The sequence below is a fragment of the Haliotis rufescens genome, unplaced genomic scaffold, assembly GCF_023055435.1.
Source record: "Haliotis rufescens isolate VD_foot unplaced genomic scaffold, xgHalRufe1.0.p SCAF_11, whole genome shotgun sequence".
NCBI classification, from domain to species: Eukaryota; Metazoa; Mollusca; class Gastropoda; order Lepetellida; family Haliotidae; genus Haliotis; species Haliotis rufescens.
In genome coordinates, this window is record NW_025963791.1 from 42,701,069 (window position 1) to 42,916,033 (window position 214,965).

General features: G+C 43.5%; 8 protein-coding genes across 10 annotated transcripts; 4 read left to right on the forward strand and 4 right to left on the reverse strand.

Moving 5' to 3' along the window:
- The first annotated feature begins 10,132 nt into the window (after positions 1 to 10,132).
- Positions 10,133 to 28,013, forward strand: LOC124123248 (peptidyl-prolyl cis-trans isomerase-like). The gene is made up of 4 exons (XM_046486554.2): positions 10,133 to 10,311; positions 18,249 to 18,465; positions 20,110 to 20,185; positions 26,089 to 28,013. Exons 1-4 carry the CDS (start codon positions 10,243 to 10,245, stop codon positions 26,222 to 26,224), a joined length of 498 nt encoding a protein of 165 aa, XP_046342510.1. The 5' UTR covers positions 10,133 to 10,242; the 3' UTR covers positions 26,225 to 28,013.
- Positions 28,014 to 32,082: 4,069 nt separating this feature from the next.
- LOC124123242 (disks large homolog 5-like) lies at positions 32,083 to 84,587 on the reverse strand. Its single transcript, XM_048392789.1, has 26 exons — positions 83,939 to 84,587; positions 81,595 to 81,666; positions 78,895 to 80,253; positions 72,024 to 72,240; positions 66,372 to 66,507; positions 64,199 to 64,326; positions 63,150 to 63,252; positions 62,426 to 62,498; positions 61,700 to 61,806; positions 59,991 to 61,189; positions 58,457 to 58,640; positions 57,592 to 57,703; positions 56,652 to 56,730; positions 56,150 to 56,312; positions 55,012 to 55,114; positions 54,030 to 54,165; positions 53,228 to 53,399; positions 51,517 to 51,619; positions 48,143 to 48,359; positions 46,595 to 46,809; positions 45,150 to 45,188; positions 44,531 to 44,632; positions 43,295 to 43,419; positions 42,598 to 42,707; positions 41,668 to 41,777; positions 32,083 to 40,198 (listed from the first exon to the last, which is right to left on the reverse strand). Exons 1-26 carry the CDS (start codon positions 84,228 to 84,230, stop codon positions 40,095 to 40,097), a joined length of 5,760 nt encoding a protein of 1,919 aa, XP_048248746.1. The 5' UTR covers positions 84,231 to 84,587; the 3' UTR covers positions 32,083 to 40,094.
- LOC124123245 (mitotic spindle assembly checkpoint protein MAD1-like) lies at positions 83,931 to 134,409 on the forward strand. 3 transcript variants are annotated; one of them, XM_048392790.1, is made up of 17 exons: positions 83,941 to 83,987; positions 99,016 to 99,241; positions 100,704 to 100,861; positions 102,665 to 102,847; positions 103,260 to 103,384; positions 104,943 to 105,024; positions 105,498 to 105,628; positions 106,891 to 107,005; positions 109,875 to 109,936; positions 111,770 to 111,856; positions 113,385 to 113,529; positions 113,859 to 114,053; positions 114,906 to 114,982; positions 117,210 to 117,300; positions 124,061 to 124,283; positions 133,071 to 133,261; positions 133,689 to 134,409. In XM_048392790.1, the coding sequence occupies exons 1-17, from the start codon at positions 83,982 to 83,984 to the stop codon at positions 133,845 to 133,847; spliced, it is 2,256 nt and encodes a 751-aa protein (XP_048248747.1). In that variant the 5' UTR covers positions 83,941 to 83,981; the 3' UTR covers positions 133,848 to 134,409. The 3 variants fall into 3 exon arrangements, with proteins under 3 accessions (XP_048248749.1, XP_048248747.1, XP_048248748.1); XM_048392791.1 differs by lacking the exon at positions 83,941 to 83,987 and adding an exon at positions 98,785 to 98,867; XM_048392792.1 differs by lacking the exons at positions 133,071 to 133,261; positions 133,689 to 134,409 and adding an exon at positions 132,571 to 133,064 and having other exon boundaries at positions 83,931 to 83,987.
- On the reverse strand, positions 91,380 to 98,809 carry LOC124123241 (RNA-binding region-containing protein 3-like). Its single transcript, XM_046486544.2, has 2 exons — positions 98,739 to 98,809; positions 91,380 to 92,828 (listed from the first exon to the last, which is right to left on the reverse strand). Exon 2 carries the CDS (start codon positions 92,823 to 92,825, stop codon positions 91,440 to 91,442), a length of 1,386 nt encoding a protein of 461 aa, XP_046342500.2. The 5' UTR covers positions 92,826 to 92,828; positions 98,739 to 98,809; the 3' UTR covers positions 91,380 to 91,439.
- Positions 134,410 to 136,120: 1,711 nt separating the features above from the next.
- Positions 136,121 to 161,715, reverse strand: LOC124121096 (carboxypeptidase E-like). Its single transcript, XM_046484051.2, has 9 exons — positions 161,334 to 161,715; positions 146,674 to 146,876; positions 145,114 to 145,284; positions 144,692 to 144,855; positions 142,761 to 142,897; positions 141,963 to 142,102; positions 141,411 to 141,528; positions 140,065 to 140,312; positions 136,121 to 138,789 (listed from the first exon to the last, which is right to left on the reverse strand). Exons 1-9 carry the CDS (start codon positions 161,566 to 161,568, stop codon positions 138,688 to 138,690), a joined length of 1,518 nt encoding a protein of 505 aa, XP_046340007.1. The 5' UTR covers positions 161,569 to 161,715; the 3' UTR covers positions 136,121 to 138,687.
- Positions 161,716 to 161,912: 197 nt separating this feature from the next.
- On the forward strand, positions 161,913 to 171,479 carry LOC124121082 (transcription factor A, mitochondrial-like). The gene is made up of 7 exons (XM_046484036.2): positions 161,913 to 162,008; positions 163,774 to 163,904; positions 164,459 to 164,529; positions 164,912 to 165,061; positions 166,344 to 166,439; positions 167,459 to 167,515; positions 169,029 to 171,479. The coding sequence occupies exons 1-7, from the start codon at positions 161,941 to 161,943 to the stop codon at positions 169,329 to 169,331; spliced, it is 876 nt and encodes a 291-aa protein (XP_046339992.2). The 5' UTR covers positions 161,913 to 161,940; the 3' UTR covers positions 169,332 to 171,479.
- A 1,379-nt stretch (positions 171,480 to 172,858) lies between these two features.
- On the reverse strand, positions 172,859 to 178,744 carry LOC124121095 (guided entry of tail-anchored proteins factor CAMLG-like). Its single transcript, XM_046484050.2, has 4 exons — positions 178,460 to 178,744; positions 176,250 to 176,665; positions 175,355 to 175,420; positions 172,859 to 175,100 (listed from the first exon to the last, which is right to left on the reverse strand). The coding sequence occupies exons 1-4, from the start codon at positions 178,665 to 178,667 to the stop codon at positions 174,927 to 174,929; spliced, it is 864 nt and encodes a 287-aa protein (XP_046340006.2). The 5' UTR covers positions 178,668 to 178,744; the 3' UTR covers positions 172,859 to 174,926.
- Positions 178,745 to 178,836: 92 nt separating this feature from the next.
- Positions 178,837 to 192,882, forward strand: LOC124121094 (graves disease carrier protein-like). Its single transcript, XM_046484049.2, has 8 exons — positions 178,837 to 179,236; positions 181,943 to 182,035; positions 182,822 to 182,955; positions 185,053 to 185,113; positions 186,525 to 186,713; positions 187,323 to 187,485; positions 190,019 to 190,090; positions 191,091 to 192,882. Exons 1-8 carry the CDS (start codon positions 179,179 to 179,181, stop codon positions 191,260 to 191,262), a joined length of 942 nt encoding a protein of 313 aa, XP_046340005.1. The 5' UTR covers positions 178,837 to 179,178; the 3' UTR covers positions 191,263 to 192,882.
- Positions 192,883 to 214,965: the final 22,083 nt, after the last annotated feature.

Sequence of the window (214,965 nt, forward strand, 5' to 3'; positions counted from 1 at the left end):
TCCTTACTACTGGAAACAATGGTATGGACAGTTCACTGTATCTCCTTACTAATGGGAACAATGGTATGGACAGTTCACTGTATCTCCTTAATACTGGGAACAATGGTATGGACAGTGACTGTATCTCCTTACTACTGGGAACAATGGTATGGACAGTTCACTGTATCTCCTTACTACTAGGAACAATGGTATGGACAGTGACTGTATATCCTTACTACTAGGAACAGTGGCATGAACAGCTGGCTGTATGTCACTACTAGGAACGATGGAATGGACAGTTGCCTGTATGTCACTACTAGGAACAGTGGAACGGGCAGTTGCCTGTATGTCACTACTAGGAACAGTGGAACGGGCAGTTGCCTGTATGTCACTACTAGGAACAATGGAATGGACAGTTACCTGTATTTCACTTCTAGGAACAATGGTATGGACAGTTGCCTGTATGTCACTACTAGGAACAATGGTATGGACAGTTGCCTGTATTTCACTTCTAGGAACAATGGTATGGACAGTTTGCTGTATTTCACTTCTAGGAACAATGGTATGGACAGTTGCCTGTATTTCACTTCTAGGAACAATGGTATGGACAGTTTGCTGTATTTCACTACTAGGAACAATGGTATGGACAGTTGCCTGTATTTCACTTCTAGGAACAATGGTATGGACAGTTGCCTGTATTTCACTTCTAGGAACAATGGTATGGACAGTTGCCTGTATTTCACTTCTAGGAACAATGGTATGGACAGTTGGCTGTATGTCACTACTAGGAACAATGGTATGGACAGTTGACTGTATCTCCTTACTACTGGGAACAATGGTATGGACAGTTCACTGTATCTCCTTTCTACTGGGAACAATGGTATGGACAGTTCACTGTATCTCCTTACTACTGGAAACAATGGTATGGACAGTTCACTGTATCTCCTTACTACTGGGAACAATGGTATGGACAGTTCACTGTATCTCCTTAATACTGGGAACAATGGTATGGACAGTGACTGTATCTCCTTACTACTGGGAACAATGGTATGGACAGTTCACTGTATCTCCTTACTACTAGGAACAATGGTATGGACAGTGACTGTATCTCCTTACTACTGGGAACAATGGTATGGACAGTGACTGTATCTCCTTACTACTGGGAACAATGGTATGGACAGTTGACTGTATCTCCTTACTACTTGGAACAATGGTGTAGACAGTTCACTGTATCTCCTTACTACTGGGAACAATAGTGTAACCGTGCATAAACACCAGACAAGTACTGAACTGTGCCTTTTGTTACTCGCTGATATTGTGTGTTCGTTTTCAAAGCATAAACTGCAAGTGCTGCACTTCAAACCTAAACTTAGGGGTCGGTCGGGTAGCCTAGTGGTTAAAGCGTTCGCTCGTCACGCCGAAGACCCGGGTTCGATTCCCGGCATGGGTACAATGTGTGAAGCCCATTTCTGGTGTCCCCCGCCGTGATATTGCTGGAATATTGCTAAAAGCGGCGTAAAACCATACTCACTCACTCAAACCTAAACTTAAGTAGATTTGATGTCCAGGGCATAGATATCAAGTCTTTCAGTATTGTTGAAAGATGATTATCAGGTATCAAGAGATCGTGCCTTTTAGCGTCTGCCTTAAACCACGACGGGGGACACCAGAAATGGGCTTCACACATTGTACCCATGTCGGGAATCGAACCCGGGTCTTCGGCGTGAGGAGCAAACGCTTAAACCACTAAGCTACCCGACCGCCCCTATAGCTCGGTACCTAATGGGGAGTGATGAAGCCTGTGACTACTTTGATCTGCTTGTCTTTCCCATCTGATGACAATATCATCACATAACACTCTGGGGATGAGTTTCTTGATCTGCTGCATGTGCAAATAACACAAGGTCTTTAAACATATTCCTGGGGGCACTGGTGGCCCAGTCGTCTAAGGCGCCGCGATTCGCTGTGCAGAGTTGCGTCCCTTGGGCACGCAAGAAACCTATGATTGTGGGTTCGAATCCCGGTTTGCTCTGATTATGTTTCTAGGTTTGTCAGCACCATACCCGTGCTCTAGGGTTTCATTAAAGTGGTTAAAGTCTGAGAACTGAATCACTTGGGGCTCTCCTCCAACATGACACGCCGCGATATAACTGGAAAACTGTTAAAAGCGGCGTTAAACCCAACTCACTCACTCACTCACTATATGTCAATGTATGTGAGGAACTATTGTCTGGAAACATATTCCTGGTCAATGTATGTGAGGAACTATTGTCTAGAAACATATTCCTGGTCAATGTATGTCAGGAACTATTGTCTAGAACATATTCCTGGCCAATGTATGTCAGGAACTATTGTCTAGAACATAGTCATCGTCAATATATGTATCAGGAGTCAATGTCCGGAAACAGTCCTCGTCGATATATATCAGTAATCAATGTCTAGAAACATAGTCTTCGTCAATAATCAGGAATCAATGTCCAAGGTAGTACATGGCAAACAAGTTGACCTTGTCCACGGACATCTTCCCGAAGCAAGGGCGTTAACTGACTATAAAAGTCCAGTTTCCACCCTTGCCGAACTAGGCTGGAATTTCCAGGCTCGATCGCAGCGCCACTAGTGGCTATTACGAGTTATGTCCCTTATATGTCCCTCCTAATGGCCAATCAGACTCCATCTCTAATATCACTTGCATTTGCTTCAAACAAAATGGCGGCGCCTATTCAAGACGATCTGCTCGATAATCAAGATCTATATTGTATTAAACGTGTCTTACCCCGCGAAGTGCATCAAATCACGTGAGCACCTTGATCAAAAGCGTGAAAGAATTTGTAAAATATCTGTCGACGCCTAGTTGGCAGTACACATTCTTTGTAAATCCTGCAGTTGACCGTAATCTGCACGTTGAAATCCATGTTGTTTCCGAAACGGATGTCTGGTTCGTTACGAGATTTTGATTGGAGTATGCAAAAACTCGTTAGTCAAACTCCATAATTCCAGCCTAATTTGGCAAGGGTAGAAACTGGACTTTTATAGTCGGTAAACTCCCTTGCCTCGGGAAGATGGTCCACGGACGTCATTCGGGAACAATTGACCAAAAGACTAAGACTGTCGGACTGAGGATACTTTTACACCGAAACTACTTTATTTAGGTTTCTTATAAACTCATATCAGTTAACAAATACGTGACAAATACAACATCTGCTATTTCTCATTAATATCAGCTTTATCATTTCACAATATGAAATAGAATAATCATCCATGTATGTTCTAGAAACATTATTAATTGTTTTGTATTTGCTTGTTAGCTTGTCCTCGATATTCCAGGGGCGGTCGGGTAGCCTAGTGGTTAAAGCCTTCGCTCGTCACGCCGAAGACCCGGGTTCGTTTCCCGACATGGGTACAATGTGTGAAGCCCATTTCTGGTGTCCCCCGCCGTGACATTGCTGGAATATTGCTAAAAGCGGCGTAAAACCATACTCACTCACTCACTCGATATTCCAGGGACAGCGATAAACGAGTGATCGAAACACGTGGGCCCACATTCGTGTATCGCCTAGCTTCGTCAGGTTGTTTAATTAGTGCTGATAATTAATTCCTAAATGTGGCCGACGTTCTTCCGTCATATTGATCGCAACAGGAGGGACAACATTTATTAATCGCGAAATTCCACTTAATTATTGATAACCATTTTCTAAAATATGGGCCCACATTGTTCCCGTCATATATGGTGATCGAAACACGTGGGCCCACATTTGTATATCGCCTAGTGGGTAGGCATTCTTCCGCCATAGTGATTGCAACAGGAGGGGCCACATTTCTCAATCGCTAAGCTTCATAAGCTTGGCTTACTCATAACCATTTTCTAAAATGTGGGCCCACTTCTTCCGTCATAGAGTGATCGAAACAGGTGGGCCCACTTTTGTAAATCGCTGGGCTTCATTGGGTTAACAGAGTCATTCAGTGGGCTCACATTTGTCATTACTTTGCATGGGTGTGTAGCATTATATATATTATTCTCATTTTGTAATATTGATGGGAACCGTCTTTGTAAATTATTTAGTGTGACGAAAGGAACACAAAGTCTTTGAAGTTTGACTAAAGTCATTATAGCTGACCACACTCGTTCCAAAATAGTTTTGCAAAAATAGTACAAAGCAAGAAACTAAGATCTACTTCAAATTAAATTTACAGAGGCAATACCACTCATTCTACTTTTTCCAGTATAACACATCAATCTAATCAAAGGTGTTGGTGGCGATATAAGCCTGAAAATATGTCTACACTTGAATTGAACAAGCCTGTCACCTCAAACTTTTCCGAGAACTTGTTCCAGAAAAGAAATAACTCATGAATATTAATGACCCCACGACCTAGTTTTGCGATGTTCGTAGAAGTGAGTTCTGCTGTAGTGTCTTTGCATTTGTACATTCTAATCTAATTATAAATGATAATACTTATATTAAATAGACAAAATAGCAGTTAGTTATGCGGGTTTGTTTACGTTGTACATATTCTCGCCAACAACTGCGTTTAGTTTCGAATGTGGGACCACCTCGAACTTTAGGCAAACGGAGTTAGCTCCCTTCTCGAACCACCGATAATGTGGTTTCGCTCATCTTTGTGAAAGGTATGGGCGGCCCTTCGGTCAAAAAATACTTAGTTGAAATAAAGGACAAAAGTACGCAATAATAGTCAAATGTTACGCATAGGGAATCCCACTGAGTGTCTTTTGATATCTCAACGAGTGTTGATAATTTTTATATCGAAAGACACAAGGGTGAGATTATATTTATCATCCAACGTCATTCTTCCAACTTTCTCAGTTTGTAGACAGTAATAAGCAGCGTCTTAGTGTCAAAAGTACTCCTAACAGCTTCAGTAGAAGAGCCATTGATGTCATTTGATTGTAACGTAATGGTAACCAATGACGTCACAATGGTCTGCAATGCATTGTGATGCAATTTCATTGCAGCAATATCTACAATGTAGATATCGTTTGATCTCGTTTGTTTGTTTATTGTATTACGCCGCACTCAGCAATTTATTGCAGCAATATGACTGCGGTCTGTAAGTAATCGAGTCTGGACCAGACAATCCAGTGATTGACATCATGAGCATCGATCCACTCAATTGGGATTGATTACATGCATCAACCATGTCAGCGAGCCTGACGACCCGATCCCGTTAGTCGCCTCTTACGACAAGCATAGTCACCTTTTACGGCAAGCATGGGTTTCTGAAGCCCCACTCTACCCCGGATCTTCACGGGTCAATCCTCTGGGGCCCAGTTTTGGATGATAAAAAGTATAAAATGTTAAAATAAAGGTCAAAACACAAAACAAACAGACGCCGGTTAAAAAAATACGAAGTAGAAATAAAGGTTAAAAGTAGGAAAAAATAGTAAAATGTTACGACTTCATATGAAAAGAAAGAACAATGTGTACTAGGGCTGGGACGGGTAACTCGGGTACTCGGGTCGGGTGGGTCCAGGACTACCCGGACCCGTGGTTAGTCACGAGATATATTGTTTTATGACAAAAACTCACTCTTTAACCCAGTGGTCACACTACAAGTCGCTAATGTTCGCATTTCTTTCAGACGATGCACACATTCCTTTTGACTTGTATATGTTTGAGTAAAGATAAAGCTTCCGTCAACTTCAGTGAACGCATGAACTGATTGTTTGGTACATGGTTCTAAATAGCTTTAGCCAGGTGCGGTAAAACAATTACCAATCAGACATTTTGTTCCTACTCTTGAGACTTGCAGTGGGTACACGGGTAGGGTCGGGTAGTAAATTTGGACTCGTCCCAGCCCTAATGTGTACTAAAGAACGTCAGTGCGCACGTAAGGACTCTATACTGCTGAAGGACATTGACAATAAAGAACGCCAGATGGCGCGGCTATTTGTAAAACATTCCGAGTTTAATCGGCTTGTTCCGCTGTGTATATGATGCATGACGAGGTGCACAGTGTATTACGTCATGTTCATAACATGTGAAAAGTGAGCTTTGGGCGGAATTGCGCTCGCGCGGCACTGTGTCAACCTCAGACTATAAATTTACGCAGTGATGTAAAATGTTCACTTTCCTGTCTGATGGCGTGGTGGAAATGCAAATTTTAAAGCGATTTGAAAAAGGGACACTGCTAAGTTTTGTCTGAGATTGTGTCATGCTTAACGGTTCACGGTTCTGGCACAAGGAGAAATCACAACATCGATCCGGGATGGACATGCATCAACCAAATGCATCAACCAAATCAGCGAGCCTGATCCCCCGAGCCCGTTAGTGATTACATGGAACGTTTCGATGCAAGTCGAAAGTGTAAAACGTCATTTGTTTGATTGAAACAAACTGGCATGCACTTAAATTTCTTCCAGTTTGACATTCGCCAGTTCAAATAAAATAGAAAATTTACTGTTTAACAACCTTTTCACAAATGCCACTTTGAATGTGTTTTCAATATTAGTACTGAATTCTCATTGAAAATATGACTCGTGAAGATCCGGAGAAGAATAGGTCTTCAGCAACCCATGCTTGTCCAAAATGGCGACATTATTTGTTTGTCGCAAGAGGCGACTTTTTAACGGGATCGGGTGGTCAGGCTTGCGGACTTGGTTGATGCAAGTCATTGTATCGCAATTGCGTGGATCGATGCTTATGATATCAATCACAGGATTGTCTGGTCATTTAGCTGGAATATTGCTGAGTGCGGCGTTAAACAACAAACAAACAAAAAATTTAAACATTGAAAATATGAAGCCATATGCTGCTACCAGTTTAATCAATTATCACCTAAGATATATAATCAATATACGCAACATTTTTGTACTACACACACACACAAACACCACTATGCACCTCACATACAGACAGGGCTTGGTTAATGTTATCATATGCCTTTTATTTAGAAGCATGGCGTGTTACGCTCTAAATGCATTCAAAGGAGTGACCTACTGTCATGTGACCAGACACCACAACGACATGGTGTTTGTTCTCCCTGGTCCGAGACCAACTCAATAGACTGACTGAGGCTGTGGGAAGTATCATGTTGTCAATATTGCTCTTTTTTCAAAAGGAAAACACTGGATGACTTGGCCGTATTTGGCGTCTTATGATGCAGAGTGTCGGCGTCAATGTGGTGAGAGTTCACAGGCCATGACGGTGTATCTGGTGTACTTCATTTACTGTCATTCAGTTCTCGCGAATACGTCTCTGAACCACGTTCCAGGGAGGAGAGGAAATGTTTGTCAACATCAAATCACTATTTTAGTGTAAGCAAAACACAGCAAAAATCAGATAGTAGGACATAGTTATAAATAAGTCTTTCTTTTTCTTTTTTACATAAAAAATAGAATAATGACAGTGTGAGTTGACAGGCTTTAAGGACTAGTCTATGTCAGCCATGTCATAGAGGCAGGGACCTAGCCTAGGTCTCATTCACTGTATCAATGGATGTGCGGTTGATAACAAAACCTTGCAAGGCTTGCTGCAGTTTCTTTATGTGTGTCACCAGATGCGTGAAGTAGAGTCCATGGCGAAATCCTCGACCCTGTTGCTTGATGCGTGAAGTAGAGTCAATGGCGAAATCCTCGACCCTGTGGCTTGATGCGTGAAGTAGAGTCAATGGCGAAATCCTCGACCCTGTGGCTTGATGCGTGAAGTAGAGTCCATGGCGAAATCCTCGACCCTGTGGCTTGATGCGTGAAGTAGAGTCCATAGCGAAATCCTCGACCCTGTGGCTTGATGCGTGAAGTAGAGTCCATTGCGAAATCCTCGACCCTGTGGCTTGATGCGTGAAGTAGAGTCCATGGCGAAATCCTCGACCCTGTGGCTAGATGCGTGGAGTAGAGTCCATGGCGAAATCCTCGACCCTGTGGCTTGATGCGTGAAGTAGAGTCCATGGCGAAATCCTCGACCCTGTGGCTTGATGCGTGAAGTAGAGTCCATGGCGAAATCCTCGACCCTGTTGCTAGATGGATGAAGTAGAGTCCATGGCGAAATCCTCGACCCTGTGGCTTGATGCGTGAAGTAGAGTCCATGGCGAAATCCTCGACCCTGTTGCTAGATGGATGAAGTAGAGTCCATGGCGAAATCCTCGACCCTGTGGCTTGATGCGTGAAGTAGAGTCCATGGCGAAATCCTCGACCCTGTGGCTAGATGCGTGAAGTAGAGTTCATGGCGAAATCCTCGACCCTGTGGCTAGATGCGTGAAGTAGAGTCCATGGCGATATTCTCGACCCTGTTGCTAGATGGATGAAGTAGAGTCCATGGCGAAATCCTCGACCCTGTTGCTAGATACGTGAAGCAGAGTCCATGGCGAAATCCTCGACCCTGTTGCTAGATGGGTGAAGTAGAGTCCATGGCGAATCTCGACCCTGTTGCTAGATGGGTGAAGTAGAGTCCATGGCGACATCCTCGACCCTTTGGCTAGATACGTGAAGTAGAGTCCATGGCGAAATTCTCGACCCTGTGGCTAGATGCGTGAAGTAGAGTCCATGGCGAAATCCTCGACCCTGTGGCTTGATGCGTGAAGTAGAGTCCATGGCGAAATTCTCGACCCTGTGGCTAGATGCGTGAAGTAGAGTCCATGGCGAAATTCTCGACCCTAGCTGTTGCTAGATGGATGAAGTAGAGTCCATGGCGAAATCCTCGACCCTTTGGCTAGATGCGTGAAGTAGAGTCCATGGCGAAATTCTCGACCCTAGCTGTTGCTAGATGGATGAAGTAGAGTCCGTGGCGAATCCTCGACCCTTTTGCTAGATACGTGAAGCAGAGTCCATGGCGAAATCCTCGACCCTTTGGCTAGATACGTGAAGTAGAGTCCATGGCGAAATCCTCGACCCTGTGGATAGATACGTGAAGTAGAGTCCATGGCGAAATCCTCGACCCTGTGGCTTGTTGCGTGAAGTAGAGTCCATTGCGATAGAAACCATATATACAACTTCTTCTTCCGCGTGAAATTGCTAAAAGGAGACATATCCTGACTACTCATCGATATACATAGTATCAGAATCGTGTGGATAGGGCTGCTAAATAATCGGGTTGAGGCTAAAACGGCCCTGGTTTGTCAAAGGTGAGGTGAATTGGGGTTTAACGTCGCGTTCAAGACGTTTATATAGACATTTATATAGCGTGTGTGTGTGTGTGTGTGTGTGTGTGTGTGTGTGTGGCTGCTTGTACTAGTCCGGACTGATGCCAATTATATATAGTGCTAGCCCACTGAGATACCATGCCGCAGTTTAACATGAATACCCCACTCAGACACAGTATACTGACTCAGCGCCGACCAGTCCTTGTTTTAGCCCCTTAATGCGGAGCACCAGACAGGGTAACAACAAGTACCATTTTTAACGTCTTTTGGTATCACGCGGCCGGGGATCGAACTTCCGACCTTCCGCTCTCCAGACGGACGCTCTACCGCTAGACCACGGGGGCAGTTTGTTTGTCAACACATGCATGTAAAACATCGAGACAATTCAGATAAATGGAGACATTGGTTTGGTTTGAAGAAGAATCTCGGAAATACCTTTCTTGACTTGAAATGGGCGTGAAGTCAGCTAAAATACAGAGTTACCACCTGACACACTCATGTGGTATGTGGAAATGTTTTATATACACCGTTGGTAGTTCGATATCACGTGAATAAATAGTTTGGAAATTCGGGTGAGGAACACCATTTGGTTCGAACCTGTAAAATTGCCCATATAGTTAATAAGAATCGTTTTGCATGTTTAAATTAAGGATAACCACTTCATCAGGTGGGTTTCGGGTTATTTCCATATCCTAGAAAACTGTGGGAACTCCCCACTAAGATGGCACTCTTGCGGAATATGAACAAATAGCGGCAATTAAGCGTGTTACATAAGTTGACTATATTATGCAATTATACGTTGTTACATTCCAGCGTCTTGTCTTTAAAAGTTTGTTTTGGTTCACTTCTAGAGCACAGCCCACAGCACACCGCACCCAACCACACATGTTATAAAAAAAACGCGCACATACTCACGCACGCACGCACGCACGCACACACGCACGCACGCACGCACACCGGTCCGCTTATTAAAATCCACCCTTCTTTCATCTAGCTGCTTCCATTGAGATCGGAACAAAATTTAGATTTAGTAGGATATCATTGGAGCGACTCCAGATACAGCCACGAGACAAAGAAGTACACCACTCCAGCACATTCTCGCCGTTACTGTGGATCCACGTTATAGCGTCTCTCGTCTATCACCGTTGAAAACACCTGTGGGCGACAAACATGGCCAGGCCACGAGTTTTCTTTGATATGACCGTTGACGGTCAAAGTGCAGGAAGGATCGTCTTTGAGGTAAGTTATGAAGAAGTCAAAAGTGGTTCGATGTGATAATACCACTACCCCTGAATAAGGAAGTGATTGTCGACCATGCTCAGGTAACAGATACTTCCGAACTTGTTACGCTTCAGTGACATGGGAGTTGAAGCGCTTTGGGGTGTTTCCGCAGCGATCCTCGCATCCAACACATTTGGTTTAGTAGCCACACCCATTTTGGTCAGTAACTCACCTTCACATAGATCTAGTTAAAGTGATCTTCATGGGGCTTCATCCGGTTTCATGAGGGGTTTTTTCCGTTAAAAATAGATTTGTTGTATTTGGGCCTATCTTTAACCCCCAGGATGCCCAGAGGGACATTTAAGTCACTCCTCTTCAACCCTCACATTGATGTCGAATAGAATTCAACATACATCACGCACACAAATTCTGTGGGAAATTCCCTGTTCAATGATATCATCCACTGTCATTTTGGGCAAAGCCAAATTACTGAAAATTACCTCTGACAATTAGGTACATCATAAATGTCGCCATTTTTTACACATTATTAAATCACCATTCACAGCGTTATTTACAGCATTTTTTTAAATCTAAATTTCGGATATTTATTCGGAGAAATGAATTTCAAAAATAGCATTGTAGTGATCACGGGTATCTGTCTTTTATCAAATCACCTAATCACTTAAAACCCTTGAATCGTTTAGAAAGATTTTGAAAATACGCAAAGAAACGCCAGAGTGAATTTTCCCCCATATTGGATAGTGTTTACTCAATCATGTATCATGTATGCCGGTAATGAGACGCCAATAACATCACATATATTTCAAACTGATCTGTGATACATACCTTTATTTTAACTATCCATTCATCTATTCGTTGCGTTCATTGGCTCAACATTTTCTGAATATGCATGGTAAGAGTATGGAAGCATGAATTAGGGAATTAAAAAGAAATACAGTGCAATGAGTTGGTAAATTGAACAGAATTTGTCAAAGTTAAAATCCTGCATGAGGCCATGATGGGCGCAAAACCACATACGACAACGGTAGTTATCAGAATTTCTGACTATATCTCTTGGTTTCGATGAAAAACATAAAAACAAATAACAGTACACAGATTGTCAGAAAGTTTCTGATTACTTACATGTCACATTTATACATGTATATATCATCCCTGAATCAACAAAAGTCCCTTCGTAAAGTCCCCTGTATGAACCTTTGATGATCTGTTTGTTTGAACATTGTTTACATAAGAATTTGATAAGTTTATAGTGTCGTATTCGTTATTGCTTTCCTTTAGACAATTGTTAGAAGATGAAGTGTAACATGTACATATTTCTTTGGAGTGTAATAGTCAAATTGTTTACTTATCCTGCATTACTCCTTAATGCATTCACTGCTTACCTTGCGTACCGGCGATGGTCCTGGGTGAAGATAAATAAACTGTTCCTGAATCTCTCTTTTATACCACGCCACGCCACGCCACGCCGTCCCTGTGACCTCACGTGACCTAGGCCACCACTTCACATCACTACCTGTCGTGCTACAGCTAGGACGTGTACAAGCAGAGCCCTCGTTTTAGATTTATTTAAGCCTTCAGTTTCCGTGTACTATTCTAAAAGTCATCTGCGACGGGTGATGTTGTGAAGTTGTATGGGATTTATTTAGGCGTAAAAAGACTTTGTCTTTTTTTCCTGCCACGTGCTATCTGTTCCCCGCCATTTTGAATTGTGTTACAATTGTTTGCCTGCCAGGGTAGTCAATTTGTTTACAATTCTCAGCTATGTATGTATAACATATTTTATGTTTGTTTCAATACTGCTAGCGTTGGCGGTTCATTGAGTTGCGTATATACAAATCATTAAATACACTTTCAACTCGTTACAAACTTTGCCGATAGATTACTAATTGTCTACGGCAGTTTTTTCCAGGCCCTTTTCATCAAAGTATCTATATTGCGTAACTTATGCTTGCGTGTTGTACTAATTGTCGTGGAAAAAAATCAATTAAAGACCCTCATCCACGTTGTTTGGCATGTACGCAAATATGTGCACCAAATTCTAAATGTTTTTTGTTGTAAATCTCTCTCCATTGAGTTTCATGAGGTACAGGCAGGTCACTCACAAACGTATTTTGCAGCAATCCCATCATGAGACCCGGAAGATGTCACAATCGCTGATTAGCAAGGGACAGGGTTCGGTCATTACGACGCAACCTATATCTTTGAAGGGTAATATGTTGGCCGTTACTGTCACTGCGGAAGTGCACGTTCCGCCGAAATCCTCTATTCCAGAGGATGTTGTGAGTATTATAATTGACCGTAATTTGCAGTCATCTGAGAATTCTACATCTGCTAGATCTGCGAACAGTGCGCCAGCGTCTCAAGATGCTTTGTCAGGGGTAGCGCAAAGCCAAGCCATGCAAAAGCCTACACCATTGAGCATTGCACCTCATATGCCTGTGCCGAGTGCAGCCACTGCCTACTACCCAAGCGCATCTACAATGATGCCAGCCCCAGGGCTATCAGCGTACAATATTACACAAGCAGCGCATGATCAGCTTAGCGCTGTACCAACGTATCCAGCGCAGCAGATGCAAGCTCAGACGCCAATGCCAATACAGAACACTAGTTGGATGGTAAATATTTAACAATCCATGTGGCAGCTGTCCATGACACAAATGTATTCTGCGCCTGCGCCTACGCCTACGTATCAGACACCTACGTCAGTTACATCTACGGCACAGATTTTACCACCTACTCCAGAGTCATAATACAGTGCATTCTTCATTGAGTAGTACCCGTACATCGATTCGACCCTATGATGTCAGATATGATTAGATATTTGGATTAGGACTTTTCCAGGCTGACACTTATGCCGTCATTCAAGCCTCCCAGGTTTAAGAAAGATGAATTTCCTATTCAAGGCTTTGAGGCAGCAGACCAGGCACATAGTTTTGACGAGGATATACAGAGGCTCGTCAAGGCCTACTACTCTTAAGGTTCTGGATACCAGAGTTGCCTTTATTGAACCGGAAATTCGAAGGGTATTAAAACCTTTATCAGCACTAGCATTGTCAACACGGGGCGGTAGAGCTGGATCTGTCAGAGGATAACCTCCAAACTATAGTTGATTTTCAGCAGGGTCAGACTGACCATATGAGAAATCATCTTAAAGCTGCGCTGGCGGAAATAACTGTCACACGGAGACTTGGTTATTTAGCCCTATCTACTTGGGACTCAGAGTTTAAGCGCAGGTTGTTACGTCAATCTTGATCTTCCACGTCTCTGTTCAATGAACAAATCATGGACAGGCATGTCAAAGTTTCCAGTTACACTAGGGATGAAACGGCACTCAAGGCTTTGGAGCACGTTTCTCAGAGTGTATCCCAGGGATCAGGCAGGTCAGGCAATTACAGGCCTAGACGAGAGTCTCTCAAGGAAGGACAAGCGCAAGATTCCTTTCGTGGTAGAGGGCGTGGCAGAGGGAAACCTCAAGGTTCTTATCAATCCCGACGTGGTAAATACCACAGTAAGGGAGGTGATAGGAGGGGCAAACATTAAATTGTTGGACAGTCACGACTGAGATCTCCCACCCCCAGTTGTCCCAATTGTTGATGGCGGGAGACTGAGTCGATTTTGGAAGAACTGGAGCATCCTCAAGGACGATAACGTTCTCAACATTCTACATCACGGTTACCAACTAGACGTAGAGGTATTTCCACTGTTGACCACGGCTCCTCTCCCTTGGAATTATCCAAGAAAGCAACATCTGCTATTAAAGGCCAACATAGACTTGCTGTTGGAAAAGAGATCCGTAGAGATTATACACACCCAAGCGTTAACACCCGGGTTTTATTCTCACATCTTCCTGGTACCCAAGAAGGGCTCGACAAGATGAGAATGATACACAATCTCTCTGTTTTGAACGAATGTTACCTGAAGCGTCCACCCTATTTCCGCCTCATCACATTGAGACTACTCAGAACCAGCATAAAAGTGTTCGATTCCTTGATTAGTCTCGATCTGCAGGATGCATATCTGCACAAACCAATCCATCCCAACGACCACAGGTTCCTCAGGTTCCAGTTCAATGGGGTTCACTACCAGTGGGCAGTACTCCCATTACAGTGGCCCCATGGCTATTTACACCAGTAATGAAGCCCATAACTGCGTTTCTACACCTGAGGATCATTTGGTTCGAGTCTTACATAGACGACTGTCTCCTGTGTCATCAACACATACAGACATTAGTATGCCACCAGGATTTCTCCAGAAGGCTGCTATATCAACTGGGATAGATAATCAACGAGGCGGAGTTAACTCCATCATTTCAACTCCAGTTCATAGGAGGCCTGTTTCAAACAGATCAGGACCTCCTATCAGTCCCGAGGGACAGATGGCACAAGATTTTATGCCTCCTGCCACCTGCTCTTAATCAATCACGCACACTTCACCAATGGCAAGTGTTGTTAGGGTTACTCACCTCAGCCCAGGATCTAACCAGCAGAGGCCGCATACAATTAAGCCCAATACAACAATTCCCAAACCCTTACATCAGGAGTCAGGATCCACTCAAGGCCATCATGCTACCGACTCATCCTCATTTGATGGACGGTAGAGTCGAATGTCTTAGGAGTCTCTTTGTCCGGGTTGTCCCCGAATCTACACCTGTTCGTAGATGCCTCCCTCCAGGGGTGGGGTGCTCACCTACAAGACCAGACAGTCTCAGGGCTATGGTCAAGCGCTGATCCAAAGTGGCACATAAACAGTTTGGAGTTGGAAGCTTTAATCCTAGCCATATCTCACTGGCAGAATCAACTACATTCAGCCCAACTCATACTATCCACAGACAACAACACTGTGGTGTGGTGTCTGCGCAATCAGGGAACAACGCACTCCCACTCTCTACTTCAACAGACGTTCCGGTTTTTCCACTTAGTGCATCGTCTAGTGATTGACTACAGTTCATAGTTCAGCACATCCCAGATGTCAAAACATTCTGTCCGATGCCTTATCGCGCCCAGACAGGGTAGCACCCACCGAGTGGAAACTTCACACAGAAGCTTCCAGTTACTGCTTCGGAAGTTGGGGCAACCAAACATCGACCTGTTTGCAACTTGCCAACATTACCAACTCTTGACGTATGTCTCCCCGTTACCAGATCCGAAGGCTTGGTCGGTAGACGCGTTCAGCATTCCTTGGGAAGGACTAAATGCGTATGCCTTTCCGCCACCAGTCTAAGTTCCCAGGGTAATACAAAAGATCAATGAGACAAAGATACTTGCTGTCACTTTGGTCTGACTTTGCTTGAGGATCAGAAGACTAAGTTCCGCCCACCGGCGTGGGATTTGAATGTGGTACTTCGAGGTTTGCGGGAGCCCCCCTTCGAGCCCCTCTATGCATCCTCTTTTTATGACCTCACCAAGAAAACTGTTTCTTTTGGCATTTCTCACGAGTGAGCGAACTACATGCGATCGACATCACCTGGGTTCGTTTTGAGCATGGGACGCACAGAGCCAATATCAACGATTGTGGGTAGTGAAGATGAGGGTGAACTTCTATTATGTCCGGTACAGGCACTGCATATTTTCATCCTCCGTTCCAAGACTAGGCATGGCTCCAGGAAGCGATTATTTATACTTCCACAACCGAAGTCAGTCGCAACACCATATCTCTATGGTTACGCGCAGTCATCCTTCAGGCCTATTCCATCGCCAATTTGCATCCGCCAAGAGTGAATAATCCTCATGAGATTAGGGCACTAGCCTCTACCATGGCCTTACACAGCAATTGTACTATTAAAACAATCATGGAAGGATGTTTTTGGAGGTCCGATACAATTTTCGCCAGTCATTATCTTCGCGATGTGACTCTTGAGGACGTTGAAGGTGTACAGAGTTTTGGGCTGTAGGCAAGTTACCAACCCCGATGCAAATAATAAACTCGCCCTATACAGAGCCTTTCCCTTTCCCTTGGTGCAGTCGACCAGATTTCGCCAGTGGAAGAATATGAGACAAGCAATTGTCCACAGGGCTCCATTTTTCTACTAAGTAAAGATTTGGCTGTTGAGTTATTTGTCTTTATTACTAAAGATGTATAGGAAACTACTCTTTAATTCCTATGTTCAATGTTTTCACATTGATAGAACCCTACCGTAACAGCGTTGGTCTGAACTTTTCTGCTTCATGGTTTACCAACCAATCAATGTCGTACCTTCAGGGTGTGAATTATTGAGGTTTCTGTATTCTGAAGGTTTACCCACCTCCAAACCGTCCAATACAAATGCATTAAGGAGTAATGCAGGAGAAGTAAACATTTAGTAAAATCTAAGTATTTTTTACATTTGTATACTTATCCTGCATTACTACGTTTAAGACCCACCAGTCGAAGACTTGCCTCCCCACGTTGGCTTCAGAAACCTCAAAAGTATGGGGGGTTTTAAGCTCGGGCAGTGATGTGAAATGGTGACCTAGGTCAGGAACGGCGTCGGCATGGTATAAAAGAGGAACAGTTAATTTATCTTCATCTAGGACCATCGCCCGTACTCTGTCCTAGTTTTTTTGTCGCAAGGGAAGCAGTGAATGCAGAGAAATGCAGGATAAGTAAACAATGTAAAAAATATTAAGATTTTACTGATATTGTAATTTCATATGAAAGGTAAATGAATAGCTAAAACTGAATATATTACTTTTTAAAGAAAGGATAATATTTTTTGTTAAAATATATGAACATATTTTTAGAAGAATTGTCTTGGTCTTGGAATTGTTTGTTTTCTTGCCTTTTGATTGACAGATAGGTGATGTCTAAGTATTCGTCAGGGGTGTGTTAGCCACAAATGATTTAGGAATTATTCCGTTCGTTTTGTATTATATAATCAGTGGGTCCAACCATTTTAAAATGATTTTTATCACAAGATATTAAACTGTTTACTCTATTTCACCAAGAATTGTAAAAAGTATATGCACCATGACTTGTATCCCGTTCGTCAGACCTTATACGATTATCCTGATAATTCCATACCAAAGGAACTTTCTTCGCAGCTCTTATTATATAATTCTGAGATGAGATAAAGAGAGAAAAATCACATAATAATGAACAAATACATGTCCAATTTTGAATATTTGTTTGATTTGAAATATTTTTGGGTTAAGTGATTACATAAAATAATTGCCAGATGGGTAATATTAAAATAATTTTTTGCCTATGTATGATGTTATATATGTTTCCCACAACTTTCACCTTGGAGAGCTGCTCACGGTAGTCGCATGCAGTGTACCTGCTGTGGCAAGCTGGTGTGGTCATCTAGTGTGGTCATCCAGCCCCTTTCTCTGCAAAATGCACTCAAGTTAGTGGATGAAACGTCTGCCTGGATAGCAGAAGTTTGGTGTCTCAAACCCCTGAACGTGTCATAAAAAAGACATTAAAAGTTGGTACTTGTTGTTGCCATGCCTTGGTATATAGGGGATAAAACAAGGACTAACCTGTGTGGAGTCAGTGTACTGTGTCTGAGTGGGCTATGACTTTGTCATTATTCATTCTAAAAACGCTTACACAAACTGTTCAATTTTTTTGGATGAAAATATGGTATGAAGTTATTGGTTATGAATAACAATATATTTAGCACATCCTCAGCATTTAAGAGTTTTGTTCTTGAATAAAGGTGAGCTCCTGTGCCTTGGTATTTTTGCATATTCTAGTTTAAACTTCTTATCAGGTGAGCTACGGGGCGGTCGGGTAGCCTAGTGGTTAAAGTGTTTGCTCGTCACACCGAAGACCCGGGTTCAATTCCCGACATGGGTACAATGTGTGAAGCCCATTTCTGGTGTCCCCAGCCGTGATATTGCTGGAACATTGCTAAAAGCAACATAAACCAAACTCATTCACTCACTCACTCAGGTGAGCTACAGAATTTGTGGCTCTATTTTGTTTGTAGTTTAAGCAATTCTGTGTTCCAGCTGTATAGTGATGTGGTGCCAAAGACAGCCGAGAACTTCCGGGCTCTATGCACCATGGAAAAAGGCTTCGGCTACAAAGGGAGCAGCTTCCATCGTATCATCCCCCAGTTTATGTGTCAGGGCGGGGACTATGAAAAACATAACGGAACTGGAGGAAAGAGCATCTACGGCGGCAAGTTCGCTGATGAGAACTTTCAAATGAAGCACACAAAGCCAGGTAATGAGTATTTGGTTAATACAACACTGTTGTAGCTATATGATTGTAAATAATCACATCTGGACCAGACAAACCTGGGAATGATACTGTCAATTGGGTACAATGACGCTAAGTCAACCAAGTCCATGAGTCATCACCGATATATTTAGTCGTTGTAAGACAAAGGTTACTGGTGACCTATTCTATCACAGAGTTGCAATGGGATCGGCTGTCGGTGGCTAATGTTATGATTGACTGTTGCTGGTCTACTATCGATGGCTAATGTTTTGATTGACTGTTCCAGGTCTACTGTCGATGGCTAATGTTTTCATTGACTGTTGATGGTCTACTGTTGATGGCTAATGTTATGATTGACTGTTCCAGGTCTGCTGTCAATGGCTAATGTTATGATTGACTGTTGCAGGTGTGCTGTCAATGGCTAATGTTATGATTGACTGTTGCAGGTCTGCTGTCGATGGCTAATGTTATGATTGACTGTTGCAGGTCTTCTGTCGATGGCTAATGTTATGATTGACTGTTGCTGGTCTGCTGTCGATGGCTAATGTTATGATTGACTGTTGCAGGTCTTCTGTCGATGGCTAATGTTATGATTTACTGTTGCAGGTCTTCTGTCGATGGCTAATGTTATGATTGACTGTTGCAGGTCTGCTGTCGATGGCTAATGTTATGATTGACTGTTGCAGGTGTGCTGTCAAGGGGCTTATGTCTTGATTGACTGTTGCAGGTGTGCTGTCGATGGCTAATGTTATGATTGACTGTTGCAGGTTTGCTGTCGATGGCTAATGTTATGATTGACTGTTGCAGGTCTACTGTCAATGGCTAATGTTATGATTTACTGTTACTGGTCTGATGTCGATGGTTAATGTTATGATTGACTGTTCCAGGTCTAGTGTCGATGGCTAATGTTTTGATTGACTGTTCCAGGTCTAGTGTCGATGGCTAATGTTTTGATTGACTGTTGCAGGTTTGCTCTCGATGGCTAATGTTATGATTGACTGTTCCAGGTCTAGTGTCGATGGCTAATGTTTTGATTGACTGTTGCAGGTTTGCTGTCGATGGCTAATGTTATGATTGACTGTTGCAAGTGTGCTGTCGATGGCTAATGTTTTGATTGACTGTTGCAGGTTTGCTGTCGATGGCTAATGTTATGATTGACTGTTCCAGGTCTGCTGTCGATGGCTAATGTTTTGATTGACTGTTGCAGGTTTGCTCTCGATGGCTAATGTTATGATTGACTGTTCCAGGTCTTCTGTCGATGGCTAATGTTTTGATTGACTGTTGCAGGTTTGCTGTCGATGGCTAATGTTATGATTGACTGTTCCAGGTCTAGTGTCGATGGCTAATGTTTTGATTGACTGTTGCAGGTTTGCTCTCGATGGCTAATGTTATGATTGACTGTTGCAGGTGTGCTGTCGATGGCTAATGTTTTGATTGACTGTTGCAGGTTTGCTGTCGATGGCTAATGTTATGATTGACTGTTCCAGGTCTGCTGTCGATGGCTAATGTTTTGATTGACTGTTGCAGGTTTGCTGTCGATGGCTAATGTTATGATTGACTGTTGCAGGTTTGCTGTCGATGGCTAATGTTATGATTGACTGTTCCAGGTCTGCTGTCGATGGCTAATGTTTTGATTGACTGTTGCAGGTTTGCTGTCGATGGCTAATGCTGGACCCAACACCAATGGCTCTCAGTTCTTCATTACAGTTGCCGAGACTTCATGGTAAGTAACTTTCAGGCACTGCACTGGTGTTTTCTGTCAAAGTAAATATCTTATTTTTAATTCATGTTGTTTGAAAGCCACTGTTAAGCTTCTACCTCTCATATCACTTGCATTTGCTTCAAACAAAACGGCATCCCCCAGTCAAGACGATCTGATCAATAATCATGATAATCAAAACCTACATTTTGATAAAGCGGGTCCTACTTTGCGATGTGCATCAAATCACGTGAACTCCTTGATTAAAAACATCAGAAGAGTTGGAAAATCTATTCACACCAATGTGGCGGTACACATGGTTTGCAAATCCTGCAATCCACCAAATCTGCATGGCAGTTTTTTTAACCGGATGTTGATTTCGTTAGGCGATTGTGATTGGCCAATGCAGAGACTCGTTAGTTCAGCCAAAATATAGCCCTGAAATTCAAGCCTCGTTCGGCCAGGGTGGGAACTGAACTTTATATGCCTCAGGAAGATGATTGCTGTGTTTTATGCTTATAATTACACACTTTCCCACTGGTGTGCTACAAAACAGTTTTAATATATATTTTTTAAGGTTTCATGTTCTTCCAGATATGGAGAATCATAATGGTGCATGTTTTGATTGCTGTATTGTTTAGAGTTTTAATGACAAACTCTTTTGTACACATGCTGTCGATCATTGTGGTGACCAGTTGTTGACCTGTGATCTATGCTAACTCGTAGAAATATGGTTTTCAAACTTCTCTCGAAGAGAAATGCATTGTATTTCTGAAATAGCCAATTTTTCAAAACAAGACATAACGTAAACATGTCACACAAAAATGTTTACAACTGATGATGATTGTAATGAAAGGTTGATTATGAGCCTGCCAGGGGTCGTTGTCATGCTGAAGACCCGGGGTCGATTCCCGACATGGGTACAATGTGTGTAGCCCATTTCTGGTGATCCCCGCCGTGATGTTGCTAGGAGATTGCTAAAAGCGGCGTCAAATCAGACACACTCACTCACCCAGAGGTATATTCAGCAGTGAGTTGACAAGAATCTCTACGACCTCTGTTTGTTGTTAAACGCAGCACTCGGCAATATTCCAGCTATATGACGTGTAAATAATCAAGTCTGGACCAGATAATCCAGTGATTGACATCATGAGCATCGATCCACACAATTGGGATCGATGACATGCATCAACCAAGTCAGCGAGTCTGACCACCCGATCCCGTTAGTCATCAACCAAGTCAGTGAGTCTGACCACCCATTCCCGTTAGTCGCCTCATGACAAGCATGGTCGCCTTTTCCTGCAGGCATGGGTTGCTGGAGACCTACTCTACCCCGGCTCATGGTGGCCTTTTACTGCAGGCATGGGTTGCTGGAGACCTACTCTACCCCGGCTCATAGTCGCCTTTTACTGCAGGCATGGGTTGCTGGAGACCTACTCTACCCCGGCTCATGGTAGCATTTTACTGTAGCATTTTAGTGCAGGCATGGGTTGCTGGAGACCTACTCTACCCCGGCTCATAGTCGCCTTTTACTGCAGGCATGGGTTGCTGGAGACCTACTCTACCCCGGCTCATGGTCGCCTTTTACTGCAGGCATGGGTTGCTGAAGACCTACTCTACCCCGGCTCATGGTCGCCTTTTACTGCAGGCATGGGTTGCTGAAGACCTACTCTACCCCGGCTCATGGTCGCCTTTTACTGCAGGCATGGGTTGCTGAAGATCTACTCTACCCCGGCTCATGGTCGCCTTTTACTGCAGGCATGGGTTGCTGAAGACCTACTCTACCCCGGCTCATGGTCGCCTTTTACTGCAGGCATGGGTTGCTGAAGACCTACTCTACCCCGGCTCATGGTCGCCTTTTACTGCAGGCATGGGTTGCTGAAGACCTACTCTACCTCGGCTCATGGTGGCCTTTTACTGCAGGCAGGGGTTGCTGAAGACCTACTCTACCCCGGCTCATGGTCGCCTTTTACTGCAGGCAGGGGTTGCTGAAGACCTACTCTACCCCGGCTCATGGTCGCCTTTTACTGCAGGCATGGGTTGCTGAAGACCTACTCTACCCCGGCTCATGGTCGCCTTTTACTGCAGGCATGGGTTGCTGAAGACCTTCACGGGTTGGAATCTCAATCATATATTCTGTGGCAAGTGAATGATGATTGACCAGGTGTGCTCAAAAAAAAGTAAAAAAGTTCTAAAACAAGGAGGATTAGGTAACTTACTCAAGCTTGCACTATTTTTCAATTGCAAAGTGCAAATGACATTCACACTTTGTGAAATTCCATGGGAATTCGCCCTAAACAATCTTGATTTGTTACTGTACGCCACATGGTGGCACGATACTACACATTTTGGCTTGAAAAGGAGCGTCACTCTGCACAGAAACATGAACTGGGATGTTTCCCTTAATTGTGATTCTAGTGGATCTGACCTCCTAGAATTTGACAAACAGCAGGCAAAGGCCAGAACGGACATCGATATTTTTTTTTTTTCTTTTATTGGTTTTAGAAAGACGCACCTGTTACATAAATGGGCTTCCGCCCAGGGTAGCAGAAAGCCCATGACATAAAGCACAACTTATCAGTACATCTTACTTTTGTTTTACAGAAAATAACATACTTCTCACTCACACATTCACTCTTGTTTATATATCATATTGCAGTTTAGGAAAGAACATGGTGTCAAACATTAAAATCTTAAGTACAAAACTAAAATTGAAAGCTGCTCCTCATTTTCGAAAAGTTGATGATACAGCATCCAAGCACCATAGAATTTCTGTTGATTACCTGCCTTGAAAGCAATATCTTTTTCAATGTTGTATCGTGAAAAAGCTTCCTTTTTATAAACATGAAAATAAGGTTTTGTATTTTGGAATTTGCATCTATAAATATAGTATTTTGCAATTAGTAAAAGTAAATCAAACACTTTATCTGTTTTTATGTTCTCTTTAACTCCAAAAAGTATCAATTCTGCACAAAATGTCATGTTATAAACATGAAAGCACTGGTCGATCCACAATGACACTTCATCCCAAAATTGTTTTATTACATCACTTCCCAAAACAAGTGAGTAATTGTTTCCTTTTCATTGTGACAGAAGGAGCACAAATAATTTTCTGAGCATAATTGATTAAATACAGAAAAGTATTAGTGGTGAGAATTCTGTGAGTAATTTTGTATTGAAACCATCGCAGTTTGACATCCTGTGTTGTACTAAAAAAATTATTGCAAATATTGTTCCAGTTTAAGTTTTCAAATTGTAATTCCCACTTTTCCTGCCCTTTAGTTTTTACTTCTGTAGAAACCAATGAAAAATAAATATGCTTTGAACCGGACTTGGAACTACAAATAGTTTTTACCACACAGCGCTGATCCTCCACAGAATCTGTTGGAACTCTAACTACATTTAGAGCTCCAAGGTATTGTTTAACGCTTCTAACAACACCATAAAACTCCAAATAGGATGAACAAATACCATACATATCATTAAATTCCTCATATGACAGAAAGTCTATAATTTGGGAGACGCCCTTCTCAAACCAGTATTTCAAGAAAAATGATTTCCTATTAATTTTAATATTAGGGTTATAAAAAATTGGTTCAGTTAAAAAACTACTGAAAGATTCTGGCTTGATTTTCTTATCAAGCACTATAAATGACTGAAAACAACTTTTCCAAAACTCATTACTTATCAAAGATAATTTTCTCTCAAAAAACGTCACACCAAACTCACCAAGTTTACACAAATAAGGATATGTAGATTTGAATAGATGCTTCCATTTTTGATCACCTGAGGACACAAGTCTCCTTATCCATGTGGCCTTAAGAGATGTTACATATGAAAAGATATTCACCATACCTAAGCCCCCTTGCTTAACAGGTTGACAAACTTTAATCCTCTTTACTTTGTCTCGTTTATCACTCCAAAGAAATTTAATAAGCATAGACATCAATATTTGTAATGTTCACACTGCAGTGGTAGAAACATTTTTAGTCCACTTGTACTTTTAATGATAACATGTAGCAAACACTTAAAAATGGCAAATTTCTACTAGTCCTTCTGATACCTTAACTATATAGGCTAGTGCCAATTTCTAACGCTGCACAGTTGTCCCCCAAAAGCCTGGGCTGAAGGTGACAAGCATTAACAATTATCCCAAACTTCAGAAACCCTGCACAGAAACGTCAGCAATTTGATAAACATGCTGAGCGAGGCGGGTTGCACTGCCAACCTTGACCTTGTGACACTTGCATCCGACTATCTTCATGAGGCAAGGGAGGTAACTGACTATAAAAGTTCAGTTTTGACCCTTCTTAACTAGGCTGGAATTTTAGGGGTATATTTTGGCGCGACTACTGAGTCTATGCATTGTCCAAATTAAAATCGCATAACAATATCAACATCCTGTTTGGAAACAACATACTGACTGCCATCCAGATTTCAGTCGATTACATGATTTAATTAGCATGTGTGCCTTCAACTGGGGTCAGTTAACTCCCTTACCTCAGGAAGATGGTATCCGAAACGCAACTCGTTGTCACGTCAAATTAAAAAAACTGTCAATTTGTCCTCTTCTCAGTCCCAAAGTCCTGGTTCTCTTCAACAGTCCAGTCAACAATTGTGTTGTTCACATGAGCTTCTATTCTCAGAGCACTGTGCAGTCTCACAGAACATTTCCAACTGGCCAAAATAGAGTGACATGCCAGCTGGCTTTCGAATTCCCCCGACACGTGACATTGTGCGAAGTTACCATCAAACTTAATTTCAAACAGATACTCGATGATGTTGTTATCAAAATGAAATCATTGTTACGAATTTATTTGTCTGATGTATTAACATTTTATTGTCTTCATAATGAACATTTGTGTCTGAATTAATTAAGGGGTTTCTATAAGTTGTGGATCTTTCCGTACTACTGATGAAGATCCAGGGTAGAATAGGTCTTCAGCAACCCATGCGTGCCGTAAAAGGCGACTACGCTTGTCGTAAAAAGCGATTAACGGGAACGGGTGGTCAGGCTCGCTGACTTGGTTGATGCATGCCATTGATCCCAATTGCGTGGATCGATGCTCATGATATCAATCACTGGATTGTCTGGTCCAGATTCGATTATTTACAAACCGCTGTCATTTAGCTGGAATATTGCTGAGAGCGGCGTTAAACAACAAACCAACGTTTTTAAGAGGCCGTGATCAGGTGGCCTATTCACTTTTATCTCTGTATTCACCAGAAGTAAGACCCTATTCAGGTGACTGTAAGTCACCATTATTTTGACTTCACTTCTGCAAGTGGTGTGTAAGTAATAAGTAACATACAAAACCAGTCCGTGAAGACCCGGGTAGGTATAGTTCATCGCCAGCCCGTGCTTGTCGTAAGAGGTGACTAACGGGATTGTATGACTAGGTTTATGCATGTCATCCTGTCCCAATTGCATAGATCGATGCTCTTGATATCAGTCACTGGATTGTCTGGTCAAGACTCGATTATTTACAGAGAGCTGTCATATAACCAGAATACTGCTGAGGGCGTTAAACAACAATCAAACTAACAAACAAAAAATACAAAACCATTTCCAGAGTTTTAACAAGTTTCCTAAAAGTGGCCTGATACAGCAGCTGGGTTAGAAATCTGTGTCCTTTACACACACACACAGCTTGTAAATATATGGAAGACATGAGTCCTGTCCAAAAACATTATCTCATGACTGACCTAACAATGGTACTTTCACGAATGTTTTATTTTACCATGGAAATGTTACCTGCAAAATCTTGGTAAAGAGAAGTCAGAATGACTTTGGTTGAAATTGACAGGCCTGAGTAAAAGATGGACAATGTCATGTGAGCTGAAATAACAACAGCTTCATGCCTTCATTCCCACATCAGCACATTCAGCATCGTGTCAAGTGAAAGTGAGACCTATTTCTGTTGCAGGCTGGATGGCAAGCATGTGGTGTTTGGGGAGGTGAAGGAAGGGTACGAAAGTGTCGTCAAAGAGTTGGAGACTCTTGGAGGTCAAAGTGGGAAGGTGGGGAAGAAAGTCATCGTAGCCAATTGTGGTCAGCTCTGAGGTCAGACAGGTGGTCCACAATGGTTCCTCCAGCACATCACAACAGCTGCCCAGAGAAACAGACCTCCATCGTGTAACATGTTTTGGACTTTTATGCTACTCACAGGGATTTATCTAGGATTCAAAACTCAGTTCCATTGCCAGGCAAGTTGCGAAAAATTGGGATTTTTAAGAGTTATTTTCTTAAATTGAGAGGTATTTTATCATTCCAAGGAATTCAATAAAATAAAATATTTTGGACGTTCTACCTTACCTGACGCTACAGCTATAGGCACTGTGTAGCATCAGGTAAGTATAAAAAACATTGCATTTAATCAGAAATGCTCATTTTTATTATTCCAGGATGGGATTTTTTCTGCAGATTTGGCACCGAATATTGGCCTCTGTGCAGCTATAGAGAAATCCTTCACTCAACTTTTGATAGGGATAGATTTGTTACCATGGTTACAGCTGCTTGTATACGTAATCAGTTGGATGCATCATTGAATGCTGGAGGTATCCCTATCAAGAGATGTGTAGTATATCATGACATAGGTCATTGTAATGCCCGTGTGGTTATACTCTCACGGGACAATTTGATGATACGCTTGGCAAATACTTAAAATTATACACCCCTCTCTGTCAAGTTGGAGGTTTGATATGTTATGTGATGTGCTTAAGGAATTAGTAGATAGTTACTCTGTATCTCAATCTCTTGTTTCTTGCATATTAACAAATAAGGCTCAAACAGTGCCACCATTCAATATCAGGATACAATGGTCATGGTAGAATATGTGTCAGGAAGTTCAGTGGGGAATGCAGAATTAGAATAAAACAAACAACCACTTTCGAAAATCAGTGTTTTATGTCAGACGTTCCTCGTCATCACAAAGAATTGATCTGATCAGATAAGGGACATATACTTCCTATGATAAATCTGAAGATGTTGATCAGTACGATTGTAAATATCAAACGTCAACTCCAGAGAATAACTATGCAGATTATCGGCTGAAACAGATTCCACTGAGCGTTACCTGCAAAAGAGCAGTGAAAATGATCACTGAATATCGGGGACACCATTGATGACGGTTATTGAAAGTATTTGCTAAATGACACATATACTGAATGAAGCATGGGTCCGGTTTGTGGTGCAGTGCTGAGTCAGCTTTATTATCATACAGCTTTTGAATTAGAACCTCGTCCTTACTTTGAAAATGTTAACGTTGAAGTTTCTGAACCATGGTATAAACGAGTAATCCCCATAGAAAGGTGATAGCCATGAATTCAGCTGTAAAATACAATACATTCTCATGGGATATGCAATACAAAAACACCATTTGTGTCGAAAATGAATTGTTCCATGTTCCATGTAACCAATTTTTCCATGTTATGAATTATTTGGTGGCTAATGGGTATTTGACACAGTTTTACACATTTGTTGAATTTTTATATGTTTTGTTAATTTTACTGTATTGGCATGAATATGGCATTCAACATTCAACAGTGCCACTTGGAATATAAATGTATGCATTGGTAGGCATGTGTATTCCGAAGTATACATTTCAAAGTGATGATGTTGCGGACATACTTGGTTCAGCTTCGTAAGTGATTATTTTTGGAAATTTGTCAGCCATCCAAAGGAAGGCCTACCACCATTCAAATTCAGAATCTGTGACACTTGTTGATGATACTGTTTACTCACTTTTTTTGTCAAAGCTATAACACTGTTCAAACATTTCTATTTCACAGCAGCTCTTTATTTTTGGAATGAACCATAACCAATTATGCTATTAAAGATATTCTTCTCTAATGGTCTGTTTTCTGTATTCATCTGAATGTCTCATGGCCGCAGCAGTTGGAATCCCAGATCGTTGGTTTGTCAGCACCAGCTCATGGGGTCATGAAAGTGGTAAACATTTACTACCTGGGTCATACAACCAGTTTAATACCTTGCAGCTGGACATCCACTTTCAGTTCATCAAAATATGTTAAATGATGGTACTTGTTACAAGGACAAGTCGTCACACACACACACACACACACACACACACACACACACACACACACAATGTCAGTTATACAAAGGGGGAGTCTGCAGTATTGGAATATTAGTGACATGTGTCTGTAGTGAGATTATACAATCTGAACTTTTGTGTACACCCCTCAATGTCTGCTGGCGTGGAGCTCGATTACAAGCTAATTGGACTTAACACCACAAGACCGTGTCACGATTTCTGATTCCAATATGATTTTGTGTTAATGGCATTACCGTGAAAACTGATGTGCACACTGTGTGAATATGTCAAGCAAGTGACGTCACATAAAACATTAGACAGACACATGCAAGAAGTGTGTGCCGGTGTCACCTTTTGGGGAGAACTTGGCCACAGCCTACACTACTCAGCCTTCAAATGACATGACCCGACTAGGGCCCTACACCGAGTCCTGTCGTGGAATGTCTGTCGACCTACACACAACATGACCCGACTAGGGCCCTACACCGAGTCCTGTTGTGGAATGTCTGTAAGCCTAGCCACATGACCCGACTAGGGCCCTACACCGAGTCCTGTCGTGGAATGTCTGTCGACCTACACACAACATGACCCAACTAGGGCCCTACACCGAGTCCTGTCGTGGAATGCCTGTCGACCTACACACAACATGACCCGACTAGGGCCCTACACCTAGTCCTGTTGTGGAATGTCTGTAAGCCTAGCCACATGACCAGACTAGGGCCCTACACCGAGTCCTGTCGTGGAATGTCTGTCGACCTACACACAACATGACCCGACTAGGGCCCTACACCGAGTCCTGTTGTGGAATGTCTGTCGATCTACACACAACATGACCTGACTAGGGCCCTACACCGAGTCCTGTCGTGGAATGTCTGTCGACCTACACACAACATGACCCGACTAGGGCCCTACACCGAGTCCTGTTGTGGAATGTCTGTAAGCCTAGCCACATGACCAGACTAGGGCCCTACACCGAGTCCTGTCGTGGAATGTCTGTCGACCTACACACAACATGACCCGACTAGGGCCCTACACCGAGTCCTGTCGTGGAATGTCTGTCGACCTACACACAACATGACCCGACTAGGGCCCTACACCGAGTCCTGTCGTGGAATGTCTGTAAGCCTAGCCACATGACCCGACTAGGGCCCTACACCGAGTCCTGTCGTGGAATGTCTGTAAGCCTAGCCACATGACCCTACTAGGGCCCTACACCGAGTCCTGTTGTGGAATGTCTGTCGACCTACACACAACATGACCCGTCTAGGGACCTACACCGAGTCCTGTTGTGGAATGTCTGTCGACCTACACACAACATGACCCGACAAGGGCCCTACAACGAGTCCTGTCATGGAATGTATGTCGACCTACACACAACATGACCCGACAAGGGCCCTACAACGAGTCCTGTCATGGAATGTATGTCGATCTACACACAACATGACCCGACTAGGGCCCTACACCGAGTCCTGTCGTGGAATGTCTGTCGACCTACACACAACATGACCCGACTAGGGCCCTACACCGAGTCCTGTCGTGGAATTTCTGTCGACCTACACACAACATGACCCGACTAGGGCCCTACACCGAGTCCTGTCGTGGAATGTATGTCGACCTACACACAACATGACCCGACTAGGGCCCTACACCGAGTCCTGTCGTGGAATCTCTGTCGATCTACACACAACATGACCCTACTAGGGCCCTACACTGAGTCCTGTCGTGGAATGTCTGTCGATCTACACACAACATGACCCGACTAGGGCCCTACACCGAGTCCTGTCGTGGAATGTCTGTCGACCTACACACAACATGACCCGACTAGGGCCCTACACCGAGTCCTTAATGTCTGTCTGGCTACACACATGACCAGACAAGGGCCCTACACCGAGTCCTATGACATGGGCAAGTGACACCATGAGTCAAGGTCACTGCCATGATGACACCAATGGTTATCATATCCGATACCCTGCAGAGGAAGCCATACCTATCATCCAGCATTGATGCAGGGTGAATTTACAACAATTTCTTTATTTCACATTTTTATTTTGAATTCAGCACCCGGTATACAAAGTATGAACAATTATTGGACAAGAACTTCTTTATTTTACTGATACAGCAATGTTTGGGTATAGATCCCTATATATATTCTGTGTCATGCTCATTAATACATTATTCAGCCTTGCTTGACAATGGTATAAGGATCTATAACAAAACATCACATTACAGTAAAATAAAGAAGTTGTTATCCATGAATTGTTCATACTTTGTCATCCCTCAACTTCTAAGAAATGCCTATCAAACAAAGCACCTGGGATACATCCTTAAATTCAACAGAACTTGCTTTACATGAGGAGACTGTCCTATCTCGCACAGGTTAACATAGATTTACAATAGTTGGAATAACATAATTGCTCGTTTCAAGGGGTAAGTGAGTGATGTTTTGGTTTAAGGCTGTTTTAAACTGTAATTTAGTTAATTTTATTAAATTATGAATTTGTATAGCACACTTTTTGAATTAATAACTTCTCAAATGCACATAGGCCATGAGAGATGTTAACATGACCCCAGTTACTGGATCAGTGTACTATCAATTTTCATTCTCAACTCCCTGAGGAGTATACAACATAAGCAGGCTGTGAAGTGCTAGAATCTGGATAGTCAACCTACCATCTCATCCTACCTGGTACCCATTCACTGCTGGGTGAACAGATGCATAGTTCAAACAAAGTCACTTGCCTCAGGAGACACCAGGTGTGCAACATGTGCCATTTATGGTTGCATCCCAAGGTGTCAGCTTCATGTACAAAACAGTGAGTGAGTGAGGGAGTTCGGTGTATCAGCTGGCTGCGAGAAGAAAGCCCAACGTGATGCAGGTCTTGGACATTTACCACTTTGGTGAAACCAACGAGCACGGTTATGGTCCTGACAAACCATGAAACCAAGATTCGAACCCATATGTCAAAAACAAGCAGGCAGGAAACGAGGCTCCAGGAGGCTAAAGGATGTTACCATATCTAGAACGTCTTGTATTACAGCTTCATACAAACTGAAGCCCTTGTGGTGTTCTGGGGCAGACTTGGTCCCCAGTACAGAAAGCTTGTTATAGCATGCTATATAAGCTTGCTGACAGAGTGAGTGAGTGAGTATGGTTTTATGCCGCTTTTAGCAATATTCCAGCAATATCACGGCTTCACACATTGTACCCATGTCTGGAATCGAACCCGGGTTTTCGGCGTGACGAGGCTTGCTGACAGTAGTGAGGATGAGGTGTTTTCAACAGGTGACATCATTCTCCTGATTTGTAAAACAAAACTTCAAACAAAAGCACTAATGAAAGTTTGGAATGAAACACAGAATGTATCATGACGGTATTGATAAACATATACTACTCAAAACAAGTCAAAGAACACCTACAACTGGATGGCCATGACAGATAAACTAGTCATATGAGTGAGTTGGGTTAAACGCCGCTTTTAACATTATTTCAGTTATATCACGGCGAGTCAGCTTAATGTGGGAGGAAAGCACGAAATGATGCAGGTCTCAGATGTTTACCACTTCGGTGAAACCCACGAGCACGGGTATGGTGCTGACAAACCTAGAAACACACCAGGGTGAACAGGGATTCGAACCCACAATCATAGGTTTCTTGCGTGCCCAAGAGACGCAACTCTGCATAGCAAATCGCGGCGCCTTAAATGACTGGGTCACCCATGCCCCTACACTCATATGAAGAAATCGGGTACTCTTTAACTTCTTCTGAGTAGCAGATATATTTATCAACACCTTCAGATAATCGAGCAACCACCAAGAGTAGACAGTGACACAGGGTAGAGACAACAATACAACAAAATACTACCATTTCACTTTGATAACTTTATTCATGTCTGTTTTCATTTTCAAAAACAAAGTAAACAGATAAATTCTTCCAACACATTATCATGAACAAACAACAATACATTCACAGTTCCCTTAATGTCCAAATGGCATAAGCAATCAGTAGTATTCACAGTTACCGTAATGGCCAAATGGCACAAGCTATCAATATGATTCACAGCTCCCTTATAGACCAAATGGCATAAGCTATCAATATGATTAACAGTTACCTTAATGTCCAAATGGCATAAGCTATTGATATGATTCACAGTTCCCTTAATGTCCAAATGGCATAAGCGATTGATACGATTCAGTTCCCTTAATGTCCAAATGGCATGAGCTATTGATACAATTCAGTTCCCATAATGTCCAAATGGCATGAGCTATTGATACAATTCAGTTCCCTTAATGTCCAAATGGCATATGTTATCGATACAACTCGTAGCTCCCTACATCGCAAGTTGAGATGAACCACTGTACCCCAGAAGTTCAACTCAGATAGCCCTCGTCCTCCTCATCTCAGCATGGTTCATCCTGGTACTCCGTAAACCTGGAAGGTATTGCCAGGAAATAATGCGAAAACTGAGAGTGGCAATTCCGAAATTTCCGAATTGTTTGAAGAAGTAGCATTAAACACTTAGATTCTTCACCAGAAGCGTTGCACTCAGAACACTTCGAAACAATGGATCACTGAAAGCCTAAACAAACTAAACACTACATAGCTGCTGTTAATCTGCTACTTTACATGTAGGTCTTAGGGCTGGGACGAGTCCAAGTTTACTACCCCGGTACCCACCCCTCTAATACCCGACCCTACCCTAGTACCCGCTATAGGTGTCAAAAGATGGGTACAAAATGGTAACAGTTTTACCGTAGCCCTGGCCAGATGTATTTAGATACCCATGTTAAACGATCTAGTCATGCATACACTGAAGTTTTATCTTTATTCAAACCCATAAAGGTCAAAAGGAATGGATGCATAGTCAGAGAGAAATGTAAACATTAACGACATTAATGGTCCGGGTAGTCCTGTGGGTACCCAGGTCCAACTCAGTACCCACCCGACCTGGGTACCCGAGCTACCTGTCCCAGCCCTAGTCTTAGTTATCTCATCAATGTAGTGAGGCAATACATCTAGATGCAGGCTCTGAGTTACCACTCTCAATACATCCAAGATACCATACATACCAGACTTACAATACCATTAACACTGGGGGGATAACTTAGTAATCATCTTGAGTTATGCTCTATGAAGGACAGGCTTGTCTCGAGAAAGAAAAACCTCTGGTGCTACCCACCTACGACAGCCTCATTTACCCATCCGTCAGTCTGGTGTAACTAAGGGAGAATTCAGACGTGATTTGAAACCTAGTAGAAGCAGTATGTCATGTCCACAGCAAAGTGGCACCTTGCACAGGTAAGAAGGGAATGAGCCAGCAGGATCTATATCCACAACAAGCACCTGCTATGTGGATGTGCTATGTCCAGTGCAGAGTTTAACTTCAGGAACAGCATTTAGGTCCTGTATGGCCCTGTGTCTGCATCCATATGTTCTGTCATATCATTACTGACCCTCAGCCATGTTGAGTGTTCATGTTATCAGGAAAACCGCCAGAGTCAGACCTATACTTGCAAGACCAGAAAAGAATATCTGCATGTGGGTCTGTTCTTCTTAAGGTCAGAACAGAACATCTGCATAAGTTGATCAAATTTTCGGCAAGACCAGAACAACATGTGCATGTGAAAGTCCATCATTGCCAAGGTCAGACCAGAACATGTGCATGTGGCTCTGTCCTCGATAAGATCAGACCAGAACATGTGGCTCTGTCCTCGATAAGATTAGACCAGAACATGTGCATGTGGCTCTGTCATCGATAAGATCAGACCACAACATGTGCATGTGGCTCTGTCCTCGATAAGATCAGACCAGAACATGTGGCTCGGTCCTCGATAAGATCAGACCAGAACATGTGCATGTGGCTCTGTCCTCGATAAGATCAGACCAGAACATGTGCATGTGGCTCTGCCCTCGATAAGATCAGACCAGAACATGTGCATGTGGCTCTGTCCTCGATAAGATCAGAACAGAACATGTGGCTCGATCCTTGATAATATCAGACCTGAACATGTGCATGTGGCTCTGTCCTCGATAAGATTAGAACAGAACATGTGTCTTGGTCCTCAATAAGATCAGACCACAACATGTGCATGTGGCTCTGTCCTCGATAAGATCAGACCAGAACATGTGCATGTGGCTCAGTCATCGATAAGATCAGACCAGAACATGTGCATGTGGCTCGGTCCTCGATAAGATCAGACAAGAACATGTGCATGTGGCTCTGTCATCGATAAGATCAGACCACAACATGTGCATGTGGCTCTGTCCTCGATAAGATTAGAACAGAACATGTGTCTTGGTCCTCAATAAGATCAGACCACAACATGTGCATGTGGCTCTGTCCTCGATAAGATCAGACCACAACATGTGCATGTGGCTCAGTCATCGATAAGATCAGACCAGAACATGTGCATGTGGCTCGGTCCTCGATAAGATCAGACCAGAACATGTGCATGTGGCTCTGTCATCGATAAGATCAGACCACAACATGTGCATGTGGCTCTGTCCTCGATAAGATCAGAACAGAACATGTGGCTCGATCCTCGATAAGATCAGACCAGAACATGTGCATGTGGCTCTGTCATCAATAAGATCAGACCACAACATGTGCATGTGGCTCTGTCCTCGATAAGATCAGAACAGAACATGTGGGTCGATCCTCGATAAGATCAGAACAGAACATGTGGCTCTGTCATCAATAAGATCAGACCAGAACATGTTCATGTGGCTCGGTCCAAAATATAATCTTGATAAAGAAAGTAGTACAGGTGTCTACTGGACACTTAGCTTGGACAATAGCATATATGATAACTATAGGCTATGGGGACTAATTCTAGCCTAGAATTCCCACTGGGTCTTCTATATCATGGAGACATACATGTGAATGCTGAGCTTTACTCTTAGTATAGGTCCCCAGTGCCCTAGACAAGATTTGGCTGATAATGTGTCATGGTACCTGAAGATGCAGTGCATAACTCAGAGGTTGCCTGCCCAGACTTGACTATTTATACGTTGTCATGATGTAGCTGGAATATTGTTGACTACAACAAACAGCAGCAAGGGGGCTGCATTGAACTCACATATAAATTATGGTTCAGATATGTGGACAATTTGCTTTGAAAGAAGTTAATCTACAAACCTAATGTGAGATGAGCCATCAGTTGAGGTAGGTGGACCATACAGTCAGGTGTCACCATCCCCATGGATGTGAATGGGTTGCAACCTTTGCATAAAGTCCAATCAGTCCTCAATCAATTTAACCACAAACAGTTCTGAGATAACAATGTGAGGTGGAAAATAACATAGAGATTGAAAATAAAAGCACTCCATGACATGACAGTCACAAGCAGGTGCCCTCTCACACAGAACGTGTCTAGCAGTCTATGACATGACAGTCACAAGCAGGTGTCCTCTCACACAGGACGTGTCTAGCACTCCATGACATGACAGTCACAAGCAGCTGTCCTCTCACACAGGACGTGTCTAGCACTCCATGAAATGACAGTCATGAGCAGGTGTCCTCTCACACAGGAAGTGTCTTGCAGTCTATGACATGACAGTCACAAGTAGGTGCCCTCTCACACAGGACGTGTCTTGCAGTCTATGACATGACAGTCACAAGTAGGTGCCCTCTCACACAGGACGTGTCGAGCAGTCCATGACATGACAGTCACAAGTAGGTGCCCTCTCACACAGGACGTGTCTTGCAGTCTATGACATGACAGTCACAAGTAGGTGCCCTCTCACACAGGACGTGTCTTGCAGTCTATGACATGACAGTCACAAGTAGGTGCCCTCTCACACAGGACGTGTCGAGCAGTCCATGACATGACAGTCACAAGTAGGTGCCCTCTCACACAGGAAGTGTCTTGCAGTCTATGACATGACAGTCACAAGTAGGTGCCCTCTCACACAGGACGTGTCGAGCAGTCCATGACATGACAGTCACAAGTAGGTGTCCTCTCACACAGGTCGTGTCTAGCAGTCCATGACATGACAGTCACAAGTAGGTGTCCTCTCACACAAGACGTGTCTAGCACTCTATGATATGACAGTCACTACATATATTCTTGGGAAGGGAAGTTTGAATTAAGAGAAATCTAAACTTACGAAAATAAATAATCTGCAATTAGACAGCATGATGTAAATATATGATGCACTGTATGAACACTTTTCATAAATCACTATAGGCTTGAAAACTGTTGACATTCAGAATGACTCAGGCTAAACTTAACAAATTGCTTAAGCATCTATCTGCATGTTTCATACCATCGAGTATTCAAAATCCTCCACATGCATAATCTTTTTTACCAACACCATTGAAGACAGAACACTACTGTAGCTCACCTGCTTTGTACAGCTTACAATGTTAGCAGACAAAAGTCAACTAAGACAGTGGTCAGCATTACTGTTTTCCAACCAGGTTTACAGAGGAATATATATAATTCCCAAGTCTAGAATGCAATGACATAAAAGGTAATGTCAATATCTAATGACCAGAACATGTCTTTGCAAAACAGTTCAATCATTGGTTGGAACAAGCCTAATTTCTAAGGAGTTGCTTTGACCACATCAGGTGAGCTAACAGTACATCTGATGTTTCTTAAATTCTAAATAAACACCCCATTCCTTATCATGGATGAGATAATATATTGCATATTTACCACGCTGAGAGCAGGGAAGGAGGGCGTGGCTGAGAGCTGTGTGATGTATTCATTAATAGCTTCAAATAGTGTGCCATGGCACTGTAGCTCCACTGCAGTCAACAAAGACAGCCACATAACGAGGTTGCTGTCAGTGTTGATATTCAAGTGTTTCTGCATACATAGAGAGAAAAAGCCAAAATTATGGCATTATATGTTGAATCCCAAAACAAACTGAATAAATACCAAATTTTGAACAATACTGACAAATATGAGTTACGGCCATTTTTATAGTTTTTCAATATGGCTGCCATGGTGGCTGTATTGAAAATCTTATTCGAACCTCTTGCACAATTGTGGTGTCATCATTGGTTGTAACAAACATGGGAAGTTGCAACTTCATTGGTTGAATGGTTTGAGGAGAGGAGGTTTACAGTGTGCAGAAACAAATTTTGAGTGCACTTTGGCCCATGATCAAGGAGCAAAGGTCATGTCAAGGTCAAATTTCAAAATATCGCGAACAACAGAACATTCATGTTGAGCCCCACTTTTAACTACACATCTACCATAAGTTGCAGCTTCATTGTCATAAGCTCACTAAACATTCAGTTAGGTGAGCTAAAATGTGTTGAAGGGCTCACCTGATACTATGTGGCACAAATTGGCCTCTCCCCCCATCCAATGAAAAGCCTCTTGGGCTGCTATACAGAACATAGTGTGTGCAACCATTTTCCTACATTACCTATTCATCAGAGTGACTATTGTTGAACCTTTGACTACGTAGTCTTTCCCGTAGTCTCTAATGTTTCAATAACTCCATTCCCAGGCGATGACATGAGTCCCGTCTCCGTCCACACAATTTCTCATACTCACACACAAATAATGCAACAATTAGGGACAGTGATAAACAAGCTAGGCAGCTCTTGACCTTGACCTTGCTACACAATAATGATATCCTGACAGTTGTAACAAAGATGCAGGCACGCTCTACAGCCAGGTGAGCTGAGGGGGGGGCCAGGATATATCACAAGTATGCTGCACACAGCAACATACATTCACAACCAAGTACTGTATCCTGCAAAATATGCCATGCTACTCTTCTGCCAAGAGTGCTCTCCCCTTAACTGGTAATCTCCCATTAGCTGATGTGACACTGCGTCCTTCAGTGGCTGGGCGGATAATGATCAGTGTAACAATGAATAGAAATATAAGCTCTCTTCTTAAGTACAGCATGAAAGCATGAGATCACCCCTTGGAAAAATATTGGTTGAAAATAAGTTGAAACACTTTGCTTATAGACAAATTGATCTTAACAAAAATCTGCAAACATTTATCTTGTGCCCTCATAGGTCGAACAAATATCTTCAGTTATTGCAAAAGTTATGGAACTTTCATGTCATGATTTTCCTGAAATGCTTAACGTCATATCGCAGACTGATATTCCAAATAGAAGTGAGGCCTCACCACGAGCAGTCCCCGTCACCCTGGAATGTGAAAGTGTGATGTCCTGCCACTCGTGACAGAAACACTACTGTCCCTATGCAGGCCTGTACACCGACAGTGAACACAAGTTGAACAAGCTCAGGAAGTCATAATAATGTCACAGACATAGAAGCACAATTATTCAATCACTCTAAAGTTTGCTACATCCTATCATGTCTCAGTCTTCATCTTCCTCTTGTGATGATGACAACCTCTCACCTGTGATGACCTCTCACCTATGCCTCACCGTGGAATCAAAACCTTATCTGACACAGTCTCAACATTTTGGTGTGAGATGCACTCATCTCTGACCAAAAAATTTCAAATGACTAATTTAATCATGGATGTCAAAAGTTTATCAAACAAAATTATTATTCTCCAAACACTGGTTAAAAAATCTGTTTTAATTTTACTCCAATCAATCAGCAGACAATGTCTCAGTCTTATATATGCCATCAGACCAAAGCCAGACAGTGGCACTGGATTGAACGACGAGCCCATCGTCGAGACCGACGTCCCCCAATCACACATGGCCATGCATGTAATGCATGTTTGCGGTACATTAAAGCACATATTGGTGTAATGCACTGAGGCTTAACAAATGGCGATTTCAACAAAATGGCAGACTGATGTGGGTGGATATCTTCCTCATAATTGCACAAACCATTAAAAACCTGTGGCAAAAACATACATTGTGATAGGGCCCAGGTAGTACAAACCGTCGGACAACACTGTCAGCACTCTGATGGGGGCAGTATAAGGGTTTAACAACAATGTCGACATTATCTGGCAAGGGCAGTACATAAGGTTTGACAACAATGTTGGCATTACCTAATGGAGATTGAAGAAAAAATTGACAAGCGGAAAGGACATTCAGTATCACCACACTCAAGACGAGATCTGTTGCACAGTAAATAGTCCATTCACAACTGTGCTTAGTTTCAGGGTTAACGTGAACATGTAGTCGGTGTACTGGGACTCTGCCACCCTCTGCTTGTAAGGCAGGTTCCTGTGTGTATGGATCAGTATTCTACCATATTTGTGTTTCTATTACTACAAAATATAATGGCCAAGTAATTAGTTGTTAGGAAATCAACACTTTTGTGCACACATAATTACAACTGCAGAATTCTTGAGATACTATCCCTATCCACTTGTAACAGGGGCACTATGGAAGCCTTGGTCAGCAACATCGCACTAATCAGTAATCAGCTGGACAGCTATAAACATGAAAAGAAAAATCTATTTTCAGAAACTTGAACACTAAGTAGGTCATCTTCTAGTGTTTATAGGCTCCAGGATGTACGAGACCCTGAAGAACATCACTGTCAACACGCGACAATGAAGGGATGCACGACTCCACCGAAAGCAGAACTGTGACAAAAGCAAAAGTGAAAGCGCCTGGAATGATTCAACATTATCGATCGGACAGTCTGTTTCATCGCACGATGAAGGCACTTCGTCCTGGAATACCTTGGTCTATTCCTCCTGAAGTCAATAACTCCACACTAGTGCATCTTTAGTCCATTTTGATGGCTTCAACACAAAGTGAATCCCCGCTACGGGGGCATCAACAGAGGTCACTTGGAAAAGCAGAAAGTCAGATTGTGAGATACCTGTCCACATTCCTGTCTCACCACTCTCTACCTCATAAATAGTCATATCCTATCACAGTGGTCACCTGACTTGAATCCACCAATCACAGTTGAGATAAACTGACCAATGGCATACAGTCAGTGTAGGCAGAGAGCCAATCACATGCACACAGCAGACACCCAAACTGGCTTTTTCTGCTCTGATGCAATCACAGTCTTGATGTGCATACACATTTCAGCCAGGTTGCCTCCTTGGATTGTGGCTGAAAGGGAATAATAACAGGACATTACACAAAAAGTACTAGAATCTGTACTTCACTAAGATGGTGTTACCCCAAATATAACATTTGTTACATTTTACCCTTTTCTAAATGGAACTGTGTGTTCATAGCTTTCGGCCATGGGAGCCATGCCAGTTTACACTTGTCAAAGTATGTGATCTAGACTATCAGGTGTTGGACTTTCGTTTTTGTGGAAGCCTCGGTGGCTGAGTGGGTTAGATCGCTGACTTTTGTGCTGGAGTTTAGGTGCATCACTCTGGCAGAGTGGGTTCGAATCCTGGATGGGACTCAGTACTAGAATCTGTACTTTACAAAGAAAGTGTTATCCCAAATATAACATTTGTTACATCTGACCACTTTCTAAATGGCATTGTGTGTTCATTATACAATACATTGGCTCAGGAAATGCCACATTCAGCAATATTCCAGCTATGACAGTGGCCTGTAAATAATGGAGTCCAGACGAAACAACCGGGTGACAACCGGGTGATATTATGAGCAACGATCCACGCCATCAGGGTATGCTGACACACAAACCAATTTAGCAGTCTGGCCACAGGAGTCAATAAGTCACATGACGCACAAGCATAGGTTGTACAGGCGCAGCTAACCCGGAAAGCCACAGGGGTCAATAAGTCACATGACACAACAAGCATAGGTTGTACAGGCGAAGCCAACCCGGAATTCCACAGGGGTCAAGACAAGTGTGTAATAAAGGGACTTTCACAGATTATCAGCCAAATGAATTTTGAAATATCTAATTTCAGAAACAAAAATCATGCCTTCTCCCTTTTGGGGGAATGTCAAAGAAAAGATTATTAGCATAAATGCGTATCTGAGCTTATGAAAAGTACTATCTGATACGTGACCTCATTTCCATAATTATCAGATCGTGATACCAAATGTAACTAAGCTGTTTATCGCATTGAAAGCACCATCCATCATATGATAACAAAACATTTATACAAAACACCTGTGAGTGAGTGAGTATGGGTCTTGGGTGTGACAAGCGACTGTTCAGTATTTTCAGAAAACAATTTTATTATGAAATTTGCAGACAGCAGATCGATTGTCATATTGAAATTCAAATTTGACCTCAGTCCATTGAAGAGTTTCACGAGGAACTATGCAAAATGTTTACGGAAGACACAAGTGACCTTGACCTTGATAAAGTACAGTAAACTACGGTTATAACTCAAAAGGACCACTAATTTTAGTTTGTTATAAATGTTCCTCGTTATAAGCAATCATATAGCATGTACGCAGCAAATGGCTGAGAAAAAAAAAAGTTTGTTACATCCGTCAGTTTGTTATAATAAACGTAGTTTACTCTACAACATCAGGATGAGAACATGCTATCAAGGCTTACATCAAATCTTCGTGCATGTAACATTTGGATTAAATGACCTTCATCTTGACAGGTGTTCAGTACACTCAAAAACCTGTCTTACCTGAAAATAAATTGTGGTGTTCTTGCTCAATCTTCAGGTGCTGCTCATATATATCTTTGGATGCTTTGTTGGACAACTTCTCTGGCAGAAACTGGACATCTCGTATTTCCCTGCAAGGATTGTGGGTAATTTAATTAAAATAAGTGAATCATGCTTAGTTTCAAGAGAGAGAACAGCCCATGTGATGCAAGCCATTTCTACAGCATCAGTGAATCTTATGAACAAAGGTAAAGGGCCATCTCTAGTGGTGAATCTGGACTTGGAACCCATGGCCACGAGACCCTGGCACGGCATGCTGTATTGAGACCCATAGACCACCCTTCTCACTTGGCAATCCATGAAGAAAGGAGCATTTCTGATTAACTGCAATGTTTATATACCTACCTGACGCTACACAGCGCTGTAGGTATAGCGTTAGGTAAGGTAAAACATATATAGTCCTCACATATTGAAATATCAAAATACATCATAATAGGCCATTTATATTACACATATTTCCACACCACTCAGGAGTATGCTCAAAGCGCTATTATTACCCCTGTCACAGGATTCGGGAGCACTCAGCACTCATTCTAGGCTCCCTGGGGAGTATACAACTCAAGCTAGCTGTTAGGCGGTAGAAGGGTAACAACCACCATCTCATCCTACCGGGTACCCATTCACTGCTGGGTGAACAGAGGCACATTTCGAACAAAGTCACCTGCCCAAGGGACACCACATGTGTTACATGTGATTCAGTGTGGGGCAGAATGGAAGCCCCAGATACTCTCAGGAGCCAAGCTGCCAAAGCGGTCTCCCATTCAAGGACTCCCCGTGAGTGACGTTGCTTAACTTTACTTGATTTGTGATCTGTGGGCTGAGCACAGGACCGCATGGCTTTAACTTGAGTTACTACAACAACCCCTATCATGTGGACATGCTGTACTTTACCTGATTTGTTTCCAGTTTTTATGCCTGACGAAAATAACAATGGGGTATATTTTGAGATGGTGCAGTCTTTCTACAGCAGCCGGACTGACTTTCAGTAAACAGTGGACTCTCTGTCAACAAAACAAGTAAACAAACATAAAATTAAACAGTGGTCTAAGATTTAAGAAAATAAAAGAATTTGTTCTCAGGAAATGGTTTTTGAAAATACAGTGCATGCAGGCATTGGTTTTTTTTGGAGGGGGGGTGTCAAAATGTTATGTAACCATATAAACAGTTGTGTACCCAAATAAACAGTTATGTACAATCAACCTGGGAAAGGGCCTCCCTCCATAACTGCATTCTTTGATGAGTAAAATACAGGAGTTCTGTATTTGACTATCGCTGGACTTGGAATATTTAAGGATTCTTTTGGGTTTTTTTAAAATAGAAATATAAACAAAAACTGCGGCAACTTTATGATGATGCAGGGGTGCCTGAGACCCGAGACTATTATTTCTTTTAGCCTAAGCAAAACATTTGTATACCTCGAACATAATTTCACCTTACTGATAAATTTGAGACCTTAATCCATGCTGTTGTTTCCTATTGTTATATCATTAAAGTCATACAAATTCGCATATTTTAACTTGTTTTTAGGACTGTTAAGTCATACAGGGTCATCTATCAATGCTGACCTTGAAACACAACACATACTGACCTTATCACAGATTTCTTCTATAGTTGTGACACGGACACATTCAAAGTGGTCGTCACGCCGCCAGTAGTCGATCACCACGCCTTTCGACATATTCTGATTCAACTGGTTTTGTGTGTAGCCACCCGCTGTAATGACAAAAACAATCTCTTATTCGCTGTCCACATAACAACACCGAGTCGCAGAGATGCAAAGTTGGTTTAATGTTGCTTCGACCAGCATTTCAGTTATATCACAGTGTGTCGGCTTGATGTTGGAGTACACCACCCCAAGATATCCAGGTCTTAGATATTTACACGTGAAGATCCGGGGTAGAACAGGTCTTAAGAAACCCATGTTTGTCGTAAAAGACGACTATGCTTGTCCTACTAACAGGATCGGGTGGTCAGACTCGCTGACTTGGTTGATGCATGTCATTGTATCCCAATTGCGTGGATCGATGCTTATGATGTCATCACTGGATTGTCTGGTCCAGACTCAATTGTTTACAGACCGCCGTCATATAGCTGGAATATTGCTGTGTGCGGCGTAAACAACAAAGAAAGGAGAAAGATATTTACTACACTTTGCAACCAACGAGCATAGGTATGATGCTGACAAACCAAGAATTATTATCGTGGTTAATTTGATTTCAAACACAAGATCACAAAATCCTGGCATGCCTAAGGGACACAACTCTGCAAAGGCACTTCCAACCACCTTTACACAACAGGTTTGTTTCTAACACCACACTCAGCAATAATCCAGCTGGATGGTGGCCTGTCTTTATTCAAGTCTGGACCAGACAATCCAGTGATATTACAACGATCCACATCATCAGGATTCAGTATCCATCAGGATACAATCAACACCAAATCACAGAGTCTGACCACCCGATCCAATAAGTTGCCTTGTATGACCAACACAAGCCCACAGTGACTTTATACACAAGAAAATACTGAGACAACATGAAAGGTTCTATATATAGAGGGCTTGCACAGATTCTATATTTAGAGTGCTTGCATGGATACTATATTTACAGGGCTTGCACCGATTCTATATTTACAGTTCTTGCACCGATTCTATATTTACAGGACTTGCCTGGATACAATATTTACAGTTCGTGCACCGATTCTATATTTACAGGGCTTACACAGATTCTATATTTACAGGGCTTGCACGGATTCTATATTTACAGGGCTTGCACTGGTAGCATAACTATTACAAGTACTGAAAGAGCATCAATGGTTCTATATTTACAGGGCTTGCACTGGTGGTACTTGTCGGGAGACTCCGACTCCAGTTTGCGGATCAGAGGTTCGGCCAGTGGCGCCAGCAGGACAACAGGTCGCGTCTTCTTGCCTGGAACACAAAGTCAAGGTCAGCCAATGGATGAGACACATATGGACATTGGGCAACACCAACAGCTAGATCTGTTTGTTTGTTATTAAACACCGCACTCAGCAATATTTCAGCTAATTGACAGCGATCTGTAAATAATTGGGTCTGGACTAGACAATCCAGTTATTGATATCATGAGCATCGATCAACATGATCGGGATACGATGACCTTACTTGGTTCCGCACAAGAAGATCTTGAAGTAGTATGAGGGGCTTGCGGCCACATATATTTATATGGCTATATTTTCCAATGTTAACCACATTCTGTACGTGCTGTGCCGCATTCTGTACGTGCTGTGCCACATCATTGTTGTTTATGCCGCAGCCAGCAATATTCCAGCTATATCAATGAGGCCTGCACATGATTGATGGGGAAGACAAGCCAGTGGATGATACCACGAGCAAGGTGTTTGCAAGAGAAGATGGCTGCCCTATCCAGTCTTGTGGTGACCACGTAGTTCAAGCATCCAATACTCACACTCAATTCTCTCCATGATTGTGTAGCCATAGATGGAATCTGTCAATAGAACAAATATCATGTAATGTTTCTGAACAAGCTAATCTCAAGCAAGGAACTGTCATTAACAATGAAAGCTGTCAGTTACTGTAGGTGAGAGTCGATGTTCCAAATCAAACTGCTGATCAATTATTTTACCAAAAGGGCACATAGCTTGAAGTCATAGAAACTAGAAGTTTGAATACCACTAGACAAATATGCAAAACATGATCATTGTGAGAATTGGTATAAGCACCGATTGAAACTGTTGAATCTCTGTTACCATGCATAGATGTTATTTACAGGTTGTCTTACTGTCTTATGAAAAGTTTGGTTGACATTGTTTGTCTCTCTCAGTGTTTACAGTCGACAGTGGTCACAAGTCTATTTATCCACTCTTTGTTTCAGCTCGAAAATTAACCAGTAAGTAAGGTTGTTTTCATGTTAGTTTGTGGTCAGTATTCACTGCCCTCGTCACCTGGTCCCTATGTCCTGCCCTCGTCACCTGGTCCCTATGTCCTGCCCTCGTCACCTGGTCCCTATGTCCTGCCCTCGTCACCTGGTCCCTATGTCCTGCCCTCGTCACCTGGTCCCTATGTCCTGCCCTCGTCACTAGGTCCCTATGTCCTGCCCTCGTCACTAGGTCCCTATGTCCTGCCCTCGTCACCTGGTCCCTATGTCCTGCCCTCGTCACCTGGTCCCTATGTCCTGCCCTCGTCACCTGGTCCCTATGTCCTGCCCTCGTCACCTGGCCCCAATGTCCTGCCCTCGTCACTAGGTCCCTATGTCCTGCCCTCGTCACCAGGTCCCTATGTCCTGCCCTCGTCACCTGGTCCCTATGTCCTGCCCTCGTCACTAGGTCCCTATGTCCCGCCCTCGTCACCTGGTCTCTATGTCCTGCCCTCGTCACCTGGTCCCTATGTCCTGCCCTCGTCACTAGGTCCCTATGTCCTGCCCTCGTCACCTGGTCCCTATGTGCCGCCCTCGTCACTAGGTCCCTATGTCCTGCCCTCGTCACCTGGTCCCTATGTCCTGCCCTCGTCACTAGGTCCCTATGTCCCGCCCTCGTCACCTGGTCCCTATGTCCTGCCCTCGTCACCTGGTCCCTATGTCCTGCCCTCGTCACATGGCCCCAATGTCCTGCCCTCGTCACTAGGTCCCTATGTCCTGCCCTCGTCACCTGGTCCCTATGTCCTGCCCTCGTCACTAGGTCCCTATGTCCTGCCCTCGTCACCTGGTCCCTATGTCCCGCCCTCGTCACCTGGTCCCTATGTTCCGCCCTCGTCACCTGGTCCCTTGACACCAGGGCCAGGAGAAAAGGGCCAGGAGAAACACACATGACATCCAGGACTCCATTCCGTATGTCAGGTTTCACAGTGTACTGATTGTACACTGGGGTGCTATAAGATATATATCCTTGGCCTCACCATCAAGCAGTGGAACGGAATCACTGTTGAGAGAAGCATCGGAGAAGGAACTCAACTCGCGACTCTCCTTAGAGTTGTTTCGCTGGTGTCGTTTCTTGCGGAAAAAGCTTCTTCTGTATGTGCCTGAGCCTCGGCGTGAGCCCTTGAGGTCGTCTGACTCATGGAGACTGACGCTCTCCGACAGACTGCGGCGGAGCACCATATCATCCTCCAGCCTGCAGATAGAGATAGACGTCATGTGTATACAGTGAGTGAGTGAGTATGGTTTTACGCGGCTTTTTTGCAATATTCCAGCAATATCACGGCAGGGACACCTGAAATAGGCTTCACACATTGTACCCATGTGAGGCATCGGACTCGGGTCATGTGCGTGACTAGCGAACACTTGGCTACCACACTGCCCCTCATGTGTACACACAGGCCCGTATGATGCACACTGTATCGATAGTATCACGTCACAGTGGTACTGTCTTAATTAGCCTCACAACAGACACAGGTACTCATCAGCATTTAGCTTTTGGTCACAATAAGTAATTTATTAGATTTTCATTAAAATGATATTTTGAAAATGTTTGGTAGGATAATATGGTGGATGGGAGGGAGTGAGTGAGTGAGTGAGTTGGGTTTAATGCCACTTTGAACAGTATTCCAGTTATTCAAGTCATCAAGGTTTCAGTCATTGACCATGTTGGTGAAACACATGAAATCATAGGACGAACTGGGATCATCGGTCTCCGGCGCAGCAAATTGCTGAGCCTGACACCACTGGGCCACCCAAGCCCCTGGTACCACTGGCGTGAGTGTGAGTGAGTGAGTGAGTGAGTGAGTGAGTGAGTTGTGTTTAACGCCCCTGGTACCACTGGTGTGAGTGAGTGAGTGAGTTGGGTTTAAAGCCCCTGGTACCACTGGCGTGAGTGAGTGAGTGAGTGAGTGAGTTGTGTTTAACGCCCCTGGTACCACTGGCATGAGTGAGTGAGTGAGTGAGTTGGATTTAACGCCCCTGGTACCACTGGTGTGAGTGAGTGAAGGAGTGAGTGAGTTGGCTTTAACGCCCCTGGTACCACTGGCGTGAGTGAGTGAGTCAGTTGGGTTTAACGCCCCTTGTACCACTGGTTGAGTGAGTGAGTGAGTGAGCTGGGTTTAATGCCCCTTGTACCACTGGTTGAGTGAGTGAGTGAGTGAGTGAGTGAGAGTGAGTTGGGTTTAACGGCCCTGGTACCACTGGTGTGAGTGAGTGAGTGAGTGAGTGAGTCAGTTGGGTTTAACGCCCCTGGTACCACTGGCGTGAGTGAGTGAGTGAGTGAGTCAGTTGGGTTTAACGCCCCTTGTACCACTGGTTGAGTGAGTGAGCTGGGTTTAATGCCCCTTGTACCACTGGTTGAGTGAGTGAGTGAGTGAGAGTGAGTTGGGTTTAACGGCCCTGGTACCACTGGTGTGAGTGAGTGAGTCAGTCAGTCAGTCAGTTGGGTTTAACGGCCCTGGTACCACTGGTTGAGTGAGTGAGTGAGTGAGCTGGATTTAACGCCCCAGGTACCACTGCAAGCTTACCTCATTCTGCTTGGAATGGTGCCTCCCTTCAGCTTCTTGCCATCATCATTGACAAGCCAGGCAAACCACAGTCCCATCCCTCCCCCGTGCAAGGTGTTCTCAACTAGCATGATGTCATCTCTGCGAAAAGCTAGTTCGGTCTCACTCTCTGCGACTCGCTCAAAGTTTGCCCGGATGTAGACTGAATCTCCTGGCAGGTTCTGGACCTTGTTGTATTCTGCAAGGAAAGGTTACAATCATGACAACAATGGGCTCATACGCACATTCTACAACTAGAGGTGTTAGCAAGTTATAATCCTAGCAACAGACATACAGTGAAGTGAAATGGGGTTAACGTCGCATCCAAGAGTATTACACTTAGATAGCGACGTGCATGCACATGTGTGTGTATGTGGCTGCTTGTACTAGTCCGCACTACTGCCGATTTTATAGTGCTAGCCCACTGAGATACCATGCTGCAGTTTATACTGACTCTGAGCCGAACAGTTATTTTAAGGTCCTTAATCCGAGCACCAGGCAGGGTAACAACAAGTATCATATTTTAACGTCTTTTGGTACGATGCCGCCTGGGGATCGAACCCTGGACCTTCTGCTCTGCGGGCGGACGCTCTACCACCAGACCATGCAGGAAGTCAACAACATACAACCAATACCAACACATCCACAGTGTTTAACATTAAGGGAGTTATTAGGTCGAGTTTGCTTCTATAGTATTTTAAAGAAAGAACATTTTGGTTGTGACAAGGCCCCCTTGACTTCAACGCATATTTTAGAACACAACATCCAGGAACATCTGAACATACGGGAAGGCAAAACATTCATCGCACGTCAGGACCACTCATTAATCTTTAGAGATTTGATCTTAATGTGTATACATACAATAAGGTTTCCCATAAAAGGTGACTGTGCTTGTCGTAAAAGGCGACTAACAGGATCGGGTGGTCAGGCTCGCTGACTTGGTTGATTCAAGTCATTGATCCCAATTGCGTGGATCGATGTTCATGATGTCAATCACTGGATTGTCTGGTCCAGACTCGATTATTTACAGACTGCCGTCATATGGCTGGAATATTGCTGAGTACGGCGTAAAACAGCAAACCAACAATAAAGTTTCATGGGCTCACCCTCCCCAAGAAGCTGAATTTCTTTAAAACCATGCAAATTTTCATATCACAGCATACTTTTTGTTTCAACCCTCTCCAATAATATGTAATAATATGCAAGTTTTGAACATGTTCTGTGTATTCTAGAAAATCGCCTACTTCTCCCTGGACAAGGCATCCTTCAGGGTGGATCGGACATATGGAAATGGAAAATTCATAGTCTGGATGAATACGATCTGGTATCATGAATGAGATATAGTAAACTTGTTCACTTGTGCAGTGTTAGAAATTGGCACTAGTCCTGTAGTCCTTGCCAAACTGCCCAATAGTTATGGTATCCTAAGGACTAGTAGAAATTTGCCCTTTTTAGGGGTTTTGCTATATGTTATCATTATAAGAACTAGTGGGATAGTGTTAGTTTCTATCGCTGTTGTGACTGACCCCACTATAGAAAACAACGCGGTATCTAGATGAGAAGGTGCCATGGGTATCCTACATCTACATGTGTAACTAGGACATTGAACTTGGTTCCTCTGATCTAACTTGCTGCAAACAGAAAACATCCAACCTACTTCAGAACTCTCATCAATGAAACCATGCATCTCAAAGCAGAACAACATAGTTGTCAGGTGGGCCTGACCACACACAGCAATGTACAACAATGTGTACAACACAAGTCAGGTGGGCCTGACCACACACAGCAATGTACAACAATGTGTACAACACAAGTCAGGTGGGCCTGACCACACACAAAAATGTACAACAATGTGCACAACACAATAGTCAGGTGGGCCTGACCACACAGAGCAATGTACAACAATGTGTACAACACAATAGTCAGGTGGGCCTGACCACACAGAGCAATGAACAACAATGTGTACAACACAGTAGTCAGGTGGGCCTGACCACACACAGCAATGTACAACAATGTGCACAATGCAATTGTCAGGTGGGCCTGGCCACACACAGCAATGTACAACAATGTGCACAACACAATAGTCAGGTGGGCCTGGCCACACAGAGCAATGTACAACAATGTGCACAACACAATAGTCACTGTACACTGCATGCAGCAGGGGCTGGGGACACTCACAGCAGAATACAACACAACGTGATATAGAGAAAGGGCTGGAGAGGGGTGTTCAGTAAAGGCTGGAGATGTTCAAGAGGCCTGCAGGGGGTGTCCAGTTAGGCCTGCAGGGGGTGTTCAGTTAGGCCTGCAGGGGGGGTCCAGTTAGGCCTGAGAAGGGTGTTCAGTTAGGCCTGCAGGGGGTGTTCAGTTAGGCCTGCAAAGCGTGTTCAGTTAGGCCTGCACGGGGGGTCAGTAGGCCTGCAGGGGGTGTCCAGTTAGGCTACAAAGGGTGTTCAGTAAGGCCTGCAGTGGGGGTCAGTAGGCCTGCAGGGGGTGTCCAGTAAGTCATGCAGGTTTTTTTTCCAGTAAGACCTGCAGTGGGTGTTTAGTAAAGCATGAAGAGTTTTTTTTTTCAGCAAGGCCTGCAGGGGTGATTAGCAAGTCCTGGAGAGGGTATCAGTAAGGCCTGGAGAGGGTGTTCAGTAAGGCCTGCAGGGGTGTCCAATAAGGTCTGCCTAGCAAGTCCTGGAGAGGGTATCAGTAAGGCCTGGAGAGGGTGTTCAGTAAGGCCTGGAGAGGGTGTTCAGCAAGTCCTGGAGAGGGTATTCAGTAAGGCCTGGAGAGGGTGTTTAGTAAGGCCTGCAGGGGTGTTCAATAAGGCCTGCTGGGGGTGTTTAGCAAGGCCTGGAGAGGGTATCAGTAAGGCCTGGAGAGGGTATTCAGTAAGGCCTGGAGAGGGTGTTCAGTAAGGCCTGAAGAGGGTGTTCAGTAAGGCCTGGAGAGGGTGTTCCGTAAGGCCTGGAGAGGGTATTCAGTAAGGCCTGGAGAGGGTATTCAGTAAGGCCTGGAGAGGGTATTCAGTAAGGCCTGGAGAGGGTGTTCAGTAAGGCCTGGAGAGGGTGTTCAGTAAGGCCTGGAGAGGGTGTTCAGTAAGTCCTGGAGAGGGTGTTCAGTAAGGCCTGGAGAGGGTGTTCAGTAAGTCCTGGAGAGGGTGTTCAGCAAGGCCTGGAGAGGGTGTTCAGTAAGGCCTGGAGAGGGTGTTCAGTAAGGCCTGGAGAGGGTGTTCAGTAAGGCCTGGAGAGGTTGTTCAGCAAGGCCTGGAGAGGGTGTTCAGTAAGGCCTGGAGAGGGTGTTCAGTAAGGCCTGCAGGGGCTGTTTAGTAACAGGTACCAGGAAGATGGGTGTCTGGGTATACTCACTAGGGAGGTTTAGTTGGGCCCTGATTCTCATGGTGGAGCAAGGTTTAGACAGCTCGAGGACGGCCTGCTCTGCTGTTATGCCGCGAAAGTCCAAGCCATTGTACTGAAATGGGAAGGTCAAAGCTCAACACTCAAGGGACATGCAAATCCAATAAACTGCGGCAGTACAAACTGTTCACTGCAACACTAGGCACAGCAGCACATGTGGGGGTGGGAATCATATTCATGCCAGGAAATTTAAATCAGAAGGTAAAACTCAACAAAATTGTCATAAAAAGGTTGGTACTTTTCAGTGAAAATAGACATAACTTTGTTCACATCTGAGGAAATTATGTGAGAGCAAAACTTGTAAAACCCTGACTCAGCAATATTTCAGCTACTAGCAGTGAATATTTCAGGCTGACAACTGATGCTCGCTATGAGAACACTATTACAGCTGTGCAGTCTATCCACTGTATGTCCTCGGTCTGTCCACAGTCTGTATAGGGTCTGTACAGGATCTGTCCACTGTCTGTACAGAGTCTGTATACGGCCTGTATCGGGTCTGTCCATGTTCTGTATCGGGTCTGTCCATGTTCTGTTTCGGGTCTGTCCGTGTTCTGTATACGGTCTGTCCACAGTATGCATACACTCTGTACATTGTCTGTATAGGGTCTTTACAGGGTCTCTACATGGTCTGTACAGGGTCTGTCCACGGTCTCTCCTTTGTCTGTCCACGGTCTCTCCTTGGTCTGTATACGGTCTGTTAATTGTCCTCGATCTGTCCATGTTCTGTATACGGTCTGTCCACAGTTTGCATACAGTCTGTACATTGTCTGTATAGGGTCTGTACACGGTCTGTACATGGTCTTTACAGGGTCTGTCCACGGTCTCTCCTTTGTCTGTCCATGGTCTCTCCTTGGTCTGTATACGGTCTGTCCTCTGTCCACAGTCTGTCCAAGGTCTGCACAGGGTCTGTACATGGTCTGTACAGGATCTGTCCACGGTCTCTCCTTGGTCTGTATACGGTCTGTCCATGGTCTATCCACAGCCAGTCTACGGTCTGTCCTCTGTCCACAGTCTGTCCAAGGTCTGCACAGGGTCTGTACATGGTCTGTACAGGATCTGTCCATGGTCTCTCCTTGGTCTGTATACGGTCTGTCCATGGTCTATCCACAGTCAGTCTACGGTCTGTCCTCTGTCCAAGATCTGCACAGGGTCTGTACATGGTCTGTACAGGATCTGTCCATGGTCTCTCCTTGGTCTGTATAGGGTCTATCAGTGGTCTCTCTTTGGTCTGTATACAGTCTGTCCACGAGGCTGGTACGAACAAGTGGGTAACAGAACAAGTACTGAACCATGCAGTCTGGGTAGCAGGACACAAACTTGGGCTGGTAACACTGCACAGCCACATGATCCACATGTTAGCTGGCTCATACAAGCATTCAGTACTGGGATCTACATGCATGTAGTTTATTTGTACAACACCAAGATGGAAATTTGACTGAGAAACATGCTCATTTCCTGTAAGCAAAGCCATGTGTAAATTCCATCACAGTACTCAGTAGCCATGCTCATCATCGAGCTTGTGATATGATATTAATAATAATGATTATAATAGGCCCTTTATGTTGCGCATGTTTCCACACCACTCAGGGGCATACTTAGAGCGTTATTATTATTACAGAACTCATAAACAACCGATGCTTCACCCTTTGTGTAGAATGCGTACCTCGAGGATCTGGTCTCCACGCTGAAGTGAGTTGTTCACGTCGTTGGTGTTGGTCTGCGGTGGCTCATGTACAAAGATGCCGGTAGCGTTGCCGCCCACAATACTGAAGCCAATACTGGTGTTCCTCTTCTTCAGAGTGAGGTATCGAGGCCGCTCACACATGTTGTCCGAGCTGAAAATTCATGCGCTACATTAGTAACAAACATGTCGCTTCCTTGATCTCAGCGCTTCTTATTGACACCACAAAAACTCTATACCTATCCTATGTTATTTTACCATCATATGGTATCATTCTTCTATGCAATCTCATCAAAATCAGACCTAATACGCCGATACCATACCTCTCTCTACCAAGATTTAAAGTCATGTGAGGTGAACTTTCTAATCAGCGTCACAGCTTCTAAATTCCCGGTACAAGTGAGCAATGCATTCAGAGAAACATATCTGATTTCTGCATCTCAAAAACGATTATACATGAAATTGGGAAAATTGCACAAGAATATATCCTTGTCATTCTACTGTAATCACCATGGCATCTATAACCATAAGACTATCAAGGGCGTATTTGTGTTCTGTGATTTATTTCGCTAAGATCAAAATTTATGAAACCAATTCATTTTAGAAGTCTGATGGGCCAGGAATCCCATCACTTGGATTGTAGGTTCAGAGTTCATTTACTTATGCGATCTCCTGTGGAGGTGTCCTAAGATCCTGATGCAGGAAGGTATAGTGATCTGATGAGATTGCTACTATAGAGTTACTGGTCTTGGAATGTAGGTGAAGGTGTGTGACATGGACGTACCTGCTTGTCTTTCCGTGTGAGGGTGACATGTGGGTGATGGTCAGTGGAGACTTGTCTCCCTCTAAAGAGCTGGTGATCGTCCCGGCAACTGATGGCATCGACCCCGTGCTGGACGACTCATGTGGCTCACGATATTCTGGAGGCAAAATAAACTCAACTTTATCCAGGTTGATATCAATTCACAGATATGTCAGTATGAGAAACAAGTATCTATCTGGCGGTAACTGTATGGATAACTGAAGTCAACCTGGTGGTAACTGTATGGATAACTGAAGTCAATCTGGTGGTAACTGTATTGATAATTGAAGTCAACCTGGTGGTAACTGTATGGAAAATTGAAGTCAATCTGGTGGTAACTGTATGGATAATTGAAGTCAACCTGGTGGTAACTGTATGGATAATTGAAGTCAATCTGGTGGTAACTGTATGGGTAACTGAAGTCAATCTGGTGGTAACTGTATGGATAATTGAAGTCAATCAGAGGGTAACTGTATGATTAACTGAAGTCAATCTTGTGGTAACCGAATGGATAACCAAAGTCAATCTGGTAGTAACTGTATGGATAACCAAAGTCAACCTGGTGGTAACTGTATGGTTACCAAAGTCAACCTGGTAGTAACTGAATGGATAACCAAAGTCAACCTGGTGGTAACTGTATGGATAACCAAAGTCAACCTGGTAGTAACTGTATGGATAATTGAAGTCAATCTGGTCATAACTGTATGGATTACTGAAGTCAATCTGGTGGTAACTGTGTGGATAACTGAAGTCAATCTGGTGGTAACTGTATGGATAACCAAAGTCAATCTGTTGGTAACTTATGGATAACCAAAGTCAATCTGTTGGTAACTGTATGGATAATTGAAGTCAATCAGGGGGTGGCTGTATGGATAACTCATGTGAACCTGGTGAAAAACTTAAGTCAATCTGGTGGTGCCTGAATGGATAGCTAAATGATTTCAGATAAAAGTGCTGAACTTACTGTCTGGATTGTACTGGACCCTCATGATGAGGTTATCTCCGCACTGCTTCAGCACGGTCAGAGCGTGGGCGTAGGAGGCTGTTCTCATGTTGATACCGCAAACCTGAGAATGGTGCACAAAGGAGTACAGAGATCTACACACAAGTGAGTTCAGCCCTACATCTCCCCAGTTTCTTTGGGAACTACAGGTGGGTGGCAACCATCACATCGTGTTCAATATAACGAACTTTGGATGACTCGCACCAGGTGATGCCAGTGATAAATGTACTTTCGTAATTTGGACAGACACAAGGAGAATAAACATAAGTCCAGGGGGGGGAAATTGGGGCTGTTTTCACTATTGCAATAGTATTGCCATGGTAGTGAACCAACTTAAAGGCTTGATTATGATATTATTGAATGTAATAGAAATGAATAAAGTAATGCTGACAATCCCAAAATTGGACATTTTCCTCCCTGGAAGCTACTCAAACCAAAGGGAGGTAACTCTTATCTGAAGTTGGCATAATCCTTCCTTACAAACACATGCAGGTTTCAACTTTGCATAATTTATGTTTTATTTATAACAAATTGCAACTATTAAAACTATCCTTTGTTATACATACTATTGACAATACTATTGGTATTTTTACATTCCTGTCAAAATGGTACAATCTTAGGGCACACAACTGCAATACATCGATAGTGTGATACATTGTTACACTCCTTGCGCTTACTTCACTAAACAGTAGAGTGCCACATATAACTCCCACGAACACATCTAGACATCCATAGGAGGAACTGTGGCACACTTGAAAGAAAACACATTTGTGACATTTCTATTCCTCAGAGAGCGAACTGAGGCAGTTAAGACTCAAAAACATCTCTGTCACCTTCCATTTGTTTGTTTTGTTTGTTGTTTAACGTCGCACTTAGCAATATTCCAGCTATATGACGGAGGTCTGTAAATAATCCAGTGAATGATATCATGGGCAACAATCCATGCAAGCCTGACCACCTGATCCCATTAGTCGCCTCCTACGACAAGCAAAGTCGCCTCTTACGGCAAGCATGGGTTGCTGAAGACCTATTCTACCACGGATCTTCACGTCTTCCAGTTCTCCGAAGATCCTGCTGTGTTTGTGCCGGTCTCACTCACCTCTAGGAGTTGATCACCAGGAACCAGACCCGCCTGGGCAGCAAGACTCTTCTCATTCACGGAGGAAATAAATATTCCACCAGACGGACCCGCATTGATTTGAATGCCAAATTGTTCTGCAGTCTTCTGAATGGTAATTGTCCTCATGTCTAGAGGCCGTGGTCTACAGGCAAAAGAACATGTTGTTAACCCTACAAAAACATTGTGTAAAGCAAAGACATTTAAAAGTTATCACACACAATACACACAATCACCATCTACAGGATCAGCTGTGAGTGAGTCAACATGGGACCTGCACATCACAAAAATTTGGGGAAACCAAAAGTCAGACAGGTCGTTGATGTCGACCAATTTGTTACAACAGAAGAGGTCAGAATTCATGATTCAAACCCACAACAAGAGCTTGAGCAGGGATTTATCTAGACCTGATATTCGGCCCCCAGTCGGCAGTAAATCACAGTAAACATTTCCAATTTAAATAAAGAAAATCCTTGTTGCTTACTTTTTGCGTCTTGGAAACTCCTCTGACAACCAGGGTTCAAACTTGAGTAGAGACGACCCTGGACTGCTTGGTCCGGACACTGAAACACAGACAGGACACACAACTATCAGTTACAGAGCACTTCAAACACAGATTCTCTAACAGAGGCAGGACACACAACTATTAGTAACACACCACTTCAAACACAGATTCTCTAACAGAGGCAGGACACACAACTATTAGTAACACACCACTTCAAACACAGTCTCTCTAACAGAGGCAGGACACACAACTATCAGTAACACACCACTTCAAACACAGTCTCTCTAACACAGGCAGGACACACAACTATCAGTAACACACCACTTCAAATACAGTCTCTCTAACACAGGCAGGACACACAACTATCAGTAACACACCACTTCAAATACAGTCTCTCTAACACAGGGAGGACACACAATCATTACACAGAAAGATCAGCTGTATATATGTCTGTATCATTTTTAACTATGGCCATATTACCACTAAATATTTAACTCATTTCAGCACAAATTCACAGGCTGTGTATGTTGTTGAGAAAACTAGAAACATAAAAGGGGCGAGCCGGGATTCAATCTCACAATCAAAGGATTCTTGTGTGCCAAGGGAGGCAACTCTGCACAGGGAATTGCAGTGCCTTAAACTGTGAACATTTATGTGAACAGAGATAAACTCTGTTAATCAGAACGAAACCACCCCAAAGAAAAAGTGCATACAAACAACTTTCCAGTTTTCCTAATAAACTGTTACAGAATAATATTACTTTCCCAGCATTTCCAGATTAAGAGGGTCCAGACAAATAAGGTTTCAGTGTATACAACTGACGTGAATACTGTGAAGACGTACTCCCATACTTTATCAAAGACCTACGATGAAGGTAGCACTAAGACCGCTTTGTGGAACGGGGCCCTGGACAACTTACCGATTTCCACAGAGCCCTGGTTCTGGCCGTGGGTGTGGCGGCCATAGTGGGAGTAGCGCGGTGGGACGTCCTCGCTGAAGGTTGGTGTGATGCGGTCAATTGTTGAGTTGCTCTAAATGGAAGAGGGAAACATCATTGTCTCAGTGGATCCTGGCATGGAAAGGGCAGTAATTCTGCATGGGAAGATGCTGAGGTTTGAGACACCTGGCCACTTTAACCATTATTGAACAGGTCCAACATCTGATCACTGATAGGAAATCACAATTTGTGATACCGGGTAGTAAATTTGGACTTTCCCAGCCCCACCAGACAGTTTTAATATTTACAGGATTCAGCAGCTGTGATATTATAAATGGAGGCATAAAACATCATTCACTTTCACCTTCAGTTAAAGGTCAACAGCTTTTCAAACAATTAGTAAACTAGGATCTCATTCTGATGTAGGATGGTACCCAACCCCTATTACCAGAAACTACCCAGGTACCCACTGTAGGTCTCAAGAGTGGGGTAAAAATTGTCTGATTGGGAATTGTTTTATGGGAGCAATGGCAAAAACTCTTAAGATACACATAAAACATGATACATACTGAAGTTTTATATTTACTCAAACATATTAAAGTCAGGAGAGATGTGTGCACGGTCAGAAAGAAATGCGAACATTAGCAATTTGTAGAGTAACCACGAAGTTTTAATTTAACTGTCATTGAATAATATATCATGTGACAAACCACGGGTACAGGTGGTCCTGTGGGTACCGGGGTCCTACTCAGGACCCACCTGACCCGAGTACCCGAGTAACCCGTCCCAGCCCTACTGTGGGGCCTAGACAAGCCAGGAAGCTCCCAGTTGGATGTAATCCACCCACCTGTTGTGAAATGCTGGGCGAGCTGTAGTCCACCGGGCAGAAGTGAAATGGCTGGAAGTCAGGAGGCATGGTGTATCTGTAGTGGGCTGGGTAGGAGCTGTGGGAGGAACCAGGGGGATACGGGGGAGGCGTGTACGCCGACACTTGGTTCCCCGACCGATAGGGTGGCTGAGCTGGCGGTTGGCTGCAAGGACACAGTGTAACTGGGGTAACAGTTTCACATCTATAGCAACTAACAAAAAAGCTAAAAAACAAGAGGAGTAATAAAGTTTATAAAATAAGCAACACCGCAATATCATCTCATTTCTGGTCCATTTGAGGCTCACAGACAAACATGGACTCAACCTACAGAAAAACATACCAAATGTCATCCACCTCAACATGTCTGTAGCAGTCAACCACAGGTCAGCAGACAGGAGCATCACTAAGCAGAGGTCAGCAGGCTGGAGCATTACTGAGCACAGGTCTGCAGACAGGAGCATCACTGAGCACAGGTCTGCAGACAGGAGCATCACTGAGCACAGGTCTGCAGACAGGCGCATCACTGAGCACAGGTCTGCAGACAGGAGCATCACTGAGCACAGGTCAGCAGACAGGAGCTTCACTGAGCACAGGTAAGCAGACAGGAGCATCACTGAGCACAGGTCAGCAGACAGGAGCTTCACTGAGCACAGGTCTGCAGACAGGCGCATTGCTGAGCACAGGTCAGCAGACAGGAGCATCACTGAGCACAGGTCAGCAGACAGGAGCATTGCTGAGCACAGATCAGCAGACAGGAGCACCATTGAGCATCACTGAGCATAGGTCAGCAGACAGGAGCATCACTGAGCACAGGTCAGCAGACAGGAGCTTCACTGAGCACAGGTCAGCAGACAGGAGCATCACTGAGCACAGGTCTGCAGACAGGAGCATCACTGAGCACAGGTCTGCAGACAGGCGCATCACTGAGCACAGGTCAGCAGACAGGAGCTTCACTGAGCACAGGTCAGCAGACAGGGAGCATTGCTGAGCACAGGTCAGCAGACAGGAGCACCATTGAGCATCACTGAGCATAGGTCAGCAGACAGGAGCACCATTGAGCATCACTGAGCATAGGTCAGCAGACAGGAGCATCACTGAGCACAGGTCAGCAGACAGGAGCTTCACTGAGCACAAGTCAGCAGAAAGGAGCATCAATGAGCACAGGTCAGCAGACAGGAGCATCACTGAGCACAGGTCAGCAGACAGGAGCATCATTGAGCATCACTGAGCATAGGTCAGTAGACAGGAGCATCACTGAGCACAGATCTGCAGACAGGAGCATCACTAAGCACAGGTCTGCAGACAGGAGCATCACTTTGTCGCATGGATTGATGCTCATGGTGCCAATCACTGGACTATTTACAGACAGCTATCACATTGCTGAATGTGGCATTGCACAACAACCAATCACATATCACCCACTCATGTTCATATATTACAAAAATACACCTGATATAACCAACCCCCCCCCCCCGCAGTGTTATTGAACATCGTGAATGTTGTCATGTCTCACCTGTTTGGATGATGTGAGTTTCTGGGAGGAACTCTTGTTATCGGGGACGGAATTCTGTTTTCAAAGAGTCGTTCCGACGGAATGTCTCCTATTGGGAAGTCTATAGAAGTGGGTCTGCTGCTCCCCCCTGGTCCTGGCTGGCGCCTCTGTGGATAGCTAGACTGACTAGGGGGTTTGCCATTGTTTATAGGGTACACATTCTTTGGTTGGGAGGATCCAGAGTCAAACTCGGAGTGTGTGTGAGATGGTGGGGGAGAGGAGAGCAGCTTTGAGTTGGCATTGTTGAGAGGACTATGAACATACACCTTGTCTATCTCGGGCTGGCCGTTGTAGAAGGAATAGGGAGCCATAGGCGGGCACACGGGGGATTTCCTCCGTGGTGGCGTGAACAGTGACCTGGGTTCTTCTTGTCCGTATCGAATACTGGAATCTGAGTTCTGACTGAAGTGTCTCCCAGGGGAGTTCTTGTCATCGTAAAATGAAGGCTGGATGTAAGAGTCTGGTCTCAATGGAGGTCTTTCCTTCCCTGGGTGTGGACGAATTACAACTGTGTTTTTCCCAGGGAGAAAAGCAGGTCGAGGCTGGTGACTGGATTTCGGCCAAGTCCCGCTATTGCTGTCTATTTCAAATTCCGTTTTCCGTGATTTGGGTTTTGAATTTTCTTTCACTCTCTCATCTTTGTTATGATTTGAAACAGGATCAAATTCAGCAATGATCTTTTCCTGAGTTCCTAAATTGCAGTTCGACATATACGGGTGACTGCCCCTCTCATCCACATCTAACTGGCTCTCATTGGATCTCTGAACCTGGCGGAACAGTCCGCGGATTACTTCCTTGACACCATGTTGCCGATCACGGCTCTTCCGTGACGCACCAGAACTGTCAAGACTGTCCGTCTGTGAGCTGTGACTGCGTGATGTCTTGTTCCCTCCGTGAGAGTAATTGTGGCTGGTCATTGGGTCGTCCATGAGGAAGCCATGTTGTGGGATGGTGTCCGATTGGCTGCGCTGGTTGGAATGATACGAATGGTCCGGAAGTGTTGACATGATAGCTTGGCTGGTGGGGGTGGGGGAGGACCCCGCGGAGTGCACGGGGGACACCTGTCTCAGCACCTGCAGCTGCACAGGGTCATTTGACTTCTCCAGGACCTTCATGGCCTCGCGGGCCGACATTCCTGTCGACACTGGCTTGCTGTTCACCTGGAAAACAACAAGATTCTGTAAACCTTTCCCATATCATTGAGAGTATTCATCCTTAATTTGTTACACTTGGTCAGTGTTGAAGTCTTACATAAAGATAGCTTATGAACTAAATGACATGAAATTTTTACAGATTACAAAGCTTTACTAATACAAGAGAGAACTTGCTAATCATAATTTCCTCATTTCGAACACTTTTAATTTTCTAGTAATCATCTCTGGAGATACTATGCAAATTGTACAATTTCCAACAAACTTTACCTACATCAAACAAAGTGGCTGTTAACCAATATCCTTCATCAGGGATTTATCCAGGATTTTAAGCCAGGTGCCTTTGTCAGGCAAACTGGGAAATGTTGTTTTTTTTAATTCAAAATTGAGATTTTTCTTTTTTCAAAATATATTTGCTGCAGTCTCTGAGCACGCCTAGATACATCCTTGTTAATTCACCATTATCAACAGTGTGTTTGTGGCGTGAGTTGATTCTAGGTAAAGGTGACTACCACCCACCTGCACAATCCGATCCCCGATGCTAGGCAGCATGCCATCCTTGGCGATGATTCCCCCTTGATACATCCGAGAGATGAACAAGCCATGTTCTATCTGCATACCAGGATCTGGGAATATCAGACACTCGTCAAACATCTTACCAAGAAGACAGAGTCTACTGTGATAGTGATACATAGTCATTGTCAACATTATGACTAACCTTAAATTTGGACCTTTTTTTAAGGCGTATGACCTCAATTCAGAACCAGAGTAGTTGGTGGTCCTCTTTCTAACATCATATATCCCAACCTCTATTAAACCTCTTTCTGACATCATATAACTCAACCACTATTGAGCCTCTTTCTGACATCATATAATCCAACCTCTATTGAGCTTCTTTCTGACATCATATAACCCAACCTCTACAGGGCCTCTTTCTAACATCATATAACCCAACCTCTACTGGGCCTCTTTCTGACATATGTCCCAACCTCTAGTGGGCCTCTTTCTAACATCATATATCCCAACCTCTACTGGACCTCTTTCTAACGTCATGTAACCGAACCTCCACTGGGCCTCTTTCTAACATCATTTAATCCAACACTTCTCAAAAGAGGACCTGCAGAGTTTAGTCATCACCTGCAGCCTCTAAAGTCTGTGGGTCCTGATGGCAGCCTAGCAATTTTATTTATTTCAAACACTGGCTGAGAGACACAAAGACAGAACACACATGATTCCAGAGCCTACCTTTGTGACATGACAACAGCAGCTGAAGGGGCTGCCAGATCCGGGCACTGGTCCATTTTCTTCGCTTTACAACCTGCAATGCAAATCAAACAAGCATGAAATACTCATATCGCCAGCTAATATGACATGTCCAGTTGTGTGCAAGGCAAGAAATATTTTAGAGTTTTCAAGATCTCCTCCGGAAACGAGCGCTCCTGCCATTTTCAGTCTAAGTCAAAGTCGTTGCTATGGAAACTCGAAAAATGAAGTTTAAAAACATCCCAAACTATCAAAGGCACCAGTTTACCACTAGACCTACCTATGTGGCAAGTTTGGTGGAGAAATATTGTACAATTTTCAAGAACAGCTCCAGAAAGGAGCATTACCGCCATTTTCAGTCCACGTCAAAGTTGTTGCCATGGCAACTGGAAAAATAATTTTTTCAACAATCCTAAACTATCAAAAGGCACCAGTTTACCAGACCTATCTAAATGCCAAGTTTGGTAAACATATCTCAAGGTTTTTGAGTTCTACTCCGGAAACAAAACATGACAGACCGAAGTACGGACGGATTGACGGACGGACAGCACCCATTCCAACAACCCCCTTCCACTTCAAGGCAGGGGATCATTAATCCAATACACTTTACAGTAGAAAACACACGATGTGATCTGCACTGCAGCATTACTTCACCGTTTCCACCAATGTACCATCTGACCACATTGACAACTGTACAACAACTCACCAAAGTGATGGTTCCAGAATGTTCTCTCATGGCCTGGGAAGCCAGTCGTTTCTCTACGCTAGTCACATCTCTACCATTGACTTTCAACACAATGTCATTCAGTCTGCAACAGAAACAATCTCATTATCAAAACACATGGTTCCAGATAGTACCTGCCAGTGATGGCTGTTCTCAGAGCTACAGATAACATTTTGAGCAATTGAGTTTTTACTCTAGGGTTTCTATTTAAATTGGGTTATTACATTTTCATTGGGTAACCAATATTTTTTCACCCATCTATTCATCTCTCTATTGGGTTTTTCCCAAAATAAGCGAACATTTTAAGATTTAAAAAAAATGAAACAATGTTTTAGATGTATATAACTGTTCTAAATATATAGGCTTGACTCGGAAAGTAAATTAGCTTGTAATTGTGTTTCGGAAATTAGCTGAAAAAGCTTCATTGGGTATTTACGCGAGCTGTCTTTATACATATGAGTTTTTCATATAATGTATACATTTCTGTATGCAAGTTAATTGAAAGTAATTGTGTTTTGAATATTTTGGGGGATATTTTACGCAAATACGCTGCTTATCTGTAGCTCTGTTCTACATGCTGGTCTCACCACAGCAGCCTCGAAACACAACTATCAATATATTTGCCTTGAAGGAGTATTTGGTACAGGATACCAAATCTACCCCAGGATCCCCCCAGAGCTGCCTGATCTACCTACCCCATCCCCGCCCCCCCTCTCCCAGGGCTGCCTTGTTCTACAAGTACAGGATAGGGTCATAATGATGCTATTGGAGGATTGACACAAACAGATTTTGTTTTGTTTATCACCATACTCATAAATACTCCTGTTATATGACGGTGGCTTGTAAAATAATCAATCTGGACAAGTCATCCCAGTGATTGATATAATGTGCAACAATCAGAATACATTTACACTTAATCAACCAAGTCACTGAGCCTGAAGATCGATTAAGTCGCCTCGAACAGCAAGCATAGGTTGTTGAGGACCAATCCTAAACCGGAATCTGCACAACAAGCACCAAGTTGCACCTACCTGAGTTTGCCGTCGGCAACGCCTCCCTTCATCACGTTGTACACAAAGAGGGAGGGGTCGTTCTGGAACTGGGGGTCGTCCTTGCCCCCGATGAGGTCAAACCCCAGGTTGTCTCCATTCATCATCTCCTGGGAAAGTTTTTGAAAACAAATTTTGTTTATCTAACAATTTTGGTGCTTATTAAATTGATTTCTTCACTTAATTTTGACAGACACCTTTAATAGTAGGGTGAAACGATACAGCTAGGTCACGATAAAATACGTATTGCGATACGCATATTTACGCCAAATTGGATGGAAACTTCTTGACAATAAATATTTCAGAGCAATTTCAAAAGGAAAACCTAGCTGTAGACACATGTTCATAGCAGCTATTTTTAGTAGTGAACTTGAAACGCTTATTACAACACATATTGCGAAATCTGACTCACAAAAACGTCTGCGATCATTTAACAAGTAGTAAGTGATTTATGTCAGCAAGTGTATCGTCTTGTATCGATAAAAAAAAAAGAAGGTATCGTGAATCGCATTGTCACATGGAAACTCCTGATGCACCCGTCCACCAATGTATCGTTTCACCCCTGTCTCATAGGTCCTCTAAAACATAGTTCAGTCTACGGGTAGATGTGGCTGCCCAGATTTTTCTCCTTTGTTCTGCGACATCCACATGGGCCATGTTGCTTCCTTCATGGAGTATCCATGGCCAGATCAAGAACTGGGTTTTCCAGTCACCACTTGAATATATGTGTAATAACTTTTCTGTTCAAATTAAAGAGTATGAATCTAATCGTGTGAATCAATTACATTTGGAAACATTTAGTTTTTGTGTAGAAAAGTAGTACCCAGCACAAATTGTGTAAGTGACCTGTCCTGTGCTACAGTGCTTGATCGGGAGAGTTTTGTAAAAAAACACCCTACTTTACAGAAACACACGTTCCCATCATCATACCAAACACACCCTGCCTCGCAGTAAGCACGTGCTTTCCGTGACGACCTTGTTAACAATTGGGACATGGGAGTTTCTGAGAGTGAGTGAGACAAGTCAGTTTGGACAGTGAAGAGGTGTAGTGGGATACTCTCACAACAAGAGTACACCTTATATTATATTGTACCATATCTGAATGTAAGCATTGTTTGCAGTTCATTGTGCAACCTGCACATGTGAAATATAATGGAACAGTAGTTTGTGTTATTTATACAAAGTTTGGGGTATATAAATGGGCTGAGTTTTCATTGTTTTATTCAATATTTTGGACATTCCTTGATATCAGTGCTAGTGAAGAGATATTGGTCTCTCTGGCAAGTAGCACATTGTTGTTGTTGCAAAGACTGCATGTAAACTTTGTGTGACTGTAACAGTGTGTGTAACTATTTTTGAACAGGCGTACGGCCGAGGTGAATATGAGTAAGACTGTAATGTGTAAATGTGTATGACAGTAACAACGTGTGAATATGTGTATGACTGTAACATGCGAATATGTGTATGGCTGTAACATACGAATATGTGTATGGATGTAACATGTGAATATGTGTATGACAGTGACAACATGTGTATATGTGTATGACAGTGACGTGAATATGTGTATGACAGTGACGTGAATATGTGTATGACAGTGACATGTCAATATGTGTATGACAGTGACGTGGATATGTGTATTACAGTTGGTTGGTTTGTTGTTTAACGCCGCACTCAGCAATATTCCAGCTATATGACGGCGGTCTGTAAATAATCGAGTCTGGACCAGACAATCCAGTGATTGACATCATGAGCATCGATCCACGCAATTGGGATAGATGACATGCATCAATCAAATCAGCGAGCCTGACCACCCGATCCCGTTAGTCGCCTTTTACGACAAGCCTAGTCACCTTTTACGGCAAGCATGGGTTGCTGAAGACCTATTCTACCCCGGATCTTCACGGGTTAACTAGTAGTGACTTTGGCACTTTGTCTGTGTGACTTTGTCTTGAGTCTATGTCTGTGACTGTGACTGTGTCTGTGACTGTGTCTGTGACTTTGTCGTGTGTCTTATGTCTGTGACTTTGTGACTTTGTCTGTGTCTGTCTTGTGTCTATGTCTGTGACTTTGACTGTGACTGTGTGTAACTATCTTTGACAGTGTGTCTGTGTCTGTGTCTGTGACTGTGTGTAACTATCTTTGACAGTGTGCCTACCAGTTCTACATCAATCATTTCGCATTCCCACTCCTGCAGGTCTGCGTCGATGGCGGAGTCGCGGGAGTGGTTGTGTCCGATGGAGTTGAGCTGCCCCTTCCCAGCTTCCCGCTCCACCACGGCCTCGTACTTCTCCCTGTGTAATGACAGAGTATTAGTATTCAGGTGGCAAATTAGGGGCAATTACTGCATCAGTCACTGCCATTCTTAATTGATGTCTTGCTGTGTTTTACACACAGTTTGCTTAATCGTAGTAAATCGTAACAGTGCGTCCAGACTGTTAACATGGTTAATGTAGTTTATCAATGCCTCAGCAGACATCACATATTTTTGTGAACCCTGTTAAATTCTGCTTCCTTCCTGATACGTAGTTTCCTGGTGACAACAGCTTTTACCTGAACTTAACGACAGGTAGACAGGACTTATGTGGAATTTCTTCACTAATCTTTGATGTATCTTTTCTTCTCACCGACCAAACACTGCCTATAATTAGCTACTGACGGATTATTTTTGTCATCAGCACTGAATGTCTGCTCTTGTTACCATAGTAATGATACTATCTTTTAAAACAAATTCAAAACATCAAAGAAACCATGTCAGCAATGGTTGACATGGGTTTTACTGTATCATTGTTGAAAAGAATCAAAAACATTTCAATGGAAAAAAATGTAATGGGGATGTCAAAAACATCTACACAGCAAAATGCATCTGGTGTACTTCAGTGATGTTTCATGGCTTAATTAGGGTGATGCTGCATATGAAACAGTTTCTAGGAGATGCTTTAGAAACAAGTTGACAGGGAGACAAGATCTGTATCCATGGTAACAGTGACGTGCAACACAACATCACATTTATACAGTGTTTGAAATGAATACTAGCCTACTAATCTGAGGCAAGTAAATGTTTCAAGGACTTGAGAAAAAAGAATGCTTAGTCATGCAGACTCAGCACAAATTCATGGTTTACCAGTAAGTAAAGTAAGGGCTAAGTATTTGACTGAGACAAGAAGTTGGGTGGGTGATTACGCTGCATGACAGCATGGTTATCCTCACTGCTGCAGTGTTGCCCAGCAGACACTAACACCCTTTTCAAGCAGGTAATAAAAAATTAACATGTGTGATAACGCATGCACAGGCCAACGACAACAGTATTAATAAGAAGTTGACACAAATACAGCTGCTTGTTATTAAAGAAACTAGCTTCACTACTAGGCTACATAGCTAATGAAATCTCATTACTCTACCGCTAATATCAGAGTTGCAAATAATAGCCCATCCCACTTCCGTGACAGGTTAATTACACGAAGGACAGGTGAAAAACAAAGGACGGTCGTATGTTGTCTGTCAGTTAGTAACATGTCTCCATGATGTCTATTGTGTACAAAAACTAAACAACCCTAATTCAAGTTCGAAGTAATAAACAACAGAACAAGATATGCATACAGTTAGCTTTTGACAAGGACTGGTAAGATTTTCAAGTAGCCAGTCATATGGTCAGGGGGAAGTTAATTTGAACATGTAATGTACATATTTTGTCAATTTCTCATGCTGCATTCTCTAAACTGTCTGAGAGCACCAGTGTACAGGGATGACACATGCCTACCTCAACTTGCCACCAGGGGAAAACAAATACGTCTTTGTAAAGTTCTAAATTCATGTGACTAAATGCACCCTGGGCAGTGAAGCTCTCGTTGCAAACCTTTGTGTACAAACCACACACGAATCCTACACACGGGCAGGTTTACTACGCTGATGTTATGTAAGAGATGTGACCACAGCGATTTGCCAGCTACATTGAGACTGCCAAGCTCACTGAACCATGACCTTTGTTCAATCACATACATTTCACACACACTAACCTGGTGCAGCCAGGCTTCATGGGAACAGCTGGGGCCAAATGTACTCAAGCCTTAGCTCTTATTCATAGCGTATATTTCAAAAGGATTAAACTCTCACAGGCTGCGGTTGACTCATGGTGCAAAGTATCCAATGTTATGTCTGCATGTCACATATAGGAGTTTGCCTCCCCATAACACTCCTCCATGGTCCAACACTGGACTGTCCACTCTCTACCTTCCATCCCACCCCTCCATGGTCCAACACTGGACTGTCCACTCTCTACCTTCCATCCCACCCCATCCAACTCCTCCATGGTCCAACACTGGACTGTCCACACTCTACCTTCCATCCCACCCCATCTCACTCCTCCATGGTCCAACACTGGACTGTCCACACTCTACTGTCCACACTCTACTGTCCATCCCACCCCATCTCACTCCTCCATGGTCCAACACTGGACTGTCCACTCTCTACCTTCCATCCCACCCCATCCCACTCCTCCATGGTCCAACACTGGACTGTCCACTCTCTACCTTCCATCCCACCCCATCTCACTCCTCCATGGTCCAACACTGGACTGTCCACTCTCTACCTTCCATCCCACCCCATCTCACTCCTCCATGGTCCAACACTGGACTGTCCACTCTCTACCTTCCATCCCACCCCATCTCACTCCTCCATGGTCCAACACTGGACTGTCCACTCTCTACCTTCCATCCCACCCCATCCCACTCCTCCATGGTCCAACACTGGACTGTCCACTCTCTACCTTCCATCCCACCCCATCTCACTCCTCCATGGTCCAACACTGGACTGTCCACTCTCTACTGTCCATCCCACCCCATCTCACTCCTCCATGGTCCAACACTGGACTGTCCACTCTCTACCTTCCATCCCACCCCATCCAACTCCTCCATGGTCCAACACTGGACTGTCCACATTGGACTGTCCACTCTCTACCTTCCATCCCACCCCATCCCACTCCTCCATGGTCCAACACTGGACTGTCCACTCTCTACCTTCCATCCCACCCCATCCCACTCCTCCATGGTCCAACACTGGACTGTCCACTCTCTACTGTCCATCCCACCCCATCTCACTCCTCCATGGTCCAACACTGGACTGTCCACTCTCTACCTTCCATCCACCCCATCCAACTCCTCCATGGTCCAACACTGGACTGTCCACTCTCTACTGTCCATCCCACCCCATCCCACTCCTCCATGGTCCAACACTGGACTGTCCACTCTCTACTGTCCATCCCACCCCATCCAACTCCTCCATGGTCCAACACTGGACTGTCCACTCTCTACCTTCCATCCCACCCCATCTCACTCCTCCATGGTCCAACACTGGACTGTCCACTCTCTACTGTCCATTCCACCCCATCCAACTCCTCCATGGTCCAACACTGGACTGTCCACTCTCTACTGTCCATCCCACCCCATCTCACTCCTCCATTGTCCAACACTGGACTGTCCACTCTCTACTGTCCATCCCACCCCATCCAACTCCTCCATGGTCCAACACTGGACTGTCCACTCTCTACTGTCCATCCCACCCCATCTCACTCCTCCATGGTCCAACACTGGACTGTCCACTCTCTACTGTCCATCCCACCCCATCCAACTCCTCCATGGTCCAACACTGGACTGTCCACTCTCTACTGTCCATCCCACCCCATCTCACTCCTCCATTGTCCAACACTGGACTGTCCACTCTCTACCTTCCATCCCACCCCATCCCACTCCTCCATGGTCCAACACTGAACTGTCCACTCTCTACCTTCCATCCCACCCCATCCCACTCCTCCATGGTCCAACACTGGACTGTCCACTCTCTACCTTCCATCCCACCCCATCCCACTCCTCCATGGTCCAACACTGGACTGTCCACTCTCTACCTTCCATCCCACCCCATCCCACTCCTCCATGGTCCAACACTGGACTGTCCATCCCACCCCATCTCACTCCTCCATGGTCCAACACTGGACTGTCCACACTCTACCTTCCATCCCACCCCATCTCACTCCTCCATGGTCCAACACTGGACTGTCCATCCCACCCCATCTCACTTCTCCATGGTCCAACACTGGACTGTCCACACTCTACCTTCCATCCCACCCCATCTCACTCCTCCATGGTCCAACACTGGACTGTCCACACTCTACCTTCCATCCCACCCCATCTCACTCCTCCATGGTCCAACACTGAACTGTCCACATTGGACTGTCCACACTCTACTGTCCACACTCTATTGTCCATCCCGACCCATCCCACTCCTCCATGGTCCAATTAGGTTGTGTCCCAGATCACACATCACTCTCACCACACACAGTTCGGCCAAGTCCCAGAACAATCTCATTGTTTAAACAGGTTGTAGTAAAGTACAGACTTTAAAAACCTCGCACTCAGTAAATGGTTTGCAACAAGCTAGCTTACATTATCTGTTCTTCCAGTAATGAGGTGTTATCACTGACACAACAGCTGGACTGGAGGAAGTACCAGCACACACAACCAAGCTATGAGTGCAATATAATAAAAGAGCATATATAACAACACTACACATGTTTTACAACTGATACGACATAAACAGTGAGATTCCTGATAATGGTATGAACAGTCTGGTTCACATTCACTGTCCTCACTTATCATGCTTATCTAAAGGGCTACACTCTATCTTGAAACACACCAGGAAAACTTTAAAGGTAAACACAAATTTATCCCAGTGTTCAGTGGATAGTTGTTGCATTAGATTCATTCATACACAAGAGCCATCATGAGATGACATAATCCCCCTTTCTGGTGCAGAAATGGAGTATGGCTACTTATACCCCACTAGTACTCCATTTATACCTCAGCCAATGGATACATTCAGTTCAGTGAAGAAAAGATATAACGCTGTTTAGTATTTTTCAACATCCCAAATTATCAAAAGGCACCAGTTCACCACTAGACTGATCTGTATAGCAAGTTTCATCTAGAAATATTCAACGGTTTTTGAGTTCTGCTCCCGAAACAAGGACACTTCCTTCGTTTTCAGTACAAGTCGAAAATGTCGTCATGAAAACACAAAATATATTCAAAATACAAATCCCAAATTATCAAAAGGCACCAGTTCATCACTAGACTGATCTGTATACTAAGTTTCATCCATAAATATTCAACAGTTTTGGCGTTCTGCTCTGGAAATTGATGACGGACAGATGGACATGCTGATGGCTATATCCATGGGCATGGGTATGGTGCTGACAAACCTAGAAACCAACCTAGGGCCAACCAGGATTCGAACCCACAATCACAGGTTTCTGGCGTGCCCACGACACGCAATTCTGCCCTGCGAATTACAGTGCCTTAGACGACTTGTCCATCAGGTGCCTGCGTTCTCGACAATAGAGCATGATTGCATCATATCGCTTCAACTGACCAATCAACATTGAGAATCACTAAAAGGCACATGTGCAAAATATCCGAAAGTTTTTTGGCATAATGGGTAATATTAAAACAAATATGTGTTTGATGCTTAGGTATCTGAAATCCATTATTTGAACAGCTTAATTGGTATATAATTATGCATATGTCAAGACAATTCTTGTGGCAAACAAAACAGTCATGAGCATAATTTGCAGGTATTTAGTGACATATCTCCTGAAATATTTTGTTCTACACTTTTACATCCTATTAATACCAACAACATTGAATATTGTCAGAGAAGAAAAGACAATATGTGGTCTTACCACAACATCAAGTGTATCATGACAATTCGAGAACTGATAATTCTTAACTAAAATGCATATCCATCATCTGTAACTTACTTGACTTCCTTGAGTTCCTTAAATGCTTCATTTTTCTGTTTTTTCAACTCATCAGAGTCTCGGAGGGCCTGAGCCAGATCCGACACTGCGCGGTCCCGCTCACGACGCAGGTTGTCACACAGCGTGCGGATACTCTCTCGCTCCTGCACAATCTTGTCACGTTCACCAAACGCCCAATCACGTCGTTTCTTAGCTATCTCAGCCTCCTGGGCAGCATCTGAAGTAACAAAGGCAAAGATGTTTGTTTGTTTGTTGTGTAATGACGCACTCAGCAATATTCCAGCTATGATATGATGGTGGTCTGTAAATAAATGAGTCTGGACCAGACAATCCAGTGAGTGCCATCATGAGCATAGATCCAAGCAATTGGGATCAATGACATGCATCAACCAAGTCAGCGAGCCTGACCACCCGATCCTGTTAGTCGCCTTTTACGACAATGCTTTAGTGAAGAGAATCAGAGCTTTCGTGTGTCATCAGATCTGGTACTTTTAACATGTTTAACACAATGCCATCTTATTATCACAAATCTATGTTGGGAGGTACGACAGTTGTTTCACTAAGATTGCTGTGTGTACTGAGCCCTGGAGCATTGCCAGACAATACTGCACGGTTGCCTTGGAAATAACGTGAAGCCTACTTTCCTGCAGCCAGGAACTTGTAGAATATGTCTTTTGATATCAAATATATATATCATGGGTCGATATTATGCTTTCCGAGGAGTCTTAAACTTTTATCAACGAGTGTTGATATGTTTATTATTAAAAGACAAAAGGGTAAGATTCTATTTATCATCCAAAATCATTTTTTAATTTGTAAACAGTAATTACCAGTGTCTTGAGCTACTGCTTCAATGGCAGAGAGAATAGGAATATCATTTGATTTTGATGTCATGGTAACCAATGATGTCACAATGGGCAAAGCATTGTGATGCAATTTCATTGTAGCTGTATCTCATAGGAGATATTGCTTTGATCTAACCCAAGTGATATCACATGTGGTAGCCAGCTTGGGATAATAAAATGTGTGAATATGGTTTTTGGTACATTCAGAATAGCTTTGAAGAAGGGTTTTAGGTTCAGAGCTAACAGAGAGACTGATAGACAACAAAGACCCATGATGTAACAGGTCAAGGCCAGCTGAAAACTTAGCATTAGCAAGTTACTGAATGTTGTTTTATGCCCTACTCAGCAACCATTGGAACACCGCTAGAGCATGCGAGGAGGGGTGTTTGTGTGGGTGGGTGGGGGGTGGGGGTTAAGAGATATGGGTGTGGGGTATATGTGGGGGGTGGGATGGGGTGACATTAGCCAGTAAGACTGGGTGGAGAGAGCAATGTGAGCAGATAGGAATCTCATGATTCGGGGAATTGATGATCAAATTCATCAACTGAAAGGAAGGACAGTGCTGTTGGTCAGGCCTGGGAAAACGAAACCAGTGGTTGCCAGGCAACCATATCATGACCATGCAACCTGGTGAAAACATGTATCATCCATGTTTAGGGCCAACTGCCACTGAGTGCAACTGTTATCTGCACGTCTGTGTATGTACACAAGGGTCTCCGATAACTTCACATTTCAACATATTTCACGTCAGAAATGTATGTCATGATATGACATGCACTAAGTACCTAGAGTGAGTTAAGTTAAAATTTAACATTGCATCAATTGTCATTATTTCAATCATATATATTGTTAAGTACCTAGAGCAGGTATGGTGACACAGTTGCTGCCTGTCCTTACTATAGCACTGTACAGAAGAGATCCAGCTGGCAGACCCTTCCCAATCAGAGTCCGAAATAACCGCCGGCCCGCCTGCCCGTGGCAGCTAACTTTTCTGCTGGGCTGAATGAAATTTTCCTCAACCTGCCTGACTTTTGGGAGGTAATTTTAAGACTACCATATTTTCTTACATTTCAGTTTTATTGTAACTCCTTGTTGATTCTAAATAATTGTTTGCATTATTTCAACAGAATCAAGACTTGATTTGTCTCTTAGTTTTTTCAATTTTTCAATATTTATAATGTCTGAGTGGGGGCAGGTAATTTTGAAGATGGGCAGGCAACACTTGGGGTCACCATGGTCACCTCCCCGACTGTCTTGTTGGGGTGCTAAATTACTTCAAACACAGGTCCCAATCACATTAAACACCTGTACACCAGCGGAGTAGGAGGGGGGATCACACCATTATGTAAACATGTCAAGCTCCCTTTCACACGCTACCTGAAGAAGTACAATCCTGTCGGTGCCTCACAAACACTCAATGAGAGAATTATTACACTCTAAACATATCCGGGGGTAAGATCACAAACACGCCTGTTTCATGTTGCCTTGTGGGTACGTTTATGGTATCTCCAGTACCCAGTGTGAGAGGGATGAGTGTATCCTTGTTTCATGATGGAAGGGACAATTCTGTCAAACAAGCCTCAAGTTTAAACAAAGTCAGTCACTCATTCAATGCCTACTGGAAACACTGAAATTATATCTGGTGTTTGTTTGTTGTTTAACGCCGCACTCCGCAATATTCCAGCTATATGACAGCAGTCTGTAAATAATCAAGTCTGGACCAGACAATCCAGTGATTGACATCATGAGCATCAATCCACGCAATTGGGATAAGATGACATGCATCAACCAAGTCAGCGAGCCTGACCACACGATCCCTTTAGTCGCCTTGTACGACAAGCATGATCACTTTTTACGGCAAGCATGGGTTGCTGAAGCCCTATTCTCCACGGGTATATTGCCCATGTGGTTCCTGGGGACCAGCACCAGCAAGCAGACATGCCCTGGTGACTTGCCAAGTGACCCAGTGACAGGTCGCCCCTGGGCGTTGTGCCTGACTGTGTACAAGGTCACTGAACTGTGAACAGTGCAGGTGTACCAGACAGGCAGTGTTGTACATCAGGGGGCCTCAGGGTCATTAGTCCTGCACCATGACTGTGGAACATATTTATTTTAAGAAAAAACAAACAATTGAAAAATGTATACAAAAGCAAGTCTAGCCAGCTCTAGCCAGCTCTAGCCAGCTCCAACTAGCTCTATTCCACAGTCAATGAAATCAGAATAGGGAAAATTATTTCTTTTGTATTTAGAGTCAAGAAGGGTATTGTGTAATATAAGATTTCATAGTCTAAATGTTAGTAAAGAGGATCTTTAAAACATGCTTTCTAACTTCTAATGTAAATGTTCAGACAAAAATCTCACAAATTTCATCCCTAATTTCTGAAACATTGCAAGGCTGAGAAACAACCGTCCTTCATCATAACAAAATACTAAAATGACAGATTGGCAATGTCCATAATCAACAGAGGTGGAGCAACTTATCAATTCATGGGTGAAACTTCAATTTTGACATCCAAAACAATTATCCATTGCAAAAACAACTAATGTATGATAGAGTAAGTCCATAACTAAAGTTTGCTGCCACCCAGGTGTACACCATTACATCATGCTCAGTCGGTCATCTGAGGCAGCCTGTCAGTTTCAAACAATCATCGTGTACAGTTGCCATCAATAAAACAACAAGTATCTCTTTAGTTTCGTGAGGAAAAGATCTATGATTATAATCAGTTTCTTAATATACTTCAGTTATGATTATCAATAAAGATTTTCACATGTTTCACTTTCAGGGAGACAACCAGCAGAAAACTTCACGTTGTTAGGCATGTTTCGAGTCCAATGACAACTACAGAATATGACCGTAGATAAGTCAAACTTTGAGGACCAGAAAAAAGAGTCTGTAGAAAAGGGTAGGCCCATGTAAAGGTTACAGTTTCATCCAACTATTTTTATGTTGGTTAAAAAACTACATCATATTGCTTCAGGTGAACAACAATGCTACAACAAACTTTGTCCACGAAAATGAGAAATTTCGATTCTAAACATCAATAGATATGATAATTTACTCTTTCTATTTTGTTTCTTGTTATGGTAGGCATTGTTTTATATGCAAGGATTAAGATTTTCAAGTGTATTGTCTCGTAAACTAAGCCGGAAACAGCAATCAGTTGCACACACGGTTTCTCCCAATCTACCGGTGATTAAGTTAAAACATACCCAATAATATAAAGTAAAAGAATTTTGATGCAATGATTAAAAAAAACAGAATTGTAAACTAATATTTTACTAAAAATAATATATTCTGATATCATGTTATTTAATAATTGCAGGTCTCACTATATATCTATGATAATAACAAAACCCAGGGTTATGAGGTAGCACTTTGGATGTTTATTGTCAGATACCTTTACGCTGGTAACCGTTCAGGTTTTGCACGATCCTGCTATTTCATACATATACTCACAAATTTGTATCAATCCATGATCTACATTACAAACAAATCGATTAGGGCTGGACAAAAGGATAGATAATCAGAATGTTTGTTGATGGGAAGAAATATTAACGATTATTGAAATGCAGTTGTTGTCATCGATAACAACTTACATAAACTATTGTGATGAAATAAAGCTTAGATTTACCAAAACAGACTTGTTATTGTCAATCATGTCAATTGTCAAAGACAAAAAGCATCTGAATTGTTATATCTCAAACGTCCACAAATTAATCTATGCATAGATATACCACTGCTCATCAGTGGTGGAAAATATGTTGATTTCTTTCCGGATTTTCTTGGATATTTGCTTAAAGTTATTTCTCCATATTGATAATTGATCAATATTTAGTTAGCGATTATCAATCTCTATGATCTATATCGATAGCCAGCCCTAGTATTGATACATTCACATCATGACATCCCTATCAGTAGTGCATCATGGGTATTCTGGTTGCAAACTCCAATATTTCTGTACCATGCAGTATACAAGATACATGATTGGTTCCAGGTAAGTAGTGTGTAACTGTAAGCAAGCATTGCATGGTAAGGGTGTTAAAATGTTATTACGCTTCAGGGTTGCAAGTAAAATGATAGCCCAGTCTGTGGTCTGGTATCTGGTTTAGGCAGTAGTACACCTAGGGATGTGTATCATGATATCGATAAATTGATATTGTCTATACTGTATCGATACAAATCTATGAACATCAATACTAAATTAATAATTCAGTGCCCCAGAAATGATTACATTTATTAAGATTACCATGGTAAAGGTGGAAAATGAGAAGACAGAAATCTTAATTTTAACATTTGAAGGATCAGCGTAGTTCATAGTTAGCATTACATGGATCAACTGCAGGTCTACATAATTAATAATCATCAATACATATACAAAATAATTAATTTTAAAATTAATTGATATATCATGATAAATAGAGTAGATACAGAGCTCCAGATAAGCTGCGTATCTGCGTGAAATACGCATCAGAAATGCAGAAATACACAGTAAAATATAATCCAAGCGTATCAAATACGCAACGAACATAACAGATACGCTACAAAAATAAAACTTGTACGTATCATCAAAATATTGTGAAGTAACCCTGCATATTCGATTAGCAAATCAGCAACTTATTTTTAAATTATAAACGGGCATTCCGTCAACCTTGCCAAACTCCACGATGACAGTTACATCATGATCATTTGCCATCACACTTTCTTGTGGAAGTATCGTGGTATTTTTGAGTCCTATAAAGCTCTCGAACCCACACGACACCAGTTTGCAGGGACTAGAGGAATAGTGTTTTTAAATATTTAACTTAAATACCCACATGTGTAAAAACTAGTGGGTAACAGAAATTTGAATACGCAGATAGAATTACTGATACCCAATGATTTTAAAATGCATGGGTAAAATACCCACAACACCAAAAGCTTATCTGGAGCTCTGAGATATATATTGATACTAATATTTCCTATCAATGACGCCTCCAACTGACACTGACAGGGACCATCTAGAGCTGTGGCCTTGTATGTGACACTCGTTTGATGGGATCTTGAGGCACGGGCTCGTCAAATCCAAAATCATCGTTAGAAGCTAACAGTTTTAGTCTACTAGTCCTCATAATGATAACACCTAGTAAAACCCACAAAAAAAGGACAATGTCTACTAGTCCTTTTGATACATTAACTATTAGGCAGTTTGGCAAGGACTATAGGAATAGTGTCAATTTCTAACACTGAACATTTGCAGGACAAGAAGTTCAACTGGGCCAACAGTCACAGACCCCAGCATATTTGACAGGATTGGGTGAGGGCCATCCTCAGTGGTGCAGGGTACTGTATCTCCATTTAATTCAGATAAAATCCCTGGACCCAGTCGCACGACTGAGAGGACTACAGTCTTGTGTGTACATGCAGTAGAAACTGTTGTAAATTTATTTGTAGTAATTTTCAGTGGCAGCAAACAATTGAAGTTCTAGTAAAATGTCAAGTGTAGGCGGCGGCAGCGAATGTTACGAGTTATCGCTCTTGTGTAAACACTAAGAGGAAGGCTGGGTCATTGAAGAAGTTTCAGGATAAAACAGTTTCAAGAAGACTGGCTGTACATATATGAGCAACAAGAGGAAGATTTGTGGCCTTTAAACTTGCATCTTATCTCCTTACCAAGTGTAGAATGGTACCCATTTGACAAAACCAAATTCCTGCCAACTTCCAACACTATTCTGGGCTCAACAACAAAGACAGCCCGGGTCCTAGACGATCAACAGTGGAACAACGTGTGAGAGCACTTACATTGATTCTAGGGGACTACTATTTATTGCTGCTGCCACTAATTGGACCCCTTGTATTGCCATGGTGATTGTAAACCTAAAACTGTGTGTTAAGATATAATATACTGAGTACTCCTTGATTTCATGTGGTCATTTACTGATTTCACAACTTTGTTCTATGAGAACCGATTTCTGGGTCAACCTCAATTTAAATTTGGAAATCACCTCGTCATGCTCGTAGCACTGGAAACTAAAAATATACTCACCACTCAAGTCTTGCTTCAATTTTTCAATCTGCTTCTTCAGAGATTCTGTCTCCTTGGCAACATGATCCATCTCTTCTGCTTTCTTCTTCTGAGTGATTTCATAATTCTCCTTAATGATGTGGTCCATGCGCTCAAGAGCCTGATGCCGTTCCTGGCGCGCAATGTCGCGTTCTTGTGTCAACAGACTAAATTCCTTCTGAATCACATCACGCTCTTGCTCCAGTTCGTGTTTCATACCTGATATATCATTGCACTCACGTCTGCACTTGTCCCGATCCTGCAGAGCAGACGCAACCTCACGTTTCAGCGTTTCCGCCTGGTCCTCCGCACTCTTCTTGTCCTTCTCCAGCACAGTTACCTTCTTTGTCACCTCCACGAGCTTGTCGTGGAGCTGTTCTATCTCCTTATGCACAGTGTCCCGCTCGGACATTATCAGACGATATTCGCTGTAACAGGCATCCCGTTCATTCTGCAGGCTGTCCTTCTCTTTCCGCAGATTTATTTGTTTGGCGAGTGCCTGGTTATAATCTAACACATACTTATCTCGTTGTTGAGTCATAAATGCTAAAGATTCGTTCAACTGTTTCCGTTCATTCAGCACCTGGTTCCAATTCCGAATGGCAGACGTACACTGCTGTTTGAAGCCATTCCTGTCTGTAATAGCCATGTCTCGCTCGATGCGCATCTCCTCATACTTTTTAAGAACACTCTCATTTTCCTCGGACAGTTTTTCCAGTCGGCTGTTGTTTGAACCGTGGGATGATGCGACATCATCATACTGTTCACGAAGACGATCATAGTTGTTCTTCAGAGTCTCATACTTATCTAACAGCGTGTCATACATTTCATTTAGCACCTCACTGGAACCGCTTTCGCTCAAAACTTTACGATACTGGATGCGTAGCTCAGCGATTTCTTGTTTGTCTTCTTCACGTAATTTGTGTAAGTTGCCGACCTCCTGTTCGAGCTTCTTGCTTCTGCTCAACACATCCAAGTTCTCTGATTTCAGAGAATGTATTTCATCTGTCAGTTGGGTCTGCCTCGTGAGAGACGTCTTGTAAAGGTTACGGTAATGGTCAGCTTCCTTCGTAGCTTGGTCATACCGCGTGACCGTCTGAGCGTGTTGGCCTTTCATGGACTGCAGTTCCTTGATTGCATGTTCACACTGTTCCTTGAGCCAGTCATAGTCCCGCGACTTCTCCGACACCTTGATCTCCACGGGAGACTGCAGACTGTGGTGGAGGGGACTCTGGGAGAGGGTAGGGTAGCTGCTGCTGCTGGTGGTGCTGTCGATCTCATACTGACTGGAGGGAATGATCTTCAGGCGGGCATCTCGGATCTCCTGGGACCGACTTGGATCTGAATGGAAGCAGAGAGTATGGTGAGTGAGTGAGTGTCACTTTTAGCTATGTCAGGGGATACCAAGAATGGGTTAACATTTGTAAGTCAGCGTTAAAAATTAACTGAATAGAAGCAGATGTTATTGTCTGTGACTGAGTGGGTGTCAATTTTACCAATGTTAACAACAGGTGGGGCTAACAAGAATTGGTTTAACATATTGTACCACAGTGCTAAAAAATAAGGAAAGTCCTCAGATCCTTCATGCTTTCCAATGTGGTCCCTTATCTGGGCGTCTCCTCATTCCCCAAGTATAGGGTTATGATATAAAGGACCAACACTTTCCAAAGATGAATCAAAAGCTGCATGACATGTGAACACCTTAACCACAGACAACCTCTCCCCAAAACATCCATGTAACTTTCAGTGTTCAAAATCTACTGGCCTCCTTTGGCCTTGGATCTTTCCAAAGCAAGGGCGCTAAACTGACTTTAAAAGTCCAGTTTCCATCCTTACCGAACTAGGATGCCTTTGGATACAGCATTCTGAACTAAGGTTCCCATTACAGGTACTTCATTTTCAGTACTAGTATAATGACCAGGACCCCTTAGCTTCAACATGTGTGAAATGCTTTAGCAAATGGATGAAAGGAGCTTGAACAAGTTGTTCGCTCAAAGTGATGAAGCAGAGGACAAACATTACCCAAGATATCGGTGACCAACCTACCCAAACCCTAGAGAATAAAATTGAAAAAGGAGTCCAGCTCAAGTCTAGAATGCTTTGGCAAGTCTAGATTGCCTCTAGCTCCTGATATTAAGGATTGTTCTGGGCTCCATTTGGATTATATTTTTTTCATTTTTTAGACATATATTTTTAAATAAGATAACTATATTTCTGGGACTAAATGTCAGTCTAAACATAATATGCTTAACCGGATGCCATCAAACTGAAAAGACGTCAGAAGTACCCATCTGGCTCCATGTGGTGTCATCACATAAACAGAACGGGGCTGACAAACTGGCAACACAACTGGCTGTAAAACATTGTCACCATGTATATGGAAGACCTGATATCATGATGACTAAAGTCCCTGAGCTTCCGTCTATTCTGTCTGTAGCCACATGTTACCACATGCTTCAGATCATTTTTGGCAGACAGATATTTTGTCAAATGTATCATTTTTCATGTCCAACAGACATCTCGAGGATATAACAGTCGTCTTGGGGGTCTAAAAGGTGTGTTAAGTGTGTATTTTACAACTGTTAAAATGACTGAGAGAGAACAACAACAAGTACCACATTTTAATGTATTTGAGGCACGCAGCTGGGAATAGAACCATCAACCTTCTCCAGGCGAACTCACCTATCTGGATGTGCTGAGGATGGCGCTGTACGTCATCTTCTGAGTCAGATGTCATCGATGTGGATCTGGAATCTGCAACAGAAACAGCATTTGTGATTGAGAGACACCAAGCATGGGCTTCACACATTGTACCCATTTGGGGAATCAAACCCTGGCTATCAGTATGACAAGCATTCACCTTACCCATGTTAACTACGAGGCTACTCAATGACCATAAGAACATGATAAGATTCTCCTATTTAGCATCATGACTATGTCTTCACCTTCTCACACGTACATTCTCCTGACAGTCTTATCTAACCACATGCATTCAATAATTCATTTACCTATTTTGGCATAAAAGAAGTCCTGGCACTGATGTAAGTCAGATTTAGTCTTTGCCTGAAATCATTTGTCCAAAATTGATGCATGTCTCAGATGTTAACCACTTTAGTGAAATCCACATGCATGGGAATGGTGCTGACAAACCTAGAAACGTAATCGGGGCAAATGACGATTGTAAACCACGATCATAGGTTCCTGGCATGACTAAGATATGAAACATGAAGGAAATACATCCTCGGTAACTCAATAGGTTTGTGTGACATAACTCGGCAAATAACTGACACTGATTCCCAACAATACTGAGTGAGTAGGTGAAGACGGGGGCACCAGAAAAGGGCTACCCTTATGGTGAATCGAACCCAGTCCGCTGCGTGACAAGCTTCAGGCTACCCACTGCCTAACATTAACATTAATATGAATGATGATCATCATGCCTAGTACACAGTAGACACAACTTGTACAACAGTAATTCTGATCTTAAATTCCCAATATGATCATGTATATCTTGTAATATCATCGATGTTGATGATATATATGTACAGTGTGTACTAAGTAATTTGTCACTTTTTATATTCATTGCACTATAAATTTTCATAAATAGTGCAAAAGTAAAATATAACATATCCTTTGATAGTTGCTAATATTCTGTAGCAGGGATGCAACATAACTTGAAACATTTACTGGCCAGAATAGATATTACATATATGGACACCCCCGAAAAATGTTTGAGATTCTGCTAGCCCTCAGGCCTCCATCAGACAAACCAACTCAATCACCCAGTGGGCTCGTGCCATGTATCATCCCACATATTGCCTAAATCAAGTAATAACAAAGAGTGTCAATCCTAATAGTTCTGTTATCAAGTCTGTCGTTTGTGACTCTAAATATTATAGACCGATAGTCTATGGCACATGATTCTAAATGTCACACACTGACATATATTATGTAGATTATCAATCAACAATCAACAGGGGGCAATTACTACAAACAACCAGAAGGCAGAGCTTGGATTATATACAACACAATTCATAATCATGATAATTTCCTTTCCAAAATCTCAATGATTGTGCACATACTGTCCAAAACCAGCAATAGCTTATGTTCATATATCCAACAGATACATAACAAACAAAAGCACCCATAGATTATTCGAAGAAAGTGTATGGATAATAACAAAACTGCACCAAACATGAAAGGATGTCCATCCGTGTTCTTTTATCAAATAATTACATCATAAAATTTTATTCACTGATCAATAACTGTAGCCTACATGGACTATTAGCATGATACATATCATAAACGCCAATCAATTGCATTAGTAATCAGAAAGATAGACAACTGATTGTTCTTTTCCTGTTTGAGTTTCAAGTAAAGTTCCGTGCGTTTCGGTATCATATTTATAAAATCTGCAATGCTAATTTTTCAACTTAACCTTAAATATATTATTTTTTATGTAATGTAAACAACACATCATCTTTGTTTGAAAATGTGTCAAAGGTGTGAAATTAGTTATTACAAAACTGGCTCCTTGGACAGAAACTACAAAACAATGTCACATGTTTTACAGTGGACTATTGTTGATATCAAGCCCTGCCTCCAACCGTCCCTGCACTTGACCTGTATCTCATCTCAGTTCACACCTAAACCCTCAATGAGGCCAGTTTAAGGTTGTGTAGGGTGGGCGTGTCCACTTTAAATCACTATATATGGCTTCATATTAAAATGTGTGGACTTATTTAACTCTCTTAAACGTTAACATGTCATTTGAAATAGAAAGTATAACAATAATATCCATTTTTTTCTCTTGATAACCCTACTTTCCGTCTGATATAGCCTATTGACACAGTGGGAAACCATCTATGCAAGCCATCATATATACTTTATGATAATCCCTATGGCTCCTAATCATTTTACAAAGAACACAAACCAGTCAGCTCATAACCAAAACATCCCCGAGTGGTGATCATGTACATGAAACTGTGCTACTCCCATTGTTTTGATGACTGTTTACAACTCTTACCTGCCAATCCTGAGCTACCTCCCATAAACAGAACGTCGAAGAAATGTGGGTAGGTATTCTTTAGAGCATGCAAAAAGTTTTCATAAGCTGGTCCACCCTTCACAGACAAAACATCCAAGAGTTTTTCAACTTTTGCCATCCGAGAGGACTGTCCTTCTATCTCGGCGACCTCGTCCGGACCTAGCACTTGCGCCCCTTTCTCCAGGTAAGGACACAACTTGTCAACTTCTACCGTCTGTATAATCTTCGACCGGTGCATCGCGACCAGTTCCTTGTGCTTATCATCCATCATTGAATCCCGTGATCAAGCCACAAAAGAAACAGATCTACAACGACCAAGACCTCGGTCCGACTTATGATCGGGGGAAGTTAATAATTGATCATTTTGTAAGAGTTCGGAGACACAAGTCGGCCATGTTTTACAAGAAATCGATTGAAAACAATACAGGCAAATTGAAAACAGGCGAGGTTCACAGCGATAGTTGCAAACCATTTGACATCTGGGGTGCAGAATAATCGTCCATGAAACTTTGGAATCAAATGCCAATTTACAAAGTCCTTTTCCATAGTTAGCCGTGAATACAGCTACATCGCTACGACTTGATAAATAAGCTATTTAGCAAGCGCCATATTGACGAGCTGCGCTGACATTCCAAAAATGGCAACAGAGTTGAGGTCAAATTAATTGAACGTTAAAATAGTAAATATAGTAGCAGTGAATAACATCTCACAACTTTTAAAGTTATTTTATAAATTGTTAGATATTTAAAACTTTAATTCACGCATTTTGACCTTGATTTTTACGACATGACGTATGGAAATCTTCTGCAAGGGAGTTAACTCTTAAAAATAGGTTAACAGGTGCGCGTTAGTTAATCCCGTCAGTCGGTAGAGCACCCGCGACATAATGAAAATGTGTTCAGTGTTCAGACACCCAAATTAATCATTTGAAACATATACATGAGTATCAATGCAGAGAGTATAACATATTATTTTTAACAAACTACACAAACTAATTGCACAAAAGTGAGTCCCACTGTGACAGGGACAATTATGTTTGTCATAACAGGAAAGATACACTCCTTGCTCACAGAAAGGCTAAAGCATTAAGTGATTAGATTAAGATGCATACATTGAATACAGCCGCAGATGAGCAAGACATTCATTCCTCCAATCATATGGGAAATTAGTCGTATTTAAAGACAATATACCCGTAGATATTTATTTCACGCCAACTATTATATACATTGGAATACCATTAATCATTTCAAGAAAGGTATGACGTGTCTTTTATCATATCAAGACAATTTTATAAAGCCAGAAATTAAGATTTCATCGAAGAAATGGGTTTTGCTTGATTTGGTTAAAGTTACACCAACTGCTATTGTGCTGTAGGATCGAGCCATAAATATGAGCACGTGAGTCACACGCGGATGACGTCACTCTCTTTACATGTGTAAGATTTATGATAATGGCCCTCCATCACGCAAACTTTTGTCAGAGTGGAACTGATTTGTTTCTTATTTGTATAAGGATACTGACTCACCTAAACAGCTCCTATACATACGTGACCTGCATCATACCAATTAGAAATCAAAGAAAACACTAAGTCTTGATTTAATCTGACTGTGTGATAAATGATAGTTATATATTTCACGCTGTTGTTTGAACACAGCATGTTACGATTCACGGTTGCCTAGCAATTGCTCTTGTGTACATACGATGAGTGAAAAAAGATGTCGAGGTTACCCATGAGTATTTACAGCACGCTCGGGTACCCATCTTACAGAGTAGATTCCGCACAACACAGGGTTGATATTACATAAGCTGCACCAGTGCTTACAGGATGTTGGTTATCGTGTACCTAAAGATTGTTCGCTTCCATGGGCTTAAGTATTGTTCGCTATCCTATGCTCAAAGATTGTTGGCTACCATCTACTCCAAGACATCGCGTTTGCCCCATTTCACGGTTACAAGATGAACTGGTTACGGGAAATTTGTCAATAGTCTCAAAATAGTTTCACGGGGTATAGCTCTATCGCCACGGTTGTAAGATTGAGTGGTTACAGGGTATAGCTCTACAGTCACGGTGGTAAGATCACGGTTGTAAGATATGATAGTTACGGGGTACAGCTCTATAGTCACGGTTGTAAGATATGATAGTTACGGGGTACAGCTCTATAGTCACGGTTGTAAGATATGATAGTTACGGGGTACAGCTCTATAGTCACGGTTGAAGGATATAATAATTACGGGGTACAGCTCTATAGTCACGGTTGTAAGATATAATAATTACGGGGTACAACTCTATAGTCACGGTTGTAAGATATAATAGTTACGGGGTACAGCTCTATAGTCACGGTTGTAAGATATAATAATTACGGAGTATAGCTCTATAGTCACGGTTGTAAGATATAATAGTTACGGGGTACAGCTTTATAGTCACGGTTGTAAGATATAATAATTACGGAGTATAGCTCTATAGTCACGGTTGTAAGATATAATAATTACTGGGTATAGCTCTATAGTCACGGTTGTAAGATATAATAATTACAGAGTATAGCTCTATAGTCACGGTTGTAAGATATAATAATTACGGGGTACAGCTCTATAGTCACGGCTGTAAGATATAATAGTTACTGGGTACAGCTCTATAGTCACGCTTGTAAGATATAATAATTACGGGGTACAACTCTATAGTCACGGTTGTAAGATATAATAGTTACGGGGTACAGCTCTATAGTCACGGTTGTAAGATATAATAATTACGGAGTATAGCTCTATAGTCACGGTTGTAAGATATAATAGTTACGGGGTACAGCTTTATAGTCACGGTTGTAAGATATAATAATTACGGAGTATAGCTCTATAGTCACGGTTGTAAGATATAATAATTACTGGGTATAGCTCTATAGTCACGGTTGTAAGATATAATAATTACGGAGTATAGCTCTATAGTCACGGTTGTAAGATATAATAATTACGGGGTACAGCTCTATAGTCACGGCTGTAAGATATAATAGTTACTGGGTACAGCTCTATAGTCACGCTTGTAAGATATAATAGTTACGGGGTACTCCCTATAGTCACGGTTGTAAGATATAATAGTTACGGGGTACAGCTCCTTAGTCACGGTTGTAAGATATAATAGTTACGGGGTACTCCCTATAGTCACGGTTGTAAGATATAATAGTTACGGGGTACAGCTCCTTAGTCACGGTTGTAAGATATAATAGTTACGGGGTACAGCTCTATAGTCACGGTTGTAAGATATGATAGTTACGGGGTACAGCTCTATAGTCTCGGTTGTGGGTGAGGTGAAATGGGATTTAACGTCGCGTCCAAGATTAATGCACTTATAGAGCGACGTGCATGCACATGCATGTGTATGTGGCTGCTTGTATTAAACCAGACTGATGCCGATTTTATAGTGCTAGCCCACTAAAATACCGAGCCGCAGTTTAACGTGAATACAGCACTCAGACACAGTATACTGAATCCGAGCAGACCAGTCATTGTTTTAGCCCCTTTAATGCCGAACGCCAGGCAGGGTAACAACAAGTACCATCCCTTAACGTTTTTTGGTATGACCGTAACCCTGAACCTGAACCCCGTGGGAAGGAAATTGGACGGCACATTAAATGTTATGTACTGATGAGTGAGTGAGTTGGACTTTACGCTGATTTTAGCAATATTCCAACAATATCACGGCGACGGACACAAGAAATGGGCTTGACGCATTGTACCCATGTGGGGAATCGAACCTGGGCATTCAGCGTGAGGAGCGAACGCTTTAACCACTAGGCTACCCCACCGTCCTCATTTACCGATGAACAGTTGTCATGTCGTATTATTCTATGCATGTAAACGTTTAAAAGTATCGGGTCCTATGTGAAGTACCCATAGCGTTCTATGCCGAACCAGTTCTCAAGCATTGCACCCTTGCTGGTCTGTTTCGTTATTCTCTGAGTGAGAATGTCTTCTCAGATTGGCAAAATCACGGGCGTATATACGTCTTTGGCAAAATGTAAACCAGGGAATTTGGCGTCTAACTTAATCCTCAAATATATCGGTGATCTGATATCGCTCAGCAATGGCCAAATATCCAATTCCCTTCAACTGATTAATCCACCTGAACTACAAATAAGAAACCAGTAAAACCTAATCGGTTTTGTATTTAAATCCGAGCATAAAGATTCAGTGATAAAACCTATCATCAAAACTGTGCGACACGAGGGATGACTTCAACTTTCGCTTTATGTCGAGCACTATTCCAGCATTTCTTGCAGCCTTTGGTGTCTACATTTCACAACTTAATTTGGAGGTACAATCGAGCATGTTCCTTCTACAAGTGAGTGAGGAAGTGAGTGAGTTGAGTTAACGCCGCTTTGAACAGTATTCCAGTTATAGGATCCCGGAAGATCCCGGTAGAATAGGTATTCAGCAACCCATGCTTGCCTAAAAGGCGTCTATGCTTGTCGTAAGAGACGACTAACAGGATCGGGTGGTCAGGCTCGCTGATTTGGTTGACACGTATCCCAATGGTGTAGATCGATGCACATGATGTCAATCACTGGATTGTCTGGTCCAGCCTCGATTATACACACACCGCCGTCATATAGCTGTAATATTGCCGAGTGCGGCGTTAAACAACAAACAATAAAAAATATATCAGGGCTTGTCAGCTTAATGTAGGAGGTATTGTGTCTCTAGCGTTTAGTACAAAGGATCGCACCTCAGCACTGTGAGTTGCGGCGCCTTTAATAAAATGAGTGAGTGAGTAAAAAAATAAAATTGCATTATTTCAGCTATATATAGCTACTCCTTTCAACAGATATCTGGGACACCTGTGTCCCCTCTTTGTACGAAGATTTCAAAGAGCTTCATACGACTCTTGTTCAACGTTGTTTCGTCAGGGTTTTGTTCAGCTGAACAATTGACTTGCCTTTGCATGTGTTTGTGACGGGTCACCATAAGGGCAGGACACGCTTACCTTTACGCGAACACCTGGTATCGTCTCTATTTGATAGTGGTTCATAAACACATGCTCATGGTGTAGTCGATACTTTGGAAGAGATTACTAATGATCATGGGAAGAGTTTTGCGTCCTAATTTGCAGTGTGAGTGGATGCTGTGTGACACTACAATCACCTATATGTGCATGCACTGTGTGTGGCTGCTTGTACTAGACCGGACTGATGCCGATTTATAGTGCTAGCCCATGCCAAAGTTTAACATCAATACCCCTCTCAGACACTCCGAGCCGACCTATCCTTGTTTTAGCCCCTTTAATGCCGAGCGCCAGACTGGGTAACAACTAACAAGTACCATCTTTTAACGTCTTTTGGTATGACCCGTCACGGAGGCGGTCCTCTTGAAACATCGGATCACTTTTCACTTTATAATAGATATTACACATACACATTCAGTTTTTCACATGTTATTTTTAATATAACAATTATGATACGATAAACTACGTCAAACATTAAAATTAGCTTTAGTTGATATCTGTAATCTGAGAATTCAGTGTACAGTGTGTTGAATATCATGAGTTTCATATCCCTTCTTTTCCATTTGATCCGATACAACCAACCCAGATACAGAGACGGGTGTATGGCACTGGTCTTTGACAGCCCAAGATCGCCTAGACTCACAATAGTCGCTAAGGCAATAATTATTAGTTTAAACAGAGACCATATAATATGGACTCTGGTTTAAAGCATAGTTTCTAGATTATGTAAATAATATGAACAAATAGTCACTATTAGAGACTGGAGTCCTTACTGTCCACATATCTTGACTTGCCTATTCGGAGGATAAAATTACCACACATCTATGGACTTACAGCCTTGGAGCAAGGCTAAAGATAGCCCTGCAGACCCTTTGAGATCCACTCTGTGGATGCACCTGGGCCTACTTGCACAAAGATCGCTTTGTGCTATGATTATTGTAAGCCTATGCTAAAGTTACGATCATCTTAGCACTAAGATCGCGTTGTGCACGTTGGCCCTGCTGCTTTAGTGAGTGAGTGAGTGAGTTGGGTTTAACGCTGCTTTTAACAGTATTCCAGTTATATCACCGCGTGCCAGCTTAATGTGGGAGGAAAGCCCGAAGTGATGCAGGTCTCAGACGTTTACCACTTCGGTGAAACCCACGAGCAAGGGTTATGGTGCTGACAAACCTAGAAACATAATCGGGGCAAAACTGGGATTCGAACCCCCAATCATAGGTTTCTGGCGTGCCCAAGGGACGCAACTCTGCACAGCGAATCTCGGCGCCTTAGACGACTGGGCCACCCGTGCCCCCTCCCTGCTGCTTTAGGACCACGTGGAAGCACCCTGACATATACTGCATCTGTACAATACTGGGCATGTGTCTGGACAATGGATGTGTGTGTCGGACAGTCAGATTAAAATAGGGCTAGCCACAACCCATATTCATTTGGTGACATGCGGTAAGAGGCGACTAGTGGGGGCCAGCCTGGCTGACTTGGTTGATGCATGTCATCGTATCCAAATTGCATGGATCGATGCTCACGACGTCAATCACTCGATTATTTACAGACCGCCGTCATATTACCTTATTTAAGCTGATATACATATTCCTGGCCTAACAGGTTATGTGAGGTCCCAGTCAGGGTATACACTTACAGAATAGTGGTGCAATCACTCAGGGACTGGTGAATGGCTGGGTTAATAGTGGGGAGACATGCACATTAACCAAACCAGATCTTGTGAGATATCCCCCAACCCTTTCGAAGCATACGGTTGTGGGAAGCCTAATAGTTGAAGCATTCACTTGTCACAAGGGACCCGTGAACATTCCGGGGTAGAATAGGTCTTCAGCAACCCATGCTTGCCGTAAAAGGTGACTATGCTTGTCGTAAAAGGCCACTAACAGGATCGGGTGGTCAGGCTCGCTGACTTGGTTGATGCATGTCATCGATCCCAACTGCATGGATCGATGCTCATGACATTAATCACTGGATTGTCTGGTCCAGACTCGATTATTTACAGACCGCTGTCATATAGCTGGAATATTGCTGAGTGCGGCGTTAAACAAATAACAAACCAACCAACTTGTCACAAAGAAGACCTGGGTTCAATTTCCCACATGGGTACAATGTGTAAAGCACATTTCTGTTGTCCCCTGCTGTGAGATTGCTGAAAGCGGCCTGAGACCCAACTCACTCACTCACTCACTCGAAGGATTCTAATAATGTTTTTACTGGATCATTTCGTGACATTTCAACAAAACTAACAATAATTATTATTTGATGACACAAATATTCCAATTATTTGCATTCATCTTGTATTTCTTAAATTTTAGTGCACCCACTGTTTCAGAAAAACATGCTTGCCATGCAATCACCACTTCATTCAACAAAGCTTCTCTTGTGATACATTCAACAGATCCAGGTAGGCATAACACAAACACAACAAAAATTTCAAAATGATCATGTAATACTATTAATACATGAACAAATATTCAACACAAATCCTCACTTCTGCTTAGCTGATCTAGCAAACTGCACCACAATTGGTTTGCCATTAAGAATGTACCCATTTGTTTGTTCCAAGGCAGGGATGGCTTTGTCTTCACTTGGAAACGTGATGAACGCCTGACCCTTCATCTTCCCCTCCTTCATGAGCCGCACGTCAAATATGTTCAACTCTTGTTCACTGGTCACATCAATGAAACGACCATAGATGAACCGCAGTTCTTTGTCTGTTACTTGTTTGGCAAGATTCTTCAAATACAATCGACAGCTTGGCTCTCCTCTCTCATACCTCCTGAAAACAGAAACTTCTTTGAGTTCCGACTTTGGTAATCTGCCTCTCTCCAGCTCCTCAAGGGAAACAAAGCCGCGTCTAACCCAGTCATCGTCTTCAGGAGGAGCACTGTCCTCAACCTCCTTCTGGACAGGTTCCATCCTCCCGAAGCCTCCTGCCTCTTCATCTGGCACCAGGCGTGAAGCTGCCACTGTGGCATCCATCTTGGCCACACCAGCTTCCTCTTGCACTGTGGCAGACACCAATGGAGGAAGCTTCAACTGGATCTTCTTCGGGGCAGGTTTGTCTTGTACTTGTTCAAAGACCTCCGATGGTTTTACGATCTGGTCGGGAGGAACAGGACATTGAGCGGTCACCTCTGATGGGGGTTGTATTATAAGCCGGGCTTTCTTGTGACTCCTCTTTCTCTTTCTTGCATAAATCTGATTTGGGACATGGACATCAAGAGATTTTTCTTCACCTCCACTCTCTATTTCTGATTCAGAGCTTGATGATCTTGTGGAAATATTGGCAGATGTCTTTTCTTGAGTTTGATTCTTCAAATCTGCAGGGATGGGTGGTGTGGTAGTGAGGACGCCAAAAGGCGCAGGGATGTTCATCTTGTTCATGAGGTGCAGCACTTGAACATAAAACTTAGGATAAGATGCTAAAGCATTAGCAATGTTGGTGAGGATGGACACTGTGGGTGGGGGGTACATGTAGTGAAGCCGTGGGTTGCGAGGGTAGTTGATGCTCCACTTGTGGAAGACATCGTCAGAGGACGGGGGAACAATGGCCTCTTTTGCTTTCAAATCATTGTCTTCTATTTTCTCTTTGGGCCAAGGCTGATCCGGTTTTACTCTGTCAGGGGCAAGGCTCTCTTTAGCAAATTCTGCTTTCAGTCTCGATCCTAGGACATCCAGCTGATGCAACCTTGTAAGAGCTTTGGCAGCTTGGGGATTGTCGGTGAATCCTGCAAATGCGGCATGTTTCATCGGACCAGTGGCCCCCATGAGCTTCACGCTGACAGCACCAAAGTGACGTAACAGATCATCCTTCTCTGTAGGCGAGAGGCTGGATGGCAGATGCCTGATCAACAATGTACTTGATACCATTGTCTGGAAGAAGAAAATACAAGGATTTCACTCCTGACAGTCTCTTTTATCATACAAGTCATACAACATTAATTTGAATAATGAGCGACTTGGATTTTGCACCGCTTTTAGCAATATTCCAGCAATATCACGGCGTGGGACACAAGAAATGGGCTTCACACATTGTCCCCATGTGGGGAGTCGAACCAGGGCCTTCAGCGTGATGAGCGAGCGCTTTAACCACTAGGCTACCCCACTGCCCCAATTTGAATAATGTACAATTAAGTCAAATCTGAGAAGATCTGTATACCCCCTACGGACAAGTTGAATACCAAGACTATTTTGTCCACATCTAAATTTAGTTATTAGCCTTCTATATAAATATGTTTCACTAACGATATAAGATATATGCAGTTTATAGAATAAGAGGGTCTGGCTGTCTAGAGATGCATGCTATCTTGAAATGAACAATCTTTAACTCTTTTGCTGAACATATGTACAAATAATTCTGTATTGCCAACGGTTTGTGCAACCCATACATCCCCCAAACCAAAATGACTTAGCAAAATTGTTTGATAGACATTATGTAGAGGGGAATGTCTAAGTAACTCTCCATTCTTTGAGAATAATGGAGCAGAGGCCCCGCACAAGCAGAGGCCCAATATTTTTACGGAATGGAGAGTTACGAGGATATTCCCCTACTTAAAACACAACTCTACTCTTACACTTCGACAAAACATTCTAAAGACCACAAAACATGCAGTGTAAAGATCAGCTCGCGACGGAGCACGTGCAGCAGCGGCAAAGAACACAATCAACTCTCCATTCCCTAAAATAATGGAACAACAGAATGACATCACGGATGTGTTTTAATTAGAAGTTGATGGATGACGAAGTAGCATTCCTTTACAGTAAATAAAGAGTAATTTTACTCTTCTCAGTATAAATATCTATACCCCATAAGAGTATGACTTTAGTAAAATCAAAATTTACATTTACATTTGTATGCTTATCACGCATTACTCCTTATTGCAATTACTTCTATTTTTTGACAGAAAGACGAAGCTGTGTGAGGTCGCTCTGAAGAAGAAATTGTTCCAACTAGTTGTGTAGCTAATACCATTAACGTCACGTATCTTCACTTTGCTGCTTGATTGTAACATCTGAAAACATCATGGGGAGTCAGCTCTGTGACGGCAGGGCCACATTAGACGAAGGAATGCAGGATAAGTATACAAATGTCAAAAATATTTAAGTCAATATTGTAACTTATCCTGCATTGCTGCTAAATGCATCTAAATTGGATGGTATGGAGAATGGCATACTTTCAGATGTGATCCTTGATGGGTCCTGGCAACCGTCACAGCATCCTTTTGCGATGATCGGAAACCATGTGACCATTCCTGCCAGAGGAAAACTTGAGGTGTGTAGGACGCCCAGGTAAAAGAACAGTCATAGAAAAAGGTGTAAGCTAAGTCTAGAACTGACCTACCAAGGCAATGCTTGCCGCATGTAAGCCTTCTGGTCTGGGGTGCAAGCACCAGAGAGTTCAAAAGGTCAGCTCTGGACTGCTGGAGAAATTAATGTTGTTTGGGCTTGGCAACGAGCAGAGGACCAAAACTGTGGAAGACCTCAACGTCCTACTAGCTGGCAAAGAGTGTGTCGTCATCTCCGTGACCCATGTTGAGCCTTACATTGTCAGATGAAACACCCATGTGCACGAACCGGACACAAGTGGAGGTCCTCATTGTCTTCGGCACCCACAATTGAAGTGAGTGGTGGAATGGCGAAGGATCTGTCAGGCTGTCCTAGGAGTTGATTCTTAGCTAGGAAGTCCCAGCACAGTCCAAGGTTAACAGCTCTATGCGCCCTGTGCTCAAACCGGACATAGGTGATGTCGAGTGCGTGGAACTTGCCTTCCCTTGCCGCGGTAGCCAGAGCCAAGAGGAACACTGTCTTCTTGGTGAGGTTAAGAGCCGAGTAAACAGGAGGTCTGAACTTGGCCTTTTGATCCTCTCGACTGAAGGAGCTCAGCAATGCTTGGAGTTCCAGAATCTTTGTCATTTTGTGATCTTCCGGAACTGACAACACTGAGTTGAGGGACACCAGGCAGGCACTAATGGTGCTGTCCTTGAGGTGTCATTTGCTGCGCAAAAACAGAAGGAATTTGGCAAGATGAGAGAAGAGTTGATGCTTCTCCTTACAAAAAGACTCAAAGGATGGCTTCTTGTCATAGAGAGCGAAGGTCTGTGTGTCCTGGCTATGGCTTTAGCTACTCTAGCCAAATAGCCCTTGGCCCCTAATGCCCTTTGAAGATGTAACAGGCTTGCAGATATCCTGGTGCGATACCCTGCTGTGAGGATGGATCAGTAGGTTTGGCCACCCTGGTAGTTCGAGTGGGTCATTTGTGGCTAAGTCTTTGAGATCAACGAACTAACCCTTTGCCGGTCACCAAGGCGAGATCAAAATCAGAGCGTGGCATTGGGTTGCTCTGATCTTTCGAAGAACCATGGGAAGAAGTACAGGTGGTGGAAAAGTCTACGCATTTAGGCCTTCCCAAGGGATGCTGAGGGCATCTACAGCCCAAGACAGTGAATCCGGAACCGGAGAAATGAAACTCCAGAGCTGGAAATTCTGGCTGTGACAAACAGGTCCATATTTGGAAAGCCGAGAAACTGAAACAGCTAGTTGAAGGCCTCGGGGTTGAGCTGGTTGGTCTTGAACAGGCCTCCTATAAGCTGGAGAGTGAAGGATGGAGTGAACTCCGACATCAGATCATTGACAATACATCCCAGCTGATGGAAAAGGTGCCTGATGAATGGTGTAGGATGAGAATCTCCTGGTGGTTCAGCAGGCAATAGTTGATGTGTGACTCGAACTGGATGTTCCTCAGATGTAGGCAGGAGGCCACATGCTTCGTGATTCACTGGGATGGATAGGCACATGCAGGTAGGCATCCTGCAAGTCAAGGCTGATTAGGGAATCATTGGCAGATCAAGGGAGGCTGACCCACGAGACTGCCACGACCAGTAACTGTAGGCAGGCTCCACAGGCAGAGAGAGCGCTTGAGGCGCTGGCGGGAGTGGAGGTGATACAGATGTAGGGATCACCTGAGGTGCCATCGATTGCTGAAACATAGACTACATAAACATCTGCATCCAAGACAGATTCATGTAGGGTGCCTGTAAAGGCTGAGGCAGCGCCTTCTGGAACAGCATCTGTGTAGATGGGAAAGTCAGGTCACTCAGGAGAAGCAGCGCTCTTAGGCGTAGAAGATGATGGCGACTTCCAGCCGGAAGAGGACGGCATGGCTATGACAATAGGTGTGGCAGGCGTCTCTTGAGAATCAGACATCCAAGGGTGTCTGTAGGCCTCCTGAGTTCGACGCTTCTGAGATACCTGAAAGTATTTGGGGAAGACTGTAGGAGAGAGGATCAGCACAGTTCAGACACAAGAGGTTGTGATCCCTGCGAGGCTTGTTACCATGGCAATGATTACAACTGGACATAAATCTGCAATTTAAGCAGAGGTCATTATCACCAAGTGTACAACCAAGCAACTCAGCGGTTAAAGGATAAAACTATGCAGTATAAAAGTGATAAAAAACACACATTAATTTCCAAATGAGAAGCATAGGTAAGACAATATAAAAGAATTACCAAGCAACAATCAAGAATAAAGGATGTATGACATGTGAACATGACCACATAGGAAATTCAAAAAGGCTAATTGGGACAACAAAATGCATGATATTTACAGTTACTTGTAGCCACCATCAAGACATGTGGTAATAAATCACAAACCAATGAATGATATAAATCCAAATGAATGCTGAAAAAATAAACAAGCAAAAGGATGCCAGTAGGACAGCTGGAGCTTCACTACACAGGACTTGTCAGTCTGATTGACAAGCAGTAATGAGAAGACATGTGACGTCATAACTTTCGTGGTCACATTGGCTGTGCGATGGTATTAGCCACAGAACTAGTTGGAACAACTTTTTCTACAGCTGGACCTCACACAGCTTCGTCTTTCTGTCAAAAAATAGCAGTAAATGCATTTAGGAGAATTCAGGATAAGTTAACAAACATAATTCATCAAAATGTTTTTGTAATTTTAAAACACTATCTGCAACAAGTTTTAAATCGTTGGCAAACAATGGGGCAATTACGTTAAACCTTTCTTCTAAGATAAAAACAACACCACCACCATGGAATTTACTTTCCAAACATATTACAAATTTGTTGATAACAGTACTTGACTAAGGGTACAACTTTGTCTTCCCAAAATACTCAGTCAAGTTCTTACCGTAATCGCATGTTACAGTTACTCAAACATCATTATACATATGCTGGATAATATGAAATAACTTGCTGTGAATACCATTTTGCAACAAAACATACATTAACATACACCATACATATTAACCACATCAAATGCTTTTCGAAAATCAGTAAAAGCACAATATACTTTTCCTTTTTTGTGAGTTATATACTTTTGTGTTATAGCTTGAAAAATGAAAATGTTATCAAAAGTGGAATGAACTTTCTTAAAACCCCATTGATATTCACCACTTTATACCTTGGTATTCTAAGAAATGTTCAAGTCTAGTGTTTCATATAACAATACATGAGTAATCGAATCACTGACTTGTGTAACCTTTTCCAACTTCCAAAAACTTTGTAGTTTATATTTTTGTGTCGTTTTTACATTCTGTACTTCATGGTTAATGCAATCTGGTTTTTCGGACATAGGGTGTGTTGCTTTAATAACTAGATCTACTTGTTACAAATGCAACAAATAGGATCCTCCAAATTTGTGTACAAGTCAGCCAAAATGGTATGTATGCCCCAAATCAGGTACAGACCACAGTAGAAATTTAGGTACGGGTCAGCCATTTTGGGTAGGTACACACACTCGGGCTGAGACGAGACCAAAGTTACTACCCGGGTACCCAACCCCCTATTACAAAACTCAACCCTGGTACCCACTGTAGGTCTAAGATATGGGTACAAAATGTCTGATTGAGAATTGTTTGAATGTAAACCCAGCAAAAAGTATTGAGATACAAGTATAAAACAATCTGGACATGTATACACTGAAGTTGACTGAAGCTTTAACTTTATTCAAACATATAAAAGTCAGAAGGAATGCGTGTACAGTCAGAAAGAATGTGTGTACAGTCAGAAAGAATGTGTGTACAGTCAGAAGGAATGCGTGTACAGTCAGAAGGAATGAGTGTACAGTCAGAAGGAATGCATGTAGTCAGAAAGAATGTGTGTACAGTCAGAAGGAATGCATATACAGTCAGAAGGAATGCGTGTACAGTCAGAAGGAATGTGTGTACAGTCAGAAGGAATGCGTGTACAGTCAGAAAGAATGTGTGTACAGTCAGAGGGAATCTGTGTACAGTCAGAAAGGAATGCCAACATCAGCGACTTTTAGTGTCACCATGGAGTTCTAGATAATTTCTGTTATTAAACAGTATGTCACGTGACTAACCATTGGTCAGAGTATTCATGTGGGTACCCTGAGAGAGTACCCGAGTTACCCGTCCCAGCCGTAACATACAGCAAAAAGCAATAACCTGATAACGAAGATCTTGTGCAGAAAGTTAAAAACACCTGAGTGAAACAATGATACGTACATACTGGAATACTGGCAGGACATTATTTATAGCTCTACGGGAATACAGTATAGACTGATGAGGAGATATAGGCAATCAATTATGTTCGAAAAGAGTTGACATAGATTCTATGGACTTCAACTGTTTACGGTGCTTGGCTTTATGCTTTCCAGGAACATGTTGAAATAATAGCCTGAAGAAAATCAACTCTGTATGTTTGCTATCAAAGTTTCTGAAATGCCATTTGAAGACATCTCTTCTATATACTTATTTCATAATATAAAACTTAAATCATCTTTCGTAAGTACCCTTTTCACTTCCAGTTACCGCAGTTATCTTCTGCGAAAGACAACCATAATCGCGCACTAATCTAAGGCCGATAACTCTAGCTTTTACCGGAAGTACAGCAAAATGGAAAATGGCGCCCTCCATGAATCGTAAGAAGTCAACATTTTAAGAATTTATTTCTTCCTCTTTTTATTTGCTTAGTAATGCCAATCATATTAACCAACATTACCAGGACATCACTGATTGATAGAAACCACCATATTGTAATGTATAATGAAAAAGAGCATGGTTTTACAGGTACTGAAATGGGGGAATGTTGAAGTTGCGAGTGAAAGTGACAGCAACTTCACCATGGACTCGCCTGGGGACAACACTGCCGTGATTCGGATGAAACGGGAGTTTGATGCCTTTGTCTCAGCCAGTAGGAAACGGCACTTGCAAAGGAGCTTCAACGTCAATCAAGCTGAAAATGATGAAGAAACCACACCCTCATCTCCTGCTGTGTCCATGAGAAACCTCCTAGGTCAGTCAGCCCTCAAAACATTATCTGAGAGTCGGTCATACAGCCCACAAAACATTATGTGAGACTAAGTCAGTCAGCAAACATAAGATTTTTTATCTGAGACTAGGTCAGATGCCAACAAAACATTATGTGAGACTTGGTCAGATGCCCACAAAACATTATGTGAGACTATGTCAGTCAGCACACCAAACATTATCTGTCCATTGTTGAACCACTTCCATCAATGCCCAGACATGGAGGTATGACAGCACAGGGAACCATCCAGCTGCAGGGCCAAGCACATGTTGTTAACCTACAAGTCCCAAGTGCTACATTGTGTTCCTGTTAGTTGAATGTTAACCCGTAAGTCCCAAGTGCTACATTGTGTTCCTGTTAGTGAATGTTAACCCATAAGTCCCAAGTGCTACATTGTGTTCCTGTTAGTTGAATGTTAACCCATAAGTCCCAAGTGCTACATTATTTGCTGTTAGTGAATGTTAACCTGTAAGTCCCAAGTGCTACATTATGTGGCTGATAGTTGAATGTTAACACGTAAGTCCCAAGTGCTACATTGTGTTCCTGTTAGTTGAATGTTAACCCATAAGTTCCAAGTGCTACATTATGTTGCTGTTAGTGAATGTTAACCTGTAAGTCCCAAGTGCTACATTATGTGGCTGATATTTGAATGTTAACCCGTAAGTCCCAAGTGCTACATTATGTTGCTGATAGTTGAATGTTAACCCGTAAGTCCCAAGTGCTACATTCTGTGGCTGATAGTTGAATGTTAACCCGTAGTCCCAAGTGCTACATTATGTGGCTGATAGTTGAATGTTAATCCGTGAGTCCCAAGTGCTACATTATGTTGCTGTTAGTTGAATGTTAACCCGTAAGTCCCAAGTGCTACATTATGTGACTGATAGTTGAATGTTAACCCATAAGTCCCAAGTGCTACATTATGTTGCTGATAGTTGAATGTTAACCCGTAAGTCCCAGGTGCTACACTATGTGGCTGATAGTTGAATGTTAACCCGTAAGTCCCAAGTGCTACATTCTGTGGCTGATAGTTGAATGTTAACCCGTAGTCCCAAGTGCTACATTATGTGGCTGATAGTTGAATGTTAACCCGTAAGTCCCAAGTGCTACATTATGTTGCTGTTAGTTGAATGTTAACTGGAAGTCCCAAGTGCTACATTATGTGACTGATAGTTGAATGTTAACCCATAAGTCCCAAGTGCTACATTATGTTGCTGATAGTTGAATGTTAACCCGTAAGTCCCAGGTGCTACACTATGTGGCTGATAGTTGAATGTTAACCCGTAAGTCCCAAGTGCTACATTCTGTGGCTGATAGTTGAATGTTAACCCGTAGTCCCAAGTGCTACATTATGTGGCTGATAGTTGAATGTTAACCCGTAGTCCCAAGTGCTACATTATGTGGCTGTTAGTTGAATGTTAACCCGTAAGTCATTATGTTGCTGTTGTAGACAAGGAGAAGGAGGAGAAACTGATGAAAGCGGAGGTTATCACGGCCAAGAGTATGATTGTGAAGCTGGAGGCAGAAGTAGATAACCTGCGTAGGTCCAACAAGAGGACCCGTATTGAGTATGATAAAGACCTGGGCAACTTGACCAGTGAAAAACAGGTGTTGCAGTCTGTTGTTATACACATTTATCACTGTATTCAGAATAAATTATGAAAAACACCAATATTGTGCAAATTTGGATGTTTAAGACATTACTAGTTACTCTATAATAATGATGTGTAGCTTAATACCATTTGAAAAAACAACTTTTTTATCATGCCAAGGATGGCAGTTTGATGTGAATGGCAAACGTATCATCTCTGGCATATGTTGTTTTGTTTACACTTGTTTCTATGGTTACAATGATCCCTCGCCACAACGCTACCTTCGGGGTCCATATAATTCATGAGCATTATAGATGATCAGTGGTTTAACCGAGGTCGAGTCGTAGGTGGTAGTTGACCAACAATACACTCTACATGCTCTGTACTTACCACGATCTACATTGCACCTTTCAGAAAAAAATAAGAATAGAAGTTGTTTATGATTCATAGAATAAAATAAGATTTATCAAGTATAATATGCGCTTTCAAAAAGACATTGTATCCCTTCAGCTAGACTAACATATAGTCTCTGAAATGAACATATCGCACAGAAAAAAACAGTTGTTCAGTTATCTTAATAAAAATCTAATAAAAAGGGAGCCCAGTGATTCTCTTCATTTTCATACTGCAGTAATCTAGACTTGCCAAACATTATAGACTTGCATGGGCTGTAGTTGATATAAATGTATCAGGGTCTGTAAGACAGACTACCCTTAGGCGAATTCAGGTGAATAAACAGGTATAACAAACTTGGTCAATAAAAGTATGAAATTAGATATAAAACATCACTAGACATGATGATTTACATTTAAAATGTATTTCCTGCTCTCCAAGGCATTGTTTTATATGCAGAGATTAAAATTACTGTGTGTATTGTCTAGTAAACCTTGCCAGAAATAGCAATCAGCTATGCACACATTTTCTCCCAATCTACCGGTGATTTAGTTGAAAAGTACCCAGTGATACAACTTCAAAGAATTTTGATGCAATGGTTGGAAGAAATTGTATCTGGATTTATTATTTTATCAGGAATAATATATTCCAATATCGTGTTATTTTAGTTGGAGCTCCCACTATATATATATATACTTAAAATTATAAGAACCATAAGCGTAGCACTTTGGTTAGGTGGTATGCAGGATATTTCTTACGTATGGAACAATTTGACCAGTCACCTTAGAGACTTCCTGTGCTACATGTATTTCGATTGCGAAAACGTTATGTTGACATTTAATAGTCAAACGGCCTCAAAGATGACTTAGCAAGTCATGGTACAGCATTTATGATATGTGTATCCATTCTCTTGCAACTAAAGTTCGTTTCAAGGCATCAATAGAGATAATCTGACTGGAGTTGCTGTAAATAACGGTGAGTTGTGCGATCTACCGATCACTTCGCCTACAATTTCGTTGAAATTATTGTAAACATTTTTGTAATTATGGAGTTAAATTTTGAATATGATTAATAAAATATATTGCAAATATTTGTCCGGATAAACAATGAACAATTTTTTTATAACCAGATATTATAAAAATAGGATTAAATTGTGTACTTCGGATTTGTTGACTGGTATTTCTGGTGTTACGTGATCGTGGTGATCAGCTGATAATGTTTTCTGAGAAGGGGGAAAACATCGTGTCATTGGAAAACTTGGAAAAATGTTAGTAAATTTTGGGAGCCATGCTTCACCGAGCGCTATAACCGAGTTAGCGCTATATTGAGGAGCGCAATAGCGAGGGAACACTGTATCGGCATGTGTACAGCAGATAGGGCTGATGTTTAACTGATGCAGCCTTCACTAAGTGTGTTGATGTTGCAGCGGGAGTTGGAGAAAGCTGGGGAGCTGAAGTCACGCTTGCAGTATCTTGCTGACAGAGAGAAGACAGCTCGAGAAGAGCTGCAGGAGCTGCGCCGGGAATCGGAGCTGAGGGCGGCAACTGCGGAGGAGAAGCAACTGGCGCTTCAGAAGGACAAGCTGCAGCTGGAAGAAGATCTACAACAGGTGGGGGTGTGGCAGATAGGCAGATCTACAACAGGTGGGGGTGTGGCAGATGGGGAGATCTACAACAGGCAGGGGGTGGTAGATAGGGATATCTGCAACAGGTGGGGGTGTGGCAGATGGGGAGATCTACAACAGATGGGGGGTGGCAGATGGGGAGATCTACAACAGGTGGGGGGGTGATAGATGGGGAGATCTACAGCAGGTAGGGGGGTGATAGATAGGGATGTCTACAACAGTTTGGGGTGTGGCAGATGGGGAGATCTACAACATCTGGGTAGGTAGGTAGGGAACAGCTAGAGGGGTTTAGTGGTAGCATTTATTAATTCAAAATAATTTGGTAATTTTGATGGTTTCTTTCTCAAAAGTGTCATAATCAAGTCCTGTCCCAGCAATGTGAGTGGTCAATTTGCAGGCCAACGAGCAGTCGTGGGAGAAGATAACGGAGCTGAGGAACCAGTCCATGAGGACGCAGATGGAGCTGCAGATCTGTCAGACGGAGCTGGAGGAGACCAAGGCGCAGCTCAAGCTGCAGCTCAAGTAGGTCGTTGCCATAGTAATGGTTGTCATGTTTCTCTTACGATAGGTACAGTTGTTGATTCTAGGTAGTCAGGAAGGGAGGTGAGGTAGTGATTAAATCATTCGTTCATAATGACATCATCTTCCCTATATCAAAGCCTAGTTTCTACCCTTGTCACATCAAAGCCACCTTTCTTGGTTCCACCCTGGTGCCACTTCGCGTAGATCACAAGTTGTGCCCCTTGTAATGAAATCGTGATACCCAATCAGATCGCTGTTCTTACAGATGGCGACTACCATAGGCGACGACCAAGTCAATCATATAATGAAAACGTGATACCCAATCAGATCGCTGTTCTTACAGATGGCGACTACCATAGGCGACGACCTAGTCGATCATCTAATGAAAACATTCGCGATTTCATTCCCAACACAAAAACATAGGCAATCGTTGGTGGGTTAAAAGATGAAAAAGACTTGTCAACAAAGACAGGCAGCAGTAAATCACTTGCACACAAAGGTGTAACAGTCGTGGATGTTGATTTTGTGAAACGTTCTCTGATTGGACTATTGATATGTGCGATAGTCCAATCATATTTAGCACAGGAAAGTGGGCTTGATGTGGCAAGGGTGGAAACAAGACTTTGACAAAAAAGCTAGTGGAAGCTCTTGCCTCGGGAAGATGTCATGACATAGGCTACGGCTTGAGTCCCCACATGTGTGAAGACTCCCAGGTATTGCTAGAATATTGCTGAGACCGATGTGATACTGTATTCAATCCCTCACTTGACTGTTAGGGTGATACATACATAATGCCTTGTGGAGGCGCGCATGATGGGACTAGAGTACTGGTGGCTGTTGTATACTGAGGTACTTTGATCTAGCTGACTGTTAATTTGGCTAAAAGCGGCCAGTCGCTGTGTAAAGAAGAAATGGGTCCAGACACTTGCTTCATACACTGTACACAGGCACTCACAAGAACAACTGACTGCAGCAATCAGACACTTGCTTCATACACTGTACACAGGCACTCACAGGAACAACTGACTGTTGTAGCAGCTTGCTTCATACACTGTACACATGCACTCACAAGAACAACTGACTGTTGTAGCAGCTACATGGATGGGTAAGGGATGTGGTTACAACTGACTGTTGTAGCAGCTACATGGATGGGTTAGGGATGTGGTTACAACTGACTGTTGTAGCAGCTACATGGATGGGTTAGGGGTGTGGTTACAACTGACTGTTGTAGCAGCTACATGGATGGGTAAGGGATGTGGTTACAACTGACTGTTGTAGCAGCTACATGGATGGGTAAGGGATGTGGTTACAACTGACTGTTGTAGCAGCTACATGGATGGGTAAGGGATGTGGTTACAACTGACTGTTGTAGCAGCTACATGGATGGGTAAGGGATGTGGTTACAACTGACTGTTGTAGCAGCTACATGGATGGGTTAGGGATGTGGTTTGTTGGAGATGGGATTCAGACAGTGCAGCAATCAGGGAAGTCAGATCTGGGGGACGGGCATGATGGGTAAACATGTGAACCACTTCTCCAATATCCCCTGTTGTTTCAGACGGTCAGCCGAAACTACTGCCCATCTCAAGGAGTTGGAGGACTTCCGCCTGCGAGCTGTACAGGCGGAACAGAAGATAAAGGTAGGGTGGTCACAGACATACACCAGATTCTGACGAAGGCAGGTTCACATCTGTTCATGAATGTAGAGTATCACAGACTGAGAACTGTGTTTGTTTGTTTGTTTGTTGTTTAACGCCACACTCAGCAATATTCCTGCTATATGAAGGTGGTCTGTAAATAATCAAGTCTGGACCTGACAATCCAGTGATTGACATCATGAGCATCAGTCTACGCAATTGGGATATGATGACATGCATCAACCAATTCAGTAAGCCAGACCACCTGATCCTGTTAGTCGCCTCCTATGACAAGCATAGTCTTTTACGGCAGGCATGGGTTGCTGAAGACCTATTCTACTCCGGATCTTCACGGGTCCTGAGAACTTTGGTGGGTCTCAAAGTATATGTTACGGTCATAAACCATTGATGCACCAGGTGAAGTAATATATTAGTTGTGTTGTGAGAACTCCCATGGCTATCTGTGTGTTCTCCAGGACCTTGAGGACCAGGAGAGTCTGCACCAAGAGGATGTCACCATCACACGTGCACTCAAGACTCAGCTGGAAAACCTCCCCGACCTTGAGAGGGAGCTGGAAAAACTGAAAGAGGATAACAAATACTACAAGTAAGTACTGTTGGTATAATTCTTGTTGTCATGGATACATACTGTAGGAGTACTTCCTGTTGTCATGGATACGTACTGTAGGAGTACTTCCTGTTGTCATGGGGACACTTGTCTGGCCAGTTGTTGATAATATCAAACTATTGCTGCTTCTCAATATGTTAAATGAAGTGGATTTCATTTTTTAATTATGTGTTGGGCAGGGAGACAGTACAATTTGTAATTATGTGTTGGGCAGGGAGACAGGGTACAATTTGTAAGTATGTGTTGGGCAGGGAGACAGTACATTTTGTAAGTATGTGTTGGGCAGGGAGACAGTACATTTTGTAAGTATGTGTCTGGCAGGGAGACAGTACATTTTGTAAGTATGTGTTGGGCAGGGAGACAGTACATTTTGTAAGTATGTGTTGGGCAGGGAGACAGTACAATTTGTAAGTATGTGTCTGGCAGGGAGACAGTACAATTTGTAAGTATGTGTTGGGCAGGGAGACAGTACAATTTGTAAGTATGTGTCTGGCAGGGAGACAGTACATTTTGTAAGTATGTGTTGGGAAGGGAGACAGTACAATATGTAAGTATGTGTCTGGCAGGGAGACAGTACATTTTGTAATTATGTGTTGGGCAGGGAGACAGTACATTTTGTAAGTATGTGTTGGGCAGGGAGACAGTACAATTTGTAAGTATGTGTCTGGCAGGGAGACAGTACAATTTGTAAGTATGTGTTGGGCAGGGAGACAGTACATTTTGTAAGTATGTGTTGGGCAGGGAGACAGTACAATTTGTAAGTATGTGTTGGGCAGGGAGACAGTACAATTTGTAATTATGTGTTGGGCAGGGAGACAGTACATTTTGTAAGTATGTGTTGGGCAGGGAGACAGTACATTTTGTAATTATGTGTTGGGCAGGGAGACAGGGTACAATTTGTAAGTATGTGTTGGGCAGGGAGACAGTACATTTTGTAAGTATGTGTTGGGCAGGGAGACAGTACAATTTGTAATTATGTGTTGGGCAGGGAGACAGGGTACAATATGTAAGTATGTGTTGGGCAGGGAGACAGTACAATTTGTAAGTATGTGTTGGGCAGGGAGACAGGGTACAATTTGTAAGTATGTGTTGGGCAGGGAGACAGGGTACAATTTGTAATTATGTGTTGGGCAGGGAGACAGTACAATTTGTAATTATGTGTTGGGCAGGGAGACAGGGTACAATTTGTAAGTATGTGTTGGGCAGGGAGACAGTACAATTTGTAATTATGTGTTGGGCAGGGAGACAGAAAAGAATACTCTACTGCTGGAGGAACAGATTGATGGCCTGACCAGGAAACTGCAGCGGGCAGAGGACAGGATGGCAGACTACACCCAGATGCAGCTGGACAATGAGGTGACCGCAGGGGTGTGGAGGTGACAGGGTAGGGGTGTGGAGGTGACAGCAGGGGTGGGGTGTGGAGGTGACAGCAGGGGTGGGGTGTGGAGGTGACAGGGGTGTGGTGTGGAGGTGACAGGGGTGGGACGTGGAGGTGACAGGGGTGGGGTGTGGAGGAGGTGACAGTGATGGGGTGTGGAGGAGGTGACAGGGGTGGGGTGTGGAGGTGACAGCAGGGATGGGGTGTGGAGGTGACAGCAGGGGTGGGGTGTGGAGGTGACAGGGGTGTTGGGTGGAGGTGACAGGGGTGTTGTGTGGAGGTGACAGCAGGGGTGTGGTGTGGAGGTGACAGGGGTGTTGGGTGGAGGTGACAGGGGTGAGGTGTGGAGGTGACAGGGGTGTTGGGTGGAGGTGACAGGGGTGTGGTGTGGAGGTGACAGGGGTGTTGGATGGAGGTGACAGGGGTGAGGTGTGGAGGTGACAGGGGTGTTGGGTGGAGGTGACAGGGGTGAGGTGTGGAGGTGACAGCAGGGATGAGGTGTGGAGGTGACAGGGGTGAGGTGTGGAGGTGACATGGGTGTTGGGTGGAGGTGACAGGGGTGTTGGGTGGAGGTGACGGGTGTGGTGTGGAGGTGACAGGGGTGGGACGTGGAGGAGGTGACAGGGATGGGGTGTGAAGTGACGGGGATGGGGTGTGGAGGTGACAGCAGGGATGGAGTGTGAAGTGACGGGGATGGGGTGTGGAGGTGACAGCAGGGATGGAGTGTGAAGTGACGGGGATGGGGTGTGGAGGTGACAGCAGGGATGGAGTGTGAAGTGACGGGGATGGGGTGTGGAGGTGACAGCAGGGATGGAGTGTGAAGTGACGGGGATGGGGTGTGGAGGTGACAGCAGGGATGGAGTGTGAAGTGACGGGGATGGGGTGTGGAGGTGACAGCAGGGATGGGGTGTGGAGGTGACAGCAGGGATGGGGTGTGGAGGTGACAGCAGGGATGGGGTGTGGAGGTGACAGCAGGGATGGAGTGTGAAGTGACGGGGATGGGGTGTGGAGGTGACAGCAGGGATGGGGTGTGAAGTGACGGGGATGGAGTGTGGAGGTGACAGCAGGGATGGGGTGTGGAGGTGACAGCAGGGATGGGGTGTGGAGGTGACAGCAGGGATGGGGTGTGGAGGTGACAGCAGGGATGGAGTGTGAAGTGACGGGGATGGGGTGTGGAGGTGACAGCAGGGATGGGGTGTGAAGTGACGGGTGGGGTGTGGAGGTGACAGCAGGGATGGGGTGTGGAGGTGACAGCAGGGATGGAGTGTGAAGTGACGGGGATGGGGTGTGGAGGTGACAGCAGGGATGGGGTGTGAAGTGACGGGTGGGGTGTGGAGGTGACAGCAGGGATGGGGTGTGAAGTGACGGGGGTGTTGGGTGGAGGTGACAGCAGGGATGGAGTGTGAAGTGACGGGGATGGGGTGTGGAGGTGACAGCAGGGATGGGGTGTGAAGTGACGGGGATGGGGTGTGGAGGTGACAGCAGGGATGGGGTGTGAAGTGACGGGGATGGGGTGTGGAGGTGACAGCAGGGATGGGGTGTGAAGTGACGGGGATGGGGTGTGGAGGTGACAGCAGGGATGGGGTGTGAAGTGACGGGGATGGGGTGTGGAGGTGACAGCAGGGATGGGGTGTGGAGTGACGGGGATGGGGTGTGGAGGTGACAGCAGGGATGGGGTGTGGAGGTGACGGGTGGGGTGTGGAGGTGACAGCAGGGATGGGGTGTGGAGGTGACAGCAGGGATGGGGTGTGGAGGTGACGGGTGGGGTGTGGAGGTGACAGCAGGGGTGGGGTGTGGAGGTGACAGCAGGGATGGGGTGTGGAGGTGACAGCAGGGATGGGGTGTGAAGTGACGGGGATGGGGTGTGGAGGTGACAGCAGGGATGGGGTGTGAAGTGACGGGGGTGTTGGGTGGAGGTGACAGCAGGGATGGGGTGTGGAGGTGACAGCAGGGATGGGGTGTGGAGGTGACGGGTGGGGTGTGGTGGGGTGTGGAGGTGACAGGGGTGGGGTGTGGAGGTGACAGCAGGGATGGGGTGTGAAGTGACGGGGATGGGGTGTGGAGGTGACAGCAGGGATGGGGTGTGAAGTGACGGGGGTGTTGGGTGGAGGTGACAGCAGGGATGGGGTGTGGAGGTGACAGCAGGGATGGGGTGTGGAGGTGACAGCAGGGGTGGGGTGTGGAGGTGACAGCAGGGGTGGGGTGTGGAGGTGACAGGGGTGGGGTGTGGAGGTGACAGCAGGGATGGGGTGTGAAGTGACGGGGGTGTTGGGTGGAGGTGACAGGGGTGGGGTGTGGAGGTGACAGCAGGGGTGGGGTGTGGAGGTGACAGGGGTGGGGTGTGGAGGTGACAGGGGTGTTGTGTGGAGGTGACAGGGGTGTTGGGTGGAGGTGACAGGGATTGGGTGTGGAGGTGACAGGGGTGGGGTATGGAAGTGACAGCAGGGGTGGGGTGTGGAGGTGACAGGGGTGGGATGTGGAGGTGTCAGCAGGGGAGGTAACTCCAGGGGTGGGATGTGGAGGTGACAGGGATGGGGTGTGGAGGTGACAGGGGTGGGATGTGGAGGTTACAGCAGGGGAGGTGACTCCAGGGGTGGGGTGAGGTGTGGAGTGAGGTGTGGAGGTAACGGGTGGGGTGTGGAGGTGACAGGGGTTGGGTGTGGATTGTAGAGGTGACAATTTCTTTTCTTTGCTTCCTTGTGGTAAAGTTAATTAAGCATGCCTTTTACATGTAATAGCTAGGTAAATTATTATGTGCCATTGTCCAACATTTCACCTCTTAAAATTTGCATGGGAAATATCCAATTGTGATTGAGTGAGCTGACAGCTGCTTTACTTCTTATACAGAGTCTGAAGATCAACCTGGAGAGATGGCAGGGGAAATCGGCAGCTGGAGTCGGGAACCCTCTGTGAGTCATGCAGCAGTCAGTGGCAGCTCCAGCTGCTTCATACAGTCATACACACACATCATCTTACTCAGCAGTCAGTGGCAGCTCCAGCTGCTTCATACAGTCATACACACACATCATCTTACTCAGCAGTCAGTGGCAGCTCCAGCTGCTTCATACAGTCATACACACACATCATCTTACTCAGCAGTCAGTAGCAGCTCCAGCTGCTTCATACAGTTATACATACACATCATCTTACTCAGCAGTCTGTGGCAGCTCCAGCTGCTTCATACAGTTATACACACACATCATCTTACTCAGCAGTCAGCGGCAGCTCCAGCTGCTTCATACAGTCATACACACACATCATCTTACTCAGCAGTCAGCGGCAGCTCCAGCTGCTTCATACAGTCATACACACACATCATCTTACTCAGCAGTCAGTAGCAGCTCCAGCTGCTTCATACAGTCATACACACACATCATCTTACTCAGCAGTCAGTGGCAGCTCCAGCTGCTTCATACAGTTATACACACACATCATCTTACTCAGCAGTCTGTGGCAGCTCCAGCTGCTTCATACAGTCATACACACACATCATCTTACTCAGCAGTCTGTGGCAGCTCCAGCTGCTTCATACAGTCATACACACACATCATCTTACTCAGCAGTCCGTGGCAGCTCCAGCTGCTTCATACAGTCATACACACTCATCATCTTACTCAGCAGTCAGTAGCAGCTCCAGCTGCTTCATACAGTCATACACACACATCATCTTACTCAGCAGTCAGCGGCAGCTCCAGCTGCTTCATACAGTCATACACACACATCATCTTACTCAGCAGTCAGTGGCAGCTCCAGCTGCTTCATACAGTTATACATACACATCATCTTACTCAGCAGTCTGTGGCAGCTCCAGCTGCTTCATACAGTTATACACACACATCATCTTACTCAGCAGTCAGTGGCAGCTCCAGCTGCTTCATACAGTCATACATACACATCATCTTACTCAGCAGTCAGTGGCAGCTCCAGCTGCTTCATACAGTCATACACACACATCATCTTACTCAGCAGTCTGTGGCAGCTCCAGCTGCTTCATACAGTCATACACACTCATCATCTTACTCAGCAGTCAGTAGCAGCTCCAGCTGCTTCATACAGTCATACACACACATCATCTTACTCAGCAGTCAGTAGCAGCTCCAGCTGCTTCATACAGTCATACACACACATCATCTTACTCAGCAGTCTGTGGCAGCTCCAGCTGCTTCATACAGTCATACACACACATCATCTTACTCAGCAGTCAGTGGCAGCTCCAGCTGCTTCATACAGTCATACACACACATCATCTTACTCAGCAGTCTGTGGCAGCTCCAGCTGCTTCATACAGTCATACACACACATCATCTTACTCAGCAGTCAGTGGCAGCTCCAGCTGCTTCATACAGTCATACACACACATCATCTTACTCAGCAGTCAGTGGCAGCTCCAGCTGCTTCATACAGTCATACACACTCATCATCTTACTCAGCAGTCAGTGGCAGCTCCAGCTGCTTCATACAGTCATACACACTCATCATCTTACTCAGCAGTCTGTGGCAGCTCCAGCTGCTTCATACAGTCATACACACACATCATCTTACTCAGCAGTCACTTACAGTTCTCCTTTGGAAGCCTGCATGTCATCTATCATGTGTTTGTGTGCATTTATAATCTGTAATTTAGGAATATCTTACTGCTGTGACATATATGGTTACCTACCGAGGTCATAAGTGTGTGCAAGTGTGTGTATGACTGTTGTGGTGTGGAAGGTGTTTACAGGGAAAGTTGCTCTGTTCTTCAGGTCACCGACAGAGTTGTCCCAGCAGGTGGTGGAGCTGCAGAGTGCCCAGATGTTGGCGCGAGACGAGTACGGCAAGCTACAGTCCAGGTGTGTAGCAGAATCATTGGTTCTGTCAGGGACACATGCTTGTTATAAACACTGATTTGTGATGGATGGACATGGCTCAAGGGAACAGAACCTGTATCATGATAGGATCAGTGGTTCTGTCAGGGACACATGCTTGTTATAAACACTGATTTGTGATGGATGGACATGGCTCAAGGGAACAGAACCTGTATCATGATAGGATCAGTGGCTACCATGTGTCACTCATGTCTCAGAACAGTTAGTACTGGAATGGTTGACGCCTTGCAGCGTCTTTACCTGATTGATTGGACCAGACCCATACCATGACGCTGCTTGTTTGTTGCAGTCATGACTCACATGGCAGCCTAGGGTCATATTGCAGTTACCCATAAAGATCAGGGGTAGCGGAAGATCTTGGGGTCGATCCCTGACACGTCATACCAAAAGATGTTAAAAGATGGTACTTGTTGTTACCCTTCTAATGCTAGGCTTCAAGGGAATAAAAGTCATAGATGTGAAATCTCTGCGAAACGTGGAAAATCGCGTTTTTTTGAAACAGTTCTCGGAAAAAAATCATCTTCCATGTAAAAATATAATCAGCTAAAAAAAAAACTCCGAAAAATGTTATCGAAAACCGGACAACCGTCATGGATTGTCCTGTTTTCGATCAGAGCTTTCAGCATCATAGGTTTTCGGACATCATACGTTTTCTATCATGAATAACGTGGGGTGTGGCGTCGCATAGAAATTATAAATACTCAGATGATGGCTTGTTTTTAAGGTAAAGTTGTCTTTTAGTCTATAAGTAAATGAGATGTTTTACAGTTGTTCATGTGATTAGCGAGAAAACTATGAATGTTTCTTCAGCATCAGAAAACCCATAACACGGGGATATATGTTGTATCAATGTCTTATGTTTGCAAATGTTTTCAACAAAAGGTAAGTAAGTACAATGTAAATTTTTTTCAATATGCTTCAACATGGGGAAAGGGTCAGACGTTGTACACTTGTGACTGTTGTCCTTGTGTCTAGGGGATGGGGGGTGAAGTTTATGTCAGGACTGCTCCCAGACCCGGCAGGTAGCCATGTGCGCGGAAACTATGCTCGATTTTTAACTGATTTAACTTAGGAATTTTACTGCATCCGCCATCTTTGTTTATTTGACTTACTGACTATTTCCATTGACTTATTACATGTTTTGGTGTGAATGTTGTACAAACTGCACAAAATTACTTAAAATGCGATCAAATTTTAAATTTTTCCTCTTTTTACTTGAAAACCTGCTCACATTCCTGAAAAGTAAAACAAGCACTGGTCAGCTCGGAGTCAGTATACTGAGTGGGGTACTCATGTTCAACTGCGGCATGGTATCTCAGTGGGCTAGCACTATAAAATCGGCAGCAATCCGGACAAGTACAAGCAGCCACACACACACATGTGCATGCACGTTGCTATGTAAGGGCAATAATCTTGTACGCGACGTTAAACCCGTTCCACCTCACCTCACCTGCACTCTGGACGTACAAAGATCAGTTGTCTGTCTCTTCAGGTTCCACTCCCTGCAGGCAGAACTTAGGGAGACAACTTCCAAGTACCAGACTGCAGTACAGGAAGCAAGTGCTGGGAAGACAGGATCGCAGCATCAGCAGGATCTCATAAAGAGGCTCCAGCGGAAGCTGCTGTTGGTCAGCAAGGTACCATCACTGTGATTGTAGCCTGGTGTTAGCTCAAAGTTAAATAAATCAGATTCAAACACAGCTATAACATCCTCTCTTCAGTGCCCTTCTGTGAGTTAACACCACATCTCTTCACAAGAGATCTCTTCACAATTTAGATGCCCCTATTCAACATTTGTTTGGCCACAAAAGTAAACTTTTAAACTGCCCAATAATTAAGGTATCATAAAAGGTATCATAGAAATTTGCCATTTTTAAGGGTTTTGCTGTAAGGACTAGTGGAGTACAAATGTGAGTTTCTAACGCTGATTTCATGTTTGGATCCAAGTTTTATTTGTTATTGCCAGGAGCGGGAGGGCTACAAACGAATCCTGGACTCGTACGAGAGTGAAGTGACGGTGAACGTGGGGGCGCTGCAGGCAAGCCGTGTTCAGCAGCTAGAGCAACTACTCCACGACTACCGCACTCAGACGGAGTCATTGGAGGCAGAGCTTGGACGCACCGCCCACGAGGTGTCACAGACCAAGACTAAGTGTTTACAGGTAAGTGCTGGGGTAAACGTTGTTAAAAGTGTCCCCCATGTGATTTGAGTGGAATATTGATACAAGTGGTGATAAACCACTCATTGTACTTTCCATAAGCAATACAATGTTAAAGAATTGTCTTAGTGCTATGACTGTCGTATGTTAAAGAATGGGACTTGTGATTGATTTAGAGCTCCGTCTCTTCTATGTTAAAAAAATGGAGTTGAAATTATCTTAGCACTAAGATTGCTTTGTGAAACGGTACCCAGATTCCTAATGTCTCTCACGTTGTGTTTGTAACTTATATAACATTTGCTGATATTGAAAGGTATTATTAGGACAGTAAAAAGTAACTGAAGTAACCGTATATTGCGAGATGAAATGATTCAAAGATTGTCTTGCATCTGCACAACATGGTACGTTTATATATATAAGGAGGACATGGTAGGAAAATGAATATGAAATTATTTCCTATCCTGATGACAACATATTGCAGATTGACCCTCTCTTTGATCCCATGACACAGTCGACTATGCCTGTCGTAAAAGACGACACCCGGGATAGGCTGGTCAGGCTTGCTGACTTGGTTGATGAATGTCATCGTATCCCAATTGCATGGATTTATGCTCATGATGTCAATCACTGGATTGTCTGGTTCAGACTTGATTATTTACAGGCCGCCGTTATATAGCTGGAATATTGCTGAGGGCGCCATGACACAGAACATAAAACATACCTCAGCAAGTCTAGCAACTATGTTTATATCATTAATGTGTGACAACTCAAGTTTCTCAGCTTTTCTAAACATTACTGAACAGATGCAAAATTTGGGATTGGTTTTATGTCCTTCATTCTGTCTTTCCCTCCCAGCTGGAGACGCAGACAGATGGGGGCGGCAGAGCGGCACAAGCAGCAAAGTGTGACCAGAGAACTATACAGGAACTAAAGTAAGTCTAGTCGTGTCTAGAGAGAGCGAAAAGGTCCCCAGAATCTGAGTCTTGTCTAGAGTCTTGTCTCCATGGATTGTTGTATGTCATTGTGCCGTGACCGCATGCGTTGTTGTTTGTCATTGTGCCGTGACCGCATGTGTTGTTGTTTGTCATTGTGCCGTGACCGCATGTGTTGTTGTTTGTCATTGTGCCGTGACCGCATGCGTTGTTGTTTGTCGTTGTGCCGTGACCGCATGCGTTGTTGTTTGTCATTGTGCCATGACCGCATGCGTTGTTGTATGTCATTGTGCTGTGACCGCATGCGTTGTTGTATGTCATAGTGCTGTGACTGCATGCGTTGTTGTATGTCATTGTGCCATGACCGCATGCGTTGTTGTTTGTCATTGTGCCGGGACCGCATGTGTTGTTGTATGTCATTGTGCCGTGACCGCATGCATTGTTGAATGTCATTGTGCCATGACCGCATGCGTTGTTGTTTGTCATTGTGCTGTGACTGCATGCGTTGTTGTATGTCATTGTGCCGTGACCGCATGCGTTGTTGTTTGTCATTGTGCCATGACCGCATGTGTTGTTGTTTGTCATTGTGCCGTGACCGCATGCGTTGTTGTTTGTCATTGTGCCGTGACCGCATGTGTTGTTGTATGTCATTGTGCCGTGACCGCATGCGTTGTTGTTTGTCATTGTGCCGTGACCGCATGCGTTGTTGTATGTCATTGTGCCGTGACCGCATGCGTTGTTGTTTGTCATTGTGCCCTATGGGCCTCTTATCTTATTGTCATTGTGCCGTGACTGCGTGCATTGTATGTCATTGTGCTTTGACGGCATGCATTGTATGTCGTGCTGTGACAGCATGCATTGTTGTCATTGTGCCGTGACTGCATGCATTGTATGTCATTGTGCTTTGACGGCATGCATTGTATGTCGTGCTGTGACAGCATGCATTGTTGTCATTGTGCTGTGACTGTGTGCATTGTATGTCATTGTGCTTTGATGGTGTGGATTGTTGTATGTCGTTGTGCTGTGACAGCATGCATTGTATGTCATTGTGCTGTGACAGCATGCATTGTATGTCATTGTGCTGTGACTGCGTGCATTGTATGTCATTGTGCTTTGATGGTGTGGATTGTTGTATGTCGTTGTGCTGTGACAGCATGCATTATTATCATTGTGCCGTGACTGCATGCATTATTATCATTGTGCTGGGACCACATGCATTGTTGTCATTGTGCTGTACCTGCATGCATTGTTGTATGTCGTTGTGCCGTGACAGCATGCATTGTAGTCATTGTGCTTTGACGGCGTGAATTGTTTAATCCTGTTGTGCCGTGACCGCATGCATTGTAGTCATTGTGCCACGACCGCGTGCATTGTTTTGTCATTGTGCCGTGACTGCATCTATTGTTGTATGTCATTGTGTCGTGACTACAAGCATTGTTTTATGTCATTGTGCTTTGACAGCATGGATTGGTGTATGGCGTTGTGCTGTGACAGCATGCATTGTTATTGTGACGTGACTGCATCTATTGTGGTATGTCATTGTGTCATGACTGCATGCATTGTTGTCAGTATTCTATGACTGCATGCGTAGTTGTATGTCATTGTGCGGTGACTGCATGCATTATTGTCATTGTGCGGGGGACCACATGCATTGTTGTCATAGTGCTGTACCTGCATGCATCGTTGTATGTCATTGTGGCTTGACTGCATGCATTGTTGTATGTCATTGTGGCTTGACTGCATGCATTGTTTTAAGTCATTCTGACGTAACCACATCCATTGTTTTATGTCATTGTGCTGTCCCTGCATGCATTGTTGTAATGTCATTGTGCTGTGACCGCATACTTTGTTGTCATTATGCTTTGACAGTGTGGATTGTTGTATGTTGCTGATTTGTTGTTAACGCCGCACTCAGCAATATTCCACCTACATGACGGTGGTCTGTAAATAATCGAGTCAGGACCCGACCATCCAGTGATTGACAACATGAAAATTGATCCACGCAATTGGGATCGATGAGATGTGTCAGCCAAGTCAGCGAGCCTGACCACCCAATCCCTTTAGTCGACTCTTACGACAAGCATAGTCTCCTTTTATAGTTGCGGGATGTGTCACCTGTATTCTGTTGTCTCTTGGTGGGGAGATGACAGCCTTCTCTCACGTTCATACACAACATCACTTAGTGACAGTTGCGGGATGTGTCACCTGGATTCTGTTGTCTCTGTAGGGAGAGAGTCATAGAGCTTGAGTTGGAGGTAGAGAAGAAGAACAGACAGGTTGATGTCCTGGAGGCCCGGATAGAACAGAGGAAACTACAGGTGAGTGTTATATTCTCTTTCAGATTAAATCCTCCTTGGGGCACTTATTGCATTTTCCTGGCTCAAGAAAATCTACATGACATAGTTGTAACCATTTTCCTTAATAAAAATTGTTACCACACAAAAAACTTTGTTTTTGTATGATATACGTCCACCCTTATGGTGCCTCACCCTCCACGGCGCGTCACGCCAAGGGAAGCAACTCTCACCCAAATCACTTTCCTTATGTCATCTGACAAAGACAGACGTGCTGTTTTTTTCAAGACAATATAAAGACAAGATTATCGTTCGTACAAGAACCATGGCAGACCAAACTGTATGTATGGTACATTTCTTTCATGCAAAGGCGTAATACCTCGCATTGTAAAGTTATAAAGTTGTAATTATGTGACACGTGTACGATACCTTTGAAATAAGGCCGTCGTAGCGTCCATTTTGTAGTGCCACGTATGATATATGTAACACCAGGGCCATCAAAAAAACGGCTTCGGTTTTTTAATCTATATCATCGGGCTTTAGCCTACAATCTTTTCCTTTAAATAAACCCAAGGTGGTGTGTTAATTATTTTAAATTACACTTACCTTTTTTACGGGTTTTCTACACCTTCGCGCGTAACACGCCCACTTTGGTGTTATAATTATACTACGACATTGGCTATTAGTATCGCGTTACCAATCGCATTCTAAATTACGCCTTTGCTTCTAGTTACACAATTTATGCACGTATCTTTCCGATCTTTCAATCGCACTGATACACTTTATTACCCTTCCCGCCAAACTCAAAAATTACGGTCTTTTTTACAGACCTTCAAACTGTGTACGGGGTGCTCGGCTTCGATTCCCCCCCAAGACAGGCATGATACCTGCATAAAGTGTTTGGCCGAAGACGGGCATGACGATGGGTCATGCCCGATCTGTGTTGCATTTACACCACGGGCGCAAAAAAAGAGAAATGTGGACCTCTTACACTTTAAGGGTCTATTGAAGGCGGGGGTGGACATTAGATCGGCAAAGACCGCCCCGCCCCCCTCAAAAAAAGTAAGAAAGGGTAAAAAGGCAGCTGAGACTGTCTCCTCCGCTCCCTCCCCGGGGGCCGGGGGAGAAGGCTCTAGGGTCCCCGTCACAATCACTGCACCCTCTCCTGCACCGTCTTTGGCAGACATCTCTGCCTTGTTGAGGTCGCAGATGGCGTCGATGATGGAGGAGGTAAAGTCTCAGCTCCGAGAGGAGTTGCGGACCGAGCCTTCCCCGTTGTCGGCGCCGGACGCGGCTTCGAGACCTTGTGATATGCCCGGCGTCGGCCGAGGCAGGCCACTTGGTCTCGGGGACGAACTCAGACCGGGCTTCGGCGCCGGCTCGAGGTCGCTCCCCAGCGGAGGGGTGGCGGGCACTGGCCCGTTCACTACCGACGCACAGTTCTCCCTAGCGGAGCCAGACGCCTCTTCCGAGGCCGAGGCTTCCTCTAGCGGATTTCTAGCCCAGAGCCAGGTGGGTTCCCTTGAACCCCCGGCACCTCGGGACCGGGACTCGGCGTCGGGCCGGGTGCAGCCCGGGGATGCGAAGGCCCAGGCCTTCGGGCGTCCCCTTCCGACTTCGTCTGCCTCTTCTCTCGGGGAAGAGTCGATTAATTTCGGCTCGGAATCGAGAGAGGAGGAGTGGATGGAGGAGGGGGGAGACGACTCGGAGACCTCGGGAATATTTTCCTTCGTTTCCTCGTTGAGGCATGTACGGGACAAAATTGTCCAGGTACTGCCTCAGGTGGCTGCGCCCATGCCCCAGTCGGATCCGACTGAGTTCCGCCTTCCGGGGGACGCTTTTGCTCCGAGCAAGGCGCCCCAGGTGCGGCTCCGTATTCTGTCTTCATTGGTGCATGAAGTCATCAACCCTCTGTTGTCGGGTGCCCGCAGGAAGTTCGACCTGCCCGAACTTATTAAGCGGTACCCGTTAGCAGAGGATGGTGATTTTGAGGTACCGGTGGTGGACGAATGCGTCTGGACCTCCGTTACCCTGGGGGGGTCTTCGACCCCCAACTTGGCTAAGGTCAAGCAGGGCCGGCGGTTGCCACCCTTTCCCGCGTGCGGTACGGAGCTGAAGGCTGCTTACGTTTGCTTCGAGGAGCAATATCGTAACGCATGTCAGCAGCTCCGGGTGTCCGTACACTCCGCTTATCTGTCGGCCGTACAGAGGGAGTTAGCGGGAGAGGGGCCGGCCGACTCTTCGGAGTTGGCCGCGCAACTGACGGAGGTACATAGTCATCTTGCGAGGGACGCTATTCGTAGCTGTGCCTCGCAGATGATGTGCGCAGTCATGGGCATGCGCAGGCTGTGGATGTCGGTATCCAAATACTCGGCTTCCACACGCCAGGATCTACTTGCTTTGCCTTATAAGATGGGTGCCACCCTCTTCCCTGGGGCTCAGCAGGTGGTCCGAGAGGCCGCACAGTTGTATGCCTCCATCAAGGATTCTAAGGCCTTGTTGGAGGTACCATGCGTTAAACCGCGTAAGCGGACCTCTCCACTTGCTTCCTCCTACGCTGACGCGCCGGGTCAGAAGTCTGCACCTGCTTGGAAGCAGCCGCTTCCTTCAGGTAAGGGCGCCGGGAGGAGCAAGAGAGGCAGGGGCCGGGGCAGGGCAGCTGGTCGAGGCCAGCAGCCTTTTCGCGGGGCCGGGAACCCATCGGGTTCCCATTAGCGCCCGAAGCGCCCCGGGCGGACCCACGGTCGCATGTTTTCGAACTGCCGACAGCCGGGGTCTGCTGCCTCAAGCCGGATGTCCCCGTAGGCGGCCGACTGGCTCTATTCCTGCAGGAATGGGAGACAGTCACATCCAATCCCTGGACCCTGTCCACTCTAAGGGATGGCCATTTGCCTCGGTGGAAACATCATCCGCCCCCCTTCTCCGGGATAAAGCACACTCCGGTGCCTGCTACCCTGGAGAGGGCGGAATTCCTCCGTGCCGAGGTCGACGCACTTCTTATGAAGGCTGCGATCGAACCGGTTCCCGTGGGACAGGAAAGCGAGGGCTTCTACTCGACATATTTCCTAGTCACCAAAAAAGACGGAGGGTTCAGGCCTATTCTCAATCTGAGAAGGCTGAACAAACTTATAGAGGTACCGTCCTTCAGGATGGAGACACTGCGCTCGGTGATCTCAGCTGTCGAGACCGGAGAATGGCTAACGTCAATAGACCTAAAAGACGCCTATCTCCACGTACCCATACACCCCGAGTTCAAGAAATACCTCAGGTTTTCTTTCGACGGGAGGTGTTATCAGTTCAGGGTTCTACCATTCGGGATCGCTACGGCCCCGAGGGTGTTCACCAAGCTGATGTTGATTCCCGCCCAAGTGGCCAGGTCAAAAGGTCGGTTCTGCCATCCGTACCTCGACGACTGGTTACTAAGAGCTCTATCACAATCCCTGAGTCAGATAGCTACACAACAAGTGATAGATATTCTGATCACTCTAGGGTGGATAGTCAATCTCAAGAAGTCAGATCTGAGCCCTACTCAGAATCTAGTCTTCCTAGGGGCGAATTTCAACACGGTGAGCGGACTTGTATCTCTGTCACAAGATCGCATTACCAAGGTCAGAAGTGTTACTTCCCAGTTCCTTCTGTCCGCCAGTCACACTGCTCGTACATGGCTCCAGTTACTGGGCAACATGGCGGCGACAGTGGATGTGGTTTGGCGGGCGCGCTTGAGAATGAGACCCATTCAACAAGCGCTCCGTCGACTTTGGGTGAACTCGGAAGATCTCGAGACTGTTCTCGAGACTCCGCAGTGGCTCAATGCACACCTTCAGTGGTGGACCGAGGTCGGGAATCTGTCCCGGGGGCTCCCCCTCGACACTCCCGTGCCGTCTCTCACAGTTCAAACAGACGCGTCACTCTCCGGCTGGGGAGGCGTTCTGAACGATCACACTGCCTCGGGACTATGGTCCCAGCAGGAGATCAAACTGCATATCAATGTGCTAGAACTGAGAGCGGTCAGGTTGGTGTTCCAACGCTTCCTGGATCTGCTTCGTGGCCAAGTGGTGCGTCTAGAGATGGACAACCAAACGGCGATGACTTACATCCGGAAGCAGGGGGGAACGGTGTCTCCGTCGCTTCTCCAAGAGACGTGGCAGTTCCTCCTATGGTGCGACTCACACGTTATCAGGGTGCTACCTGTTTATCTCCCGGGGGTAGACAACGTCCGTGCGGACGCTCTGTCTCGCCGGATCCTCGCTCCTCACGAGTGGAGGCTCGACCCGGGGATATTCGGGATTATCTCCCAGTTATACGGGTCGTTCCAGGTGGATCTGTTTGCGTCTGGGGTGAATCACCAGACACCAACGAGGTCGGTGGCACCGGACGCCTTCCAGCTAGATTGGACGGACAGAATACTGTGGGCATTCCCCCCAGTACCTCTGATTTCCAAGGTCCTGTCTCAGCTAGCCACTCAGCCTGCGCGACTACTTGTGCTCCTGGCACCCCTTTGGTCGGCGCAGAGTTGGTTTCCAGTCATACTCAGGTTTCTGGCTCAGCCTCCTGTTCTATTACCTTTACGACCGGACCTCCTATCCCAGAACGAGGCCCTCCACCCGAATCCCAGGATTCAGTGGGTGGCTTGGCCACTGTCCGGAATCGCCTCCAGGAGAGCGGTATTCCTGCACGAGTTGCAGACACAATACTGGCTTCGCGGAGGGATTCGACAAACGTTCAGTACGAGGATAGATGGGCCTGCTATGCGCGCTGGTGTGTCGATAGAAGGATTGCAGATCCCTTTTCTGCAGATCTCGTAGCCGTACTTGAGTTCCTCCAGTCGCGACTAGATGTCGGCCTGGCCGCATCGACAGTCCGGGGGTACTCTACAGCTATCGCTGCCTTTCACGTCCCCGTCGACGGGGCACTTTTGGGTGCGCACCCATTAGTGCAGCGTTTTTTAGCAGGTGTGGACAGGATCCGACCGCCTGTCCGGCGGATCAGTCCCCCTTGGGAATTGTCAATCGTTCTTGATTGGCTGTCCGGTCCTTCTTTTCGGGATCTGTCGTCTCTCTCTCTTCAGCTGTTGAGCTGGAAGACGGCGTTCCTTGTGGCGGTAACGTCCGGCAGACGGGTAGGCGACATTCACGCAATGTCAGCCGATCCCGAACTAACTGTCTTTCACCGGGACAGGGTCAGTATTCGCCTGCCGGACTCTTACCGTCCTAAGGTCGCACACGCCTTCCACGTGACGGCTCCTATTGAGCTACCTGCTCTTTCACAGCCTTCCTCGTCGGGGACCACTACAAGACATGCTCATGTATTGGATGTCCGCAGGACCCTTAAGTCCTATATCAGCAGAACTAAGGGTATCCGTAAGGATAATCAACTATTTTGCTGTTATGGCGGTAGGAAGGCTGGCTCACCTGCGAGCAAACAAACTATCTCGCGGTGGATAGTCTCTACTATATGTACGGCGTACACGCTTCAAGGCAGGGACCCCCCTACCAAGTTGAAGGCTCATTCGGTTAGAGCAGTGGCTACGACACAAGCGTATGCTGCGGCTCTGCCCATTGAGGAGATCTGCTCCGCGGCTATTTGGAGCCAGCCGAGCACGTTCATCAAACATTACCAACTCGACAAACACTCAAGCGAGCGTGCTCGGTTTGGTCAGTCAGTTCTCCGAACTGGGCAAAGTACTACATCTCTAGCCGATTGAGCCTTCGAGATTTTAGACCGCCCGGACCGGTTATAACACTGCTCAGTAACGGTCCGGATTTTATCTTCTACGGTCGATACAATACCAGCCATTACTAGTCGATAATCATCGTAATTGCACATGCACTCCTTCGATTACGGGGACCCTCTGGCCTAGCTCTGTGCGGGTTTATAGTCTCTCGTGATCTGTGCCCCCAATATCACTTGTTCAAAAAAGTGGGTGGGGTGGGGGGTGTGTGTGTCTCGAGTTCTCGATATGATGAGCCACAAAGAATGGCTCTTTTCATTGTGTATGGTCGATAACGCCCTGTCTCCAGCCCCCGCCTTTCGACGGTGGTGCCTCACGATAAGGTTGGTTCCATTTATTGAACTCTTGTTTATTCATTGAAATAATCAAAATACGATGTATTTTATGCACGCTTGTTGCTGACGGATGCCACTTCCTAGATTATCTTTAGGAGTCTATCTTGATGCAATAAGTGCCCCAAGGAGGATTTAATCTTAAAGAGAATTTTACAAACCTGTAGAGGTTATGAATTCTCTGATGAAATCCTCCTTGGGGCACGGCCACCCGCCTCCCCACATTCCGTCAGCATTAGACATATGGAAAGTGATTTGGGTGAGAGTTGCTTCCCTTGGCGTGACGCGCCGTGGAGGGTGAGGCACCATAAGGGTGGACGTATATCATACAAAAACAAAGTTTTTTGTGTGGTAACAATTTTTATTAAGGAAAATGGTTACAACTATGTCATGTAGATTTTCTTGAGCCAGGAAAATGCAATAAGTGCCCCAAGGAGGATTTCATCAGAGAATTCATAACCTCTACAGGTTTGTAAAATTCGTAGAGAAATGAAAATTGGAACTTTGGTTGAGGTTGTTGGCAATTCCTTGAGGTTGAGAATGTTGAGCTTCATACTTGATTTGTATGAGTTAAGTTTACATTCATGCTACAATTAAAAGTCCTGTCAGTGATTTTTTGAATGGCTTGGAATAGCTTAGGAGAGAAGTCTGTTGTCCCCATGACATTGTGAGCTGTGTATAGCTGAGGAGAGACATGACATTGTGAGCTGTGTATTTGCAGGGTGATTATGATCCGTCCAAGACGAAGGTCGTCCACTTTACTATGAACCCGGCTGAAATCGCTCAGAGGCACCGAGAGGAGGAGATGAAAAGGTTGCAAGACGAGAATGACAAACTAAAACAGAGGCTGAAGTTATTGGAGGAGTCTGGAGGCTCGGTGGACGATTTGACTCAGAAGGTGGAGAAGAAACTGCAGGAGCCAGATGTCAGCAAGGAGGTGGAAGGTGGGCCAACGGAGTCAGATGGTGGAGTGTGAGATGGTGGAGTGTGTGAGATGGTGGAGTGTGTGAGATGGTGGAGCGTGTGAGATGGTGGAGTGTGTGAGATGATGGAGATGATGGAGTGTGTGAGATGATGGAGTGTGTCAGATGGTGGAGTGTGTGAGATGATGGAGTGTGTGAGATGATGGTGTGTGTGAGATGATGGAGTGTGTCAGATGGTGGAGTGTGTGAGATGATGGAGTGTGTGAGATGATGGAGTGTGTGAGATGATGGAGTGTGTGAGATGATTGAGTGTGTCAGATGGTGGAGTGTGTCAGATGGTGGAGCTTGTCAGGTGGTGGAGCGTGTGAGATGATGGAGATGATGGAGCGTGTGAGATGATGGAGCGTGTCAGGTGATGGAGTGTGTGAGATGATGGAGTGTGTCAGATGGTGGAGTGTGTGAGATGGTGGAGCGTGTGAGATGGTGGAGTGTGTCAGATGGTGGAGTGTGTCAGATGGTGGAGCGTGTCAGGTGGTGGAGGGTGTCAGGTGATGGAGTGTGTCAGGTGATGGAGCGTGTCAGGTGATGGAGTGTGTCAGGTGATGGTGCGTGTCAGGTGATGGAGTGTGTGAGATGATGGAGCGTGTCAGGTGATGGTGCGTGTGAGATGATGGAGCGTGTCAGGTGATGGAGCGTGTGAGATGATGGAGCGTGTCAGGTGATGGAGCGTGTGAGATGGTGGAGCGTGTGAGATGATGGAGCAAGTCAGGTGGTGGAGCGTGTCAGGTGATGGTGCGTGTCAGGTGATGGAGTGTGTCAGGTGATGGAGTGTGTCAGGTGATGGTGCGTGTCAGGTGATGGAGTGTGTCAGGTGGTGGAGCGTGTGAGATGATGGAGCGTGTGAGATGATGGAGCGTGTGAGATGATGGAGCGTGTGAGATGATGGTGCGTGTCAGGTGATGGAGTGTGTCAGATGGTGGAGCGTGTCAGATGGTGGAGCGTGTGAGATGATGGAGCGTGTGAGATGATGGAGTGTGTGAGATGATGGTGCGTGTGAGATGATGGTGCGTGTCAGGTGATGGAGTGTGTCAGATGGTGGAGCGTGTCAGATGGTGGAGCGTGTGAGATGATGGAGCGTGTGAGATGATGGTGCGTGTGAGATGATGGTGCGTGTCAGGTGATGGAGTGTGTCAGATGGTGGAGCGTGTCAGATGGTGGAGCGTGTGAGATGATGGAGCGTGTGAGATGATGGAGCGTGTGAGATGATGGAGTGTGTCAGGTGATGGTGTGTGTCAGGTGTTGGAGTGTGTCAGGTGGTGGAGCGTGTGAGATGATGGAGTGTGTGAGATGATGGAGCGTGTGAGGTGATGGAGTGTGTCAGGTGATGGTGTGTGTCAGGTGTTGGAGTGTGTCAGGTGGTGGAGCGTGTGAGATGATGGAGCGTGTGAGATGATGGAGCTTGTGAGGTGATGGAGCGTGTGAGATGATGGAGTGTGTGAGATGATGGAGTGTGTGAGATGATGGAGTGTGTCAGGTGATGGTGTGTGTCAGGTGTTGGAGTGTGTCAGGTGGTGGAGCGTGTGAGATGATGGAGCGTGTGAGATGATGGAGTGTGTGAGGTGATGGAGCGTGTCAGGTGATGGTGCGTGTCAGGTGATGGAGTGTGTCAGGTGGTGGAGCGTGTGAGATGATGGAGCGTGTCAGATGATGGAGCGTGTGAGATGATGGAGCGTGTGAGATGATGGAGCAAGTCAGGTGATGGTGCGTGTCAGGTGATGGAGGGTGTCAGGTGATGGAGCGTGTGAGATGATGGAGCGTGTGAGATGATGGAGCGTGTCAGGTGATGGAGCGTGTCAGGTGATGGAGTGTGTCAGGTGGTGGAGCGTGTCAGGTGATGGAGTGTGTGAGATGATGGAGTGTGTCAGATGGTGGAGCGTGTCAGGTGATGGAGTGTGTGAGATGATGGAGTGTGTGAGATGATGGAGCGTTTGAGATGATGGAGCGTGTGAGATGATGGAGCGTGTCAGGTGATGGAGCGTGTCAGGTGATGGAGTGTGTGAGATGATGGAGTGTGTGAGATGATGGAGCGTTTGAGATGATGGAGCGTGTGAGATGATGGAGCGTGTCAGGTGATGGAGCGTGTCAGGTGATGGAGTGTGTGAGATGATGGAGTGTGTGAGATGATGGAGCGTGTCAGGTGATGGAGTGTGTGAGATGATGGAGCGTTTGAGATGATGGAGCGTGTCAGATGGTGGAGCGTGTCAGGTGATGGAGTGTGTGAGATGATGGAGTGTGTGAGATGATGGAGCGTGTCAGATGGTGGAGCGTGTCAGGTGATGGAGTGTGTGAGATGATGGAGTGTGTGAGATGATGGAGCGTTTGAGATGATGGAGCGTGTGAGATGATGGAGCGTGTCAGGTGATGGAGCGTGTCAGGTGATGGAGTGTGTGAGATGATGGAGCGTTTGAGATGATGGAGCGTGTCAGATGGTGGAGCGTGTCAGATGGTGGAGCGTGTGAGATGATGGAGCGTGTGAGATGATGGTGCGTGTGAGATGATGGTGCGTGTCAGGTGATGGAGTGTGTCAGATGGTGGAGCGTGTCAGATGGTGGAGCGTGTGAGATGATGGAGCGTGTGAGATGATGGAGTGTGTGAGATGATGGAGTGTGTCAGGTGATGGTGTGTGTCAGGTGTTGGAGTGTGTCAGGTGGTGGAGCGTGTGAGATGATGGAGTGTGTGAGATGATGGAGCGTGTGAGGTGATGGAGTGTGTCAGGTGATGGTGTGTGTCAGGTGTTGGAGTGTGTCAGGTGGAGGAGCGTGTGAGATGATGGAGCGTGTGAGATGATGGAGCGTGTGAGGTGATGGAGCGTGTGAGATGATGGAGTGTGTGAGATGATGGAGTGTGTGAGATGATGGAGTGTGTCAGGTGATGGTGTGTGTCAGGTGTTGGAGTGTGTCAGGTGGTGGAGCGTGTGAGATGATGGAGCGTGTGAGATGATGGAGTGTGTGAGGTGATGGAGCGTGTCAGGTGATGGTGCGTGTCAGGTGATGGAGTGTGTCAGGTGGTGGAGCGTGTGAGATGATGGAGCGTGTCAGATGATGGAGCGTGTGAGATGATGGAGCGTGTGAGATGATGGAGCAAGTCAGGTGATGGTGCGTGTCAGGTGATGGAGGGTGTCAGGTGATGGAGCGTGTGAGATGATGGAGCGTGTGAGATGATGGAGCGTGTCAGGTGATGGAGCGTGTCAGGTGATGGAGTGTGTCAGGTGGTGGAGCGTGTCAGGTGATGGAGTGTGTGAGATGATGGAGTGTGTCAGATGGTGGAGCATGTCAGGTGATGGAGTGTGTGAGATGATGGAGTGTGTGAGATGATGGAGCGTTTGAGATGATGGAGCGTGTGAGATGATGGAGCGTGTGAGATGATGGAGCGTGTCAGGTGATGGAGCGTGTCAGGTGATGGAGTGTGTGAGATGATGGAGTGTGTGAGATGATGGAGCGTGTCAGGTGATGGAGTGTGTGAGATGATGGAGCGTTTGAGATGATGGAGCGTGTCAGATGGTGGAGCGTGTCAGGTGATGGAGTGTGTGAGATGATGGAGTGTGTGAGATGATGGAGCGTGTCAGATGGTGGAGCGTGTCAGGTGATGGAGTGTGTGAGATGATGGAGTGTGTGAGATGATGGAGCGTTTGAGATGATGGAGCGTGTGAGATGATGGAGCGTGTCAGGTGATGGAGCGTGTCAGGTGATGGAGTGTGTGAGATGATGGAGTGTGTGAGATGATGGAGCGTTTGAGATGATGGAGCGTGTCAGATGGTGGAGCGTGTCAGATGGTGGAGCGTGTCAGGTGATGGAGTGTGTGAGATGATGGAGTGTGTGAGATGATGGAGCGTTTGAGATGATGGAGCGTTTGAGATGATGGAGCGTGTCAGATGGTGGAGCGTGTCAGGTGATGGAGTGTGTGAGATGATGGAGCGTGTCAGGTGATGGAGCGTGTCAGGTGATGGAGTGTGTGAGATGATGGAGTGTGTCAGGTGATGGAGCGTGTCAGGTGATGGAGTGTGTGAGATGATGGAGTGTGTGAGATGATGGAGTGTGTGAGATGATGGAGTGTGTCAGGTGATGGAGCGTGTCAGGTGATGGAGTGTGTGAGATGATGGAGTGTGTGAGATGATGGAGTGTGTGAGATGATGGAGCGTGTCAGGTGATGGAGCGTGTCAGGTGATGGAGTGTGTGAGATGATGGAGTGTGTGAGATGATGGAGCGTGTCAGGTGATGGAGTGTGTGAGATGATGGAGCGTGTCAGATGGTGGAGCGTGTCAGGTGATGGAGCGTGTCAGGTGATGGAGTGTGTCAGGTGATGGAGTGTGTGAGGTGATGGAGTGTGTGAGATGATGGAGCGTGTCAGGTGATGGAGTGTGTCAGGTGATGGAGCGTGTCAGGTGATGGAGCGTGTCAGGTGATGGAGTGTGTGAGATGATGGAGCGTTTGAGATGATGGAGCGTTTGAGATGATGGAGCGTGTGAGATGGTGGAGCGTGTCAGGTGATGGAGTGTGTGAGATGATGGAGCGTGTCAGATGGTGGAGCGTGTCAGGTGATGGAGTGTGTGAGATGATGGAGCGTGTCAGGTGATGGAGCGTGTCAGGTGATGGAGCGTTTGAGATGATGGAGCGTGTCAGATGGTGGAGCGTGTCAGGTGATGGAGTGTGTGAGATGATGGAGCGTGTGAGATGATGGAGCGTGTGAGATGATGGAGTGTGTTAGGTGATGGAGTGTGTCAGATTGTGGAGTGTGTGAGATGATGGAGTGTGTCAGATGATGGAGTGTGTCAGGTGGTGGAGTGTGTGAGATGATGGAGTGTGTGAGATGGTGGAGTGTGTGAGATGGTGGAGTGTGTGAGATGATGGAGCGTGTCAGATGATGGAGTGTGTGAGATGGTGGAGTGTGTGAGATGATGGAGTGTGTGAGATGATTGAGTGTGTGAGATGATTGAGTGTGTGAGATGATTGAGTGTGTCAGATGGTGGAGTGTGTCAGGTGGTGGAGCGTGTGAGATGATGGAGATGATGGAGCGCGTGAGATGGTGGAGCGTGTGAGATGATGGAGCGCGTGAGATGGTGGAGTGTGTCAGGTGATGGAGTGTGTGAGATGGTGGAGAGTGTGAGATGATGGAGTGTGTGAGATGATTGAGTGTGTGAGATGATTGAGTGTGTGAGATGATTGAGTGTGTCAGATGGTGGAGTGTGTCAGGTGGTGGAGCGTGTGAGATGATGGAGATGATGGAGCGTGAGATGATGGAGCGCGTGAGATGGTGGAGCGTGTGAGATGATGGAGCGCGTGAGATGGTGGAGTGTGTCAGGTGATGGAGTGTGTGAGATGGTGGAGAGTGTGAGATGATGGAGTGTGTGAGATGGTGGAGTGTGTGAGATGATGGAGTGTGTGAGATGATGGAGCGTGTGAGATGATGGAGTGTGTCAGGTGATGGAGCGTGTGAGATGGTGGAGAGTGTGAGATGGTGGAGTGTGTCAGATGGTGGAGCGTGTCAGGTGATGGAGCGTGTGAAATGATGGAGTGTGTGAGATGATGGAGCGTTTGAGATGATGGAGCGTGTCAGGTGATGGAGCGTGTGAGATGGTGGAGTGTGTCAGATGGTGGAGCGTGTCAGGTGATGGAGTGTGTGAGATGATGGAGTGTGTGAGATGATGGAGCGTGTCAGATTGTGGAGCGTGTGAGATGATGGAGTGTGTCAGGTGGTGGAGTGTGTGAGATGATGGAGTGTGTGAGATGATGGAGCGTGTCAGGTGATGGAGTGTGGCAGGTGATGGTGCGTGGCAGGTGATGGAGTGTGTTAGATGGTGGAGTGTGTGAGATGATGGAGTGTGTGAGATGGTGGAGTGTGTGTGATGATGGAGCGTGTGAGATGATGGTGCGTGTGAGATGATGGAGTGTGTCAGGTGATGGAGTGTGGCAGGTGATGGTGCGTGGCAGGTGATGGAGTGTGTTAGATGGTGGAGTGTGTGAGATGATGGAGCGTGTGAGATGATGGAGCGTGTCAGGTGATGGTGCGTGTGAGATGATGGTGCGTGTGAGATGATGGAGCGTGTGAGATGATGGAGTGTGTCAGGTGGTGGAGTGTGTCAGATGATGGAGCGTGTCAGATTGTGGAGCGTGTGAGATGATGGAGTGTGTCAGGTGGTGGAGTGTGTGAGATGATGGAGTGTGTGAGATGATGGAGCGTGTCAGGTGATGGAGTGTGGCAGGTGATGGTGCGTGGCAGGTGATGGAGTGTGTTAGATGGTGGAGTGTGTGAGATGATGGAGTGTGTGAGATGGTGGAGTGTGTGTGATGATGGAGCGTGTGAGATGATGGAGTGTGTCAGGTGGTGGAGTGTGTGAGATGATGGAACGTGTGAGATGATGGAGTGTGTGAGATGATGGAGCGTGTGAGATGATGGAGTGTGTCAGGTGGTGGAGCGTGTGAGATGATGGAACGTGTGAGATGATGGAGCGTGTGAGATGATGGAGTGTGTGAGATGATGGAACGTGTGAGATGATGGAGTGTGTGAGATGGTGGAGCGTGTGAGATGGTGGAGTGTGTGAGATGATGGAGCGTGTGAGATGATGGTGCGTGTCAGGTGATTGAGTGTGTCAGATGATGGAGCGTGTGAGATGATGGAGTGTGTCAGGTGGTGGAGTGTGTGAGATGATGGAACGTGTGAGATGATGGAGTGTGTGAAATGATGGAGCGTGTGAGATGATGGAGTGTGTGAGATGATGGAACGTGTGAGATGATGGAGTGTGTCAGATGGTGGAGTGTGTGAGATGATGGAGCGTGTGAGATGATGGTGCGTGTCAGATGGTGGAGCGTGTCAGGTGATGGTGCGTGTCAGGTGATGGAGTGTGTCAGATGATGGAGCGTGTGAGATGATGGAGTGTGTGAGATGATGGAGCGTGTCAGATGGTGGAGTGTGAGAGATGGTGGAGCGTGTCAGATGGTGGAGTGTGTCAGGTGGTGGAGTGTGTGAGATAGTGGAGTGTGTCAGATGATGGAGCGTGTGAGATGATGGAGTGTGTGAGATGGTGGAGTGTGTGAGATGGTGGAGTGTGTCAGATGGTGGAGTGTGTCAGATGGTGGAGTGTGTGAGATGATGGAGTGTGTCAGATATTGGAGTGTGTGAGATGGTGGAGTGTGTGAGATGGTGGAGTGTGTGAGATGGTGGAGAGTGTGAGATGGTGGAGTGTGTCAGGTGATGGAGTGTGTCAGATATTGGAGTGTGTGAGATGGTGGAGTGTGTCAGATGGTGGAGTGTGTGAGATGGTGGAGAGTGTGAGATGGTGGAGTGTGTCAGATATTGGAGTGTGTGAGATGGTGGAGTGTGTGAGATGGTGGAGTGTGAGAGATGGTGGATTGTGTCAGATCATGTGAGATGGTGGATTGTGTCAGATCATGTGAGATGGTGGATTGTGTCAGATCATGTGAGATGGTGGATTGTGTCAGATCATGTCAGATGGTGTCATATGGTGGATTGTGTCAGATCATGTGAGATGGTGGATTGTGTCAGATCATGTGAGATTGTGGATTGTGTCAGATCATGTGAGATGGTGGATTGTGTCAGATCATGTCAGATGGTGTCATATGGTGGATTGTGTCAGATCATGTGAGATGGTGGATTGTGTCAGATCATGTGAGATGGTGGATTGTGTCAGATCATGTGAGATGGTGGATTGTGTCAGATCATGTCAGATGGTGTCATATGGTGGATTGTGTCAGATCATGTGAGATGGTGGATTGTGTCAGATCATGTCAGATGGTGGATTGTGTCAGATGGTGTCATATGGTGGATTGTGTCAGATCATGTCAGATGGTGTCATATGGTGGATTGTGTCATGGTGAATCTTGGTTCGGTCAGAATGTCACTGTAACCGTTGCCGTATTGTGTTTGTATTTTAAGACCACAAGGTGTTTTCACATCTCAAGAATATCATTAAGTATAGCTCTGTAGAATTGTTTTGGTCATTCATGTTGAGTCAAGGTCATCCCCAAGGTCATGGCACATACTGCATTACCAGTAAAGTAGCTCAAGGCATTGAACTATAGTTGTGTGCATGTCTATTAACAACCTGGAACTGATCCCATTAGATCTTAATTAGAGTAGCGAAAGTCATGGGACTTATGTTTCTCAGGCTGTGAGGAAATGGCAGTGAATGGGCTGCTGTTGTTGTAAGTACTTGCAACAAAGACACTCTTGGGTTCACTGCTGTGCACCTTTGTTTCTACAAGGTTCATGAAGTATCCTATCTCCTTCTCAGAGCTGAAGAGCCAGCTGGCAGATTATTGGGGAGGTCAAGATGTTTCATATGGTGTCAGAGCTGAAGAGCCAGCTGGCAGATTATTGGGGAGGTCAAGATGTTTCATATGGTGTCAGAGCTGAAGAGCCAGCTGGCAGATTATTGGGGAGGTCAAGATGTTTCATATGGTGTCAGAGCTGAAGAGCCAGCTGGCAGATTATTGGGGAGGTCAAGATGTTTCACATGGTGTTAGAGCTGAAGAGCCAGCTGGCAGATTATTGGGGAGGTCAAGATGTTTCACATGGTGTTAGAGCTGAAGAGCCAGCTGGCAGATTATTGGGGAGGTCAAGATGTTTCACATGGTGTTAGAGCTGAAGAGCCAGCTGGCAGATTATTGGGGAGGTCAAAATGTTTCACATGGTGTTTTCTATCTCCTTTCCCTCAGAGCTGAAGAGCCAGCTGGCAGATTATTGGGGAGGTCAAAATGTTTCACATGGTGTTTTCTATCTCCTTTCTCTCAGAACTGAAGAGCCAGCTGACCCGGGAAGAGCTACGCAACAAGCGACTGATGGAGGCGTTCAAGAAGACGAGCCAGGAGTTCCGTGAGGTGTGCTACCAGCTGACGGGCTACAAGATCGACATCCCCTGTGCCAGTCAGTACCGGCTGACAAACATGTATGCCGACTCCCCACAGGACTACCTGTTGTTTGCTGTGAGTAGAGGGCAGCTCTGGACGCAGCTCGTGTGGCTGTGTCGTTCATGTTCATTTGTAAATGTAAAATCTGATTATCTGATTAGAGTTGTGTAAATACATTGTAGCTTCGGGATGTATCAAAATACTCGTGCTTGATATAAATACAATCTATATTTTCTAATGTACAAAGAGGACAGAATCTATATATACTACTCAAAAGATGTTAAAGAAAACCCCCTTTTTTTTCATGACAGTAGTTAATCTGTCAATAGGTGTTCTTTAACTTCTTTTGGGTATTATATATATCAAATTAATTTAGAATTAGCTGTATATAGTTTTGTAGCATGAGATAAATATATTGGTAGTGTGGTATTGAGGGTTGAGTTGAGTGACACCACACAAGTTGACGGATGTGGACATTAACACGGAGACGTTTCCTCCACAGCATGGCTCCTCTGGGGAGACGCAGATGCTACAAACGGCTTTCTCCGAGACTGTGCAGGACCTGATTGACCTTTACCTTGCAAAACAGGACAGTATCCCAGCATTCCTCAGTAGCGTCACACTTCAGCTGTTGGGGAGTCGAACGATGTGTGTAGATTGAATGTACCTCCAAAGTGAGGGTTTTAATGTCAAGGTGTGTACCTCTAAAGTGAGGGTTTTAATGTCAAGTTGTCCTCTTGGACGTTGGTGACAGAGATGCTTCTCCTTGCAACGAACACTTACCACTGCAGAAAAAAATTCAAGATTCCAATGGACCACTGATGCACATGATGGCAGAGAGAAATCTACAGTTCATGACAAAATTATCAAGTGAAACGCAATATACAGCGATGAAATTATCATGGTGCAGAAACCAAATCTGCTGAGGTTTATCTAATCACTAAATATGTGACTGTCTGGTAGGCAAATAAATGCTGACTAGGTCTGCTTCCCTTGAAGAGTATCAGCTCATTGGATCTGTGAACTCCAAATGTGGATGGCTGTCCTGCTGTAGGACAGGGGGATGTGTGGCTCAACGGCACGGTGCCACTGCACATCCTTGTAAGGATGAAGCAACATGGGAAGCTGCCGACGTAACCATTGGAAACAGTTGTTATTGTGTACAGAAACTGTTGATATTGATGTTGTTTTTTTAAGAAGACAATAAAGATCATACATGTAAACTTTGTTTACATTCTCTTTAATTAATACATGCCGTATGGTGGCACACAGTCGCCCAGATGGGAGGGGACGCCTAGAGCTTTCATTCTCATGGGGATCACATGTTGCCTTGTTGTTTTACCTGGTGTACCTGGATAGATTATTGGGGGGTCTAGTTTCACATGGCTTACCTGGATGAGTATTGGATTTAAGATGGTTCAAATGGTGTACCGGGACAGAATATTGGGAGTCGAGATGTTTCAAATGGTGTACCGGGACAGAATATTGGGAGTTGAGATGTTTCAAATGGTGTACCGGGACAGAATATTGGGAGTCTAGATGTTTCAAATGGTGTACCGGGACAGAATATTGGGAGTCGAGATGTTTCACATTGTGTTCCTGGATAGATATTTGGTGTCTAGATGTTTCACATGGCTTACCTAGAGGATTATTGGGGTCTAGATGTTTCACATCGCGTACCTAGAGGATTACTGGGGTCTAGATGTTTCAAATGGCGTACCTGGATAGATTATTGGGGGTCTAGACATTTCACATGGCATATCTGAAGGATTATTGGGGTCTAGATGTTTCACATGGCGTACCTGGAGGATTATTGGGGTCTAGATGTTTCACATCGCGTACCTCGATAGATTATTGGGGGTCTAGATGTTTCACATGGCGTACCTGGAGGATTATTGGGGTCGTGATGTTTCACATGGCGTACCTGAAGGAATATTGGGGTCGTGATGTTTCACATGGCGTACCTGAAGGAATATTGGGGTCGTGATGTTTCACATTGAGTACCTGGAGGATTATTGGGGTCTAGATGTTTCACATGGCGTACCTGGAGGATTATTAAGGTCCAGACATTTCACATGGCGTACTTAGAGGATTATTGGTGTCTAGATGTTTCACATGGGGTACCTAGAGGATTATTGGGGTCTAGATGTTTCACATGATGTACCTGGATAGATTATTGGGGGTCTAGTTTCACATGATGTACCTGAGGGATTATTGGGGGTCTAGACGTTTCACATGGCATACCTGGAGGATTATTGGGGTGTTATCTAGATGTTAGGGGTGAAACGATACTTGGGTGCACATGCAACAGTAAGATACACAATACATTGTTTTCAGTATCAACTACTCGTTTGATGACCCCCTCCCCAGCATTTTTGTCTGTCAAATATTGCAAAATGTGTTATGATTAGCTTTTCAAGTTCACTACTTAACATAGCCTTTAAACATGTGTCTACAGCAACCTTTTCCTTTGGATCCTGCTCTGAAATATTTATGGTCAAGAAGTTTCAATGTGATTTGATGTAAATATGGGCATCGTATCCCACGTATTGTGATATGTATCGTATAGTGACCTTCCTGTATCGTTTCACCCCTGCTAGATGTTTCACATGGCTTACCTGGAGGATTACTGTGGAACCTGATCTCAATCTTTCGCATTTCCTGAAGTTTGATTACACTCTTAGTCCCTTTATTTCGACTTTCAAGGATCAGGGGTTCAAATCCCAGATAATATTTCTAGGTGGGCCAGCTAAAGTGGCAAACATCTAACACCTGCCCTGCTTCAAGCTTTCCTACCACAGGAGCTGACATGCAATTTCTCACTGAAATACTTGAATCAGAAGCATGATGTGGTGTTTTCAGCATTCTCTGGAATCACTGTAAATTAAGGAACATATGTTCACCAAAATGAATAACAACAGACTCCTTTTCACAAACAATTTTGCCAGACTTTATTCGACAATATATTTCTATATAGTGCTACACAAAGTGCAGATGTCAAAAGACAGGATTTCCTTATGTCATTAATGCAGTATAATGCTGTAAGGTCAGCGTATCAAGGTGTGTTCCTTTGTGTGTGTAGAGCAACACTGTTGGCAGAAAAAATTACATGTATTTGAGCAAAACCATTGTTAAATAATCTCCTTATCTAACAGATTCACTGACGGTAAAGCTTATTGCATAACCAGTGCTCCACAATCACACTTATCACTTTGGAAATGGTGTGGAATTGTTCAAGTGCTAAAATTGATTGAATCTGGTATGAACTTACAAGTAATATATATGCGTTTTTGATTTATGAGACAATATCACAGGGGTTGAATTGGATTATTTTGATGTAAGCTCTAACCTTACTGAGTGAAATGATGTCGTAGGAATGTAAGCGTATTAGAAAAATGTAATGTCGTAAACATACCATCACTGATGTACTTTATCCAGAAGTGCTGTCGGAGATAAGAAATGTGAAGCACACAACAACATTTAGTACTTTGTGAATGTGTGTCCTGGGATGTTGCAAGAAGTATTGCAGAAAACATAGTGTAATAAATCCACAATGCCTGAAAAATCTCATTTTGGCAGTCTGACTTCAATATGGCCGAGGCGAACAGTATCAGCTTCACAGTCACAACCAATGAGCTTCTTTGGTCAAATGACACATCACAGTGACCAACTCAAGCAAACATTTCCTTCCACAAACTCCATCTCACTACTAGTCAATGAGTACCTTTGAATTTCATGTCAGCTTTTGTCATGCCCCTTGATCAAGTCGATGCCTTCACAAACAAAGCCCATCATTTCATCCCTTTTTTATGTCAAATGTACAATTACTGGTTGACAAAAACAATCAGGCTGTAATATATACTTCAAATGAAACTGCCAAAGTGCCAATCAGGACCAGTTTATGTAGTGTTGAGATATTAATACGATTTAGAAAAATGCCATGTTGGACATTGTGTAGTCTTTGATAGGCATTTAGAAGCTGGGAGATTTGAGAGGCATTTAGAAGTTGGGAGAACATGAATACTTTATTCTTTGTATGACGTTTCAGCAAGAAGTAGCTCTAAAACGTCGTACAAAGAATATAAGAAGTTGCTATCCATAAAAGCGGCATGAATTCTTGGACATTGTGATCGGTGATTGATTTCAGGGGGAGTGTACTGCGGGCGTGCAGATTGCCAATGTACAAGCTACTGAGAAGACAAAAACAATTATTCACATAAATCACATCACTGAACAAGCAATCACTTAAGTAGCCAGCAATATACATGTCAATATCACATTACTCTCTACTGAGAAATTAAAACTTGACATCTGAACTGTCACAGATTCCAGCTCATCTACAGCTCTTCCTCCACTGACCTCATTTCCTGGATTATGACAAAACATTGTAGAACACTGGACAACAGAGACAGCAACAACATTTGTTGGATCAGTTCCGCACTGTAAGAGGTGATCTAATGCATGAATAATGTTAAAATCAGAGCTAATTAGAATAGCATCAACAAAGATCAGTTGGGGAACATATTGCACGGGTTTTCATAGAGGGACCATCTCAAACTATCAGTTCGTCTCATGGAGGCATATCATGTACACCTCCAACTTTTGTGTCAATTTATTTTAGCTCCTACTGAGATTTTAAACATCTGTCCTACAACCATGCTCATCGGTGCAGTAGGCTTCCTTGTCAGTGAACACATTGATACACTCCAAATATGACTTGCCATAGCTTCAGATGGCCCCTGATCAACAGGTGAGCAAACAGAGGCAGGGTAAATGCTGCACATTACGTCACACATATCACAACATGAGAACAAAAATATATTCTTTCATGTACTTCTTCATATATTGTGGCAGGAGAGTAGCTTGGATAAGTCCGATCACATCGCGGGGTCACGGAGTCGGTGTTATGCAGTCCAAATCCTTCATTTTAGGGCGGTGGGTTAGGCTCGTGTTGAAAGCATTTGCTCGTCATGCTCAAGGCCCGGGTTCAATTCATGGGTAAAATGGGTGAAGCCTATTTCTGGCTTCTGGCGTCTACCATAACCCTCCCCCCGTCATATTGCAACAATATTGCTAAGAGCGGCATAAAACCATACTCACTCCTTCATTTTAACTTGGACAAACACGTCTTGCCCTGAAGGAAATGATGTCACGGTTATCTCCCTTGCTTCCTGGCTTTCAGTTTTGATTATTGAATACCTCGGACAAATGTAGTGTTATCCAAGGTACTCTGCTGCCAGCTGTCATCTATATGTTCTATATACTGCTTGTCCTTGCCCTGATGTTGCCTACTTGGTCCCAAAAAGAATAGAAATAAAAAGGGTTTGAAGAATTAAAATTAAAGTTCATGAATAGCCCAGCTTAAAGAGTCTGGAAATTATGTGAACTGATTTCTTTTTGTGATTTAATTACTTCCATTTTCTGTTATCATTTTTTTTGCTATTTGAAGGTAACATCAGTTACACCATCACTGGGGTCACAAGGACAGGTGACCTTGACCTCTACTTCTGAAGGTCGACGACCATGCGACGAACGAGGCGGTCCCAGTCTTGCACACTCAGCTGTCTCTTGAGCAGCTGCAGCAGGTACAACTGTTCCCGGAGCTGTGAATGGAATCAAAGGCTGTTTCAACAAAAGTGTCTTGTGTCCCTTGATATTTCTTTTTCATCATGACAGGTCTTTGAATTCATCTAACAATTTTTTATAATCCATAACCATCCTTGTTGAGCGATGGAGCTACAATGTTGCATTGGCCATATTCCAGGCCTCATATCCATAGTTTTACAGTTTTATGATCTATAATTGATCGAGACAAACAATTCTCTACTATGATTATAAACCCCAGCTCCACCCCCATCACCCACCCCCTGCTGATGCCCAACCCCACCCCAGCTGATGCCCAACCCCACCCCAGCTCCACCCCCTGCTGATGCCCACCCCACCCCCAGCACCTACCCCCTGCTGATGCCCAACGCCACCCCCAGCACCCACCCCCTGCTGATGCCCAACGCCTCCCCCAGCACCCACCCCCTGCTGATGCCCACCCCCACCCCCAGCACCCACCCCCAGCACCCACCCCCTGCTGATGCCCAACGCCACCCCCAGCACCTACCCCCTGCTGATGCCCAACGCCACCCCCAGCACCCACCCCCTGCTGATGCCCAACGCCTCCCCCAGCACCCACCCCCTGCTAATGCCCAACCCCATCCCAGCTCCAACCCCTACTGATGCCCAACCCCATCCCAGCTCCACCCCCTACTGATGCCCAACCCCACCCCCTACTGATGCCCAACAACACCCCCATCCCCTACTGATGCCCAACCCCAGCCCCAGCTCCGACCCCTACTGATGCCCAACCCCATTCCCAGCTCCACCCCCTGCTGATGCCCAACCCCACCCCCAGCACCCACCTCCTGCTGATGCCCAACCCCACCCCCAGCACCCACCTCCTGCTGATGCCCAACCCCATCCCCAGCACCCACCTCCTGCTGATGCCCAACCCCACCCCCAGCACCCACCTCCTGCTGATGCCCAACCCCATCCCCAGCACCCACCTCCTGCTGATGCCCAACCCCATCCCCAGCACCCACCCCCTGCTGATGCCCAACCCCACCTCCAGCACCCACCTCCTGCTGATGCCCAACCCCACCTCCAGCACCCACCTCCTGCTGATGCCCAACCCCATCCCCAGCACCCACCTCCTGCTGATGCCCAACCCCATCCCCAGCACCCACCCCCTGCTGATGCCCAACCCCACCTCCAGCACCCACCTCCTGCTGATGCCCAACCCCACCTCCAGCACCCACCTCCTGCTGATGCCCAACCCCACCTCCAGCACCCACCCCCTGCTGATGCCCAACCCCACCCCCAGCACCCACCTCCTGCTGGTACTCCTCCTCGGCTGCCTCTGTCCTGAGCTCCTCACACTTCTGTAGTGCTTCCTCCTGGGAAGGCTGAGGCTTGTCACTGGAAACCAGCTCAAAGTTGACTATCTCAGCTGCATGCAGGGCTTCCTCCATGTTGTTATCCACCTTGATGCAGCGGGTGGCATTGTGGTAGCCGGGGGCAACAACTGTGACACGGTAGTACCCGTCAATCAGCAGGCGATAGTAGTCCCCACCTGCAGCTGTAGAGAGAACAACGACCCCTGATGAAGATCACATAGTTGTAGGAGAATTATGAGAGTCAGCTGTCAGAAAATGCTGTCAAATGATATCACATTCCTGGGTCTTGATCTACAAAGCTAGAGCAACGACCAAAGTCCATTTTAAGGAATGGGAGTGCTCAGACTGTCTCAAGTCTATGGTAAAGTATGGGAGTGCTAGGACTGTCTCAAGTCTATGGTAAAGTATGGGAGTGCTAGGACTGTCTCAAGTCTATGGTAAAGTATGGGAGTGCTAGGACTGTCTCAAGTCTATGGTAAAGTATGGGAGTGCTAGGACTGTCTCAAGTCTATGGTAAAGTATGGGAGTGCTAGGACTGTCTCAAGACTATGGTAAAGTATGGGAGTGCTAGGACTGTCTCAAGTCTATGGTAAAGTATGGGAGTGCTAGGACTGTCTCAAGTCTATGGTAAAGTATGGGAGTGCTAGGACTGTCTCAAGACTATGGTTAAGTATGGGAGTGCTAGGACTGTCTCAAGTCTATGGTAAAGTATGGGAGTGCTAGGACTGTCTCAAGTCTATGGTAAAGTATGGGAGTGCTAGGACTGTCTCAAGTCTATGGTAAAGTATGGGAGTGCTAGGACTGTCTCAAGTCTATGGTAAAGTATGGGAGTGCTAGGACTGTCTCAAGTCTATGGTAAAGTATGGGAGTGCTTGGGAGTGCTAGGACTGTCTCAAGTCTATGGTAAAGTATGGGAGTGCTAGGACTGTCTCAAGTCTATGGTAAAGTATGGGAGTGCTAGGACTGTCTCAAGTCTATGGTAAAGTATGGGAGTGCTAGGACTGTCTCAAGTCTATGGCAAAGTATGGGAGTGCTAGGACTGTCTCAAGTCTATGGTAAAGTATGGGAGTGCTAGGACTGTCTCAAGACTATGGTAAAGTATGGGAGTGACGACAGTCAAAGTGCTAGGACTATGAGGGTAAATGTTATTGAAGTATATTCACTAAACAGATGTATTTGCCAAACTGACATTCTTTTTATCAAGTTTTGAGGCTTTCCAAGCTTGTGTTAATCTTACAGTTAGAGAGTGTGTTGTGGCAGTGTCTGCATTGGGTACACACCTGTGACAAGATCATGAGCAATATACTCTCCAGATGTCAAGTTGGTCGTCTTGATGGCAGCATCCTTAACAGGAACTCCATCTGTTGTCTTCACAACACCCTTGACTCCGATGTGACTCTGAAATAAACCATATAATGTTGGTTGTAGCAATGTACAAGCAGCCATTGACGTACCTATATGACTGGCCGACCCATGGATAGTCAAATGATATATGCTTTCATGATGAAAGTTATGGTAACACTACAGGTCGCTTATATTGGCATTTCTTTCTGACAATGCATGCATAGCTTCTGACGTGTTTGAATGAACATAAAGCTTCAGTCAACTTCAGTATATACGTGACCAGATTGTTTAATAGTGTAGGGGAGTGTATCTGAATACTTTTTGTCAGAGCTCCGTTCAATCAATTCTAAATCAGACATTTTGTACTCGTCTCTTGAGCCCTACAGCTGGTACCCGGGTAGTAAATTTAGACTTGTCCTAGTCCTAGCCCTACCCCTGGCAATGCGGCAACTGACTTTTGCTCCGAGCGTGCTGCAGGTGCCCCCTACCTGCAGGATGTAGAAGATGAGGGCCTCTCGGTTCTGTTGCCAGTAGTCTTCCAGCTCCGACTCCCGTGGAAACTTTGTGCAGCCCAGCTCCAGGGTGATCTCAAAGCAGTTGGTGTCAAGGTAGTTATAGTCCTGCATGCCTAGATGGGGGATATACACATAGTTATAGTCCTGCATACCTAGATGAGGGGATATACACATAGTTATAGTCCTGCATACCTAGATGGGGGGATATACACATAGTTATAGTCCTGCATGCCTAGATGGGGATATACACATAGTTATAGTCCTGCATACCTAGATGGGGGATATACACATAGTCATAGTCCTGCATACCTAGATGGGGGATATACACATAGTTATAGTCCTGCATACCTAGATGGGGGATATACACATAGTTATAGTCCTGCATACCTAGATGGGGGGATATACACATAGTTATAGTCCTGCATACCTAGATGGGGGATATACACATAGTTATAGTCCTGCATACCTAGATGGGGGATATACACATAGTTATAGACCTGCATACCTAGATGGGGGATATACACATAGTTATAGTCCTGCATACCTAGATGGGGGATATACACATAGTTATAGTCCTGCATACCTAGATGGGGGATATACACATAGTTATAGTCCTGCATACCTAGATGGGGGATATACAGGTAGTTATAGTCCTGCTTACATACAGCGCAATTCCAGAATGGAATATTTGAGTTTCTGTCACTGTTAAAGGTTTTGTTTGAATACTGAAATACTTCTGTGGATGCATCACCTCATCACTACTTAACTGACCTCCAGGGACGGAGTACCACTGTCCTCCGTTAGTGATGCCACCGTGCCTCCCGAAGTTGTCATCACCGGTCATGTCGCAGGGTTTGTGGGGCTGAGCCATCAAAGTGTGGGCCATGGCGTAGGACCCAGCCAGATACCTGACACAGACAGACATGGGGGATTGAACATCAGATGGAACCTACCAGCTGTCAGGACTATCTCACTGAATTGATACAGTTGTAGTTTATTACATATATGCCAAAGGCCAACATGCAAAGATAATACCAAAAATACATTGAGCACATTTAGGATGGACAGATTGTTACCTCACCCCCGTCACAACCCACTCAAAGACGAGACCCTTGACCCTCGGTGATTACAAAACAAACAGCACACTAATTCACTGGGGATAGCTAATCCTCCATAAAGAGTGCCAGTAGAGTTGATACCAAGATGTTTGTTTATGGAGGGAGGGAGGGAGCAGATGCTTTAGTATTTGATCAGTTTGTGACTATGGAAGCAGTCGGTATCCAGGTACCAATATGTTTAGAATACTTTCAAAAAGTCCCAGAACCTATACTGTAAATCTTGAAATTGATGTGAGCGTGAATTAAATGCGAAAAATGTGAGTGGTCTTCGCATTTATGTCTCCAAAATGACTATCAACAATAATACGGCCTCAGTGCACACTTTGGAAAACTTGAATATAAACACAAACATGGTTTATAGAACAGCAGTTGTAACAAGTATATAACAATGTCATTGAAACGATAGGTATTACACTATGGGCGTGTGATGAGTCATCACTGCTAGGATCAAGAGTTCTACCCACTTGTGTCAAGCTTGTTGACACCTTCTCTGGATACCAATCAGTGACATGGTGCTGGTTCAATTATTTTATTGCCTTTGAACTTCCTTAATGCCAGTCAACAGAGTAAACATATAAACTGTGTGTTGTTTACAGGAAAACATTGTTTATTGTTTTTACGGAAGTGCTCTTCTCAGTGCTACTAAGCGATGCTGTTTGTTGTCTGATTGGATTAAGGTAAGGATGTGTATCATTCCACTGGGGATGGGGTGGGGGGAGTCGCATTGATTTTGAGTCAAATTTTTGGCTAGGGGACTGCACTTGTATTAATTTGGAGACGCATTAATTTCCAGATATACAGTATTTTCTTCACCATCCAATTAACTGTGTGTAAAAGAAGAACTCCCCACTGAGCACTAATTGATCAGGTTACCATATTTGACGTAATAAGCGCTCGACGCTCTCAAAATTAGAAATAGGGAGCCCTTATTTGAATATTATTTTGGTGAAGAAAAACATAGTTGAAAGATAAATTTTGTTGTTTATGCTGACAGCCTGAAATGTTTATGTACGACAGATATATTTTTCCAGATTTTAATTGCCCATAAATAAGGGTGCATATAACACATGTGTGCGTATTATACCGAATAAATAAGTCTTGTGTACATTGATCAATCGGAAGAGTTGCAAATTGGGCTTGTTCACTAGCCAATATATCGGCAAATATCGCCGTGGGCGCTTATTAGAGCGGGGCGCTTATTACGTCGAATACGGTATTAAATACGAGTAATTAAATACATATTAATATTTCCATAATGACATAAACAAAACATTACAAAGAAAATGATTAATGGAAATGTGAGATAAAATCTTTAATGTAAACAAATTCCCTACCACCCACTGAACAGCCCTTACAAGTGACATGAGTTCCCCAGTCACATGTAGAGAGAAAGAAAAGATGATTTCTTGACCCATAATCGTGCTGAATAGACACACCTCCAGCGAAAAATAAGGGTGAGTGAGTGAGTTGGTTTAACGCCACTTTTAACAAAATATTTCTGTTACATCTTGTAGTGTCAGCTTAATGTTGGATGACACCTATGCCCTCATAGCAACTAGTTGTCATGGCGACGTGTGTATACACCTCAAAGTTTCATCATCTGGTGCCTTGGTGTACTCCTGTGGCTTGCCGCTGCGGGTTGCGTCGTACGGGTAGTTGGCAACAAGGTCCCCACCGTGGAGGTTAGCGGACAGAACGAAGGGGATCTGAGACAGCCATCTCATGACAGCACGCGTCTCAGGCTGCAGCTAAAAGGTCAAGGTCAGAAAAAGGCTGAAATGTATTGTTTATATTCCAAATGTGTTTGAATTGTTGAACTTGTTAAGAACTAACAAGACAGCACAATAATATCAATGTTGTATATTTAGTATTTCATACAGGCCTAGCATAAAATAATTTATACAAGACAAAATTTGTGATACTTTTCTCACTAACAACAAATTGCTTTCTTATTGCCTATGATTCACCATATCTGACATGCTCAAGTCATACAGTGCACAACGTACATTGGTGACGTTTTTAATGGCGAAGTCCACTTTCTCCAAATGGTTGTTGCGCCCTTTGTGTTGTGCCTCGTGCTGGTACATGAGCTTGTTCAGGTCCGGGAAGTTGCGGTTCAGGTCCACGCTGTTGTTGTTGCTGCGACCGATAAGCCAGTCAGGCTCTCCACCCTTTGCCTGGTAATAGGAAAAATAGCAGGTAAAGTATATTGGTGAAGACACATCAGGTAAAGCAAATTGGTGAAGACCCATCAGGTAAAGTACACCGTCAAGACACGTCAGGTAAAGTATATTGGTGAAGACACATCTGGTAAAGCATCAGGTTCCTGTAGGCCTCCCTCCCATCACCACGTACCTTGAGGTTCCTGTAGGTCTCCCTCCCACCCATCACCACGTACCTTGAGGTTCCTGTACGTCCCCCTCCCACCCATCACCACGTACCTTGAGGTTCCTGTACGTCTCCCTCCCACCCATCACCACGTACCTTGAGGTTCCTGTAGGTCTCCCTCCCACCCATCACCACGTACCTTGAGGTTCCTGTAGGTCTCCCTCCCACCCATCACCACGTACCTTGAGGTTCCTGTACGTCCCCCTCCCACCCATCACCACGTACCTTGAGGTTCCTGTAGGTCTCCCTCCCACCCATCACCACGTACCTTGAGGTTCCTGTACGTCCCCCTCCCACCCATCACCACGTACCTTGAGGTTCCTGTACGTCTCCCTCCCACCCATCACCACGTACCTTGAGGTTCCTGTACGTCCCCCTCCCACCCATCACCACGTACCTTGAGGTTCCTGTACGTCCCCCTCCCACCCATCACCACGTACCTTGAGGTTCCTGTAGGTCTCCCTCCCACCCATCACCACGTACCTTGAGGTTCCTGTACGTCCCCCTCCCACCCATCACCACGTACCTTGAGGTTCCTGTACGTCCCCCTCCCACCCATCACCACGTACCTTGAGGTTCCTGTACGTCCCCCTCCCACCCATCACCACGTACCTTGAGGTTCCTGTAGGTCTCCCTCCCACCCATCACCACGTACCTTGAGGTTCCTGTAGGTCTCCCTCCCACCCATCACCACGTACCTTGAGGTTCCTGTACGTCTCCCTCCCACCCATCACCACGTACCTTGAGGTTCCTGTATGTCCCCCTCCCACCCATCACCACGTACCTTGAGGTTCCTGTAGGTCTCCCTCCCACCCATCACCACGTACCTTGAGGTTCCTGTAGGTCTCCCTCCCACCCATCACCACGTACCTTGAGGTTCCTGTAGGTCTCCCTCCCACCCATCACCATGTACCTTGAGGTTCCTGTAGGTCTCCCTCCCTCCCATCACCATGTACCTTGAGGTTCCTGTAGGTCTCCCTCCCTCCCATCACCATGTACCTTGAGGTTCCTGTAGGTCTCCCTCCCACCCATCACCACGTACCTTGAGGTTCCTGTAGGTCTCCCTCCCACCCATCACCACGTACCTTGAGGTTCCTGTAGGTCTCCCTCCCACCCATCACCATGTACCTTGAGGTTCCTGTAGGCCTGGTCCCTCCCTCCCTCCCATCACCACGTACCTTGAGGTTCCTGTAGGCCTGCTCCCAGCCATCGGGGTTCATGGAAGGCATAATGTGGATGCGCGTGTTGCGCACCAGGAAGTGGACCAACTCGTCACCCTGCTGGTAGCGCTCGCACAGGAAGTCGATGAGCTTGAGAAGCACCTCCCGGCCCACGACTTCGTTACCATGCATGTTGCCAACATACTTGAACTCAGGCTCACCTGAAACAAACATGGCATTTAGTAGTTTTCCAGCAAAATTCACATGAATATTCAGTTTCAAAAGTGTTGTCTTGACCTTCCAGGCAGACGTCCACTGATCTGTATCCTTACAAGTGAAACAGCTACAGAAGCTCACCTTCATTGGAAGACATGAAATCCCTGCCTTCTCAGGGGCTTTAGACATGTACAACGATTTCAACGCTCTCAGCAGCTGTAGACATGAACGACAATCAGTAGCTTGTCAGCAGTTCTAGACATGAACAACGATCTCAACCATCTCATTAGACATGAACAACGTTAACCATCTCAGTAGCTCTAGACATGAACAACGATCTCAACCATCTCAGTAGCTCTAGACATGAACAACGTTTACCATCTCAGTAGCTCTAGACATGAACAACGTTAACCATCTCAGTAGCTCTAGACATGAACAACGTTAACCATCTCAGTAGCTCTAGGCATGAACAACGTTAACCATCTCAGTAGCTCTAGACATGAACAACGATCTCAACCATCTCAGTAGCTCTAGACATGAACAACGTTAACCATCTCAGTAGCTCTAGACATGAACAACGTTAACCATCTCAGTAGCTCTAGACATGAACAACGATCTCAACCATCTCAGTAGCTCTAGACATGAACAACGTTAACCATCTCAGTAACTCTAGACATGAACAACAATCTCAACCATCTCAGTGGCTCTCCATACTGATGGGTACCGAAACGATTTTGTTTGTAACTTAACACTGCACTCAATCTAGTATGGGCCAGACAACCCAGTGATTGACAACATGAGCATTGATTCACGTAATTGGGATACAATGACATACATGAACCAAGTCAGCGAGCCTGACCACCCGATCCCGATGGTCTCCCTGTGTCAGTGGGAGTCAAGTACACAGAATTATGAATCAATTTACACATTCTACCTTAAAAAACATAGGGTTTTTGGGAGATTCATTTGATTTAGATTTTACAGGCGTTTTAGAGAATTGAAGGTAGAACTGGATGGAAGTATGAATGGGGAGCAGATGGCTGAGAGTTGGACATGTGACCTAGCTTAGTCCATCTACCTGGTCTGTAGAACCACAAATGCAAAACTCCCCAAATATGGAATAGTAATTCTTGTGAACTGCTGCGGTCAACATGTTTCAAGAAAAATAAACAACCAGCAGGTTAACAGGAAGTGAAGTTACAACTTGACTTGACTCATTTTTCAGGGACGACTAACGGCAAATCGATGTTAAACCTGTTGTCTGGGATCACATGTTCATAGCAGCTGTAGACGTCAGCCAGACTCCCATCTATTGGTGTTAATTACCCTGCTTGTATCTTATATCTACTAGCAGTCAATACTGTGATACATAAATATATCCCATATATCTACTAGCAGTCAATACTGTCATACATAAATATATCCCATATATCTACTAGCAGTCAATACTGTCATACATAAATATATCACATATATCTACTAGCAGTCAATACTGTGATACATAAATATATCCCATATATCTACTAGCAGTCAATACTGTCATACATAAATATATCCCATATATCTACTAGCAGTCAATACTGTCATACATAAATATATCCCATATATCTACTACCAGTCAATACTGTGATACATAAATATATCCCATATATCTACTACCAGTCAATACTGTGATACATAAATATATCCCATATATCTACTAGCAGTCAATACTGTGATACATAAATATATCCCATATATCTACTAGCAGTCAATACTGTGATACATAAATATATCCCATATATCTACTAGCAGTCAATAATGTGATACATAAATATATCCCATATATCTACTAGCAGTCAATACTGTGATACATAAATATATCCCATATATCTACTAGCAGTCAATACTGTGATACATAAATATATCCCATATATCTACCAGTAGTCAATATTGTGATACATAAATATATCCCATATATCTATTAGCAGTCAATACTGTGATACATAAATATATGCAATATATCTACCAGCAGTCAATACTGTGATACATAAATATATCCCATATATCTACTAGCAGTCAATACTGTCATACATAAATATATCCAATATATCTACCAGCAGTCAATACTGTGATACATAAATATATCCCATATATCTACTAGCAGTCAATACTGTCATACATAAATATATCCAATATATCTACCAGCAGTCAATACTGTCTTACATATATATATCCACTCTCTGGCACCTAGTGGTCATGTGTAACTAGGGATAGGTGTTGGAGGTTACTGGGGTCTCTCTGGCACCTAGTGGTCATGTGTAACTAGGGATGGGTATTGGAGGTTACTGGGGTCTCTCTGGCACCTAGTGGTCATGTGTAACTAGGGATGGGTATTGGAGGTTACTGGGGTCTCTCTGGCACCTAGTGGTCATGTGTAACTTGGGATGGGTATTGGAGGTTACTGAGGTCTCTCTGGCACCTAGTGGTCATGTGTAACTAGGGATGGGTATTGGAGGTTACTGAGGTCTCTCTGGCACCTAGTGGTCATGTGTAACTTGGGATGGGTATTGGAGGTTACTGAGGTCTCTCTGGCACCTAGTGGTCATGTGTAACTTGGGATGGGTATTGGAGGTTACTGGGGTCTCTCTGGCACCTAGTGGTCATGTGTAACTAGAGATGGGTATCGGAGGTTACTGAGGTCTCTCTGGCACCTAGTGGTCATGTGTAACTAGGGATGGGTATCGGAGGTTACTGAGGTCTCTCTGGCACCTAGTGGTCATGTGTAACTTGGGATGGGTATTGGAGGTTACTGGGGTCTCTCTGGCACCTAGTGGTCATGTGTAACTTGGGATGGGTATTGGAGGTTACTGGGGTCTCTCTGGCACCTAGTGGTCATGTGTAACTAGAGATGGGTATCGGAGGTTACTGAGGTCTCTCTGGCACCTAGTGGTCATGTGTAACTAGGGATGGGTATCGGAGGTTACTGAGGTGTCTCTGGCACCTAGTGGTCATGTGTAACTTGGGATGGGTATTGGAGGTTACTGGGGTCTCTCTGGCACCTAGTGGTCATGTGTAACTAGGGATGGGTATTGGAGGTTACTGGGGTCTCTCTGGCACCTAGTGGTCATGTGTAACTTGGGATGGGTATTGGAGGTTACTGGGGTCTCTCTGGCACCTAGTGGTCATGTGTAACTTGGGATGGGTATTGAAGGTTACTGGGGACTATCTGGCACCAAGTGGTCATGTGTAACTAGGGATGGGTATTGAAGGTTACTGGGGACTATCTGGCACCAAGTGGTCATGTGTAACTAGGGATGGGTATTGGAGGTTACTGAGGTGTCTCTGGCTCCTAGTGGTCATGTGTAACTAGGGATGGGTATCGAAGGTTACTGGGGACTATCTGGCACCTAGTGGTCATGTGTAACTTGGGATGGGTATCAGAGGTTACTGGGGTCTCTCTGGCACCTAGTGGTCATGTGTAACTAGGGATGGGTATTGAAGGTTACTGGGGACTATCTGGCACCTAGTGGTCATGTGTAACTAGGGATGGGTATTGAAGGTTACTGGGGACTATCTGGCACCAAGTGGTCATGTGTAACTAGGGATGGGTATTGGAGGTTACTGGGGACTATCTGGCACCAAGTGGTCATGTGTAACTAGGGATGGGTATTGGAGGTTACTGAGGTGTCTCTGGCTCCTAGTGGTCATGAGTAACTAGGGATGGGTATCGAAGGTTACTGGGGTCTCTCTGGCACCTAGTGGTCATGTGTAACTAGGGATGGGTATTGGAGGTTACTGGGGTCTCTTGGGCACCTAGTGGTCATGTGTAACTTGGGATGGGTATTGGAGGTTACTGGGGTCTCTCTGGCACCTAGTGGTCATGTGTAACTAGGGATGGGTATTGGAGGTTACTGAGATGTCTCTGGCACCTAGTGGTCATGTGTAACTAGGGATGCGTATTGGAGGTTACTGGGGACTATCTGGCACCTCGTGGTCATGTGTAACTTGGGATGGGTATTGGAGGTTACTGGGGACTATCTGGCACCTAGTGGTCATGTGTAACTAGGGATGGGTATTGGAGGTTACTGGGGTCTATCTGGCACCTGGTTGTCATGTGTAACTAGGGATGGGTATTGGAGGTTACTGGGGACTATCTGGCACCTAGTGGTCATGTGTAACTAGGGATGGGTATTGGAGGTTACTGGGGACTATCTGGCACCTAGTGGTCATGTGTAACTTGGGATGGGTATTGGAGGTTACTGGGGTCTCTCTGGCACCTAGTGGTCATGTGTAACTAGGGATGGGTATTGAAAGTTACTGGGGACTATCTGGCACCTAGTGGTCATGTGTAACTAGGGATGGGTATTGAAGGTTACTGGGGACTATCTGGCACCAAGTGGTCATGTGTAACTAGGGATGGGTATTGAAGGTTACTGGGGACTATCTGGCACCAAGTGGTCATGTGTAACTAGGGATGGGTATTGAAGGTTACTGGGGACTATCTGGCACCAAGTGGTCATGTGTAACTAGGGATGGGTATTGGAGGTTACTGAGGTGTCTCTGGCTCCTAGTGGTCATGTGTAACTAGGGATGGGTATCGAAGGTTACTGGGGTCTCTCTGGCACCAAGTGGTCATGTGTAACTAGGGATGGGTATTGAAGGTTACTGGGGACTATCTGGCACCAAGTGGTCATGTGTAACTAGGGATGGGTATTGGAGGTTACTGAGGTGTCTCTGGCTCCTAGTGGTCATGTGTAACTAGGGATGGGTATCGAAGGTTACTGGGGACTATCTGGCACCTAGTGGTCATGTGTAACTTGGGATGGGTATCAGAGGTTACTGGGGTCTCTCTGGCACCTAGTGGTCATGTGTAACTAGGGATGGGTATCGGAGGTTACTGAGGTGTCTCTGGCACCTAGTGGTCATGTGTAACTAGGGATGGGTATTGGAGGTTACTGGGGACTATCTGGCACCAAGTGGTCATGTATAACTAGGGATGGGTATTGGAGGTTACTGAGGTGTCTCTGGCTCCTAGTGGTCATGTGTAACTAGGGATGGGTATCGAAGGTTACTGGGGACTATCTGGCACCTAGTGGTCATGTGTAACTTGGGATGGGTATCAGAGGTTACTGGGGTCTCTCTGGCACCTAGTGGTCATGTGTAACTAGGGATGGGTATTGAAGGTTACTGGGGACTATCTGGCACCTAGTGGTCATGTGTAACTAGGGATGGGTATTGAAGGTTACTGGGGACTATCTGGCACCAAGTGGTCATGTGTAACTAGGGATGGGTATTGGAGGTTACTGGGGACTATCTGGCACCAAGTGGTCATGTGTAACTAGGGATGGGTATTGGAGGTTACTGAGGTGTCTCTGGCTCCTAGTGGTCATGTGTAACTAGGGATGGGTATCGAAGGTTACTGGGGTCTCTCTGGCACCTAGTGGTCATGTGTAACTAGGGATGGGTATTGGAGGTTACTGGGGTCTCTCTGGCACCTAGTGGTCATGTGTAACTTGGGATGGGTATTGGAGGTTACTGGGGTCTCTCTGGCACCTAGTGGTCATGTGTAACTAGGGATGGGTATTGGAGGTTACTGAGGTGTCTCTGGCACCTAGTGGTCATGTGTAACTAGGGATGCGTATTGGAGGTTACTGGGGACTATCTGGCACCTAGCGGTCATGTGTAACTTGGGATGGGTATTGGAGGTTACTGGGGACTATCTGGCACCTAGTGGTCATGTGTAACTAGGGATGGGTATTGAAGGTTACTGGGGACTATCTGGCACCAAGTGGTCATGTGTAACTAGGGATGGGTATTGGGGGTTACTGAGGTGTCTCTGGCTCCTAGTGGTCATGTGTAACTAGGGATGGGTATCGAAGGTTACTGGGGACTATCTGGCACCTAGTGGTCATGTGTAACTTGGGATGGGTATCAGAGGTTACTGGGGTCTCTCTGGCACCTAGTGGTCATGTGTAACTAGGGATGGGTATCGGAGGTTACTGAGGTGTCTCTGGCACCTAGTGGTCATGTGTAACTAGGGATGGGTATTGGAGGTTACTGAGGTGTCTCTGGCACCTAGTGGTCATGTGTAACTAGGGATGGGTATTGGAGGTTACTGGGGACTATCTGGCACCTAGTGGTCATGTGGAACTAGGGATGGGTATTGGAGGTTACTGAGGTGTCTCTGGCACCTAGTGGTCATGTGTAACTTGGGATGGGTATTGGAGGTTACTGGGGTCTCTCTGGCACCTAGTGGTCATGTGTAACTAGGGATGGGTATTGGAGGCTACTGGGGTCTCTCTGGCTCCTAGTGGTCATGTGTAACTAGGGATGGGTATTGGAGGTTACTGAGGTGTCTCTGGCACCTAATGGTCATGTGTAACTAGGGATGGGTATTGGAGGTTACTGGGGTCTCTCTGGCACCTAGTGGTCATGTGTAACTAGGGATGGGTATTGGAGGTTACTGGGGTCTCTCTGGCACCTAGTGGTCATGTGTAACTTGGGATGGGTATTGGAGGTTACTGAGGTCTCTCTGGCACCTAGTGGTCATGTGTAACTAGGGATGGGTATTGGAGGTTACTGGGGTGTCTCTGGCTCCTAGTGGTCATGTGTAACTAGGGATGGGTATTGGAGGTTACTGGGGTCTATCTGGCACCTAGTGGTCATGTGTAACTAGGGATGGGTATTGGAGGTTACTGGGGTCTCTCTGGCTCCTAGTGGTCATGTGTAACTAGGGATGGGTATTGGAGGTTACTGAGGTCTCTCTGGCACCTTGTGGTCATGTGTAACTTGGGATGGGTATTGGAGGTTACTGGGGTCTCTCTGGCTCCTAGTGGTCATGTGTAACTAAGGATGGGTATTGGAGGTTACTGGGGTCTCTCTGGCACCTAGTGGTCATGTGTAACTAGGGATAGGTATTGGAGGTTACTGGAGACTATCTGGCACCTAGTGGTCATGTGTAACTTGGGATGGGTATTGGAGGTTACTGGGGACTATCTGGCACCTAGTGGTCATGTGTAACTTGGGATGGGTATTGGAGGTCACTGAGGTCTCTCTGGCTCCTAGTGGTCATGTGTAACTAGGGATGGGTATTGGAGGTTACTGAGATGTCTCTGGCACCTAGTGGTCATGTGTAACTAGGGATGGGTATTGGAGGTTACTGAGGTGTCTCTGGCACCTAGTGGTCATGTGTAACTAGGGATGGGTATTGGAGGTTACTGAGATGTCTCTGGCACCTAGTGGTCATGTGTAACTAGGGATGGGTATTGGAGGTTACTGGGGTCTCTCTGGCACCTAGTGGTCATGTGTAACTAGGGATGGGTATTGGAGGTTACTGGGGACTATCTGGCACCTAGTGGTCATGTGTAACTTGGGATGGGTATTGGAGGTGTAACGTGTATCACAATATTTTATGATGCATTAGGCCGTATATATCATGATATATTGTATGATTCTAAATTCAGAAGCAACCTGAAACATTACGGTATGATTTGAAGTTCATAAATGGAACAAAACAAGATGCTGGTACAACATAATGTTTCCTCAATAAATACACGGCCATCATGGGGCCCCGGATGCATGCTGCTGGGCAGCGAAGGCATTTGCCACTTATGTAACATGAAACACATGATAAAAGTAGCATTTTGAAATCAGCCGAAATATCAAGCAGGAAAAAATGATATTGTGATACGTTTAGTGGAAAGAACGAACCTCAATTTACCAATATTCCGGGAATACCGCCCACGCCCATGTGTAACCCCACCTATGTCTACAGCATGGTGGCAGGGCAAACCCAGACCACTCTGTCTGCCTCTGCCCTGGGTGTGCCGTGACAGTTTGTGATGATGTTGCGTATCACACCTGCTGCAGTGACAAGGCTTGAGAGAGGTGTTGGGGAACAGATGGTGACCCAGCATCAACTGACACTGATTGCCAAAGATAAGATGGCCAGTGCACACACCAGTGTTTAACATGAACCACACAATTTTAGGGATCCTTGTTATAGACCTCATGTAAAAATTAAAGCTTTAGGAGGTCCCAAGATACGTATACAATAGGAATAAACCTCAAAGACCCACCCTTAATTTCAACTCGGGTATACTATTTATATGAAATATAGTGAAACAAATTCTATTCTGTATAAGATGGAGAACAATATACTAACACCACGGTACAGATGCATCATTGCACAGGCCAATTTGTTTGTTTGTTGTTTGACGCCGCCCTCAGCAATATTCCAGCTATGTGACAGTGGTCTGTGAATAATCAAGTCTGAACCAGACAATCAAGTGATTGACATCATGAGCATCGATCTACGCAATTGGGATATGATGACATGCATCAACCAAGTCAGCGAGCCTAACCACCTGATCCTGTTAGTACCTCTTAGGACAAGCCTAGTCGCATTTTACAGCATGCATAGGTTGCTGAAGACCAATTCACTCCTTCAATCTTCACGGGTCGTATAGTCTACTGTTACATGTTGTTGGGGAAATTCATTGAACTTTAAACATCCCACGTAGAGACATTACACACTTACATTTACATCATCGCAGAAAAGAAATCGATACTAGATAAACCCCACCAAAAAGAAGAGTTGCATCCCTTAGTTGTACCAGATCTACTGGCTGGGTTCAAATTAACTGAAAATATGTTCTGATCTTAAACAGCTAATTTGCTTGGCATCACATTCTAGAGACAGATGTTGTAAAATTGGGAAACAATCTGAGAAAAAACATGTGCAATATACCACTTTTCCCAAAGGATATTGCAAGGCGTATTGTTTCACATCCATATTCTAGTACACAGCATGCAGGTAATATCTCGCACCTGTGGTTGCTATGGTTACAGAAAGAGAGTGGTTGAACAGATGTCATTTATGACAGTTTGTCTAATTACCCACTACTTCCCCAGTCACGTCAGTCTCTTCACCTGGGAAGATTGGAAATCAATCAAGATTGCTGGAAACAATTCCAAGCTGACAATAATGTTGTCACAGAGTGAAAGATCATACAGAATTCAGGTCCTTCCTCTTTGGATAAAAGCCATTCCAAACATACAGCCATGAAGACAATGACGGAGTGACAGTATAATTAACAAGCACCAAACCCTAACAATGAAACCAGTTACTAATGGACTAGCCTAGAGCCCAGCAAGGCGGTGCGTGGTACACCCACGTAGCCAGCATGGCTATTCAACTGCTATTGCAGAAGGACATCGTCATGGTACATGGTCAATGTGTATTGATCTTCACGCACAAAGATGTCGGACACAATGCCATGGCCACAAGAATCAGTCACACAATGGTAATACCAACTACATGATCCACTGATCAATGTCCAATAATAATTGCTTATAATGACTCTTCTCTTGGCGTATCAACAATAAACATATTGCAACCTGAATTATATAAAACTGTACTCAGAGACAAACGATTTATAAGTTAGAGCAGTGTGTAAATTTCAAATATCTCTTCACAACTTTCGAGTCAACATTATTCGTAAAGGTCATTGTTAAATATACCTGATACAGAATCTATATGTAAAGACTGTGACCTTCATTTAGTAGAGGATGAATACCATGTCTTTATTGTATGTAAGAAATATATTCACTTGCCAAATAGATTTTTTTACCTCATCACAGAAATATTATAAAGGTAATATTATGTTAATGTAATATGCTTGGTAGCTTTATATTTATGTAAATTATCTAAAATGAGATCGTCAAAGATGTAACACTCTGGACAATTGAAGTGAATATAATTTATCTTAAAACAGTACTATGGGCTTTGTGGCCTGAATTACGAAAGAAACTGGATCGATATTGTACTTTACACCACCATATTACCATATATGAATCATGAATAAAAATTGGTATTTCATGAGAACAGTGGTGAGATGTCGGTGAGAGCAATCAGACTGTATAATAGAGACAAGGCTCTCATATTGATGTCCTAATGATCCACCTGCCACACATATTATGTCACAAAGGGGACAAACCCGAAGTGAGAAAGCTCATTAATCCTATAATCATGCTATTGATATTTACCTGTGTATTTGATAAGCCCACTGATCAACACGTTTAGTAATGTTTTGTAACAAGGGTTAATTGGATAAAACGAGCTGCTCGTCAGAGTTTAAGTATACGTGCAGCTGTATGTCACTCAAACCACCAGCTGTCAGGCATACCAAGCAACTAGCAACTTCATTCTGTACTGTGGTAGCTAGTGTTAATGGGTGAGTGCGCCTCCCCTAACCTCTCTCCCCCTCTCTGACTCTCTCCCCAGCCCCCCCTTCCCTGCCCCTCTCTCCCCCCTCCCTTTCTCTCTCCCCCTCCCTGTCTTCCTCCCCACCTCTCTCTCTCCCCCCTCCCTGTCTCACACACACACACACACACACACACACACACACACACACACACACACACACACTGTGTGACGACAAAGTGCAGGTGACATTCAGTATACTATGCAACCAGTTCAACTTCATTCTGTACTTTGGCAGTTAGTGTTACTGTGTGCATGTGAGTGCATGTGCAGGTGGACCAGAAGAATCCAGTGCTTAATAATATGAGCAAAGATCCAAGCTGTCTGACCATGAAGACATGCCATCAACCAAGTCACCGAACCTGAACACTCCATCCATTAAGTCACCTCTTCGTCTCACGAGCATAGGTTGCTGGGGACCAGTTATAGCCAGGAATCACCTGGGTGAAGTGTCCCTCGGTAAGGCAGGTTATCAAACTGTTCCTCCTCTCCCACTATCCCTGGATCAATACACTGTCCTGTCAGGGTGTAACATGCACAACATGTATTGGCTCCTTTGTCTTTTACCATGGTCAAACTAACTGAATTGTTAGTACACCACTTAGCAATGACAGAACTTCTTTTTTTCCCTATCATTAATCTTGATGATAGAACAATTTCATAAAAAGCGCTCTCGCCAGCGAGATTCGAACCCGCGAAGTCTGCATGGAAGGTTAACAAATGTAGTCTACTGCCACGTTGACATGGAAAAAATTGTGTGAAATAAACAACTTAATATTTAGTTACATCAGGACTAATTGCTTATCCGTTTATGAACTGCGAAATGTGTTTTATGCATTTTTTACACAGTAAGTTATTCTATGCATTCTAGTATTTGTACAGTACTTGTGATTTGGTAGCTTTTTTGTTCAATGAAATGAACAGATAGAAACAAAATTACTATTATCTTGATCAGGGCTATGTTTGCTCATAATAGGCCCATCAACATAGACAAATAATATTTCGGTGATTGATAACAGTGCTCGAGTTGGTCCAAAAGAATGATATCCTTTTCCTGGGACATGCATTTCATAACGCACATCAGCGATGGTGCGAGGTGCACATGCGAAAGGCTTGGGGGACAGATTTCACGTGCTTCACACATGGCCGACTTACACAGTAATCTCACAGTGTCTCATGATTTAATTAACCATTTCAACGATTAGACACTGCATGGGTCCTCATGGTCTAACCCATACCTAGCACCTGGCTGAACATTGACTGGAGGGTTTAACTGCCCATATACACACATCAATATCTCATGGGCAACTGTGTAATACTTGCTCGGAGATGTGCAGCTGATTTCATCCCAACTTTGCACACATGGCTCGGAATATGGAACCAGCAATAAATCAGATGGGGGCTTGAGGTGATAATTCTTTAATTAGACTGTTTCAATAAATGCAATTTTATTCTTAACACTCGATCAACTTGATTGTCGCGTTAAAAAGATAATTGGAGTCTAGAGCTTCCAACACTCTGATGGTCTCAGGCAGGTCACTTTGTGCAATTCACATGGGTGCTGTTGTACAAAACTGTCATAAGTCTATGTTATGGTATGGGAGTTACAATCACCTTAGCACTAAGATTGCTTTGTACAATGGCACCATGAACAACAACAGTGATAGCCACTCCCTGGGAATTAGAATTAGCTTTGGTGTAACTGACTATTCACTATGCCCGACTCATATCTGGGGATGGCAGTGCAGGTGGCCACCATCTGGCCATCTATATCCATCCTACAAACAACAGGCTGACATGAATTCACTTGTAGGTCTGATACCATGCTGCCTCCCTCCCCCTCCTCTCTCTCCTCCCTGCCTCTTACTCCTGCCTCTTGTCAGACTCTAAAAAGACAGTGGTTAATGTCAGGCTTCATATTCCCAGTTGCCAAGTAAATTAGGACTTCAACCAAGTCTCATTATGCTCAGCGTCTTCCTGACAACAACTTGTGGATTCATTCCTACTCAGTAGCAAAACATGTACCCACTGATTCCGAGATCATTTATCAAAGGCTGAAAAGCTTTGAAGATTTTTTTCTTCCTAAAAATCATTTGGGATCTCCATGGCAACTCTTTCCAGTGCTCATTATAACAGTTTCTAAATGATTTTCTAATTCTTTTTGGGTGGTCGGCCTGATGGTTGAGTTGAGTGTGTGGGTGTGCAGCATCCTGGCAGAGTTGAGTGTGTGGGTGTGCAGCATCCTGGCAGAGTTGAGTGTGTGGGTGTGCAGCATCCTGGCAGAGTTGAGTGTGTGGGTGTGCAGCATCCTGGCAGAGTTGAGTGTGTGGGTGTGCAGCATCCTGGCAGAGTTGAGTGTGTGGGTGTGCAGCATCCTGGCAGAGTTGAGTGTGTGGGTGTGCAGCATCCTGGCAGAGTTGAGTGTGTGGGTGTGCAGCATCCTGGCAGAGTTGAGTGTGTGGGTGTGCAGCACCCTGGCAGAGTTGAGTGTGTGGGTGTGCAGCATCCTGGCAGAGTTGAGTGTGTGGGTGTGCAGCATCCTGGCAGAGTTGAGTGTGTGGGTGTGCAGCATCCTGGCAGAGTTGAGTGTGTGGGTGTGCAGCATCCTGGCAGAGTTGAGTGTGTGGGTGTGCAGCACCCTGGCAGAGTTGAGTGTGTGGGTGTGCAGCACCCTGGCAGAGTTGAGTGTGTGGGTGTGCAGCATCCTGGCAGAGTTGAGTGTGGGGGTGGGCGGCCTCCTGGTTGAGTTGAGATGAGTGTGGGGAAGAGCGGCCTCTTGGCAGAGTCAAGACTGTGGGTGGCCTTCCAGCCGAGTGGAGTGCGTGGGTTGACTGGTGGGTAACTCTACACCTAATATCCATCACATTCTGTCACTTACAGCTACTTGCAAACTATTTCCAAAACTTCATTTAATTAGATATTTTATTTATAGATACTAATCTATTATAAAACCTTTGAAGTGATTGAACTTTTGGGAAGAAGAAAATATGATGGAGCGAGGCATCATCTACCTCACTGCTGATACATCATTGAGGAGACATTACAAATTGCATGTAACTCCTAAAATAGAGATATTAATCCCCCAACCTTTGCTGCAATTACATTAATATTACTTGAATTGTACTTATGGTCAATAAAAATATATCTGTTTCTTGAAACATGTCCGAGAAATTTGATGTTGGGTTTGTTGGTAGGACATTTTTTCCATACAGAAAATTACCATTTTCTATTGTACACGCCAACATTAGCAATTGCAAGAATGACAATATAAAGAAGCCAAAAGTACTATGTGACAACAACTTTGTATTGAACAACAAGACAGATACTGTAAATCAGGAAATTAGGGTGTCAGCAACTTCATGTGAGTGACTGGCTGGTCGTCACATCGTCCAAACGTTGTGAAATGCAGTCACATGTCCCACACAGTGACAAAATGAAACAAACGCAACAGGAAACAAACGGGAAAAGCTTCAAGCCCCAGAGGTCAACAAGCACAGGCATGGAAACTGACACCCCTACTGTCCTGGCTAAATAACTTTATTGGTCTCAAATTGTGGCTACATATGTAAAAGGCATCTGCTAAGTCGTGTCAGATACTGATATTTAGTATCTTAGACTATTATTTAGATAATGATAACAAGAACAATTATCACAGCACTTTGTCTAGATTTCTGATGGTCAATTCTGACTCAATAGCCAATGGACTAGGGCAACACCATGTTTGTTTGCAAACACTGTTTTGTTTTTATTTGCATATGTATTTGTCAATGACCCCAAAGGATATCGCTTGACATTATCCTGTCCAGAAACCTATTGATTATATGATAAAGTTGCTGATATATATGTTGGGGTAATATTACAACATTTTCCATTTAAATATCTAATATGCTTAAAGTAACAAATATTATCACCCTAATCACAAATGTTTACACAATGTAATGAACTTTTGATATACTAGAGTAAGAAAATATGTTAGGTTAAATGAACAGTACCATCCCAATAAATATCTTAAAAAGATCAACATTCAAACACAATTTACTGAATAACAGATCAAAACAGACAACACAGTAAATCAAAATACCCTTACTGCAAGAAAGACATGTTAGAACCACCGACCATGCTGGCTACGGTGCTCACATATGACCAGAGATAATACATTGTGTTTCAGGCATTCAGGACTATTAGCATTTGGGAAAGCCTATTTCTAATCTCTTACCGGTCTCGTGTGTTCCGGGGTTGTCAGAGAATTCGATGACAGTCAGACTTCTGTTCCGCACTGATGGTTCACTGAGGTTGTAGATTCTCGTGATCTCTGGACATCGCGCATTGGCATCATACATGACATCGAGCATAGACTCATAGTTGTGGTGGATAAACTTGAAGCTGAAGCATGTTGGCAAAACAACGAGGATTATCGGTACTAAGACCGATATCCGTAGAAATTTTATCATAACTTAACTTTCAAAACTGTTAGGACGTATTTACTCTATAGTTGACAAAAACTGAAAGCTTTAGGCTTGTGACAGCTGACACCAAATGGCAGAAAAGGAAAGCGGTGATAATTTATACAGAATATATCAATGTTTACGGAAATATGACGTCAAAGGGAGTAATTATTATCGAAAGATATGAACTAATATTTGTGTTGACGTTGCTGTATATATATGTTCTTTCTTACAAATATTAAACTGACAAAAAAAATAGAGTATAGATGTTCTTCAATTACTAAGCATTATCAGCTGATATTTCGCACATTTGACTTCGTTGCTTATTTTCAACATTGCACAAGGAAGTATCCCCGACCGCGCGCCAGCCCACGCAAAATGGCCGTCACACGTGCCAGTGGGTTATTAGAGTTATCGTTGAGGCAGCATGCGTCACTATGCTGGAGGTACAGCCACAGTTTATGCAACTAATGAATACGTGTGTCAATTATCTACCTTTCTATGACATTTTTTGGCGAAAGAGCTTAGATAGAGTCGAGCATGCAGAGTTTGTGTGTTGGGTGTGCGAGATAAATATCAATAATGTCAAAACTGTTCAAGTTGAATCTGAAGGGCGCCTGGATCCATATGTGTCCATTGACAAGTTTAGGCGTTAATGTTTTTCAGTTTCATGAATATAATGCCAAACAATGCTTAAAGTACATTCTGGATGTCAATGAATCGGACAATGGTATTGCGTTTACCAGCAGACCCCTGAAGACCTGGGTCTTCAGCAACCCATCACCCATGCTTGTCTAACATTGCTGAAAGCTGCAACTTACGTTAGGCACCTACCTGGGACATTCCTGGCCAGTGAGGGAGTGGCCTTGGCTGTATCTGGAAGTGGACAGCTTATAGAAAGGCTCTCTGTCAGGGAATCTAGGCTAAATTTAGAAAAGCACATGATACAGACATAGCTTACTTTGCTTCTTCACTGAGTATGTTACTAATAGAGTGGACAGAGTGATAAAAGGGAAAAATAACATGAGAAATGTAACTCCCATACACTTTCAAGATATTGCCTTTTTCAGACAATAATATATATGCGTCCTGATTGACACAGCTTTGTCTGAGAGTTGATGATGCCAGTCTTTTTCTGCCCATCGTTTTGGCCCACTTGTAATTTTGCACACCTGTTTGGCTATCGATTTTGACATATGCCAGGTGTCATTAGCATTTTCAGTATTGCCTCTTTCTCGAACAAATTTTGTTACTGATGCATTATTGTCATGGGCATCGACTTTGACTGTCATAATCCTTGTATATCTTTTTGACACCCAACAGTTCATGACCACTTGAACACTTCATGTTGAATTTAGCAACATGATTTTTTTTTCACAGTCTCCAGAAGTGAGTTTGGAAGTATACTAAGACTTGTGATCTTCAATCCTGTTGATCAATGTTGGGATGGTTGTAGGTGTAGCTAGAAATAATTCTTCATTCCAACTCTCTTCAAAGGTAGCATACTGGTAATTACAGCTTCTTGAACTAGCTTGTTACAGGAGGCAAGTTTTGTTTGTTCTGAAGCTCCTTCCATAACCAGTTAAGATCTGGGTTAGAGTGTTAAACCACACACAATAAAATAATCTGCTCAGAATCATTCTTTATTTGACCTGTGAAGATCCGGGATAGAATTAGTCTTCAGCAACTCATGCTTGCTGTAAAAGGCGACTATGCTTGTCATAAGAGGCGACTAACAGGATATGGCTTGGTTGATGCAGGGCATTGTATCCTAATTGTGTGGTCGATGCTCATAATGTCAATCACAGGAATATCTGGTCCAGGCTCGATTTTTTTTTTTTCCAGACCACCATCATATAGCTGGAATATTGCCGAGTGTGGCGTAAAACATCAAAAAACAACATTCCTAATTCAGGGAAACGTCTCTATGTACGACCAGTCAGTCCTTGAAAGCACAAAAGTTCACAATCTTTGATTGTCCACAGCATCAATAAACACTTAGGACTAGAATGCAACTGAACTTTGTTGATGATGTGAGGAGTTTAGTGGCTTCGATGCACATCGCTGTTTATCTGGAATCTGTCTGAAAAGTCATGACTTTAGGATAAAATGACTATTGTCACATTTCTAAATATGCTCCATTTTCTTATTTTAGTTATATAATATTTTAAAGCCTTGAGTAGATTGTATGAGTTAAGAATCTTGTTGCAGATGCCCCTCCCAGCTGCGTCATCTCGTCGTATCATCCCGTTGCAATACCCAAACACCACCAAAGAGACCTGTTGGGGCCTTCCTTGAATTTGCCCATTCTCAAACTGCTGAAATATTAGAAAACAATCCTGGTAAGTTGGAGTTACATTTCATGAAACTGGAATCAGAACGTATCTGAAAAACATGCAGGCCACAAAAAATAGAATGAACATCAGAATTCGGACATTTAATCCAGGTGACGTATGATGCATCTGTGAAGGTGTGAGGTTGTGTATGTGTGTTATAGTAGTGGGACGGTGCACTAATGCATCGATGGATCACAATTTTTTACTCCTAGATACAAGTATCAATCACAATTGCACACACAGATAAAACAACGATTCTTACCTCAAATGTATTCTTCAATAAATGTTACACCAAACACCAAATTAATAGTGAAAATGTTAAGTGAAAACGTAAGTATTTTCATCTACTGCACCATACTTGACCCTGCCAACTGTAAATCATTAGTGTGCCAGGTATTTGGCATCCTGTCTATGAAAAATATGGCTTACGCACCACAGATAAGAGGACATGCAAGGATCATTATACATATCAGATCGTAAGTAAGGTATTGTGTTATGTATTGGATGGCACAGTTGGTGTATTGTGGCAGCCCTAATATGTATTGTATGTTTCTGAACAGGTGTGAGCAGAAGAGAGTCTCTCAAGATAGCAAGTCAGAGGTGGCATCAGCTGGACCCACAGGAGAAGGATGTGAGTAGTGTCACGTGGGACCTGAGATAAGTGTTTAGTATTTTGCATTTAATTTAAAACCAATTAAAAACACATTGGTCATTGGAAAGTTTCTTTAAACTGTTTACAAGTTTAGTAAGACCTTGAAAAAGGGTGTATTTTTGTAAGAGTCAAAATTCTTTTCCAAAATTTTTTGTTCTCAGACGCTTTATACAGAAACAAGTTTTCGAAGATTTATTTCCCACTTCATTAGTACCTTTTCATTCTGTGGAACCATGTTAGTGTGCATTGCCTCTCGAAATGTTTTTTGTTCTTGGCCTTACACTACATTGGGAATAGATTTAAGTATTGACATTCATAAAGTGTTTCTAGTTGCAGGACCTGTGTTATTTGATTGTTGCAGGAAAGAACTGGTGAAGTGCGTGAGCGTTACAGGGAATATCAGCGGCAGTACCAACTCTATCTCCAAAGCCTTACAACCGAGGAGAGGGACAGAATGGATGAGCAGAGGCAACTTCGCAGAAAGAAGCTTGCCAAGATCAGAAAGAAAAGGGTATGCATAAACAACTGATATTAGTCCTATCCGCTGTTGTACCAACTAACCCCTGCCAATTCCTTCCAACCTCGGAGGTCCCTTTTGTCTCAGTCAGCCTCCAACAGTTCTGTTCCATCCTTCAAGATCCCTGTTAACCCAAACACCTCCAGCAGTTCTGTTCCATCCTTGGAGGTCCCTGTTGTCTCAGTCAACCTCCAACAGTTCTGTTCCATCTTTCAAGATCCCTGTTAACCCTACACCTCCAGCAGTTCTGTTCCAACCTCGGAGGTCTCCGTTGTCCCGATCAACCTCCACCAATTCTGTTCCTACCTTCGAGGCCCCTGTTGACCCTAACACCTCTATCAAAAGAAAAGCGACACAATATCAACAACCTCGAATTCAAGGTGGTCATACAGCCCATCCTGGTAATACACCGGAAGGACAATAGATTGTATGACCAGGATGGGCTGTACCCAGTTGATATTGCTCCTATTGCTAACACTAAACTTCTGATCGAGGAACATTCCTATCACCAACAGAATGGCATGTCCACCCGATGATTTTCTGATTGATTTGCCAACACTAAGCCACCTTTTGAACATTCGAAAGCAGGACAACCTGGTTATAATGCCACCTTTTGTACATTGGAAAGCAGGACAACCTGGTTATAATGCCACCTTTTGTACATTGGAAAGCAGGACAACCTGGTTATAATGCCACCTTTTGTACATTGGAAAGCAGGACAACCTGCTTATAATCCCACCTTTTGAACGTTGGAAAGCAGGACAACCTGGTTATGATGCCACCTTTTGAACGTTGGAAAGCAGGACAACCTGGTTATCATGCCACCTTTTGTACATTGGAAAGCAGGACAACCTGGTTATGATGCCACCTTTTGAACATTCGAAAGCAGGACAACCTGGTTATAATGCCACCTTTTGTACATTGGAAAGCAGGACAACCTGGTTATAATGCCACCTTTTGTACATTGGAAAGCAGGACAACCTGGTTATAATCCCACCTTTTGAACGTTGGAAAGCAGGACAACCTGGTTATGATGCCACCTTTTGAACGTTGGAAAGCAGGACAACCTGGTTATCATGCCACCTTTTGTACATTGGAAAGCAGGACAACCTGGTTATGATGCCACCTTTTGAACGTTGGAAAGCAGGACAACCTGGTTATGATGCCACCTTTTGTACATTGGAAAGTAGGGTGTTATGACCAGGTTGAACCAGGTTCATTTTGTAAGTAGTACCAGTATTTTTATTCTGTGAACTGCATTTGTGTTTTTTTACAGGAATTGAAGAGTCTTGGCAAGCCAAAAAGTATTCGAAATGCATTCTTGCTCTTTGTGAAATCTTCCCGACTTGAGACAAGAGGCGCCAATCCAACAGTAAGTACGTGGGAGTTACTCTGATTGCATGAGACGACATACATGGTGTAACTCACATGAATATGTCACCAACACAGGTTCACTTTGTTCGCCCTGAGGGATTGATTCCGAGTCAGGGGAGCTTCCCAGACCCGTGAAGACCTGGGGTAGATTAGGTCTTCAGCAACCCACACTTGCTGTAAAAGGCGACTGCTTGTCGTAAGAGGCGTCTAACAGAATCGGGTGGTCAGACTCGCTGACTTTGTTGATGCATGACATTGATCCTAATTGAGTGGATTGATGTTCATGAAGTCAATCACTGGATTGTCTGGTCCAGACTCGATTATTTACAGACCGCCGTCATATAGCTGGAATATTGCTGTGTGCAGCGTTAAACAACAAACAAACAAACAGGAGAGTTTCCCAGGAGGCCATGCTTGTCGTACAAGTGTCATGGTTTCAACCTGTGGTAAAAAGGAATTGAGATCACATTTTGTTAGCTCACCTAACCTCGAATCATGGCTGTGTATCGCCTTTACTAGGCCATTTCTGCTTAATATGTAATGCTCCCAAAATGCATCTGTGGCTCTGTAAACATCTCTTAAATTGAGGAAGTTATATCAGTTTTTTCCTCAGTATTCTGGAAATAATTGAGTAGCAATGTTGACACCAATACATTGGACATTTTGTACTGTTGATTACATATCCAGGTGAGCTACAGTGCTCTGGCACTATTCTTATGTTTGTTTTGTTTAACGCCAAACTCGGCAACATTCCACCTATTATGACAGCATTCTGTAAATAATCGAGTCTGGACCAGACAATCCAGTGATTAACATCATGAACATCGATCTACGTAATCAAGATAGCGAGGCTGACCACCCGATCCTGTTAGACGCCTCTTACGACTTACATATAATGTGATATATTTGATGATTGGACTATAGCTCTCCACTGCCTCAGTTCAGTGATACTTTGGCTTAAGATGATGTTAATGACTCCATTTATATTTTCATTTGTCCATTACTTTGTGTTTGTAGACTGTCATCCAGCGTTTGGTTGAGAACTGGAAAACATTGCCGCAAGATGAAAAGGAGGTTTGTATCATATGTGACGTTTCCCCACCATGTGTAGAGTCTGTATGGCGGCGGCTTTGTGGGAAGTTAGTCCGCCAGTACTTTGTGCCATTTGTACTGTTTTGTATAGTTTTTAGTTATTACAGTTTTAGTGGCAGAACTATTTTAAAGGTAGTCCAAGTGCTGAAAATGACTGTTTTAATATTTTATTGAAACAACGGCAAGCACATCTATTTATGCAGCAATTACTTCTATAGGATACTTAACCAGTGTGCTTGAAAACCATGCTTGAAAATGAGAGATCCGTGTGCATGTATGTGTAATCTGTGTGTGTGTATGTGTAATCTGTGTGTGTGTATGTGTAATCTGTGTGTGTGTGTATGTGTAATCTGTGTGTGTGTATGTGTAATCTGTGTGTATGTGTAATCTGTGTGTGTGTATGTGTAATCTGTGTGTGTATGTGTAATCTGTGTGTGTGTATGTGTAATCTGTGTGTGTGTGTATGTGTAATCTGTGTGTGTGTATGTGTAATCTGTGTGTGTGTATGTGTAATCTGTGTGTGTATGTGTAATCTGTGTGTGTGTATGTGTAATCTGTGTGTGTGTATGTGTAATCTGTGTGTGTATGTGTAATCTGTGTGTGTGTATGTGTAATCTGTGTGTGTGTGTATGTGTAATCTGTGTGTGTGTGTAATCTGTGTGTGTGTGTGTATGTGTAATCTGTGTGTGTGTGTATGTGTAATCTGTGTGTGTGTATGTGTAATCTGTGTGTGTGTGTGTATGTGTAATCTGTGTGTGTGTGTATGTGTAATCTGTGTGTGTGTGTATGTGTAATCTGTGTGTGTGTATGTGTAATCTGTGTGTGTGTGTGTGTGTAATCTGTGTGTGTGAATGTGTAATCTGTGTGTGTATGTGTAATCTGTGTGTGTATGTGTAATCTGTGTGTGCGTGTATGTGTAATCTGTGTGTGTGTATGTGTAATCTGTGTGTGTGTGTATGTGTAATCTGTGTGTGTGTGTATGTGTAATCTGTGTGTGTGTATGTGTAATCTGTGTGTGTGTATGTGTAATCTGTGTGTGTGTGTATGTGTAATCTGTGTGTGTGTATGTGTAATCTGTGTGTGTGTATGTGTAATCTGTGTGTGTGTATGTGTAATCTGTGTGTGTGTATGTGTAATCTGTGTGTGTGTTTGTGTAATCTGTGTGTGTGTATGTGTAATCTGTGTGTGTGTTTGTGGGGCCCAGGTGTATTCTAAGTTCACATATAGTGAGTGTGTTCCGTATAACGCCACTTTTAACAGTATTCCAGTTATATCATGGCGTGTCGGCCATATGTGGAAGGAAAGCCCGAAGTGATGCACGTCTCAGATGTTTACCACTTTGGTGAAACCCACGAGCACCGGTATGGTGCTGGCAAAAAGTTCCCATATGGAATTGAATAAAATTGAAGAGTTCTTCCTCTCAACATATGCAGTGTAAATGTGGGGAAAATGCTATGCTGTATGTGAACTGTGATGTCTACATATGTTGTTTCAGATCTACTATGAGGATGCTCGGCTGGACCGGGAACGCTATGAGATGGAGATGAAGGTCTGGGAGGACAAGATGAAGGCGATCGGGAGAGAGGATGTCATCAGGATTAAAAGTAAAACCAAAATAACGAAAGCAGCAAAGCCGCCGGCAAGGAAAGTCAAGAAAGCAAAAAAAGCAAAGAAAGTTATATCTAATGCTAAATCAAAAGCTGGTAGTAATGCTAAGACAAAGACACGTGGCAAAACAGCAGCTACACCAAGGTCAAAGTCAACAAAGACCGACACCAAGTCCACACAAACTGATTAGCTGGTGCTTCCAAGACCTACAGTTGTGGTTAGGTAACCTCCATGTCATGTTGATGTGTGGAATGCGAGACACTGAATCACACTGAATCGTGATGCATGTTGGACATCAGGAATGTATCATACTGAATCATCACGATGCACAGGGAGAACCAAATATATGCTACTCAAAAGAAGTTGAAGAACACCCGATTCTTTCATTTAGCAAAGTTAAACTGCCATGGCATGACAGAAAAAACAGAAATAGAAAAGATCGTGTTATTTAACATCAGTTGAGAAGTATATATATCGTTCTGAATCAAGACTATTAATTTTGGATGTCAGACAAGGGCACTTATGCACTTCATGAGGCAAACTGAAAGCCATAGAATAGACAGACAAGTATAGTTGTCCCTAAACCTTGCCGTGGCAGTGCTAGTTAGTGTAGTATGGTAGACATTACCCGCTGGATGTATTGCTGCCAGTATACATGGGCATTCAGACCAAAGATGTAGTCATTCCATGTGCTACCTCATATCTTGTTGGGAACTATATCCAATCTGACAATGTTGATATTAAAAGGATGAGTTTTTCTTTATTCTTGAATTAATCCCTAAATAATAGCACTTGTTGATTAAAACACTTGAGATGACAATGAGCACATTATTACAGTGTTCAAATGCCAACAACAATCATTTCTAAATGTGAGAGACCTGCTGTGCAGAATCCCTATCTTAAAACAAGAGTCTAGTCTAGTTCTTTGTTGATCCAGACATGGACGGACTAGCTAGTGATGTTATTTGTTTGTTGTTTGACACCGCACTCAGCAATATATTCCAGCTATATGACAGCGGTCTGGAAATAAGCGAGTCTGGACCAGATAATTCAGTGATTGACATTATCAGAATCAATCCACACAATTGGGATACGATGACATGCATCAACAAAGTCAGAGAGCCTGACCACCCGATCGTGTTAGTTGCCTTTTGCGACAAGCATGGTTTGCAAAAGAACTAAGCTGGTGAAGGCTCTCTGTTGATCCACACATGGACGGCTCCATATTGATTCCAATCTCATTAAAACCAAATCTTAGTTCTCGCATCCTGTAATGGAGTAACCCATAATGGGATGTTCTCCGATCTTTGTTCTGCGGTGGTGAGAACTGAGACCTGATCTTAATGATATTGTGTCGATCGGGACCCGGACTGACCAGCTTCATGGACAGGGTGCTCATTGTCTGCTGTCAACTGTACAAGCCTGAAAATCAAAACTTTCTGTCGATGAGTCTTCAGCATTAGTAGGGAAGTGATGACACACTGTGTTACTGTATTTCGATGGTTGTACATCATGGTAAGGAGCCATCCATTATCAAAACATGTCCTCCTTATATGCATCCTCATGTACCCAGGGTACATTATCCATGCTGTCTTGTGTGCGTGATTTGAATGAGTAAATTCTTTTACCATGGCTGATTTAACAAGTCGGCAAGATAAATTTGTTGTTGCAGTATCACTCGCCTACAGCTTCTGGTATGAAACCGAATGCATAAAACCACATGCACCCCTTGTGTGTCCGTGATGGTCTCACATTTTATAAACGATCCGGGGTAGAATAGGTCTTAGCCAAACCCATGCTTGCTGTAAAATGCGATTTACGGGATCGGGTGGTCAGGCTCGCTGACTTGGTTGATGCATGTCATCGGTCCCAATTGCGTGGATCGATGCTCATGATATCAATCACTGGATTGTCTGGTCCAGACTTGATTATTTACAGACTGCCATCATATAGCTGGAATATTGCTGAGTGTGGCGTTAAACAACAAACCAACCAACCACATTATATATACAGATCTTAGAGGAATTAGTCTCTAGCTTACATAAGCCTGATGACCCATCATGATATTTTTGTCTTTAAGTATAAATGATGTTTCCATGCCAAACTGTGTATCTTCATCACCACCTTGTGTTCATGATGTTTAATTATGTGTTTGTGTGCTGTAGCGTAACACTGCCATGCTGGCTGGGGCTAGTGATCTGGATGCCTCATCACACATAGTATGCGTGAATATTTCTATATTGTTTACATTGCATGAGAGTGCTGCCTTTGTAAATTGCGTTTGTATGGAAGGGAAAAAGAGAGTGAAATAAATATATTGTACAAATATCGCAGAAAATGAGTTTGTTTGGTTTGAAAGTTGACCTCAGCCAAATGTGGGGTGTAATATCTAACCTTGTACTAATATATCAAACCAATATTATCGGTTTGTGCTGCAGGTGGTGATCAACGTTTGAAATAGCTGCCATTACACTACACAGGCAGTCCAATCATCTTGCATGTGTTCTAATCAACCTCACAACTTGAGCATTTCAAACTGCAAATACTATTTAATCATTTAAGAAACTTCAGAATAATATTTGTATTAATTGTCTCACTTTCCTAAAGATACCTGCGATGGACACAAGTAAGAATAGGTCCCAAGGACCATATTGCTGAGGCAACTAAATTAGATTGGGTGATTTGAACGATTGCATCTCCTTGTGGCATAGTGGGATGCTCATTGCCTTGACAGGATTTATGTACTGGCTGCTATTGCTGGACTATTGACTGCATCGTTAACAACATTCACTCTGACAACCATGACCAATTTTTCAAAGGATCTTTGCCTTTTGATATTTACTTAAGATTATACTGGCTAGCAGCAGGAGTGATGTATTGGGCCTGTGCTGTATGGGGATGGGGGATGATATCACAAGTAGTCATCAGACCCGTGAAGATTCCGGGGTAGAATAGGTCTTCAGCAACCGATGCTTACTAACAGGATCGGGTGGTCAGGCTCGCTGACTTTGTTGATACATGTCATCAATCCCAATTGCGTAGATAGATGCTCATGATGTCAATCACTGGATTGTCTGGTCCAGACTCGATTATTTTACAGACCGCCGTCATATAGCTGGAATATTGCTGAGTGCGGCGTTATACAACAAACATACAAAACAAAAAAGGAGTCATCAGTTTGGCTGGCCTTGTCATTGAGTCGAATCAACAACTAATTTTAATGAACATGCCCAGTCATTGAGTACTGAGTGTCTATCGCATCATGTATTCTGCTGCATCAACTGCGAAACTTTGTCAGAAATATTCGTCTGTCATCTGTAAGGTAGACAGACATATTTGATCTACTTCAGCAGCCCATGCTTGCCGTAAAAGGCGACTATGCTTGTTGTAAGAGGCGACTAAGGGGATCGGATGGTCAGGCTCGATGCTCATGTCAGTCACTGGATTGTCTGGTCCAGACTCGATTATTTACAGACTGCCATCATATAGCTGGAATATTGCTGATTGTTAAAACAACAAACAAACAAATGCCATTGTTCATCTAGCTTTCATTTTCTGTACAGTATGGAACATAGGCGTGTTTAATGACATACTAAATGTATACATGCTTGTGTCAGAGCTACCCACTGGAATCGTACATGTTGCCTATTTCATAAAACAAAATCATGTTGTCATTCACCTTCCTTATTTGAGATGATAAGCAAAATAAACAAATGCTGATGTTTAAATTCCTTTATTCAGCTCTTCCCTACTTTGTAAATATGATGTCACTTGACAGTATGAAAATAAAACTTGGATACAGTGAGTCCGTCTTCTGGGAGGGGGCCTTGCCTTCTCTCAAACCAAGCTGCCCATGAGAGGCACATCTTTCCATGCATATCGATGATAAACATGATTGTGAAAATGTGATGAAGTAACAATGGTAACTTGATGAATTACTCATAAGTTTATCTTCACAATTAAAACACTTTGTGTCTCTTGAATTAACACACACACACTGATTGGTCAGTAGGAGGGACATAGAAGGGACATAAATCGTTATAACCCTAACCCGGTGGCTCCACTACTGGTCCACCAAATTTCAGTTCAGTCAGGGTGGAAACCAGAGTTTTACATTCAGTCAACTCCTTTGCCTCGCGAAGATTTCCCGGTAGGTGAAATAAATGTTATCATGGTTGAATTGAGTGAGTGAGTATAGTTTTACGCCGCTTTTAGCAATATTCCAGCAATATCACGGCGGGGGACACCAGAAATGGGCTTCACACATTGTACCCATGTCGGGAATCGAACCTTCGGCGTGATGAGCGAACGCTTTAACCACTAGGCTACCCGACCGCCCCCATGGTTGAATTGAGACTAATTTCTTTTTAGACATCTTAAATACAAACAAAAGCATTTAAAATGCATAATTACAATAAAAGACTATTTGTGTCAATTTGGAAATTTGAGATACTTCTAGACCTAGCTGTTGATCAAGAAAACACATTGGTCTACAGCTTGAAGATGGTTACTTGTGCTAACAAACAACATGCCTGTATCACCAGCCCAGTAAACAACAGTGCTTCCTGCCACAAGCTGACACTTTAACATCCTCGGGCTGAGCTGGCAAATCAACAGACCCGTGAAGATCCGAGTTAGAATACCGGTAGGTCTTCAGCAACCCATGCTTGACCTAATAGGAGACTATACTTGTAGTAAGAGACGAATAACGAGGTCGGGTGGTCAGGCTTGCCTACTCGGTTGATGCATGTCGTTGTATCCCAATTGCTTGGATCGATGCTCATGATTTCAATCCCTGGATTGTCTGGCCCAGACTCGATTATTTATACACTGTCGTCATATAGCTGGAATATTGCTGACTGCAGCTTTACACAACAAACATAGTGACATAGCATAGGCAAACCAACACATCTTGAGGACACATTTTCATTCTTAACAAGAAGGTGGCAACAATCTTACGGCCATGACTCAACATCAAACCAGTATTCTTGGACTCAACAGTTGGTTTGGAGCTGTTAAAATAGCAGCTGCATACTGATAAGTTAACTACACATGTAGGACTTTGACGTTAATGAGCGTACTATGTAGCGAATACATATGCATCTATGCAATACAGAAAGCAAATGATGAAATTACTTTAGAGCCACAGCTAAGAAACTGTCTGACCTTGAGATCAACACAACCATGTTGACATGGTTACGAAAGGCATCTGCATGTTCCTTCAACCACACATCATCAGTTATACAGCTGTTTCACCCCGTCCACTCTGGACGTCTGTTTGGTCACACTTCAGAATGTGTATGGATGTTGCTTGAAATAGTTCATTTGTAATGGTAGATTGTACCACATAGCTTGTAGCTCACCTGAATTGGGTGTCATCTGGTGATGTTATTAATCTTGTGCGATTTGTGCTAAAATACAACTTAAAAAGAAGTTAAAGAAAAGCTGAGTTTTTTCAGGACTGCAGTTAATCTGTAATGGCTGGTGACAGTTGTAACACAGCCTCCCAATTGTGGGTGTTCTTCAACTTATTTTGAGTAGCATATCTCCTATCCATATGGAGACATACAGATGATGCACCATGACATAAGCTCACACAAATGTTTGGTTAAGGTGAGCTGAACAGAAAACCGACATTCCAGGCCAATGGTGAGAATTCCATTCCTTGTCAGCTATGACAGGAACTAAATTAGACACCGGGATGTCAATCTGGAGTTCACACAAACAGCACTAATCTCATCACACACACACACACACGAACACCGAGGTGTTAACTCATCACCACTCATGTCATCACAGCATTGCATATGAGGAACGTGAAGAGATACAGAGCAAAGTCCTCCGTGACTGCAGTGAAGTAGCCCATTGTTCTGTTGTAGATGGCAACAAACTCCGGCTTTATTCCCGACAACACAAGAGCACCTGACATCAACGAGCTATTGTGAGGCAGGGCAACATCCTGATTAGAAAGAAAAGATATTTTGTAATGTAACAAACATGAATTCATTGTGATTTTCTGAGAGAAACACAAACTTGCAGAATGTTAACTCACAAAACTTGCATTAAAAACATATTCAGATTTTGTGCATGAATATGAATATGACATTCTAAATTGAGAGACGTTTCATCATGTAATTAGGTACATGGACCAGTTACCACAGATCTGATTGTTTAACTAAATTATGTTCATATTAATTAACATATTGACCCTACCTTCATGTATGTGTAGTGAAAGGAATACAGTCCAACTTGTAGCAGTACAAAAGGCAAAAAGATAGACTGAAACAAAAATATTATCAGAAATATAACATACATACATACATACATACATACATACATACATACATACATACATACATACATACATACATACATAGAATACTAAACAAGCTCCAGTGTAATACCAATTTTATAAAATGAGTGACAAGTTCTGGTATCAGACGAGCATCACGGGAGCGAGTTTAGTATTATATTTATTACTTGCCTCTTACAGCTTTTTAAAAATTGGCATAGGCAATTGTGAATTGTGAATAGGCAGACATCTACACGGTCCACAGCATAATCCAATTGAATTTTCTACATAATACTACTTCAAACATGTATCATTGAATACCTACAACAGCCTACTTTTAGAATTCAGCAGTCTACAAAGCTATCGAAGCACTCAGGTAATTGTAACTCCTATACTATAACACACACATGAGACAATCGTAAGCTATGATTGCCTTGTAGAACGAGGCCTTGCACCACAAAGTTTACAATCATGTCACAATACCCTAAGATCCACCTGCAAAACAATGTGACGTCAGCCTAGCAACAGGGTTGCTGAAGTCATCAAGTGTGCATAAGCTCCTCTCAGTGATCTGTCATGTCTACCCACAATGTTGTTGATTAAGCCCAGGGATTTGGGGAGTTTTCAATATTTGTTAGTGAAACGTGTTCTTGCAGTACATTTCGCACAAGCTACCCTGGCTAACAAATAAACCACAGAAAATATTCAACCAATACACAATTGCATTCATGGACAAAATGTTTGATTATGAAAATTGTTCAAATGTTAAACTGTATGAAGCATCCTGGATGAGAGTATCTGGGAGAATCAACAAACCTGGAAATAGAAGATTCCATATCCAGATGATAGCACCCATCTGACGAAGAAGGCCACGAGTACACAGCTCCCTAATCGTAGGTTTTCCAGAATCTGCAGCAACCCTGCAGTCTCTTGTGTGACTTGCTGTTTCTTCTGTGTTGACTGTCCACTGCTGGCAATCCTCGCCTGGGACGCAGCAGTGTGGGACGTAGCAGTGGCTTCCCTCACAGAGTGAAGAGGGGGGCGAGGATGTACAGGTGTACCTTCAGGCAATGACGAAGTCAGTCTGTGAGAGGAGAACGTGTCGCCATCATCTTTCGGTGACTCGCTCACTGATGGTGTGTCTCGCAGGACATCAGGTTCTGGGGAAGGTGTCGTTGGTGATGGAGTTGTTCTCTCGGACTCATCTGTACTCACCGGGGAACTTGCTTCATCTAAAACAGAAATATTCTTAGTACATATGAATCTTAACCCTTTTTGCGCATGACAATTCTTTATTGTTCCATCTATGTTACATGTTACATCTTTAAAGAACACAAGCCGTAGCCTTTCTGCTTGAGGCACTGCAGTTGAGTTCATGTAAATTCGCACCTTCCTGAGGCCAGGGAGTTCACAGACTATATATAAGTCCAGTTTCCTTGCTGAACTAGGCTGGAATTATATCGAGTCATATTTTGGCTGGACTAACGAGTCTATGCACAGTCCAATCAAAATTTCGTACCAAAATCGACATATGGTTCATTAAGAACATGGCAACTGCCGAGCAGATTTCGGTTATCGCAGGATTTTCAGAACATGTGTACCATCAACTGGGCTATGACAGAAATTTTCAAAAACTTTTCATGTTCTTGATTAAGGTGCCCAAGTGATTTTATGCACTTTGCAAGATAAGACCCATATGATTACAATTATCAATCACATCGTCTTGACTGAGCGCCACCATTTTGTTTGATGCTAATGCAAGTGATATGAGTGGTGGAATCTGATTGGTCAATAATTGGGACATAGAAGAGAAATAACCCGTAATCGCAACTGGTGATGCTGCGATCGAGCCACAAAATTCCAGTTCAGTTTGACAAGGTTGTAATCCTGTCCGTTAACTCCCTTGCCTCAGGAAGATGTTAAATATGTGATGACTGTAAATAAAGATCTGAAAACATAAGTACGCTAGCTGCAAGACTACATTTGGACAATTACACAATATTCATGTTATTGTTCATGTTATCATGGTTATACAGTTGTCCTTTTTAGTTGTTTTCTTGCAAACATGTACACAAGCATTTCTAAAGGTAGTCAAACTTAGTGAGTGAGTTACGTTTAACACAGCTTTGAACAGTATTCTAGTTATAACACAGTGTGTCAACTTGATGTGGGTGGAAAGTCCAATGTAATGCAGGTCTTACTCTTTGATGTTTACTACTTTGGCGAAACCCATGAGAACAGGTATGGTGCTGACAAACCTATAAACATAATCGGGGCGAACTAGGGATTTGAACCCCTAATCATAGGTCAGCAAAATTAATTGGTAATGGGGAATTAATTGGAATATTTTATGCCAATACTCATCTTATGTAGTGTAGTATAGTTAATCACAAGACCTGACATGGCGACATCCGTGGATACGCGAGCTGTCATTCTTGTGTAAGTATTCTGAACTTTGTAAGTTCTAGGTACTGGAAACTATGGTGAGATAGCTGATGACGTAAGTGGTGATAGCAGTTGAGGCGGCAGTTGTTATTTGGCGATGTCGTAGTAAAGACCGTTTTGATTGATATAAAGTGTTTGTTGAAGTTTGAGTTGATCAGAGTCGTCAACAAGTGATCATAATGCCAGGCAGAGATAACATCTATAAGCATTGTAAATGATTGTCTGTGTCAGATCTAGAGTTTCTTCCCTATTAATTCTTTATGATGTTTTTGGGGGATACGGGCGGAAGTCTTACCATCAAATTTTAATGGTTCTACATTTTCAAGCATGTACTGATAAACAGATGATTTTATCCCCAAACTCTGTGTTATATATATGTGACATACCTGTGGGGTGATATAAAAATCATTCTCAAAACAAACTGGTGCATGTTATCTAGATAGGCCAAGATGATTTGGTACTCAAACAGTCCAAGCATCGCAGCAAGCGAAAACAAAACAATCTTGAAGAAAAAATGCACCAATGCATGTTGGCGAAGTAATTTGCCAATTTTGAAAATTATAACGAAAAGGCACACTCACCCTGTTCAGTATCGATCGGCTTCCCCAGCAGCCTGTTCAATCGATTTTCTGAATTTTGAAGAATTTTTCGTCTTCTTGCGTCACGTCTTGCTGCAAGTTCCGCCATGTTGATTTTTATTTTAAAGTTTACTTTCGTAGGATATATTTTACTGAAACAACTTATGTATTCACGCAGTGTCCAGTGGTAATTATTTACACTAAACACCATTAAAGTTATATAAATATCAGTTTTGACTTGTAAAACACACTTTATTATCAGCTGTTTATATTCGAACTATCAGCAGCTGATCATACGTAACCTAGTTCCCGGCTCCCTATGCGCGACGTCAACTTACGCCAAGATATATTGCGATATGAAAGACGGGGCCCAGCTTTACGTGAGTTGTCTCTTTGTTTACTTCCGGTAACCTTTCTCCCCTGTTTGACAAGCTGCCCTGCAGATCACCGGGACACACCATGGCCCTTCATCTGCTTCTATCATAGTAGCCACAGACACCCTTTCTGAATCCGAATTTCGAACACGGATATAATTTTCGTAGTTAATTGTATAGTAGAATTTGATGACCATGCAAGAGTAAATAAGGAAGTCACGAAAGGCAGGGGTTTTAAACCACATTTGCCATAGGCCTAACCGGCTTCAAGTTGTGACTTACCACACGTAGTCCGGTAACATAAGGACATGACTTGATGTAGGTGTGTCTGCCTGACAATGGAGTGACATGGATCCGTCAACCAAACAGAACCTGGATGTCATCCTGAAAACGTTTGTGTCTGGAGGTGAGTCCAGTGACAGGACCATGCAACTGCTAATAATTATAAAAATCAAACTCGCAACAACAAAAAATCGCAGACGAGACTATTATTATTATTATTATTATTAATATTAGTTACATGGTTTCTGTAGTCCAGTTTGTGAATGGATTGTTTCCTTTTACACAGTGAGAACCCAGGGGATCAAGTCAACACAGACATGTCTGAAATTAGTGAAAGCGACCATGGAATCCAAAGTCAAAACTCACAGTATAGGAAAATAGACAGGATTGTAGTTTGTCTGGTACAGCAAGTTTAGAGCTACCTGACCCCAGGTATGAGGCTCTTGTCCTACTGATCTCACATGCCTTTTTGATCCTAGTTGTGTTAGGGTAGGTTATCCCCAACTCTATCCTTGGATCCACTTTCTGATCAAGCACCTGTTACAATCATCAAGATTTCCAATCAGACACCCATTCACTATCCATAGGGATATTCACTTTACCAGCACACCTTTTTCGGATTTCAATCGACTGAACCTGTCTCGAATGATAAGTCCCGGCCCCTAGCTTCTGTCCTCGTTTCATCCATGGGTTACAAATTAAATTTTGCTTTTTACATCCCATCATAATTTATGGAGACCATAAATGCAAGCACAAGCAAGTTGCGAGTCATGTGGATATCTATAAATAGATAGTCAACAGTTACATTGCCTCTGATGCTCTAAGTTCACCACATAACCTGAAATCAGAGAAGTTGCTTTTTTAATGAATACAAATATTAGAATAGTTAATAAAACCAAAAGCAGTAAAGTATTTCCACTCTCTGCCACATTGGGCATTTTTTATGATAAATAAATACATGTCATTGGGTATGCTTATCAGGGATGTATCTAGGTCTGCTCAGAGGTTGATATTCATCACCAGACCTGCAGCAAATGTCTGTCAAATTTCCTCCTTCAAAAGTTTCATCATGTGTTTGCCATCCTAAAAAACTCAGAATTAAGGAAATAATAAGTTAGGTATTCCCAATTTTGGACAAATCACTTTTTTCAAATTTGTTTGTCACTTAGTTTGAAACCTAGATTTAGATACAAATCCCTGATCACACTTTCAGAATATTGAACTTAATGAACTGCCAGTATTGTGACATCATGTATGTGACAACATTGGAGATGATCCAAGGTAAAGTCAGCACATGTAGTTGTCATGGTTATTGCTAAGCAACTAGATCCATCTTCCAGAAGAAGGAAGCCTGTGATGGCAAAATTATCTGAACAGAGGGTCTGCAGTACGCCGAATCTATTAACTTGCAAACAAATAAAAACAATGCAAATTAAAATTAATTTGTTACTTTTGTTTTAAAAAAATGTCATGAGTCCCAGGCATGCACCAGTTTTGACTGACAGCCTGGATTAGTCCATGGGCCCTATGTGGAGGATCCAACTCACATTGCCAACTTAAAGCTAAGCTAGACTAATGAGTTAATCCAGTTAGTCAACCCTTTACCTTGGGACCTTAGGACCTTGGGACCATGGCCACTATCACAATTAACTAGTGCTCATTTACCAAGTGATCAGCACTTGATTGTTTAACTTTATGAGCAGTAGCCAATTTTCTGCAAAATTCAAGACTGGATATGAACATAAGGAATTTCCATCAAATTACATTGAATTAAATAATTCACTAAAAGAGATAGCTGACTCATACCCTACCCCACAACTAACCCTATGGGTTGTAAAGGGTTACCTTACCCTAAAGATCCTAAAGCGATGTTTGATTGGCGAGTGATGCCCAACACTAAGGACCGTGAGGGGGAGGGAAGGTTTGATTGGAAAGGGGTACCTAACCTGATTGTAAAGGAGGGGGGAGGGGGATCTGAAAGGACATCCAAGGGCTGAGGATAGAGTTGGGGGTAACCACCCTAACCTTAACACAACTACCCCAAGGGATTGAGATCTGTGAAGCATGAGTCACAGCCAGCAGCCTGAGCCAGTTAGCTCTATTTAAGCTGTGCCTGGTAAACTGCATTGTTGCTGGGTTAGCTATCTCACCACTGCTAACAAATTAATTCAATATAATCCATTGTAACTCATTGTAGGTCTAATACTACACAACCAGTAGACACTGTAGATCTAATTCTACACAACCAGTAGACATTGTAGATCTAATTCTACACAACCAGTAGACATTGTAGATCTAATACTACACCACCAGTAGACATTGTAGATCAAATACTACACAAACAGTAGACATTGTAGATCTAATACTACACAACCAGTAGACATTGTAGATCTAATACTACACAACCAGTAGACACTGTAGATCTAATACTACACAACCAGTAGACACTGTAGATCTAATACTACACAACCAGTAGACACTGTAGATCTAATACTACACAACCAGTAGACATTGTAGATCTAATGCTACACAACCAGCTGAATAATGGACATGGTACAGAATATATACCTCCACCTACTATATATTTTCTGTCCCATGTTAATGTTTCACCCTTGCTTGACAACGCTATAAGGATCGATACCGAAACATCGCTATTACAGTAAATGAAAGAAGTTGTTATCCATAAATTGTGTCTACTTTGGCCTTCCCCTTAGTAGTATAACGAGCCAAGCGATGTCAAATCTTACGGAAATGTTACTATACCTAGTCAACTATCACTGACATAATCATGATCTTCCGGCCATGTAGGTTTGTTTTATTTTCGAAACAGGACTTGCAGGATGTTGTGCGAAGACCACAGTGGCGCCTCTGGACAGAGTGAAGATTCTGCTGCAGGCCCACAACAAGCACTACAAACATCTAGGTGAGTGGACAGATAGCACATTGACTGAAACACTGTAGATTCTGCTGCAGGCCCACAACAAGCACTACAAACATCTAGGTGAGTGGACAGATAGCACGTTGACTGAAACACTGTAGATTCTGCTGCAGGCCCACAACAAGCACTATAAACATCTAGGTGAGTGAACAGATGGCACGTTGACTGAAACACTGTAGTTTGGGAGGTTACTTCATCATGTGGATGTTCTAGATCGTGCATCATGCATTATACTGCAACATATGCTGGTTTCGCAACATTGTGATATATATTCTCACTGGTGCTTGGTTAGGTTAGGGCATGACACAAACATGAAGGACCCTCAGGCATAACTTGTGATTTGAGTTATTTTAATTGGTCCTGATAAGGATAAGTGATGTTGACACTATCAACCACTAGGTGGCCTAGTTGGTGTGAACGACCTTTAAAATAAACATGAAACACCGCTGACTCACTCATTCTCATCCTTGATTACCCAGGGTATCATGACTCCAGTTTAATATGGTAAATACACTGGTCCCATTCACCACTTCATTTTAGAAGTGATGTTACAATTTCAATCACTCATCACTTACTTTGCACAGAATTTCTCTTGCAAATTGATTGGATGGCTATTTTTAGAGTCATGTAATTTAAGTTGGGCTCAAAACAGCGCCATTATATTGTCTGGGTATTTATCTGAATAGAATGGATATATAATACACTGGATGATCCATGATGTGTCACTCCTGTATATATCATGGCTAGCAACTCTGATGTTTCCTCTGCTAGGTGTGTTTTCCACGCTGAAGCAGGTGGTCCACAAGGAAGGCTTCTCCGGACTCTACAAGGGCAATGGTGTCCAGATGCTGAGAATATTTCCTTATGCAGCCATTCAGTACATGTCATATGAGCAGTATAAGAAGGTGAGCTATGTCCTTGGTTGATTGTTTGATTGATTGTTGTTTAACACCACACTCAGCAATATTCCAGCTGTATGATAATCAAGTCTGGCCCAGACAAGCCAGTGATTAACATCATGGGCATCGATCTACGCAATTGGGATATGATGACATGCATCTAGACCAGACAAGCCAGTGATTGATAATGATATCATGGGGATCGATCTACGCAATTGGGATACGATGACATGCATCTGGACCAGACAATCCAGTGATTGACATCACTGACATGCCAAGTCTGTGAGCCTGACCATCCAATCCCATTAGAAAAAATTCTTACCTGGATCTTCACGGGTGCTGTTTGACCGAATACAGTATAGGAAGGAGGGCTAGGACGATACACAGACAGTGTGATCCAATGCTTATCTTGATACTTTGCTCATGATCCGATATGAATCATGATACTTGCATGTGCTGTTGTCTGTGGTGCGTAAGCCACACTGATGATTAAAAGATGGCAGTGTCAACTATGACTCAATGGATGAAAATATTTTGGTTCCACTACTGATGTTCACTATCAATTGGTGCTTGGTGTAACAGTTATAAAACCAAACTTTTAAGGTATGGATTGATATTATTCCTTTGTGTGCGACGGATTGAAAATATTGCGATCCACCGATGTATCAGTGTACTGTCCGACTACTGATAGGAAGGTGAGTTATTTCATATATAGAAACAGGCTCCGTCCGTCCGTCACATTTCGTTTCTGGAGCATAACTCAGAAACCGTTCAATAATTTTTCATGAAACTTTGCAGGTTTGTCAGGTACATGCTGAACTGGTGCCTTTTGCTATTTAGAAATTTTAGAAACTTTTACTTTTTACGTTTCCATGGCAACAAGATGGACTAAGGTTCCAAACTCTTCTTCTTTTTGCAATTTCCATGACAAGTTCCACCTCGGTTAAAAAAGGTTAGGGTTTGTTTAGATTTAATTATGTCATAATTCTGCAAGATTGTCTCAGTGTCCTTAGGGGGTACACATTGCCTTGATGTCCTTAGGGGGTACACATTGCCTAGGTGTCTTTAGATGGTACACATTGTCTAGGTGTCCTTAGATGGTACACATTGCCTAGGTGTCTTTAGATGGTACACATTGCCTTGATGTCCTTAGATGGTACACATTGCCTAGGTGTCCTTAGATGGTACACATTGCCTTGATGTCCTTAGGGGGTACACATTGCCTAGGTGTCTTTAGATAGTACACATTGTCTAGGTGTCCTTAGATGGTACACATTGCCTAGGTGTCTTTAGATGGTACACATTGCCTTGATGTCTTTAGATGGTACACATTGCCTAGGTGTCCTTAGATGGTACACATTGCCTTGATGTCCTCAGGGGGTACACATTGCCTAGGTGTCTTTAGATAGTACACATTGTCTAGGTGTCCTTAGATGGTACACATTGCCTAGGTGTCTTTAGATGGTACACATTGCCTTGATGTCTTTAGATGGTACACATTGCCTAGGTGTCCTTAGATGGTACACATTGCCTTGATGTCTTTAGATAGTACACATTGTCTAGGTGTCCTTAGATGGTACACATTGCCTTGATGTCCTTAGATGGTACACATACCCTTGATGTCCTTAGATGGTACACATTGTCTAGGTGTCTTTAGATGGTACACATTGCCTAGGTGTCCTTAGGGGGTACACATTGCCTTGATGTCTTTAGATGGTACACATTGCCTAGGTGTCTTTAGATGGTACACATTGCCTTGATGTCTTTAGATGGTACACATTGCCTTGATGTCTTTAGATGGTACACATTGCCTAGGTGTCTTTAGATGGTACACATTGCCTTGATGTCCTTAGATGGTACACATTGCCTTGATGTCTTTAGATGGTACACATTGCCTTGATGTCTTTAGATGGTACACATTGCCTTGATGTCTTTAGATGGTACACATTGCCTAGGTGTCTTTAGATGGTACACATTGCCTAGGTGTCTTTAGGGACTAAGAATCATTGATGCAATCACCTATGTTTTTCATGATTTTGCTACATACTTCTGTTTTTATGATGCATGTAAATGTGTTCATGAAAGATTGTTTGACCTTTTCAGCTCATAAAGACATTTGCGATATCCCCTCATGTGGTGAAGCTGCTGTCTGGATCTCTAGCAGGTACTTCATTAGTCTCCATCCTTGATTGTCCAGTGTATTGTGGCCACATGCCATTATGATTAATACTTTGAACCTATTGGCTACCATGGGCTTGTGTTAAGTGTGTTGTGAAGGACACCATGTAAAGCTAGTCACACAGTCAAATCCCACGGGTGGAGGGAGACAGACATCCTGATAGGAGACATTGGATGAGGGAGACATCCTGACAGGTATGTCCAAAGAGATGGAATGGGGATGTCACTTCCCAAATGAAAACTTTGGTGCTGGAGGAGTCATGGGTTTGCCACAATAGAGTGGAGATAAAAGGGGCGGGTCATATTACAGAGGGGGGTCAGAGGTGTTTGATGCACTAATATGACCTTCCCCTAATACTTGTCATACTTACTCTCCATGTCCTTTTACATTTTTTCATGATCCTCATGATATGTGTGTTATTGTTTACGACTGTCATCTTTTTTGTTGACCCTCCCTTGAATCCTTTTCACCCATGACTTGATTGATGCACATCATCATATGCCAATTGCATAGATTGATGCTCATGATATCAATCACTGGATTGTCTGGTCCAGACTCAACTATTTATGAACTGCTGTTATGTAGTTAGAACATTGCAGAGTGTGGTGATATGCATCAAACAAACAAACTCTAGGTTTGGTCTTTTCCCTGAGAGTATTGGTCCTTACGTATTGGAGAAAACACGCTTACGAGGTTTTGGTAGACAGAGCATGCCCTGGGGAGAGGGAAAAACCAAGGGGGGCGAAGCCTCCGCATTTTTTCCCGACTCCCTGGGCATGCTCTGTCTACCAAAACCGAGGGAAGTGTTTTTCCATACTTATAAACCGAAAAAAGAAACTTAAAACAACATTTATCAACATTTTTATGTTTCGAACATACTTTCCATGAACCTTAGGAAACGCGCGTAAAATATCTGTTGCTGGCGTACGGATCTTGAAAAGCACATTCTAAAAACCAGTGTGGCTTATCAACACTTATCAAGCCTCGTGGTACACTCACTGGGCTACAGATATGAAGGTTGCGAGTTCGATCCTCGGGAATATAAAGAAAACATTTGTCGTTTGATTTTACATTTCATTACATGTTTCAATCTGAACGGAGGTTACATTATATAAAATCCCTGGGATATTATAGCAAATATGACTTGAATATCCTATAAAATCCCAGGGATATTATATAAAATCCCAGGGATATTATATAAAATCCCAAGGACATTACGACGTCCCTGTTTATGAGATTTAACCAGACTGGAAAGTAAAACCTCACAATAGGTTTTAATGCCTATAGAAAGAAGTCTCTTACTTAATAGCGATCCCAATGAATAGGTTTATAAATGAAGGTAACTGGCTTGTAAAACTGAATGATGGGTTATTATGATGACTGTTCCAACCTTCAGGTCTGACGTCTGTACTCTTCACCTATCCACTGGATATGATCCGCGCGCGACTGGCGTTCCAGGTGAAGGGGGAACACATGTACCAGGGCCTGGTGGACACGTTCCGTTCAATCGTCAGTGCAGAGGGAGGCTTCAAGGCCCTGTACCGGGGAATCGTTCCTTCTGTCCTGGGAATGGCACCATATGCAGGTACGTACTGGTTGTGAGGGAAAGAAGGGATCATGTGCTTACAGCTGCTGGATATGGTAGGTAGGTAGGTAACTGAGTATAGACTTGACTTGAGGCATATTACTTTTGAGTGAGTGAGTATTGTTTAACGCTGCTTTTAGCAATATTGCTGCAGTATCACGGCAGAGGACACCAGTAATGGGCTTCACACATTGTTCCCATGTGGGGAATCGAACCCGGATCTTTGGCGGGACGAGTGAACACTTTAACCATGGGGCTACCCCACCGCCCCTAATACTTTTGAGGAATCAAGTCAACAACCACAGACCTACATTAGATTCTCTTATGTATGAGAAACGTACCGAATGTTGAGTACCCGCTGCTTTGTAGTAGTCAATATCTGGAAGTACTCACCATCCAGTATCAAGGTGCTTCTCGTTCCTTTGTTTGTGATGCTGACCTGGAAACAATGACAGATTATGACTGTCGTATTCTAGATGTGTGGTGAATAGTTTTGTGTATCTGGAACGCATTTGTGTTCACTGCACATTATCAGGAGTTTTCCTTAAAGCGTGTTCATCTGGTCACATGTGTCAGATATTGTCCAGTGAGAGACTATGTATCTTTCAGGTCTGTCCTTCTATAGTTTTGAAACACTGAAGAACTTTTTCCTGGACAAGTTTCCCGATCACTTGGGTTCTCCATGCCCCGAGAATACCGGAGGTTTGGTTCTAACTCTTCCTGCAAAGCTTATCTGTGGTGGATTGGCAGGGGCTGTATCGCAGACTGTGGCGTAAGTACCTCTTTTCTCTTTGACTAGCATAAGTAGATCCATCTTGGACTGTAGCGTAAGTAGGTCCATCTTAGACAAAAGCATAAGTAGTTCCATCTTGGACTGTAGCGTAAGTAGATCCATATCTTAGACTGGAGCGTAAGTAGATCCATTTCTCAGACTGTAGTGTAAGTAGATCGGTATCTCAGACTGTAGCATAAGTAGATCCATATCTTAGACTGCAGCGTAAGTAGATCCATTTCTCAGACTGTAGTGTAGGTAGATGCAACTGAGACTGCAGCGTAAGTAGATCCGCATCTCAGACTGTAGCATAAGTAGATCCATATCTCAGATTGTAGCGTAAGTAGAACCACATCTCTGACTGTAAGTAGATGCAACTGAGACTGCAGCGTAAGTAGATCCATATCTCAGATTGTAGCGTAAGTAGATCCATTTCTCAGACTGTAGTGTGAGTAGATCCATCTTTGACTGTAGCCTAAGTAGATCCATATCTCAGACTGTAGCCTAAGTAGATCAATATTTAAGACTGTAACGTAAGTAGATCTATATCTTAGACTGTAGCGTAAGTAGATCCATATGTCAGACTGTAGCATAAGTAGATCTTTATCAGACTGTGGCATAAGTAGATCTGTATCAGACTGTGGGGTCAGTAGATCTGTATCAGACTGTGGTGTAAGTAGATCTGTATCAGACTGTAGCATAAGTAGATCTGTGATGAGACTGTAGTGTAAGTAGATCTGTATCAGACTATAGCATAAGTAGATCTGTATCAGACTGTGGCGTAAGTAGATCTGTATCAGACTGTAGCATAAGTAAATCTGTATCAGATTGTGGCGTAAGTAGATCCATCTCAGACTGTAGCGTACGTAGATCTGTGATGAGACTGTAGCGTACGTAGATCTGTGATGAGACTGTAGCAAAAGTAGATCTGTATCAGAGTGTAGCATAAGTAGATCTGTATCAGACTGTAGCAGGGGTCCGGAAAATTTAAAATCCCAATCGGACATTTGCATTTAGGCCACGCCCCCTTCAAATAGCGTATTTTAGTACGACTTTTCACACACATTACAAGTTTACGTATTCATAATATGATGAATTATGAATTGTTTCAATTTAAATTGTTTAATTCACCGGACAATTAATAACAAATAATATCATTTTAGATTTACATGGAAAACATACGTTTGTTTCTGTTATAATAACGATCTATTAACGTAGTGAACGGTCTAATTAATATTCATGAGTTATATTCATGAGTCTGCTCAAGTGTACGCGTTGTAACATTTGGATCGAGACTATTATCCCATATTTGGTTATCACGTGACCTCACGGGAAAAGTGTTTTTTTAAACTTAAGATTTTTTTAAAAACAAGACAGATAATTTAATCACAAATACTAAAATATCGTTGATAGCAATAGTTATTTGAATACTTTTTTCATCTGTACTTAATTATTGACCATAAAAAAATTGGATATCGATCGTCCGAGAAAGCAAAATGGCGGTCAATCAAGATTCAATATACGACTAGCTACTGAAAAAAATAAAATCTGCAAATCCTCATTGTATGTCAACCAAGTGAAAGCCGTTAGCCACGACTTACAAAATGATCGTCCAGACTTTGAGGGTTTTGCAGATCCGCTCGACTGATCTGCATCGGTCGACTGGCTGTCGTCACGCTTTCGCTTCTTGTTTGAGGTTACGTATCGTAGCAGTGTGAGGATAATGAGGTACATCGATGATGCAAGGTATTAATGTACAGTTGTAAACACCTTTCACTCAAATTAACAAGATTTTCTCAGTAATTAATCCTCAATTAATCAGTGTCAACTCAGTTTATTGCCTATTACAGTGATTGACCGATTGGACTATCATGTAGGTACGATGTATTTACAGCAATCAAAACAAACAAAGCTTGTCAGTGTAGTTAATCTTCATTGTGTTGCAACTGCAGACAGAAACTGCTCAGTCCTAACTGTTGATCATGTCCGGTCAAAATTTAAGAATGTCCGGACAATACTTTTTAAAATGTCCGGTAAGCAATATTTTAAAACGGACATTTGAGATTCCCAATCGGACATGTCCGGCGCATATGACGGTTTCCGGAACCCTGGACTGTAGTGTACATAGATCCATATCTCAGACTGTAGCGTACGTAGAGCCATATCTCAGACTGTAGCGTACATAGATCCATATCTCAGACTGTAGTGTACATAGATCCATATCTCAGACTGTAGTGTACGTAGAGCCATATCTCAGACTGTAGCGTACGTAGATCTGTGACGAGACTGCCCTTTGTTGACTCGGGTTGTACACAGCTGTTTCAACTCTTTCTCAACAGAGAACTGACACACATTGTAACCATGGTAACAGGCAGGATTTAAGCTGACACAAATGAAGAGTTTAAATCTATTGGTTGTCCGACAGTGGTATGGAACTCAGTGACTGTCTGGGAATATGACTGTGTCAGTTACTTGCGTATGTGTTGATACTGCTTGGTTGTGAGTCAGTGTTGTTTTCATTGGTGTGTTGCAGCTACCCTCTGGATGTCGTCCGGCGACGTCTGCAGGTGTCCATCATGCTGCCGGACTCTCACAAGTACAACAGGTAGACACATTTCCACACCTGACTCACACAGGTACATTTAGTAGACACATTTCCACACCTGACTCACACAGGTACAACTAGTAGACACATTTCCACACCTGATTCACACAGGTACAACAGGTAGACCCATTTCCACACCTGACTCACACAAGTACAACTAGTAGACACATTTCCACACCTGACTCACACAGGTACAACTAGTAGACACATTTCCACACCTGACTCACACAGGTACAACTAGTAGACACATTTCCATACCTGATTCACACAGGTACAACAGGTAGACACATTTCCACACCTGACTCACACAAGTACAACTAGTAGACACATTTCCACACCTAACTCACACAGGTACAACTAGTAGACACATTTCCACACCTGACTCACACAGGTACAACTAGTAGACACATTTCCACACCTGACTCACACAGGTACAACTAGTAGACACATTTCCACACCTGACTCACACAAGTACAACAGGTAGACACATTTCCACACCTGACTCACACAGGTACAACTAGTAGACCCATTTCCACACCTGACTCACACAGGTACAACTAGTAGACCCATTTCCACACCTGACTCACACAGGTACAACTAGTAGACACATTTCCACACCTGACTCACACAGGTACAACTAGTAGACCCATTTCCACACCTGACTCACACAGGTACAACAGGTAGACACATTTCCACACCTGACTCACACAGGTACAACTAGTAGACACATTTCCACACCTGACTCACACAGGTACAACTAGTAGACCCATTTCCACACCTGACTCACACAGGTACAACTAGTAGACACATTTCCACACCTGACTCACACAGGTACAACTAGTAGACCCATTTCCACACCTGACTCACACAGGTACAACTAGTAGACACATTTCCACACCTGACTCACACAGGTACAACTAGTAGACACATTTCCACACCTGACTCACACAGGTACAACAGGTAGACACATTCCATACTCAAAGCATGACATGTGTTTCAGCGGCTGGCCCAACACGCTGTACATCGTATACAAGGAGAATGGCATCTGGCATGGCCTGTACCGCGGTCTGACAGTCAACTACCTGAGGGTGATGCCCATGGTGGCTGTGTCATTCAGTACATACGAGACGGCCAAGAAGATGTTCGGCCTGGATACAGGAGCAGACAGGTGATGTTGGCGGTGCAGGGAGGCCGCACAGACTGCTGACTGGGCTAGACGGGTCGCTCGGCGAGGCTGTAATATGTCTGTACAAAGGTACCTTGATATAGGCCGTGACAAGTCCGTACAGGGGTACCTCGATATAGGCCGTGACAGGTCTGTACAGGGGCCTTCTTTGATATAGGCCGTGACACGTCCGTACAGGGGTACCTCGATATCGGCCGTGACACGTCCGTACAGGGGTACCTCGATATCGGCCGTGACACGTCCGTACAGGGGTACCTCGATATAGGCCGTGACACGTCTGTACAGGGGTCCCTTGATATAGGCTGTGACACATCCGTACAGGGATCCCTTGATATAGGCCGTGACACGTCCGTACAGGGGTCCCTTGATATAGGCCGTGACACGTCCGTACAGGGGTACCTCGATATAGGCCGTGACACGTCTATACAGGGGTCCCTTGATATAGGCCGTGACACATCCGTACAGGGGTCCCTTGATATAGGCCGTGACACGTCCGTACAGGGGTCCCTTGATAAAGGCCGTGACACGTCCGTACAGGGGTACCTCGATATCGGCTGTGATGCGTCCGTTCAGGGGTGCCTCAATATCGACCGTGAATCGTCTGTACGAGTTCCATTTCAATAAGTGGGGACTGATTTAAGGAACGTTCAGGGACGAACAAACTGATTTCTGAATGGTTACTGAAAGTATTTTATCCAGGGACGAAGAAATAGTTAGTGAAGGAGAAACAGCTGCTCCAGAATGCAGATGTATTTAAGGATTCATAGATTCAAAGACTGAAAGATTCAGGGATTCATATCCTTACATTAATAGCTCTGAATTGCACTGTGCATCATCGGCATACTGTAACTGTTGTCAACTACTGTCTCAGCAAGGTCTGGAACCTGCTTAGTTTGGAGAACAGTTTTAGAAATATTGTCAGCTGTGACATATTGCTGAAACAAGGGGAGGACCATCCGATTCTTTCATATTACTATAGTTAAACTGTCCAGGGATTGGGTAGTGTAGGATTGTGGTTGTGTTTGCTGTGACTACAACCTACAACTACTGCTTTGTGTCACTGTATAGATTATCCTATGTTAATATCATGAATATGTTAATCAAATATAACAATACAAATTTCCTACATCATGGTAGGCTTTAGGATAAACTGTATGTTACCATGGTTACTTGCATGTCTCTTTGAGTGTGTACCTGGCTGAGTAGAGTTGTTGGTTGTGATACATTGTCGCCAGATATTGGTTTTTAAGTGATGGGAATGTCAGTATTGTGATATATTGGTTTGTAAAATTATTGTTTTGGTAAAAGTTTTTAATAGTTTTTAGTCTTTTCCAATAATGTATACTTGTTTGCATTTATCAAGTAATATTTTATGAAACAGCTGACCTGATTTTGTGTTTATTTATTATTTGTGAATTTGGTACTGTTGATGTTAATAATAGCTATAAAGGCAAAAATGTGTTGTTTTCCCTTGCGTTATTACATATCAGTGTGTGCCTGTATATTAACTTATTGAGGAGAAAAACTTGAAAACAGAAAAGTACGACAAACTTTGATGGCAGTAAGGTGAGGTCAACTTTTTTCTGGAATAAATTAATTTTCACTAGTGCTATGTCACATGACATTTTTGTGGCTCATTGCTGGAACTTTGTGAACAGCTGGAATGTCAGCCCTGAAGCAGTTCTTAACAAGGTGCAATCCAAGCACGTTTGATTCAAGTTGTTCCAATGAACTATCTCTGCCAGGTAACATGTATATATGAAGCAGTATACTTATGTCAGTATTCTTGAAGCAGTATATTTAAATCAGTATACCTAAATCAGTGTACTTGAAGCAGTATACCTAAATCAGTATACTTGAAGCAGTATTCCTAAATCAGTGTACTTGAAGCAGTATACCTAAATCAGTATACTTGAAGCAGTATACCTAAATCAGTATACTTGAAACAGTATACCTAAATCAATATACTTGAAGCAGTATACTTGAAGCAGTATACCTAAATCAGTATACCTGAAGCAGTATACCTAAATCAGTATACTTGAAGCAGTATACCTAAATCAGTGTACTTGAAGCAGTATACCTAAAGCAGTATACCTAAATCAGTATAGTTGAAGCAGTATACCTAAATCAGTATACTTGAAGCAGTATACCTAAATCAGTGTACTTGAAGCAGTATACTTGAAGCAGTATACCTAAATCAATGTACTTGAAGCAGTATACTTGAAGCAGTATACCTAAATCAGTGTACTTGAAGCAGTATAGTTGAAGCAGTATACCTAAATCAGTATACTTGAAGCAGTATACCTAAATCAGTGTACTTGAAGCAGTATACCTAAATCAGTGTACTTGAAGCAGTATACCTAAATCAGTGTACTTGAAGCAGTATACTTGAAGCAGTATACCTAAATCAGTGTACTTGAAGGAGTATACTTGAAGCAGTATACCTAAATCAGTGTACTTGAAGCAGTATACCTAAATCAGTGTACTTGAAGCAGTATACTTGAAGCAGTATACCTAAATCAGTGTACTTGAAGGAGTATACTTGAAGCAGTATACCTAAATCAGTGTACTTGAAGCAGTATAGTTGACAGGGACAACAACCTCCCAGCTTCACATCTAGACCTCTGAGCACAGTCCACCTTTAAGTGACTGATGGCATGATCTTTACCTGTCGTGTGAATATTTTACCTGCCGTGTGAAAACTTTACCTGTCATGTCAATACTTAACCTGTCATGTCAATACTTTACCTGTCATGTCAATACTTTACCTGTCATGTTAATACTTTACCTGTCATATCAAAACTTTACCTGTCATGTCAATACTTTACCTGTCATGTCAATACTTGACCTGTCATGTTAATACTTTACCTGTCATGTCAATACTTTACCTGTCATGTCAATACTTTACATGTCATTACAAGGAATGGGAAAGAGAAGAACCAAATATGAAGTTCCAAGGCATCAGACACTTTACAAAACAATAATCACATCATTTTAGTCTGTTATCAAAATGAATTGCCACACCTGCTTTAGGGCTGTTTAAATATTACCGTACAAGAAGCTGTATTTCAAAACATAAACGTGATATCAGCATTACCATCCTGGATTAGGAGAGACCTGTTTTCATGTCAGTACGTTCCAGAACACTTCTTTGAGAGGCATTTAGAAGTTGGAGTACTAAGTAACGACAAGATTCTTTTGTAATGAGGAAGTTGTTCATCCTTATATGTTATCCATACTTAACACCTTCCAGCATCGGTTCAATTTGAAGTAGGTTAGCATCAGCAGTCAGTGTCCTCCTCACTCATTGGAGAAATATATACTACTCAAAGAAAGTTAAGGATCACCCGATTCATTTGTATTACTATAGTTAATCTGTTATGGCATGATAGTATTATTGCAAGAGTTTATGCATGTTTTCAGTCCAGTTTATGACCTTTTAATTTCCGTTTGCAGATGTTAAAAATGTCTATTATGACTGAGATATTTGGGTGATGGATTGTGGGGCTGCTCCCAGGTTGTCAGGGAGTCCTGTGTGAAAGCTTGTTATCACTTGCAGACAGACACAGGTTTACTCCCTGTTGTGCAGTGGCTGTGCAGTGTTGTCTCATCCTAGCTTTACAATCATGTATTAATGTTGCCTTTATCATAATTCTGTCATGAGTTTAACTCACTTTCTAAAGAATTAAGGAGGCACGGGTGGCCCAATCGTCTAAGGCGCTGCGATTTGCTGTGCAGAGTTGCGTCCCTTTGGCACGCCAGAAACCTATGATTGTGGGTTCGAATCCCGGTTCGCCCCGATTATGTTTCTAGGTTTGTCAGCACCATACCCGTGCTCGTGGGTTTCACCGAAGTGGTAAACGTCTGGGCTTTCCTCCCACATTAAGCTGACACGCTGCGATATAACTGGAATACTGTTAAAAATGGCGTTAAACCCAACTCACTCACTCTAAAGAATTATCTCAGATTTATGAAAGTAAGATTTAATCTTTTTCTGGGTTTATAACTCATTTTAATTGAGTTTTTTTTAGGCTTCTATTCTTAATCACTTCGTTTACTTTTCCCCCCAAAACACGTTGAATTGTTAAAAAATGACAATTTTAAAAACATTTTTTTTAGAACGATCTCATACCTTTCTATTTGGATTTTTTAATCTTTTCTCATGACTGATTAGGCAACGGTTTCCGTGGAAAATGAGTTTTTATTTCCAAAGAACTATACGTACTCACTGCCAAAAAAAATGCGACCATAGACACATGTAGAGAAGCATGAAGAGATGTCTCCAATGTGTACCACTTAATGACAAAACTAACAATCACAGTTGCCACAGAGAGTCTTTATTCTTGTCACGACATCCACGGGGGGCACGGGTGGCCCAGTCGTCTAAGGCGCCGCGATTCGCTGTGCAGAGTTGCGTCCCTTGGGCACGCCAGAAACCTATGATTGTGGGTTCGAATCCCGGTTCGCCCCGATTATGTTTCTAGGTTTGTCAGCACCATACCCGTGCACGTGGGTTTCACCGAAGTGGTAAACGTCTTAGACCTGCATCACTTCGGGCTTTCCTCCCACATTAAGCTGGCACGCCGTGATATAACTGGAATACCGTTAAAAGCGGCGTTAAACCCAACTCACTCACTCACTCACTCATGACATCCACGTTAGTCCTGCACAAGACAAATGGTGCATCTCGAGTCGTGGATCTGTGACATCACATGTGATGCAATCATGAGCATTGGTTCACACAACATGACTGTATGTTCATTTGTGCATCAACCAATCTAATGTCTCTTGAATATGAGTAGTTCTTCATATATTAACCAACATGTATGGTGTATATATTATCAGATGCCTTGCTTTAGTTGTATGTGAATCTTGTCTTCCCTTCACAAGACATACAACTGGTTGACTTTAATGCTTGTATTGATCAAATGAGCATAAACATAATTTCAAGGATATTTCATGTGTCGAGTGAAATATGTTTCTCTCATTGAGTGACAGGGGTAAGAATAGATGTTTTTAGAGGGGTGTAGCTACAAGTGAAAATATCTCCTTTCCCCCATCACTCGATGAGAGATATTTCGATATTTCATGAGACACATGGAATATCCTATTTATTATATACTTTTGTGTAGTCTTCCAGAAAATTATTTTGTTCTTTACAAATGTAAAACCTTGAAATGTAAATGCTCCCTACCTCACCTGCCTGGTCGGTTCACCATACCTTGTAATTGCGACTTAAAAAGAAGTTCCGAGTATGCAATATCTTAGAAAACATAAAACAAAAGTAATAAAAAATATTTGAGGTCACTACAATTCTTCATCATACATTTTGATATGATTATATACAAAATTCAACTTAAAAAAATATCCTCGAAAGCTACGAGATCACTGTTGGAAGTGTAGGAATACACGCTGGTCAAGTAACATAAATGGTGCTTTGACGAGTTAAATGATAAATTCAGTTAATAACATAACATTTTTGAGAGACAAACAGACAGAAGTCATATTAGCTCCATAAATGACCATCTGTCATTATTTTGCCTTGTCAGTGTGGAACTGACGTTAAAAGGACGTCAACAGTTTGTGTTAGGGCTAGACACGTATGATAAAGGGAGACATTTTGAGCGGAGGTAACTCTTGTAAATTCTCCCTATCTAACACACAGGGACGGTTCACCAACCCTTGTATTTGCAACTTAAAAAGTAATTTCGTGTTTGCCAAATCTTAAAAAAAATAACCAAAAGTATAAAAAAATATTTAAAGTCACAGAAATTCTCTAACATACATTTAGATATGATTATATACAAAATCAACTTTTACCAAAAATATTCTTGAAACTACAAGACTGCTGTTGGAAGGGAAAAAATACACGCTGGTCAAGTAACAAAAATGGAGATTTGCGAAATGAACAGTTTCGATTGACGAGTTAAATGAGAAATTTACAGTTAATAACGAAACATTTTTGAGAGAATAACAAACGGTAAGAAGCTATATTAACTCCATAAATGACCATCTGTCTTTGTTTTGCCTTGTCAATGTGGAACTGACCTGAAAAGGAAGTCAACAGTTTGTGTAGAGTCCAGGCACCTACAATAAAGGGAGACAATTTGAGGGGAGTTAACTCTTGTATGACAATAGTTCCGTCAGTGTGTTATGTTCACTGCAATGAAAATGTCACTTTTCTCAACTTCAGAAACGTAGTCTTTCACACAAAAGTATATAATAAAATAATTTATTCCCCTTGCCTGATTTGTGTCTTGTGGAACTGTACTGGTGTGCCCTTGTGTGGCTATTCCTTCCACCTCCCCCTGCAGGCAGGGCTGTTGCAGTATATTTCATCTATGTTTGAGTGAAGTTCTCATTCAAACAAGTGTAATTTTACTCTAGATGTCTACTGCTATGTATGCTTTTTATTACATATTCGTATAACATTCATATACAAGTATCTTAATTTGGTGTGGCTTTAATAAATGGAAGCAGTAGTCGTTTTGACTAAAGAGAAAACACACTTTTTTTAGTTACATACCTTTGTGTTTGCTTCATAAGCCATCAATCAAATGTTGCTCTGTGACTTCTGTGCTCTTGTTGTATGTAGCAAGGTACTGAGCTTGTCCTCAAAAGTAGTTTCAGCTGTAACAAGCACAAATAAGTGTTTGTGAATGTCATCAGACTGAGAAACATGGCAGCCTGAGTGTATGATTCCTGGTAATAGGAAGCGAGGCTGCTCATGTAGACCACTTCAAGAGCAAACATTTATGATGAACTAATTTACTGAACAATACAAGTTGGGGGTCATGAATATTTTTGGTGATTTTTTTGCAGTGAAGATTGAGTTTCTCTAAATGTGTACGGCATAAAAACATATTTAATGATCCCTAACTTTTTTTATTTGGTATATTTTGAGCTGCCTTTATGAACTGGTCAAGTTTGCGTAAGTTTTAGAAAGTTCTTGTGACAAGAAAAACTTACTTGATCACTGAATATAAAAAGATCAAATAATTTGTCAGATATCTGTTTTTGTTATTTGTCCTTTGTTTCTGCTATTTACAACACTGCTTCATCTGTCGCTTATTATAGCGAATTACAGTACCTTACCTCTTCCACATCGTGAAGTGTGTTTGCTTCATTTCTGCGGTGAAGTTGGTCACCTGGAGACCAACCACTTGATCTTCATGGGAAGCCAGGCTTCTAGATCATGTAGATCATTACATGTATATGTATAAGTTCTTTGCAACTTTCACTTTCATTGCCCTTGACAAGTATGTTTCAGCTGTATTAAATAGACAACAATTAATTATTCCAATGTTGCACAGGCCATGTCTCAGAAAGAAGCTCAGCTCCAGCTCCCCAGGCAGATAATAGTTGGTCCTAGATGGTGTGTTGTAGCTGGTGTATAAAGTGTATGTCCCAGTAAACAGTGTGCTTGAGCTGGTGTATAAACAGTGTATGTCCCAGTAAACAGTGTGCTTGAGCTGGTGTATAAATAGTGTATGTCTCAGTAAACAGTGTGTTGTAGCTGGTGTATAAAGTGTATGTCCCAGTAAACAGTGTGCTTGAGCTGGTGTATAAACAGTGTATGTCCCAGTAAACAGAGTGCTGGAGCTGGTGTATAAATAGTGTATGTCTCAGTAAACAGTGTGTTGTAGCTGGTGTATAAAGTGTATGTCCCAGTAAACAGTGTGCTTGAGCTGGTGTATAAACAGTGTATGTCCCAGTAAACAGTGTGCTTGAGCTGGTGTATAAATAGTGTATGTCTCAGTAAACAGTGTGTTGTAGCTGGTGTATAAAGTGTATGTCCCAGTAAACAGTGTGCTTGAGCTGGTGTATAAACAGTGTATGTCCCAGTAAACAGTGTGCTTGAGCTGGTGTATAAATAGTGTATGTCTCAGTAAACAGTGTGTTGTAGCTGGTGTATAAAGTGTATGTCCCAGTAAACAGTGTGCTTGAGCTGGTGTATAAACAGTGTATGTCCCAGTAAACAGTGTGCTGGAGCTGGTATATAAACAGTGTATGTCCCAGTGAACAGTGTGCTGGAGCTGATATATAAACAGTGTATGTCCCAGTGAACAGTGTGCTGGAGCTGGTATATAAACAGTGTATGTCCCAGTGAGCAGTGTGCTGGAGCTGGTGTATAAACAGTGTATGTCCCAGTAAACTGTGTGCTGGAGCTGGTATATAAACAGTGTATGTCCCAGTAAACTGTGTGCTGGAGCTGGTGTATAAACAGTGTATGTCCCAGTAAACAGTGTGCTGGAGCTGGTGTATAAACAGTGTATGTTCCAGTAAACAGTGTGCTGGAGCTGGTGTATAAACAGTGTATGTCCCAGTAAACAGTGTGCTGGAGCTGGTATATAAACAGTGTATGTCCCAGTAAACAGTGTGCTGGAGCTGGTGTATAAACAGTGTATGTCCCAGTAAACAGTGTGCTGGAGCTGGTGTATAAACAGTGTATGTCCCAGTGAACAGTGTGCTGTAGTTTGTGTATAAAGTGTGTGTCCCAGTAAACAGTGTGCTGGAGCTGGTGTATAAACAGTGTATGTTCCAGTGAGCAGTGTGCTGTAGCTGGTGTATAAACAGTGTATGTCCCAGTGAACAGTGTGCTGTAGTTGGTGTATAAACAGTCTATGTCCCACTGAGCAGTGTGCTGTAGCTGGTATATAAACAGTGTATGTCCCAGTGAACAGTGTGCTGTAGCTGGTATATAAACAGTGTATGTCCCAGTGAACAGTGTGCTGTAGTTGGTGTATAAACAGTGTATGTCCCAGTGAACAGTGTGCTGTAGCTGGTGTATAAACAGTGTATGTCCCAGTAAACAGTTTGTTGTAGCTGGTGTATAAACAGTGTATGTCCCAGTAAACAGTTTGTTGTAGCAGTGAATGTCTTCTATCAATCTCCAACACCGAGGCATCATCAGGACTAGTGCAGCAGAGATTTAATATTTTGTTGGAATGTATTTGAGTACTTTACAATTTACATGAAATCACAAATCATGCATATTCTTGAGATTCAGCATTCATGTTTGTTACAATATATGGACAAAATCAGCATATCAATTCAGGTCATTTCTGACATCTGTCAAGATGAGTAGTAGTAGTACAGTAGTCAAAGATCAAGATTGTCTGCTTGACAAAGAGGACCCAGCCTGTCATCAAATACAACTCGCCTGATATTGAAGCTACTCACACAAGATTAAGACCAATGAATAAGTAGCTTGTGTGAAGGTGGTCATGGACATTTGAAATCACAGCATAACGGCTATAGGCTCACATTTAAAATATTTTCAAAGAGACATGACAGCAAAATATTTTGGTAATGATAATGTGAGCTGTAGCATAGTAAGATAAATTTTGCAATTATTGTATTGGAATGGTGAAATTGTAAGCATGTGTCTCGATTACGTGTCTTGTTGACATCGCTATGTCTTTACCTTGTTCTCCCCAAGCCTTGCTTTTAAACCGGAAGTGGTAAAGTGTGGAAAAGCAATAGCTGTGATAGTGAATGTTACAGGTTGTCTTGAATCTCCACCATACAGGTCCTGACTGTATGGGCTACTTATGGGTTTGTTGAGGTATTAGAGATTGACAGTAAGTGGTGTCTTCTGCTCTCCGGGCAGAAACATCAGATGAACTTCAATTATGGATAATTGTTTCTGTATGAACATGTCACTTGACGGTTGAGCTGGGTGGTTAGTGCTGTAATATGCCCAATAGTGAACATGTATAGAAGCTGTGTTGGGTAGAGCTATCTCCCCCTCATATGTGCAAATATATGTGATACCATGAAGCAGATCTAATAAAACTAACGTCGAGTGCAGGTGTCATGTTGGATTTCAATGAAATGCCCGGAGACCGAAGATCGGTGGTTCAATCCCCGGCTGCCTCATACCAAAACTGTGGTCTGGCGGATGGAGCATCTGCCCGGAGACCGGAAGATCGGTGGTTCAATCCCCGGCTGCCTCATGCCAAAACTGGGGTCTGGTGGATGGAGCATATGCCCGGAGACCGGAAGATCGGTGGTTCAATCCCCGGCTGCCTCATACCAAAACTGTGGTCTGGTGGATGGAGCATCTGCCCGGAGACCGGGAGATCGGTGGTTCAATCCCTTGCTGCCTCATACCAAAACTGTGGTCTAATGGATGGAGCATATGCCCGGAGACCGGAAGATCGGTGGTTCAATCCCTTGCTGCCTCATACCAAAACTGTGGTCTGGCGGATGGAGCATCTGCCCGGAGACCGGAAGATCGGTGGTTCAATCCCTTGCTGCCTCATACCAAAACTGTGGTCTGGTGGATGGAGCATCTGCCCGGAGACCGGAAGATCGGTGGTTCAATCCCCGGCTGCCTCATACCAAAACTGTGGTCTGGTGGATGGAGCATCTGCCCGGAGACCGGGAGATCGGTGGTTCAATCCCCGGCTGCCTCATACCAAAACTGTGGTCTGGTGGATGGAGCATCTGCCCGGAGACCGGGAGATCGGTGGTTCAATCCCCGGCTGCCTCATACCAAAACTGTGGTCTGGTGGATAGAGCATCTGCCCGGAGACCGGAAGATCGGTGGTTCAATCCCCGGCTGCCTCATACCAAAACTGTGGTCTGGTGGATGGAGCATCTGCCCGGAGACCGGGAAATCGGTGGTTCAATCCCCGGCTGCCCATACCAAAAGATGTCTAAAGATGGTACTTGCTACCCTATCTGACACTCAGCATTATGAGTATAAAACAAGGACTGGTCAGCTCAGAGTCCGGATACTATCTGAGTTTGACTGCGGCAAGGTCTTTTTATGTCAATGAGCAATATTTAGTTGATGACCTGTAAATGATTAAATTGTAACATGTAGTTTTACATGCTTTGAGCATACCACTTGTGTGTGGAGTCCAGAGCAATGTTATTATTATGTACAGATTAAAATGCAGCAAAGAGGGTTTGGGTGAAACACTGCAGCCTTCTGCATTACCCAGATTGTCAGAAGGGTTGTATTCCTGGTAGAAAACCCGGGTACTCTCCCAATGTCAGTCAATAGATTGGGAGGTACCAAACCTAAGGCAGTGAGAACAATGAGGTGTCGGACAACTTGGTACTTGGGATGCAAGCATGACATTTCGAAAGCGAGGTCTGCAAATTGCCATGTTTTTCTTGAATCTTGTCAATCACATTAGTGTCAAAAGGGACAGAAAATTCAATAATATAAATGATTTCATTGGATTTATTAAAAAGGATAAGATCTGGTTTGTTGGACTGGATGCATCTGAGGCTGTAAATGGGCCTATTCCAAAGAATTGTGGGTCATACCATGGATGGACCTCTGTGTCAAAACCACAAGCCTTGCGAAGACGGTAATAAACGATCATATCGCTGAAGATACTGTGTTTGTGTCAAAGTTGGACATCCACTGACAATGTGCTGGACAGTCTCATTAAATTCATTGCATGATCTACATTTCATGTTTACATTTTGATGCAAAATAACACATTGACGGTTTCAAGTTGGAAGACTCTGGTCCTGAGCAGCAAACAGAAAGCCTTCTGTTTCACTTTTCAGGCCAGTCGACTTCATCCAAGCAAAGCACTCGATGCAGTGGTCGTTCAGGTAGCCTCTAGGTCGATTTTATATGGCACTCAGCTTGGTTGACACACTTATATCTGTACTGTCCAGCAGTATAGAACCATCAACATTGAGATTATGCCACATATCCTAGGTTCGTAGAAGAAAACATCGGAATGCCATGTTTTCATCATGAGTCTTGATATGCTTCACAAGGTCATCAGAGAAAAAAATGTGTGTAAAAGTGCACAATACAATTCTATCACAAAGATCCTCCATGAATACGAAAGGACGGGTACAGCAAAAGTATTTGTGGCTTTAACTTTACTGCATGCGTTCAGCACTGAGCTCCAGATTTTCTTAAGTCTTCATTTGTATTCTGCCCGAAATTTGTCTCTGATATGGGAATTCTGGAGTTTTGTCCCTACCCTGCAATCCCTAAGTAGGTATAGGCCTGACCTTCCATGAGATGGTCAATAACTCCTCCCCCAAGTAAACTGACTGATCCTCCTCTTCTACATCGCCACGTTTCAGATGAAGATTGTTGCATTTGTCTAGCCAAAGGACATGCCAATATCATTAGAAAAGGACTCGACAATGAGAATCTGTTTTTTAGTGTAGATTCTGTCACTAAATTCTTTAAGCTTTTTGCTTAGCAAAAAGGAAGGTTATCATCCTGGACATTCTCAGCACAGATTCCCAACACCCGTTACTCACTTCCTTTACATGACTGACCTTGAACTTTTTGCCAATGAAGAACAGAAAAGCAAAGGCCTAAAAAAAACGCCCTGAAATATCCCTCTTCTAATAGAAATGGGTTCCGATGCCACCTCCTGCCCCTGTGAAAACATCTCATGTTGAGTTGACCAACAATTCATTGAAAGGCTTGATTAAAACAAGTAGTCGCTCGGGGGGGGGGGGGGGGGTCAACACATTCCAGTGACTTCAAAATCCGTTCGTGAGATACAGAATCATTAGCTTTTATGTAGTCTATCCAACACATTGAGAGGTTACAGTGGTAGCTTTTAGCCTCTTCAAGGATCATTTTCTGAACTAGCAATTGATCCTTACAACCCCAACATCCCTTATTTGCTCCTTTCTGCTTCAAGTAAATAATGTCGTTGGAAGCGCAGTATGATGACACAAGACCTGTAAGACACCCTTCAAATGATTTGTACTCTGTATTCAGACAAGTAATAGGACGAATAGGTCAGTCAATCATCTTTCTTTGAGAGAAGTATTCTATTTGCACAACCAATGCGAAACATCCCCTGTATCCCAAGAGAATTTAAACAGTGAAGTAATGGTGTTTAGACACATAGGAACAGTTTCCAAAACCGATTTTGAATATCACCAGGCTCTTACACCATATTAGATTTGGACTTCTTATTTACTTTTTTCAGGCAGTTGGATGTAATGAAACACAACAATGACGACTTTATCCTGTAATATACATTATTATTGTACTCATCCACCCATGGTTCCTCGAGGTAGCAGTTGCCGGGAGAGACCACAACTCTTTCCAAAACCTTTCACTAGAATCCATGGTAGGTCTTTTCTCATCACTGTCATTGGTTGCATTTAATTGCCAGTAAAACTGTTTTTCATTAGATTTGAACAGTTTATTTTATTTTATGAAATTATTTTTCTCGGCCCATTTTCTTCTTTCTGTCTAAACCTTTTACTTTGCCTCCAGAGAATCAAGAATTTGATTTAGAATTTTCTCTTTTGTTGTTTTGTATTTTGTTTTTATTTATTTTTCAAATTTATTTTTGGCGTATTGACATTGATAGCACCAAGGAACGTAATGGTGAGCAAAGTTCTATCCAGGATATATCTTTCAGTGTTTCATTTAGTTTTATTTGGACCAGGTTTTTCTTTTGATGGTTTTGTTATTACCCTTTGGGGTTCAATGGCTTCGGGAACTGAAAGGGTGTTCCTCAAGTTTTCGAGCAGCTGTATACACGCAATAGTTAATGTCATGCAAAGAACAGTCAGCATTAAGAAATAATGTCCTTTAATTCATCAAGTTGATTCTGTTGTTAAATAGTTTAATTGGCCCTCGTTTCTCAATCGTTAATTACAGTTTTGATTTTAGAATGACATAAACAAAATATACAACCGATCATCAGAAAGATCACTGGCAGTTTTGAACCGATTACGGAAATCTTAACGAGTTATGTGTCGGTCCTGGCAAGGGGTGGTCACTCTTGGTTGTCGGCTGCAATGCCCATCGTCAGTGCGTTTTGCTCGTTGTTTCATTGGCATTGTTGCCAAGTCACCATTCTGAATAACTGTCACAATTTTTTGGTGGCATTTTATTGTCTTCCCTACCACAGACAAGACCCGTAAAGATCCGGGTTAGAAGAGGTCTTCAGCAACCCATGTATTTTGTAAGAGGCGACGATGCGTGTCGTAAGAGGCGACTAACGGGATCGGGTGGTCAGGCTGCTGACTTGGTTGATACATGTCATCGTAACCCAATTGCGTAGATCGATGCTCATGATATCTATCACTGTATTGTCTTGGCTAGACTCGATTTTTTACAGCCTGCCGTCATATAGCTGGAATATTGCTGAGAGCGGCGTTAAACAACAAGCAAACAAACAAATCAATGGCAAGCTGGAAGGGTGGCATCTGGGGCTGATCACTGGCAACGGATGCCACCCTACGGGCGGCTTGTAATTTATATATCAATAGGATTGTGATGGCTACAAACGGTCTCAGCTACTGTTTTGAACCTGTGGAGCAGATACTGCAAGCTCTTCAAGATTTTAGTCTAACGACAAGGTATTGAATTGCAAGAAGTATTTGGATCGTGTAGTGTTTACTGGGTGGTTAGAACGCCAAAACAAGGTCGAACTTTAGCTTCATCCATGCTGAAACGCAGTGCTGGTTCTGTGAATCATCTTGCTAGTGAGACTTACAAACAACATACTGGACTAAGGCTTATTCTCTGAAAATATATGACTTCATAGAAACAAGCAACTTACTGCATTTAAAGTACAAAGAGATCCAGTAAGATGAGATATTCTGAACATGTCGAAAATATAGACTTGCTTCATTGAGGGTTATAGCTTTCCAGAAAGGCTAGGCACATAGGAAAATAATCTCACGTGTACCTTTGTTTGTTTGTTTGTTGTTTAACGCCGCACTCAGCATATTCCAGCGGTCTATAAATAATAGTGTCTGGACCAGACAATCCAGTGATTGACATCATGAGCATCGATTTGCGCATTTGGGATACGATGACATGCATCGACCAAGTCAGGGAGTCTGACCACCCGATCCCGTTAGTCGTCTCTTACGACAAGGAAAGTCGCCTTGCTATATGTTTGAAGATGGATGCAGCTGAAGTACGAATGGCCGCAGAGGACAGCCAGTGAAGATATCATATTAACAAGTGTGGGTAAATCTTTACGAAACAAAGAGACTTTTATATACTTTCGTGTGTTAGCGCATAGTATTCGTTAATGTTAATCGGAAACAGTAATCTTGAAGACTTTTAATGCCCCCGTCAATCCCACTGACCCATGGATACAGAGCATGTAAGCTGTTATGGTAAAATAGAATAACATTTCCGAACAAATATAATATATGATTTTTATTAGTTTTGATATACAGATTTTGTAATAAACTTCGCACAAGGGCAAAACAATATACTTGCTTGGGTGTGTTATATTTCTTGAAAGCAAATCTCTTAGAAGAACAACATTCAGAAGATTATATGTAGAATACATGACAATACTGTGAACCTGTATAAATTAATAGATAAATAATAAATAAATACTAGAAGAAGTAAATTAAGTTAGTTGTCGTCAAGCACCCAACTGTCGGCTTCATTGATGTCAAGAGTAGATGACCTCAGGCGCTTCCTGTCAGCGAGTTAGTTTTCCGATGCATTTAATATATACTACATATGTCATAGCTAGATACACCATATACTTGAGATAATATTGATAATAACATAAACGAGAACGCGAAATGGAATAAACCCATTCAGACTTCCTTAACTGGAAACGTAACGTAAATATTTACTATCAAAAACGGAAGCAGCCAAGTGTACCACTCGGGAACATGGTTCAGGTGAAAATAGAGAATTACATGTACACCACGCTGCTCCTTACCTTAAGGGGGAGTCATTACATCACTTCCGGTTTTGAAACATACGACAATATGCAAACCAAATACGATATTCCTTGTTGGAATAAAATGTAAAAATGACAATACTGCATCATAAATTGCCATGCGTAAGTATTTAAATAATATCTTCATTACATGCGTTAGACTTAAGAACACCTGCCGGAAACGCTTGTTTCGTACAGATGGCACATAATCCTTATGAAACACCTTCAAGGAGTCACCTTGACCATATAGGAGGTCACCATTGATGCTTGGGTGGCCTTGACCCATGACAAATGGTGAATGTATCAACAACATTCCAAAAGACTACAAGAAGATCTATTTCATATAGTATACCGTATATGTTCATGTATCTTGTCGTCGTATGTGCCGCCGGCGGAATGCTCTAATTCTTTCAAAAACCTTTTGTTTTGTTTTTAATCAGTAAATCAATGAAATTAATGTAACTGCAAGAAAACAATTAATAAACTTCAACAGACTTCTCCAAGTACACAATTCTATTTGCCAATAGATCTTCCGTCTGCACTGTAGAAGTCGTAGGCCTCATTAAACTCGGCGTTGGGGTACTGTATGTATCCCAGGGGTGCTGCAAATGCCGACCTCATGTAGTCACATTGACTTGATGATTCGTCAACAATCGCCGGTTTGTTGTTCTTTGCGCTGCCCCCAGAACGCCTGGGATTAAGACAAAGAACGCTCATACACCTGTGGTATCAACCCCGAGAACAATAAGAGATGTTTGTGATATTATCGCTGATAACTCACCTATTGCAAACGAGGCTTCGTTACTCACATACAAAATCTTAAATCCTTCTTTTAACTGCGCAATAATGCCTTCAGTTTTCACTATGAAAAATATGATTAATTCAAATATACAGATTGTAAGCCTCAGTATAGGTACATCAAATATTTAATTGCTTGATAAAAGCAACGTTTAATCTACCATTACAACTACAAAGTAATGTCGCCATGGAAACCTACTTGTGCCAAAAACAGCCAATGCTCAGGATGGTGATGAGCAGGACGAAGAGGCCGATGCAGACGCCGACGATGACCCAAGGCAGGTTTGACTCAAAAGCTGAAGGACAGAAAATAGCACAGATACTATAGTTTCGTGATACAACAGTGTTCACTCGTTCAATAGCACAGATACTATAGTTTCATGATACAACAGTGTTCACTCGTTCAATAGCACAGATACTATAGTTTCATGATACAACAGAGTGTTCACTTGTTCAATAGCATAGATACCATAGTTTCATGATACAACAGTGTTCACTTGCTCAATAGCACAGATACCATAGTTTCATGATACACCAGAGTGTTCACTTGTTTAATAGCACAGATACTATAGTTTCATGATACAACAGAGTGTTCACTTGTTCAATAGCACAGGTACCATAGTTTCATGATACACCAGAGTGTTCACTTGTTTAATAGCACAGATACTATAGTTTCATGATACAAAAGAGTGTTCACTTGTTTAATAGCACAGATACTATAGTTTCATGATACAACAGTGTTCACCTGTGCAATAGCACATATATTATAGTTTCATGATACAACAGAGTGTTCACTTGTTTAATAGCACAGATACTATAGTTTCATGATACAACAGTGTTCACTTGTTTAATAGCATAGATACTATAGTTTCATGATACAACAGAGTGTTCACTTGTTTAATAGCACAGATACTATAGTTTCATGATACAACAGAGTGTTCACTCGTTCAATAGCACAGATACTATAGTTTCATGATACAACATTGTTCACTTGTTCAATAGCCCAGATACTATAGTTTCATGATAGAACAGCGTTCACTTGTTCAATAGCACAGATACTATAGTTTCATGATATAACAGCGTTCACTTGTTCAATAGCACAGATACTATAGTTTCATGATACAACAGTGTTCACGTGTGCAATAGCACAGATACCTTAGTTTCATGATGTAACAGAGTGTTCACTTGTTCAATAGCACAGATAAATATGTCATGCCCATGTAAACATAACTACTTCCAACACACACTACCCATGTAAATAGAACTACTTCCAACACACACTACCCATGTAAATATAACTACTTCAAAGACACGCCACCCATGTAAATATAACTACTTCAAAGACACACTACCCATGTAAACATAACTACCTCCAACACACACTACCCATGTAAACATAACTACTTCCAACACACACTACCCATGTAAATATAACTACTTCCAACACACACTACCCATGTAAATATAACTACTTCAAAGACACACTACCCATGTAAATAGAACTACTTCAAAGACACACTACCCATGTAAATATAACTACTTCCAACACACACTACCCATGTAAATATAACTACTTCAAAGACACACTACCCATGTAAATATAACTACTTCAAAGACACACTACCCATGTAAATATAACTACTTCAAAGACACACTACCCATGTAAACATAACTACTTCCAACACACACTACCCATGTAAATATAACTACTTCCAACACACACTACCCATGTAAATATAACTACTTCCAACACACACTACCCATGTAAACATAACTACTTCCAACACACACTACCCATGTAAATATAACTACTTCCAACACACACTACCCATGTAAATATAACTACTTCAAAGACACACTACCCATGTAAATAGAACTACTTCAAAGACACACTACCCATGTAAATATAACTACTTCCAACACACACTACCCATGTAAATATAACTACTTCAAAGACACACTACCCATGTAAATATAACTACTTCAAAGACACACTACCCATGTAAATATAACTACTTCAAAGACACACTACCCATGTAAACATAACTACTTCCAACACACACTACCCATGTAAATATAACTACTTCAAAGACACACTACCCATGTAAACATAACTACTTCCAACACACACTACCCATGTAAATATAACTACTTCAAAGACACACTACCCATGTAAACATAACTACTTCCAACACACACTACCCATGTAAATATAACTACTTCCAACACACACTACCCATGTCATGTAACCATGGGAACATAGTCCAAGCGTTTTTCGGGAGTGTGACTGAGCATAACTATGATGGACTGCGTTGACATATGGTGGTTGCTATTATTTTTCAACACTTGTCTGCAACGCTGCTGGAGTGCCTGGATACCACTGGCAAAGAAGGCTTCCAGTTGGTTGTGTAAACGTCCCTCACAGCAGAAATGACGTCATCATCATTGCCATAATGCTTGTGAAAGTTCTTCCTTCAAGTGTGGAAAGAGGTGGAACGTTTGACTGTGGCAAATCTGGTTAATACAGAGGATGTTCCATGAGTTCAAAGCTACAGTCATGCCTTAGAGCCCTGGCAACAGACTTGTACAGAGTTGCATTGCCCTGGTCGAACAACACGCTTTTAATGATCTTTGTTTGTTTGTTTGTTTGTCGTTTAACGCCGCACTCAGCAATATTCCACCTTTATGACGGTGGTCTGTAAATAATCGAGTAGACAATCAAGTGTTTGGCATCATGAACATCGATCCACGCAATTGGGACACACTGACATGTATCAACCAAGTCAGCGACCCTGACCACCCGATGCCGTATTTAAATGTCCAAGTAAAAGTGCTGAAATCACGTGCTCCGTAATCGATTTCCAAAACAAAACTATTTTGGGGCGTGGCCTAAAACTACCGGCACAACGGTGCAGCAATGCGTGACAAATTTCATTGGCTGTTGGCTGACTTGTGATGCTCAGCAGCTTCACGGATACGTCAGTAAGCGGTCAGTCTAATCGTGTTGCTATTTCTGTTACTCCTACAAAAATAACATTACACACATTGCTAGGTGTGTGAAACGACCTTAGATCTTGACAGTGTGAATAATTTAACTAACAATTAATGTGTGTCACAAGCTTCATACGACTAACACCCTGTCTGGGTACCATAAACGGTGACTTTTGTACTTGTCCAGCAGCTGGCCAAGGGTTAATCCTCATCATGTGCGTTTAAGCACTATGCATCTATACAGTCAGCATTCGTTTACTTTAAAATATATAGTTGATAAAAATAATGAGCTCTGTATAAAGTATTTGTCCAATTTCACATTTAACTTTTCCACTAGTTGTGAAACAGTGTTGTGATAATTTTTCACCGTTTTCTGGTAGGCAAGACGTGTCTCTTCTCCCTCTCATCATTTCTTTATTAGCCCGAAGGCGTGTTTGTAATTTTAGAATCAGCAGGAAATAAGGCCGATCTTATTGCCCATCTTAAACAGAGGGCATCATCATTATTTTAACTTTAATTATGGCTTGTTTTTCTGATAATATGAGGGTTAATCTATAAAACATCCACCTTTCAAATGCATATAATGTGTTATATACTAATATAAAGTCTATTAGTCCAGCAGCTAAAGTTTTTTTGTATCTGCTGAAATGAGGTATCTAATGATGAACTGATAAAAATCGATTTGGTTATAAGTTTTGGGTTTCCCCTGAAATAAGGTCCGGTATATTCAACACTGTCATCTGGTGTATATTTACTTAGAGACATTTTAAATGTTAGACGATTTAAATACACTCTTCAAAAAAAGAAACGCATAGGTGTTTTGAGAATTCCAATTAGATTTTTTTTCCCCAGCAGTCGTCATAAAGACAATTCTTATGTTTGATTCCCGTTAATCACGTCATGTTTGTTGTGCATTGCGCGCAAACACATCTCAAAATGTTTTTTGTAAACGTTTTTCAGCAAAAATGCAAAGGATGCACGGAATTCCTTTCAGAAAAAGTTTTCAGCACAATGCACGTGCAAAGTGTTGGAAGCAAGAGTAGAGACACTGACTATAAAAGCCCGTACAAAATTCATCTGTTCATTACGAATTTTCTGACGTGAACGGAGATCGAAAAATGCCATGATTAACTGCAGCTGACCGAAATATCGCCCTTGGACGTTTGGAAACAGGGGAGTCCCAGTCTGCCGTTGCAAGACACTTCAACGTTCACCAAAGCACCATATCTCGACTATGGAATCGATATACCCGCACTAATTCGACTCAAGATCATCCCAGAAGTGGAAGACCAAGAGTGACCACCCCTGCTCAGGATTGGTACATCCGGTTGCTTCATCTTCGGAATCGATTTGGATACAACAATGGACACTGCAGGACAAGTGCCTGGTATGTGAAGAATTTCCGACCAAACCATCAGAAATCGTCTGAGGGAAGTGGGAATTCGAGCCAGACGACCAAAAGTTGGACCTGTCTTGCGACATCTACACCGTCAACGACGTGTCCGGTGGTGCAACATACGACAGGCATGGGATCACGTTTTCTCCTTCAACGACGGGATGGAAGACAACGTGTATACCGACGTCGACATGAACGTTTTGCGCTGAACTGCGTTCGACAGGTGGACCGATTTGGTGGAGGGAGTGTCATGGTGTGGGGAGCCATATCCTACACGGGTAGATCACAGTTTGTGGTTGTCCAGGGCAATCTTACAGCAAACCGATACATAGACCAAATTCTGCGTCCTCACCTCCTCCCAACTTTGGACCGCCAGAGGGAGCTGTTCCAACATGACAACGCTTGGCCCCACACAACAGTTAATTTCCTTGTTAATGAGAACATCAATGTCCTTCCACGGCCGTCCAAATCGCCTGATCTCAACCCGATTGAAAATTTGTGGGACGAACTTGATCGACGCGTCCGTCAACGTCACCAGCGTCCCCACACACTGACACCACCCGCCAACGCCTTACAGGAGGAATGGCGAAGAATTCCCCACGAAAAAATCCGATGACTTGTGCAATCTGTGCCAAGGAGGTGTCGGGCAGTGACGGCTGCAAGAGCTGGTGTGACCAGGTACTGACCATGACGCTCCCTTGTGGCTACACATGTGCAATGACTGAACTGAATTAATGCTGACAATGACGACAATGCTTTTGTCGATCACTGAGTCTAATTTCATTTGATTGTGTTCACGCATATTCTGTGTAGATACTTTTACATCCGCTTAATAAATATCCTTATTGTTTAACTATGCGTTTCTTTTTTTGAAGAGTGTAGTATAAAATACCAGGTAACTCCTCATTAATTTTGCCTGAAATGACAGATTTTATATAATTCACATTCATGTGGGAATTAATATCCACCTTCCAACCTCTTAGATATTTACCAATGGCATGAGGGTACAAATCTGAACTCGATTGGTTGATCATTTTTAATAACAAGTTGGTTGTTATCCAGTAAGGCAATCAATTCAGCTTTTCTCATTCGAGAATAACCTCTCAGTCTGCAATTTCTTGCCAAAGCTTTCAGCTCTGACAGTAGTTATTATGCTGTATAACTATTGGCAAAGTCAATCTCTAAATGGTTTTCTTAATGTGTCAAATAACACATGACTCATCAAAAACATTTAACTCGTCTAAATTCTAAATGGTCACATGTCTGTTTTTGACCAATCAAATGAGAAATTACGTCCCGTTACGTCCTTATTCTTCTGAGAGATCTACTTTCACAACATAAAATCACTGAAATAAAGAGGAAGGCGAACCATCTAAGGAGGTAGTTTGGTATAAAAATGAGTATTTATACCAATTAAATAAATTACGTCTCATTGATTCACTAATTGTCTTTCAATATCACCAGATAAACGATTACGTCCTGCTACGCCGAAGCAAAGCCTTCTTCCATGGGCAGGAGATGTCAGGCTGCTATCGATTCCAACAGGGACATACGCGTTATTGATGGTAGCTGACCATCACCTTGGACATTTCCTATATACCGATAACTGAGATGACTACAATAACCAAGTGTTCTCTCCACAACATTTTGGCTGAATACCTTGTACGCCTTGTATAAATGTATTGTCCTGCCTCACACATATCTGTCTTTGCGTTTCTTTTTCTGAAGAGTATATGTATGTTACACTCCCAGAAATAACAAATGGACAGTCCATTCAACTGCTTTGTGCCATTGATAACTCAGTGGGACTACTTGAGGCTTTCTGTGAAACAACATATTACCAACAGTGAACCAATAGAAGCAATGTGCGAGGTAATAATAAGATAATAATAAATAAATAACGTCATTCTATATCAGATGGATATTATAGTGTATGCGCACTCAATGATGATATTTATAAGCCTTATGGAGCTGGTATCACACTAAACGAATCCAATGGAAAACTGATTGTAAGCAGTGGAAAACATTTTATAAACTTGATAGGAACTTAGCAAATACACTTGATTTACAAGAAGAGAAGTGACACCCAATACAACAGTGCATGGAGTTAAATTACCAAATATAGTTGTCCTATCGAGAGCTGTGTATCCATCGTGATCAGATTAGTTCAACAATATCCAATGTGGAAGTCCTTCAACTCTACTAAGGAGTATTCCGGTCAAAGATGAAACATACAATAGTGGATAACAGAATCTTCCTCACCATTACAGAATAAGCAGTTAAGACTGGACATTATTACAGAGCCCAAACATTCTGTATTAGATATAAAACATCAACCTCTACATGTAGGATATTTGAGCATGCCACTTCATATTAGAAATAATAGTTGATTCTGCAGGTCCCGGAACACATCGCCTGTAATACAATGTAATAGAATTGCAGCTTCTGATCTTGGAGACTCAGAAGGATTTGATGAACTTGGTTCGAGGGCAAGTTATATGCATTACACTCACAAGATAATGTATACATGCGGAAAGAAGTTATTGTTACAGCACCTAATGTTGCAGTACCTAATGTTGCTGCACCTAATGTTGCAGCACCTAATGTTGCAGTACCTAATGTTGCAGTACCTAATGTTGCAGCACCTAATGTTGCAGTACCTAATGTTGCAGCACCTAATGTTGCAGTACCTAATGTTGCAGCACCTAATGTTGCAGCACCTAACGTTACAGCACCTAATGTTGCAGCACCTAATGTTGCAGCACCTAATGTTGCAGTACCTAATGTTGCAGCACCTAATGTTGCAGTACCTAATGTTGCAGCACCTAATGTTGCAGTA

What these genes read in the sequence shown, in the direction of transcription:
- LOC124123245 (XM_048392790.1), top strand. An exon ending in AGGCGGAACAGAAGATAAAG is followed by an intron (nt 105,025 to 105,497) that starts GTAGGGTGGTCA and finishes TGTGTTCTCCAG; the next exon opens with GACCTTGAGGACCAGGAGAG. An exon ending in TGTCAGCAAGGAGGTGGAAG is followed by an intron (nt 124,284 to 133,070) that starts GTGGGCCAACGG and finishes CCTTTCTCTCAG; the next exon opens with AACTGAAGAGCCAGCTGACC.
- LOC124123242 (XM_048392789.1), bottom strand. Translation starts at nt 84,230, where the DNA reads ATGATGGATGATAAGCACAAGGAACTGGTCGCGATGCACCGGTCGAAG. An exon ending in AACTCACATCATCCAAACAG is followed by an intron (nt 58,641 to 59,990) that starts GTGAGACATGAC and finishes GTGTCCTTGCAG; the next exon opens with CCAACCGCCAGCTCAGCCAC. An exon ending in ACACCACAATTTATTTTCAG is followed by an intron (nt 40,199 to 41,667) that starts GTAAGACAGGTT and finishes ATTCCCTTTCAG; the next exon opens with CCACAATCCAAGGAGGCAAC.
- LOC124121095 (XM_046484050.2), bottom strand. Translation starts at nt 178,667, where the DNA reads ATGGTGTTTAGTGTAAATAATTACCACTGGACACTGCGTGAATACATA. An exon ending in ATGGAATCTTCTATTTCCAG is followed by an intron (nt 175,421 to 176,249) that starts GTTTGTTGATTC and finishes TTTTTGTTTCAG; the next exon opens with TCTATCTTTTTGCCTTTTGT. An exon ending in TTCACTACACATACATGAAG is followed by an intron (nt 175,101 to 175,354) that starts GTAGGGTCAATA and finishes CTTTCTAATCAG; the next exon opens with GATGTTGCCCTGCCTCACAA.
- LOC124121094 (XM_046484049.2), top strand. Translation starts at nt 179,179, where the DNA reads ATGGATCCGTCAACCAAACAGAACCTGGATGTCATCCTGAAAACGTTT. An exon ending in CATATGAGCAGTATAAGAAG is followed by an intron (nt 182,956 to 185,052) that starts GTGAGCTATGTC and finishes TGACCTTTTCAG; the next exon opens with CTCATAAAGACATTTGCGAT. An exon ending in GGGAATGGCACCATATGCAG is followed by an intron (nt 186,714 to 187,322) that starts GTACGTACTGGT and finishes TGTATCTTTCAG; the next exon opens with GTCTGTCCTTCTATAGTTTT.
- LOC124121096 (XM_046484051.2), bottom strand. Translation starts at nt 161,568, where the DNA reads ATGATAAAATTTCTACGGATATCGGTCTTAGTACCGATAATCCTCGTT. An exon ending in CCCCGGAACACACGAGACCG is followed by an intron (nt 146,877 to 161,333) that starts GTAAGAGATTAG and finishes TGTTTGTTTCAG; the next exon opens with GTGAGCCTGAGTTCAAGTAT. An exon ending in CCATTAAAAACGTCACCAAT is followed by an intron (nt 144,856 to 145,113) that starts GTACGTTGTGCA and finishes TTGACCTTTTAG; the next exon opens with CTGCAGCCTGAGACGCGTGC.
- LOC124123241 (XM_046486544.2), bottom strand. Translation starts at nt 92,825, where the DNA reads ATGGTATCAAGTACATTGTTGATCAGGCATCTGCCATCCAGCCTCTCG.
- LOC124121082 (XM_046484036.2), top strand. Translation starts at nt 161,941, where the DNA reads ATGGCCGTCACACGTGCCAGTGGGTTATTAGAGTTATCGTTGAGGCAG. An exon ending in TGGACCCACAGGAGAAGGAT is followed by an intron (nt 164,530 to 164,911) that starts GTGAGTAGTGTC and finishes TGATTGTTGCAG; the next exon opens with GAAAGAACTGGTGAAGTGCG. An exon ending in TGCCGCAAGATGAAAAGGAG is followed by an intron (nt 167,516 to 169,028) that starts GTTTGTATCATA and finishes ATGTTGTTTCAG; the next exon opens with ATCTACTATGAGGATGCTCG.
- LOC124123248 (XM_046486554.2), top strand. Translation starts at nt 10,243, where the DNA reads ATGGCCAGGCCACGAGTTTTCTTTGATATGACCGTTGACGGTCAAAGT. An exon ending in CAGGAAGGATCGTCTTTGAG is followed by an intron (nt 10,312 to 18,248) that starts GTAAGTTATGAA and finishes TCTGTGTTCCAG; the next exon opens with CTGTATAGTGATGTGGTGCC. An exon ending in ACAGTTGCCGAGACTTCATG is followed by an intron (nt 20,186 to 26,088) that starts GTAAGTAACTTT and finishes TTTCTGTTGCAG; the next exon opens with GCTGGATGGCAAGCATGTGG.